General features: G+C 37.8%; 10 protein-coding genes and 1 long non-coding RNA gene across 19 annotated transcripts; 5 read left to right on the top strand and 6 right to left on the bottom strand.

The window, feature by feature from the left end:
• Positions 1-8,019: 8,019 nt before the first annotated feature.
• Positions 8,020-11,205, bottom strand: LOC137065208 (uncharacterized). The gene is made up of 4 exons (XR_010901601.1): positions 10,531-11,205; positions 9,904-9,996; positions 9,253-9,374; positions 8,020-8,543 (listed from the first exon to the last, which is right to left on the bottom strand). It is a non-coding gene; the product is annotated as an uncharacterized lncRNA (long non-coding RNA).
• A 5,421-nt stretch (positions 11,206-16,626) lies between these two features.
• Positions 16,627-62,961, top strand: LOC137065185 (transient receptor potential cation channel subfamily M member 1). Its single transcript, XM_067436771.1, has 28 exons — positions 16,627-16,669; positions 39,071-39,295; positions 46,645-46,721; positions 47,170-47,371; positions 47,809-48,022; positions 48,364-48,488; positions 48,632-48,803; positions 49,374-49,548; positions 49,980-50,103; positions 51,769-51,841; positions 51,930-52,030; positions 52,116-52,289; positions 52,930-53,064; positions 53,274-53,324; positions 53,421-53,561; positions 53,646-53,675; positions 53,769-54,061; positions 54,259-54,487; positions 56,384-56,497; positions 56,739-56,870; positions 57,602-57,730; positions 57,842-58,093; positions 58,179-58,353; positions 58,720-58,740; positions 58,894-59,038; positions 59,205-59,407; positions 59,525-59,657; positions 61,000-62,961. Exons 2-28 carry the CDS (start codon positions 39,218-39,220, stop codon positions 62,459-62,461), a joined length of 5,160 nt encoding a protein of 1,719 aa, XP_067292872.1. The 5' UTR covers positions 16,627-16,669; positions 39,071-39,217; the 3' UTR covers positions 62,462-62,961.
• A 92-nt stretch (positions 62,962-63,053) lies between these two features.
• LOC137064515 (ras-related protein Rab-8B-like) lies at positions 63,054-85,751 on the bottom strand. The gene is made up of 7 exons (XM_067435897.1): positions 85,538-85,751; positions 81,657-81,717; positions 79,808-79,868; positions 67,160-67,237; positions 66,806-66,895; positions 66,509-66,625; positions 63,054-64,981 (listed from the first exon to the last, which is right to left on the bottom strand). Exons 1-7 carry the CDS (start codon positions 85,659-85,661, stop codon positions 64,889-64,891), a joined length of 624 nt encoding a protein of 207 aa, XP_067291998.1. The 5' UTR covers positions 85,662-85,751; the 3' UTR covers positions 63,054-64,888.
• A 1,315-nt stretch (positions 85,752-87,066) lies between these two features.
• On the top strand, positions 87,067-88,984 carry rps27l (ribosomal protein S27 like). The gene is made up of 4 exons (XM_067436144.1): positions 87,067-87,226; positions 88,334-88,442; positions 88,532-88,642; positions 88,775-88,984. Exons 1-4 carry the CDS (start codon positions 87,221-87,223, stop codon positions 88,801-88,803), a joined length of 255 nt encoding a protein of 84 aa, XP_067292245.1. The 5' UTR covers positions 87,067-87,220; the 3' UTR covers positions 88,804-88,984.
• A 764-nt stretch (positions 88,985-89,748) lies between these two features.
• Positions 89,749-97,934, bottom strand: dnaja (DnaJ heat shock protein family (Hsp40) member A). The gene is made up of 8 exons (XM_067436007.1): positions 97,802-97,934; positions 97,354-97,511; positions 96,537-96,711; positions 96,287-96,391; positions 93,517-93,744; positions 93,185-93,415; positions 92,851-92,951; positions 89,749-90,426 (listed from the first exon to the last, which is right to left on the bottom strand). Exons 2-8 carry the CDS (start codon positions 97,483-97,485, stop codon positions 90,211-90,213), a joined length of 1,188 nt encoding a protein of 395 aa, XP_067292108.1. The 5' UTR covers positions 97,486-97,511; positions 97,802-97,934; the 3' UTR covers positions 89,749-90,210.
• A 4,339-nt stretch (positions 97,935-102,273) lies between these two features.
• acsbg1 (acyl-CoA synthetase bubblegum family member 1) lies at positions 102,274-113,652 on the top strand. 4 transcript variants are annotated; one of them, XM_067435854.1, is made up of 15 exons: positions 102,274-102,452; positions 104,480-104,584; positions 106,934-106,998; positions 107,132-107,403; positions 107,537-107,625; positions 108,851-108,971; positions 109,059-109,139; positions 109,229-109,378; positions 109,492-109,668; positions 110,077-110,255; positions 110,337-110,570; positions 110,665-110,882; positions 110,985-111,124; positions 111,207-111,453; positions 113,122-113,652. In XM_067435854.1, exons 2-15 carry the CDS (start codon positions 104,523-104,525, stop codon positions 113,196-113,198), a joined length of 2,112 nt encoding a protein of 703 aa, XP_067291955.1. In that variant the 5' UTR covers positions 102,274-102,452; positions 104,480-104,522; the 3' UTR covers positions 113,199-113,652. The 4 variants fall into 4 exon arrangements, with proteins under 4 accessions (XP_067291955.1, XP_067291956.1, XP_067291957.1 ...); XM_067435855.1 differs by having other exon boundaries at positions 104,484-104,584; XM_067435856.1 differs by lacking the exon at positions 104,480-104,584.
• Positions 113,653-113,806: 154 nt separating this feature from the next.
• On the bottom strand, positions 113,807-129,461 carry idh3a (isocitrate dehydrogenase (NAD(+)) 3 catalytic subunit alpha). Of its 2 annotated transcripts, XM_067435858.1 has the most exons (12): positions 129,349-129,423; positions 128,850-128,909; positions 125,878-125,940; positions 120,762-120,845; positions 120,068-120,182; positions 119,791-119,978; positions 117,503-117,636; positions 117,230-117,332; positions 114,653-114,717; positions 114,474-114,558; positions 114,235-114,387; positions 113,807-114,135 (listed from the first exon to the last, which is right to left on the bottom strand). In XM_067435858.1, exons 1-12 carry the CDS (start codon positions 129,373-129,375, stop codon positions 114,052-114,054), a joined length of 1,161 nt encoding a protein of 386 aa, XP_067291959.1. In that variant the 5' UTR covers positions 129,376-129,423; the 3' UTR covers positions 113,807-114,051. The 2 variants fall into 2 exon arrangements, with proteins under 2 accessions (XP_067291959.1, XP_067291960.1); XM_067435859.1 differs by lacking the exon at positions 128,850-128,909 and having other exon boundaries at positions 129,349-129,461.
• Positions 128,839-177,795, top strand: cib2 (calcium and integrin binding family member 2). Of its 3 annotated transcripts, XM_067435862.1 has the most exons (7): positions 130,459-130,479; positions 130,580-130,597; positions 148,935-148,969; positions 168,528-168,639; positions 172,504-172,651; positions 172,847-173,042; positions 176,940-177,795. In XM_067435862.1, the coding sequence occupies exons 4-7, from the start codon at positions 168,571-168,573 to the stop codon at positions 176,959-176,961; spliced, it is 435 nt and encodes a 144-aa protein (XP_067291963.1). In that variant the 5' UTR covers positions 130,459-130,479; positions 130,580-130,597; positions 148,935-148,969; positions 168,528-168,570; the 3' UTR covers positions 176,962-177,795. The 3 variants fall into 3 exon arrangements, with proteins under 3 accessions (XP_067291962.1, XP_067291963.1, XP_067291961.1); XM_067435861.1 differs by lacking the exons at positions 130,459-130,479; positions 130,580-130,597 and adding an exon at positions 128,839-128,917; XM_067435860.1 differs by lacking the exons at positions 130,459-130,479; positions 130,580-130,597 and adding an exon at positions 142,877-143,190.
• lrrc61 (leucine rich repeat containing 61) lies at positions 131,114-139,712 on the bottom strand. Of its 2 annotated transcripts, none has more exons than XM_067436879.1 (9): positions 139,506-139,712; positions 137,307-137,402; positions 137,060-137,206; positions 136,319-136,379; positions 136,147-136,232; positions 135,999-136,064; positions 135,804-135,872; positions 133,861-133,983; positions 131,114-133,745 (listed from the first exon to the last, which is right to left on the bottom strand). In XM_067436879.1, the coding sequence occupies exons 1-9, from the start codon at positions 139,531-139,533 to the stop codon at positions 133,639-133,641; spliced, it is 783 nt and encodes a 260-aa protein (XP_067292980.1). In that variant the 5' UTR covers positions 139,534-139,712; the 3' UTR covers positions 131,114-133,638. The 2 variants fall into 2 exon arrangements, with proteins under 2 accessions (XP_067292980.1, XP_067292979.1); XM_067436878.1 differs by having other exon boundaries at positions 133,861-133,986; positions 139,506-139,709.
• A 6,709-nt stretch (positions 177,796-184,504) lies between the features above and the next one.
• Positions 184,505-196,118, bottom strand: LOC137065005 (SH2 domain-containing protein 7-like). Of its 2 annotated transcripts, XM_067436576.1 has the most exons (8): positions 195,987-196,118; positions 194,689-194,828; positions 194,022-194,188; positions 192,623-192,712; positions 192,175-192,340; positions 190,214-190,372; positions 184,869-185,546; positions 184,505-184,710 (listed from the first exon to the last, which is right to left on the bottom strand). In XM_067436576.1, exons 1-8 carry the CDS (start codon positions 196,027-196,029, stop codon positions 184,666-184,668), a joined length of 1,488 nt encoding a protein of 495 aa, XP_067292677.1. In that variant the 5' UTR covers positions 196,030-196,118; the 3' UTR covers positions 184,505-184,665. The 2 variants fall into 2 exon arrangements, with proteins under 2 accessions (XP_067292677.1, XP_067292678.1); XM_067436577.1 differs by lacking the exons at positions 194,689-194,828; positions 195,987-196,118 and adding an exon at positions 194,268-194,363.
• Positions 196,119-203,340: 7,222 nt separating this feature from the next.
• Positions 203,341-229,884, top strand: tbc1d2b (TBC1 domain family, member 2B). Its single transcript, XM_067436970.1, has 13 exons — positions 203,341-203,737; positions 208,565-208,709; positions 213,644-213,809; positions 214,978-215,150; positions 215,244-215,470; positions 220,008-220,400; positions 220,858-220,968; positions 221,175-221,371; positions 223,370-223,864; positions 225,034-225,151; positions 225,623-225,808; positions 226,111-226,232; positions 227,951-229,884. Exons 1-13 carry the CDS (start codon positions 203,399-203,401, stop codon positions 228,144-228,146), a joined length of 2,868 nt encoding a protein of 955 aa, XP_067293071.1. The 5' UTR covers positions 203,341-203,398; the 3' UTR covers positions 228,147-229,884.
• Positions 229,885-231,913: the final 2,029 nt, after the last annotated feature.

Raw genomic sequence — 231,913 nt, forward strand, 5'->3', positions numbered from 1 at the left:
CAGATGTTAAAGGGATAGTTCACCTAAAAATAAATGGCTCGGATTCATGTGGTGATTCAAGTTAAGGATTTCATGCTTCTGAGAGACAAACACAAGTCCAAACTGCAGTGTATTCAATCAGTGTCCAGATCTTGGCTTTGGTCCAGCTGGATATTTAGGTTACACATGCCACCAAGGTATTTTTATACTCAGCAATAAAGCAGCAAATTGTCATTTAGAGTTAAAGGTAACAATTCTCACAGTTGTAATAATGTCAAATGCATATTTAAAATATATAGTCAGTGCCTTCTCGGAAAACAGACCAAAAACGTTGATGACTAATCCTGCGCCACATTTTTTTGTCCAATCAAATGCTCTCTAGAATGAGAAAGTCCCGCCCCTAAATGGCTAGCATGTAGAAAATTATCATTGAGGCTGTGTCCGAAATTGCATTCTCTCTATACTAGGTATTTATTTTGAACAAGTAATTACTTCTAGTATAGCACTAGTAGTTCTAGTATGAATGTAAACTGGATGTGCTGCATTCGGCATATTGTCATTATCATGTGACCTACCAGTGCCACTTGGGATAGTAAAGTGTTCATCGTATACACACTTCAGAATCTCACCGGAAATAGTAGGTTATCTTTTAACGTACTCTTTTAAGAATACTGTGAATTTCGGAAATACTTTTTTGTGACATGCTGTTCTTGGCCTATTATAGGGAAGTATGCGATAGGCAGATTGATATACTGTTGACTGTTTGATGGTCACGTTAGCTTCCTTAAAAGAAGTGTATGAAATATTGTGGCCAAAACTGGTACTGCAATCACTTTCAAATGACTGTAGAGCGGTGTATCCCCTCTCCCCCTCCCCCTGACTCGAGGTTGCTAGATAGGCTGCAGGATCCAGCAGGAACCTTTGTAGCATTTGTAGCGGAGCAGATCTGGCAACCCGGACGCCGAAACACTACTGACTTCATAATTGGTCGATAGGGGGAGGGCGGAGCTTCAGGCCAAAACACAACATGTCAACATCAATATCCGTTGAGGACTGCAACAACAACTTTTAAATGACAATATCCTGGCCCGGACTACTGTTGTCTTTGTATTTGAAATGAACATGATTTCTTAATGTCTAGTGACATATCAGGCCATTTTATGATTAATTGAAATTAATTTCTTACATAAAGTTCCTTTAAGGTCTTGATATACTCACGGTGAAATAGTGGTAAAACAAAATTAGAAATATGTGACTAGTGATATACTGTTAGCGGCGTTTAGATGAATATGTAAATATGTGCTGCATGCTTTCCGCTCAGTTACAAAATAATCGCATCTGTAACGCATCTGTATAGCAATAAAGCATCTGATCATAGCGATGTGGATATGTTTACATTCTAAAGTCACATCAGGTTTATTTTAGATTGTTTAAAATTAAGCAGCTTTAACGTATTAAACATGAAAAACAGTCTCAGTCTCATTTCATCAGAAGTTCATCATTTTCTACTATAAAGCATGCCACATATACGAACAACAAGTTCTCTGTTTAGGATCAGAATAAATTCAACCAAGCGCATTTGATGACGTGGATGATTACGTTACTGTTTATCATCTGTCCATCATCGTCTAAGGCCCGCCCTGACAATTTGATTGGTCCGAACAGTTTCTGTTTGGGCATAATTACTCCTCTATGGATCAAGGCCAGACCGAACTGCCCGAGCTCAAGTCTTGTGGGCATGGCTGAGTTCAGCTGGCATCCAGGCTAATGTCGCTCTCCAGTGAGTTCATGTGTTCACTCAAGGACATCTGACCTCCATATATTCAACAGGAGAAATTAACCTGAAAATATTTCAGCGTGAAAGGTGGAGCCTCCGCGCAAACCTACCTATTAAGTAATCGCTACTGACCAATGATTGTACAAAGATGTTTACCAGCCTTGAAAAACCTTTTTCGGAAAGTTTGAAACGGCTTGCCAAAGGGAACTTTCCGGAAAAAGTTTTTACTGCAGTGAAATACGCATAAACAACTTCTATCCACTCCTTCTATGCTGCGTTCCACTCCACTTTTAGACAAGGGCACTTTCCAGTTCAGCCCATTGCTTAAAGGGGTACTTCAGCGCTGGGAAGATGAATCTGTATTTAAACTGGGTCATCAATGCAGTAGAAATGTGAAATTATTTTTGAATTTGGTGTCTTCTAGACTGAGAAAAGACAGAAAATGTATTTTTGTCCCATGGGGATGAAAGACTACAATTCCCAGAATGCTTCGCTGCCCTGTGAGGCCATTCCCAACGCCAACAACTTCATTACTGTGACTGAGTTAGAGACACTACAATTAAAAACTGAACGGTTCTGTTCAATATAATGAGTGAGTCACCGCGCGAGTCTCACAGCACTGAGCACTAACTGCAGGAGTGATGAGAGCTGAGGTAATCGCGACTACATTCGCGGCATACATTCACAACGCGAGTTCAGTCTGGCACGTTTCAGTTCATGCCTTTGCAAGCTTAACTTTCATAGAAATGAATTTGAGAAGTTAAAAGACTTACATTGCTCACCATAGCTCCGTTTAAATGATCCTGTCTGCAAGCTGAGCTCTCCCTGCCAGCTGAGTGTAATCTCCCATCCCCCAATGCCGGATTCAAAACATGCGGAAATGGCTCCCTCTGCTGGCTGTAGTCTTTAGCCTCTGGGCAAACATTCCTCCTATGATGCAAAAATCGTCATTTTGCATCATAGGAGGAATTTTTCCAGAAATACAATGCATAAATCTCTCGTCTCAGGGAGATATGAGAGGGGAAAGCACAATAATTTGAATATTCTCCAGGGTTTCTACTGATACAAAGCCATATGCTAATCGCTGAAGTAACCCTTTAATCTTCCACCAGTAGTGGGCACTCAAGCAACATAAGCAATGATGCACATCCGAGTAAACGAGGCGGAGGGAAGTTAGTGAATGAATGGCATAATAAAAACAAAGGCCCTGTCCCAAATTTCTCACTTCTTGTGCACTTTCGGTCTTGTGGACTTACAATGGCCATTGCGTGCATGTGTCCGTTAAGTCTACAAGACCACAGGGTGTCCCATTCGTCATTTAAGCTTAAAGAAGGCTGCTCGTGAGCGCCCCCTTTGCGGCTGCTATGCGCCCTCGATGCACACTTCAGCTGAGCCCGCAAGTTTCCGAGCTACGCAGAGGACTTCTACACGGCAGTCAAAGCGCCATTACGTCAGGAAAGTGCGGACTCAGAGGAAGACCGTGGGGGTTTAGGGTGCCATTTGGGACAGGGTCAAACTGGAATGCAGCACTGGTTACACAGATCTTCTTCGCTTGTTTTTAGATTCGATGTGAACAGCGCCTCCTACCGTATAACAGTGAAAACACTGATTGCTGTCAATGTTGGGGAAACATTGTGTCAAAAATTATCGAATATATCATCAATGCAGGGGAAAGAGTTAATAGCTTTGAAAGTGTAAAACATTAGCTATTAAAAAAGTCATTAATATGGCCCCAACTTCCTGTTTCAACAGAAAATACTGGCATATTAACGAAATATGTAGTCAAGTGATTTCAATGCTAAAATGTTCAATAACCAGTGTAGTTATGTTAATCAGCAAACATCAGTGACAGGCTAAGCGAAGCGTAGATTGATTTTTTGTGGCGGATGCTTGCTGAGGCTAGCAGTAATCCACTCTGAAACAATGCTGTGGGGAAGACTTTGTCTTCTTCACACAATACAGCTGAAAAGAACACTTTTCTTTTTGGAGCAAACACACTTAAACTATATATGCTAGCTGGCAGTGAGGAGCAGCTCTATTTATGAGATATCAATCAGTGGGCTGGTTGGACATGTCTGATGGAGGAAGAGGAGGAAATCCTCATCCCTCTGTCTCTCTTGCCCTCTCTCCATTCAACCGCACAGTTTGAGCCCCAGGCTCTGGATTAGCATGCCTTGATGACGGCATGTGTAGAGGGCCTCTTGCCTACCCCTATTCAAACTCAGCAGTGATATGTAATCTACATGCACACTATATACACTATACGCTCATGTAACCTACATCGCACAATGCAACACAGTCTCACCCCTACTCGTCAAATGTTGCCGAACGGTCAAGGGACCCTGACGTCAGCTGTTGACGCACAGGGTACCCCTAAATCGCCATTTTTCGACGTACTGGGTAATCCACTGATTTCAATGAGAAACCTAGGACGTCATAAACAGACGTGTTGGGCATGTGAATGTTATCGTTATGATGGAATATATTGGGTTATAATTTTTACATTATGACATGTTGGAGTGTGATTCTCAATTTAATCAGCCAGCACAATTGTATTTACATTTATTTACGCTATGATACACGTTTGAAACAGCAGTCAAACCCCACCCCGCCCTAAACCTACCCATTTGCGTATTATATGATATAAAACACAGACTGTAACAGACAACAGGCAAACTTTATTGAAAAAGTCCAACTATTCCGAGGCCAAACGATTGAATTGTGTGAAGAAAAGACCCAAAAGCAATCACCGTCTCTATCCGCGCCGCGCGCCGCGCGCGCCCCGGCGTCACACTGAAGACGCCACAGGTAGACCCCTCGGCGTCACGCGATGGACGAACTGGGAACCCAATTGCTTTCAGTGGGAAACCTTTGGCGTCAACATTAGACGGCAATTCTATCGGTATGAAATCGCGCTGAAGAAGTCTCATTCAGAACACATCGCGATGTTTGGCATCAGATCACGTGTGCCACATGTTGGTGAGTAGTCATACATATTATGTCCTAATATTTGATATAAAGTATTTTCTGCTTGTCGTTATCGATCATGTTCAGTCACTGCATTGTATCTGTCATCATCTCCACTGAGGCTTTGCATTTCTTTGCTTTCTAAATAAACACACCTTGCTAATAGGGTGATTAAACACTGTCACGTGACGTGCTATAGACCTTTAAACATTTGTTAATATTTAATAATAATTACTAGTGTAGTTCCAACGTGGAATTTGTAGTAGAAGCACAATAAAAAAATAAAATAAAAAAAACACTTGCCATGCGTTTACCACAGTATTGGTAGTTTTAATGTGATATTTGTTGTAAATAAACAGTAACCACAACAATTACCATGCTTTAAATGCATTTTAATGTAAAAAACAAATATTGTTATTTAAATAGTATAGTATATCCAGAGCTGTATTTGTATATGAAGAGTTCAGATGCAAAAGCCTCAAAAAGCCACTTCGGTCACATGACATCAGATATTCAATTATTTTTTATTATTATTAACGTCCCGTTTGCATGTAAATAATTTATGTGATCACAAAATCAAGTGCGTTATCTACATTTTCAAACAAATTCATATGATATAGCTTGCTATTATATACTTTTAATAATGGGAATGCACACATATCTGTGAACTTATTACATAAATGTATTTAACATTTAATTATGCATCGTTTTTTACAGAAATAAATCCTACAGTTATGTATAAACTGACAACATCATCATCATGTCCTGTCCTGGGCACATTGGGCAACATGTGTCCTCCAACATATTCGATCTGTGGCCACGTTTTCACATCTTCTCATGGAACATTGAGCATTGAGCATTGAGGTCTTCGTGAAACATCTGTCTCATATCTTCCTTGGTTTTCCCTGTCTCGTGCGTCCTCCTGGTGGTGTCCACTTCATAAGTGTTTTTGGGTGTTGTTGTTTGGGCATGCATAGGACATGTCCAGTGAAGTGCACCCTTTGCTCTGTCACAGTGTCTCAAAGTCTTCACGTGGAGTCTGTGGAGTCTTATGATCTCTTTGATATATGCAGAACCAATATTCATAAACTGTTCTTGATGTCTGCCTATGCCTTTATCATCAGGAGTTTTAGTGAAGGACATATCTATTGCCATCCACTAGTTCTAGTCATGCATTGACTTCATGATGCTATAGTCCAATGTATATTTCTGCATTTGTTGTTTGTTTGAACAAATGAAGATAGTGAGAGTTAATACCTTTTGAAATCAATAATTATTCATTAAAACTTTTATTACAATGGTCACTAAAGTACATGTCCACCATAACTACCTCTATCATTATTTCACTACCTATCATTATATCACTACCTTGTTAATGTAACTGTAACATGAATGTACTTTATAGAAGTATTTTCTTACTGAAAATGGTTAACATTTACAATAATCATCAACTATTTTAATTGGCATTTAATTTAGTTACAATAAAAGTGAACAATAATCGCAAATATATAGTATTAAAGTTTAGAATGTAAAATGTTATTTTTTTGCATATATATATATATATATATATATATATATATATATATATATATATATATATATATATATATATATATATATATATATATATATATATATATATATATATATATATGGGCACTACATTTGTATTTAAACTGTTTGACATTAAATATTGGAATATGCTTACAAAATTGTGTGCATTCATTGTGCTTTTGTTATATTTGTTTTAATTCCAAGAGTTCAGATTGTAAAGGATGGCTTAAAGAAGTTTATGCTTGTAGACCATTGCATAGAAAAAGGATTCTCTTTCAAATATATTTATTATGCATCAGTTTAACCACACAAAGAAGACTTTCATTTTAAAATGTGAGTTTTATTATTTAATTAGAATAAATAAATATTTAGCCTATATTTAGAATAAATAATATTTAATATTTATTATAATAAATATAATATTTAGCCTAAATATTAATTCTTTAAGGAATCTACCCCTTCAGTTGAACCGGATGAGATGTGATATAATTTACCATAAATGGACAAGTAAGTGTGACGCCTGTGTTCAGCTGGGTTGTCATTGGCTGTGACTTTATCGCAGAACGCGCAGTGATTGGACTATCTGTTTTAACTCATATAAAACGGCGTTTCATGTTACAAAGTATGTTTTGGTGTTATTACGTCAGTAATACGTTAAGCTAACTATAAAGTGTCGCTATGTTCTGAGAAATGACTCCTTTACTGAGAACCCAACCCTAACCCTAAGCATTTCTGCACACTTCTATGAACTACAGCGCCATGTTTCCCATTGCATTGATACAATGACAGATATATGGGTAATGTAGTTTAAAAGGTTTCATAATGAAACAATAAATGTTAAGTAAATTACATATTTAATGGACAACTGGATATTAAAATATGTTCATTGTGTAAACCTATATGACATATATGAGGGCCAAGCTGAAATTGTATATTTTACTGTGAGCACTTTTAAAAAAACCTTTATGGCAGCTTTCCATATATGTCTGAAAACTGTGGCCAACATTATTTAGTAAACATTGCATATGCAGTTGTCCTGCCAATTTTCTCTGTGATACGCTAACCAGACTTTGAGTTAAATCCATTTGAAATATGCTTTTTTTTTTGCTCTTCAAGGGGCCACTACTGGGTCCCTGGAGGTGTAAGGGCAGTACAACATACACAGATCTATTCTCCTCATCACGTACAACAAACTTTGAGTCACATTTAAATATCAGAGTATTTTGTCTTTTCTATTCTAACGTCATGCTTGTGTATAGGTTTTGATATTGTAAGACGAAATGATGAAATACAGAAATATTTGAAAGAAATGTTGTAAAATAATAATTATTAAGTTTTATTTTCTTTTATGGATAAACACTAATAAATATAATGGATGAACCTGCAACAACTTGCCATTATCCACTTTCCAGAGTAAACAAAAACTATTTATATTATTTACACTTCATTATTACTATTAAATATAGGACCATGCACCATTAAGTAAAATAACAAGAGACATTGTCACAATTTCATCTACACCCTCTTCACGTACCTGGCATCGAAAATGTGCATGCTTTAATTTTTATTGCAGTAGTAGATGTACCAGAATGATCAACATCAGTTAAGCTTCAGATCATCTTCAGTTAAGCTTGAAGTGTTTGTAATCCTTCCCTTTATTTCACTGAAAACTGACATACTTGTCACAGCATGCAAGTATATACAACTTTTTGGAGCATTGTACCAAATATAATATAACCAGATAAAAAATGTTTACTTCTCAAGTAAAAATATTCTTGGTAATTAATTAGATAACCTAAATAAACTTGTTGAATGTGTATTTACTGTACCAAACACCATACACAATACTCACCATACTTTATCACTCAACACTTTATTGGAGGATACAGTATACAGTTGATAAAGTAGAATAAAGTCAAATTAGATTCAAGATAAATAAAAATGGGTTTTAAAAAACACATTAACATCATATTAATCCATTCACAGCTGCTGAAGCCACACAAATGAGTGCCACATAATCCCATCCAGTCAACTATGATACAGAAAACAGATTTGATATAGTGTTGGAAAATAATGATTCATTATTACAACTAGACTGGTTTCTGTCTCTTCCCTCTATCATGTTCCTGTTCTTCTTCTTCTAAACAGTTCGCCCACTTGTACCCTACAGTATAATCAATGTACAGATGATGTGATCACTGATGTTGTGTAGCCTTTTCTCAACCAGAGGAAGAAGTCGTATATTCCGGCGTTCTCCAGTCCTGGTCTAAAAGTAAAACAACAAACACAATTCATATTAAGTTTAATGTACAGTCAGGTTAACCTATGTTCTTCAGTAAACTCTCCACCTCAAAATGGGCAGAAATGCCAATTCCTGATTTAAATTTACAAAGCAGCAGTCAGTACATAAAATAATATACACATTGAAGCATTATGTATAATATTTCAGCCCATTATAATAGCCAAGTACTGAACAAAAACTAATTTACCCATATCAACAGCAACCTTTTAAACAGTAGATCTTTTAGAAAGAACTAACCAGATATTTCAAAGAACATTTACTATTTGATTCCTAATATGTCCCAACTCATTATCTTCTAAAGCTACCCAGAACCATCCATGGTCTACAAAACAATGGAGAAATACATGGAGTTTATAACAACTAAATGCTTTTTCCCACACTTGTCTGCTTTTATCTAAGACAAACAGACGGTGCAGTTTTTAAGAACTGAAGGCCAAAAGTGTAATAATAATTGTATCAAAAAGGGAAAACAAATATTTACCATTTTAAATAAATCCAAGATACAGAACCTCATTTGCTTATTTTAGGAGTTATTAAAATATTTAGACATGAATAATGGTACGTATTTTATCAGAGTAGAAAGAATGATCACTGTTGAAATGAATAGTCCTTTGAGAGATCAACATCAAATTTTGTACTACATATTACAGCATTGCTTCAATACAAGACATACCAATGGACTTGCGCACTTTTCTGTCTTCTTCGGGCACAAGATGTCCATCTTCCTTCCTCACCCTAAACAAAGGACTTATTTTCTTAGCTTGCTTCGATATAAGGTCTGGTCTTTCTTCTCTTCTGTAAAACAAGAAAGTATCATTTACTCGGTGCAAATACTATTGTTTTTAAAACATATAAATTAAGACAGTTAAAAGTATGTAATAGCAAGCTATATCATAAGAATTTGTTTGAAAATGTAGATAACTCACTTGATTTTGTGATCACATAAATTATTTACATGCAAACGGGACGTTATAAACAGTGCAAGTGATCTGATTAAGAAAAAATAATTGAATATCTGATGTGTCATGTGACCGAAGTGGCTTTTTGAGGCTTTTGCATCTGAACTCTTCATATACAAATACAGCTCTGGAAAAAAAATTAAGAGACCACTTAACATTTAGAAATCCATGTTAAGTGGTCTCTTCATTTTTTTCAGAGCTATATGTACGAGAATCATACGAATTTGACAACTTGTTAAATCTTGTGAATTATTAAGACTTTGGGAATATGTTCTTACTGATTGAGATATGGGATTTGTAAGAATAAGTAACAACAAATGCTAAATAAAATGTTTGATAAAGGGTTCAAACCAACACATACATACCATTACAAATATTTGCTGTTGCAGCTTTTGGTTTTCTCCGTTACTTCTCCACAAACAAGAATGGGTTGACTGAGTCCGAGAGGCCCTTTTGGTCTTTTCAGGTAAAAAAAAAAAAAAGAACGAGAGAAAAAAAGTCATAATATATAATATATAGCATTATAAAGTATACTATTTAAATAACAATATTTGGATTTTACATTAAAATGCATTTAAAGCATGGTAATTGTTGTGGCTACTGTTTATTTACAACAAATATCACATTAAAAATATCAATTGTTGTGGTTACTGTTTATTTACAACAAATATCACATTAAAACTACCAATACTGTGGTAAACGCATGACAAGTGTTTTTTTTTATTTAATTTTTTTATTGTGCTTCTACTACAAATGCCACGTTGGAACTACACTAGTAATTATTATTAAATATTAACAAATGTTTAAAGGTCTATAGCACGTCACGTGACAGTGTTTAATCACCCTATTAGCAAGGTGTGTTTATTTAGAAAGCAAAGAAATGCTTAGTGGTGATGATGACAGATACAATGCAGTGACTGAACATGATCGATAACGACAAGCAGAAAATACTTTATATCAAATATTAGGACATAATATGTATGACTACTCACCAACATGTGGCACACGTGATCTGATGCCAAACATCGCGATGTGTTCTGAATGAGACTTCTTCAGCGCGATTTCATACCGATAGAATTGCCGTCTAATGTTGACGCCAAAGGTTTCCCACTGAAAGCAATTGGGTTCCCAGTTCGTCCATCGCGTGACGCCGAGGGGTCTACCTGTGGCGTCTTCAGTGTGACGCCGGGGCGCGCGCGGCGCGCGGCGCGGATAGAGACGGTGATTGCTTTTGGGTCTTTTCTTCACACAATTCAATCGTTTGGCCTCGGAATAGTTGGACTTTTTCAATAAAGTTTGCCTGTTGTCTGTTACAGTCTGTGTTTTATATCATATAATACGCAAATGGGTAGGTTTAGGGCGGGGTGGGGTTTGACTGCTGTTTCAAACGTGTATCATAGCGTAAATAAATGTAAATACAATTGTGCTGGCTGATTAAATTGAGAATCACACTCCAACATGTCATAATGTAAAAATTATAACCCAATATATTCCATCATAACGATAACATTCACATGCCCAACACGTCTGTTTATGACGTCCTAGGTTTCTCATTGAAATCAGTGGATTACCCAGTACGTCGAAAAATGGCGATTTAGGGGTACCCTGTGCGTCAACAGCTGACGTCAGGGTCCCTTGACCGTTCGGCAACATTTGACGAGTAGGGGTGAGACTGTGTTGCACAATGGCATAGCCCTAGGTCACATGTATGTAATGTACTCAAGGTAGAACTTTGAACATTGTTTTTTCTGTTCTTTAGCAAAAAACCTTTGACTTTTTCAACAGTGACCACCCATTTTCAGCAGCCTTTGTTGACTTTACCCATTTTTTTTCTTTATAATGATTTCAAATCAAAGGTGCAAAGATACACAAAATGTATGTTATTATGAGGAAATAAACGGTTAATCCAATAAAGCATTGCAAATGCCTGGAATAAAAAATGATGGTATATAAATTGAGTTGATTGCCCTACAATATAAAACTACTTATATATTTGTAATTAACCCTTAAAGTCATATAAATAGAGGACATGCATACACAAACACATATAGGTAGATGATAGATACAAATATGTACATTAAGTACAGTAAGATGTCATTTTTAATACTACATTACAGTTTCTGTTATAACATCACCAACTCTGATTGTTAGCTGGGTCTTCAGAATTATGAATAATGTTGTTTTTGCACAGAATTTTGCTACTAACCATAATTTATTTATTTTTAAAAAAAGAAGAAAAGAAAATAAAAAATAAAAGAGGGCATTGACTCTTTTTAGCGGTGATTTCCCACTTTACCAAAGTGACACTGTGTGGTGTAAACTGGCATAAGTTGGCAGAAAATCTTATAAAAAGTTACCAAGTTCAAAGTTCAAGTAATTAGAACTTGCATGTTTTTATTTTGAGACACTTCTTTGCTCTTAACTCAAAATATTTGAGTAAGCCAATTCATTCATTTAGGCCTAACTTTATCAATCTTAACTTAAATCTTTTTAGTAGTCATAGCTTGACATTTTTAAGCACAATCGACTTAGATTATGAATGTTAGATTATGTTAAACTGACTTTAAAAAATGAGTTACATCTTGTATAACTTATAAAAAAAGTTTAACATTTCTTAACTTATTTTGATGAGTTAAAACAATGTAAAAACATTTGTCATAACTTATTGAACAAATCATTTTTTACAGTGTAGCTTTCACTAGCTAATTCAGTAAATGCTAATTTGCCGATTGGGAACGCAATGCTTTTGTAACATTAGCATTGCATAACAATAATTGAATAGAACATTTAACCCAGATATGAGACATAACATTATGACCACCTTCCTAATACTATTTTGGTGGTGGACAGGGGTATGGGAACCCTGACTGTTACTCACACTGAGATGCATGAGTATGTGTATTCTGACACCTTTTTATCAAAACCAGCATTAACTTTTTGAGCAATTTGAGAAATCTCAGTTAAATTTAAGTTTGTCTATACATTCAAAGAAACAAACTCATAAAATTGAATATAATGAAACTACTTAAAAACTTATAAAATTTAATTTGATTGAACTAAATCAAAGAAACAATTTAATAACATTTAAACAATGAAACAATACTTAAAAACTCATAAAAGTTCATTTGATTTAACTAATTGGTCAAATTTAAGTTGGCACTATTCAATCCAATTAATTATTGTTTGCTTTAGGGTTTACAGTGAAATCGCCAAAGGTTTATTTGTTATGGTTAAAATCTATTGAATAAGTGTTTTTTTTTTTTTTTTTTTTACTTCCGGTACCCCATTTGGGCACAATCCATAATAACGTTATAACATCCTTCCCAGCTCACTGTCATTCTGGATAAACTACAGAAATTGGCAGAACATCAATATTCCAACATCCACACCTCACAGCAGATGTCAATAGGGTGCACATATGAAGAGCCAAACAGGCCATGCCCTCTAGCAGCTAATAAGAGGACAGATTAACAAAGCTCTCGTTAAATGAGAACAAATCCTTCTGAAACACAAAGAGGTCACAGGCTGGATTTGAAATCAACTGCCAAGCTAAAACACCAAAATCATTGTTAAAACCATTAAATGGTATTTTGAACTCATACGATTTAGATCATGTATTATTGTCTTTATTTAACATTGTTTAAAAAACAAAACCAAGAAGTGGATTGTTCTTAATGATTTTTTTTTTTTCTCAAGGGATTTTCAGCTTGAAAGAAAAGTTCTCATGGCAGTCAAACCGACCACAATAAAAACAAGGCTAAACACAAAAATAAAATGACCACTGAATCTTTATGGAAACTTTAACTCCACAGGTCTGCATAGTAAACATCTATATTTTGAATTATATTATTTAAAGTCACTGCAGTGGGTGTGTATTTCTGCTTTCTAACTTATTGTTTGTCAGGAAATCTTACGAAACCAAAATGAGAATTGCATCTGGCAGTATATGAATGTCATTTTCCAGTGCCTTTAATTTTGTAGCTTGCTCTTTTGGTGCTTGACAATGACTCCAAAGGACTGTGTAGGTATCCATGTGAAATGTGGATGTAATTATAGCAAACATGAGATATATGACACATTTTTCCATTTTTCCATTGAAAAATGTGTCCAAGAACACATTTTTCAATAAACAAGCAGATCCAGTACATTGGCTTAAATTGCACTATTATTTAGCTGACCTCACCGTTGTTGAGTAATGCATGGATTTTATGGCATATTTTTATTGAGTGCAGGAGGTATAGGTATTATTGCATGTTCTCACATGCTGTGGTTGTAACGTAGTTGTTATTATGGCCTTGAATGGAATTCATTAGTCACATCTGACACATGCTCTTTGCATTCAAAATTGGACTTTGGAAACAAACAATCGAGCCCTATACACAAAACCAACACTACATCGAGTTGCACAACATCGTGAGGTAAAATCACAGGCAATATTGTGAGTTATCCTAAAAATAACTCTTGTAACCCTTTTTGGTTTGTTTATTTATTCATAAAATGTATGGCCTAAAGCTTTGGAATTTTGCCTAAAATATAGTGGCATTTAAAATTATAGTTCAAACTAAAATGGGTCAGAGACAATAAGACATGATGTAGTAGGAGTAACAAATGTCTTTGAAATGGATTACTGAAAAGAAAAAATATAGGGCGGGCCTATTGTTCAGTCCACTGCTTGTTGATTGGCTGGAGTCAGATGAGTCAAAAGAATGTAAGTCTTAGCCTCAGATGTAACGTTGGCTGAATGTCTAATGCATATGGCACACTTTTCTGGAAACACGTCTCAAAGACGTCTGATTGGTTGATTTCTACAGGATGTCAATGAGACGTGTGTGTTGCGTTACAGTCTGCCTGGAAACAAATGGCGCGATGCCAAAGCCCTTGGTGGAAGAAGAACGCCGTCATGTTTACAGCTGTGACAATGAACGCTTCCCAGGATTAAATAAACGCTGGATTTTCAAAAGTATGTGAAGTTTGCGCCGTGTTGCAGTAAACTTGTACAACACTCTTGAATTAGTAATTTATAGATGCACACCGGTCTGTTATGGCAGGGCCATCAACTTAAAATTTTCATACTCCTAAACATGAAGTGGAACAAAACAAGTATTTAGGCTGAACAGCAAGTTTGGCTACTGGTACAGCAGTAACCAACACGTACAAGTACACTATTGTAAACAATATAGTTTTTGTGCGCAAAAAACCTCCCGAAATAATGACTTATATAGTGATGGCCGATTTCAAAATACCCCTTCTTAAGCCACAGAGCTTTATGAATCAGTGTATCGATTCATGATTCGGATCACGTGTCAAACTGCCAGACTGCTGAAATCACGTGACTTTGGCGATCCGAACCGCTGATTCGAAACACTGACTCATAACGGTTCGAAGCTTACGAATCTGTGTTTTGAAATCGGCCATCACTATACAAGTCGGTATTTGTCGGTTTGTCGCTATACAAGTCGGATGTTTTTGTTGTGCACAAAAACTATTCTTGTCACTTCATAAAATTATAGTAGAACCACTGTAGTGAGATGGACTTTGTAACGACGTCTTTAGTGCCTTTAGAGAGGAAATTACATTTCAGCCAATGGAGGCCTTTAAGAGCCATCGGATTTCAACAAAAATATCTTCATTTGAGTTACGAAGATGAACAAAGGTATTGAAGGGTGTCGAACGACATGAGGGTAAGTAAATAATGACAGAATTTTCATTTTTGGCTGAACTAACCTAAATGAAGATTTAATGCGATTCAGTTACACAGCTGTTAAACTGTGAATTATATTGAATATATGAAGCGAAACAAACTTTTTACAGTATTTTCAAGAAATAGAAACCATGGAAACACCAAAGACGCTTTAATATATTATGCGTTTTAAGACAGGTGAGCAGCTTTTTGGATACATAAATCGACAGAAAACGAATTATTGTTGTATAGCTCAGTACAGTTAGTCTTATTGTTTAAATCTTGTTTTCTTGATTTATCGTGAGTACAATGTTTTACCATAACTAACATCAATCTATTTCAAATGTCTAGAAGCAGCCAAGCGAACGCACAGAATAACATTATTTATAACAAAACTCCAATGTATATAATACGATAAAACAGCGCTGCATTACCCCACATATGCATGTCGGGGAAAAAAGTAGAAGCGGTCGTCTGCGGCAAAATAAAAGCTCTGCGAAATCAAGGTGTCATCAAGCTACGCCTAGGTTTCGAATAAGCAACCTCTAGAGGCAACAAATTACATAGTGTAGTTTTAATTATCCACGAGAAAAATAACAAATTGTTCATCACTACTGCACTTAATCTTATCATGAAAAAAATGAAACAAAAAACTAACTCTTCCTCATCTTTTTTTTTTCTCTCTTCCCTCCCTATTCTAGTTTTTGCTACTCTGAGTAATATCCAAATCTTTGTATTTAGGGCACTTTTTGCGTTTCTTCGCCTCTTCATGACATAGCGCTTCTTGTATTCCTCAGTTGTAAGTTGCTTTGGATAAAAGCGTCTGCTAAATGCATAAATGTAAATGTACTGCAACAGTAGACCCCCATTACTACAGCAACTGCCCCACCCAGGCCTTGCACATGAAGCTCACACAAGTGGCGGGCCTGCCATAGTAAATGTTATAACTTATAGGCGAATTGGGATGCAGAAAATCACTAGTTTTATGAACTGACATACTTTAGAATGGAAAAAAGTCACATTAAGAACAAGAGGGAGAGTAAATGATTTTCATTTTGTGGGGAACTATCACTTTTCAGAAGCTTTTTAAAAAAGTATATCTACTATTAAAACAGATTTTTAATTGCACCATCCATGAATATTTAAGTTAAAAAAGTACCACAATGGTGTACAAGATTCTACCCCTCAGACAGAAAACAAAACCCTCCCCCGTTGAGTGCACATGGTTGTTTTGATCTGAGTGCAGCGAGTCAACGGGTTCAAAAGTGGGCGAGGCTCTGGGGCTGTGGCGTTCAACTCTCTTTCCCCAAGCCCAGTGTGTTCTCTTACACCATAAAACGAGTTATTCCTGCAAGAAAACGTAAATATCGCATTATTTCTTGCAGCCTTGCCAAAAGCTGCAGCGCTGCAGAAATATTGTTCACTGTTTGTCCTCAAGTGACCCGCTGCAAGTGAGTACATCCCGTTCCTGTGATATTAATAGCTCCCTTGCGTCACCAAATTGTGCTAGACTGCTCTGCTAGACACGCGATGATAGCCGAACGCGCAGCAACGCATTCACACTCCAAAAAAACATCGTTATAAAACATATCTATCGTGCATCATATGACTGTCTAGGTCGGATGTGGGAACGACTGCACAAATGTCTTATGTGAAGCATTGATTAAACCAGAGGGCTTAACAGGAAGTGGTTATCCTAATTTTCTCATTTCAAGAGTATTAGCCTACTTAACAGAAATCTCTCATGGTCACATGCGTGTGGGAATGACATATTAAACGAAAGTTGCTTAAACTCAAGGTAGTTTAGTCATTAAACCTGCTAGGCAGAAACCAGGTCAACTATCATTTCAGTCATAATAAGAATAGTTGAGGAAATCAGAATGACTGGAGGCTATAGTAAGCATATTTCTGTATCATTAATATCTTAATGTTGCACTGTTAGAACTGGCACAAAACTTATAGTGGTGTCATCTTATAACACACAGACTGAATACATGTCACAGTCAAAATGGATTTTATATAAATTTTGTTAGGTAATGTACTATCTAATGATGACTAGCCTACATTACAGTACTGTAAACAATTCGTGCACCCTAAAGGTGATTTGAACCTCCTGAATTGCTTCCTTTTATAGGGATTATATATGTGAGATATTTGTTATATATATATCGTTATTGGTTGATATTGGATGTTGAAATGTTCATGCTCATTTCATAAATATTAAGGTTACCTTTGCTGTCATCTAACTTAAAGGCAATCTTTATACACCAATCATATAGTAACACTGTTAAAGTCTGTTCAATATAATGAGTGAGTCGCCGCGCGAGTATCACAGCACTGAGCACTGACTGCAGGAGTGATGAGAGCTGAGGTAATCGCGACTACACTCGCGGCATACATTCACAACGCGTGTTCAGTCTGGCGCGTTTCAGTTCATGCCTTTACAAGCTTAACTTTCATAGAAATTAATTTGAGAAGTTAAAAGACTTACATTGCACACCATAGCTCCGTTTAAATGAGTGCCTGTAGCTTCCAGCTGAGTGTAATCTCCCATCCCACATGCGCGAGTTCAAAACATGCGGAAATAGCTCCCTCTGCTGGCTGTAGTCTTTAGCATTTGGGCAAACATTCCTCCTATGATGCAAAAATCGTCAATTTGCATCATAGGAGGAATTTTTCCAGAAATAAAATGCATAAATCTCTTGTCTCAGGGAGATATGAGGGGGGAAAGCACAATAATTTGAATATACTCCAGGGTTTCTACTGATACAAAGCCATATGCTAATCGCTGAAGTAACCCTTTAAATGTAGGCCTAATATTTATACTGTACATTATAATGTTGTGATGCATAAATTCACTTGTGGCATGTACAATTATTTTAGTTTACCATTTTAGCTTAAATGTATGTAGAAATATATATTGGCCAGAGTTTAAATATCAGTATAACAAACCAAATTTCTTTCCAAATTCACACAGGTACATTTTTCTTCATGTCTCTCTTCAGGTGAAAGCCACAGTTTAAATCCACACCTGATACTAGAAATCCCCATGTGATTTTGTAAGCCTATTTTATCATTGCTCTTGATCTTTATATACTGAAGCAGCCTGATTCACATCCCCACCTGTTGTTTTCAGGAAACTCTTTAACCATCATGCCACATGCAGTTTGCAGTTATGTAGTAACATGCCCTGCATTTGCAGCGATGCGTAGTGTCTATCTGGTTAGTGGTTACATTATTAGAGCAACCACTGATCATACATTAGCTTAATATAACAATGTTTTTAAAAGCATAGTAAAGCTGACGTGATCACCTTTCACCAGCTTCTGCTGGACTTTAACGGGTAGGTGCAGAGGGATCTTGGCCTGGCCCCAGAGAAAGGGGATAGCAGACAGAAAGGAGGAGGGAGAAAGAGACAGACAGAGGAGGGAGAAAGAGACAGACAGAGGAGGGAGGTGGATCTTTCAATTGCTGGGCTCAGTGTTGTAGTCTGTGGGGAGATGGGGGTGTTGATGCATAGAGACAAACCTGACCGAGCTCCCCTGTGTGAACTGCATGCAGACAAACCTATTCAGTCACAAACAACTCCTCTAGATATTTTTAATTTAACTTCAAAAGGAAGTTAGAAGAGTGAATACTCTGCGTCTGCAAGTGTGTGTTTGTTTGCCACTACTAGCATCTTCAAAGGCATTGCAAAATAAAGACTGTTTTCAAACTGCCAAAGTTTCCTGACTGCCATTGGGCGTCAAAAATAGCTGTGCCTCCAAACTCACACTATTGGTTGGTCAGCCTAGCCTAGAAATCTAGACGCACCCTAGCGGCAGCAAATCTAAACTGCCGCGAGTGTCATCTAGCAACTCTCAATACACTTCTGAGCAGTAAAAACCAAACTCGGGTCAGGCCAATCACATTGTGTATAGAGTCGGTGGGTGGGGCTTAACATAATGACGGCCGAGTTGCGCTTGCGTGCTTCTAGTAAACACAGAAACTGGCGAACGGCGGTCTTTCGAATCAGCTTTGACCACGACTCTGGAAGACTTGGAGTTAAGCTTTTCTCTGAGAAAAGATCAAAGAACGGCACTGAAGTCATTCTTAAGAAGGGAAGATGTGTTCAGAGTTTTGCCGACCGGATACGGCCGAAGTTTAATCTATCAACTAGCTCTGCTTCACCTTCATTGCTGTGGTTGGTTGTAGCGCAATCCAATTGCGTGCACGCCGTGCAGAGGGAGTTTGAAAGACAACCGTTTATCCCACCCCTCGGATTGACCCCCGGCCAATGGTGAGTTTCCAGACAAAACATTTTGATGTGGATCTGGCTTCTCAGGCTAATGTCAGCCTGGCCTGGCTGAACGTCACTCACTACCCTCCTCCTCATTATTTTTTTAAAATTAGAACATCAACATTCTTAGTATTCCTCAATCAATTAATTCTAGACAATATAACAAGTGCTAAAAGAATGCCTGTTTTCCCATAATCTTTTTGTAAAAAATTATATAGGGTCGCTAACGACCCAAGGTGTGTAACAGTGTAAGTATACTTTTTCTGCATGACAATAATTGAATATTTGATAAATTAATACGTTTAATTGACCTTTATTCCACAAGGTGGCAATGTCTGATTCACAGTGATGAACTAACTCACTTATAGTTACCGCAGTCAGAAAACAAAAGAATAGGTAGTATCATCAGCAAAACTTGAAATGGCTCAGTGATTTACTGCAGAGCAAGAAATGGACAATCAAATATTAGTGTCACTGTCACTTGATGGTGGATCCGGTGAAGAAGCTGTCAGCGATCAAAATATTGATTTTGAAAACGTTGAAAATGATAATTTTGAGTATGTTAGAAATGTTAGCAAAGTAGCCCAATGCTAAATGCAGTGGGAAATGAAGTCTGACGAGGACAGTGATGATGGTATAAAACATCTGCTCAAACTGAACCCTTTCAAGCTCCAAAAGGAAACAAAATCTGCTTTATTTTATCCTTCTGCAATTGCTACTCTAATATCAGAAGAGTTTAATATTATCGTGACAGGCGGAGATCCACCCATGTTAGATGTAGATCCGGGTCGGTACAGACCATAATATGTAATTGTGATTGGCGAAACATTTCAAATGCCAGTACATTTACATAGTTATCTTTATAAAAGGTCTTATTAGATTGCAATCTTTTTCAGGGGGTACATCAATAAAGTTGTCCTGTATCACTTTTATTTAGATTTATATATCATCACAAAACTTTTAATGTTACCGTTTTATCTTTTCGACTTTTAGAAGCTTAAGTGGAGGAGATCCTCCAGTTCATCACAACCCTACATCTACCTACATCCTATCTTGGTCCTTTTCTAGCAAACCAGCAATTACAAGACCCGTGCATAAGACCAACATCACTGGGCCTCGGTTCAGTCAGTTCAGTCAGAGCCTCACCCAGACAGCAGGCACCATGCAAATTACAGCACAACCCCAAACACACCCACTTACAATTACCAGTGAGACAGCAGCCCCTGCGGAAGGACACGTCCCTCTGAAGCAGACCCAGACAGATAGTAGAACAGGATTGACAACTCAATGATAAACCATTTTCAGTCATTAAAAAGCAGAGTCCCTGCCTATGGGCCTCACATTTTATTACCCAAGAGGGTGTTTTGTACTGCTATTAGATACTCGGGATCGTAGCTGAGCAATGTTTTGTCATATCAAAGGTTGAATGTGTTGGATAAAAAAGCAAACCATTGTAAGGTTTTAATGATGTTTGAAACTATTGATCACTGAAACGGCTGCTATCTCTTATAGATGTGCAGTGCTAGTTATGTCACTTGTTTTACTGCTTAGATTGCTTTTTGTTTTCCCATGGAAACTGAACACTTTCAGTTCCCGTCCTTACACATGAGTATTAGAAAATTGTGCTCCACAAGAAGTCTGTAGAAATTTGGACATTTTTTAGAAATTACAATGGTATTTAATGTTCAGAACTTGCAACGTGATGCTGGGAAGTTGCAGGTGGTTGCCAGGGTGTTGCTAAGGTGTTTCGTGTGACTGAATTATTATTATTATTTTTTTTCAGCATGTTGCTAGGGAGTTTCTGGTGTTATGTACTGGCCCTAGTTAAAAGAGCCCACTCAGAGATTCTAGACATGGCTCAGGTCTCTTCTTGAATGCAAGTCTATGGGATTTCTTTTTGTCATCTACATCTGAAAATCATTATTTTGATTGAAAGTAATATTATATATACATTATATAGGCTCCATATTGATTATCGGCATATCATATTATCGGCAAGAATAGATTTTTATTTATCTATTGGTATTGTTCAATACTACATAATTAATTTTGCATACTTATTTTAAACTAACTAACTTTCTCGTAATATAATGCTCAAGCTAAACCTTATCTTTAAAATCAATGTTACATCTAACATGTTATATTTAACTGCAAATCTCAAAATAAGATGAAAATAATTTTTTACTACACAATCTTGTGATGCTTAAATACAAAATTTAGACACAATTGTATAGAATATTAATATTGCCATAACATCAAAATATCTATCTGATTATGGGTACTGAGCAGGGTTATTATCATCATACTATTATCATCATTTTCATACTCAATTTTAATCAGAATATGAGTCTAATACTGCTCCATTAGGCTGTGATTATGGGTCGTGTTTCAACCGAACCAGTAAAGACCTCAATTGGATAGACCTACAACCAATTAGAGCAACAGAGCAATGCATAGTTGTCAACAGAACTCCACTGCTCGCACGACTGAGGAAGTAGAAGAAGAAGAGTATAAATGATTTTTGACTGGTGTTGTAAAATAATTTAAAGGGATAACTAAAACGAGTTGATACGTACCTCTCTCGTCTCAGTGCGTGCACTTAATCGCTCTGATGCGCGGTGACATTTTGACAGCATTTAGCTTAGCCCACTAAGCCCAGTTCATTCACTATGGTACCAAACAGAGATCAAGTTAAAAGCGACCAAACACCTCCACGTTTCCCCTATTTAAATACAGTTACATGAATAGTTGAACGATCAAGTATGGTGACATAAAATAAAACGTGGCACTTTTCTAAGCGGATTAAAAAGGAGAACTATAAAGTATTGCGGAATAGCACTTCTGAGAGTACTTCGACTCGGCTCAGTAAAAAGTCCCGGCGGAAATGTTTTTGTTTTTTTCCGCATACAGTCGAATCCTTAACACAAATCCACAAAAATGCTAAAACGCTGTATTAGCTGTATTAAAACGGCCAGTAGGTGGCGATGTCACTTTGTAAAGAAACTACACACCTGTAGACTGAACGCAATACACGTGCATGACAAATTCATGTTTTTATTGTTTACATGGAGCTAATAATGGTATTATTTTCAAAAACGTGCTTGGATTCTAAAATTGGCGCATCCCAGGTTCATTCAGATAACTAACCCCAAGTATTAATGCACAACATATATTAACTATATACAATTTAGAGTAAAAGATGAAGTTGCAGAGTAATGATGATATACAGAATGTTATTTGGAAATTCTTGTTCCTTTTTATGCTGCATAGAAACTAAACACTGCGTAAATACTGGGCAAATGTTGTCACTGGGAATTCCTCTTTCTAAAATATGCAGCTGCTTGTTCTCTACTAGTTTCTTCTGAAAAGCACAATGTTCAGGACATTGTAAAAGTGGGTCAAATATTTGTGAACAGGGAGAGCCTTTGGCCGTCCATATGGACACAACAAAATCCCAAGGTGTTATTTTGTGTGAATATATATTTTTTAGATAATGTGAATGAAAGCATTAGGGTTCATTTAAAGGCTAAAACATTCATCTATAGGGTCTCCTTTCTACAGATACCACATGGCACACACTAATCTCACTTAGCCTTTGCCCATAGTCAACTTGAGCAGGTATATTCTATCCACTCTGCTGAAGCATAGCCAATTACGACATTTTCTTCCCATTTGTTGTGACCCCCCCTCCCCACACACACCATCTGTGCTTCAGATAATACATCCACAGATAAGGTCCCATAAATACAAGGCAAGACAGCTATCATCAGCAAGATTAAACAGATGCTAATAGGCTGAATCCAATCCATGGCTTGGATGAAATAGTCTTGAACTCGTGTTTGTGCTGGCTGTTATTTTTGAAATGCAGAATCAAAGACTCAGCTTTAAAGATGGACATGTTTTATGAATGTCCCTAGTTGCTGCACAGTGTTTTTCACTGCACGGTTACATTCGCCTTTGATCCACCTCTGTATCGGATGAGTGTGTTTTATCTGACTGGATATCGATACACATTTCCTGTTTCGGTTAAATTCTGATTCACAAGCTCTCAATTTTAATATTTTGATTTGAATCCATTTCATTTGAGTATATTTCATTTGTAATGTCGAGTCACTTAAAAGAACTGATTAATAAGAGTCATTTGTTCATAAATTGGGGAGTCCACACCTCACGCTTTTGATTTTCTATAAAGAGGTGTCCTAGTCACACTGTATATTTATGATTCACCAAAGAGAAACTGTTCATATTCCTATGTAAGTCCTGTGAGTTGCAGGGTGGTGCCTCCATGGATTGGACTTGTTTGTTCAGCACATCCCACAGATGCTCGATTGGATTGAGATCTGGGGAATTCAGAGGCCAAGTCAACACCTCAAACTCATTTCTGTGCTCCTCGAACCATTCCTGAACCATTTTTTCTTTGTGGCAGGATGCATTATCCTGCTGAAAGAGGCAACAGCCACCAGGGAATACCATTTCCATGAAAGAGTGTACATGGTCTTGCCTTCTTCCCATAGTGTATCCTGGTGCCATGTGTTCCCCAGGTAAACCACGCTCGACCATCCACGTGCTGTAAAAGAAAACGTGATTCATCAGACCAGGCCACCTTCTTCCATTGCTCTGTAGTCCAGTTCTGATGCTCACGTGCCCACTGTTGGCACTTTCTGCGGTGGACAGGGGTCAGCAATCTGCGGCTATGCAGCTCCATACGCAACAAACTGTGATGCACTGTGTATTCTGACACCTTTCTATCAGAATTAACATTAAGGGAACACGCCAACTTTTTGGGACTTGAACTTATTCTCTGTATCCCCCAGAGTTAGATAAGGCTATACAAACCATTCTCATCTCTGTGTGTGCCATAACACCCACCGCTAGCCTAGCTTAGCACAAAGACTATCTAGCCTACTACTCAATAAGTGACAAAATAACGTCAACATTTTACTATTTACATGTTGTGATGTGTATAGTTACATTGTGTACTAAGACCGACGGAAAATGAAAAGTTGTGATTTTCTAGACTGATATTGCTACACTCTCTGAAATGTATGCAGCCCATGAGGATGACTGAATAGAACGTTTTTTTTTTGTTATTATTTTACTGTATATTTTTTGTTGTGTAACATTCAATTTGTGACAACATTCATGATTTTTTTTTTTTTTTACCTAGCCCTATCATCTTCAAATACTAATATGTAAAACCAAGAACAATATTGGCAACAATGAAATGTGATGAAGGTTCAGTCCTCATCAGACTAAAGATCTTTTCATTTTATTATTTTTTTTTTTTTTCATGTCCCTCGTTCCTTATCGTTCCATCTCAACTGTTGCTTGACGAGTCGGTGCTGGTGCTCCAACGATAAACAACAATTGTCTTGAGTGTCTTCTCCACCCAAAATGTTCTGTTGAGAACTAGATAATAACCCTCCTGCATCCATCATGACAGCAGGCATATTTGTTTTGCGTCTTTGGTTTTCCAGCGGACCCACAATTACGTGCGCTTTTATGCAGTCGCAATCTTTTCACATCAACCTTTAAAGTTCAGTTGCAGGGCACGTCTTTGTTGAAAATGGTGGGACATAACAAGCACCAAAATATAAAATGGGTGAGTAAACACGAGCATGTGGGTGAAATAAAGCACAAGACTGCATTTCAGATTTGTTCTGTTAACATGCAGTGTAATCTGCCAAGTGGCGCAGAGGCTCACCACAAATCATCCTGAATTCGAGCTGAGCTATGTGGTTTACATACTCAACACACTGACCCACATTCGTTTCCATTTAGCAAATAGGATCCTTGGCACAACTAGAAACATTCTAATTGATGATTTGCTTATGGCATATACAATGTTTCAAGGTATCGTACTTCAATTGGATTACAGTTCTGTAATATTTATGGGACTTTGATATGCTATGTTGACAATAATTAAGCTTCTGATATCCAACGACAAAGCCTAATTTGGTAAGTGCTGAGTAGCTGACAACATCTTTTGGCTTAGGCAAAACAAATATTGACCATCCATGCTTGTTATACACAATAATCCTAGTCTTCACTCTTAAACCATCACCCAAGAATGATTAGCCACTAGCTAAACAGGATTGAGCCTGGTCAGTACCTGGATGGGAGACCTCCTGGGAAAATTAGGTTGCTCTTGGATGAGGTGTTAGTGAGGCCAGCAGGGGGTGCTCACCCTGTGGTCTGTGTGGGTCCTAACACCCCAGTATAGTGACGGGGAGGAGCCCTGACCTAAACCAAGTCTCTGGTCATTACAAATCCCATGATTTCCTTCGAAAAAATTGTAGGGGTGCAACCCTGGCATCCTGGCTAAATTTGCCAATTGGCCTCTGTCCATCATTGTGGCGTCCTAATCATCCACATATGGATTGGCTTCATCACTCCATCTCCTCTCCACCTAAATGATGATGTGTTGTGGGTGTTCTGGTGGAATATAGCTGCTGCCGCATCATCCAAGTGGAGGCTGTACATTGGTGGTGGTTGAGGAGATTTCCCCTTCCATAACTAAAGCCCTTTGAGTGCAGAGAAAAGCACATTAATGTGCCATGAAACCCCCGTTTTAGCCTAGGCATTCACAACTGAATCTGGAAAAAAGGGCATGTAAAGTCCATGTTTAGAATGGGAATCCAAGTATTTATCAGTGTAAAAAACTCAGTATGCATAAAACGGCACCCCCCCCCCCCCACCCCCAAACTCATTGTGACTTTCCACGCAGAAACCGCTCTCATGCGCACTCCACATGTTGAGTTTTTTCTCCTCTGTAATACGATCTCATGCGCAATACAGTGAAGTGATTGGCTTAAAAGAGTTTATTCCTGTGAATAAATGCAGAAAACGGATGACTTAAGCCAAGCCAATCAACACTCCGGATTTTACTGGTATTTTACTGGTACGTCAGAATCCGTAATGTTGCTCCGACTTTGCTTTTCAAACCAAAAGACAGAAATAACTAATTTTCCATCTTACACCCCTAATGTCCATCAACACCCCTAATGCTTGCACAGTCCTGTAGCTTGTACTGGGTCTACATCTCATTCAGTAACATTAGGCCGTTTTGATTTATTTGCTGTTTAATGTTGATAATTGTTATTTTACAAATGCAAATTATTACATATGATATTTCTTGTTTTTGCCTCTTCTTTCCATGTGTTTTGATCAGGAGATTCAGAATTCTTTCAGAAGGTATATCATAATGTTCCATCAATGGTGGGGAAAGAGTTGGAAGTGATAGTCTGTCTTTGTCTTGTGAGTCCGTCAAGCATTACAGAGACTGATAAAGATATTTGGTAATTATATTCTCTTGTTGGTGTTCATTTACTTTATGGTTGTATAATGGAGAGTTTGTTACTGTAAAATGCATGTGTAATGGGCTGTGGTTTAAGATGAGGTTTGCCTCACAGTAATTTAGGTTAGTTATAGGACACTATATGCTAGTTGATGTAAACATGTGCAATGTAGACATGTGTAGTAATGCCATATGCCTGTCTCATGAGTAGCAGACAGCAGACATGTCTATTTTTGTCTCTAGTTGTCTTGGAAATTCTTGGGAATTACCCATATAGCAGATTTGTTGTTCCTTACAACATTTTGCAAAATAATATTATAAAGGTAATCAATTAGATCTTGTGTGCTTTATTCCAAGTTTTCTAAAGTGTGAGGAACAGACGGACATTTCATGAGCTCCATGAGAGAAGTAGCAATGTCTGACTCATAAACAAACTGTTCTTTTGAGTCATCATTTTTCAGTTAATACGTTAATTTATTTAACAAGCTGCCTGAATGATTCGGTCACAAAGTAGATTGACCTTGCTATTGAGTTTAACTCACTGACTCAATTTCTGCGGTCACCAGCTCACTGGAAAGGCAAGTTTATTAGTGAATAACTATGTAAATTTTGGTCTGTCCATCATGCAAATATAGCATATTTCTTCAAAAGACTGAATAGTGCAAGTTGTATAGACTACTTTTGCACCACTTTTCAGTTCTTGTTGAGTGTTAAAGCTCCAGTCCACATTCATTATAATTGCTGAAAAAGAGCAACCAGTCCAGTCTTCAAAATGCCTCCTTTCAGAACAAAGGAAGTTTACCAGAAGAAAGACGCATGCAGATTTGGAACAACATAAGGAAGAGTAAATGACACAAGAAACTTTTGCATAGTTTTTTGCATAAAATGTCCCTATAGCAGAATATTCGAGAGACAGTAGTTTTCTCCTCCCATTTTGAAAAGGCACATCAAACCCAACTGAACTTTGAGTTAGCATAAGAGACAACTGCTAAAAGACAAAAGAGGGACTTTAACATAAGTCTTCGCTTTGAGGAAAGAAGCCCCTCTTTTTTTCCACAAGACAAAGTTAAATCGGACACAGTGCTGACAGATGACAGGTCAAAGTGACTTAATAGCCAATGGCTCCTACCGCAAAAAGCTAATCTGGCAATAGTTTTGTTTACTTAAATAACTAACAGGGTCACACAAGTAACGAATTTAAGGGCACCCACAACTCACTGGCCATCAAGTCATCAATTCCAAGCTAGTGAGCAAGAGGAAGCCTCTTCAGAGGGATTTCCCCTCACTCACCCGAGTGTCCTGTTTGGGGGCATGACCTTTTGTCCAACTTTGTTCTCTGAGTAGAAAGGGATTGGAACATACAATTTCATGGCTCACTGTTCCCCATCACCCTTTCTAGTACTGGAAGAGGGAGATTCATGGAATGTGGTAACCCTCAGGGAGAGTTTCTAAGAAGTGTTTACCCTAAACGTGAGCCCTGTGTTGAAGTTAGAGAGAGAGAGAGAGAGAGAGAGAGAGAGAGAGAGAGAGAGAGAGAGAGAGAGAGAGAGAGAGAGAGAGAGAGAGAGAGAGAGAGAGAGAGAGAGAGAGAGAGAGAGATAGAGAGAGTGTAAAAGAAAGGGAGGTAGGTCGGTCCTGCAGATCAACTTTGAGGATGTTCCATCCATGAGGCCTCACGATTTCTGGGGCAAATTCTCTCTTTCCCAAGACCCAGAGACAGGCTGCTGGACTGATCCTCATCCACCAGCCCCCATCCAATCGGGTGGATGATGCGTAGAGGGCTATGCCTTAGAAGTATCACAGAATTGTCATTGTAGAACACCTGCTCGTACTGGATGGTTCAGCCCCCTTGGCAAGGGTTGGGAATAGACAGCTGTCATTAAAATACCTACATTACATCTAAAGAATATGACCTTTTCCCCTTCTTCTCATGACTCGAGTAAAACTAACTCATTAATGGGCATACATTAGGCCTGAGTTACTATTCCAATTGCTCATACTTAAGGTTTACGGATTTGAAGAAATTTGGCATGTAGCTTGTCCTGCTACAAATATGAGTTATACTTCAAATCATGTGACTTGTTGTGAAAAGACTTGTGTTTTTTACCAGGTAAACAATAAAAGGACTAAAAAATCAACAAGGTATAGTTCAACCATAAATGTACTTGCTTCCAAAACTATATGACTTTATTTCTTGCCCAGAACACAAGAAGTGGATTTTGGAAGAATATTGTTGGTTTTATATAATGGAAGTGAAAGAGGACTAGGGCTTTTAAGCACAGTGACAAAATATAATATTATAAAAGCAATTCATTTCTCTTTTGTGTTTTATTCCAGGTTTTCTAAGTCATACAATATTGTTTTGTGAGGAACAGATGGACATTTCATGAGCTCCATGAAAGATGTATAGCGATGCCTGATTTATAAACAAACTGTTCTTTTGAGTCATAATTTTTCAGTAAATCAGTTAATTTATTTAACAAGCCATCTGAATGATTCGGTCACAAATTGGACTGACCTGGTTCTCAAATTTAACTCACTGACTCAATTGCGGTGGTTACATGCAAATATGTCTTTAAAAGACTTAATATATTGCAGTTGTATAGACTACTTTTGCACCACTTTTCAGTTCTTGTTGAGTGTTAAAGCTCCAGTCCTCATTCATTATTATTGTTGGAAAAGAGCAACCAGTCCAGTCTTCAAAATGTCTCCTTTCAGAACAACAGAAGTTTAACAAAAGAAAGAAATGGAACAACATGAGGTAGAGTGAATCAGACTTGTTTTTTTACCTCGTAAACAATAAAATGGACAAAATAAAATCCCATAGACTTAAAAGGAAGGAGGGATCAGGCCATATCTGAGGATTAGAATATCATGGAGACTTGGGGTTGTTGTAGTCTTCAGAAAATGTATATATATGAATAATTTAAATAATAGTAATGTGGTGTCTTTTGTCATGAGTGTCTAAGCAATGGCGTCAACATAAATCATATTGGAAAATTTTGAATTTAATTGGAAGGGACATTGTGCTTGGAATATTCACTGACACAGAATGTATCAGAAGAAAGCCTATTAAAAGTCAGGAAAACATTAGAATTGGCATGGAAACTGCACCACTCGTATGTTTACCTAAAACATCCTGTGTAATTACAGTAGGTCTCTCATGAGAGTGATATGACACCTCTCCCTGTCTGTCTCTCGTGTTCGCTCCCTCCCACCCGCCCCAACCCCCACAATTCCACACAGGAAACAAGCTGTAAACCTCATTACTGTTGTTGTTTTTTACTGCTTTGTTAGGGCATGCTGAGAAGCAGTCAGTCAAGACAAACACTTTTTTGAACGTCTGACACTTAAAAATGGTCCTCACACTAATAGTACAGATGAGCACATTATGTGAACTTGTTTAATTTGGGTAAAATGGGTAATTAGGACTCCTGTCAATAACAAAGGTTGCATACTACAGAAAGAAAAGGTGTGAAACACTTTCTGCAAAGAAAATGGGTTGGTGGCTGTGGCCCACTTTCAAATCCCACAGCATTTAAAGCATTTTAGCATGTCATATAGGCCCATCACATTTGATCTAGGAGAAAGGCTTGATTTTACATCTGTGATTTACACACGGTTTTCATCACACCATCCTTAAATGAATGTTGTGTGCCCTGACAACATGAAAACTGTGGTAAATCCTGATTCTTTCCACATGCGTCTAAACCTTTAAAAACAGTACTGATGCACTGCGCTAATGTCTTATGCTTAATCTTTCCTGTTTCGTAACTAAATGGCTAAAGTATTTCTGAGAGTTATTACACAAGGGTACATTTCTGGCTAGTTAGCATGCAGTGCTAATCTGCTAGCAGATTAGCTTTAAACAGGCAATCTTCCTTACATTTATTTATTTTTCTAACAATATAGCAAGTATTTCACTATATTAGTAGATTGGTACCTATATTAGTACCCATTTCATGTTAAAGGTCTCTTAAAAGCTTAAAAAAGAACTTATATCTTTTTCCTCACAGCTGAGTGTCGCTAGTGAATGGTTGGGCTGTGAACCAGTCAAGCACCTTCCATTGAAATGCTAACAGGAAGCTCTCTCCAGGTTTTATTAACCTCCTTGACTTCACATGCTATGTTGGGCTTGTTTGTATTTTTTGTCTTCTTTTTATTCAGTTTGACAGCTGATACAACACTTGCTATGTGCTTTTGTTGTATGGGAAAGTGTAATATGAACATACTCCTTGTTCATCTTTTCTGCTCCACATGAATAAAAGAGTCTAGGTAGATATAGAGCCAACAGTGCCTCCTACTTTTTCAGCTGCATTAGTATTTTTCCCTCCATTCATTTCTCCCAGGGATAAAAAAAAAAAAAAAATTGTTAAAGTGTTATAAGCCCCAAAAAATGATTATGGATCGGACAAAAATACAAGACTGTAAACTTAACGGCTTTAGTGAGGGAAAAAAACTGCAATCCCATGAAGCATTGCTAACAGCAATTAACATTAAAAATGATGGAGAAATAAAACTACGCTTTTAAAAATGTTTATTATGTATATAAACATTTAATGTACTGCAATATATTTGTGTATAATATTACAATATTTTGAGATGTAGGGAAACCAACTCGATTACGTCATTCGCAGTGATTCATGGGAGTAGGCAGGGCTACAGAGATCATTTGGCGTGCTTTGCTTTAAGTTTTCTGTACAGCATCATGGGTAATGTATGTTTTCACCACAAATTATGTAAATACATAATTCAGGCATAAAACTCTAACCGATGCGCTGATTGGTTCGCCCAACACCATGGCATCAGCCTATCAGAAATACTTCCTAACTCGTGTAACCGTACATCCGGAACCCTAGCCTGTGATAGCTCTTTTTCGAGATTATGAAAACTTCTGTCCCTTCTCCTCCCCAGCACCACCTTTAGAGATCTGCTACGTGGGTTCTATCATTTTCTTACAGCAGCCTGTATTTTTATTTTGACTGAGCTCGGGCACATTTCCCCAAAGCATCGTTAGCCCACTTTGGTCACAAGTTCCTTCATTATCAGCATAGTTCAAAGAGTCTGTGTTCCTCAAAATGATAATTCCAACAAACATTCGCAAACAGCATCGCAAAGTTGTGTAACAACAGTTCTCGGCCTGTGCTTAGAAGCATAGTCTCTGGTTTGCATGACATCTGGATTTAATAAATGCAAATTTTGAGCAAAATTAGCAAGCTGACAGTACTATCTTTTATTGAGAATATATCCAAATTTAATTTACGCCTTTTAGTTTGTCAAGAGATTTAAAGCACCGCTTTTGAAGAGTGTGTACGTGCTCTAGGATGAACGAGCCTATGATTGAATCTGAAAGTAAAGCAAAATAACTAAGAAAAATGTCCTCAGATGCCATGCCATGTCAAAAATGTCATTAATTCTGTGTGACATCATTAACCAACGTGGATGAATGATAATTTTGCAACAAAATACAGTTTTGGGAAACGACAACCAATTACGTCGCTCTTGTATTTGTGCAAGAGTAGCAATGGAGTAGCGGATATTGTCCGCCAAAATCAAGCTTATGTATATTCCATGGCCTATGCCAATAAATGCTAGGCAAATAATCCACTACGGGAGTTGTCATGACTGAAATGCATTTAATAAATGTGAAATATGGCATAGAGTATATTTAATGTAATTACTTAAAGGGTTAGTTCACCCAAAAACTAAAATTGAGTCATTAATTACTTACCCTAATGTCGTTCGATACCCGTAAGTCCTCCGTTCATCTTCGGAACACAAATGAAGATATTTTTGTTGAAATCCGATGGCTCAGAAAGGCCTTCACACCAATGTAATTTCCTCTCTCAAGACCCATAAAGGCGCGTTACAAAGCCCATCTCACTTCAGTGGCTCAACAATAATTTTATGAAACGACGAGAACAGTTTTTGTGCGCCAAAAAACGAAATAACGACTTATATAGTGATGTCCGATTTCAAAACAAAGTTTCGAACGTTATGAATCAGCGTATCCATCCATGATTTGGACCGTGTGTCAAACGGCTGGAATCACGTGACATTGGCGGTCCGAATCATGAATCGATAAACTGATTCATAATGCTTGAAACTTTGTTTTCGACATGAGGCTGAGTAATTATTGATAGAATTTAAATTTTTGGGTGAACTAACCCTTTAAATAAAATCTTTTAATTCCAGGTCTCAAGAAAGCCAACTAGAGGCCACTGGCCTCGATTTTAACACATGTGAGTGACGTTTACCTGAAGGTGAGTGTGATTAGGAGAGGCACGTGCCTGCGATGGTCTCACACTCAAAGTATGCAGCGATGTAGTAATCAGCGGGTGCGTCCCTCACTACATGCGATACTGGGACTTGTTATGACTGCTTAAAGACCAATTGTGTACTTAAGTTCACACAAAGAGTATGTGTGACAGAAAAGAAATACAAACAAAGTGAAATGTAGAAGATGAGTGATTCTGAAGTTCATAACAGTATCTCCAGTGTCTGTTTTTACCATATCCAGTACGTTCTTCTGTACTTCATACAAGATTGACTAGTTGAACTAGAGCCACAGGTTCAAATCCTCCTGTCTATAGAAGCTCTGCTTGGAGAAACTGACATGCCTTGGCATGCCCTGATATCAGCTCTGTGTGAAGTTTTACTTTCTCTCCAGCCTGTGTTGCCTTTTTGCAGGATTACATGAATTTTGAAAAACCCGAACTTCCATCTCTTGTACCTACTCTGAGATTATTCCCTCAGAACATGAGAGTCTGTGGTGTACGTGATCCACCATTGGTGTCTATCAAATTACCACCTTCCCGCCCGTCGTCGAAACACGCGTGCAAGAGCGGAAACGTGCCCTTTTTGCCTGCTGGGGCTGTTGTCTGTGGTCATAGTAACCAGGTGGGGCTGTCAGCTTCCAGGTAGAACAGACACCTGCTGCATTATTCATCTCTGTAATGCGTAGCTGCATGTAAACTGACTACACAGGTGCAAATATCCCTTTACTCTGGTAATATATTGTCCGTAAAGATACTTTTACACATTTACTTTGAACCCACTTCTTTTATTCTGTGGCTTTGCTTTGTTTTTGACTTAAAGGAGGTTAAAATCTGGCCTCATAATACATTTCTAAGAAGTGTTTTCCATAGATTGCCACATATGGAACTAATTTGGTGGGCGTTTAACCTGCCGGCCAGCTGTTTACTTTTTCCTTCTTTTTGGAAACATGTCAGGGCAAAAACATTTGGAAATTAACAAGTAGAAAACAAAACAATTCATTCATGACAGCTGTTGACCATCTACAACACAACACAATGAACTTTGTGTCTGCACATGTTTGTTTAGTCGGCTTGATGGTTTCGGGTGCCTGGTCGGATTCAGATTTTCCATGCGAGATTTTGAGCGAATCTGACAGGTCCATATTCACACCTTGTATGTGACCCTCTGCAGTTTGTCATTGGAGGGGTTGTGTTGACTCGTGGACATGACCACCGGCAAGGTGCTAGAGATAACTGGTTCAGCAAAGATACCTGAAATAATTGCCTGAAAACATATGAGTCGTTTTCAAACTGTTGCTTAACATAGAGCATGTCTGTTGACAAGGGGTACGACAGGAGGAGATGTTTGAGCAGGAAGCAAATTAGTATTGTCAGTAGCACGGACTGTTGACCTAAAACTTGTCTCTTATGCAAATCAGCCAGACAAAGAGACCAGGAAGTGCACGTTCATGCCAGCACCTTCTAGTTAGAGAATAAGTGAGACATGAGAAACAGTGCTGTGTGAGCGCCATCTAGTGGTACGAAAAATGTTACAACCCCAACATAATGGATTCAGAGACTTCAGAGTTGGGTGTAACTAGTTACTAAGTAATTCACTCTAAAAAATGCTGGGTTAAAAACAACCCAAGTTGGGTTGAAAATGGACAAACCCAGAAATTGGTTTGTTTGAACCCAGTGAATGGACCATTCAAACAACCCAATTTCTGGGTTTGTCCATTTCCATCTTTGGTTGTTTTTAACCCAGCATTTTTTAGAGTGTGTAATTTTATTACTTTTCCCTTGACAAAGTAAAGTAAGGGATTACTCTTAGTTTTTGTGTAATGTAATTACAGTTACTTCACATGTCTTTGAACTAAATACGGTGTATAAACTGTGGAACAATTATACATAATACAATAGTGGAATATCAAAACTTTAAAATGCATGTTTTTATCTATCCTTTTCACCTGCAAAACTGGTCAGTTAATAAGAATAATTGATGTAGTTTTATATTTTGTATTTGAATGAATTAAAAGAGCCGTTTCATGTCTATCCTTGAATCGCTTTACTAGTCAATGTTCACTGTAAAAAAATATTGTTGGTTTTTGTTGGTTTAACTTAAAAAAGTAAGTAACCTGGTTGCCTTAAAATTTTGAGTTTATTGAAATTAAATATTTGAGTTGATACAATGAAGTACATTTGTTTTATAAATAGAAACTCAAAATATTATTGTATCTGAACCACATAAAAAATTTGATAAATCATGAAAATAGCACTATTTGGCATGCTTCACTGCGTCATCAGAAATAAAACACACAAAAATACCCAATATGCTTACAAAATCTTTTAATAATATTTTAATAAAGATTGTCGAATCGCAAAAAATGTTCATTGTATTAACTCAAAAATTTTATTTCAATGAACGCAAAATTTTAAGGCAACCAGGTAACTTTTTTTCTCAATATTTTTTTACAGTGTGGGATTAAGAAAGTAATTAGTAATAAGTAAGTAAATACTTTTTGGAGAGAGTAATTTGTACAGTAATCTAATTACACTATTGAAAATGTAATTAGTAACTAGTAATTCAATACTTTTTTTAGAGTAACTTACCCAACACAATGACCTAAATAATAAAAATCTATCCATCCATCATTACACTGTTACAGTCTCCATCCGTCTGTCTGTTTGGGATGGCTGTTTCTAAAATAAGGCAGCTTTATACATTCCCTTTATATAAAACAACTTGTCTTTCTGGTTGTGAAACTGGAATTGGACGTCACTTGATATGATCCCCACCAGCACAGCTGAAATAATGCTCATGTTTCTTAATCCTGCATTGTCAATTAAGGTCCGATAAGCTCTATGGTCGGTGTTAGTGTATATAAATCCAGATTAAGATGATGGATTCGGGTTCAGCACATTCCTGAGAGGGGAGATCATGTTATATATCTCCACATATTAAATCTAATAAATAAAAGCATTCTACTATTTATTTGTTCAGAACAGGTCAAAGGAAACTGACATTTTATAGTGACACAATGTGCAGGGTAAACTTGTGGCTTCAGGGGCCAATATGCTTTTTCTTTTATTACATTTGTTTATACTTGAATATAGTGATATAGTTTATAATAAAAGGCTATTTATTTTGGTTTTAGCTACTACATGCTGTACATGGGATGCTGCAGTGTTTTGTGGAAAGCTCCGGTGAACACAACAGGCTCATGAGTTGTAGGGAATTAGAATGTGAGCCTGAGCCATCTGCGTCCATAAAGCTCATTTGTGTCTGCTTACAAGGGGAAATTATGCATTATCTGTTCTTAAAGCAAAGGAAACACGTTGAGTATAGTTTCATGGAGGGAAGGCACTCTAATTTGAGGAGAACCTTCATTGTTAAGACAATATAATCTGCTGTGAAGTTCACAGAATTCAGCACAGGTAAGATCCCAGTGTGTATGTACGCTAGACTCTGTATGCTCTAGAACTTGCTGTGAGTTTATTGTAGGCCTGCATCAAAGATTCAATTTGCAGATGTACTCATCTGTGGCATTTAATCAAAAGTGTTGGAGGAATTATAGATATTTTAATTTTAGCCTGTAAACATATCAGTGTTTGTCCTGGCTTGTTTTAAATCCCCTTGTGCATGAAGCCATTTCTTGGATTGATTTTTATTAATTATGATATTGTCATTTTAGAAAGCACAAAGCCTCACAAATAATACAAAATCAAGCTATCAATAAATCGCTTGACTCTTATGTAACATTAGAAAGTTCATTTCTAACAAGCTGCGGCTCCAAATCTGACCGTTATACATGACATAAGTCTGTCTTTTTGTGCTTTGATAGAGACAGACAGACACACACATTAACGTTCACTTTAATCTATTCACATCAGCTGTGTTGTTCTTCTATATTTTACATGGATTTCTTTACTTTTCTACTGCGTGTCAGTTTGTTCACCTTATTTTATTGACATCTTCAGCCAATCATGAGCTTTTCAGTTAAAATATATCAAATAAAATATAAAATTAATGAATACACTCAGAAAGTTTAATGCAGTGTTGTCAAAAAATATTGTTTTTTTTGACACGGAAATATCCAAAACGCTTCCAATTCTCATTTTCTGCAGAATAGATACACAATACCAGCTGCTCTTTCTTGCTTTCTCATCTCTCCGACAGCGAGTCGACACACAAACCGCCTCCTCTCACTCACTTGTTTTATTTCCTCTGGATGAATATTGCTGACTGTACAGGGCTTGAATTTTACATGAAATACGTGTGGGTTTGCATGTATTTCACGTAATTTTTTACTTAAAATTTTGCTGCTAATTGCTCCTAAATAGTCTTGGCGAGTATTCACATAAACACAGTCAGTTATGTTTTTAAGTGAAAAAAAAATAAAAAATCAGAACAGCAAAACAAGAAAAAGCTAGCCTAGAAATCTAGACGCACCCTAGTGGCAGCATATCTAATCTGCCGCGAGTGTCGTCTAGCAACTCTCAATACACTTTACAGAGCTGTAAACGGCAAATTCTGGACGGGCCAATCACATCGTGTATAGGGTCGGTGGGCGGGGCTTAACATAATGAAGGCCGAGTTGCGCTTGTGTGCTACTAGTAAACACAGAATCTGGCGAACGGCGGTCTTTCGAATCAGCTTTGACCGCGACTCTGGAAGACTTGGAGTTAAGCTTTTCTCTGAGAAAAGAACAAAGAACGGCACTGGTCATTCTTAAGAAAGGAGGATGTGGGATATTGGAGTTTTGCTGACCGGATACAGCGAATGTTTAATCTATCAACGAGCTCTGCTTCACCTTCTTTGCTCTGTCTGGTTGTAGCGCTATCCAATGACGTGCACGCCTTGCAGAGGGAGTTTAAAAGACAACCGTTTATCCCGCCCCTCGGATTGAGCTGTCAATGGTGAGTTTCCAGACAAAACATCTTGATGTGGGTCTGGCTTATCAGGCTAAGAAAAAGCATGTGTAACAATATAAAGGATCCATGCGTCAGGTCTTAAAGTGACAGCAGTCTAATATACGTGCTGCCAAGTTATGACATAATATCTTTCAATAAAATATCTGTCAAGATTATAGCCATTGAAAATGCTGAGTGGCTAGTAACTTTGGAAAACTAGGCTGCCACAGTTGTTGGTGAGCAGACAAGTGTGTGTGTGTGTGCGTGTGTGTGCGTGTGTGTGTGTGTGTGTGTGTGTGTGTGTGTGTGTGTGTGTGTGTGTGTGTGTGTGTGTGTGTGTGTGTGTGTGTGTCTAACAATACAGGTTATTGTTTATTGTATATAAAGTATGTGTAGCCTGGACACTGATTAGGTTTTTTACCCATAATCCACATACAATTCCAACAATAAGCACAAGGGGGCAGTGGTCTATTTTACTTTTTCAAATGTTCGCACGGCACCAAAAGGTTCCTCTCAATGTAATTTATTTGAAAGGTTTTGAAGGTGCACATCTGTTTCAGGTTTCATTTGATTGACTCTTTTATTTCTGTGTGCATGCATTAAGAACCAATTCAATTAATATTTGTTTATTTGAAATAACCACTCGGTTGTAGAGTGCTCAACCCTGTGCATTTGACTATTATGATGGTTCGCTTAACTTTAACTAAAATAATAGCAGGACAGTTGTAATAAGATCATCATGATCTAAACAGGTAAATATTATTTTACGGTTTGCAAAACTGTCCATCCTCAAAGACTTTCTCTTCAAACTCTACCACAGTCATTCTGACACATCACCGGTCGTATACCTGTTTTCTTCTTGCAGTCCAGGAGACACATCCTCACAAAGTTTGCATGTCTTCAAAGCCTTTTTGGGCCACAGTGTCCCAAAGTAGATTTACCTTCAATAACAATTTATTAAATCTCTCCCCCATTAAAGTCGCAAGCTCCCAAGAGCTGGCTGCATTAATCCTGATTACAGGCTGTCAAGCGGAGGAAACGGGGTCTATGTGTCAAGCGTGTCATCGAGAGATGTTTTATCCTCATCTGCATCTTTCTGTCTTGTCAGTTAAGGGCGGGAGAACCCAAAGAGTGGACATCAGGAGATGAGCTTTTACGCTGCTAGTGCTGGGACCGCTTTAGAGACCGAGCAAAAGAGGATCTTAGGGGGTCTGACACGGTCATGAGTCTTTAAGGTGCATCGTGAACCGGACACATGGAGCGGGGCGGCAGGAGAGCCAGTGGCTCCATCACACGGGCCTCCATTAAACGCACACCATCAGGATCGCAGAAGGTAAGAGTGTCCACAACTCCACCACACTTTTTTCCATTTATGAGTGAATTCAGCAGCATGTGACATGACTGAACCAGGTATTCACAGCAGGGATACTACAATAACTAAAAACACTAAAACTTAACTATTTGGACACAATTACTAAAACTTGAAACAGAACATATAAAAATAAAATATAATCACTATAATAGTAACAATGATACTAAAACAACACAGGTTTATATCTCACTTGAAGGGTTTAGTCTTCATCCAATCAGCTTGTCAGAATTGGGCAGAGGGAAGACCAGTCCAGTCAGCTTGGGCTACATATTTTTGCAATTCTTTTCTTAATCTGTCATATTGCGCTCATATTTGACTTAGATGATGTATAGAATCATTCTGCTTGCTATTTTTTCTCAACATTTCTATTTCTTTCTAGTGAAGCTGGGTAAACTATTAGTTTGCTCAGTTTGTACAGCAGTGTAGATCAAAGCCTTCATACGTCAATAATGGTGTTCTGCAGGGCTCAGTCTTGGGTCCTCTTTTATTTTTTATCTTTTATTCTTTGGTAATATTTTTAGGAAATGTGGTAATCCATTCCACTGCTATGCCGATGACTCCAAACCTATCTACTTTTCCTTCATATATCCTCTCAAGTTGTTTAGCTGAGATTGATGAGTGAGTTACATTAAATCCTTTTAAACTTCCTTTTAAACTTAACAGCAGTATTTTTTCTTCTTGTTGTTTGTTCAAAAACTAATCTGGCCAATCTAAATGTTTCAGTAGTTTTTCAGTATGTGTTTGGGTGTGATCTTTGTAATTCGAAGCACATTAAAGACAAAGACAGTGTCATTCCCTCTGCATATTTCCACATACGTAATATAAATAAACTTCATCATTATGGCCCACTTCTAATATTGTTTACTGTAACACTCTTTTTTATGGTCTGTCTTCAAAGCTTCTCTACAAACTCTAGTTAGTACAGAATTCAGCTGCTCAAAAAAAATTTCAGAACTCCTCTACCCGGACCCATTACTCCCATATAACAATAATTGCATTGACTCCCGGTTAAATATAGTATTCATGTATAAACTTCTTTCCTTCTTACAAGGCACTCAACTTCTAGGCTCCCAAGCATTTAGACATGCAGCTCCTTATTTATAGAGCTTGCTGCCACAGGATGTCTGAAACAGTGAAAGTCCTCTTGTTTTTAAATCTTCCCTTGAGTCAGGCTTTTGTGTGATTGCTTTATGTTTGTATCCAGGCTGTAATAATGATTATTTGTTGCTTAATGTTTTATTGTGTTTGTAAGTTGTCCTTAAGTGTCATATAAGGCACCTATAAATAAAATGTACTATTATATTATATTATATTATATTATATTATATTATATTATATTATATTATATTATATTATATTTTATTATATTATATTGTACTATATTGATGTTGACTATATTGATTAATATAATATAAAATGTATTATTATTATTATTAAATAGAAGAAAATTATTTTTACTGTTATGTTGTGTTACATATTCTGCAAAATTGAAAGCCTCATGCGCTAACAAAAACAGTTAAAAAGTTTATATTTTTAATAACATAATATAATATGGGTATGAGTAACACTTTACAATAAGGTTTCATCTGTTAACATTTGTTAATGTATTAACTAACCATGAGAAATACATTTGTTACTGCTTTTGTTCATCTTTGTTAACGTTAGTTAATAGAAATACAGCTGTTCATAGTTTGTTCATGTTAGTTCACTGTGCATTAACTAATGTTAACAAATAAAACTTTTTATTTTCATAATGTATAAGTAAATGTTGAAATTAACATTATCAAAGATGAATAAATTATGTAGAAGTGCAGTTTATTATTAGTTCATGTTAACTAATGTAACTAACTTATCGTAAATTGTTAATATTATATAAATTAATATAATACTTTCAAATTAGTGTTTCTGATGTAAACTCATTTCTTATTATTGCATTATTATATTTATGTATTTATCCTCTTGTTCAGGACAATGGCCAACTACTGTTGTATTTATTGTGCTATATAAATAAAATTTTGATTGATTGATTTTTTTGAATACTTACATTTAATTTAAAATACTTTAAAAATGATTTCCCTCACTGATTATCTCTACCGTTACACCCCTAACCACAGCTGCTCCTATGAAGCTAAAAAGCAAATTTAACTTGTTGCAATGTTGCGAAACATGAAGTTAGAGATACATTATATAAAACAGATTTGCATTTTTTCAATCTCTTACTAATCCAAATCCTAATCTTAACGATCGCAAGAGAAACCAAAAGGGCACCCATAAGCCAGCACAAGCAACGCAACTTTCTCCAGCAGCACCAGAATGAGCGACACCTCTGTGGTTTGATGCTCCTCTTCTGCCTCTAATCCCCCATCATTCCCAGTATGAGCACCAAGATTAAGCACTTTAACTCCCTTCTTTTAAATGTCCAATTTCATGTGATTAAGACCGAAAATATATCCATCAGAAGGAACCGAATATATCTTTGCAACTTTGCATATATACTCTTGTGCCAATGCTGAGTGGCACATTTTGGACTCATACATTAAAGAGTTGCCAAAGTCAAATCTACTTTTTCAGTAGAGGGTAAAGAAGTCAGAATGTATAAATCAAATTTCTGTGAAAGTCTGCGAAGTTTACAAATGTGTGATTTTAATAAGTAAATGTAATACTTTGATTATTGTCTAGCAGTACAGTAAAAATATTTGTCACAAAGAAAGGTAGCTTTAAAATAATTGGCAAAATATTACAGCACATGCAAATAGACTCATGCAGACACAGTTTGTAGGGGTGTGTGTGCGGTCTAAGGATATGGTTGTTATTTAAACACTTCCTTTGACATTTGCATGCATCCTCCAAAATCACACAACCCTTTCTCTTTTCGGTCTCTGCCCCTTCCCCCTCTCAGAAAGACAGAGAAATCACTCTCACACAAACATAGTTGTCTAAAAAATGTGTCTCATGACTAAGAAATCTCAAGGCTAATCAGTGACATGTTGGTCTCATGTGATGATGGCTAACTGGATTTTCAAACCCACGGAGACAATGAGTCTTTTAAGAGGCAGAGTAAGAGGGGAAAAGTACTGTTTTATAAAGGTTAAGAATTTTAAACTTTTCTAGCAAACTTTTCTTTTCTAGCCCATAGACCTATTGTCCCCAAACCTAGTATAACCCCTATAATACTGTATTGGCCACTGCAAAAACAAAAAAAAAAAAAAAAAAAAACAATGCTTTTCTTACCTAGTATTTTTGTCTTGTTTCCAGTTCAAATATCTAAAAATTCTTACATTATTTACTAGACAAGCAAAAGTTATTGTCTGGTTTTGGGGGCAAATAACTCAAAATTGGTAGATTATTTTGCTTAATTGTCAGCAAAAACTCACTCAATTTGGAGTTATTTTCCCCCAAAACCAGACAATAACTTTTACTTGTCTAGTAAATGCTTCTTAATGTAAGAATGTTTAGATATTTAGACTGGAAACAAGACAAAAATACTAAGTAAGAAAAGCATTTTTTGCAGCGCAAGAGTTTACGGCCAGCAAAAAAGCAGATCTTTTCAGCTTAAGAACTTAACTTGACGTAAAAAGTTCTTTTAAAAGTAAAATCTCAATCTCAATTTATTTATAAAGCACAATAAAACAACAGTAGTTAACCAATGTGCTGAACAATAGCAATTAAAAAGTGCCAGTATGTACAACAGTATGAAGTAAAACACAACGTGAACACTTAGAAAAGCTTAGAGAAGTCTCATTTGACTAGTTTGTCTTACAGTCATTGAGATTTAAGACATTTAGGGACATCCAAGCTTTAATATCTGACCTCTGAATGGTTAAGCACCAAACCTTGATTGACATTTTGCGTAAAAGGCACATGGATTTTAGTGTTGTCAGCATAACAATGAAACGATACTGTTTATTAAAATCGAACACAGAGGGTGCATAAATGAAACAAAATGGGGCCATGGATAGATCTCTGGGGAACCCCACAGGTCAAGATTGATTTTAAGGATGAACACCCATCCACACAGACTGATAAAGTTCTGGTATTCAAAAAGGATTTGAACCAATTTAGGGGACAACCTTTAATACGCACACAGTGTTCAAATACATTTGTCTCTCTCTTGCTAGATGTTCGATGTTCACAAATATATAGTATAGAACGTGATCAGACAGACAGACAGACAGACAGACAGACAGACAGACAGACAGACAGACAGACAGACAGATAGATAGATAGATAGATAGATAGATAGATAGATAGATAGATAGATAGATAGATAGATAGATAGATAGATAGATAGATAGATAGATAGATAGATAGATAGATAGATAGATAGATAGATAGATAGATAGATAGATAGATAGATAGATAGATAGATTTTTTTACAAGGTTGTGAGTTGAACTGTGAGCACAAATCAAATCCCACACTGCTCATTAGTTCTAAGGAATGGGTCACCAGACTGTTGCCCTCTCATGTGATCCTCATTGTCTAGTTTTGAAGAAACTTCAATCCATGAAGTGTGTTAACAGGCTATGCGATATCAAATTTGAGAACGTATGTATTTATTTACCATGCCTTTTGCCTTTACAGTGTGAAAATGCAGACTTGTACACAAACTGTGGGAAAGCTTTGCATAAACTTTTAATCTGATTTCCCCTTTTCAGCTCTCACAAATCGTAGCTGCAATCCTATTTACAAATGCCTTTTTAGTTGAGCAACAATGTGCGAGATGTCTGACTATGTGGAAAGACTCAATAGTGTTGATTGTTGCCAGGTTTGCTATAGGCCTTGTTAATTTGAGCAAGAAAATCAGATTTTTCCTTCCAGAGAGCTTTTGTGCGTTTTCCGAGGAAAACCCAAACAAAGCTGATGAGCGCTCAGAAGATTTGAGTTTTAATTGCTGTGGATAATGAGTTTAAACAAGCCGAAATAAGTGCGTCACACTGGCTGAACTACTGCAGTGGCAAGAGGCCTTTGTCTTCAAGAGCTTTAATTACCAGCAGTCCACGTGCGTTTTGACGACAGTATCAAACAAAGAGTGGGATGGTTGAGGAAAGAACCCATTGAAAAGCACTTTAAACCAATGATCTCAGCACTTCTATTTGACCCATAAAGGGCTAAATGGACATCTTCATTTTGGGTGCAATATCCATTTTTGTAATGGTTGACAACCAGGCAACTCTGCGGAATAATATATTTTAAACCAGCCCAATGTTGTTGAGTAATCTCCCTGCATGGCCAAATTGGTTAGACTGGTCTGTTTAGAGGGCATTTTTCAAGCTGGGAGACCAAACAAAACCACCTTAGATTCATTTACTCATGTTCTTTTATCAACTAATGATAACTTCATAGTAGAGTTCCTCACTATGGATGATGGTTAATTAAAGATTTCTCCTTTTTTGTGTAAAATATTATTCCCTGAAAGATTAAAGACAGTAGAGAAGTACATCAATGCTTAGTCGTGATTGTTAGCCTGTCAGACCCCAACTCCCACCATCACCACCAACACACACACATGCACGCACACACACACACAATATGGTTGGTGAAAATAGAGATTAACAACAATTAGTGTTGGATGACCTTGCCCCCAACTGGAGTCCTGTCATGTCTTAACTAGGCCTCTTTTCAAAAGAATGCCTGCACCCAATTCTCTCAATTATGCAAATTGGGCTTGAAATCAAAGTGTTCGGAGGAGGGCGACGCTCTCAAATGAAAAGCTTTGGTGAGTTCCCATTCCTGTCCATTTCTAGACACAAACCGGACTCTCGTCAACTTGCGAAGACCGTTTGAGGTAGAAAAGCCGTCTCAAAAGGTTTTCTGAGCTTAAGGACTGTGTTTCACGCGGGTTGTGAATCTATCAAAGTAGATTTGTTGTGCTTTGCTCCAGCGAGGGATGAAAATACCCTGTGGGCAAGGAGAGAGGGGTCATGGGACTCCCAAAAGGATTACCTTGAACTGGAGTCATGGGACGTGCCCCGAACAAAGAGCCTGCTCACATGCTCATCATATGAACAGCCCCTCATAAAGTGATGAAGTTTCATGTCCTGTGGTATTCACTGGGCGCCAGCGCTCTGGGAGAGAGCACCTCTCGTCAGCAGAGCTCCAGGAGGGACATGGATGAAGAAAGTTTCACTTTGGCATCTTCTTAACATCGACTAGAGGCTCCACAGGTAGGACCCCTGCTAGCTAACGGTGGGTGACCAGAAGGAACCCATGGATCCATGGTCTACTGATGCTACTTTGAGGATGAGATAGGAATGATCAGGACTGGGGTTACGGGTTTCACTTTTTTTTAGTTTTTTTTATACATTCTATTGACTATAAGTAACATTGTACCTGCATGTCTACTAACTCTCATTAGAGTATTAGTAGATTGGTGGGTTTAGGGTTAGAATAAGTTGACGTATACTTGCAAAGTTCTCCCTGCAACAGCAATAAAAAGCAATTTCCAAAAAAAACGAAACAATGGGATTTATTGCTTTACAGTTTTAACTGGTGGGTTTCTAACATCTAACATTTCTAACAACGTACTGTCTTTCTTATCTTGGCAACTGTTTTGTCCCAGATTTTTTTGGAGATTTGCCTCAAAGGTTTTCGTCTTAATTAGGGCTGAACCAACAACAAAAGCCCAGACAGATATTGCTTTGAACCAAAGGTTATTTTCGTCCAGCGCCGGAGCACAATCACAAAGCTGGCACAGCAAAACCTGACATAGTCTTCAAGCTAAAAATGTTGGTGGGTTTCCATGGCACTTTTTCAGAACAGAAAAAAAAAGAGATGAATAACTCTGGTCTGGAACAGGGTTTGAACTCTAATTTGCTCTGCACTTATAATTGCAAGCAAAACAGGCCACGGCCTAGACTCTCTGGATGCTCTTTCATTCAACTAATATAAAGTATCTACAAAAAAATGCATTTCATAAGTGCCCATAGTTATTCATTTTATGCATTTGCCATGTACATATTTCCTCTTCTATGTTTTCTGTATATCTAGGGCTTCTATGTACTGTACCGCTCATACTTTAGTAAGGATTATCATTGCAAAGAGGATTTACTCTATTCACTTTAGACAAACTCAAGAGACTAAAAGCAGTTCTTGTTGTAATTGATGTTACATATATAAATGAATATGAGGGCACGTCTGATGGCAAAAACGGATGGTACATTGAATATATATGTTCATTATTTTCATAATAATGGGATTTGTGAAACTTTAAAATGTGTATACAACTTCACTTTTTACATTTTTTTTTTTACTATTTACTGCCTTTTCTGCTTCTGCTGGTCTGATGATCTTTTTTTCTTCTGTTTCTTAGGTCCAGAAAGCTTGGATTGAGAAAACCTTTCACAAAAGAGAATGCATCCATATATTTCCAGCCAAGGATCCAACCCGGTGAGCTTTTCTATTTAGAACAATTTCGACACGCAACTACATATAATGACACCATTGTGCGAGACAAATTACCTCGATGACTCATTCTGTTTTGAGGCTTTGTAGACTCTTATGTAATGAGGGGTGATGTGTGACATCATAAGCCCTTTTACAGATCACTGTGTGGGCACAGGGCTGGATATGAAGGGGCTGGCGTAGTCCAGTCCACCACACTTCCTGTAGATGGAGAGATGCCAGAATTTGCACTGATGCGTGACCCAATTGAATTGTAACCACTGTTTAGACATAGGTGATCTATATGCATAGAAAGAATAGACAGTACCCTCCAATTAAATGATTTCAATGATGAAATGTCAGCTAACTGGCTTACGTAAGCTATATCTTGTTGCATGCTATAAGACAAACCTAAAGCATTATTTTTGCTGTGATTTTTGTCTTTTTCTTTCAGGTGTGCCTGTGGTTATCTAGTGGCGCAGCACACTGCCACTGCAGTAGGTGCCGTCACCAACAAGCCATTAGAAGAAAACCATCTTGTGCAAGTGGAACCTCCTCAAGAAAAATGGTCGGTGGTCAGACATACCCACACCGCCCCTACTGACGCATATGGCACCATTGAATTTCAAGGAGGCGGATTTGTCAACAAAGCCATGGTAACTATTCTGAACATTATTGGGTGAATTCAATACATTTTGCACCTGGTTTTTCAGTGAGTCTTATTTACTCACTACCTGTATGCACATGGCAAATCAAAATTCCCACTTGAGAGTTGAATTTAACATCAGACAAAGTCTAAATAATCAACCAAAGCTCATTTGTGGTTACATAATTGCAGGAAAAGATTCATAAGCTATGTTTCCACCGAAATTACCCAGAACAATTTGTCCCTGGAACTTTTTCCCCCCAGATCTGTTGCTGTCTGCGTTTAAAATTAAGTTTACCTGGAACTTAATTTAGACCTGAGATTGAAACACACTGAGTACCACCCCAAAGTCCCTAGTGGGAAACATCCTGTGGTGGAAACACGGCTATAGTTCGGAAATAAACCGTTACATTTGCCTTTAATCTTACAATGCAATCTTTCCTACAGTATGTTCGGGTGTCGCATGATACTAAGCCGGACAGCTTGCTGCATCTCATGGTGAAGGAATGGCAGCTGGAGTTGCCTACGCTGCTTATATCAGTTCATGGTGGCCTCCAGAACTTTGACATGCAGCCCAAACTAAAGCAAGTCTTTGGGAAAGGCCTGATCAAGGCTGCTGTGACTACTGGGGCTTGGATCTTCACTGGTGGAGTCAGCACTGGTGGGTATTAAAGGTCTACAACACGGATGGACAACTCAAGTCCTGGAGGGCCACTGTCTTGCAGAGGTTAGCTCCATCCCCAGTCAAACATACCTGAAAAATCTAACCATAATTACTAGAAAATTACATATAGGTGTGTTTAATTAGGTATAGAGACAAACTCTGCAGTGGCCATCCAGGATCAGAGTTGCCCATACCTTCCAATCCACACAGTTGAAATCACTTGTATCCAATTTTCGAATCCTTCAGTCTGGGTTTCTTAGCGGTATGTGATTTGTTTTTGTATCAGATGTGCTTAAGAAAGATTCCTTAATCTGTTTTATATTACTCTCTCAATGTAGGGGTGATCCGGCATGTTGGAGATGCTTTGAAGGACCACTCTTCTAAATCCAGATGGAAGGTCTGCGCTATAGGCATCGCTCCATGGGGAATCCTGGAGAGCAAAGAGGATCTAATTGGAAAAGATGTAAGCATGATCTATCGGTACATAATACAAAGCAGGATGGTGCTCATAAACATATGAAAAAATGTGATTATGAGGCGTCGCACTGTGTCAGGTAGAGGCTTTACTTGTCTATTGACATCTGCAATGTTCCTCTTCCTCTTCAGGTAAACAAACCATATCAGGCCATCTCCAACCCTTTGAGCAAACTTGCCGTTCTCAACAATAGCCACTCGCACTTCATACTGTCCGATAATGGCACATGTGGGAAATACGGGGCGGAGGTCAAACTACGCAGGCAGTTGGAGAAACACATTTCACTCCAGAAGATTAACACGCGTAAGTGCAGTAGCATCAGCAAAATCTTATCTGCTTTAGGTCTAATGTACCTCTGATCTCCTAAGAGGGCACATTTGAAAGCTCACTAAGGGTTTGAACGACACAAGATCTATCCTGATTATCAGTAATGGGGGTGATGGGGTCAGGGACCAATGGAGATATGCTCAGCTCCATGCCATTACAGGTTTGATCAAGGCTTTGGCGTCTGTGACCTGTGGGTTTCCCTTTGTCATCCTATGCCTGGAGCTTGTGATAAGGCAGGGACAGCAAAGGGAGGCTCAGCTGTCACCACTCACATCGTCATCAGCTGATCTGGGATCAGACCCGGGAGCTGCAAATTAAAATGATTGTCCACTCCTTTTGTTAATCAAAAAATGGAATTTTGATTTTTAATGTGCATGCATTTGGAGTAATTGAAAATAAGATTTAAAAAAACTAAACACTCAAAAGGCTCAAACATTCAGGCTAATGTTTTGTAATAGTATTATATTGATATGTGCACAATCCCTGTAATAAGAAATTCAAAACATTTAGGTAAGTGAATTGCTTTTCTGTGTGTATGCGTGCTAGGATTGGGCCAGGGTGTACCGGTGGTGTGTCTGATTGTGGAGGGGGGTCCCAATGTCATTTCCATCGTCCTGGAAAGCCTGCGTGAGGAACCGCCTGTGCCTGTAGTGGTTTGTGATGGCAGTGGTCGAGCCTCTGATATCATTTCCTTCGCTCACAAATACTCAGAGATTGAAGGGTGAGTAATAACAATCATTATTACACAGATCTCTGGAATTATTGATTCTCACTGTAAACATGTTTTTTTAGTTGGTTTAACTTAAAAAAGTAAGTAAACCGGTTGCCTTAAAGTTTATTTTGAGTTTATTGAAATTACAATTTTGAGTTGATACAATGAAGGAAATTGGTTTAATAAATAGAAACTCAAAATATTATTGTATTTGAACCACATAAAAAATGTGATAAATCATGAAAATAGCACAATTTGTCATGTTTCACTGTCATCACAAATAAAACACACACAATTACGCAATATGCTTACAAAATCATATTTGAATAAAGGTTGTCAATTCTCAAAAATGTTCATTGTATTAACTAGTACAGACCCATCATTAATAGGAACACTAGGAATCAGCCCAATCTGTTCATTATCAAAATCTGTATTTTCAGACTGGTAAATGAGGACGTAAAAGAGCAACTGCTGGTCACCATCCAGAAAACCTTTAACTACAACAAAATGCAGTCAGGGCAGATTCTGCTCATGGTCATTGAATGCATGAAGAAGAGGGAGTTGGTAAGTATCTACAAGGACGTAAGATGTAACAAATGTAAACCAACATTCATTAAGACAAACCCATTTTCTTTCTTGATGAAAAACAAAAACAAAACACTAGTCTAAGATGCTTTTAGTTGCTCTCTCAGTCTGGTCAGGTTTTCTGGTTTGGCCAAGAGAGACCAGCTTAAGACAAATTTGACCAGGCTGGGAGACCAGCTAGATCAGATTAAATATTGACTGAATATTTTTTGGATTTTTTTGTGCAAACTATCATCAATAAACATTCTCATTCATTATTCATTTTGTCATGCATCTTTATTCATGTGTCTGTCTCATTACATCTGCTCCCTAGTAGTATTAATCAGGTACATAACATTATATCACATCACATCTTTACATTTACATTTAAAGCATTAAGCAGATGCTCTTATCATTGATTTTGCTGTACAAATGAGACTATGCGATTAAAAGAGGGCAAGCATGCCATTTACAACATTATCTGCTAGAAAATAAGTGCTTTGACTCCATTAGTTAGAATAGATTTCACAATCACCAGATATTTACCTATAGACTACATTCACCTACAGGGTGACCCAGTGCACTCTGGGAGCTCGGCTAATGGTAATATTTGTGCTGCTGCAGCTTTAACTAGGGCTAAGTGATGTGTTAAGTATTTAGTAATACTGCCCCAGAACAGGAGATAATCTGTAGCTCTATACATCTGGACTAGGATCAGTGTAGTGCCACCTGTTCTTGCCTACCAGCTACGCTCATTTACCCTGTTCCTGAATATGAGCGGAGGGAGGGAGGATATATTTATATAATCCACACTGTACATCTCCTCCGCTTATTAAAGTAATATCACATCACGTTGTCTGGCATTAGATAGGCTAATGGCCTTCTACAACAGTGTTTTACATAAAATGAGATGTCAATGTACATACATACATACATAAAACCTTTGGTTTATATGGAGGCTAATGTATGTTAAAAGCCGACATGTCCACATACATAAAACCTTTGGTTTATATGGATACTAGGCACATAAATGTACATTCAACTTTTAAGCGCACTATTATATAAGGTGACTATTAATGTGTAGCTTACTCGATGCTAGTATGAAAAGAAGCATGCTAATGTTTCCCTAAGGCATTTGTGTAAACATGGTTTGCTTAAACAAAGATATTTAACATGATATTTAACATCTTGCATTCATTTTCAAAATATTTAGTGTAAGTTAAGGTGTCACAAATCCCACCACCATTGTAGCCATGAGATACTAATCTAAATGTCCATACTCCACCATAAGTCTTTCATTAGCAATGCATGCTAACATTCAGGAATGTCTTGGGATAGGGCCACTCATCCATGCCAATGTGATTACATTTAACATTAGTGTGCATGTGACTGCAGCTCCGAGGTAATTGCATTTGATACCAGACGTCTAAAACAAGGAAAGCAGTATTACTTGATTTGGGAGGGGAATTAGCTATGTAGTTATGCAGTGTGAATAAGAGATGCATTTGCTAGTTTCCTGCTACTGCTGATCAAATTAAGCCAAACATTCATCCATGAAAACAGATTTTCCATTCATTTTCACTATAGTAAATTTGAATGAGCTCAAATCGTTGTTTCAATAAATGTCAACTGTCAGTTTTGCTGCTCCATTTAACTTTTGTGTAGATAACAGTCTTTCGAATGGGTGCTGAGGGACAAGATGACATTGAAATGGCAATCCTCACTGCATTACTGAAAGGTATTGTGAGTATGCAGACCTTCTAAAAGGTCACCACAAATTTGGTTCATGGTTAAAAATGAACTCAAATGTGTTCATTGTAATTCAGGAACAAACGCATCGGCTCCAGATCAGCTGAGCTTGGCTCTGGCTTGGAATAGAGTTGACATAGCACGCAATCAAATCTTTGTGTATGGACACAACCTACCAGTGAGTGAAATAAGTGCCATTTTAAAAACATACCCAAGCAATAAGACAATATTTATTTCTTAAGTTGTAAAATGTGTTTTCATAGCCTGCGAGTGCCCTTGCTAACATCTCCACCAGCGCAGCACCATCTCAAGAAAAGCAGAAAGGAGCAACTCAACGTAACAAAGGAAAGGCCAGAGGAAAAAAGGGCAAAGGAGGCAAAGCCAAACCAGAACCACCAGAGGAAACTGACCCCAGAAAGTTAGAACTACTTAACTGGGTAAAGACCGTGTGGTCCTTCTGCACTATAATTTCCCCTAAATAATTTATATTATATTATATTATATATACTTAGAGAAATAATGGCCAACACAAAACTTGGATTGAAGGATCTGTCAGACTGATTCAATCCGGAGTTCTTGAGTGTACGGCTATATCCCAAATCGCCCCCATACCCTTAAATACGGCATTATTTGAGGGGACAACCATTTGTAGTGATGTCTATAATCATAGTGGACGTTATCAAGTGCACTCATTCGATTTCACAATGCACCACAATAATAAGTGACAATTTGCCCAAAAGAACCAGATCATTTGAGTCATTTGCGAATAAGACTTCACTGTTTATGCTGAAGGTTTAAGATTCACTAACAAGAAGTGGCTCATAAGAGTCATTTGTTATAGAATCAAATTACAACATTCATGCAGCTAACAGAAAGACATGTTTTCTTGACATTATTTTGTCATAAACTGCCTGTATTAAACACTGGTCCGTGTTAAGTGAGACATTTGAAACAGGGTTAATAGTCATCCATTTCCAAAATTCACAACTGATCTCACATTTATGAAGTTTTGTGCATTAGTAGCCTATGCTTAGCTTTTCCTCACTGTAAATTCTGGCTCACTGTCGCCCTCTTCAGGTGAACTCCCTCGAGCAGGCCATGATGGATGCTTTGGTTCTGGACAGAGTGGATTTTGTGAAGCTCCTGATAGAAAACGGTGTAAACATTCACCATTTTCTAACCATCCCTCGATTAGAGGAGTTATACAACACTGTAAGCACCGTAACCATTATCATTTTGGAGCTTATCACAAAGGAGGCACAATAAAGGATGAGAGCAATTCATTAATCCACTGGGGAAAAAGTGCAGGCCCTGCTGTCATATTTTTTAATATTGCTCATAATATTATTACTCAATCATACACAATCTCTCGGCTTGTGTGTGTGAGTATTTTGTTTTGCTTTGTTGTTGTTTTTTATCAGAAACTTGGTCCTGCCAACACTCTTCATATTGTAGTAAGAGATGTTAAAAAGGTAAAGCTATCTGATATACTTTACTTTTGCAATCTGGTTAATTGAAGTATTTTGTACATCTCAGGAGAAATAATGCTTATTCTTTTGATTTCAAAGGGGAATCTCCCACCAGATTACCAAATCACATTGATTGACATTGGACTGGTGGTGGAGTACCTGATGGGTGGAGCCTATCGCTGTAACTACACAAGGAAAAACTTCAGAGCTCTTTACAACAATCTTTATGGACTGAAGAGGGTGAGACGTAGAGATGAATCGAATTTGTAAATGTTTTAATCATGTACAAATAGTCTAAATAATTCAATGCCCCTATATTTGTAGCCTAAAGCCTTGAAGCTGCTTGGAATGGAGGTACATGTCAAATATTTGACCTTCTTTTGATTATATTCTCTGACAGATCACACAATATCTTTATTAATATAAATACCCTGCTCACCTCATTAGGATGATGAGCCCAGGTCAAAGGGCAAGAAGAAGCAAAAGAAGAAGAAAGAAGAGGAAGAGGACATTGACGTGGATGACCCCGAGGTCTGTCGCTTCCATTACCCGTTTCACGAGCTGATGGTCTGGGCAGTGCTGATGAAACGGCAGAAGATGGCTCTGTTTCTGTGGCAGAGGGGTGAGGAGGCTATGGCTAAAGCTCTGGTGGCCTGTAAGCTCCTCAAAGGAATGGCTCACGAGTCTTCTCAGAGTGAGATGGTGGACGACATATCTCAAGACCTCGATAACAACTCCAAGTGAGTTAATGCAAAGTCCCTACTACGTAGACAGCATGCAAGTACAACTGTTAAATTCTATCCTAAGTTAAATACTAAGTGTCATTTTTCCTATATTGTTTTACAGTGTTACAGTAAATCAAAATAATTGTTTTTGTTACTTAAACACTGCAAAAATATATTTCTAGACTGTAAAATTACTATTCTGGTGGTTTTAGGGAGTTTGGAACCCTGGCCTATGAGTTGCTGGATCAGTCCTACAAACATGATGAACAGCTAGCCATGAAACTGTTGACTTACGAGTTAAAGAACTGGAGTAACTCCACCTGTCTGAAGCTGGCAGTGGCTGCCAAGCACAGAGACTTCATAGCCCACACCTGTTGCCAGATGCTCCTCACTGACATGTGGATGGGCAGCCTGAGGATGGGTAAAAACCCAGGACTGAAGGTGAGGCATTTATTTTGAGACATTGAAAGATAACGTGCAGACTTCTTAATTTGGAAATGTATACTATATTGCCAAAAAGTATTGGGACACCCCTCCAAATCATTGAATTCTGGTCTTCCAATCACTTCCATGGTTACAGGTGTGTAAAATCAAGCACCTATGCAGACTGCTTCAACAAACATTTGGGAAAGAAAAGGTCGCTCTCAGGAGCTCTGTGATTCAAGCGTGGTACCATAATTTTCTGTGAAGTCCATTCTGGAAATTTCCTCACTAATACATATTGCACGGTCAACTGTAATTGGTATAATAATAAAGTGGAAGCAATTGGGAACAACAATAACTCAACCAGGAAGGGGTAGGCCTGGTAAAACGCACTGCGCAGAACTTTCTGCAGTCAGTAGCAACAGACCTCCAAACTCCATGTGGCCTTCCCTTCAGATTATCTCAACAACAATGTGTAGAGAGCTTCATGGAATGGGTTTTCCATGCCGAGCAGCTGCATCCAAGCCTATCATCATCAAGTGCAATGTAAAATTTCAGATGCAGTGGTGTAAAGCACACCGGCACTGGACTCTAGAGCAGTGGAGACGTGTTCTCTGGAGTGACAAATCACGTTTCTCTGTCTGGCAATCTGATGGACAAATCTGGATTTGGCAGTTGCCAGGAGAACGGTACTTGTCTGACTGCATTGTGCCAAGTAAAGTGTAATGTGTAAAGGGGATTATAGTGTGGGGTTGCTTTTAAGGAGTTGGGCTCGGCCACTTAGTCCCAGTGAAAGGAACTCTTAATGCTTTAGCATACCCATACATTTTGGACAATTTCATGCTCCCAACTTTGTGTTAACAGTTTTGGGGATGGCCTGCAAGGTCCACAAAGACATGGATAAGTGAGTTTGGTGTCAAGGACTTGACTGGCCTGCACAGAGTCCTGACCTCAACCTGATAGATCACCTCTGGGATGAATTAGAGCGGAGACTGCGAGCCGGGTCTTCTCCTCCACCATCAGTGCCTGACCTCACAAATGCGCTTCTAGAAGAATGGTCAAAAATTCCTAAATCTGTGGAAAGCATTCCCAAAAGATTTGAAGTTGTTATAGCTGCAAAGGGTGGGCCAACTCCATATTAAACCCTACGGATTAAGAGTGGGATATCATTAATGTTCATGTGCATACAAAGGCAGACGTCCCAAAACTTTTGGCAATATAGTGTCCATATTAATAATAATTTATTTTACTTGTAAATAAAAAGTTCTGTCATGAAACTTAAATGGTGCAAGCTAATGGTCCTTAACTCAATCTGCTACAATCACATGATTCTTTACAGATCATAGCTGATTAGTTCCTGCTGTACCAGTAGCCAATGAACTCACTGCTCAACCTTTATATGTTCAACCTTGGTCAGCTGTAATAGTTGCAGCATTCTTTCAAAAACCTTCTATTTTCCCAAGCTCCACCTGTATAGATCTGCTACGGGTAATTCATGCATGCTGTATTGTACAGCTGCTTCATGTCAGCAGTGTGTCATGTATGTATTGGCAGTAGCAAGTCTCTGTACTTGCTCTGTAGCAGCCTAGCAGATCTATACCACCAAGACCAACCATGTCAACATTGTCATATCCATTACCAAGCCAAACACTCAAGAGTTATCATGACAGAATATAATTTTCTAATACATGTAAATATCTCATATTTCATGTTTTTCTAATACAGAGAAAATGTAACAAAAAGAGAATTCACATAAAAATATAAAAGTAAACTAAATGTAAAATAAACAAAGCACCAAATAGTTTTAATTTTGATAATAAATATAATATAATATATAAGTTTTTAACAGGTAGTATGTTAATTATTCCTTGATTGTAATGTGCCTTTTGCTTCTGTCTCTAAAAACTTTTCCAGGTGATACTCAACCTCGTTTTCCCACCTTTTATCCTGCTGTTGGATTTCCGTCTTGGTGATGATGTGTCTCATCAAGTCACTGCAGACAGTGAGGATCATGATAAGTCCGGACGGGTAAACTGCACCACTCCTTCTATTCAAACAAATTCCCTCCTCTATTAGATCAGTGTATTGTACATAACTTAAAGAACTGACCTGACCTGACATAATATGAGCTTAAACCAACAGTAAACACACAGGTATTGCATGACACATCAACACATGATTTCGATAGAAAGTTATGTATTAGTTATTTTAAGGAGGCTGCTGTTTCTATGAATTCTGTATGTTGTAAAAATACCTTGTGTACCTCTAGGATCCCAACGCAGATGCAGCCTCTAAGAAGGGAGACGAGGAGGAAGGAAATAAGAAAATGAGGCAGATTCCAATTGGGAGAAAAATCTTTGAATTCTACAATGCTCCTTTTACCAAATTTTGGTTCAACACTGTGAGTAGAATATTCCTTTATCTGCTTTCTAAATCACTTCTACTAAATAGGGTTTCAAGGATGCCTATCCCAGCATCTCGGGCTGTAAGCAGGGCAACAACCTGAGCGGATTGAGTAGTATATATTTTCTAGTATCATATTATTTTTTTAAATAATGTTTATATTTAAAGGGTTAGTTCACCCAAAAATGAAAATTCTGTCATTAATTACTCACCCTCATGTCGTTCCAAAACCATAAGACCTTCGTTCATCTTCGGAACACAGTTTAAGATATTTTTGATGAAATCTGAGAGCTTTCTGACCACCCATAGACAGCAATTGAATTACCACTTTCAAGGCCCAGAAAGGTATAAGACATCCTTAAAATAGTCCATGTGACTGTCCCAGGGGCGTGGGACTGGGGGGATAAAGGGTACTGAGTAACCAGGGCCCAAGGCAGGGAAGTCCGTTTTCTATACATACACATACATGGTACAGGGGCCCAGCAAGATGGTTTGTACCCAGGGCCCAAAATTTGGTGCTACGCCCCTGGACTGTCCATGCGAAGGTCTTACGGGTTTGGAACGATATGAGGGTGTGTAATTAATGGCAGAATTTTCATTTTTGGGTGAACTAACCTTTTAATGCAATACAATAGTATAAATTGTGTATATTGTTGTTATAACATTATTGAAATAATAAATTAAATATCTATACATTTCTGAAATGCTAAATTGGCTTGCATTGGGCAGATTTCCTACCTTGGCTATCTCATGCTGTACAATTACATAGTACTGGTGAAGATGGAGCGTTGGCCATGTTTACAAGAGTGGATTGTCATTTCATACATCATCACTTTGGGGCTAGAGAAAGTCAGACAGGTAAGATGTAAATACCTCTCCTTAAATCCAGCTCTAGAAATCGATGCAATCGAATCAAACCCAGTAGTAAAGAATCAGCTTGTAGCCTATTTCTGGTACTCTCTCTTCCAGATCTTGATGTCTGAACCAGGCAAGCTCAAGCAAAAGATAAACGTGTGGTTAGAGGAGTACTGGAACATCACAGATCTGGTGGCCATCTCCACTTTCTTGCTCGGGGTTCTACTTAGGCTGCAAAATGAACCCTACATGGGCTACGGTCGTGTGATCTACTGCGTGGACATTATCTTCTGGTATATCCGCGTGCTGGACATATTCGGGGTCAACAAGTACCTAGGACCCTATGTCATGATGATAGGGAAAATGGTAACACAATTCATTGCGCTAAAGTTATTATACTTTTAGACCTTGTACACTTGATTATAAACTATCTGTACTTTTTGACTTGCAGATGATTGACATGCTGTATTTTGTGGTGATCATGTTGGTGGTCTTGATGAGTTTTGGTGTGGCAAGGCAGGCCATCCTCCACCCAGATGAGGAGCCCACGTGGCGCTTGGCCCGCAACATCTTCTACATGCCTTATTGGATGATTTATGGAGAGGTGTTTGCAGATTCGATAGACCGTAAGACTAGAATTTATAGTAAGATTTTGTTTCCTGCCTCCAGGGTAGATAGATGGCCTTTAACAGTCTGATCCACCATTCTATCACAATATCTCCATTACCTCTGTGATTCCGTTATTTGTCGCAGTTTCCCCTATAACTTCATGCTTAGTGGCTTTTTTGTTGAGTTATGGCCGTTTAGAGTATTCAGTCTTGTCAAATTGTCGTTATACTGTCTGTACACATTGTAGCACTTTCTAGTTGATTATCCTGCCTGCCTTGATATTGGGTTTGATAAATTCTTGTTGCACACTTTGTTGTTTCTGGTTTCCAATTGCACTAACTGACTTGTTCTTCTCTATTTTGCCCTTCTGGAATGTGCTAAAGTTTACGCAATGGAAATAAATCGTAAGCACAACGATGAACATTTGACACAATGATGAACACTGTTTTCATGAAAAATAATATCTACTAATGGTATAATGGCATTGGAATTGTTGTAAATACAGAACAAATTCAATGCTGGTACTATAATGTAACAAGAAAGCTTTTTCCAAACAGCCCCCTGTGGAGACAATTTATATGATGAGGATGGGAAAAAGCTTCCACCCTGCATCCCTGGAGCGTGGCTGACTCCAGCCATCATGGCCTGTTATTTGTTAGTGGCCAACATCCTGCTTGTGAACTTGCTCATTGCTGTCTTCAAGTAAGAATGCTACCATTACAATGTTTCGATTACTTATTTGCATGTAAAAACAAACAGTGTAGGATTGGTTGCAACATAAAAAATAAATTGTGGTTATTGGTCTTATTGGTACCATTTGTGTATCTCTAGTAACAGTTAAATGCTGTTCACTTGCCTCCCAATAAAGCAACACGTTCTTTGAGGTTAAGTCCATCTCCAACCAGGTGTGGAAGTTTCAGAGATATCAGCTCATCATGACCTTCCATGACAGGCCTGTGCTACCTCCACCACTCATTATCTTTAGCCACCTCTACATCCTATTCCGCAAACTCTGCTGTCGCTGTACCAAGAAAAAGGAGGGAGAACTGGATGAGAAGGATAAAGGATTAAGTGAGTTTTGTAAAATAATTAGACCAAATGATGAAGTACCAAGATGCAGGTAGTCAAGCAAGTATTCAATTCAAACTGAATATGAGATAAATATTTGTTTGTATTTTCCTCATAAAGAGCTTATTCTTACCCCGGAGGAGCTGAAGATGCTGTATGAGTTTGAGGAGCAATGTGTGGAGGAATATTTCAGGGAGAGGGAAGACGAGCAACTCTCTTCAAATGATGAGCGCATCAGGGTTACAAATGAAAGGTAACTCTTAAATTCCAGTTTACAAACTTCTTAATTATGTTATTATCATATTAAAGGCACAATCAAATTAAAATATCCAAAAACCACAATAAAATTGTATATATTTTGTTGACTTGTACTTACATTATCCCAAATGTTTCCAAGAACATTTAAATTCAGAGAAATAAGCAATTTTAACCAGGATACGGACATCGCCTATCAATGACATCGTACCCGCATTACCTATGATTTCCGAGATCATTTCACGACAGATGTTTTAATACACTCACCTAAAGGATTATTAGGAACACCATACTAATACTGTGTTTGACCTCCTTTCGCCTTCAGAACTGCATTAATTCTACTTGGCATTGAGTGGTACCCGGCGGGGTCTTCAGCTGTTGTAGCCCATCTGCCTCACTGTTGTGTGTGTTGTGGTTTCACAAATGCTTTGCTGCATACCTCGGTTGTAACGAGTGGTTATTTCAGTCAAAGTTGCTCTTCTATCAGCTTGAATCAGTCCGCCCATTGTCCTCTGACCTCTAGCATTAACAAGGCATTGCCCACAGGACTGCCACATACTGGATATTTTTCCCTTTTCACACCATTCTTTGTTAACCCTAGAAATGGTTGTGCGTGAAAATCCCAGTAACTGAGCAGATTGTGAAATACACACAGAGGCCTTTCTGGCACCAGAAACCATGCCACGCTCAAAATTGCTTGAATCACCTTTCTTTCCCATTCTGACATTCAGGTTGGAGTTCAGGAGATTGTCTTGACCAGGACCACACCCCTAAATGCATTGAAGCAACTGCCATGTGATTGGTTGATTAGATAGTTGCATTAATGAGAAATGAATCAGGTGTTCCTAATAATCCTTTAGGTGAGTGTATAGTATGTGTTTTATTAGACAGGTGAGCAACTATTTGGATACATTCATTGATAGAACTAATGAGAGTTATATAGCTCAACACAGTTAGTCTTATTGTTTAAATCTCATTTTCTTGATTTACCGCAAGTAGAATGTTTTACCATGCCTAAAATCGATCTAGCTGACTGCAGTGTGTAACAAGTGTCTCATAGTAGTCGAAGAGCGAACGCACAGAGTAGCATAACACACTCAAATGTATCTTATAAAACAGTGCTCCAGTACATATGCATGACTGGAAGAAGTCAAAGAGGTCGTTTGCGGCATAATAAAAGCTCCACTGCTTTCGAGCCATGTGTCGCGCTTGTCTCTCATTAGCAATCGCTCCATGGCCTCGATCCATTCCAACGGCTCTCAGCCCCAACCTGCTTTATACTACAGTAATGTTAATAAATCTTTAATACATTAGCTCATACTCTTCGTGTTCCTGCTCAGGGTAGAGAACATGTCCATGCGCCTTGAGGAGGTGAATGAGAGGGAGAACACAATGAAGGCCTCCCTTCAGACAGTGGACCTTCGTTTGGCCCAGCTGGAAGACATTAATGGCCGAATGGTGAATGCCTTGGAAAGACTGGTGGGAATCGACCACTCTGAATTGACTCGGACACGCTCATCTGCCTCCTCTATTTGTGACCCCTCTTCTCTTCAACGTCACAGTAGTATCAACAGTGCTGATGGGTACAGCCTCTACCGCTATTACCTGGGTGTTGATGAACGTCCACCAGAGGAAAAAGAGGTAGATCTGAGTAAAACAATAAGCACTACAAACCTCAACACAAAGGAATATGGACAGAATCTAGAAGTAGATGTTCCAGGGGTAAAAAGACGCCTTGGCTCATGTGTGGATATCCGAATCTTCCCTTGTGAGAAGGGTGTTGAGGTTGATGGGACAAAGCCAGAATCACCAAAATCTTCAGTTCCTGACAACCAAACTTTGTTGGATAGTGCCGCACAGAAAGAAGCCTTGATGACTGAGAGAGTGAAACTTAAGGCGACTACCTCCTACCCTCTAGAAAAGGTGAAATCTTTCAGCTACTATCCCACAGAAACACAAAGCACGTCCCAGTCGACTGTACGGAGGTATAAGAGCACAACCTCATTTGATCAAGCAAGTGGAAGGGAAGCAAATAAAGATAGGGAAGGAAGGGATACGTCTCCAACTTCAAGACGTTGGAGTGCCGGCTATGAGTATAAGGTACAACCTAGTCACTTTGGTCAGATACCAAAGGTATCAATGGTAAGACCCTTGGTAGACCAGATTGACAAGTTTAGCAACAGTTTCAAGGTAGAGCAACATTCTGACCAACCTGAGCAACAGAGGCAACATGTTTCTTCTAGACACAGCAAAGAGGAGATGGGAATGCAAGATGAAGAAAAGACACTGGACAGTTCAGATGGACCAATGAATCACGAAACAGTTCACCTGATAATAGAAGATGAGATGGCAAAGGATGGAGAGATACCCTCATCAGGGGCAACTGGAGCATTGCTGGATGTAGAGCAGGTAAACCAGGAAGTAAGGAGTGCCGAAGTGGATGAAGATACTCAGCAGAAGATGGAAAAGGATCTAGAGGATCCTGAAGGAAGTCTGGGAAAGGAAAAAAGTTCAGAGAAGCAAGATGGAGAGCAAACAGATAAGATGACTACAAGTGCAGGTTCCTGTAAATCTGAAGTCCATGCTGATGGCAGCCAACTGCTTCTGCCAGAAGACACAATGTTCCTCCCTGGAAGATCCAAGAGCTGGTCCACAAAACCTAAGTCCTTAGAAAACAGTTTAAAAAGAGCCCATGGATCGAGTAGTGAAAGAGACATTGCTGGAGCCTATGGAGACTCTTCTGGTGATCCAGAGAAACCAGCACAAAAGGCAACAGAGGATGTACCTTCAAACGAGCCCTAGACATAGACAAATAGGACACTCTAGAAGAAGTGCAATAAGAAGATTCATTCCTCAGATAAGAACAATACATACTTTGAATTCTTTATATGCACCTGTAACACTAGATACTTACATTAGCTGTATGTACTCAGGTGTCATGATCAAGTTAAATGAGTAGCAAATCTCTGGTCATCAAATGTTCATTAATTGTGTGCTTCCACTAAAAGTTTTTTCCATCATTATATTTAACATTTTAAGGTACAAAATACATTATGTGACAGTATGTAGCGTTGCTCACTGCTCTGGTTTTCATCATGTCATTTATCTGTTAGGGTTTAGATGTTATTGGATTTGTAAACAGTATACAGTATTGGTAACAGTATTATACAGTGTAATGATAATTAGTATAATGCTATGCAAACCGAACTAGTCAAAAGACAAAATAAGTCTACCTCAATGTTTGAAGTTAGCAGGTTGTGTGAGAGGTGCATTCTGTTTTTCGTTGTGATAAGACTGTCTTATAGCACCACCTACTGTTCTGGATGATGAATTGCTGACAAAAAAATAAGCTGAAAAGTATGTTTATACAGTATTTACTTTGGTTATAAGTAGTATAAAATCTACAGTTAATAAAACCACACTTCAAATTCTTGTTCACATTTTCTTTGTTAAGGTTTTAACATGTTTAAATGAGCACATAAACTTTTCAGGCAACAGGTTGCTTTACATGTCTCTTTTAAACAAACATCAGTCATACAATCACAAATACCAAAGAAAATACATGCATAACAATGGTCCCATCTGAATATCAGTGGTCATGACATATGCTACATTTGTCAAAGTAAAATGATGATCATCAAAACATTCTTTCGAAACACTATGGCAGTATCTGTCCAATTCAGATTAATGGACACAGATCCACAGGCTTTAATTAAGGTCCCTAATATCAGCACAAGTAGTCGGAAGAGATAATTCCCAAATGGGGACATTTTATTGCTGTAATCTGTACTACTTCTGACACAGCCTTTAGTGCAGTTTCAATAGGAGACCAAAATGTCTCACATAATTGAAAAGAAAAGTGCTGATTTACTGAAAATTAGCTGGATTCACCCTGGATCCTTTGACTAAAACAACTTACATTGACAGTACAAGCATGAAAAGCACTTAATACCACTTTTTGGCAACTGTTTTTTTTTTTTTTTAAGAGCCTATGGTGAAAGAAAAAATGTAAACAGTAAATCAAAGTTGCTTTTACAATATTAATACTCTATATACCATTATGCACTGGACATTTTCAATCAAAAAAATGAAAAAAGCGCTAAAAATGTGAGAAATATCAAATTGAAATACAAAACAGCTCCGTTTCTGTTAATGAATTTACATAAACATGCATCAGTGACTTTCTTTTTTATCATTCATGTTACAAAACATTATACTGTAGCATTGACACAAGGATCATTCACATGGCAAAGGAGCCTGTCTTTATGAAATTACATCATTTAAATGCTAGTTTAACATCATTTAAATAGTTAATTATTATTTTCAACAAACAAACAAAGAAAGTCGACATTTTCACAAATTAGTGCTGGATTGAACTTGAATATAAACCCTATATTTATTATAACCCTAAAGCTACGGATCTACAACACAGGCACAGTTTCTCTTATTCCCTTAATACTGTTGGTTCACAGATTTGACTGGCTATGTCAGACACTCACTTCCTATGGGTGACTGATTTTGCCAAGACGTGTTCCCTCTTTGATACCTGACCTGAAGATGTTCCTTCACCCATCATGCTTTGCAGCCATCATGTTCTATCTTTGCAACCTTCCAGCAGGTGGATTGATATCCGTCTGTGCTATACATGGACATGTGCCTATGAGGAGAGCTCATTGAAAACACATGTAAAGTGCTTTTAACCCACTAGCGTTTCAAAAAATGTATGTTTATAGATAGTTTAAATTATTATTTTTTTGAACCAGTGAAAGAACACAGTGTATATGCTGTATAAAAGACACTCAGGAACATATTACAACAAAACAGACTCGCTGACTAACTCATAAATATTGTACGCAATACATCTAAGCCTTCAGCAGCAAATGTTTTAAGCCAGCCCGTGCTGTGTCCATATAGAATATTTTACAAAAACATATCAAAGCCAAACCATTCATATTTGATCCGTTATCTTTTGACTCATCACGATTATCACCACACAACAAAGGAAACGTTTCCTATTGTGACACTACCACAGAGTGAACCAAATAAATCTCTCAAAACATCATCGTTCCTCTGTTCCATCTTGATATTAAGGGCTTGGAAACACGAACCTTCTTGAGCCTGATGGTCCAGCTCTTGTTGCAGGGGCTCGTGTGATATGTTATACCAGCTGAGCATTTGTGGCTGCCGCAGAGACACAGCAAGTGAACGTATCCACACGCTGCAAATCACTTACAGCAGAGCACACTTAAAGATGCTGTGCTTTTTGGAGCGCTTCTCTGATATCTTCACCGGCCCCCCACCATCTGCTTGACCACCATCATTCTAGTCAATAGAAAGGCAGAAACATATTAATTTTGCTTTGTGAAACCTATAAAAAAGAAGTTAAGATAATAATGTTAGGGTTGTAAAAAGACTGCAATATAATTAAAACCAAGACAGCTGTGACTTTTTGTTAGCCTAGAAATCTAGACGCACCCTAGCGGCAGCAAATTTAATCTGCCCGCAAGTGTCGTCTAGGAACTCTCAATACCCTTCTGAGCTGCATTCCTCTCAATCTGGACGTGCCAATCACATCGTGTATAGAGTCGGCGGGCGGGGCCATAATGATGACGGCCGAGTTGCGTTTGCTTGCTTCTAGTAAACACAGAAACTGGCGAACGGCGGGCTTTGAGAAAAGAACACAGAATGGCACTGAAGTCATTCTTAAGAAGGGAAGATGTGTTCGTAGATTTGTCGACCGGATACGGTGAATGTTTAATCTATCAACAAGCTTTGTTTCACCTTCGTTGCTCTGGTTGTAGCGCTATCCTATCGCGTGCAGAGGGAGTTTGAAAGACAACCGTTTATCCCGCCCCTCGGATTAAGCCCTGTCAATGGTGAGTTTCCAGACCAAACATCTTGATGTAGTTCTGGCTTGTCAGGCTAACTTTTTGTAGTTAATTGCCGAATTGATGTCAAACTAGCAGCAATAAAATAACGGGCCTGTTTTTTACTTGATAAAGTAGTTTGATCATTCTAACAATTATAAATGTTTAAAGTCATCTGATTGGTGTAATTATTCAAGATGTCCGTGAGGCGAGTGTGTTGGGTTCTTTAATGGTCTAACAAAGCCCGGCTCCTGACGCCGAAACCCCTCACGGTTGAGACTCCGTCCAGTATATGCTAAAGCCCGCCCACACGTTGATGTGATTGGTTACAAGGTCGTTTGTGATGTCAGAAACACCATTGATGTCTTTAGATCTCTTGAGTTTGCACAAGGTTAAAAACAACACAGACTTTCATTACAAAACTTGATTTTTTGACAAAACTTTAAAATGAGATAAATGATACAGTATCTAGTAATCCCTGAACTGATATCAAACTAAATGCAACACTTTATAAAGGTAACACTTTACAATAAGTTTTCATTTGTAACATTATTTAACTACATTAGTTAACATGAATTAACAATGAGCAATACGTGATTTATAAATACTACAGCATTTATTAATCTTAGTTCATGTTAATTTCTACATTTAAAATCAAAAGGTATATTGTTAACATTTGTTAATGTTAACATTTGTTAATGTACTGTGAACTGTCATGAACAAACAACATGTTAGTACTAACATTATCAAAGATTAATACACCTTTTTTAAATATATTGTCAGTTCATGTTAGCTAATGCATTACCTAATGTTAACAAATGACTTTATTCTAAAGTCTTACCATTTTTTTGTTTGTTTATTTTTTTACCCACAGTAGTGATTGTTTTAAAACGTGATTCTTTGTAAGTGTTAGACAATTAATAATAAATGATATCCAATGTAATGCATTTTGATTGGTCTCAGATTTACAAAAAACACTCACCATTTTTCTGTTGAGTCGAGCCATAATGTCTCTGCCAAGGGTGAAAAAGGCCTCTTCGACATTTACACTGGTTTTTGCACTTGTTTCTAGAAATTTGACCCCATAATCAATTGCCAGCTGGAAAAATTATTAACAACAATTAACAAATGTAATAAAAAATGATATCCAGTACCGCACAAAATAATACAACTATCATAAATAGGTAGTATTAAAATTATTTAGTCTTAAATTATTTCTTTTATACATCTATTTGTGTGGAATACTGTAAAAGCCTTGTAGAAATGAGATATATCTCACTTTCTCTCCTCTCTCTTTGGACACTTGTCTCCTGTCGTTCATGTCACATTTGTTTCCGAGGATCATCTTCTCTACATCAGATGATGCATGCTGCAATGAGTGATTGAGAAGTTTAGCTCTTAAAGTTGCAGTCAAAAAATGTGTCAAATAAATAAAAATATATATTTGATATACATTTATGGCATATACAAGCCTAAAATACAACAGCCCTCAATAAATTGGACACCAATCAGAAACATGGACTGGATCTGTTTTATAATGTAAATCATAAAAATTTTATTAAATTAACATGTAACCGTCGACCGAGCACTGCACACAAAATCTATATGTGAACATATCTCGATTTTCAGTTACCTCCTCAATGTTGCGGATCCAGTTTTTAATGTTTTCAAATGACTTTTCGCTGGTGATGTCATATACCAACATAATGCCCTGAAAAAAAGCCAGCAGAAATATGAAACTTATTACAAAAAATTAAATAAAAATGTCCTACGTATTTTTGTCTTGTTTTCTAGTACAAATATCTAAACATTCTTAAACCAAGGTGCAAAATTACTTTAGTTCACCCAAAAATTTAAATAAGCCCATGATTTACTCAGCCTAGACATTCTTCTTTCAGACGAATAATATCCAAGTTATATTAAAAATGTCCTGGCTCCTCAAAGCTTTATAATGGCAGTGAATGGTTAGGTCGTTTTTGAAGTCCATAGAAGTGCATCTATCCATCATATAACTGCCATATAAATGTAATTCAATTAATCATAAAATTACCCTGATATGTCACTAGACATTAAGACATCACGTTAAAAGCAGTCCTCAATTGATGATGATGTTGACATGTTGTGTTTTGGCCAAGCGGCAACCTCCCGCGATCTCTCTTGAAGCCAATACGGAAGTAATGGAAACTGCAATTCCTCAACTGGCCACTAGGGACAGGCTCCAGTAGGGAGCAGAATCTCATTGAGCCCCATGTTAAAATTCTCAACTTTAAAGCAGAAAAAAACATGTTTACAGCCTGGTACAAATTGTGGTTTTGGCTTTTAAGGCTAATTTTGATCTTCATGACAACTGTAAGGGGGGTGAATTTTTTTATAACTCATTCGTTTATGTTATATAAAGCCTTAAAGTTCTGCATAATTAAGGGCGTGGTTACAGGTGGATAGCCATTTATCCGCCGTCTATAGTTATTGCATCGCCTCACCTCAGCTCCGCGCACATCCCGCCTTTTTGCCCATTTTCTGTTATCCGGGAGTGACACGCGATGACTCGCTCACAAGATGGCAACGCCCAGCTCGACTCTACTTTAAGCTTCAGAACGGCTTATCGGAATCCTATGGGTGACGTCACGGACACTACGTCCATATTTTTTTACAGTCTATGGTTTTGGCCTGAAGCTCCACCCTCCACCTATCAGCCAATCATGAAATCAGTAGTGTTTCAGCATCCGGGTTGCCAGCTCTGCTCTAGTTACCACAGCTGCAGCTACAAACGCTCCTGCTGGATCCTACAGCCTATCTGGCAACCTCGAGTCAGGGGGAGGGGGAGAGGGGATAGTGATTGCAGTACCAGTTTTGGCCACATTCTTACATACACTTCCTTTAAAACTTTATAGACTAAAAAAAAACAGCTTCCGACAGTAGGCGGTACGCGAGTCGCCTGTGCTAAAAGAGTAACCCTTGAACCCTTGACGCATGGGTATTGACAAACGCAGAAGCGCAAAGAATAGAGCAAAACAAAACGTAGCTTCGGGGTTTACACTTTTAGCGTAAGTTGACTTGCGTATCGCTGACCACCGGAGCTGAACCGTGTGGAGCATTTATATGATGGATAGATGCACCTTTCCTCCGAAAAACCATTCACTGCCATTATAAAGCTTTGAGGAGCCAGGACATTTTTAATATAACTCAGATTTTATTAGTATGAAAGAAGAATGCCATAAACATTTAGGATGACTTAAGGGTGAGTAAATCATGGGCTAATTGTAATTTTTACACCCTTTGAGGGTTTGTTCACACTTGGTAGATTTAGTTTGATTAAAACAAAATCTAAAATGATTGCTCTGTTAGTACAGTTTATCTGAATAAGTGTGAATGCTGCTCTCCGAACCCTGGTGTGCACCAAACAGGTGGACCAAGACCCACACCCACACTTCCAGACAAACTGCTATGGTTCAACTGAAATGTGAATGCACCACAGACCATAGATATATCTAAACAAACCGGAAACAGGAAATTACCTCACAAGATGTGACCCTTAAAAGGACAGAATGCTCAAGGATACCTGTTTTTTCTTGTCTTAGGAGCTACGTTGCCCATTACAATTCGAGACAGGCATCAGAACCGTATTTTCTTGCAAATCTTTTTTCGTTTGTGTGCAATAGAGGAATACCTAGTGCTGTTTTGACTCATTTACACATTTCATAAGCTCAGAGAACATTCACGAGTTCTCGGCTGGTAAAATGTAACATCATAAGTGCGCACATAGGACAAGCACACAAACAAGTTTCTATCTTTAGGTTTGTGTTAAAAATGACAGAGTGGATGTTAAGCGAACCAGGACTAGATGTATCATTCTCTTAGGCGGCTTTTAAACTGACTGGGCAGGTCTCATTACTAGCCTCGCAGCATTGGTCTGGTTTTACAGTCAACTTCTATCGAACCCTGGCGCATTTTCCTTCAAGTTTGATCAGGCTTGGAGCTAAACTCTGCAGGACACTGGCCCTCCAGGACTGGAATTGCCCACCCCTGCCCTACATGCATTTTGTTGTATAATTTTCAGCGTCTAAAACTCATGCGCAGGTTACTTTACTTCCCGAACAAGTGCACCCGAGTCCAAGTTGCTTTCACATTCATGCAAATCGCGTCGCAGCTCCAGTGCAACTAATTCTGGTTACATCCTTTAAGATAACGGGGCAATTTTGGACCGATTTCTCCCTTTCCGACAAGCCTAAGTTAAGTCCTGATTATCTTGATGGTCCTACAGATTATATCTTATCAGATGTTCCTGTGGTCTGAGGTGTGTTAAAACTGACCGAATCTGGAGCCGCCCCGATCGTGAATCGTAAATATCCAACGTTGTGTGGGAGGAACCTCGAGGACAAACACGCACACGCTCTGGAGATTATCACATGAAAAAGAGCCGAAGGAAGACTCGCCCCCAGCTCGAAGCTGTAACATGTAATTGAGTCTCCACGACTTCATCTAAACATTTGTCTTTACTCCCTACGAATTTTCTGTAAAAATAGTCCATACACTATAAGTGCCATTTCTTCTTGCCAGTTGTCCGCCATGTTTGTTTACTTTAAAGTCAATTTTGACGTGAGAGATTTTGCTAGATTTCCTGTGTTCACTGGAATGGAATCTGTTAGTGTGTGGTCTGTTTTCCTGGTCTTTTGCATTTTGAAAATCTTATAAAATTTTGAAAATCTTTTAGTGTGGCCCAAGCTTAACCTCAGACCACCTCCTACAGGTAGTCTTGGGTTCGAGAACATACCTTTAGCACGCTGGACTACCTGTTCGAGACATGGTTCGCAAACCATGCCCCGTTTTAAACTGTGAAAAAGTGTGAAAAGCACCCTCAGGCTACATTCACACTGTCAGTCCAAATCTGATTTGTTTTTGTTGTTGGAATCTGATCTAAAATGATTGACTGGCGCTCTTCCGTTTTCCAGAATATCTGTATGGTTTCTATAGCAATGACGTTGCGTTAGTAGGCTGGTTTGCGTGGTTTTTTTTCATTCTGTGCTCTCCACTGGTTTCAAAACATGTGTCTGATATATAACATTATTTCTGTACTAAATTCCTTATATGGGTAGCTTTTCTATGTGTATTACGTAGTTGTGCACGTACTGCGCGTTGACGGCAGTTCTGTCATCGCGTCTTTGTTTACTTTCAGTTTCGTTTTCTGCCGTCATCTTCGATGAGTGATAAATGTGCGTGCATGAATGTAAGTTCATCCATCTTTGTATTTATCTGTTATGTCGCGATATATTAACCCTTTCATGTCGTGATAGTATATCTGATCATTATGACTTTGATCATATCGTGATTTGATGTGTCTGAGGCGAGTGATGCACAGTGTAATGCATGTGTGTATGTTTAGCGCCATTTAACGTGCTGTAGACAATACTAACGTATATAGATTATGTTTACTGAGGTAAATGTTTATGTTAATGTATGCAGACCGAATTTGATATATATTCTATTTGTTTATTGCAGACTAAACCACACTTTATCACTTCTGTTTTCTAATGGCTGTATGTTCAACATGTGAATGGTCATACTGACGAGATATAAACCAGTCAAACGATCTTCTGTCTCCTGTCACACTTCTTGCCGGAGTTCCGTAGTGGACTAGCACTCCACCTAACTACAGAATATATTAGTCCTTTACATTTGGTCCTTCGAGCCGGATGCTATAGCCACTACGGTGACATGGAGCCCCAGACACCGCATTATTCACCAGATACCACGCATTCTGCTCAACTGCAAGCCAGAGCTCGTCAGATCCCTTCGTATTTGCAGGCTTATGAGGTAGCCTTGCCCAAATCCCTTCTGCCAGTTTCTGGGCCATACGATCCATATCAGCAGCCGAAGATGGACCATGCAGCGGCATCACTGACCCTCAGTGGGCAGGCCGAGCCAGTCTCGACTGGGGTACAGCCGACTAGGCATGAGTTATCATCTCTGCAGTATGGACCAGATCCGGCTATAGTCCGTAGGACCAGTATAGACGCTGGGCTTAGTGGGCTTGTGGAGCAGCTAGATGTTATGAGATATCCTTCCTCTTCCCATTACACATCTCCAGTACCACATCACAGATATAACAGCCAGACAGGGTGTGAGTCGTTAAGTAGTGGGACTGTTTCTCCCTTCGGTGAGCGAATGGAACAGGTTCAAGCTTACTCACCACCTGTTGTTAGACCAAAGGTTACTGCAGCCCAAGCCATCCAGTTACTGGATTCGCAGCCACTCACTTCATGCCTTCGGGTACCCAAGGACGTTTCCCAGCAGTCGGAATGGTGGCAGACATCTCCAACGACAGCTTGTATGGTGTACAGCACACCTACCTCTCGACCCTTTATTCAGCTGCCAGCAGCGACCTACGTAAGGCAGACACCAGTGACATGTAGTACAACGTCATCTTCTGCTTCCTTTAATGTCATAGCATCTTTGCCGCAAACCATCACGTCAGTGAAGATACCTATATCCACGACCGTACGCAATGCTCTGGTGCCACCAGTCTACCAATTACAAATACCAGCACATAGCCAGGTCCAGTACCAACCAACACCTGTGCCAGATCTGTATCAGCCTTCACCCATGGTTACGGGATATTATACACCTCACCCCCCCAGTCAGTCTTCAGCGCAGAACTGGTATCCTTCTCCGGCAGCACACACTGGGCTGTTTCCGCCATCACACGCACGTCCAGTATGCCAGCCAGCACCTGCAACACCTGTGCTTCAACCAGTCCCAGTCCCATCGCTGCCAAAACTTGTGAATGACAGTGAAAGAGAGTTCACTGATCTGAAGATAGCTCTCGATAATCTGTTGAACCCCCACACTGAGCTCACAGAACACTACAAATACCGTGTGCTGATGGAGCAGTTGGTCCTTGATGAAGCTAGACTGATAGCCCAAGCATGTCGTCACCACCCTGCACCTTACACAGCAGCTATGGCAGCTCTGCAACGCCAATATGGCCAACCACACCAGCTAGCACAAAGTGAGATTGCAGCTCTACTGAACTCACCAGATATCAAGGCTGGAGATTCGAAAGCATTCCAGAACTTTGCTCTTAATGTTGATCTTCTGGTGGGTATGCTTACATCTCTGGAGGGACCACATGGAAGAGAGCTTACCTGTACCGGTCATGTTGACAGGTTGCTTAGTAAACTCCCTAAACACTACAGGGATAGTTTCATAGAGCACCTCCAGTTAAGGGGAAGACTGACTACAGACAATCTTAATCCATATAATTTGTATGACCTTTCAGAGTGGTTGAAGGTCAAGGCCGAAGCCCAACGGCTTTCATCAAAGATGGCTCAACGCTATCACACTGAGAAGGCTCCAGCTCCAGCTTCACGTCCAGCTCCGCATCCATCTATTATTAAGCCACGCACCCGGGCCATCTCTGTTTATCATGGAAGTAATCAGCCCAAGGAGGTTAAAGATGAACCCCTGTCATTACTGAGGTTCCTCCACACCAGCAACCGCTCAAAAGAACCCAGCGCATGTGTTTATTCTGTCACAGTGAAGAGCATTACCTCTCTCAGTGCAGTGAGATTTCTGAATGCCCACCTGAGCGACTTATCAAGTGGATTCAGGAAGGTAAGAGATGCTGGAAATGCGGACGCACCAGCCACAACTTTAATGAGTGCACTTTGAAGAAACCATGTGGGGAATGTGGGGACATTCATCTCCGAGTTCTTCACCGCATAGCACGACAAGGCCCAAGCATCATGCTAGTTACAACACCAAGTGACCGCATTTACATAACACCAACTAGCCATACAGGACGTGTTTTCCTCAAGGTTACCCCTGTGCTGCTGTGGAAAGGCGGAAAGTCTATACGAACCTATGCGATCCTTGATGATGGTGCACAGCGCAGCATTCTTCTTCCCGCAGCAGTCCAGCAGCTAGGTCTACATGGTAAGAGGGAGGTTATGGCCCTTCGCACAATCCGGCATGATGTTACCCAGTTGGAGGGACATTCAGTCCACTTTCAGCTCTCACCCCAGTGCAGACCAAAAGAGAGGTACAACCTTGCTGGGGTATTTTCTGCACCTCTTCTGACCTTGACTGAACAAACATACCCTACCAAGAGGCTTCAGCAGAGCTACTGTCACCTAAAGGGCATTCCTCTTCCATCATTCAGTAAGATTCAGCCCCTTCTCTTAATTGGATCCGATTACCCAAGCCTCATTACGGCAAAGGAGCCCATCAGATTAGGCCCAGATGGAGGACCAGCAGCTGTTCATACGCAGCTCGGTTGGGTTCTGCAGGGACCGGACGGGCTTCTTCCGCACCAGGTACCACCTCAACAATGTTTGCTTACTTCCCTTTCATCAGTGCGAGATCCTATCTTCCAACAGGTTGAACAGCTGTGGCAGTTGGACGTCCTTCCTTACCGCAATGAGAAGCTGGTAGTGCGTTCACGACAGGACCAAATGGCCATGGAGCTACTGGAGAGCAGAACTCAGCGTGTGGAGGTGGATGGGATCTGGCGTTATGCTACCCCCCTCATACGTACGCCAAATGCACCACCATTGAAGGGTACTAGGGATTCAGTTTTACCCAATCTCAGAAGCACGGAGAAACGCTTGAGCAAAGATCCAGGGAAAGCTAAGGTTTATGAGGCTGAGATCCAGAAGCTCTTAGATGCCGGATATGTAGTCAAGGTCCCGCCCGATGTTCTACATGCTGATAAGGAAAAGTGGTTCATTCCACACCATCTTGTCCACCACAACGGTAAAGACAGATTAGTTTTCAACTGTTCCTTTGTGCATCAAGGTCTCTCTCTCAACCAGCAGCTCCTTCCTGGCCCTTGCCTTGGTGCTTCATTACTAGGAGTCCTGATTCGATTCCGACAGTATCCAGTCGCTATCAGCGGCGACATACGTGCAATGTTTCATCAAGTGAGACTCCTGCCAGAGGACAAACCTCTTCTGAGGTTCATTTGGCGAAATATGCGAAAGGAAGATCAGCCTGATGTCTATCAGTGGGAAGTCTTGCCTTTTGGGACAACCTGCAGCCCATGCTGTGCGACCTTTGCACTGCAGAAGCACGTCAGAGACCAGCAGGCCGGTGACGAAGGAGTGAGGTAGTCCATAGGAAAGAGTTTCTACGTGGACAACTGCCTACAGAGCCTCCCCACTGTGGAAAAAGCCAAGCAGTTAGTCAACAAGATGAGATCCTTTCTTGCCTCTGGGGGGTTTGAAATACGGCAGTGGGCCAGCAATGCCCCCTCAGTTGTTGAGCACTTACCTGCAAATGCTAAATCAGAGAGTATAGAACTATGGCTGCAGAAGAATCATTCCGACCCTCAGGAGCCAGCTTTGGGTCTGATGTGGCACTGCCTAGATGATAGCCTGGGTTATAGGCACCGCCCAACGTCAGAGTGTCTCCCTACAATGAGGCATATTTACAAAGTCCTGGCATCCCAATATGACCCTTTGGGGTTCGTCAGCCCCTTCACCACCAGGGCTAAAGTTCTAGTCCAGAAGCTCTGGGCTAAACCAAGAAGCTGGGACGATCCCAACCTTCCCACGGATCTTCTTGAGAGATGGGGGTCTTGGGAACATGAGTTACCTAACCTCACTAAGGTAGTGTTCCCTCGTTGTTACATCCCTTTACATTTCAAGGAGGAGACATCACGATTCAGCTTGCACATTTTCAGTGATGCGGCTGAGGTGGCGTATGGAGCTGTAGCGTACCTGCTTATTGAGCAACAGGGTGAAATCCACACCTCCTTCATGATGGCCAGGTCGAGAGTAGCTCCCAAGCGGCAATTGACGATGCCACGGTTGGAACTTTGTGCAGCACTAGCGGGTGCACAGCTCGCTAAGCTTCTACTGCAAGAGCTGACCGTACAGATTGAGATGACGACACTCTGGACCGACTCTACTACTGTCTTGACCTGGATACAGTCGGAGTCCTGCAGGTATAAAGTCTTCGTCGGCACCAGAGTGGCTGAGATCCAGGAGTTGACTGACCGGCATTCATGGCGATATGTGGATTCAGCAAATAACCCGGCAGATGACATCACCCGGGGGAAGACACTTATAGAGTTGGCAAGTCCCAGTCGGTGGAATCAGGGACCTCGTTTCCTCCGTGGACCACCAGATCAGTGGCCAGCTATACCTCCGAGGGAGAATCGAGATGATTCCTCAGAAACCAGGAAGACTGTATTCTGCGGTTTAACTGTTGATAGTCAGAATCCACATGGGCTTGACGCAGCTCAATTCACCTCCTGGAAAGCCCTGGTTAAAGCAACTTACCAGTCCCTTCATGGGGCGGCTACCCTTGATGCAGGAACACCAAGCCCTGATTTTCGAAGAACTGAAGCAGCTATCCTGAGTCAGTCTCAGGCTGAGTCCTTCCCTCTGGAGTTCAAAGCTTTGGAGGCAGGGAAACCAGTTCCCCTTTCTAGTCGTCTGAACACCCTAGCCCCGGAGTTTGATCAGGCATTACGTCTAATTCGAGTTGGGGGACGACTCCGAAGGTTGGAAGGCCTGAGTTTTTCTGAGACTCACCCGGTAGTCCTAGACCCTCATCACGCCATCACTAAGCTCCTCATTCAGGACTTTGATGAACGCTTGCTTCATCCTGGGCCAGACAGAGTTTTTGCTGAGCTCCGTCGTTACTACTGGGTCCTGAGAGGTAGGCAAGCGGTTAAGCAACACCAAAGGGGGTGCATGCAATGCCAGAGGTGGAGGGCTAAACCAACAGTACCCATTATGGCTGACTTACCCTTGGCTCGCCTACGGCTTCAGCAACCTGCATTCTTTTCGACAGGTGTTGACTGTTTCGGGCCCTTCACTGTCAAAATAGGCCGTCGTTCAGAAAAACGATGGGGTGTGATCTTTAAATGCCTGACTACTCGTTGCATACATCTCGATCTCCTCAACAGTCTGGATACCGATGCTTTCTTACTTGCCCTGAGACGTTTCATAGCCCGGCGGGGTACTCCTTCGGAAATTCTCTCTGATCAAGGGACCAATTTCAGAGGTGCCGAAACAGAGCTGAGAGAGGCCTTCAGACGGATGGAGCCTCAACTGCAGGAACGGCTGGCTGACCATCAGATTGCATTCAAGATGAATCCTCCTGCGGCACCGCATTTTGGCGGCGCCTGGGAGCGTGAGATCAAATCTGTGAAGTCAGCCCTACAGGTTGTTGTAGGAAGTCAAACCCTGTCTGAAGACGTCTTGCAAACTGTGTTAGTGGAGATAGAGGGTATCCTGAATAGCAAGCCACTGGGCTACGTTTCGTCTGATGTAGCCGATGTAGACCCAGTCACACCCAACTTTCTCCTTATGGGGCGGCGGGATGCTGCGTTACCCCAAGTGGTCTACACGCCAGAGCCCTTGTCCAAGCGTCGATGGCGTCATGCTCAGACTATAGCTGATCACTTCTGGGTGTACTATACCAAACATTACCTCCCTGACCTTCAACAACGTCTTAAATGGCAGCGTGAGACCCAGGATCTGACAGAAGGTACTGCGGTGATGGTGGTGGACTCACAACTGCCTCGTGCTCACTGGCCCATTGGTAGGATTGAGAGTCTGGTGCCCAGCGAGGATGGCCATATTAGGTCAGCAAAGGTCAGAATAAAGGATCGCCTGTATCTTCGACCTGTGGCTAAGCTAGTTCCACTCCCAGCACTCCCGGACGATGATGATACAAACGTTAAGAACTGAGAAATTTATATGTTTTGCATATTAGCTATGCTAATCTGGGGGCGGCTGTACTAAATTCCTTATATGGGTAGCTTTTCTATGTGTATTACGTAGTTGTGCACGTACTGCGCGTTGACGGCAGTTCTGTCATCGCGTCTTTGTTTACTTTCAGTTTCGTTTTCTGCCGTCATCTTCGATGAGTGATAAATGTGCGTGCATGAATGTAAGTTCATCCATCTTTGTATTTATCTGTTATGTCGCGATATATTAACCCTTTCATGTCGTGATAGTATATCTGATCATTATGACTTTGATCATATCGTGATTTGATGTGTCTGAGGCGAGTGATGCACAGTGTAATGCATGTGTGTATGTTTAGCGCCATTTAACGTGCTGTAGACAATACTAACGTATATAGATTATGTTTACTGAGGTAAATGTTTATGTTAATGTATGCAGACCGAATTTGATATATATTCTATTTGTTTATTGCAGACTAAACCACACTTTATCACTTCTGTTTTCTAATGGCTGTATGTTCAACATGTGAATGGTCATACTGACGAGATATAAACCAGTCAAACGATCTTCTGTCTCCTGTCACACTTCTTGCCGGAGTTCCGTAGTGGACTAGCACTCCACCTAACTACAGAATATATTAGTCCTTTACAATTTCTGTATGACTTTCAGCACGTTTCCTATAACAACATCTGACATGTTTACATTTTATATGTTGTGAGGAAGTCACTTAAACCATGCAATATCAGATCAAACTGCCAAACTGAAATGGATTTGCAGAAATGCGATTTGAATAGAATTTTCAAACCATATATGAATTTTTTAAAATTCCATGTGAATTTTTTTGCCGTCCACACTTGCTAAATGTGATCGGATTTCAAACGGATATGCACAAAAATTCTTACTGGGATTTGTACTGACAGTCTGAACAAGGCTTTAGTCCGGAGTCCGGACCAAAAGGTCCAAGAGAACTACAGGTGTGAACATACTTTTGTCTTGTATAATGAAAACTAGATCAAAATTAAGTGTTTATTTGTCTGACAACATTCTTGTGTTAAACATTAACTCACTTTTTTATCTTAAAGCTACATTGTGTGATATTTTCCCCCATTTAGCGGTAAAAAGGTATTTGACCATCCAGTGAATATTAGTTTCTGTTCCTCTCAATTCCAATTTCGTTTTAACTCCTACGGTGGCCGATTTAGCGCAAGATTAACATGGCAATCCCCCTCTTCTCATTCGACACGGTGCCATCGAGTGTTAAATGGTCATAAAACCCTAAACCAAATTTACTGCGATTTTAACGGAAGTATGTGTGTTGAACATCATGGAAGACAATGTTACCATCTGTTAGTTTTGAATGTGGGAGGCAACTAGTTAATTTGAAGCCTTTTTGCTCTATTTTCAACTTCCTGGTTTAAATTTATCTTAATGTCAATGTCATAGGTTGTGACGGTTTCTTGTACAATGGGACGGCGATGACTCATCACTGTCTTATAATTATTCACAAGACTGTGTCTTTATCCTATAAGAAGATGTGTTGCTTAATTCATGACAGCACGTGCTTAATTATTCATGACAGCACGCTTTTGACAGGAATTTTCCTCTGACAGACGCAGCGGCGCTGTGAGATTGCATACAGTAAGTGAGATGCATTAATGGATAAAAAACGAGTGGTTTTTTCCACTTTGTATGAGTGTCTGCGTTGCCTACCTTCTCTTCAATAGATCCTGAGTCTTCACGCAAACGCGATTCATCCGCACTGTGAGTGTAATTGCTCTTCACGACTATTTAACCGACCAAACGGCTTATAAAACTCCACAAAATAAGCCTCAAAAGTTATCAAAGTTATACAACAGCGTGTTCACATATATTTTCGAAGCAGAGAACAAATTGCGAATGGCTGTGCATTAAATTGTGCATTGAATTACTGTTGTCACAGGATATATGTATTTGTGTGGTGAGCTTACAAATCCATGTGTATATTGTGTTGCATGTAACGTAATGGTCATTTGCAGGGTGCATTTGTGGGAAGCTTTGCGGCTTTTAATGAGAGCAAAATAAAATGGTCTGAATCAGAAAAAGCCGTTGCTGTGCCGTCACCTGTCAGTCTCCCCCCCCCTCCCCCCCCTCCCCCCGTCGCTAAACCACGCCCACTTTGATAGCATTTTTTAAAACTGTGGTGAGAACTGACTGCTGCTGAAACAGGGGGTTTCATGACCCTTTAAAACGCAAAAGGCGTTGATTTTATGGGTATGTCCCTCTTTGGCTAATGTACTTTCAAGATGGAGGGGCAACATGGCAACCGTCATTCGAACCCCTCACCCGTATGTATTTTCAATGGCATATTATAAACTTACGAGAATACTTTATTACTTGAAAGAAGTAAATATACATTAATGAGCACATATATTTTTGAAAGAACTTTTAGCTAAGACTAAATTAAAAAGTTAAAAGTGTAGCTTTAAGAAAACAAGACTTTTCAAGTAAATGTATCTTGATTTAAAATTCTTAGATGTTTGTAATGGGAACAAGACAAAGACACTAAATAGGACATTTTTTTGCAGTGTAGTAACCAGTCTTACCATAGCGCCTCTGTAATAAGCCGTGGTGATCGTCCTAAATCTTTCCTGGCCTGCCGTGTCCCTGTAAAACAACCAGACAGTCACACGCAAATACGCATCCTTACTTCATTCTTTCCATCTTTTGTCACCTCGCTCAACCTCAACACTTTACATTGGTTTGCAGTGAATCCCATCCTGTTCTATCCCAAATGTTAATAGAAACATCCTGTAGAATGTGCAGATAGAGGGAGAGGCACGGATGTTCGTGACACTATTGTCTGCACGTCTCATCCTTCATTAATCTGCTGGTCAGAGTGTGTGAAAATTATAACAGGAAGAATAGCCACAGTGTGATGCCATTTCCTTCTTACTTATCAAGAATACTCAATGACCATTATAAATATTAGCACTTAAGGATCCCAAAAACCTTCTTATAGTGCCCAAATATTAACTAGCATTTTACTAGCTTGTGAACTGGTTTATTTAACCAGTTTTTTATTCTGTTTTGACATATTTCCAGTTAGAAAAAAAATATTTTGAAAGACTTATCTATTAGAGCAGAAAGAGGAATCTAATTAAGTGCAGAAACTTTAGACTGGGTAAACCCAGCCTGATCTGCCAGTGATTTGATTTCACCCTGCAGCTCAGTCTGGAAACCTGTACATTCATTTCTACTGCTTCTGTTACACTTTTGTGGGAACCAATCACAGAAAGGCTTATCCACCTGGCGCGCTATTGGCGGGTTTAACGGATAGAGAAGCAATGGATCGATGCCATTGATTACGCCTCTTGTGGTCTGATTGGTTGAAGAAGAACTATCCAATTAGTCATTTGAATAATGTTCGTTGATCACTTCTCTTGTGCAGGAGACTCCCCAGACCAATGTTTAATCTTAAATTGAGCTTGGTCTGGTGATAGCCAGACAACAGAAACTTAACTACATTTCCCATAACCCATTGCTTGGACTCATTATGGTCTGATTAATTCCACCTGTGTGTGATTAACCTAATTCGCTTACTATCTGTGTTGAATGTTGAAAAGAGTATTCCAAAGATAACCGGATGGTCTACTATTTACGGTTAGAATTTGAAGATTCCGGTGCAGATCCATGCATTCTGACAGATATTCCCCACAACTTTTGAGTTGGACGAGAGGATTCGATTAGAACTACAAACATGGCAAATGTGCGAGTCTGACAGTTAAACCGAGAGGTTTAGATAAAGGGGTTTGAGTGAATAATTATTAGTCTCTAAACTGACAAAATTATATTTTATCTATTTCATCTATTCTATTTCATCTTCCACAGGATTGAGAACTTTTGTAAGCACGTTTGGCCATTAACATTTGAACATAGTACCATATTCAAATTGCAAACACATGAGGGGAGTCACCAGATGAAAGACCCACGACTGGCAGATCAACGTGCTACTACAGTTCTCGCTGATATGGCAGGAAATTAAATTAAAATGAATGTGGAGGATTTTAACTGTGACAAGGCGATTGACAGGGCCGTTTAAACGGTCACAGGATGCACGTAACAAAGCGTCAGAGCTGTCCTTTAAAGATGATGAAGTAGTATGTCCTAAAGCTTGCCTATTCTGCTAAAAAAAATTATTGACAAATTTCGTATAAGTAGGCAAATTGGAACGCAGCATTTGTTTTCACACACACATTGCGAAATCTTGCAAGAGTCACACTGCCTTTCTGAGCACTCTCCCTCTTATTGCCTGTTTTATGGATTATGATTCTGGATTACCCAAAAAAAGCAGCATTCGGATCCTCAGCCGTGTCAGAGCAGTTTGTGACAGACATAACAGGATATATAAAACACAACTTAGCACTGCATATTAATGGCAAACAAACGGCTCACCATATCTGCAGCTTGATTTTCTTGCCGTTCAGCTCGATGGTTCTGATTTTGAAATCAATTCCTGGCAACAGAGAAAAAGAGAAACATGGTCAGATCTACAGTGACTGGCACCACATGGACTCAAAGGTACAATCAATGTTGCACTGCAATGAAGATATAATGAGCTATTTCCAGTTCCTGGGGATAAAATGCTCCTCTTGCCTTTTTTCCCCCTGCTGGTTAGTGGAAAATTACTTGTTGCTTGTATCAGACTGCCTTGCTCACATAAATGTACCACGTAACAAGGTTGTTCTCTGAATCTCTGTATATCTGACATATTAAACCTATTGATATTGTAACGCGATGGTTTCCATTCAAGAAATAAATCAAGATGGAGGATTTCTAAGCTCAATTATGACACAAATTCAGTAGAAATTCATCAGAATGTCTAACACTCAATATAACAAGTCAAACAAGTGGTTTTGTGGTGTGGTTTTCCTGTGGACAAACTGTCTAATGCTACAACATTATAGTAGTTCAAGATCTGAACTTGTAACTAAGAGGTTTATACTAAAAACGGTTCTTGTATTACGCATAAACCTCATTACAATTTTTTTTTAATTCTCTGAAAATAAGACCTTTTGCTTATGTCATTTTGGTATACAAATATATTTATCTTGTTTTGATGAATTTTAGATGTGTATACTGTAAAACAAGACAATAATACGGACTTAAGTCTCATTCACCTTAAAAACCTTCACTACAAAGTTAATTATAACAAAAAGTCCACGTCAACTCAAAATAATGTTCTGTTTATTATAAGCACACGCTGCAGTTGTCACCTGTCGCTTTAAATGCTCAAGCTCTTTAAAGCAAGATGGATTCTGATTGGCTGTCAATGTGTTTTATCGTTCATCAGCTGGGAAAATGATTGTGAAAGTGATTCCAACGATATTGTTCCTCAGTGACTTTATTGTTTTAGTTATGTTGTGTTAAGTTTACAACGATATGAAAAACTCTATCTGTATTGCTATCATTATCAATTATCACTGTTATCATCCTGGGTGTGAATGGTCCTTAACAATTTTTTGCAGAGTAGTGACAAGAATGTCATATTTGGTTGACTTGAGCAACTAGAAAATGGCCTCACACCCAGAACACCCATACACCACTCAAACATGTTGCACTTCATTGGCATTTCAATCAATGAAACATGTTTATTACATTTTAGGGCTGCCCCATAAGAGTCGACTAAACATTAGTCAACAACAAGAGGCTTAGTTGACCAAGATTTTATTAGTCAGTTAGTCGCAGAAAAAAAAAATCTCCACAGGAAGTGGTGAAGTCATGTCCGTGGATTTGGCCCTGTCCCAAATGGCACACTTCATGAACACTTTCGGTCTTGTGGACTTACAATGGCCGCTGCGTGCGCGTGTCCGTTAAGTCCGTGAGACAGCGGAGTGTCCCATTTGTCATTTAGGTCTCAGAAGGGATTATTATCAATATTATCCTGTTTGACACTGTGAAGCTGCTTTGACACAATCGTGATTGTAAAAGTGCTATATAAATAAAGTTGATTGATTGATTGAAGGGTGCTCACAGGCGCCCCCCTTTGAGGTCGACTTCTGCCGAGCCAGCACTGGTGCAGGTTACGCAGCGGAGTCAAAGGCAGTCTTCTTCCCGGCAGTCAAAGCGGCATTACGTTGTGAAAGTTAAGACTTTTTATCAGACCGTGAGGGTTTAGGGTGCCATTTGGGACAGGGCCTTTGTAGTATGTCTGGCAGGAAGTCCAAACGTCCGCCTTACATCCATCAACCTCAAATATGGCTTATATTTGAAACATGTCAGCAGCATTGTCAACTTCATCTTTGCAGTCGACGCTGACTCAGAATAGTTTATTAATAAACAATTAAAATGACTCCATGCTATTTTATTCTTAACAGTGCTTTGTGGCAAGCATATCCGCCCCCTAGTATTTAAGTACTTTAATTCATATAAACGTGTGATTAGTCGACTAAATTACTTAAATGAGCGACTACTAGTCAACTAGAAAATCTTTAGTCAGAGGCAACCCTATTACATTTACATTCACTAATTTATCAGATGCTTAGCTACAGCTAAAATGAGGAACATGACAAGCTATTTATCAATCAATCTAGTTAGGCAATATCACAACCCTCAGAGAAACACACACACACACACACAGGGTCACAGGAAGTGGAGGTGGGCCGCGCTCAGAGAAGTGTGGGGAAGTATGCAGAGTGGCCACAACTGGGGTCATGGACGTCCTGGCACAAGAAAGCAGATGCCAGTCAAATGCTCCACTGCATTGGCGGAGGAATGCTGAGATGGGCTGAGTGAATATCACGAGAGCATGATGGAGATTCAAACAGTACAGCCCTCTGTTCACGGTCAAGTCTACTATGACCCCACACAAAGGCACCATACTTTCCCCAGCACTCCGTCCTTACGTTGTCAACAAAATAGTGTTTATGACAGAGTGGTCTTAATCATTTCAAACTTCTAAAATCTCACAAAAGAAGCAACAAAAAAAATTCAGGTAAATTGCTGTTTTGTCTCAGAGAATGTGCTGGTTTTGCAGATAATTGGATGTAAATACAAATGAAGTCTGAAAGAAAGTCAAGGCTCAGAGACCCTATTGCAAGACAGCATCGCAAACAAAGGCAGAGGGGGCGGTGACGTTTTAATCAGATGGAAAAACTGACAAAGGAAATGACTAAACTCTCTGTGCAGGCAGACGAAAGGCAACTGTGCAGCTTTCACACACACAATGCCAAACAATTATTTCCTTACTAAGTATTTTGTATGAAAAAATCCTTAAAGCAAGATAAATGTTTGTGAGATGTTCAATAGTATAAGATATTGACACATCCTTTCATTCTTTGTATTACTTTTTCTTGTTATAATTATAAGTAACAATTTTATGAGGTTTATTTTATGGAGTATATTTGAGAAAAGCTGATACGTTTATTTAAGCCTTTGCCATGAAAATTTCACACTCATTTGTCCAGTATGCATATGAAAATTATGTTATAGCATCTTAAGTTTTCTGCATCATGAGGAAGCAGGTTCCTTTATTTCTCACTGTCAAAGAATAAGGACTGTCATCATATGGAAAGCAGCATATGGTCATGAGGTTTAAAATTGAACACTTCAACAAAACATCTAAAAGCAACTTACTGAGTGGCTTGAATCCATCAGGATTATTATATAACGCAATAATACAGTTCATGTTTCTCTTGTGTAGACTCCTGTATAAACTTGTGAGGCTATTAGTGAGCCGGGGTTGACAGGTTAAAAGTAGATACAGCTGTGGTCAGCAAAATATGACTCTCACACCTTCACCGACAGCATTGTTACTAGAGTATCTATATCTTTTTATATGTTTATGTATCTATATATGTTAGTTCATACTAGTTTTCAATATTAGTAGTGATTTGGATATACATTTATAACATTTACAAACAAATAAAAATAGATAATACATTTAAATTATATCAAATAAACTGAAACCATTTTATAAAGAAATGATATAAAGAAAAAATGATAAAGCATTTTATAAAGAAATATATAATGAACATATATATATATATATATATATATATATATATATATATATATATATATATATATATATATATATATTCGTCTACATAAGAAGCTAATCAAAGGCCTATGCATGTTTATATAAATCCAGATGGTTACAAAATAATCCCATTAACTAAAATAAATGAAAAAACACAGGAGCGTTTCCTACTTTATCATTGTAAATGAAACTAGAAAGTTAATTATTACAGTGTCACTGTATATGAACACACTATTGTCCTGCATATAACGGGACACCGTCCAATACCTTCTACCCAGATCACCGGTGAACTGACCGATTGTGGAGATGAAGGTGGTGTTAAAGGCGTCCTCGCTGAATCTGAACAGCAGACATGTCTTTCCCACTCCGCTGTCTCCAATTAGCAAGAGTTTGAAAAGATAATCGTAAGTCTTCGCCATTTACCAAGCCGGTATTTCCTTTATGAATGACAGTGCACAGTTTCCCTTGTTCATGGCATTGACACAAAAATCATAGGGTCTCGAGCGAGGGCGGAGCCTCGTTGTGTGACGTCAGCGCGACGGCAACTGCGCGATTGGTCAATGTAGTTTCTAGGAGGACACCATGCTCGTCTAGAAGCCCACAGATTACGGGTCGTTATCAAGCAATGCATATTATGCAACAAAAATAATGAATCTAGTGTAGCCTAACATTTTTAAAGATTTCATACAGGTATGGATAGCCTAACCTACTAAGTGTAAGAGGGATTTTTTTTTGTCTTTGGGAAACGAAAAAAAGAAAGAAGAAAGAAAGAGAAGAAAGAAAGAAAGAAAGAAAGAAAGAAAGAAAGAAAGAAAGAAAGAAAGAAAGAAAGAAAGAAAGAAAGAAAGAAAGAAAGAAAGAATAAAATTAATTTCGGATTTAACATCTGTCATTTGGGATTCAATAGACCTAAGGATGATATTTTTTTTATTTATTTTTTTTCTTCTCTCTCTTTCTCCTCTTCTGTAAGTGTATGTATATCATTGATCCCCTACCTTGTAAAAGTTATTATTTTGTAAATTTGCAATTTTGCTCAATTAAAAAAAAAAAGAAAAAAGAAAAAAAGAAAAAGATGATATCAGTTTTTTTCCACAAGAACAGTTTTAAAAGAATTCACATCTATCTTTGTGCTCGCTAGGGGCATTTGGGATGTCACACGACCAGATGAAATAGTAGATCACAGATAACGTTATGTAGAACACCGATATATAGTAGATGCACGTCTACTCAGAGTCCGTAAACGTTTCAATAAAATAAATAAAAAAAAGAACTTAAAGTAGGCGAAATCAAACAATGAAATGCGTTTCGTTGTGGAGAAGGTGCTGTGGACACTGGTAGGAAAGCTCTCTCGAGGAGCGCTGAGAAATGTCAGGGTTGCCAGTATGGGAAATTTTACACCATATCTGTTAACAATTTGTAATTATACAGCTTTATCATTTTAGATAGATAGACGGACGGACCTTTAATAGATAGATAGATAGATAGATAGATAGATAGATAGATAGATAGATAGATAGATAGATAGATAGATAGATAGATAGATAGATAGATAGATAGACAGACAGACAGACAGACAGACAGACAGACAGACAGACAGACAGACAGACAGACAGACAGACAGATAGACAGATAGATAGATAGATAGATAGATAGATAGATAGATAGATTAAGTATTTACTAACTGTTCTTGATATACGGGGGGGGGGGGGGGGGGCTGATATCATCATTTAGTCACCACGTCAGCCACTTACTGTTGTCAGCCTGATGTAATTTTCAGGAAATCCCTGTAATGTTGTCAGGTTTTATGGGGGATAATGTATAAAGGAGTGTTTTATTGTGGAGCATGCCTGGGCATGTCTGATCAGATTTGCTTTATGAAGCTGCGCGTGGCAACCCTGCAGTTACCCGAGCGAGCGATTCAGAGTCGAGGAAAGCAAAGCAGCCGTCACACGAATGCGAAAACCAGCAGCTCCCGACAATGCCTGTAAGTGGATTTTAACTAGACAACGATTCTTGCATGTGACAGTTGTTAATATGAATTCTATCGTCTGTCGTTTCAATATCATTCTGGATGTTGATCATTTTAACCGTGCGATAAACATGTGAAAGTTTTTGATTACACATGGCGGTTCAGAAGGCCTGTTTCACTTTACACGAGGAACATTTCAACTGCTATATTGCACCGAGCAAAACGAGAGATTGATTCAGATTAATGTTTTATTTTTGTTTTTACAAGTTAGCCATTATAGTTTTCAGACTGACAGTGGGGGAAGTGATCAATATGGCTGGTTAACAATGTTGTTTTTGTGTGCAGAAGAAGCATGAAAGCTGAAGCATGTTTACTAATGTTGCCTAGATAGTAACGTTAGATGGCTGTCTTATTGTTGAAGGAAATGTATATGAGGCGTGTGCTATATAGTACATTTATAAATGTATACTTTATAAATTGCTATTGTGTGTGTGTGTGTGTGTGTGTGAGAGAGAGAGAGAGAGAGAGAGAGAGAGAGAGAGAGAGAGAGAGAGAGAGAGAGAGAGAGAGAGAGAGAGAGAGAGAGAGAGAGAGAGATTAATATTAGTAGTAGTAGTATAGTGGCCAAAAGCGGTCCAGAGGGGATATTTGTTTTTGATAACCCTGCAAGTTCAAGTAAACCCTCAAAATACGAGGAAGATATTTTATATCCTTTTTTTAATTTGGAAAGAACAAAATAAACTTAAACATGGTATTTATCTGACCATTTTTTGTATATATATATATATAATTTGTTTTTGTTTGTTAGGTGGTTCTTAAATTTTTTTTTTTCCTTTTTATTTTTTTTGCACATGTTCATAATTTAATTGTATGACAGCCTGGCCAAAAATTATGTTAGCATAATTTGGCATGTTTCTTAGCATTATCACACAAAACAATTATGCAAACATAACCTTTAACACATTTTTAATAATGTTTAATTAAAGAATGAAGGTGTCAATTTACCTAGACAGCACTTTTAGCCTCTACTGTGTGTTTGTGTGTGGGTGTGTCTAGGCTTATATATACACATATAAAGGCCATTTTATCAGTATATTTATTGGTATATTCTTATTGTAACAGCTGGCTAAAGATCTACTCAACCCGTCCTTCGATTTTGAAAGAAGGCAGCATAAGAAGAAAAGGCTTGTGCAGAGTCCCAACTCATACTTCATGGATGTAAAATGTCCAGGTTTGAAATCTTTTGAAGAAACTTTGTTTGCCTTATGTGTAATATTTCATTTGAAGAAACTGTAATCTTTTCTGCTTATTTCCATGTAGGTTGTTATAAGATCACAACTGTGTTTAGCCATGCGCAGACGGTTGTGTTGTGTGTTGGGTGTTCGACAGTGCTTTGCCAGCCAACAGGAGGAAAAGCAAGGCTGACTGAGGGTGTGTATTTACTGTATGATTGGAATACATCCATGTTTACTTAAGTTGTACTTTTGCGTCATAGATAATGTTATCTGATACAGTGTCTAATATTGCGCTAATTAAAGCTACATATTTTCTTTTTCCAAATAGGTTGCTCTTTCAGAAGAAAGCAGCACTGAGAATAATGAAAAGGGATTGTTGCTTTGAATACAAAGAAATTGTGCAACTTCTTAATGCCTTACTTTTTCATTGATTACAATGAATGAACTTTAAATGTGATTATGAATGGTGCATGGCAGGTTCTTTCTACCATGTTATCGGTTCAGTGGTTCTGAATAAAGATTCTTCTGCATGATACAACTGCATCCTGCAATTTTAATGTGTGTTAATTTCTCATCTCATGCAATAATCATTATATTGACATGTAATTTTCACCAAAGCATTCAAGATTGAAAACTTTTGATTTGTACATTTGTAAATAAAACACCATTAACCAAATGTTTCACCTTAGATTTGATGGTATTTATCTTCATATATAACTTTTTGCTTAAAGTGATTGTTGATTATGATTTTACTATTTTAACATTAGTGTGTAATGTTGCTGTTTGAGCGTTAAAACATCTGCAAAGTTACGACGTTCGAAGCAAAGAGAGATGTTTTCTTTTAAAGAAATCACTTTTTAAGGACTATAACAAACAGCTGGTAGGGACAATACAAGCTTCCTCCTGGGTTAGTGACATCACCCTGAAAATAACCTAAACCCCACCCCCGGAAACAAACAACATGTTAATCAAGGACTTGAAGATAGTTTATGCCATTCAGGAACATCTTGTTGCATTCTACACGTCACTTCTGAAGTTTACATCATTATTTGCTCCATGAACAGCATCTCATTTGCATTTATAGGAACATGAAAACTGTATTTTTGATCCCTTCAAAAGTGACAATTTTAACACGCTGTTAAAAAAAATAAAATCTGTGGGCTATTTTGAGCTAAAACTTCACATTCTCACTCTAGGGACACCAGAGACCTATTTTATATCTTGTAAAGAGGTGCAATCAACCACCCATGTAAATGAATGTAAACAAAACATTTCGGAATCGCGTCCATTCATACTCAAGTAAACAGGAGGAAATGTTTTATTTGTGAAAAACAGAACATTCAAATGAAAAGAAAATCGACAAGTCAAATATACAGTCACATTCTTAGAAAATGTACAAATGCCAATTTTTAACTAGGAAAAAAGCGCAGCACCTACTTGACCAAAGCACATCTAGCAGATAAACATATAAAAGTGAACATACTCACACAGGATGAATAATTTACATGCAAAAGTTGGGTTACTATTAAATCCTACATGGATGACATTTTTATCCAAAATAATTCCTTTAAATGTCTGTTAATACTCATTTGCCGTAGATGTTGCAAACGTTCCTGGTTTCAGATGCTTAAGAATGAAGAATTCCAACAAAAAATGGTCCATTTTGTAAGGCTTTGGTAGGGTGAAATCCTTGCTTAATTTAACAGCTCTGATATTCAGTTATATTTATATTCAGTTTATATTCACGTTCCTGATCTATGACATTTATTGAGTCTGGCATTGGACGTTACCCTGCCTGGGGCCTTCATCTTCATTGTAGGCTTCACTGCTGTAGTTTCTGTTTTGTCTTTCATAATCTACTTCACAGAGGTCAACCTCTTCCATATCATCTGACACCATGATGTGATCTCTGTCCGGAAGCAACCTCTCCAGGTCCAGCAGCATGTGCTCAGGTAGCCAGTGCTTGTCTGGGAACTCAATCTGAGAGAACATAAATGTTTCTGTGAGATGTGACAGTTGCTGCACAAGATAAGGTTACCACTGTTTGCTTTATATTTAATAGCATTATTAGCTCTGCGAAAAACTACAAAAAAGGTGACATCATGCACACACATATTGCTTGCTCAATTCTTTTGACATCTCTCTGTACTCATACATAGTGTTTTTGTAATTTTTCTTAGATCCACGTAAAGGAGAAGCGCTTTGACAATGTTGTCTGTACGCAATCTTTTCACAAATGTAAAAACTTTAGTTTTTAGTACATAGTTGTCATGTAAATGTACCCTCAATAAATTCCAGACTAGGGAACAAATTAGTACAACATGGCCACAGTTTACTAAAACTATGAAACTTCAAGTGTTCAAAATTTAACCTAACAAGCCAGAATCACATCAAGATGTTTGGTCTGGGAAGTCACCATTGACAGGGCTCAATCCGAGGGGCGGGATAAATGGTTGTCTTTCAATTCCCTCTGCACGCAATAGGATAGCACTACGACCAACCAGAGCAACGAAGGTGAAGCAGAGCTAATTCACATATTAAACTTTAAATTTATCCGGTTGGCAAAACTCAGAACACATCTTCCCTTCTTAAAGGGTTAGTTCACCCAGAAATGACATTTATGTCATTAATGACTCAACCTAATGCCGTTCCACACCCTTAAGACCTCCGTTCATCTTCGGAACACAATTGAAGATATTTTATATTTCGTATAAAATAGCATATGCAAGAGAGCATATGCAAGTGTATGCACACTTTACTGTCCATGTCCAGAAAGGGAATAAAAACATCATCAAAGTGGGTCCATATGTGACATCAGTTAGTTAATTAGAATCTCTTGAAGCATCGAAAATGCATTTTGGTCCAAAAATAACAAATAAATAACTCTTCCTCGTTTGTTTTCAAACCTCAAATAAAGATTCAAACGGTTATGAATCAGTGAATTGTGTCATGTGATTTCAGCAGTTTGGCACACGATCCGAATCATGAATCAATCCGCTGATTCATGACCATTTGAATCTTTATTTGAGGTTTGAATACAATCCAGAAGAGAAGACAATGTTGAATAAAGACGTCGTTTTTGTTATTTTTGGACCAAAATGTATTTTCGATGCATTCACTTGCCTTTACAACTAACCCTTTAAGAATGATTAATGAACGTAAGAAAAGCTTAACTCCAAGTCTTCCAGAGTTGCGGCCAAAGCCGATTCAAAAGACTGCCGTTCACCAGCTTCTTTGTTTACAAGTAGCACATGGAACCATCACAACTCTGCCGTCATTATGTTAAGCCCCGTCCACCGACTCTATACACGATGTGATTGGCCTGACCAGAGTTTGGTTTTTCCAGCTTGTAGGTCTAACGAGAGTTGCTAGACTACACTTGAGGTAAATTCAATTTACTGAGGTAATTAAATCTACGCTATGGTGCGTCTAGATTTCTAGGCTAGTTGGAATTAATTATTAAAAATGAAGTGGTTCCAAACCTGTAAGACTTTCGTTCTGCTTCGGAACACAATTGAAGGTCTTGTTCATGAAATCTGAGTTTTACTCTTTATGATTTTTTACAATCATAAAGAGATTGTAAAACAAATCCATATGAATTGAGCGGGTTAGTCCACATTTTCTGAAGAGACTCGATCGCTTTATATGATGAACACATTGAATTTAGGCTTTAATTCACATAAACATTTATCAGCTCAAACATCACTTGTGGTAAACAGAAGCTCAAGCATGTTTGCTTGATGTACAAGAACCAATGAGGTTCATTCTCATGTTACGCAGCACGTTTGGGCTTCCGCAAGAAATAATGAGGTTCATTCTTGTGTGTTACGCAGCACGTTTGAGCTTCCACAAGAACCAGTGAGGTTTGTTTTTGTATGTCAAGCAAGTACAGTTGAGTTTGTTTGTTGATCAATGTGTATATAGGTCAATAAAAGCCTAAATTCAATCTGTTCATCATATAAAGCGATCAAGTTTTGGACTAAACCACTTTATTAATATGGATTAGTTTTACAATCTTTTTATGGATTTTTTGAAGCAACAATGGTAAATGCATAGCTGTCAATGGAGAGAGAATTTATTTTGTTTAAATCTTCATTTGTGTTTCAAAGATGAAAGCAAGTCTTGCATGTTTGGAACAACACGAGGTAGAGTAGTTAATAATAATAAAATTTAAACAAATTCAGTGAACTAACCCTTCAAATTGTAATTGCGATTTAATAAAATGAGAGAAATAAATTAGTGGGAACTAATTCTTAAATTGTGGCCATGTTATGTATATTTTTGTCCACATGTCATGTATAGGGCTCAGTACTTTTACACACTTTTTTTCTTGTTTGACCATTTTGACCCCCCAAAAAACACTTTTCTCTCAGTAAAAACTTATAACACAGGATACTGACTTACCTCAAACTTTATGATGAGAATACCTTTCTCAAAAGGTTCTCTGTACAGAGGCATGCCCTCATTATAAATACATTTTAGATCATTAGGTTTTATTACTTGACCTAAAACAAAAAAGAAAACAATTCAAACTGAATAAAATTCAAACTTTAATCAAATACCTTAATACTTAAGGTTTTTTATTAAAAACTGTATGTACTAAATGTTAATTGAAATATAGTCACACAAATGTATGGTATGTGGGGAAATATATTTAATTTTAATTAAAATGTTTTATTCACCAAATATTATTAGAAAAATCTAGTATTAAAATAAATAAATGGTATATAGTAAATACCTGGAGATGAACTGATGAGCAGCGATCTGTTATCTAATGTATGGATTGTTTTTTTAAACCCACAGAGTGCCTCCACCAGCTTGATCTTCATCTTCATGATGAGGTTGTCATCTTGCCTTTGGAAGACAGGGTGTTCTTTCAAATCCAGTACGATTATAACATCTCCAGGCTCCAGTCCAGGCTCTTGATCTCCTTCTCCATGGAATGTGATTTTCTGGCCATCCTTCATACCTGTGACAAGACCATTATTTGTATACTTCTGGGATGCTTGCTCCAAATAATTGAAACAGAAGGAAGGGTCTGGAGTTTCAAAAAAAAGTTTGTTCTTCTACCTTTGTCAATGTGGACTTCAAGAATCTTCTTCTTGCGCTCTACTTTGTGTCCATTGCAGTTTTTGCAGCAGTCCTTGGAGTTAAACTTCTCTCCTTGTCCTTGGCAATCTGAGCACATGCTCTGAATCTGCTGGATCATTCCGGGTCCAATCTGTTGTACCTGGACCTGAACCCCCCTTCCTTTGCAAGTTGAGCATTTTTCAATTGTGCCTTTTTTGCCTCCATAACCTGCAACCATTCACATCATAAATAATTTTTTTTTTAAAAATCAACAATGGGTCTTAAAAGGTTTAGTTCCCCCAAAAATGAAAATGACCCCATGATTTACTCACCCCCAAGCCATCCTAGGTATATATGACATTCTTCTTTCAGATGAATACAATCATTATCGCTCTTACAAGCTTTATAATGGGAGTGAAGGTCCATCCATTACAAAGGTCCACCCGACTCCTGGGGGACCAATAAAGCGATGGGTTTTTGTAAGAAAAATCCCCATATTTAAAACTTTATACTTATTAGGGATGTCAACGATTAATCGATGATCGATTAATTGTCGATAAGACATTTGATCGATAAGACTTATCAATCATCGATTAAGCAGGGTCATGCGCGTGAGTGCGGCTCAACCGCGAAATGGGAGGAAAAATGATGCGAGCATGCCCGAGTTCTATTTGGGACCATTTTACAGGAGTCACACCTTCATCATGACTGCAAGCTTGCATGTGCATTCGCAGCCTTTTGTTTTGTGCAAATGTAAGTTGTAATATTGTGTTTATTTTGTGCAGGCCTATCTATAGCTGATTTATCTCATAAGGATGCATTTGGTTAATAATTAACGTTAGAGGTGAGAGGTAGTAAAAGTGTGGCGTCGATCAGCTTCAGCGTGCAGCTCCAACAGCACTAATAATGACTATGATTGGGACTGTCATATTACACAACATTAATGAGAACACTATTGTAATAAAACATTGTGATTGTTAATTATTTGGGTTTATTTGCCGTGTGTTTCATTGCGTTGATCCAGGAAGAGCGCGTGCACAACATGAGTCATGCATTCTGACTCGCGCATGTAACTTAGTTCAAGTTCACTTGTGCATTCGCATCAGATTGTGCTGAAGTAATTTTTAATATTACATTTATTTTGTAACGTTATATATGTGATCAATCATATAGGATGCGTTTCTTTTAGCGAAATAAAACGCACTAACAAATGGCTTCAGTCAGTGATGGCTACCGGTTTTCATTTAGTGCTTCGGCTTTAGCGCATACAGAGCAATGCATATTAACGATGATTGGGACGGTCATATTATATAACAGAAATGAGAACACTATTTTAATAAATGGTTGTAAACTCATTGGTTTTAGGTGCCGTGTTCAGACCGTTGTTCCAGGAGAGCGCGTCTCCCATTCTGAATATGAATATCAGCAACTCAATTCAAGGTCACTTGTGCATTCGCATCATTTTGTGAAGATATATAATTTGTAATATTTTGTTAACTTTATATAAATCTGATTAATCTCATATAGGAAGCTTTTTGTTGAGTTAAATAACGTGCTAGCAAAGAGCAGTGTAACTTACCAGTGTTGATTCAGCGCATCCGCTTCAGCTCGCGCAGTTCAAACAGCAACGCGCGACTAATAATAACTATGATTGGGACTGTCACATTACATAACATTAATGAAAACAATATTTTAACAAATCGTTTTGAATTAATTGGGTTTAGGTGACGTTTCAGCACGTTGTTCTTGCAAGTGCGTCCAGAAATTCTGAATAACAGATCTGAGGCGGCTTTTGTGTTGTATTACATGTTATATTTGGTTATTAAATAAGTCATTTAATTAAATTATAAATAACATCGACTCATTTTACAGTCCCATAGCCCTTTGTTTAGATAAAAAAAATCCTTCTCATTCATTTGGTGAAGAACATGGTGTTTTGAGCAGCATTGCACATAGGCCTACTGTCATGCTGTCGGCTATAAGCCACTGCCGCATATTTCAGTATTATGGTTATCGATTAATCGATTAATTGATCGTTAATTTAAACGATGATCGATCATGGGAATTTGTGAAAATTGACATCCCTAATACTTATATATTCAGCTTCCGGCAGACTGTCTATGTAAGTTAACTTTCTCCAAAAGAGTATCTCTTGACGTAATGTAAAGTGTCGGATGTAGGAGTAGTGTAAGCTTTGACGCTTCTCATGGTTCAAACAAATAGGGCTGGGCAACAAACTCAGTCTCCTCTTTTCTTATATCTAAATCCTCTACTATTTCTCTTTAAAAATGTAAAGCTTTTTAAAATGTTCTCATTTTAGACTTCAAATTCATGACCGGCATTTTGTTTTGCTTTATCCTCTGCGCTTCAGTGTTCATCAATATGCCATTTGTCAGGTCAGAGGTTACTCTTTCGTTCGTAAGGCCATCTGTCTTAAGCTAGTTATTTTTGTTTATGAAGTTTTAAATGTGGATCTTTTTTTACACAAACCCAACGCTTTGCTTCAGAAAGCCTTTATTAACCCTCTGAAGCCATATGGATTACTTTTATGATGGATGGATTACATTTTTTTGGACTTCAAAATCAGGACAGCCATTCACTCCCATAACTCTTGGAAGACACAGGACATTTTTTATATTACTCTGTATTCGTCTGAAAGAAGAATCTCACATACATCTAGGATGGCTTGCGGGTGAGTAAATCATGGGCTAATTTTCATTTTTGAGGTTCCTAATAAAGATGGACAAAAGGAACTAGTAATAATTCTTACCTTCACATTTCTCACAGATCACATTCTTCTGAAGACCAAGTTTCCTTGTTGAGCCATTGTACAATTCTTCCAGTGTGACCCCAAGTTGGTGAACCACATTCTTACCTGAATAAGGAAAAATAATAGCATTTTATTTATGAATGGATATGATGTACTAAACGTAAACTAAAAGTAAGTGGATACAATCTATTTAAGACTCCAATAGTATAAATTTGCACGGGGGAGGGGGGGGGGTGTAAATATGTCTCACCTCTCCTTTCTCTCTGCATTCTGCCTCCACCACCAAAGAACATGTTGAAAATGTCCATGGGAGAATCTCCTCCTGCCATGCCTCCCTCCTTGATGGCTTGTTCACCACCTTGGTCATACAAATCCCGCTTTTTGGGATCTGACAGAACCTCATAGGCTTGTGAGATCAGCTTAAACTGGAAAATAGAAATGATCCTAATATTACTAATTTTAATAGTGCATACACAAACACGTCCCAGGAAAAACACCATCCTGGATCCGTTTCCATGCTGCAAATAACAGATCAAATGAGTTGCGGAAACCCTAAACGCCTTAGTGCCTTCTAGTCTTTTTTTTTTTTTTTTACTTTCTGTATTAAAATAAATTTGTTTTTATAACTTTTTTCTTTACCCCCATATAAATTTATATAAATACATTTAAATATGAATGTATTTATATTTATAAAAATACCTTCTTCTTTTTTTTTTTTGCAGTTGGTCGTTTCCCTTGAAAATACCACAACATAAATATATAAATAAAATAAAACAATAACATAAAATAAAATGAAAAAAAAAAAAAACGAGAATGTTTTTTCCACCTTACTGCTCAAAGGCTTCTGCACCAAAAACAAAATACAAAGCATTAAATGCATAACTCTTTGCATCCACATATGTGGACAGATTAAAGCAATGCTTAGAAATAATGCAATCGATACTTCGCCGGCTCTCATGAGTGTTCGGGACACTTCCAGAAAGTTCTTCTCGTTTCTGTCGCTGTCATTTACAAGGCAACCTGAAACACTATACTGTCTCTGCATGTGGCTCGGCACCTCCACTTACTTTCTCGCCTTCATTCGGGTTCTTATCCGGGTGATATTTCAACGCCAGTTTGCGATATGCCTTTTTGATCTCGTCCAGCGAGGCTTTGGGAGTCACGCCGAGCAGGTCGTAGTAACCGGTTTCTCGAACCATCTTTGACAGGAATCAACTACAGAATACTGGGAAATAACAACAGTCCTGCTCACTTCAAAAGTATACATAAGATATTAGCTTTAAATTATGTTTAATCATGTCACGAGACATGTTTAAGTAAATAAATAAAAAACAATAACGTTAACAATGGAGCATGTTTATAGAGTAAGACTACTACTGTTACTTCTTGAGAGAAAGCTAACGTGTCACAGCATTCCTCAAAACTGTCGATTCATTTCGTGAATAAGCCCAGAGAACACTTTAACTGAAGCTTCGCGTGTGTAGTTGTGAATGTTGTACGTTTTATTATACTCACATAAATAAAAGAAGAGGAAAAGCCGGTTCGCGGTGTCGACGGGTTCCTCTCTCTCCGTTAGTGACTGTTGTTCTGCTGGCTGAACGCCGCGCGCGCTGTCGCTCTTATATAAACGGTGGCGCTCCAGAACCTTCTCGAGCTCGAGCGCCGGAACTTTCGATGCGAAGAATTGATGGGATGGGATGGGATGGGATGGGATGGGATGGGATGAAAGCAGGGCATGAGATGAGACTATTAGTTATTAAATCTACCAAACGTCATGATTGCTATATTAATTGTATTTGAATATATGTTGTAGAGTAACATAGGAATATGTGAGGAATATGTGATAGGCAACCCAGTCTACATGTGGAAATATTGTCACTGAAGCAGCTCTGTCTGCTGGTAAGTTAGCCCTATAAAAACAGATATTAGAATACTGAGTGGGGCAAAGCAAATCGTTATAGGGGTGAGAGGTATTTAACGATCCATTTACACATTCTGCACTATGATTCTGCACGGTGGGGAAATGAGGTCTGTTCTGGCAAATGCCCAGCAGAGGACACTCTTTAACAAGCTAAAATGTTCCTACAGATGTTCCTAATGCCCTACAAGTTTTAGCAAACTCACTTGATACATGACCACAGTGTGTTGCTTTGTGTTCATGTAGCCTGTGTTTAATTTCAAACACCGTTGTAGATATTAAACACACTAGCGAGGTAGAATTAAACTGATTTGATCTCGTAGGCTATTGCATATTAATGATTCTTGAGACAAGGGAAAAAACATGACCCAAAAACCCTATTTATGTTAAAAAGTAAGGATATAAACACAATACAAATACATTAAAAGTTTCATATAAAGGATATATATATATATATATATATATATATATATATATATATATATATATATATATATATATATATATATATATATATATATATATATATATATATATATATATATATATATATATTGTATTATTTTAAAAAGAACGCTCTATACTTGGAAACACATGTAACCTGCACTCAGCATGAGGTTAAAATGTAAAACTGAAAAACAAAAACAAATACACAGTTGATCAGAGATTCTGAAGGCGGAGATCTTTAAGATATTAAACAATACAAAAAGTAAATCTTGAATCATAATTTCCATTAAAAATGGCTATAAAAGTTGTGTCCTTAAGGATGTTTTATAATTCTGAATAAATCAGGCAGTGTCATGGGCAGCTTTAACTTTGAGGAGCACATATTTCCTCCTCATTGTGGATCTTACAGTAGGACACATAGTCTTGGAAGTTATAGATTTTTTTATATTTTAATCAACAAACAATATTGAAGTCTCTGCAGTCACAGCTTTAACATGTCAGCTCCATCATTCTGGTGTAATGGTTTCAGTAGGCTAAATAGTTGTGGGATAAATCTTGCCATTTTGATATGTCTATTAAGGCAGCTACTACTGAGGAAAAATATGAAATTGCTCCACTTTACAACATCCCAGCTAACAATTTTAGGTTATAAAAACGTTTCCCTAACGTCATTAAGTTATAAAAATGTTTTCTGAATGTTCTAGGAACGTTGAAATGTCCAGTTTGTGGAACGTTGTATTAATGTTCTCATTAGGTTATAAGAACGTTAAATAACTTTCTCATAAGGGTGTGCAGGGGTGTGGAGTATGATCAAATAAAATATTCCTGTTTTCTCCTTAAAGTACTTGCTTTTGTTTATTGACATTTTATTCTTTCTTAAAAAAAGGTAAAACCACTTTTATAATTGACTTTTATATTTATATTACATTTATATTTAATACCTAATTAGTTTACTAGATTTTTCTTCGGATTGTAAAAAATATATATATTAACGAAAATAGCATTTAAGTGTCATTAAGTTGTCTCTGGATAAAATTATGTATTTGAAGTTTGAGAAAAAAGCTGTATGACTAATTTATAATGACTTATACTTTTTTAATGTAGTAAGGTTTTTAAAACGTTCCACGAACAATGTAAGAATAACGTTTTATAGCTAACGTTTTTAGAACTTTACTCAATAGCAAATAACGTTGGCACAAAGTTCTAATAAAGTTAATGCAAGAACGTTTTTTGATAACTTTGAAAAACCTTTCAGAGAACGTTCCCTGTTAGCTGGGATTAAGGGGGGGGGGGATAAATAATTGTAGTGTGATTTTATATATATATATATATAAAAAAATTTGTTTTATTTTTTTGCATATAAAGGAAATCTTCTAATGCTGTTTCATGACTCTATTTACATATTTGGCCTCAGCTCAACCTTTGTCAAACATGTCAGTGTCCATCAGGTGAAGGTTTTTGTTAATTTATAAAGAAATGTCTTATTCTTTTTTCAATTTATTGTGTAAAAATGTTAAAAGATCAATGGAACGTGATATAATGTCTTGACTAAGAATATTTGTGATATATGTTTAAAATTAAAGGAAATGTAGGAATTTATTCAATTTATTTATTTTATTTAATTTAAACTTATTCAATTAAATTAGCATGCCTTTTAGTGTGTCTGATGGAATTGACACGAATTGAGTGAATAATTTAATTTATTTATTTTTTTATTTAGAAAAAATAAGCCTGTTCCCATACAAGGTTAATTATCAGAGACCTTTGGCCGACTTGTGACTGATCAGAATTGACAAGTTCAACTCGGGAGAATGAACTCCAGACGATGGGAGGAATCGTCATCAATCTCAATTGTGAATCGTCATCAGTCGCTGATCAAGTACTGGTCGGTAGTAGCACATGCTACACCTTATTTACTTATTTAGTTACTTACTTATTAGTTCAGCTTGTTTCTATATTAGTAAAAGGGCTGATGAATTGAGTCAACTTTCCCTTGAGCTTTTGATATATAAAAGGTCATGGTAATATAAGAATAACCTCTAATTTTCAGAGCTGAAAACTTCTTTGTTAGTCAAAGAAAAGCTTTTATAGACACCAGGCTCAGCAAACGGTCCTGTGCTTCTACTGACGTCGGTGCGCGACGAAACACCGCCTATACAGAATCTACAGTGAGTTTAATCCAGGACCCTCGCCCACCGACTCATGGAGGGCTCTTGCTAGCTGGTCAACAACAATAAACATGCAGAGGAAGATTAAGATATTGTGCTATTCCTGGTTGTGGAATAACACAGTCGCTGCATAAGCTTCCTTCTGATCCTAATATTAGGAAAGTGTGGTTGAACTTAATTTTTAATGAAGTTCCAGCTTACGTGGTGGAGACATGTTCACTTCAGTTAACTGCGGAATCGTTTCTAAACAAATCTCCAGTTGATGCTGGATTTGGATCCGACAGGAATGGTGCAACACACTTATGTGAGTAAAACGTGTTTTTATATGTAATAGTACTGCATTGTTAGGCTATAGATCGATTTGCCTATGTGTACGTGTCTAACTGAGTATATCTTTAGCACGCTGGACTCAGACATATAGGCCAGGGCCCGGCAGGCCAATGAATCTCATTATATTCCGTTCTTGTTCTGCTATTCTCTCTCTCAAGTTGACATCTTGCAGGCTGTAATATAAAAGTAATAGTCCAATCAATCGCGGGTCGATGAGAAATAAAACATTGTGTTTGTTTGATAAAGAAGTTTACGAGCCCTGTGGTCAATCTCTCATCTCCGTCATGTGAACTGACAGGGGAGCTTAAGTTCATTAAATATGCAAATATTATCCTAGCCGTGGGCGTTTACTTCCAAGTCTCCAGTGACGTCCATCAAAACCCAGCGTTTTGGAGAGAGCCTCAAAACCAGTGTAGAAAATAGCCTATTCTTATTAGTTGTGATGTTTTGGAATGTAAAAACCACACAAACATCATTAGTTGACCTCAGACAACAGTATAAAAAAATAAAAAAGCCAGTTCATGCTTAATAGCTGAAGTGTTCATGTAGTGCTACTCATTAGGCCTACTTCCTGCATAGTTATCTATTAATAACGGACCATTATTCTAAAGTGTTACCTGTTTCATAAATCCTATATGCTTGTGAAATAACAGGGGCATGGTTAAAACACAGAACGTTCATAGATTCTATTTAGCTTTGAATTGTTTTCATTTGTTTTGTTTTCAAATTTGAAACCAACAACTCTTCGTCGTTTTGACCACCAGATGGCCACAATAAACCGTCTTGAAATGCTTCGATGTATGAGGCCACAAGCGAGAGGAAAGCCTCGGTGCTTCACAAGATAAGTAGGCTACCTTTAGACATAGCTAGGCCTATTAATGTTTGAAAGGAGGTATTTTCTCAGCAACAAAATGGCCCAATTATTTTGAGCCTAAAAATGTTCAATTAAATCATGATATGAAATAGATGAAATAAATGAATAAATAGATAAATAATCAGTAGTCGATGTATGAATGAATGAATCTGAGTGACCCCGGTTCGCGAATTAATCACTCTTTTGAGTCGGTTCTTTTACATGAATAGGTCAATGGGTTCGTGATTCAGTATGAATCACTGGATAGTTCACTCTCACCCTCTGAGTCTGAACCATTTGTAGCGGTTTCTCACTACTAAAGGATACCCCATAACGAGAAGTGGTGGATAATCTGTTAAAATCTCCAAAAAGCGTCCTGTCGGTTTCCAGGGGTGAAGAGGAGTAAAACACCTGCAAATAAGTGCAGCTCTTGTGAACCAAATATTACAGGTAGGCTAAATACTCTTTCTTTCCAAGAGAGAAAACAATGTTAGACTACTATTTAATTTGTATGCTTATGGTTACTAATATTAGCATGCATTTTTGCGTATCCCACCACGGTTAGGAAAAACATCGAATTTGTAAGCCTACATTACAAATACAATGAGGTCATTTGAATGAGCTGATGTGGACTTCAGGTGAAATGACACAATTACATTTTTTGGGGGATCTGGACTGTACTTCTTAGAATATATATGAACAGGCAAATAAACCGATATTTTTATACAATGATCCTGATATCACTGAAGTTTTTTATAGTAAAAAATGATTAAAAAGTAGTTTTGGCATAGGCCTACTCTTATTATTATTCTTCGGAATATAATATAATTTTTAGACTAATTGGGCCAATGTATTTTAATAATAATATTTTTAAAAAAACTGCTTCACTGCTTATTAATATATATATATATATATATTTTAAATACAACATGCACAAAACAAACACAAAAAAAATGAAAATTATATTATAGCAATGACTAATTTTTAACCTTTTTATGACAAGACAACATTAGATCAGGTTTAATGTCATGTGACTTACTTAAAATTCAATTACTTATATGGTATATTACTTGAAAATAATGATTGAGATATGTAAACTTACCTGTGTTAAAGGGGTACATCTTGATGGTAACACTTCATCATATTTCATAGACATTAAATGTTTTTTTGAAAATGGAAATTGTATAATTGTTTTTCTTGACATATTTTAAACTAGATTTTTGATGGACATTTGGAGCACAACAAATCCCAAAAAGTTACTTTCCAAAACAGATGCAGTATATGTTATACACATCAGGCATAACATTATGACAGGTGAAGTGAATAACACTATTATCTCTTCATCACGGCACCTGTTAATAGATGGGATATATTAGGCAGCAAGTGAACATTTTGTCCTCAAAGTTGATGTGTTAGAAGCAGGAAAAATGATTTTGAAAAGGGCCAAATTGTGATGGCTAGACGACTGAGTCAGAGCATCACCAAAACTGCAGCTCTTGTGGGGTGTTCCCAGGCTGCAGTGGTCAGTATCAAAAGTGGTGCAAGGAAGCAACAGTGGTGAACCGGTGACAGGGTCATGGGTGGCCAAGGCTCATTGATGCACGTGGGGAGCAAAGGCTGGCCTGTGTGGTCCGATCAAACAGACAAGCTACTGTAGCTCAAATTGCTCAAGAAGTTAATGCTGGTTCAGATAGAAAGGTGTCCGAATACACAGTGCATCACAGTTTGTTGCATATGGGGCTGTATAGCAAGACTAGTTAGGGTGCCCATGCTCAAGCATCAGAACTGGACCATGGAAAAAGGTGGCCTGGTCTGATGAATCACGTTTTCTTTTACATCACATGGATGGCCAAGTGAATCCAATCAAGCATCTGTGGGATGTGCTGAACAAAGTCCGATCCATGGAGGCCCCACCTCGCAACTTACAGGACTTAAAGGATCTGCTGGGGAGCACCACAATGTTAAAATTAAGAATACTAAAGTGGTCATAATGCTATGCCTCAGGTGTATATTGTAAGGCCAAAAAATAATAATAAAAATTATGTTAGTAAAAAAATTACAGAAGAGGAAAATATGAATCTTCCTCTCTTTTCACAAAGGTGATAAATCTAAAATAAAAATGGAAATACATTTTTTTTCAACATCACATTAGTAATAGTAAATTAATTTCCTTGAAGATATCTTAGAATAACTTAATATAAATTCAGTTCAGTGGGCTGTTTTATTTAAAATTCAATAGACTGTAACACATTTGAATATAAATGCCTCCAGACTCATTAATATGCACTATGTGTTTTAACCTAAAGACATTTCACACTGAACAGACTTTTGGCAACTTTCATTGGCTTAAAAAAAGAACTTCACTATGAGTATTTCCTAGAAACTCAACATAATCAGAGCATGAGCACAAAGTTTTTCGCTTGGAACATCATGACAGTGCCTCATGGAGCTATTCATTCTGTCCTCCTTATGCCAAGAAAGGAGCGTCTTTGAGTAGTTCATACCAGCCCTGTAGTCAGCATGAGCAACAGCACTCAAACACACCAGCAAACTGATCCTGCCAGTAACCAGCTTGGAAACAGGTATGTGAATGTTTGAAATAATATCTGTTGAATTACCTTGCACTGCTTTATTTTCACCATGTGGAATTTCCATTTTATGGACTGATATTTGATTAATTTTACGTGTCAAATATCGATGCATTTACTCGTTTAAAGGGTACATAACACACACAGTTTTCTGCCAAGCTCATGTTAATCTTGAGTACATATAGTACCTATAGAGTAGTATTGCACCCTTCCTATCTCCAAAGAGTCTTAAGTTGTTGTTGTTTTTTAAAATAAAAGACAGATATGCTGTACCGATTCTTTCCGAAAACAGCCAAAGTCTTGGAGGCGTGCAGTGGGCGGGCTAAAGCGTCATGAGCATACCCACACCTATGACACACACACACAATACATCATGGTATTATCCCTGGATAACTTTTAATTTAGTATGAATTAATTGTTTACATTATTGCCAACAAAACAGACATTTGATGCAGTTTCACTCACCACCTGCGGTTTCGACTCATGACCGGGAACAAACAAACACACTTGCAGAACTCCGTTGCTGCCCTGGAAAAACAAACTGCATCCACTGTTTCCTTAACACTGAACACTGAAGCTGAACTAGGTTATCTTTCCCTCACAAACAAAAACACCCTTCTGTTGATTTTGTGGTCTAAAAACTAAATTTACAGCACTTCCGATGGCTTCCGTAACCCGACTGAAGCTGATGGACGTGCTCTTGCTCTCGTTATCGCTCTTGTTGATGTATACATGTGCTAATTTGGGAGATGTGGCCGTATAATTAATTCCACTCACTCTTTATGATGCCATACAGAGCCATACTCTAAAAATTTTTTTACAGAACTTGTTCGAATCCTGAAAGAGTGCATTTGACACAGAAATAATCTGTCATACGTCCAACTTTAACAGTGTACTGTAAATAAGTCAGATTGCATGAAATAGCATTAGACCCCCCTTTAAAGTAGCACTAGGTAACTTTTCAACCTTCATAATATATTTTTTAAGACTCTTGTGATGATACATCGACTAACAATAGGTTGAATGACACGTCTGCCAAAGCTTGATGGGGTCTGTATCGTTTTTAATCGTACTTTTAAACTTCGGGTTTCGGGTAGTAACCCAAAAACAAAAAGAACTACAAAATTCGACTGCTTTACGGCATATACGTCACATCCACCAACACCCACACTTCCTTAAATTCGGACGTGCGAACCCAACTTTGTTCGTCGGATAATATAGTCAGGTCCGAAGCAGCACAGACAAATAAGAAAGAAAAGGTTTTGTTGGAGGAAAGCAATAAGAGGAAACGAAAAAGTGATGGGATTAAAGGCAGGACGAGGATCAACATTGGACCAGCGTTTGCTCGTCGGCGTGAGCTGAAGGAGGCGTGCCCGACCGATGCTGTCCTGCTTGTTATGGTGATTACCTACCACTCAAACATTGAATTATCATATAGATTCTGTAAAACGGTAACCAAAAGACTACTATAATGACGCTGGCTTGAAAACTTGAGCGTCGTGCATATTTGGCGTTTGAAAAAAATAAAAGCCATGAAATTATATTCATATGACATGCTGAAACATATGCCACTGACTGTAACTGGGATGAAGACAACCCGCCCCGCACCCGCGACCATTAAATAGACATACGGGGTCCGCGGGTTATGAGACGACCCGCGCATTACTAGTTCAGGGCTATCAGGGTTGTCATGTCAACAAATGCATGCGCGATGACATCCCCCGTTGTAGGATGACAGAGCTGAGGACATTATTTTTTCCCAACTGTAGGGGGACCCCGAGAGCAAAAGTTGCCAAGTGCTGCTTTAACAACAAATTTGTATGGTTATGTTTAGCTTTTCCATAGGTAAGAATAAGAAGTGAAATGCCTCGTTTGAAAAGAGTTTGGCAGAACACTACTTGGAAAAATCTCTTTTGGTGTTTGTGCTGTTCACCACTCTAAATCAAAATGAGCAGCGGAAATTAAATCAGCTCAGCTGCCAGTTCTACCACTCGTTTACAAAGAGCATCAAGCCGGTCATTTTGTAGGGATGCCAGTTTTAAAGCAACCTAATGTGCCCTTTGACTTGTTGGCCGTTACATCAAGAACTAAAGTGAAGAAGAAAACAGAAGTTTTTATGACTGATGGGAACTAGAGTTTCTCACACATTTTGTGAGCTCCCATCTGCCAACAAAGCTACTGGGGCTTTATTACTTAGTAACCAAAACCCATCATTGTGGGGGGCTTCCAATACTGTCGAGCAGTTGTGCCATGTGATTCGTGGGTACGACAGCAAGAGCCGAGTCTGTCCGCAGGGGACCCAGAGTCCACTGCTTTCTAACCAGCCAGCACTCTGTATTTCAGCTCGGACTCTTCACCTCTAGGGCCCATGACAGACCTTTTGGAGCAGGATGTTGAGGAAGGATTTTGTAAGTAGAGTAACTCTTCTTTAGTTTATATTCAGAGTTTGGATATCAGGATTATGTTCTGACCATCCAATCCTGTTGTTCACATCATCAGATTTTTATTCATTGAACTGTGATTATCTCCAATTCAATGCAGCAGAGAATAAGAGCGCTGAGGAGGTTCTGGCAGGTGCGGATCTGGCCCCATTCCAATCTCTATGGACTACAGAAGCCAGTGGATCAGTTCAGCTGAGAATGGATGAACTTTGCCCAGAACAGCCCATCACTGTGCATCAGATGTTTACCAACTCAGTTCAGAAGTATGGGAAGCTGACTGCTTTGGCAACCAAAAGAGGAAATGATTGGGAAAAAGTTACCTTTTCGGAATATTATCACCTCAGTCGAATGGCCGCCAAAAGCTTTCTAAAGGTGATCTTTAAACTCTAATTTAAACATAACATGCTCATGTTAAAAGGCTTATTTGCACAGTTCATTCTCACAAGTCATACACATGGAATTTACAGATTAGATATAATACAGGGATATTTAACAATTCTCCTAGCTTGGTCTGGAGCGGTTCCACAGTGTAGCCATCCTGGGATTCAACTCTGCAGAGTGGTTTATCGCTGCTGTTGGATCTGTCTTTGCAGGGTGAGAAATACTTGTAGGTTTTCCACATTATGCCTTAAATTTCATACTTGTTTGTTTTGGTGTTGCTAAACCCAAATTGTACTGCCAAATACTTACCAGCCTATGCTAAAAAATGACAACACTGTAGTCAAACTACACTGTTCATTTCTCTGTTCAAGTATACATGACACAATGCTTAATGTGCACCATAATGCTATTTTAAAGATTGTTCATTTTGTTATGAAAATCTCATACAACAGGTTTACATGCATCAAAGGTCAAAAACACTTTAATTTTCTAATAATATACATTGCAGATCACCACATTTTTTAATGATTCTCAAAAGACTTGTCAGATGATTCAGTCTCTCTAAATCCCTCCGTGAGCTACTCTGCTCTGATTGGCCAAATGTCCAGCCTGTTGTGATTGGTCTACCGCGTATATTAGTAATGTTTATCCACCATAAATCATGTGTAACGTTAGGCTGGTTTCACTCTGCACGCTTTAGCAGAGCATAATCAGTGCAAATTATATTTGCCGCCCATATTAACAGATTAGAACATTCAGAGTGCATGCAGAGGCAGCGTGGCAGCGTGGCGCAGGATACATTTCAGAAAAATCCATAGCGGCGTTTAACAAATCCATATGAATTGAGTGGTTTAGTCAACATTTTCTGAAGAGACACCATCACTTCCCTCAATGGAGGCAGAGAAATCTTTTAGATTTCATTCATCTTCATTTGTTTTCTAAAGATGAAGATAAAATATCCCTTTAGGCTAAAAAATAAACATGGAGTTTGAAAGTTGCAGTTGGTGGTTAGATGCATGCAATTCTAAGTTTGTTTTGTTTTGTTTTTACCAGTTTTTTAACACATTTGATGTCATTTCTAGAGAAATTGGTATTGTAGCATTCACATTAACTTAGCCTTTACCATAGCTCTTTCTATTTTGATGTAGACCATTAAAGCATTATGCTACCTCAGAAGTATGATATTGCAACGTGGCAACAAGTCAGCTGCCTAAACTTTCAGATGCAGCCTTAGTCTGACATAAATCTAAAAGTGCATGTAAATGTACTTCCTGTGAAACATGGAACAAGATAACCCAGGAGGATTATTAAAAAAGACCCTGGGTAAACAATATAAAGTGTGAAAAGGACATTCAAGCTCTTACAGGGGCATATAAACATCAAATGCAAACTGAAGCTAACTAAATTGCCCTCACATCTTTATTTGTGTTTGTGCTAGGGGTATAATGGCAGGGATCTATACCACAAACTCACCGGAGGCCTGCCTCTATGTTGCTAATGACTCAAGAGCAAATGTCATAGTTGTGGAAAATCAAAAGCAACTTGATAAGATTTTACAGGTAACATTTGATGTACTTTATTTTCTCAACCAGGACCTTCTCATAATCAGTGAACAACCTGATTAATCCTCCTGTTTTTCTTGTTAGGTAAGGGATAAGCTGCCACACTTAAAAGCCATAGTACAGTATTCTGGATCTTTGAAGGAGAAGATACCCAATCTCTATCCGGTAAGTGTTTGATAAAGAGGGATCTGTCTGAGTTTCCATTTAGGCCAAAGTTACCCAAAGACTTACTGTGGTTGCTTGTCTTTGCACAGTGGGAAGAGTTCATGGGACTTGGATTGGGAATCTCTGATCAAGAATTAGACAAAGTCATCAGTAGCCAGAAAGCCAATCAGTGCTGTGTACTTATTTACACCTCTGGAACTACCGGATCACCGAAAGGAGTGATGTTAAGTCATGACAATGTAAGTGACTATGAAAAAAATTACAATATAGTGGCAACCCAGACAGCAACATCCGCTGACTGGGAATGTTTTGTTGTAGATTATTGACGATTTTAAATTCTGGACTCTTATAGATCACATGGACAGCCCACCATGCAAGCAGGGCTGGAGATATGCAGCCAGCTGAAATCAGGCAAGAGTCTCTGGTCAGCTACCTTCCTCTCAGCCACATTGCTGCCCAGATCTACGATCTCTGGACAGGGATCCAGTGGGGGGAGCAAGTTTACTTTGCTCAGCCAGATGCTCTAAAGGTAAATGCTCAAGAACACGGACTCTTGTTTAACTTTAGATTGGGGTGTATATTCCTGCTCCTGGAGGGCCACCTTCCTGCAGAGTTTAGGTCCTGCACACCTTCCCTAAAGATTGTAATAATATTGCACACTCTACTGTAAAGTGGAACGTTTTCTTAAGATCCTGTAACTAGTGTTGTCATCAAATATCAGTTTTGTAATTGAGACCAGCTCATTCAAGTCCAGGCCAGGAAACTGAGTAGATTGGGTTCCAGGTCAAGGCAAAGACCTAGAGTCCAAGTGAAAAACAAGTCCATCATGAAAGTATGGTCTTGAACTTGAGACTGGACTACTGCCACACTGACAAGTATTGTAAAGTATTCAAGTCTACTCTACATTGCTCACTTGTAGTTTTATGTTCCCTTTTAGGGGAGTTTGGTAGACACCCTTCGAGAGGTAAACCCCACAGCCCACATGGGCGTTCCTCGTGTTTGGGAGAAGATTATGGAAAAGATCAAAGAAGGCATTTCACGGTGTGGATACATGAAAAGGAAACTGGTGACATGGGCCATGTCTGTTAGTCTGGAGGCTAATCAAAGGCTTATAAAGTAATATATCACTGTCTGTATGTTACATTCATATTTGTTTGGAATTTCCTTATGTTTTAATGGTCATCGTCTTCAAATCAGGGATGAAGAGAAGTCATTCCTCTTCACCCTTGCGGACAGCTTGGTCTTACAAAAGCTTCGTGCCGAGCTGGGCTTCTCCAGTTGTGTGAAGTTCTTCTCGGGAGCTGCGCCTATTGGAAGTGAAACCCTTCAGTTTTTCCTCAGCCTCAACATTCACCTGTATGAAGCCTATGGGATGAGTGAAAGCTCAGGACCCCACTTTATGTCTGGACCAAAAGTGTACCGCTTGTTAAGGCAAGCCCTCTTACCTCAATTTCCAGGTTGAATGCTTCCATCTTGAAGCTCACTAATCAAGTTGACCGTGTAACAATTCCTTGAACTCTTCTAGCTGTGGTAAGGTGGTTCCAGGCTGCAGATACAAACTAGCAAACATAGATGCTGACGGAATTGGAGAAGTATGTTTTTGGGGCCGGAATGTCTTCATGGGCTTCCTCAATCTGGAGGATAAAACAAAGCAAGCTTTGGATGAAGATGGATGGCTCCACTCTGGAGACCTGGGAAAGGTAGATGAAGATGGCTTTCTTTACATTACAGGAAGAATAAAAGGTAAATGATGCTATTTTTAATCCTACACATTTTGTCACCAGCTGCTTGTTTGGATTCAGGTTAGGTTTGATAGACGTTTCCTTTCAATCTCTTTCCTTTCAGAGCTCATTATCACTGCCGGAGGAGAGAACATTCCCCCGCTTCCCATAGAGGATGCTGTGAAACAAGAGTTGCCAATCATCAGCAACGCCATGCTAATTGGAGACAAAAGGAAATTTCTGTCCATGCTGCTAACGCTAAAGGTGAACTATGTTTTGAGAAAAGTTATGGCTTCAACAACTCTAAAACCATTTAGGTTACTCTGTTCTTCCTTTCCTTGGATAGTGCAAAATCAATCCTGAGACCACAGAGCCTACAGACATTCTTAGCTTGGAGGCTGTGGAATACTGTCAGCAACTTGGTAGCCAAGCGACGAGAGTGTCAGACATAATTGGAGGAAAAGACAAGATTGTGTACCAGTCCATTGAAGAGGGTATTGCACAGGTCAATTCAAAAGCAACCTCAAACGCCCAACGCATACAAAAATGGACCATTTTAGAGAAAGATTTCTCAGTTGTTGGAGGAGAACTAGGTGAGTGCTGATATACTTCCAATAGATGTCCACTGGGTGTACAGGTCCTTCTCAAAAAATTAGCATATGTGATTAAAGTTAATTATTTTCCATAATGTAATGATAAAAATTAAACTTATATATTTTAGATTCATTGCACACCAACTGAAATATTTCCGGTCTTTTATTGTTTTAATACTAATGATTTTGGCTTACAGCTCATGAAAACCCAAAATTCTCAAAAAAATGTGCATATCATGAAAAGGTTCTCTAAACGAGCTATTAACCTAATCATCTAAATCAACTTATTAACTCTAAACACCTGCAAAATATTCCTGAGGCTTTTAAAAACTCCCAGCCTGGTTCATTACTCAAAACCGCAATCATGGGTAAGACTGCCGACCCGACCCTGTCCAGAAGGCCATCATTGACACAGTGAGAGGGTAAGACACAGAAATAAATTTCTGAACGAATAGGCTGTTCCCAGTGTGCTATATCAAGGCACCTCAGTGGGAAGTCTGTGGGAAGGAAAAAGTGTGGCAAAAAATGCTGCAGAACGAGAAGAGGTGACCGGACCCTGAGGAAGATTGTGGAGAAGGACCGTTTCCAGACCTTGGGGGACCTGCGGAAGCAGTGGACTGAGTCTGGAGTAGAAACATCCAGAGCCACCGTGCACAGGCGTGTGTAGGAAATGGGCTACAGGTGCCACATTCCCCAAGTCAAGCCACTTTGGGCTACAGAGAAGCAGCACTGAACTGTTGCTCAGTGGTCCAAAGTACTTTTTTCAGATGAAAGCAAATTTTGCATGTCATTCAGAAATCAAGGTGCCAGAGTCTGGAGGAAGACTGGGGAGAAGGAAATGCCAAAATGCCTGAAGTCCAGTGTCAAGTACCCACAGTCAGTGATAGTCTGGGGTGTCATGTCAGCTGCTGGTGTTGGTCCACTGTGTTTTATCAAGGGCAGGGTCAATGTAGCTCGCTATCAGGAGATTTTGGAGCACTTCATGCTTCCATCTGCTGAAAAGCTTTATGGAGATGAAGATTTTGTTTTTCAGCACGACCTGACACCTGTTCACAGTGCAGAAACCACTGGTAAATGGTTTACTGACCATGGTATTACTGTGCTCAATTGGCCTGCCAACTCTCCTGACCTGAACCCCATAAAGAATCTGTGGGATATTGTGAAGAGAAAGTTAAGAGACGCAAGACCCAACACTCTGATGAGCTTAAGGCCGCTATCGAAGCATCCTGGGCCTCCATAACACCTCAGCAGTGCCACAGGCTGATCGCCTCCATGCCACGCCGCATTGAAGCAGTCATTTCTGCAAAAGGATTTCCGACCAAGTATTGAGTGCATAACTGTACATCATTTTTTGAAGGTTGACTTTTTTTGTATAAAAAACACTTTTCTTTTATTGGTCGGATGAAATATGCTAATTGTTTTAGATAGGAATTTTGGGTTTTCATGAGCTGTAAGCCAAACTCATCAGTATTAAAACAATAAAAGACCTGAAATATTTCAGTTGGTGTGCAATGAATCTAAAATATATTAAAGTTGAATTTTTATCATTACATAATGGAAAATAATGAACTTTTATCACAATATGCTAATGTTTTGAGAAAGACCTGTATTTAGAACATGCACCGACTGATCATTCCAAAATATAATAGAATATGCATTTCTTTTCAGGTCCTACAATGAAACTACGTCGCCCAGTGGTGTTGCAGAAGTATCACAGTGAAATAGAAGGTTTTTACAAAGACTAGAAGACCTCCAGGCTGGCTGTATTTCTATTAAAGATGCTGTTGCTTTTTGCCAAGACATATGGTAGAAATGTAGGGGTTATTTTTAATTAAACAACCTATTTTAATCCTATTTTTTAATTACTATATCTATACATAATGTTAATTGTCTTGTTAGTTGGATGTTATATGACATTTAATATTCCTGTTATATTTTGATCAGATCTTAAGAATTAAAAAATGTTTTGTTTGTGGATATACTATGGTAATGTTCTCATTTTTACAGTGTTAGAATGATCATATAAAAAGTGCCCTGTAAAAATAAAGACCCTTTTTTTTTTTAAAAAGACATGTATATATATTCCAACCAGTCATGTCTTGATGGTACAGTCATTTCACAATTCACACAGCAAAGGTCAACAGCTGTTTGAACTATATTAATTTTTAACCATAACGCAAAGTTCATAGCTGATGTAAAGTTCAAGCATAAAAATGTGAAACATCTATTCACATTTTTAATGGACTTAACACACTTTAAAGGAAAATATATATATTTCAGCCCCTAATACTCAGAGAAGATTATTCCTGACATGTGACAAAGGCAAATTGTCAATGTTAAATCAGAGAAAATGTCCAGTCAATAAATACAGTTTATCTTAGATTTTGTAGTTTCTTTTTGACAGATTAAAAACAGCTCACAAATACAGTCACCGTTGAAACAGAATTTAAGACAGTGCTTTGCGGATCAGGAGAAACAAAAATGCAGACACTTAGTAGAATTGTGCGTAGATATCAGAATGATACGAAGATTAATTTCATGTTTTTTGACTGTCCGTTCTCTAGGCATGTGATCCAAACATAGACATTTAGAAAATCCTCATTCCATGTCCCGCACTCTTCGGCAGATGTCATCGGTGAACTCGGAGCACTTAGAGTTTCCACCAAGGTCTTTGGTCAGAACCTGGAATATATAAAAACATAACAGATTTATCAAGATCTGTCTTGATGGTGGATGCCAAATTCATAATCAAGCCTCAAGATCACTAATAATTGATCCTACCTTTTTGTCCCGTATGGTGTCATAGCAGGCGGCCTGAATCTTTTTAGCGTGATCGTGCAGTCCCATGTGACGCAGCATCATGACGGCACTCAGCAGAAGGGCCGTAGGGTTTGCCAGATCTTTGCCTGCGATATCAGGGGCAGTTCCGTGTACCTAACACACACAAAAAAACAAGAATTATGATAAATAAAATGATACTAATAGATGATGATAAAGCTATTGCAGCATCCAACACATACTGATTCAAATATGGCAACACCATTGGCTCCGATGTTCCCGCTGGGAGTGACTCCAAGGCCTCCAATCAATCCAGCACACAGATCACTGAAAGACAAATCAAAGGCTGGTGAGAGTTGCACTAAAAAAATAATCATATCATATATATAATATTATTATATGATGCTTTATACAGACTCACCTCAAAATGTCGCCATATAGATTAGGCATTACCAGCACATCAAACTGAGAGGGATCTTGCACCATCTAGTGAATAATCACAATACAAAGACCATTATGATTTTTATGAAAATACAGTGACTTCTGGACAGTCTTGAATTGGCTGAAGTGCATTACCAAGTAAGTACTGTAATTAAGTGAGGGATTACTCTTATTTTTTTTCTAATTGATTTAGTTACTTATGTAAATTGCATCAACTCTTTTTTTCCCACCTGCATTTTTGATCATTTTCACAAAAATGTCAGGGCCCCCAGAATATTTTGTTGTATGAATACCTGAACATGCAATATATCAAAAGAAAGAATGGACCTGCTTAAAAAAAAAAAAAAAAACTATTCTAGCTTCATGCATTCTTAACCCTTTAAAGTTTCATTAAAAAAGTTGATTTATATGCAGTTTAATGTTGTTGATCGTGTCATTTTACATATGAATATGATTACATATGATATTGCTTTTTACATATGATTTCTGCATCTTCTTTATGTGTTTTGATCAGGAGATTCAGTACTCTTTCAGAAGATCTGTCATAGCGACCCCTAGTGTATAACAGTGAAAACATGGAAAGCCAGAACTTTCCATCACTGGTGGGGAAAAGGTCAAATACTTTATAAACTATAGAATAACTATATAAAACCATTTAACATCTAATGTTAAAATGTAAAATTCTCCCTTTAAATATTTTGGTCAAGTCAATAATTTAATATTTATTTTAAAGAATTATAAGAGCAAATTCCTGTCAATCCTTGTATTACTCAACTGGTTGAAAGTTGATATGGGATTTAGAAAGTAATAAGTAATGCAAAACTTTTTAGAGAGAGTAATTAGTACAGTAATCCAATTAAACTGTTGTAGATGTAATTAGTTCCTAGTAATTTTAGAGTTTTAGTAAGTTTTAGAGTAACTGACCCAACACTACTTCTGGGTCACTACACTTAAACTTGAAAAATGTAAGAGCTTAAATTTGAAAAGTGTTCTAATATAAATTTTAGATGAAAAACTTAAATTTGAAGAAATTAAACAATGAAATTAGAAATGTTTCTTTAGCAACTAACGACGGTATACGTTAAATGCAAAATATGTTTAAGTTAAAAGTGCTTAAACTGAAATTAAAGAAATATGTGGTAACACTTTAGTCTAGGGTTTAATTCTCAATATTAACTAGTTGCTTATGCATATTACTAAGCTATTGGCTGTTTATTAGTACATATAAAGCACATATTAATGTCTTATTCTGCATGACCATATTCAGCATCTCTTAATCCTCCTGTCTGTAAGGCTGGAAAAAGCTAGTAGATGCCGAAATGTCTAATCGCTCTGAGAAAACGGAGGAATTTAGGAAAAAAAAAAAGGAAAAATTAGCATCTGAACTTATTCATACAGTTAGAGTCTCTGTCCGAGACGACATCACACTGAGTGAACCATCTATGAATGACTCTAATTTACATGCCTTTCCTTTCACATGAAACTTCCCCCAAACTCCTGCTGCCCCTCATATTGAGATCACCTGAAATGCACCAGAAATCTCTTTGTTACAATGTCAATCCTCACGATACAGTATTATATGTGTTTGATATCATTTGAAATGTCTCAGTGCGACTGGTACAAATATCTCTACTCCACAGAAGTAAACTAGAACATCATAAATGTTTTAAGGGTTTAAAGATATCTTTCCTTGGTGTATGGTGGGTGTGGCTTTCAGCCATTTGGCCTCTCTTCTAATCAGGTCTATAGGACCTGATCAATGCAAATTCCTATTGTGAACTCGTGTTTCCATTTGAAAGAGTTTCAAATGGTTCTGGGTATTTAAGGAAATGTTGCAAAGAGCTCAGGGCTTGACACTTTAAACCGGTCAGCCCGTAATGTTGGATGTCTCAAGATAGCCAGCATTATGTAGTTTTCAGAAGTCAGGTATACATTTCATTCTTTACTTCAGACTATTTGATGTTATATATGGATTACCTTTGAATTGACTATGTAATTGGCTTTCTACATTTACCTGACTGTAAATAAATTGTTACACTTTGATTGATTCTGACTTGCTCTGGAATTATTCAGGTTGGGTATAATTTCAACAAAGGCTAAACGGAATAATTAAATGTGTACTTAAACTATTAAAAATGAATGACCAAATAACCAAATGGCATTCTAACCTAAATTCTAAATTATGATTAAATGGAGTCAGATAACGAGGGATTGGAATAAAATCCCCTTTTCCCCGCTGAAAAGACGAACGCGCAGCGACCTTCACCCGCCGATCGTTGGCCTCCATTGGGACGATTTGGGCGGCCTTACATGTCCAATACCTAAACTTAACAACAACTTTACTAACTATTTATAAGCAGTAATAAGGAGTTATTTGAGGCAAAAAAAATCATAGTTAATAGTGAGAATTGGACCCTAATCTAAAGTGTAAATATTCTAAAGTAGAATATAAGTCAAAACTTATATTAAAAAATAAATTTAAAATAAATGTAAAAAAAATCACAGATGCAGGCGGAGCAGAAAAAGCCGAATGAATGAAGTTGTCTTGTATACATACATTCAGACAGACTGTATCCAGATACATCTCTGTGAATTTCACATCCTTGAAATTCTCAGCAACCTCTCGGCACTTCCGCAGAAACAGACCGTCAGACATTCGCCTAAAAGACATCACTGAATTCTTCACTGAACAGCATCTTTATCATTTACAATTTTAGATCCAACAAGACATTTTCTACCAGTAAAAACTCCTCTTATATAGAAATAATTCTTCATGGCTACAAAGTTACCATGTGATTTGTGACAGTTTTCTTGTCAAGGAGAAACTCACATGATGTTGGCTTTGTGAACAGCCGTGACACTGGTTCTTTGGTTATTTCTGGCGTACTCAAATGCATACTCAGCAATGCGTCTGCTGGCATCCTCTGTGATCAGTTTAATACTCTGCACGACTCCATCCACAATCTGATTCAGAGTGAAAATAAAGCAAATTTAATATTGAGGTAACCACAGCCGTTTATCTCAACAAAACCAAGTTTAGGTTTCAAAAAACAGTCGGGTTAGTTCATACAAAGGAGCAAGATATGATGACTGCTATACAAACTCAGATTTAAGTTTTGCACAGCAAGCTTCATATGGTGGAGTTGATCTATAAGGTAACTCAAGGGTTTATGTACACTACCACATCATATACATTACCATTCAAAAGTTTGGGGGTTTTGAGCAAATTTGAGAAAAGTGAAGAGATTTTTAAATTTACACAACTGTTCAAATGTTTGGGGTTCGTACTTAGAAAAAATGTCTAATGCTCAACAAGGCTGCATTTATTTGAATTAAAATACTGTAACAAAATAAAAAAAGTTATAATGTGAAATTGTAATTTTAAAACTTTTCTATTTGAATATATTTTAAAATGTAATTTATTCTTGTGACGGCAAAGCTGATTTTTCAGCCTCATTACTCCAGTCTTCAGTGTCACATAATCCTTCAGAAATCATACTTGTTCGGTTCACTTGGTTCAGACCAAAAAACAACACTTAAAGGTGTCATGAACTGGCTTTTTTATTTTTTTATACTGTTGTCTGAGGTCAACTAATGATGTTCGTGTGGTTTTTACATTCAAAAACATCATAACTAATAGGCTATTTTCTACACTGGCTTGAGGCTCTCTCCAAAATGCTGGGTTTTGATGGGCGTGACGCAATGGAGACTTTGAAGTAAACGCCCACGGTCAGGATTGGATAAGATTTGCATATTTAATGAGCTTAAGCTCCACTGTCAGTTCACGAGGAGAGGAGAGATTGAGGGGGAAGCGGCAACCGGAATGATTCTCTCGATCACAGGGCTCGTAAACAAAAAAGTTTTCAGCTCTAAAACTTACAGGATATTCTTATATTACCATGACCTTTTATATATCAAAAGCTCAAGGGAAAGTTGACTCAATTCATCACCCATTTAAGAGGTCGGATTGACATTTTAGCACAGAACCTACAGATACTAAACCTAATGGCATAGGGATACATTCAAAATCGAATTGGTCGGCTTATGACACCTTGCCTATTTTGAAGGTGAACTATCCCTTTAATATTTTGGTGTAAACCACGATACTTAAAGGGGTACTTCAGCGCTGGGAAGATTAATCTGTATTTAAACTGGGTCATCAATGTAGTAGAAATGTGAAATTATTTTTGAATTTGGTGCCTTATAGACTGAGAAAAGACAGAAAATGTATTTTTGTCTCATGGGGATGAAAGACTACAATTCCCAGAAAGAACCCTTTAACAAAAAAATGATGAACCAAAGTTTATAAAGGTTGTAAAAGTATTTACAGTGACTTTTGATCAATTTAATGCATCCTTTCTTAACAAACATATTCATTTCATCCAAATTAAAAATTGTACTGACCCCAAACTCTTGAAAGGTAGTGTACATGTTCATACTTTGAATAATGTGAACAGACAAAGGGTAGATCGCATGTATGGAATGTGAGGACCTAAAGGTCATTTCACATAACGCTTTGACACACTATGGAGTGGGACCAGAGAAAACTGATTTATAGCAGCCATGTGGCACCTACCTAGAGAATAAACAGCCCTGAAATATGAGCTGTGCCCACTGAGTTCCCGCTAGCACTGCGTGAAAAACTGGTCAAGATAGCATTAGATGACAATAGTATGACCTTTGACATTTGTGAAGGGAGCCGCTAAGGACCCCAAAGGTCAAATGTCATCCTATTATTGTAAATCGGCCTAAAGAACTAAAGTATACAGTTTCAGGAAAAAGTACATGAACCTCATAACATGAACCATATGTCCGAATTTCATTCATACTATATAGAACATACTTTTTCAATAGTCGTGAAGCAAGTTTCAAGCCAAAAGTAGTACCTACTATACAATATGCAAATTCGGAAGCAGCTAATGTCTATTGGTGGGACTTATTTAAAAGGTCCGATCAAAATCTGACCAATTCATGCGGAAAATCCATGTAAAATGTAAAATGAAAAGGATACACATCAACTGCAGATCTCAACAGAAGAAATCAAAATAATTATAGCAGCTAGCTCTGGTTGAGTTACTGGTTAAATGGTTTGAAATTCAGATTGGCGCACACACATACCGTGTGTTCAATCCCACTGTACTCTCCTTCTGTGTTTTCTCTGATGGTGACCAGATCCACATCGGTGTAAGGAGTCTTATAGCCCTCGATGGACACACAAGGACGCACATTGGCATACAGGTCGAAGGTCTTCCTTAGCAGCAGGTTCATGGACGGGTGTCCGGCAGCAATTGGCGTTTTAAGAGGTCCTGAAATATAATCGGAATTGATTGCGTGAGTCATCGTAACCACTATAATGATTCAACTGATGTGTGTGTGTGAGAGAGAGAGGTGGCACCTTTTAAACCTATTTTGTTTTTGTCCATTGACTCTTTTGCCTCAGAAGGGATCATCCATTTGCCTCCGGGACCTTGGATGGCGGTTACATTTCTCTCTTCCCACTGAATAGGGGCCTGATTGAGAAAAAAAGGTGATAATGTAGATTTAAAGTTGACATGAAACTTAAGTTGCGCTAGTCTTTTTTGTCCTATTGTGACAAATGTGTGGCTTTTCGAAGAAGGGGGAAAAAAAGTAGGGCGGGATTTGATTTTGTCTATCGGCAATTGATGGTTGTGGTTTGCTATTGGTCGATCTCATGTAAGTGACAGGTTGTCCCGCCCTTGTGCCAAAAAACAGGTCATCAGAGAAGAGAAAGAGATTTTAATGGAGGGGAAAGTTATTTTGATTAAAGATTACATGGGCACATGAAAATAGATGCACGTAGAGAAATTGTTTAAAATAAATCCTGCAATATTCCATAAAAAAAAAAAGAAAAGAAGAAAAGGAATTTTCCATTTTGAATTCATGGTGACTTCAAATACAACTGCACCATGCAAGTCTTGGGCAAATATTTACTTAGGTGTGCTGAATTCTCTTCTAAGACTGCGTGCAGTGCACAAAGGGGGTTAAAAAATAATAATAGTTGCTCAATGCGCTTGTTGTAACTTGCAGCCTAAGATGAATTCCTGAAGAGTGAAACAACAGATCCGTACCTTTGCTGCTTCAAATATCTTCATTACTGCAGTGGAGATCTCAGGACCGATTCCATCTCCAGGAATTAACGTTACAGTTTGAATCTGTCAAAGCACAAAAAAGAAAAGAAAAAAGAAAAAGATTAAATCTGAAAATTAATCACCAGCGTCACAAACTGGCATCATTTTCCTGAGGCTTCTACATAAAAGTGAAATGAACTAAAAGTAAAGTGATTTTTTAATGAACACTATTCTTTAAATGTTTGGGATCAATGCGTTTTTCTTTTCTGCTCACCAAGGCTGCATTTATTTAATCAAAATTACGGGCATATTGTGAAATATTATAAAAATTTAAAATAATCATTTTCCAACATAACTATGAATATTTATTCTTGTGATAGTAGCATCATACTCCAGTCTTCAGTGTCATATGATCCTTCAGAAATCATTCTAATATGAGGATTTTGGTTCTTATTATCAATGTTGAACAGTTGTGATGCATAAAGGGTTACTTCAGTGATTAGCATATGGCTTTGTATCAGTAAAAATCCTGGAGTATATTCGAATGATTGTGCTCCCCCCCTCATATCCCCCTGAGACAAGAGATTTACGCATTTTATTTGTGGAAAAATTCCTCCAAACGCCATCGGAGGAATTGTTGGCCAGAGGCTAAAGACTACAGCCAGCAGAGGGAGCCATTTCCGCATGTTTTCAACTCGTGCGTGGGGTATGGGAGATCACACTCACATCACTCAGCTCGCAGCCTCAGGTATTGATGCAAACGGTGTGGTCAGCAGAGCAAAGTAAGTGTTTTAACTTCTCAAACTAATTCCTATGAAAGTTAAGCTTTCAAAGACATGAACTGAAAACGCGCCAGACTGCACAATCAATGTGAATCTATGCTGCGGACGTATTTAACTCAGCTCTCATCACGATCTCACCCATGACTGTCAATATATCTAATTCCTGCAGCATTTTAGGCTGTGACTCCCTCAGTGGATAATGACTGACTCCCTCAGTGGATAATCACATATTAAAGGTCCCGTTCTTTCCGATTCCATCTTTCAAACTTTAGTTAGTGTGTAATGTTGCTGTTAGAGCATAAATAATACCTGTAAAATTATAAAGCTCAAAGTTCAATGCCAAGCGAGATATTTTATTTAACAGAAGTTCCCTTTCAAAGCCTACAGCGAACGGCCGGTTTGGACTACAGCAGGAAGTGCAGGGATGTAATGACGTCACTAGAACCGTTTGTTGACTAACCCTCCGCCCACAAGAACACGCAAAATAGGGGCCGTGGTCTTGTTGCTCTCCCACGTGGAGAAGAGCGCGCATTTAGCGCTTGCATCTCCCCGTTATGGTAAGAGGCGGGACCTTTCCGGGCAAAGTGCGCTAAGCTGCTGTCCAATCACAACACGGGAAGCGCTGGCCCAATCAGAACTCGTTACGTGTTTCTGAAGGAGGGACTTCATAGAACAAGGAAATCATCAGGCCGTTTTTAGGACAGAGGAAACTGCGCTGTACAGATAAGTAAATTGTGTGAAAAATACTGTGTTTTTTTACACGCGAAACATGAACTCATGTTATATTGCACACTGTAAACATAATCAAAGCTTCGAAAACACGCGAAGAACGGGACCTTTAAACAGACACATTCGGTTTTTAATTGTAGTGTCTGTTCTCTAACTGAACTGAATTTATGAAAATGAACGCGGTCGCGGTGGGAAAGTGAAAGTGATTCAGTAATCTAGGAGTTTTTTTCTTTTTTCTTTTCTCAGTCTAGAAAGCACCAAATTCAAAAATAATTTCACATTTCTACTACATTGATGACCCAGTTTAAATACAGATTCATCTTCCCAGCGCTGAAGTACTCCTTTAATATTTTTTAGTGGGAGCCATGATATATTTTTTGGAAAAAAAGTTTTTAAAAAACTGCTTTTATTTGTAACAAATACTTTTACTGTCACAATTGATCAACTGAATGCATCCTTGTTACATAAAATATTAATTTATTTAAAAAAAATCAAATTTCATCTTCAATAATTAGCGTGACAGATCAAAATAAAAGCCACAAAAAAATGAAAAGATTAAATTGGAAAATTACTACACGTATCACAATCTGACATTCTTTTTCTGAGGTTTCTACATATGAGGATTTTAGTACAAAAGTTTAAACAGTTTGAATACTGCTGGCTCCTTTAACTAATGTCTCCAGAAAAACTACGGCCAGTTTTTTTTTGCAGTGTATGTTTTAAGTACGCTTGCTAGTGCCAAAAAGCCAACGCCTTCGTGTGAACAACCTTGACTGAAGTAAGTTGCACAACTACATATTTTCTGCAGGCTACAAAATTAATCTTTGAGATTTAAGATTCATGCATACTCCAAGTGCATTAAACTTTCCAAGTACTTGACTTTCAAACGTGTAAAATAGCCCATTTACCATCCTTAACCTGTTTTTTCCCCTCAATAATACTGCTTCAATCCATAAAACTTTATGACAAATGAGATTTGACAGTATAATGACTTCAGTGCCGTTCTTTGTTCTTTTCTCAGAGAAAAGCTCAACTCCTTCAGTCGCGGTCAAAGCCGATTCGAAAGACCGCTGTTCACCAGCTTCTGTTTACTAGAAGCACGCAAGCGCAACTCTGCCGTCATTATGTTAAGCCCCGCCCACCGACTCTATACACGATGGCCCTCATTTATCAAAAGTGCGTACACCAAATTTCCAGCGTACACCTTGCGTACACCCAAACCCACGGTGACTTTGAGATTTATCAATATGGACGTTGGCGTACGGCACGCTCAAATCCTCCGCCAGCTCAGGAGGTGGTGTACGCACGTTTGGAGTTAGTGGGAAAATACGTAGAAAAACAATTCCTAACACCACAAAACGCACTGACAAGATATGCTATATGACCCACTGTTAAAAACCACAACAACAACATTCAGTGTTTATTTTTGTGCAACATGAACGTCAATGTTTAATTTGTGTGACTTTACCAAAGCGTTTGATTTGTAGGCATATGTATTCCTCCAGTCGCGAGTCTGTGCGCTTTACCTGACGTTTCAGGCCCGGCTGGCCCGGCAACTGCACATGGACTGGGACTAAAATAATTCAGACTGACAAAATAATAAAAATGACCTTCTTCTTTTAAATAATAATAAAATCAATAAAAACGGCACTCTTCTTCTGAATAACAAGCGTCATTAAGAATAATAATCATAATAATAATAATAATAAGAATCTTACAAATTGTCATGTAATTATTAATGTGAATGAATGGTAGTACTCCACATTACATCATCATCACTATTGTACACCCCAATACATGTGCCGTGATACGAAATTAAATGCTAATTGTTTCAAAACGTGCTGTAAAATAATGCATTGTGATGGTAATTTATCATCCAAACAGCTTTAAACTGCTGGAGTGCGCTTCTCAACCTCCACATTATTAAGAGTACTCGTAATTTGGGTCCATATTTTGTTTTTGTAGGTGCCTTTAATCCCACTCTTTAAACTCCCAAATAAAACAATTTCGTTTTTTTTTTTTTTTTTTCACTTCCCTGGTGATGGACTCGATGGGCGCGTCTCAATCATCTCACTAGTTCAGTAGTCAGGGCACTGATCAGGGAGTCAGCCCATTGACTTATGTCCTAATCAGTGCCCTGACTAGTGGACTAGTGAGATGATTGAGCGCGCCCGATCTTCACGTCGGAGAAGTTTCGTTTCTTTGCCGTCTTCTGTTTGTCCATGACGTAAAATGAGGGCGTGGGAGAGGCGGAGACTTGAATATATAGGGGCGTGTTATTCTAATGACGATCGTTTTCAGCCGCCGCATTTATCAAGGGCAAGTATTGCGTACACCTGAATTGCAGAGGTGCGCACAGTTTCATAAATCAGGCGGTGAGAGGAGTGTAAGCATAATCTTACGCCAACATATACACCAGATTCTACGCAAGATTGATAAATGAGGGCCGATGTGATTGGCCTGACCAGAGTTTGGTTTGTACAGCTCAGAAGGGTATTGAGAGTTGCTAGATGACGCTCGTGGCAGATTAAATTTGATGCCGCTAGGGTGCGTCTAGATTTCTAGGTTACCAAACTGCTGAAATCATGTGACATTGGCAATCCGAATCATGAATCAATCCACTGATTCATAATCGTTTGAATACTTATTTGAGGATTGAATACCGGAAGAGAACACAATGCTGAATAAAGTCGTCGTTTTTGTGAATTTTGGACCAAAATGTATTATTGATGCTTCAAGAGTTTCTAATTAACTAACTAATGTCACATATGGACTACTTTGATTATGTTTTTATTACCTCTCTGGACATGGACAGTATAGTGTGCACACACTTAGATACGCTGTCGGACTAAATATAAAATATCTTAAACTGTGATCCAAAGATGAACGGAAGTCTTTCGGTGTGGAACGGCATTAGGGTGAGTCATTAATGACATCAATTTCATTTTTGGGTGAACATTTTTAAAGAACATTTGCTCATAATTCTGAAAGAACCTTGCCAGAACATTAAGTAAAGTCCTGAAAACGCTCCCTGCTAGCTGGGATGGTACTACATTCTTACCATATTTGTGTACCATGCTATTTACATCCAATGTACTTGGTTAAAGGGACAGTTCACCCAGAAATGAAAATTCGGTCATCACTTACCCTTCGCGTTGTTCCAAAACTGTATTAATTTCTTTGTTGTTGAACGAAAAAGAAGATATTTTGAAGAATATGGGTAACCAAACAGTTGATGGACCCCATTGACTTTCATAGCATTGTTTTTATTTTTCCATACTATGGAAGTCAATGGAGTCCATCAACTGTTTGGTTACCAACATTCTTTAAAATGTCTTCTTTGTGTTCATACAGGTTTGGAACAACTTGAGTAAATGATGACAGAATTTTACATTTTGGGCAAACTATACCTTTAATACCATGGAATTACAATGGTACGCGTGTTAAAAACAACAACAAAACATAGTACCATGTACAAAAATACTCTTAGCAATACCACTAGTACTTGATTTGTTAGTGTCATCCATAAAAGTTAGTTGAGTAAATGTTAACTATCCATGTCATTACAAATTATGGTACAGCAGCAAGTATTAAATTAAACTTACCCCTCGAGAGAAGGTTTTGGGCTGTGGGGTCTGAGTCTTTATAGCTCCAATTACACGGGACACCTGCAAAGGCGATTTCAAAGGTACAAACGGGTCAATGACACTGAGAGATAAATCAAGCTGATATTACCCAATACACAAAGCCCACACATTCAATTAAAAAGCAAGCAAACCACCCATGCGTTTGTAAAAGCGCTGCATTTAATGCGACTAATCTTCATTGAAGCACACAGGAGCTAAAGCAGCTAATAGACTAAGCCATACTTAAAAGAATAAGTCTGATCCCATTGACTCTGCATGCATGACTTTACGTGTTTTCTTAACACACAATGCAGCAAATTGAATTAAGGCAAAAAGCATGTAGAACGTAAATTACACCAGGGACCATCCTGAAGACAAAAGATTAAACAAAATGCAAACCTTTGTCAATTATTTGCATGATTGTAACCCTTAATCACGCAAATAATAGACAAAGGTTTGCATTTAGGTTAACTTATATTACTCATCCCTGGTGTAAAATGAGGGGTGTTGTTTCACAAATCTACATGACCAACATATTAAAATCAGCCTAAACCTTTAGTGCCTGGTGTAACAGATATGTCTTAGATTAAGCCAGGGTTTGTCCTTAGTTCAATTAGGACATTTAAGTAGTTTTTATAAACATTCCTTAGAAATATTACTGGTGTGCATATTGAGACAAAACAACGGTACTGACATATTTTAGGATATGCCAGTGCAGGCTACTTTCAGTTAAAACATTAAAGCAATAAATGCTCAATAAAACATTTTATTCTGGGACTAGCTTAAGCCTTGTCTGTGAAACCAGGGGTCACTGATGATCTAACACAAATGACAAGTTTTTTTGTGTTTTTTAAACAAACCCCTCAAAAAAAAGAAAAAACAGACAGCAGATCTGATGAGGACATTATTTCTTCTTTTTTTTTTTTTTTTTTTTTGAGAAAGCAATGTGTACTGTAAGAGTGGTGCAATAACCCTGTGAACCAATAAGAAAATGTGGACATTTCCTTCCAAAAAAATATCAAAAATTAGTTTTAATTGAGAATCGCCCATTAAAAAAGGAACGAACAGCATTTCATTTGGAGGGACTGAAATCTCTCAGATCTTATTAAAAATACCTTCAATTGTGTTTAGAAGATGAACGAAAGTCTTTCAGGTTTGGGCAGACATGACAGTGAGTAATTGAGGACAGAATTTTGAGTTTTGGTTGAACTAACACTTTAATTACAAAATGATATTGATACTGTTAAACATTGTTAAACAACAACAACAACAACAAAAATATTGCTCATAATCAAACAGCATACAAAGATTCAAAATTAAGATATAACAGTATGATTTTGCCACCTCGTGACTTCTTACTAAATCTCTGTGGTAAGGAAAATTAAGCTTTTGAGAAACGTTACTAGCTACTGGTATTGTGATTATTATTATTTTTATTTTAGATACTAGAAATGGTTTCATATTTTGTAATGACATTCATAAATTTTAATTGTGGCTTAAGTTTGAACACATTTGGAGCCATATGTGGAAATGTTAAATCATTATATGATGGTTTATAAATGTACTATCATATGCACAGCTATTTTATATTTATATATTTTATATTTACAATAATAGTAAAATTAAATCTAAACTACAATAACCTCCTAAGTCCCAAGAAAACAAAGTTTAGATCATAAAAATAAAATAAAAATATCCATATGTTATTCTATGGCCTTGTAAGTGGACACCGAGACTCAGTTGTTAAAAAATAAATAAATAAATACAATACATGATTTAAAAAAAATAATAATAATTTTTTAATCAATTTTCAGGTTTCAGGATTTGTTTTAAACAAACTTCATTTAAAGATGATGCTCAACAATGTTATGAAAGATATAACGGAATTAATTGATATACCATTTCACTTTATGCAATATGTGGGTAAAATGGCCATACATGCATTTTCCCACAATGCAATGTGAATCTAATTAGCATATTAATGTGTTCTTGGAGCAACATGCAATGAATAAAGAAGTGTAATAATGGAAGTAATAGTTGGCAACATTTTCATCATAATATCTAATATTTTATAGGAACATTGATATGTAATTTCTTTCCCTATTCACTTCTGTGTCTCCTAAAATGCCTGATAAACACACTTTAAGTCCCGGTGTCCTCTATTGAGCACATGCAAAGTACAAAACAATGTCATATTTTGTCATACTTTTGTAACAAAGTTACAATGTCAACAATGTCAGACTTTTGTAACAAAGCCATATTTTGATTAGAAACCCCATAACATTTTCGTGAGATGTTGATTTATAACAAACAATTCGAAAAATATAAGATTTAAGTGAATTACAAAATATGACCATATTTCCATAAGAGTGATACATTTGATCATTCAGACATTTATAATGACCAAAGAGAAGTTGTCCTGGTGAAACCTCAAAACAAATGGTATCTCTGAAAAGCCCTGAATATGCTCTTTACAGGACATCCAGACTAAAACTGTGACGTGTATGGTGTCAGTCACTTAAATATAATGTTATCGTAGGAGGACAGTGGCACCCAGGAGGTAAAACACCAGTCTGAAGGACACTAAACGGCTCTTCTGCATGTTCTCATGTCCTCACCATCACTTATCCATGATTGTATTTTCTAGAAGAACTATAACATTAAGTTAATAAGAGAAATCATAAATCCCTGGTCCAGTTTTGTCGTGACATCAGTCAGTTCTTGTTACTATGAAGCCAAAATGTCGAGGTGACCTTCATCCACTCGCTTGTTGGTTAGTAACTTTGGCCTTAGATCTTCTCGCTGATGTAAATCAACTAATTTTTAACCACGATCTCACCCGTACCGTTTTAATGTCCACGTCAGATTTGCCATCTTTAATGACTAAAACCCACTGCGAGCTAATAAGCTAACGTTAACGTTAACTGACTGAACTGAGATGCGCGTCTTACTTCCGGAGTCCCGCTCGCGTCACTTATCCGCACGCCGCATCTCTCGAGAAGTTTTATGAGCTGAAAAGGCAAGAATGTCGTTTTTAATTATAACAACCTGACCCTACTGTCCTGCTAGGTGAGTTTATTGACTCTTCTAGTTATTAAACACAATAATGTGTGGTTCGGGATGACTGCAGTGGTCTTGAACATCTGTGGCGTTTGACTCATCCACTGAGGTCAGAACGCGTCGTCTTATTCTCTTAACTTCACTTATATGTGTTTAAAGACTAGTGTATGAGTTGATTGAGAGCTGTTAAATGTGTTAATCATGTAAGTGCCGGTGTGAAGGGCATGCAGTACAGGGCCGCTGTGGCATCTCTAATGCAACGCAACGATTTTTTTTTCTCCTGCGCATGGAAAGTATAACGTTACTTGAATTCATTATACACATTCATATTAGGCATACGAGAACACGGACTGCTATAATCTGAGTTTTGTCATGTAATATAGTCCTTACCGTTGACCTCCACGCGTTTCCAGCCATCCTGAGCTAATCGTGATACTACTAACTCAACGCACTGCAGCAGCTATCCGGTGTCTCATCCTCTACTATGAGTATCTAGGGTTGCCAGATTTCACAAAAAAAAATATCTATGATTAACCTTGTCCTTGCGGCAGTAGTGTTCAATCTTTTAGATTCCACGAAACGCAAAACATCCTGGTGCGAGAGACAAATAAGTGACAAAATTAAATTAATATATTTTATTTTATATTAGTTTGTTACATTATTATGTATTCTACTCTACTCGCCATGTATTATTTTTAATCAATGTGTTCATTTTGTTATTTTATTAAATTTATTTACAATCCCCGAGTACTCTAACAACATCCTGAGAGTACTCTATCTATCTATCTATCTATCTATCTATCTATCTATCTATCTATCTATCTATCTATCTATCTATCTATCTATCTATCTATCTATCTATCTATCTATCTATCTATCTAATCTCCTGACTGTATTGACTTAAAAACTTTAAACTACTTTAAACTTTAAACTACTTCACACTGAAAACCTTTGCACTTTAAGCTTTTAAAACTTTTCAAACTTAAAGTTTGTCTCAACAAGAATCTTTTTTATCCGGTATTTATAAATACATACATACACACACACACACACACACACACACACACACACACACACACACACACATATATATATATATATATATATAAAAATGTAGAAATGAAATGTAGAAATTGAGAGTAAACTCCAGCAGCTTTAGAGTCTGAGCACAGTGAATATATATATATATATTGAATTTAATTTATAATCGGATACAAAATAGGAAGTATAAATGCATTTTGTTTTTCATTCAAACAGAAACGTTACAAAAGGTTACAAGTTTTTACAGATTAGAAGGTGTAAGCTATACTTTATGAATTAAAAAAATTCAAAATAATAGTTATAAAATCACATCTGAAATTAGCAATTTTCAAAATTGCAGACCGCAGAAATCGGGATTTACATAAACCTGGCAACCATGTGTCCAGACCCGCTGATCTGCATGCAGCTGTAAAGATGAGAGCTCTGACATTCTGAACGTACATGCTTTTTTGCACTCCCCCTACTGCACTGGATGTCACGGTACATTTTTCACGATTTTATTTTCTTTTCGCACCGTGACTTTTCTCCCTTTGTGATCAAAAGGTAATCTTTTGCCATTATTTTTTTTTTTTACTTTTAGGAAAACATAATTCGTGAGGTGGGTAGCTTTTACATTTAATACTTGTATTGACTAGACCGATGCATGTAGAGACCACAAGATGGAGATGTTTTCTTGAATGTGTTCAGAACGATATTTTATACCTTACTTGTGCAACGAAAAAGGTATAGTTCAATCAAAGACTGAAAATTCCTGCACCATTCAGGTCATTCTGCCTTTTGTAGGCCTACCCCATGGATGAAAGAAAGCCTTTACATGTGGGAGAGTAATGATGACAGACAGAATGTTTGTTTTTTAGTAAACCATCACTTAAACAATTTAAACACTCTGATGCCAGGTTCTAGACCTAGACTAAAATGAAAGCAACTTGCACTGCCATTTTTTTTTGTTTCAAGACGCACACCAGTAATGTTTTTTTTTTCTTTACATTTGTAAAAGGTATAATGTCCTAATTTAACTACTCCTTGCTTAATCAAAGACTATATAGCCTGAATCTTTTTAATAGTCAGCTTATTTACATGTAAGATGAATAAACACAGACACAGGATTTTTTTGCATGAATGTACTTTAATCTAACAAAATGTAAATACAAAGAGGTTAAGCTGCGCACAATTTGGATGTAATTTAAACAAAGATTTGCTTGAGCAAATAAAAAGGGAAAAAAAGTCATATGAAACAAGCAATTTACAAAAATTGTCCACATTAGGCATAGAATAAAAGGCAAAAAGCATTCTCTAAAAATTGTAAACAAGAAGAGCAACATGGGAACGCATCAGAAATGGTTAAACAATACAAGTGCTTCACCATTATGAAATATACAAATAGCAGCATTTAAAGCATGATTTAAAGCATAAAGTTAAATACAGCATTGTTTTAGGAGTGCAAAGAGGAATTGTCTTGATTCGGAACATCCTGAGACAGTGATCAAGTTGGATTAGGGGTAACTACAGTATTGGTCTCTCTAAACCAGTGGATCTCAACCTTTTGACTTCAAGTCCCCTATTGTCCACAACAATACTTGAAGCCCCCCCTCACTCACAAACACAAAATATAAAGCTTTAGCACTTAACAGAACTAGAAAGATGTACACTGATGAGTCAAAACATTATGACCAGTCACAGGTGAATTAAATATCCTTGATGATCTCTTAACAAGGCCACATGTTAAGTTCCGGGTAAATTAGATGGTAACAAGAAGTTTGTTCGATTTGAAGTGGTGCTGTGTCGATCGATCGGAGTATGACAACAAAGTACGACGAGCGGATTAGAGAGCAGACGGCTCTGTATGCTTCCGAATCACTCTCGTGGTACTTTGATGTCATATACTGATCGTCCTGCGTAGTGCCGCTTCAAGCCGAACACAGCTGATCAGTTCTCGTAATCAATGTGTTGGATGCAGGAGGAATGGGCTGGAATAAAGATCTGAGAGACTTTTTGAAAAGGCTTGTGGGTTGATCCCGGTCAGCAACGGTGAGAATTTATCAACAGTGATGTTGGTGCCTAAGCCTCAATAATGCACAAGGGAATTGAAGGCCATCTCGTTTGGTACAAGCCAAAAGAAGGTCTACTATGGCACAAGCCACATAAAATGGGAGAAATGGGTCACAACACAGTGCATCGCACTCTGCTGGGTATGGGGCTGCATAGTCGCAAACCAATCAGAGTGCCTGTGATGACTAGCCTGACAAGCCAGACCCACATCAAGATGTTTGGTCTGGAAACTCACCATAGACAGGGCTCAATCCGAGGGGCGGGATAAACGGTTGTCTTTCAAACTCCCTCTGCACACGATAGGATAGCGCTACACCAACCGGAGCAACGACGGTGAAGGGGAGCTCGCTGACTGATTAAACATTCGCTGTATCCGGTCGGCTAAACTCCGAACACATCTTCCCTTTTTAAGAATGACTTCAGTGCCGCTCTTTGTTCTTTTCTCAGAGGAAAGCTTAACTCCAAGTCTTCCGGAGGCGCGGGCAGAGCTGATTCGAAAGACCGCCGCCGTTCGCCAGTTTCTGTGTTGACTAGAAGACTGTGTTACTAGAAGCACGCAAACGCAACTCGGCCGTCGTCATTATGGCCCCGCCCGCCAACTCTATAGCCTATACGATGTGATTGGGCCGTCCAGATTCTGAGGAATACAGCTCAGATAGGAATTGAGAGTTGCTAGACCACACTTGCGGGCAAATTAAATTTGCTGCCGCTAGGGTACGTCTAGATTTCTAGGCTATGTGATGACCACTGTCCACAGTCGAAAGTTTCGACAACGGTTACGTAAGCGTTGGAAATGGACCTTGGAGCAGTGGAAGAAGGTTGCCTGATCCGTTGAGTCCTGTTTTCTTCACCTGGACAGCCATGTACATGTGTGCCGTTTACCTGGGAAGTTATTGCACCAGGATTAATTCACCAGGATACCTAAACATTGTTGCAGACCAGGTACACCCCTTCAAGACAATGGTTTTCCCTAATGGCAGTGACACACTAAACATTGTTAGGAATGGTTTAAGGAACATGTTGCCCTGGCCTCCAATTTCCCTAGATCTCAATCCAATCGGGCATCTGTGTCATGTGCTGAACCAACAAGTTTGATCCACAGTGGCTCCACCTCACAACCTACAGGAAGGATCTTGGTCCTGGTTTTTGTGCCAGAGACCACAGGACACCTTCTTGTAAAATCCATGCTTTGTGGGTCAGCGCTGTTTTGGCAGCATGTGGAGGACCAACAACATATTAGGCAGGTTTTCATGTTTTGGCTCATCTGTGTGCATTCATTATAAAAAATAACCAAGTACAAAGACATATCTTGACTTTAGTGTTGTTGTGTTTCTTATTTTCAAGTCATCTGAGGCCCCCTTGGAAGCTTCCTGGTTGAGAACCACTGCTTTAAGCAGCGGAAAATCAGAAAGAACTCAAGTGTAGTTACAAAAACTAAACCCTCACACTGCAGGCAACACGGAGCATTTAGGATTTCTGGCACCGGTGATGCATCAAGCTTATGGACATTTGAAAATAGAAACATAGAAAAAGCTGTGAAAAACAGATGCATTCTTATGGAAACATAATTCAATTGAGGGATTCCCAGATTCAAACGGCATACTGCTTTGGTTGGTTCTTGAGGCTGAAGGTCCGTTCGTTTTGTGAGATCACATGTGCTGCTCGACTGTTCAGCAGCCTGCATTCATGCAAAACATCTGTTGAGATAGTTACAGAAAGCACATTAAATCTATGGTTTGGAAGAGTGACTGCAGTTGTTTAAAGAATGTTTTAGAAATGGTTATGATTAATGTGGATGAGTTTATCTCATACCACTGAACTGTTTATAGGCTTCATCAACAATGGCATTGTTTGATCTCTTTATCTCCCAAAAACCATCATCCACCCAAGGTTTGGTCTCTGGCACCTCAGGCATTTGGCCATTTTTATACATGCCTGCTACAAATGAAAGAGAAAATAATAATTATAGAACATATAGATATATGGGCAGAGTCTCATAAACAGAGAAAAATGTTTATTAAAAAATCAAGTAATATATTATTGCTAAAAGTAATATATAAAGCAATTAAACAAAATACTTGGGGTCTTTAAGAACAGAAATAAACTAGGGATGGAGTGGTGTGATCACCACCTCTTGGTTCTCTGGGTTAGCCATCTCAGGGCTGCTTTGATAGACATATGGGGGTTTTAGCGGCGGTCTGAGAGACAGGCTACAGCGCCTTCCTGCTGGGGGCTCGATGTTGCGGCCGGGATGTTGTTTCTGCCTCCGCCGGAGCCCTTGGTGATGAGCAGACTAGGGACCAGTCCTCGGAGTCCTGGTGGTGATGGTATCATGCCATGGCAAGATGTGTCTGATGGTCTCCATCACCTTATGGACTGCCAAGAACTGCTGGACAAAGTTCTTGAAAGTGTGCGAAGGAAGGGGGCATAGAAAAAGCAAACTTTGTCAGCATCTTGCATCTCTGCAAGGTTCAGAGGTGACGTTTCTCAACCACCAAGTGGACATCGTCTGGCAGAGGGCTTGTGCCGTGACCTTGCTCACCCAGAGGGTGAAGCCGGTCATTAGGTGCAGTTCCTGCATCAACCCCGGCTCAGAAATAACCTAATGCAGATTTTTAAGTGCTTTGCCCTGATGAACTTGCAGGATGGCCATCACATGCAGGGCCGAGGTGGCCTGTCCAAAGGCACTGTAAACCTTTGCAGACAGAGCTGATTTCAGCTTACAGGCCTTGGACAGTAGCCGCAGACAGGTCCTCCAGGTTCCTGCACTTTGCAGGCACAAGTGTGCTGCATGCAACTGCACACTTCACCTGTGGAATCTCAACATACCCTCTTGCAGCTCCACCATTAAGGGTAGTGAGAGTGAAGGAGGCCGTGAAGGAGGCTTCGGAGAGTAAAAGGTGCCTTCCACGACTGGATCTCCTCATGCACCTCCGGAAGGAAAGGCAATTGGGCAGGACGCACCCAGGAAGCAATTGTCAAACCGCGAATGCTCAGGGCAAAGCAGAGCGCTCCACTCAAACCTCAGTAAAGCATGGCCATCAACTATGAATCTGACTTAGCTTGAGTGAGCACCCCAGGTGGGCATCTTTAAAAAAGCACCCGTACTTGCTCTTTTAGGGCCATCTGCTCTTTTATGTCAAAGCGCCCAGAGAGGAATCGCTGTACTTAACTGTGCACTCAGTAACTGTGAAACACCACTGAATGCGCCACAGACTCTTCCAGCAAGAGGGATCTCCTCTTTATAACGCTCATTTAGCTATGGTGATTGGAAGAGTAATGTAACCGAAGCTGAATACATGCCACCATCTTATATACCCATATGTATGGGGGAGTGCAAATGACACACCAATTTCATTGACCATTTTTCTAAAACTCAGAGGTGGGGCTCCCATGTGAGACCCCATATGTCAGTCGACATTACGTCAAACTTGACTGACAGAAAGGGAACAGGATTTATTTCAAGTAGAAATCTTTTGTAAAATGATCAGTGTCTTTACTGTCCCTTTTGATAAATTCAGTGTATCCTTGCTAAAAAGTTTTAATTTCTTTAAAAAGAAAAATTCTTAGTGACCGCAAACTTTTTTAGGGCTGTCATAGTTAACTTGCACTAATTAAATAAAATATATTTGACCCCAAAAATGTTTATATCGTGTCAGTTTTATTTTGTTTTCAGTGTTACAGTACCAAATGATACACAAGTGCATCACCTCATAAAATCTATTAAATAAAAATATTTTAATTCCAGTGAATACCTTTAATAGTATCATCAATGTCTTTGCATAGTTGATATAAGTCACTTCCACGTCCCACCACCCTTTCACCTTAAATAACACATTGAAAGAGAATGTGATAACTCGCTAGACTGCATACAACATTTTATGGAAAAAAATAACTTTTTAAATTTTAAATAACTTTTTTATAAAGTGTTTAGTAAAAAATTAACTCACCATCCAACACTTTCAAGTTTGGGAACATTTCAAGAATAAGAGTTCGGTATGTTGAATTCTTGCAGACTACAGCAAAATAAATAGGAATTTAGGAAAATGTTTTGAGAGCCAAAAAGATTTAATAAATGAAAGTCAGGAAACTGCTAACTTGGATTGGTGTAATTATAGGTGTTGTCCTTCAGTCTGATGCTCTCCAGCTTCCTTAAAGACTTGAGTGCATTAAGATTATCAACACTGTAGGTGCAAAGCAATATCTGTCATATAGAAAGGTGGATAGGAAGGCAGATAAATATAACGAGGAACTAAAAAAGGCAACTTACCTTGGTATCACATTACCAGCAACATTCAAACTCTGTAAACTTTCACAGCTGGAAAGGGGTTCTGAAAAGAGACATGATCAACACCAAAAGTTAGATATAATAGCACTGATTTTTATATAAAGTGTTATCAGATTAAAGTGGCTATATAAAATAATTTTCATGTATTAATATTTTTTATTTATTGGCAATGTGTGAACAGCTTGTAACAAAACTTAAAAAACGAGACCTTCCCAGACTTCCTAGGTTGTCTATGAAAGCCTGTAGACTGACTGTTGAATGTTCAAAACTCGGAAAATCAAAAGGATGTGCCGTTTATATGTGCTCTTTCATTCAATGAAATTAATGCTAACAAAGTTAAGGGTAATGCTGAAAGAGCTATTCTGTACTGTAATGTCAATGTGTAATGCAAAGCAAATGGATTAATTCAAACTAGTGTCTCACATAGTCAGATCTATAAAGTCTATAGTCTTAAATATACTATATAACTATCATAACCGTGTATTAAGTTACATCATCTATCTACATGATGGCAGTGAATTGCAGAGCTGGTGCAAACATATTCAAATCATGATCAGATGCTTTCTAATCTGCTGTTTTCACACCGCTGTTATTTTTGTAGTGTTTATTTTGTTATTGATTTAAATATGCATCTACACAAGTTGTTGGCTGCAGTTCACTTAACAGCCACCGATGTTACTAATAACAAGGTTTTCTGAATTCTACATATGAAATAACCATTACCTAAATTCGAGATTCTATTGGCTGACAAGTTAAGAACGAGAAGTCTCCGTAGAGGTGAAAGAGGCCCCAGATTTGTGATGTTATTTCCCGAGAGGTCCAGCCTCTCCAGGTTTACACATTCTCCTATACATCCAAGATCATAAATTCCTGCCAAAAAAACAAACAAAACAAAAACAGGTTGTGTAAGCAAGATTATGTTTATGTGCGACTGTGATAATGTATTCAGCAAAGACACTAGTAGTTTTACCTAAATTCCTCAGTTTAAGAAATAAGATGGACTCCAAATCAAACTCCCCAGTGCGGGATTTCAGAAGCACAGTGGTGATCTTTGCACATTCTGTTTCTGGAATATAAGGAGAAAATATGTGATTATACTTTATATAGCATTTTTTGATAGCCCAAACCGTATTAGGGCTCTTTCTAGTCTAAGTGTTTTCTGTGGGGAGATTATAAACGTGGATCTACATGATTCAAAAGATCCACAGTGATTACAGTTTTAATCTCCCTTTATGTGTTGCTTTTCTTTAACTCTTAAAGACTGGATTACAGCTGTAGCTCCCTCTGGGTTTAATGGAATGTCCTACAAATATTAATTTTTAACACTAACATTTGTTTTCTTACATTTAGTTTTTAATATGATCACATTATGAAATAAATGTCTTTCTCTAGTTTACGTTGGCCACAATTATTGGCAACCAATTATTGCAACGTCCTTTCCCGAAGATAACAAGCTCTGAGTATTCTTCTACAGGTGCTGGACATATAATAAGAATATCATCAAAAAGTTTATTTATTGCACTAATTCCATTTAAAAAGTGAAACTTGTATATTATATTCATTCATCGTTATACACAGACGGATATATTTAAAATGCTTAATTCTTTTAATTTTGATAATTATAACTGACTACTAAGGAAATTAATATTGTGAAAAGGTTCAATATTGAAGACACCTGGTGCCATAGTCTAATTAGCTAATTAAATCAAAACAGCTGCAACGGCCTTTAAATGTTCTCTCAGTCTAGTTCTGTAGGCTACACAATCATGGGGAAGACTGCTGACTTGACACTTGTCCAAAAGATGACCATTGACACCTTGCATATATGGAGGGCAAGACACAAAAGGTCACTGCAAAAGAGGCTGGCTGTTCAGAGATCACAGAGCTCTGTGTCCAAGCACATTAATAGAGAGGTGAAGGGAAGGAAAAGATTTGGTAGAAAAAAGTATACAAGCAATAGGGATAACCGCACCCTGGAGAGGATTGTGAAACAAAACCCATTCAAAAATGTGTGGGAGATTCACAAAGAGTGGACTGTAGTATCCCTGCTGTTAATTGGCCAGCAAACTTGCCTGACCATAACTTATTGTGAAGAGGAAGATGCGATATGCCAGACCCAACAATGCAGGAGAGCTGAAGGCCAATATCAGAGCAACCTGGGCTTTCATAACACCTGAGCAGTGCCAGACTGATCGACTCCATGCCACGCCGCATTGCTGCAGTAATTCAGGCAAAAGGAGCTACATCTAAGTATTGAGTGCTGTACATGCTCATTTCACCTCTTCATTTTCATACTTTTTTTAGTTGGCCAAGATTTCTAAAAATCCTTTCTTTGTATTGGTCTTAAGTAATATTCAAATTTTCTGAGATTCTCTATGGAGTTCAGGTCAGAGAACTGGGATGGTCATTGCAGAAGCTTAATTTTGTGCTCAGTGACAAATTTGTCTGTTGATTTTTATCTTTGTTTGGGATTGTCATCCTGATGGAAGATCCAACCACGGCTCAATATAAGATTTCTTGCAGAGGCCATCAGATTTCGATTTTTAAAAAATCTTTTTTGGGTATTTGCTGAAAACTGAATGCAATAGTATAGCCTATAAATAAAAGAGCACATGGGGTGGTTATGGGATTGGTTTACTGTAACCCGGTATTCTAAAAAGGTACAGAATCATGTAACTATAACAATAATCTTACTTAACCTAACTGAATAGATGAATAAATCAATACTAATCCACTTTAAATCGATCATGACAATACGCACAGCACCCACATGAAAGAGTTTTTTGCGAGCTAAAATATAATGGCAGAGATTATGTGGATACCAGTCTATAGTGGATACATTCAAAGTTGTTGCAAACCAACAGTTGGTTTAATCAACGGAGTCAAAGCATGTGTTTAATGAACCCAAACGTAGCGCACATGCGGAGCAACAAAAAAGAAATGCCCTAAAGGAGACGCCATGCTGTTTTACTAAAAATGATTATGCAATGCTGCGTTCATTATGCTGCCAAACAAAGGAAATGTACAACAAAATAGATTCAATAGCCTACCAATGCATGCTATTTTAGTCCCGGTAGTAGCTTTGTGAATCAGCACCAGTGTGTGGACAGCTACCGCTGCTAGCACGCGCTAACGTATTAAATACCGCTTTATCAAGTCACACACTCACCATTATCCCTTTCCCTCTTAGAGTCCATTGTCGCTGAGCTTTATGCAGTCATTCGCAGATTACAGCATGGGGTGGATGTTTTGGTTATAAATGCTGGTGAGCATTTACAGTATGCAGTGCGCACGGGCAGATCTGAGGTGTGACTGTTAGCACTGCGGTTAGCCTCACTGTAATGTCTGCCCTATATAGCGATGATTTAATGCAGGGATTGTTTGCCCACCTGCTCTTTTGCTGCTCCGACGCTTTTCTTCATTTCAAACGATCTCTTGGCTTTGTTAACGCTAGTGCAAATTATTTATTTAAAGTTCCGACCAGGCGGAAGTTGCCCTTTCAGCCTTTTTGTGTGCTTACAATCGTTACTAGGATATTGTCATGGAAACGGGGACTGGAATGTAGGACTTAGGATTTGTGTCATGGAAAATTTGTTTTATAAAAGAAATAAGTATAAAGAAATGTAAAAAAAAAAAAAAAAAAAAAAAAAAAAAATTCAAGAGAAAAACTTTAGAGAAGCATTGATATAGCATATATATATATATATATATATATATATATATATATATATATATATATATATATATATATATATATATATATATATATATATATATATATATATATATATATATATATATATAGTATATACAGTTTGGAAAACGCAAATAAAAAAAGAAAGTAGTGATTTCTAGATTTACTTTGACTTGTATTTCATTGCAGACAATATGAACACAAAATATTTCATGTTTTGTCAACTTCATGTCATTTGTAAATATGCATCCTTTCCTGTCATTCAGACCTGCAACACATTTCAAATATTGTTGGGACAGGAGCAATTTAGGGCTAGTAATGAGGTAAAAGGGTTAAATAATGATGTGATTTGAAACAGGTGATGTCAACAAGTGATTGAAATTATGATTTGGTACAAAAGCAGCATCCAAGAAAGATCTAATCCTTTAGGAGCAAAGATGGGCCGAGGATCGCCAGTTTGCCAACAAATACGTGAGAAAATTATTGAAATGTTTCAAAACAATGTTCCTCAAAGAAAGATAGGAAGAGATTTGGATATTTCACATTCAACAGTGCATAACATAATTACAAGATTCAAGGAATCTGGAGGAATTTCAGTGCGTAAAGGACAAGGCTGCAAGCCTAAGCTGAACAACCGTGATCTCCGATCCCTCAGGCGGCACTGCATCAAGAATCGTCATTCATCTATAAGCGATATCACCACATGGGCTCAGGACTACTTTGGCAAACCTTAGTCAAGTACCACAATACGTAGTTACATCCACAAATGCCAGTTAAAACTGTACTGTGCCAAAAGGAAGCCTTATGTTAACAGTGTCCAGAAGCGCCGTCGACTGGGATGGACCATCACACAGTGGAAATGTGTACTGTGGTCAGATGAATCAGTATTTTTTGGGAGGAATGGACGCCGTGTGCTCCGGAACAAAGAAGAAAAGGATCATCCAGACTGTTACCAGCAACAAGTCTAAAAGCCAGGGTCTGTCATGGTATGGGGTTGTGTCAGTGCCCTTGGCAAAGGTAACTTGCACTTCTGTGAAGGCACCATTAATGCTGAAAAGTACATAGAGATTTTGGAGCATAATATGCTGCCTTCAAGAAGATATCTTTTCCAGGGACGTCCATGCATATTTCAACAAGACAATGCAAAACCACATTCTGCACACATTACAAAGTCCTGGCTGCGGAGGAAGAGGGTACAGGTACTTGACTGGCCTGCCTGCAGTCCCGACCTGTCTCCAACAGAGAATGTGTGGCGCATTTTGAAGCGCAAAATGCGACAACGAAGACCCCGTACTGTTGCCCACCTTAAGACTTGTTTGCAGGAAGAATGGGACAAAATTACACCTGAAACACTTCATCACTTGGTGTCTTCAGTCCCTAAACGTCTTTTAAGTGTTGTGAAAAGGAATGGCAACATTACAAAGGGGTAAATGCTTTACTGTCCCAACTTTTTTTAAATGTGTTGCAGGTCTGAATGACAGGAAAGGATGCATATTTACAAATTACATGAAGTTCACCAGACAAAACATGAAATATTTTGTGTTCATATTGTCTGCAATGAAGTACAAGTCAAAGTAATTTTAGAAATCACTTCTTTTTTATTTTATTTGCACATTCCATACTGTCCCAACTTTTTCTGATTTGGGGTTGTATATATATATATATATATATATATATATGCTATATCAATGCTTCTCTAAAGTTTTTTTTTTACATTTCTTTATACTTAATACTTAATAATTGTTTTTGCAATGGACAGATTCCATGAATGTTAAGTTCTTCATGGAAGCATTTTCTAAGAATAATTTAAACAAATAATTGAGTAATTTATACGTATATATATATGAACTCAAGTAATAATTGAGTTCATATATATATATGAACTTTAACATTCATGGAATCTGTCCATTGCAAAAACAATTATTTAAAGTTGAAAAAAGGTTATATTAAAGTATAATTAAATTATAGTTTCCCGAAAAAGGAAAGTTGACGGGACGGCATCCATTGACTTCTATATAATAAATAGGCCTACTGAAAATGCCGTCAACTTACATTCTTCAGAATATCTTATTTTGTGTTCAACAGAAGAAAGAAACCCATGCAGGTTTGGAACAACTTGTGGGTGAGTAAATAAAATAAAAAAATTCTGAGAAAAGAAAAAAATAAGTTATTTTATATTTTATGATTTGTTCATTGAAAGGTTCTTTGGGGAACCAACGTGTGTGTGTGTGTGTGTGTGTGTGTGTGTGTGTGTGTGTGTGTGTGTGTGTGTGTGTGTGTGTGTGTTTGTTTATATTACAATGTGGGGAGGGACCAAATGTCCCCACAATGAAATATAAACCTGAGATCACCTATATTGTAGGGGCCAGCCAGCGGTCCCCACAATGTAAATGGATTCATAAACATAGGCTATTTTTTGTTTTTGTTTGTTTAATGTAAAAATGCAGAATGTTTCCTGTGATGGGTAGGGATAGGGGCAGGTAAGGGGTGTAGGGGGATAGAAAGTACAGTCTGTACTGTGTTAAATCCATTACACCTATGGAAAGTCCCCACAATTCACAAAAACACAACGTGCGTGCGTGCGTGCGTGTGTGTGTGTTAAGATTTGCTTTGTTTTTTAGTAATTAGCCTACTGTACAACTAGTGGTGAATTCAGGTTGATCAACCTGATTTTTGTTAATTAATATTACAGTAATTACTAGACTAAATAAAACGTAACATTTGCAGTTTAGGATTCATTTATTTTAGCCTTTAAAATAACATATACTCGGTGTTCCAGGCTGCCCCCTGGTGGTGTAAAGGTGTTAATTGGTTCAAGAATCATTTTCATTGAGAATTCCGTCATAGTGAGAGCGAACAGCGACAGTGCGAGTACATACTGCACGCGTCAGGAACGGTGCGCGTCAAACAAGTGTAACGTTTCTTGAGCTGTTTAAGTATTTATGGAGAGTGTCGCCTTTACCACCAACAGGCATAGGCTACTTCAAGAAGGACTGAAATTTCATGCTGGCTCCCAATTTTCTCGGCTGGCCAAACCGTGGACATAAATGCCTAGAACAGAGAAGACCAATGTGATGCATCTGCACGAGAGGAAAATCACTCGACTAAGATGGGTAATAAGCAAACGATATTTACTGATGAACAGCTAGACGCCTATCAGGTAAGAGACTAGGCTTTATCATTCTTTGATAGAGAGAACAGCAACACAATTAAGTTTTAGCTGAAAGAATGAACAGAATTGTGGTTTTGACATTCTTTCTTATCTCCAAATAAATAAAATAAAAATAAAAACAGGAAAGAAAACAGCTTATTTTGGAAACATGTACATCTATGCCTTTACAGTCCTGTTCTTTATATCAGTATGATAAAAAATGATTAACATCATATATATATATATATATATATGAAATATAAATAAATACAAATTAAGACAGTAAGGGGGAAAAAAACTATTTTTGATAAATAAAAGCTGGCATCAGTGTTTAATCCCAGAGATGGTCTGTGTGATTTTATATGGGGCTTCACCTTGTTCTTAGTTTATTTTATTGTCTGCGGCATACAAGTCAATTTATTGTCTTTCACAATGTGCAGATTGTATGATTTTGCAAGGAAATTCTGAGTTTGTCATATATAGCTGTTGCACATTTTTGAGCCTTTTAAACTCTAAACTAGTCAAAATGTCAGTATTTAGTTCTGTAAATCTTCATGATGTTTTTAAAACCATGCACCATATTGGTCAACACACAGAAGCAAGCCACTTATAATCATATAGCATGAATCATATATTATTACTTAACCTCTGAGCGTTGAGGCATATCTGAGGACATCTGATCATATTGTTCCATAGAGCTTCTCCTCCTCGTGCGTGAACATGTGAGAAGAGAAGATGCTTTTGTCTTCGGTAACCGTAGTCTGCCATGCTTTGGCGAAACATCATCTACTGCTTCGAGAAGGACTCAGATAGTCTTAAATATTAATACAAGTCTAAGAAACCTAATTCTGATTAGTAATATTAAGCTGTTGGACTTTCTGAAGTCCTGTTTTTTATTCTAGCAGCATGAAACATAATTACGACAAACAAATGCATATATATATATATATATATATATATATATATAGAGAGAGAGAGAGAGAGAGAGAGAGAGAGAGAGAGAGAGAGAGAGAGAGAGAGATGTAGTCTTGGAATAGATTTGTGAACTAACATTGGTTCACTGAGTCAGATATTAGGGACATTTGAAGTAAGCATCTGAGTTTCCCATCTGCCAATCATCAAAAGTCCATTAAGGAGATCAATGGCTGTTAGCAACAATGGCCGCCGCTCCTTGTGCTCTTTAATCACTGGGTTGGATGTACCTGGATCAGTGGAGCTTGGCCATTTGGCTGATAGACTCATTTCTCAGAGCAGCCAAGCCTTATTAAGTCATTCATTGTGCTGTAAAAGTGAATCAGGCATGTGGGAGAGAATATTGCAGCAAATTTGGTAGATAATCCTAAAACAATCATTTTTTTTAAGGCACATTTTGTTTGCAATGATAAACAAGTCCATGTCTTAAAGGAGACATCCAGAAATTAGGATTCTGTCATCATATCCTTGTTTTCAATTCTGCATGGATTTTTTTTCTTTCTTTCTAAAGTAGATGTTTCGTAAATGGTGATCAAATGGTGAACAGTCAACTCCATTCCAGTTTCACTTTGACTTGATTCAGATTCATTTTGGAATATTTCAGTTTTAATGTTATTTTAAATATGAACATACAGGACAAAATTATTCAAACTTTCTTATTCCTTTAAAGAACCATCAGAATAATTATTGATTTCAGAAATAGGCTACACTGGCCATGCTGTATAGTTTTCTTTTTCTTTTTATTAATAAGGAATAAGAACATTTCTTAATAAGGAAACTCTCACCCTATACATTTAAAGGGATAGTTCACTTTGAAATTAAATGTTGATATGTTTTAGCTTACCTCATGGGTATCCGAGATGTAGGAGTATTTGTTTCCCCAGTAGTTTTAATTTTGATCATTTTAGGTCAAACCGTTCTTGTCTGTACCTCACATAATGCAGGTCTATGGTCACCACCTCAAAGAGCATACACAGAGAAGTCCAAATTAAACAATCCCCGATCGTAAGTACTCACTGATGGCCTAAGACACGAAACGAGTGGTTTGTGTGAGAAAACGAACAGTATTTATATCGTTTTTACCTCTTGTACACCACTACGTCCGACTGATCCGAGGGCGCGCGTGCGTGTTTCCTGTGGTGTGCAAGAGGTAAAAACGATATAAATACTGTTTGTTTTCTCACACAAACCGCTCGTTTCGTGTCTTAGGCCATCAGTGTGTACTTACGATGGGGGATTGTTTAATTTGGACTTCTCTGTGTATGCTCTTTGAGGTGGTGACCATAGACCTGCATTATGTGAGGCACAGACAAGAACGGTCTGTTTCAGCTGGCTAAATAGCTTTGGTGGGTGCCACAACCTTACCGCTCACATAGGCTCCGATCACACTGAATGATTTACTTAAAAAATGGTTTATAGAGGGAAGCAGGTGTGACATCACTTTGTAGGCCAACCGGCAGTTAGCATCATACTGGTTCCCTCGATAAAAACACAATAGGATTTCCCCATAGACTTTTGGATTATTGCTAAAAACAAGCTCTGTGATCAACAAACGTTTTTGATACTTGCACGCTTTGTCCATCAAGATAATTATCACAGACGAACACAGTTTTTATGAATTTTAAAGTCTAAATGCAGTCGCCAGAAGTAAAAAGCTAAAGGTAGTCAATAAACGAACTACAACGTCACCATCACTACAATTCCGACAACTCTTTCAGTTTTATCTAAAAACATTTTTTACAGAAAGTTTGAGTTAGAATAGTTTACAAGAACACAACTATGAGCATAATGAGGCTGTAAAAGCCGACTGTGTTTACCTTTGTCGGTGTGAAGATGTTTAATCTCCCCAACAGCCTCTGTAGTCCTATTTAGCCACTTGTTAGCAACCGCCTTTTTCAAGACACATGAAGCTTCAAAAAATCATGAGTGGGGTAATACTTATGTATTGTATTTTATGCTGTAGAATAAAATGTGAAAGTGTATTGAGATTGTGTCAGCCATTTAACCAAACCTCGTTCAAAAAACCCAAAAACGAGGGAACCGGAAGTGCTAAAATGCTAACTCGCAGCATTATGCTAACTGAAGATTCATCAATGGTGACGTTTTCCAGCTCTACTAAAAATAGAAAAAACAGCCATAAAGAGTAGCATAACATTTTGCCAGACATCTCATAACGAGGTACATTTCGATGACCCCTGTTTATTTATAATAATATTTTTAGAGTGCAGGACTATTGCCTACTGTACAATTGGGATTTATAACAATGTAAGGAAGCAGAGAGAAGGATTTTAGAAAAATCCTGCTGCGCTTGTACCTGTATATTATGTCTCTATGACGTAATTATAAGAAGTTATAAAGAAGCCATTTCTTTGTAAGATATGTGAGCTATATCTATGGTAATAATTTAACATCGGGTCATCTATCCTCTCGGCTAATAACTCGCAGCTGTGGCCTTACCTCACATTTCACAGATTCAAGCCGCAATATTTCAAATTAACGAGCAATTAACAGTACTCAAAGGCTTATGCACATAAATCATGGAACGATCTTCCAGGCTGCTCCGTTGATTTGGAGGATGTTTTTTTTTTTTTTTTTTTTTTAGCATAGAGCTGGCTGGGTGTTCGGGTAAACATCATAAAGGAGAGCTTAATCATTAGCTAATAAATCTGTCGGCTCAGGTCAGCAAGGCTACAGTGAGTACAGTGGGATACACAGACCTGGGAACAGTCTCATAATGGGTTTTTAGGCGATTCGTGCTACAGTGGGCCGACAGCTGTCGCCATTCCCTGCGGTCATATTGCCAGGGCTCATTTCATGTGTGTGTTTTTTTGTGATGGGTAACACTTATCATACACAGTGAAACCTAAGAGGCTTTGTGTGGCAATACAAAAGGTGTTGAAAAGGCAGACAAGGAGCTCAGGCGTTGATCCACGTGCAGTCATGCAGTGTTAATGAAAAAACTGTTGCTTAACGTGTCAGATTCACAGTTCACATGATTTGGCTCATACAAGTTTCTGTACTCTAGTTTGAGGTACATTCAAAAGAAAGTAATACTTTTATTCAGGAAGGATGCATTAAATTAGTCAAACATGGCAGTATAGACATTTATGTTTCAAAAGATTTCAAATAAATGCTGCTATTTTTTAACTTTGTACACTGTAAAAATGTAGCCTGGATCTCAGCCGAACTTAGCCCCGCCCACAATTTTTTTAGGTCGGGCAGTTCGGTCTGGCCTCGCTCCATAGAGGAGTAATTATCTTCGAACAGAAACTGTTCGGACCAATGAAATCATCAGGGCGGGCTTTAGACGATGACGGACAGATGATCAACAGTAACGTAATCATCCACCTCATCAAAGGGGCGATTATATTTGTTCAAATCCTAAACGGAGAGCTTGTTTGTATATGCATTCACCTTCACAATTTCTCTCAGAAATGATGATCATGTTGGGTAAGTACTCTGTGTATCATAAAATTATTTTATTTTTTTACAACACTGGCAAAGATCGTTTATTCCAGCGCGTGTGCAGACAGGGTTGCCAAGTTTTTACAACAAAATCCGCCAACTACTATCCCTAAAAACAATAGCTTCTCGGGGGGTTCTCCGGAAAAAAATTGTATTTGGGGGGTAAAATGGGGGGGTATGGCAAGGTTGCCCGCTAAAATTCGCATTCATGGGTCTATATATCACATAATAGGACTTCGCTTCAACCCGCGGACATAGAAAACAACCTGAGGGAAAAAAACGCGGACTTGGCAACACAGTGCAGTTGAACTATGTTGACGTCGCTTCGTTGCTCTGATTGGTTGTAGGTCTATCCAATTGAGGTCTTTCCTGGTTCGGTTGAAACACGCCTCATAATCACTGCCCAATGGAGCAGTTTCAGACTCATATTCTGACTAGAAATGAGTATGACCACGTCAGGCTAGTAAACATGGTTATGATCCATAAGATATGACAACATATGCTTTAACATTACATTAAGCAATGTTCAACTTTAATGCTTCTACTCATTTTTCTTAAGTCAGTTAAATGTAATTTGTAATGTAAGTTGAGTTGAAATTACTTAAACAACCAAGTTGAGTGTACTTCAAAATTTAAGGCAGCAACTTTTTTTATAAAGTAAAATTATCACGGTTTCTACTAAATTATTAAGCAGCACAAATGTTTTCTGTATTTATAATAATATGAAATGTTTTGTGAAAAAAAAATCATCCTATTAGAATGATTTCTGAAGGATCATACCAGACAGTGAAGACTGGGGCTGAAAATACAGTTTTGATCACATGAATAAATTACATAAAATAGAAAACAAATAAATGAAGCCTTGGTGAGTGTAAAATACTTTCAAAAAATGTAAAAAAAATAATATTACTTTTCTCAATTTTTTACTTCTCTCACCTAATGTGATTTTTTATTTTGTGATTTTTTTATATTAAGCACAATATTGCAGTGCTACCCGTTGAGCTATCACTAAAATAGAAAAAAAAAAATGGGTTTCGGCCAATCAGAAATTCTCTCTGCATGGGATTCATTTTGTGTGCTTTTGTTTACTGGCTGATACTTTATGAGGGTGGGGTTTTGGTGAGAGAGTGTGGCCTAATTATGCAGTCTTGCAAAAGTTAGCAAAGCGGTAATAGGCTACTTACAAAAGCATGTAGAAATTATGCTTGGGTTTAAACCAGATGTTTTTACTATTAATTATTATATATTTTTTTGTATTATAAAATGCAGTTATCATGTGTGTTCAGAGAAGTGATTTTGGGTTTTTTTCATCTTAGGACTGCACCTTCTTCACCCGCAAGGAGATTCTTCGGTGAGTATAGACCTTTTTTTGTGGCATTTTCTGTGCTAATTTTGGGAAGGAATTCTGTGGAATCCAGCTAGAGTACAATATGAATCTGAACTTAACTACTTTCATAATCAATACAAGTAGAAATTTGTGTTAGAAGCTATTGTGTTTTGGTATTGTGTGTTCTTCCAGTTTGTTCAATTCCACTGCATTCCACTTGCTCTTACTAACCATGTCTAAGATCTATATATCACTCTCACTCCATTCATTCAACTGATATTTCCCCTGTCAGCAGTTCAGCTCCAGTGATATTCATCCATGCTCATTCATACAGACCAACCTGCATTTAACAGTCCGCTGGCTTCATTAGTATTCCATTCACAGGCTGTGCACCATTTGTTTGACTGAAATTCATACGGTTGCTCAGACGAGACCCGAGATCTAATAAAGAGATCCTGACCATTATAAAGGTTCTTTTTATGAGAATTGCCCTTAATGTGAGCGCCATTTATGCAAATTTGAGAGTCCTGAACTCTAATCTAAAACTCTGTTACAAATCTAGTGAGCTCACTTGCTTTCTGCTGTCTACATAAGCAGTTGCCTTTTAAGGAACCTCACAAGTGACTGATTTGGAACGCTCTACATCAGCAGCAACACAAATATTAGGTAAAACTTGGGTAGTTCTCGATTTCGTAATTTGGGACGCTCTACATAGGCAATTCTGCGCGTCATTCTACATAAATTAATGTAAGACACACAAGAGTTTTGAAATGTTAACTACGTGTTGCCAAGAAATATTGGGTAAAATAGTAAAATTTGAATCGGATAGTTAATTTTTTAATAAACTACCTATTTAAAAACAATTTTCAGTATAGCGCTAGTCAGATAAAGCGCACAAAATTCGATTCATGATATGTGATACTCAGACTTTTTTTTCGCTGTATTTTTTAGTATTGAATGAAATGTATTTTTTGCATCCCCACAATTCAATGAAGCACACAAGACATTCGACAAACTATTAATTTAAACGCATCTAAGCTAACAATGTGATACTCAAACTTTTCTGTCGCTGTATTTTTTAATTAAATGTATTTTGCGTGCCGCTACAATTCACATGAAGCAAATGAGATTTGGCCCACGATTGGTTTCATCTGTTCAACATTAGCATGTAGCTAAGCTAATACTCTAACAAGCGGTACTAAAATAATACATTTTTGGTTAATTAACCTTTTTTAATGCTACAGTATTGATTGAAATGTGTATATAGCCAAGTTTTGCTCAATTTAGGCATTTGGACAGTCAGCAATTCTAAGCTAACCTATACATTAAAATAGGAGATTGTACTTTTTAGTGCTGCTTTTCAGCACTGAATAAAATATATATCATGGATTGACCTTTTCATCACAGCTTTTCAGTACTTAAGTAAAATGTAAGTATATCTTTAGCCAACTGTTTTCTTGGAATGCTCTACAAAGGCATTCTTTGAATTAGAAGCCAATGTTCTAAAGCGAGAAACATTTGTCCTGGTAAATAGAGGGAGAGATTACATCCCATCCAATTCAGATTTATAGCCTCGCGCTGTCTGCAAGAATGTGATTTCTTTCTTGCTTTTTTTGTGGCTCTATCAGAATCTCTCTCTGACAGGCCATGCAGCAAGCAGCAAAGCGTGTAATTGTCTTCAGCCACTAACATGACATTGCCTTGTTCTAACCCGTTGGTATATACATATATAACGCTGTACTTTTGGACCAATGCAGCAGCGTTCAGTGTAGCTTTACTTATCGGCTTTCAATCAATCGGATATTAATCAGCATGAGCTCCATGACTCAATTTCTCTGCCAACCTAAATTAGACCATGTGGCTGCCCTCCAGAATGAGACTTTTCTCTTGTAAGTTATATAAGATTTATATATATATAAACAATGGTAACAGGATAACTGAGTGATTAAACAGTAGATTAAATGCTAAAAATGCTGCACAGCTGCAGTGAAGTTTTAATGTAGTAGATCAATCAAACAGGATGACATTTTTCAACTTTTAATTTTAAATAGTCTAATATTGCTGTTTATAAGGCAGGTTTTATGTCACAATGGCTGCTGGTTTTGCATCTAGTGAAATTATTGGTAATAAATTGAGGCAAACGTAGCTTGATCTGAATTACAATTAGGGGCTGTTCACATAGCCTGACAAGCCAGAGCCACATCAAGATGTTTGGTCTGGAAACTCACCATTGACAGGGCTCAATCCGAGGGGCGGGATAAACGGTTGTCTTTCAAACTCCCTCTGCACGCGATAGGATAGCGCTACAACCAACCAGAGGAACGAAGGTGAAACAGAGCTTGTTGATAGATTAAACATTCGCCGTATCCGGTCGGCAAAACTCTGAACACATCTTCCCTTCTTAAGAATGACTTCAGTGCCGTTCTTTGTTCTTTTCTCAGAGAAAAGCTTTACTCCAAGTCTTCCAGAGTCGTGGACAAAGCTGATTCGAAAGACCGCCGCCGTTCGCCAGTTTCTGTGTTTACTAGAAGCACGCAAACGCAACTCGGCCGTCGTCATTATGGCCCCCGCCCAACAACTCTATACACGATGTGATTGGCCCGGCAAGAGTTAGGGGAATACAGCTCAGAAGGGTATTGAGAGTTGCTAGACTACACTCGCAGGCAGATTAGATTTGCTGCCGCTAGGGTGCGTCTAGATTTCTAGGCTACTGTTCACACAGAACAGCCCCTAATTCACTGCGCTTCTTTCCCATTGTGTTTCAATTTAAACATGTAATAGACAGACATGTTTGACTGCTTGCACCTCGCATGATACAGCGTTCTTAAAGGGGTCATGAACTGTATTGTTTTATAATGTTTCCTGGGGTGCACTTATAATATTAGTATGATTTTTGCATAATTTATTTAATAATTTAGAAATAAAAGACATTTTCTGTACCCTGATTTTAGCCCTCTGTTTAAAAGGGCGTGTCTGCTGTGAGACTTAAAGCTACACTGTGTAACTTTTTTAGTTTATTCTTAGCTAAAATCACTTAGTTCTTTCAAAAATATATGTGCTCATTAATGTATATTTACTTCTTTCAAGTAATAATGCATTCTCGTAATTTTATAATATACCATTGAAAATACATACGGGTGAGGGGTTCGAATGCTGGTCGCCATGTTGCTCCTCCTTCTTGAAAGTACATTTGCCAAAGAGGGACATACCCGTAAATTCAAGCTTCGCTTTTCACGTTTTTACACTCGATGGCACTGTGTCGAATGTGAAGAGGAGGATTGCTTGAGGCTGCTATATGATGATGGAGGATCACTCTTAAGCCCCTTTCACACTGCACGTCGGACCCGCAATATTTCCGGAACATTGCCGGGTCGCCTTCTGTGTGAAAGCAACCACGTCCCGGAATTGATTACCGAATTCGACCCGGGTCGGGGACCTAGTAACATTGCGGGATATGTATCACAGTCGCCAAGGAAGCGGAAAATTATTAAGACGGCAACGCAACAGGCAAATCAACAAGACAAAAGTAAATATTGGAGTGGCCTTTCCAAGATGGAAAGAGCTCATGAGGAGCAACGATTTTAAAAAGAACGCCGACGTTGCCTGCTTTCTTCTTGACAGGTAATATTAATTCAGCCTATTTGTGTATATTGGAAGTTTTATTGTTGCTTGGCTAATTATATTATGGTGTGCTGTGCATAACACTAGAACGATGTCTAGGATAGTTTTCCTCGTGTCAATTATAATAATAATAATAATAATAATAATAGATTTTATTTATAATGCACTTTTCATTCCGAAGAATCTCAAAGTGCAACAAAGGGGGGAAAAAATAACAAAACAAAAAAGAATAACAAGTAAAAATATAGAATACTACAAACAATCAACCAACACAGAAAACAGAACAGAAACAGAGCTGATGGTGAACAGAAACAGAGCTGATGGTGAACAGAAAACAGAGCTGATGGTGAACAGGAACAGAGCTGATGGTGAACAGAAACAGAGCTGATGGTGAACAGAAACAGAGCTGATGGTGAACACAAACAGAGATGATGGTGAACAGAAACAGAGCTGATGGTGAACAGAAACAGAGCTGATGGTAAACAGAAACAGAGCTGATGGTGAACAGAAACAGAGCTGATGGTGAACAGAAACAGAGCTGATGGTGAACAGAAACAGAGCTGATGGTAAACAGAAACAGAGCTGATGGTGAACAGAAACAGAGCTGATGGTGAAAAGAAACAGAGCTGATGGTGAACAGAAACAGAGCTGATGGTAAACAGAAACAGAGCTGATGGTGAACAGAAACAGAGCTGATGGTGAAAAGAAACAGAGCTGATGGTGAACAGAAACATAGCTGATGGTAAACAGAAACAGAGCTGATGGTGAACAGAAACAGAGCTGATGGTGAACACAAACAGAGCTGATGGTGAACAGAAACAGAGCTGATGGTGAACAGAAACAGAGCTGATGGTGAACAGAAACAGAGCTGATGGTGAACAGAAACAGAGCTGATGGTGAACAGAAACAGAGCTGATGGTGAACAGAAACAGAGCTGATGGTAAACAGAAACAGAGCTGATGGTGAACAGAAACAGAGCTGATGGTGGAAGTCTCTGTTAGCTCCGCAACACACTGTGGTCCACTGCATGTTTTAAATTTCTCCCAGCGGCAGTGTCCTGATGACATCGTCGAGGCATGACAGCTGAAGACCAGATGATGGGTCTTCATGACGATTCAAACGATGGGGATCGCCGCAGCACCATGCAGGAGGCAGAACATTTTTCTGGGCACTTTTGTGGACACACCGGGGTCGGCGCAGAAGTCCAAGCCGCTCCACGGCTCCACGGCCGCAATGCAGGATGGAACAGCGGCGCAGCCGAGAAGCGGAACATCCCAATATCATGCCGGACGCCGATGACGCTGGCCCAGATGACGCTAGCCCGGTGCAAACTTCAGCCACCATGCAGCTTAAGCCCAAGGGAGACTACCAGTGAGCAGTCGCGGCGAGAAACATCAAATGTCCTCCAAACCAGAACCAACCGCAGCAATTCAAACATAAACATTAGAGAAGTGGTGGAAAACGGCGAAACGACGAACAACGTCCTCTCAGTGGCTGCCAGCAATCAGCAACAGTCCCAATTGTAGCTCTGACTGTTAGACTAGTCACAAACATAAGGAAATAAAATAAAATCTAAATCTAATAGTACATTAACATGATTTGTGGGTGGAGAAGCGGCGAACAGACAACGCCAGCGTCCTCTCCCCCACGTTGCCTCAATTATGAAAAAGTATTGTTTACCTTATAACATAAATCCGTGTTCTATGACGGTTCTATGACATGAGATTAATATTTTAATTGCATTATAATTTGTTTGCCTTACGCTAGTGATGTCGTACAATATACAGAATAACGATAGCACTGATAAAAGTTACTTTACTAAGATAAGCTTGCATTCGTCTGGGAACCTGATAGCTGATGTTAGCAATGAACTGGTTAAAAATAACGAAAACGTAAAACTATTATTCATTTTCCATAGATTAATTTGATCATAGATCATTTGGTAAATTAAATAACTGCAAATTATAATAGTTTTCAAAAGTTACCTCATCACTTGAAGCAACACTCACCGAAGAGGTCGAACTGGAAGCCATGACTAAATCGGCCACCGTAGGAGTTGAAACGAAATCGAAATTGAGAGGAACAGAAACTATAACTGGATGGTCATATACCTTTTCACCGCTAGATGGGGGAAAATATCACACAGTGTAGCTTTAAGTTTAAACTCCCCACTGCTGTGATTGGCTGACATCTTTGCTTATGAAATAGCTATGTATTACATGTGGAACTCTCGAAAACGTTTAGCACGTTCTTACTATTACTGCTCTAAACGTTTACTATTTGTGACAAGTGTTGATTATGGCATTTAAATTCAGAACATGGCATGAAAGTTTGAGCATTGTAGCCGATTTTGAGCTCATGAATGCAGTTTCTGCACACTAACAAATGTTTTCATCATAACTTAACAGTGCAAACACAATGTAATTAAGACATTTGTTGCTTACGGGAGTTCGCGCAAGTCCAGAACTCAGTCACTGATAAACTCACTGTTTTATTGACAGCTCCAGCGATTTTAAAGGGAGAGTACTTTGATCGCTTTCTATATATAATTTAATCACAGTTTAAATAACAGATTATTTTCATCCTACTAAGAGTTGACCGTTTAGTCTCTGGTTTGATTTAGAGACACAGACAAAGAACGTCTGACTCTACATGAATCATTACATATCAGAAATCACTGGTCACAGATCAGGCAATAGAATTTACACAGTTATCACAGTTACTTACATGTTGGGGTATTACTGTCGAGTCCATATAATAAAATTATGTTTGGAAAGCCTACGAAATTGCGACTGAGTCCACAGTGAAATGTACTGAATACAAATAAATAATGCTCAACTGAGACTTTCACATTGTTAAAAATAAATAACAAAATTCCTAAAATTTTTAGTCCATCTTTTATCGTTCTTCTCTCCTCATCATCTCACTAACACACCAGTGGGCGGGGCGTTAATTTTCTTCTTCAGAAACAGTCTTTCCTAGCCTGGTCTTATCAGACTCTCATACATTTCATTTGTACATAGAGTCTGGCCACTCTCCATTTACAAGGGTTTATTTCCGCGAAGGCGGGAACTCTGTTGAGGTTTAAAACTATTGGATGTGCCCTGAGCCACTCTGGATCTGCCATAACCAATCGCTAACATTTGGTCGTGACGTATGTCATGCGCCCTTCACCCGTTTCACACAAATCCGTCAAAATAAATGTGCAGGCCACCTCAGTGATAAAACCATAGGATTAAACCTAAAACTCGTGCATTCGGATTGTGATTTATTCACGCCACGGTGGAGGGGAGAGTTTTGTGATCGGGAACGCGCCGCTCAGGTGGCCCATTACCTGCTGTAAATAAAATGTCATATGCTTGGTATGATAATAAATGCTGCCGTAAATAACGGCCCAATTCAAATGTTTACGTGCTTTTATTTTAATTTGTTTGAGCGGTGATAAAATATATTGCTCTTGTAAATACTTGCCAGCATTTTAAATGAATACAAATCTAGAAATGCATCCAAATAACAGCAAAGCAACCGTATGGTGTTCTGCAGTGGTCAAAAATGATTATAAACAGTGAATTTTGAAGTGATATATTCTTGAAAACTCAGAAATGTGGATTCGGACAGCTATTACATCCCGACATGAACTTGGTGTTTGTCGAAAGCAGTAGGTAACACTGCCGGGGATTTTTACGTGGGCGGTGGGAGACAGACGGCAATCCAATAACTGACTAGCCCCTGTAACTGAAATGATGACAATACCTTCCGACCCCACGAGAAACAGTAACCATCAGAATACAGCAACTCCTTCATCACAAACGGAGCGAGCTGGAAAATCTAACTTTTCCTGAATTCCCCCTGTTGGAGGGCCACAACATCATGGCCACCAACAAACCCCAGCAAAGATTGTTCCGGCTTTAACTGCTGGATATTCGGCAGCGGTGCCACAACGGAATGAATGGTTTTGCTCGCATCTTTCTCCGCCGCCATTACTGAACTACAACTCGAACTAGCGCACGACATCAACGTCATCGTTCTCAGCCACTCCCTCTGTTCGCTGACTGGACCGGTAAAAATTGGTTAGAAGAAAACCTAAGAATACACCGTAGTCCCAGACATAGCACTGAAGGAAAATGAAAATTGAGGGGAAGAACTTAGGAGGGCAGAGCCAGGCTAAGTCTTTCCCCTATCTATAGGCACATTCTCTGGGCTTGGTTACAAGCTGTTTTTATGTTCTGAAACTTACAGGATATTCTTAAAGTATGATGACCTCATATGTCAGAAGCTCAAGGAAAATTTGATTTAAAATGTAGTTAAAAGAAATTGAAATCTTGTGTCATTCAGTTAAACCTGTTCTGTGTAAATGGCCTCTGCTTAGGAGGTAGAAATAATTTTTAGCGTAGAAAACTGGCTACTGTCGGGACTTTATCTTTCTTTGTGATTTTATATTTCAGAATTTCACAAAATAATTTTAAGCCCCAAAAATGGGATTTTCTAAAGCAATCTCTCACTTTTTTTGGCACACCACAGTGATTTCTTTTTGCTGTAGTCTAGTAGCATTGTAAACACAAATAGGCTCAGTCACAGTTATTGACTCAGCCGTATTTTACAGCTCAGCTTAAGCGGGCGAACCATTAGTTACAGCTACCAAGAAACATTTTACAATGTTGTTTTTATCTTGCATCCCAGGGCTGCTTTGGTGCATTATATACCCATAACCAGTGCGATCTCATTCATTTTTATAGCTATATTAATGTAAAGTTTACACATACATTACATGTGCAGTTTTGTATAGACAAGAATACGTACAATACAGCCTATTTACGGGGTCTACAATGTAAGAGACTCATTTATGAGTTAATGATGGAGAAACGTTTCAGATTTAATCCTTACAATGTGAAATTAGGTAATTGCGTAAAGAGGTTAAATACATATAATAAGTTATTCGGCAAAGTTTATTTAATATAGGCTATCTAATACGTAAAATCATACAATAATGTACCGCTTGGATTTGTACAAAAACATCCAACTTTTATGTTTTTTTATTATTTTAAGTTTAGGTTTGGGTCATACATATTTCATATCATACAACTAAATGATATGAATTAATACAATTTTGCAACTAGTACTCAAACCATGTTGAAAGGTTATATATGAAAGGGTTTGTGTATGCTGCAATGTCTATCCAATTGTAGGAAAAGCTACTAGAACGTGTGAATGCCCAACCCGATCACATGAGAAAATGGAATTATTTTGTGAACTGCTGACTTATATAAAAATGAAGCATGAAACTCCACCCTAACACAACCCCTAAACCTAACCCATGTGAGCAGATTGCACAAAAACAAATAAACGAGAGCCAAAATCACCAGTAAAATGGATATGAATTGTCATGAGAGGGTTTGAATACTTGTCATAATTCTTACTGTTTTGAGAAAGATAAACATTTGTAAATAAAATTGTAACAAACTCTGTGTTCCGAAGATGCTTTTATGATGGTTGTTCACTGAGACTTTACGGGTAAACGCAGTTGTTCCTCTCACAGCGTAGGATCGCTTTTCAACCCTCACGAAAGACCTGGAACCCAATCTCTTGAGTAGGCACAGACCTGCAAAGTGTCACATCAGGTTTGGTTCATTCCTTTGTAGAGTCCCATTCACGATAACATAAAGAAATAAAGCCTTGTGTTGTGTTATTGGACCTGGCTGTTGTCCATTCCCTGTGCATTAGGTATAAATAAAACAGATTGCCGGCTTTCTGTTCTAATAGGATTGACATATTGCTCTCGGGTTTCAGGATATGCTGTTAATCGCTGTCGTTTGAAGATCAAGTGTCTACTTTAAGAAATTAAAAGCAGATACTGGAGAAAGAGGTACAGTGTCAGGTTACAGTCAAACGACCCAATTACGGTAATACAGAAGCCCAACAACAGGCTCTGATTGGCTGAGCTTTAGCTAGTGTACTTCCCCAAGTCTGACTCATGGCCAGGCCATTTCCAATGCTATACATGCCACTTATATTTTCTGTTAAGTTGGTTTCTGTGTGGGCAATTCAGTAGGCATCTGCCTCCTTTACTTTGCTGTGACTCAGCTTTTAGATTTTATGGAGCTTGTAAGAAAGAATCAGAGTTTTGACGTTAGTGACTTGCCATGACATTGATTATGGGAAATATGATTGATCTTTAATCAACAGCAACTCATGCCACTTTTCCCAACCACAATGCTCTAGTTTCTCTTGATGTTCAAAGCTTTCATTATCCAATGCATTCAACCCTCTATTGCAATATCATCTCCATCTTTTACCAAAACAATCTATGCATCAAGGCTATGCAAAATACACCACTCTCTCTTCAACTGAAAGTGTATTATGTTCAGTCCAATGTTCTTTTCTAGGCATTATGTGTCATTTGAGATTGAACGGTTTGTGTGATGTTTGTCCTGGTGTGCAAGGGATAATATGACATGATTCAGGATGCTGCGCTGCATCGTGTGCAGATGATTTACTGCTGTTTTCTAGGCCATGTCTGTCCGAGTCCCTGGTTGTGGACGTAGAAAACGTTAAATAAAATTTTATTATGATTCTGATAGACGTTTATGTGGATGCTCTTCTATAATGCAGTCTTTAAAATTGTGCGCATTGCAGGCGTTAAATAAACCCACAGAAAAAGATGTGTTTAAGATGGAGATTTTAGGATCTGTTTTATGCTATTTTGAGGGCTCCTGCAATTGGTTTACATGCATCCATGGTACAAAAACCATTTTCTCATAATATACATTACCTCTATTCTCACAGGGTCTGAAACGGTTTAGAGTCCCTCTAAAACCCCTCGATTCTGAGAGCATACTCTGCTCTGATTGGTCAGTTGGCCCAGTCTGCTGTGATTGGTCTACTCTGCTCTGATTGGTAAGATGGCCCAGTCTGTTGTGATTGGTCTACTCTGCTCTGATTGGCCAAATGGCTCAGTCGGTTTTATTGGTCTACTGTGATTGGTTGACCCCTTACACTGCGTGTCAGAAACGTAATTACTTAATAACTTATTACGTTCTGAGTTTCAGCTCCAGATTGGCTATTTCTTTTGGGAGACAATAACTTTTACTGTGCACCATTTAAACTTTGCAGACCTTTTACATTAACAAACAAAAAAGCATAATAAGTAACAAGATTAATGCCTCAGATGTCTTAATCTCTCAACTGTCTTCAAACATTTAAAATCACACAATGCTCTTATAATCTTGAGAGTCTGTTTTTATGTATTGTTTGAATGAATGTCTAATTTTTTTTTACCCATAATTATTTTTCCAAAAAAGTTAACTGTACTGAGTAAAATCTTAATTTTAAGTAAATCTGCATTTTAAATAAATAAAAAAATAATTGTATTAATATGTGTTTAATATATATTGTTTATATAATGCTTACTGCTAAAAAATAAAAATCATGTTTTAAAATGTATTTAGACAAAACTAATAAAATAAATCCAAAATTAAACTGCTCATATTTAATTTGAACTCTTTAGATTAATGATCATCATTTTAAGCCCATCATTTGTCTGATCATTAGCTGAAAAAAAATGTAAATAAATAAAGACTACATATAAAAGTTACAGACAAGAATGTTTTTTTGTACCCTATTAATTAAAAATTCTTTATATTATATTACCCTGAATTCCTCCAAAGGCATTTTGCTGAGCTCACATGAGCAGCTGGTGGTCTTCACGTTGATCAGTACTGGTTGGGATTAATTGTGTTTGTGTGGCTGTGATACTCATCTAATAAGAGAGTCAGTAATGAAAGGCCTCGGTTATCATAATGAAACCCATCCAACAGTCCCCTTGTGACTCACGAGGGCTCATGGACTTTCCTGTGGTGTGTAGGTTCCCTTTGCAAAAACATCTTCCTGTCATATCAACAAATCAGGTGACCTTATCACTATCACACGTTGTTGGGTTGTTGCCCTTCTAAACTGCAATCAGAGAAACCGCAATGAATTTTCTCTATAAAAGATGCACCAGACTTCTCATGTAGGCTATGTGTTTCATGTGGTGGGTTAAAAAAAAATCCATGCGTTTATTAACTGGGATAAAGTGTAACATGGAGGCTGCGTCCATGAAAGGGGTTAATGAGATGTTTAATGCATTACTCTCTAATGGCCATTATAGGCTCCGCTTATTCTTCAGCAATGAACCATTACTGGCTTTTATCTCATGTCCCCAGAGTGCTTTGTAATCCTCTGCTTCTATTACCCATTCGCTGGGTGCTGTAACGCACCAGGATGCTTTGAATAAACTGCAACATATTCCACATAAAAATTAGCTTGATGTTAAATGCCTGGAGCTCTGGATAATAATACCATGCTAGAGCTACTGCTGCTAACGTCAAATCAAATATTGTCTGATGTTTGTCTCTCTAACAAAGTATACTTTACCTGAACTTGAATTTTTGGTTCTAATTTGTGTAGTACTTGCTTGTGCAACAGCTAGGGTGTTGTGAATGGTTGCTAGCTAGGGCATTGCCATGTGGTTGCTAAGGTGTTCTGTGTAATTTAGCAGAGCTGCCAACTCTCACGCATTGGCCGTGAGACACACGCATTTGATTGGTTTCACACGCTCACACGCCACACCCCTTATTTCTCACGCTGAAGTGTCAACCCTGTCGGTCAAATGCCTGAAAGATAAGTTTATCTATAGATCTACCTGATGAGCAACTCTTAATCAGAGCCGGTCGCCTAGGGCCCCGCCTTATCTTGGGAGGCCCCGTCGAGAGCGCATTATTGCAGCGCGAAAGTACATTAATGTAGTGCGCGAGCGCGAATCTCTCTGCTCGCGCGCGGAATATAATGCGCGAGCGCAAATTTCTCTCTTCACGCGCGCGGAATGTAATGTGCCGAGAGCGAATCTCCCTGCTCGTACGCGAGAACTCTGCGTGCGCTCTCAGATACGCTGCACTTGGAAGATTTTTCTCTGGGCTCACTCAGAGAATATGCCTGCACTTAAAACGTGTCCAGTGCAATCGCGAATCTCTGTGTGTGTTGGAGAGAGATGCACGCAAAAAGAACTATACCAAACTAAGCTACTGATTTTAGTTGGTCTGAATCATGGGCGGCCAACTAAAATGGTCTAAATCAATTCCATTTGTTGCCTTCAGTAAATTAAATAGCTCAGTTTTTTTTTCTGCCTGTATTGGGCATAAGATTAGTAGCCTAATGAATGTGTGCATATTGTGAATTAATTTAATAAACGTAGTCACCTTTCCCAGTAGCCTTCAATAAATTAACGTGTCTGCAAAAATGATTCATAAAACATAAATATCAGTTAACCAGATTTACTTTCTTCACTGACGAAAATTGTCCTTGACATGGTTTTTAAGCTATTGTTATCAAATTTTTTTGGTCTTCAGAACATATTAAAATGCACATATGTAGATCATAGAAATCAAAATTTTCTCGGGGGTGCATGCCCCCGAACCCCCCTAACTACCTCACATTTGGAATCTCAGTGATTATAAAACCGTGCCTTTATTATGATTAAGGGATGTAGGTCCTATACAGAATAAGGCCTTAATATTTGATTTATAAGTAGCAATAAACAGCCAATATCCTAATATAGAATTGGACCCTAAACTAAAGTTTTACCATTTTTGTCATACCCTCACTGGATCCGTCATTACTAAGTTACGCCACTGTCTCTATAGTGCTTTAAAATTGTGTGTGTCTATAGGATGTATACAAACCGCCATATAGATGCAAAAAACAAACGAACAATAGTACCCCATTTAAATGCAGATGCATATATAGAGAGAGCTATTATTATTATTTATTTGTTTATTTATTTTTTGCAATTTTTGCTTTGTACGGCAACATTTTGGTTGGCACCACCAAATCTCACTCTAAGTTTTTTTGAAAAGTTGGCAGCTCTGAATTTAGAGTGTTGCTATGTGGTTGCTTAGGTGTTCTGTGTATTTTAGAGTGTTGCTATGCAGTTACCAATGAGTTCTGGGTGATTTAGAGTGTTGCTATATAGTTGGCAAGGTGTTTTGAGAGGATGGGGTTAGGTTCTAAATGGTTTTATTTGCTGCTATATGGTTGCCAGAGTGTTTTGAGTGTGTTAGTGTTGCTATGCCAATGTGTTCTGGGTGTGTTAGAGGGCGTTGCCATCCAGTTGGCAAGGTGTTCTGAGTGTGTTAGATTGTTACTATGTGGTTGCCAAGGTGTTCTGAGTGTGTTAGAGTGTTACTATGTGGTTGCCAAGGTCTTATGAGTGTGTTAAAGTGATGCTATGTGGTTACTAACATGTTCTGAGTGTGTTAGGGTGCTTCTATGTGGTTGCCAATGTGTTCTGAGTGTGTTAGAGTGTTACTATGTGGTTTCCAAGGTCTTATGAGTGTGTTAGAGTGTTGCTATGTGGTTGCCAGGGTCTTATGAGTGTGTTAAAGTGTTGCTATGTGGTTGCCAGGGTCTTATGAGTGTGTTAAAGTGTTGCTATGTGGTAACTAACATGCTCTGAGTGTGTTAGAGTGTTGCTATGTGGTAGCCAATGTGTTCTGAGTGTGTTAGAGTGTTACTATGTGGTAGCCAAGGTGTTCTGAGTGTGTTAGAGTGTTACTATGTGGTTGCCAAGGTCTTATGAGTGTGTTAAAGTGTTGCTATGTGGTTACTAACATGTTCTGAGTGTGTTAGAGTGTTGCTATGTGGTAGCCAAGGTGTTCTGAGTGTGTTAGAGTGTTGCCATGTGGTAGCCAAGGTGTTCTGAGTGTGTTAGAGTGTTACTATGTGGTAGCCAAGGTGTTCTGAGTGTGTTAGAGTGTTACTATGTGGTTGCCAAGGTCTTATGAGTGTGTTAAAGTGTTGCTATGTGGTTACTAACATGTTCTGAGTGTGTTAGAGTGTTGCTATGTGGTAGCCAAGGTGTTCTGAGTGTGTTAGAGTGTTGCTATGTGGTAGCCAAGGTGTTCTGAGTGTGTTAGAGTGTTACTATGTGGTTGCCAAGGTCTTATGAGTGTGTTAAAGTGTTGCTATGTGGTTACTAACATGTTCTGAGTGTGTTAGGGTGTTTCTATGTGGTTGCCAAGGTGTTCTGAGTGTGTTAGTGTTACTATGTGGTTGCCAAGGTCTTATGAGTGTGTTAAAGTGTTGCTATGTGGTTGCTAACATGTTATGAGTGTGTTTGAGTGTTGCTATGTGATTGCTAACGTGTTAAGAGTGTGTTAGAGTGTTGCTATGTGATTGCTAACGTGTTATGAGTGTGTTAGAGTGTTGCTATGTGATTGCTAACGTGTTATGAGTGTGTTAGAGTGTTGTTATGTGGTTACCAAGGTGTTTTGAGTGTGTTAGAGTGTTGCTATGTGGTTGCCAATGTGTTTTGAGTGTTTTAGTGTTGCCATGTGGTTGCTAAGGTGTTGTGGATGGTTATAGGTTCACAAATTGTTGTCTTTCTGTCATTGGATCAGCTCTATTAGCTGTGTATTTTGTGATGATGAGCGATCATAGGAATAACTTATCTGAATTACATCTACCACTTTTACTTTTGTGGTTTCAAAACGTCTTGCAAACCTCACCTAATCTGCATATGAACTCTTACTTACTTGCAGCTCTTTCAGGGATGTTATTTTGCTGTCATCCTGTGTTTCATATAAGTAGTTCCAGTTCTTGCATAAGATGTGTCAGTCCATCTTGATTCATGTGGATGGATTGTGCCTCTGCAATGGCACTGAGATTGGTTTTGATAACAGGGCCAGCGGAGCACGAGAAACAAAATGGACAATCACTGGCAAACCTAATAGAGTCTTGTACTTTATCACCTTCATAAAACACTCAGTTTCTCCTGTTCTCCGCACAGTCCGCCACACTGTTATGCAAGGTTAGCGTAGGGTTATCGGCAATCGTTATGAATTAGCTTGTATTTCCTTGCATCCTGATTGGATGCCTGTGGTGGAGCATGAGATTGTAACTACGGGAGGGACAAGATACAGTATGTAGTGCACAATCATCAATACTACAACTATCTCCACAGCCTCTGCTAACAGCAAAGCTTTTTGTCTGAAACATATTATCATATGTCATAATATAAATATAACGACCCGCAGTTATTGTAATGTACGTGTTCATTATTGACTTCTATGAGCTGGAGCAATTACTGATCACAAGCCTACTACAAAGTAGTGTTTCATATGAAGTATAATATTCGTATTGGTGTTGGGAAAACATCATTTAAAGTGTCAAATTGGTGCGTCACAGTATATTTTTTACATTTATGAATAAAAATTGTTAACCCATAAGAAATTCTTCTTTCTTTCAATATTTTTTTTTAGCAGTGCCTTTATCTCTTTAAAGGGATAGTTCACCCAAACATTTTAATTACCCAATGATTTACGCAACCTCAAGCCATCCAAGTGTATGTGACATTCTTCTTTTAGACAAATACAATCTGAGTTATATATATATATATATATATATATATATATATATATATATATATATATATATATATATATATATATATATATATATATATATATATATATATATATATATATATATATATATATATATATATATATATAAAATCCTGGCTAATCAAAGCTTTTGACAGTGAATGCCAGCCCAAAATTTGAAGACCAAAAAAGTGCATCTACCCATTTTGAAGGTAATCCACATGTCTGACCTCCGGGGTTTGCCCTTCTGAAGCGAATCGATGGGTTTGTGTAAGAAAAATATCCACATTTAACATGTTATAAAGTAAAATATCTAGCCTCCAGTGGACCGCCTTCCGTATTCAACTGTTACAAGAAAGTGTAACACCTTTCGTAGTTCAAAATGCTTACATTACGTCCAACGTCATTATCGCGCCAGTTACGCTTTTGAATACTTAAGGCAAGTTGAATACTTAAGGCAAGGCGGTCTGCTGGAAGCTAGATATTTTACTTCATGAAGTTTTAAATATGGATAATTTTCTTACACAAACCCATCGATTCGCTTCTGAAGGCCTTTATTAACCCCCTGGAGCTGTGTGGATTACTTTTATGATGGATAGATGCACTTTTTTGGGCTTAGGGATGCCATTTACTGTCATTGTAATGCTTGGATTAGCCAGGATATATTTTAATATAACTCTAATTGTATTCGTCTGACAGAAGAAAGTCATATACTCCTAGGATGGCTTGAGGGTGAGTAAATCATGGGGTAATTTTCATTTTTGGGTGAACTATCCCTTTAAGGCCACCTTTATAAACTGCCTCCGAAACTTTTGTCTGTCATAAAAAATTTCGTATCGGGTTTGATTGCATTTCACGCATCTGTAGCAAGCATTTTGATAGGTGTTTTGACAAATTAGAGCCATCACACAAGTGGAGGATTACGAATATGAAAAAACACAACTGAAAATTTCAGACTCTGCAAAGACCTTTAAAGTCTAGAGACCTATGTTGCTTGTCGCTGTATACTATGTGCGATCAGCTTCCTTTTATCCTTTTTTGTTTGTTTAACATTCAATGTTTATTTTGTTTGTTAAAATCATGCTTGCTTTGATTTTTTTTGTTTATCTGTTTTTTGTTGTTATTTTTTCTACTTTGTTTTTAGAGCCTAGAGGATTGTGATGCTTGGTGATGTGTACTATGTGAGATCAGCTTCTTTTATCCTTTTTTGTTTGTTTATTTTTCAATGTTTATTTTGTTTGTGTGTTTTATTCATGCTTGCTTTTATTTTTTGTTGTTGTTTATCTGTTTATTTTAGATTGTTTTTAGAGCCTAGAGGAATGTTGCTGTATACTTTGTGATATCAGCTTCCTTTGATCCTTTTTAGTTTGTTTGTTTATTATCGTTCTTTATTTTGTTTTGTTTAATTCAAGCTTGCTTTAATTTAGATTTTTTTTAATCGGTTTATTTTAGTTATATTATTCTACTTAGTTTTTTGTTTTCTTTTGTTTCTGCTTTCTTTTGGTTTGGTTTTGCTTAGTAATCAACAAGCATAAAAGATGATAAATATGTTTTGTGATTTGGTGCATTGGTGTTAGTTGTTTATTTAATCGTTGCTTACACAAAGCTACATCAGATTTCTCCATCATCCTGTGTCCCTGCTGTACTATCATCTATGTGCAAGTTTTTTATTATCATTACTGCTGCACAGGCCTATTACAGTGTCCACTTTCCTCGGTCTTGTTGCCTTGCTCAGAATGAGTCATCAGTTCACTGTTTTCTGGCAAGTCTCCAGATCTCTGATCTCTGTGAGGAACAAACAGACAAAACGGCCTTAGTCAAGAGCATTGCTAATTCCTCTTACAATGAGTGCATAATTATGATGGGCTAGTGTGAAATAGTTTCACAGTATTTGTAAAATGCATTTAGTTTTATATCCATTGTAGTAATTTCTGATTTTTTTTTTGTTGTTGTTTGTTTATTTCCTTTTTCATTTGTATTATTTTATTTTATTAGCTGTCATTAAGTCAACAAAGAAACAAAACAATAAATGAGATGCTGTCTTGTTCGTTTTTTGTTTTGTTTTGTTCTGTCATTGCATTGCCAAGCAAAACAATATAAAATATTTGTTTTCCTTTTGTGTTTTCCTTTTTTGTTTGTTTTGCTTTTTTGTTTTATTAAAGGATTATCCTTCAATATATTTATTCTTTATTATTATTTATTCTTTAGGATTATTAGGAACACCATACTAATACTGTGTTTGACCCCTTTTGCCTTCAGAACTGCCTTAATTCTACATGGCATTGATTCAACAAGGTGCTGAAAGCATTCTTTAGAAATGTTGGCCCATATTGATAGGATAGCATCTTGCAGTTGATGGAGATTTGTGGGATGCACATCCAGGGCATGAAGCTCCTGTTCCACCACATCCCAAAGATGCTCTATTGGGTTGAGATCTGGTGACTGTGGGGGCCATTTTAGCACAGTGAACTCATTGTCATGTTCAAGAAACCAATTTGAAATGATTCGAGCTTTGTGAAATGGTGCATTATCCTGCTGGAAGTAGCCATCAGAGGATGGGTACATGTTGGTCAAAAAGGGATGGGCATGGTCAGAAAGAATGCTCAGGTAGGCCGTGGCATTTAAAAGATGCCCAAATGGCATTAAGGGGCCTAGAGTGTGCCAAGAAAACATCCCCACACCATTACACCACCACCACCAGCCTGCACAGTGGTAACAAGGCATGATGGATCCATGTTCTCATTCTGTTTATGCCAAATTCTGACTACCATCTGAATGATTCAACAGAAATCGAGACTCATCAGACCAGGCAACATTTTTCCAGTCTTCAACTGTCCAATTTTGTTGAGCTTGTGCAAACTGTAGCCTCTTTTTCCTATTTGTAGAGGAGATGAGTGGTACCCGGTGGGGTCTTCTGCTGTTGTAGCGCATCTGCCTCAAGGTTGTGCGTGTTGTGGCTTCACAAATGCTTTGCTGCATACCTCGGTTGTAACGAGTGGTTATTTCATTCAAAGTTGCTCTTCTATCAGCTTGAATCAGTCGGCTCATTCTCCTCTGACCTCTAGCATCAACAAGGCATTTTCGCCCACAGGACTGCCGCATACTGGATGTTTTTCCCTTTCCACACCATTCACAGATTGTCTTGACCAAGACCACACCCCTAAATGCATTGAAATAACTGCCATGTGATTGGTTGATTAGATAATTGCATTAATGAGAAACTGAACAAGAGTTCCTAATAATCCTTTAGGTGAGTGTATATTCGTCAGTAAAAATGAAACTGTTTGAAAAGCAGATTCATTCAGATAAATGTCAAAATAGGGCAGAAAATACTATCTTGACTTCCATTTCAGGCAAACTTTAATTTGAAATTTGACACTTACATATTGTACATCATTGTACTTTTTTATAGGGCCAGTTTGTTCATTCTCATTTTGCAGTAGTGAATAAAACTAATGAGGTCTGATTCAAAGGATGAACTAAAAGTAAGTCAGAGAAACAGTAATAAACTCCAGTAACCAGTTTTCACTTTTTCTGCATTGCAGCTTGCATGGAAGATACCACGAGCTGGCTCCACATTTGGTTCCAATGGACTACACCAATGACCCAGATGTTAAAATCCCTTTAGCTCTCATTGTCAACATGCCGGAACTGAAGGTAATTCTAACAGTTCACCACTTTGCCATTTACTGCTTTTGTGATGCAGCAAAGTTCTAATTGGTCCAGCTGCGTTCAGAGATTTCATCTCGTATTACTGCACTGGAATGGTTTACTGTTTGTATCAGTTGTCTGTGTTAACTACATGGAAATAAACTTGCAGTTCGGATACAACAGCATAAGGGGTGCAGAAATATGCCCGGACACTTGTTTTGGCAACAGAATACTTGTGCAATGACCTTCTCTGCACTTTTAGTTTATATCAAATAGACACTTGTTTTTATAGGGCAAAATTGGTTTTTAATGACCATGCTGGCTGGGCTGTTTATATGACAGCACAAGCGGTGAGAGCGAGGGATATTACACCACTTGTGAAAGTTAACGCACCATGAGACGGTGCCGTTTCAGCAAATTATGTTAGCGCTTTAGATTTTCCATGGTTGTAAAGACGCATACGTTTAATCAGACTAAAGTTTCAAGGGATCGTTTATGGTATTAACCAAAAAGAACATTAGCTTTATGCTAGCATGCAAGTCATAATAATGTTACATTATAGAGGAAGTGCATTATTAGCACCATTCCTATGCTGGTTATGGTCAAAGTGCTGATGGATTTCCTTTTTTTTTTAAACCAAAGCCAACTGTATTATATTTGATACTCAAATTTCTAAGGCCTCTTATTATCAACATGATCAAAACTTGGCTGAAAACCCTGTTGTGCTCAATCTTCTACATGCATTCTGTCGTCTCATTGAGAATGTAAAGACATCCCCCTTCAAGTCATGGTACGTGTGACTTTTTGCTGCGAAATCTTTACTGATTATTAACATTATGAAGCTTTTGAGGAACGTTAATCTCCGTTGAATTGTAATGAATAGGTTTTCCCTCCACAAATACAACAACAGAGATTTGATCATAAATCTAAGCATTGACAACTGATATGATATGCATTTTACATACAGTACAGTAGTCTGCTATACTGTTATAAATATTTGCATATGATTTGTATTAAAAGCTATCAGAATTTAATTTGACTGTTTGGCCATATACATATCAGCAACTGTACCAAATTGCTCTGTTTAAGACTCTGAATTAGATTAGATATGTATTCAATGTTTTTAATATTTGTCTAAAGGTTGAATGAAATGTTTGATTTAAAAATAATTCAGACTATTATTCAGTCAGTCTTACAGGGTAAAAAAATAGAAATCGAAGTCTAGAAATTAATTATTATTATTGGTCGTATCGCTGATCTGATCTCACCTTTCCTTTTTCTGACCCAGCCCTCGGTCAGTCAAAATTTGTCAGATGTTACAGCTCCAGAATGAGCCCCATTATGTGCCCCGTGTTGGAACATAATTTTACTGCCCTTTAAAGCTGTCAGATGGAAGAAGGAGCTATAAACCCAACCCTGGGAGGTGGATGATACTGATGGAGACCACTCAAGCTGGGATTGATGGGACTACGACAGCTTCCAGTTTCAAAAGATCCTTTAAGCCTTTCGAAACATAAATCCCAATCCCATTCAGAGTGTTTTGACATTATACAAGGACGGATGTTCTCTATGCTGTTGTTCATGATGCAGCCTAACCTAATTTTCTTCGATTCAAACGAATGAATCCAGTCTGATTTCAGAATCTGAAAGTTCTGTTTATATGAACTCTAAACCTTGCAAACTGATTCCATATTCATTTACATGTGCATTACATGTATTTTAAACAAAACATCATGTTCAAGAAGCCACTGCGATAATGTCACTGAAGTTGCCATGAGCATAACATATAAAAAAGAAAGAATGTGTCAGAAGTAAAATATTCATTAAATATTTAATGTTAATTATTATTTAAATATTCATTAAAGTTAAATATTCATTAAATATTTAATGAATATTCAGTCTCCTGCACTGACCAGTTCGTAATATCTAAGACCAATATTGGGGAGAGTTTCTTTTAAAAGTAATGCATTACAATATTGCATTACTCCCTAAAATAGTAACTTTGTTACTTTTTTTAGAAGGTAATGTTGCATTACTTTTGGGTTACTTTTTCTCACCTGGGCTAGGCTTGCTTGTTTGTTTTTTAATAATAACAAAAAAAAAGGTTTTGGCAAATGTAAAGGCCCTTTTACGCCTCAGACTGAAGGAAATTCAAATTCACGCCTGTTTAGTAGAGGGCACTTACAAGGTAACAAGGGCATTAAAGACTGCATTTGCTAGCGTGCCTCTTGAGGCTAACATGCACAGCTCTTACTAGCCTACATCTTTACACTCACCCACACTAAACTTCACTCCCATCTGGGTCAACAGCAACAAATGTAACCAGTCCTACTTGACCCACTCTGAGCAGGATTCAAAGCGGGGTCTCCGGCATAGGAGGCTAACAATGACGCTAACGGACGCAGTCGCTAGTGTGTCTCTTGACATCAGGGGAGTGAGGTTTACATGCACTGCTCTTACTGCTCTACGCCCATTACACTCACCCCCTGAACCTCACTCTAATCAGGGTCACGGCACCAAATGTAACAATTCCTACTCTACCCGCTCCGAGCAGGATTCAAACCTGGGTCTCCGGCTAAGGAGCCAGGTATGCTAACAAGGACGCTAAAGGCTGCTAATGTGCCTTTTGAGGCAATGAGAGAGAGGTTTACACGGACAACTCTTACTGCCTTACGTTACTCTTGCTATGGCTCATACTAAGGGTTAAGTACTTGAAAAAAGTGTAACTTGAGTTATTAAACTTTGGGAAGTAGCAATTATACAGAAGTTTGAGCTAACAAATTTTTTTTTTTACCTCAAATCCTATGTGTAACCTTGCTATTTTCTGGATAGTCTCTTTTGACTTGGACCAGAAAGTAACCACCTTAGCAACCACCTTGTAATGCCCTAACAACCATAAAGAACATCATGACAGCTATTTAAATGCAAAGCGCCACTCACATTCCAAAAATGTAAAAGTAGTTATAACCATGCACAGGATGTTGAGTGGTGAAATGTTAGAGTTGATCCTGCTCTGCTGTGTTCATGCTACTGTTCCCAGAGGTGTTGAGTCAGCTAGTCGCATAGGGCATAAAAATTCCTTTAGGCCAATAGCCAGTAAGAAATATATGGGCACCAGTTTGGGGAGTCAGCCATTCTACATTTTATACATGACTCACTCAGCAAAACTCCCTCTGCTGCACACATGCTTATGTACAGCTAGGGCCAAATGCAATCTATAGACGTTTTTACACATTTCCCTACTAATTTTAAGGGAAAGATTTTGTAAAATATTTCAAAGAATGATATGGTTTTATAGGTTTTCCGTATTTTTATTTATTTTTTTAATAGTGATACCATGATCCTTTTTTGTAAATGTTTACATAAAAATCCTAGTTCTATTCAATTAAAAATTACAGGTTTCCATAAGAACATCAAGATATATATGTAGAGAGAGTTGTTATTGTTAACTTAATCTAATATACTATTAAATATGATTTTCGGTAACTCAAATAAAGCTGAAATTTAATTAAATATTAATATTAGATGATTAGACATTTCAACTGACATACGTTTAAATTGATATACTAAAATGACTAAAACTGGAGTAAAAATGAACGGATGTTGAATAGAAATAGTTATTGTTCTATTTAATTTCCATTTATTTTTACTTCAGTTTTAGAAAATAAAATGTAACAAAAATGTAAATAAAAATTTGCTAAAACTTAAACTAAAAAAGCCTATTTATAATATTTATAAATACTTACAAGGGTAACTATGGAGACAAAGGCAAACAGGAACTAAACACAGGCACAGCAGGACAAAATAAATGTCCAAGAACACAAAACACGGAATTGTGACAGAAGAAATCTCTCAATTTCTGTTTTCTAGGAGAATCCATTCAGGAATCGGATTGTGGAATCGTTCTCCGAAGATGGCCAGGGGAACCTCAGCTTCAACGACTTTGTGGACATGTTTTCGGTTCTCAGCGAAATGGCTCCTAGAGAACTGAAAGCCATTTATGCTTTTAAAATATATGGTAAAAGTAATTTTTCATTACCTCATGTACAATACGCTAGGACAAAAATATAAAATAATTTACAATGTGATTGTAACAATGCACAGTTTTGGAGGTTGCAGTAAAAATGTATATTGCAATATTCATAAACAGTGCAGCAAATTTACAACATGAACTTATCTGTAGTTAACTCTTATCATCATGTTTTGTTCCTAGACTTCAATGTGGATAATTACATCTGCAAGGAGGACTTGGAAAAGACTCTAAACAGGTTAACAAAGGAGGAGTTAACACCGGAGGAGGTTAACCTGGTGTGTGAGAAGGCCATTGAGGAGGCCGACCTGGATGGAGACAGCAAGCTCTCCTTTGCTGACTTTGAGAACATGATCTCCAGGGCTCCTGACTTTTTAAGGTACGAATATTGGTAAAGGGGCTTGTTTCTTCAAATGTATGCTAACAGAGTTTGATTTTGCTGCTGTAGTTCTATAAATTGTAATTGAAAGTTAGGCTTTTGGCAGTCCAATCTATGCAAGATGGTGGAGAATGCGGGCAGTATTCTTATTATAAATATTTTATTCACCACTGACATACTGTATATTGATTAAAATAGTTCAAAAATTACCCTTTAATGCTCATTTGAGTAGTGTTAGCTTAGCAACATGCTAAAATTAAACGTAATTAAAATGTTTAAATGTATAGAGTTGCTTCGGTTAACATCCTGCTTTAAGGCTGATTTCTACTTCTGCGTTGGACCTACGCCATATCCTATACACCTTAAGTTATGCGTTGGTTTTCATTTATACGTTTGCGTTGCTGTCCGCGTCAATATGCAATTACACATGCAGACTGCTAGGCATGTTGATGGTAACCCCCAGTCTCAAGGCAAAAGAAGTGACTTGTTTACAGTACACTGTAATTGCATTCGTTTGAGACGAGCCCCAAGTATCAGCAGTGATGGTGGCAGATAGCGGCTTTTCTTGCGCCTTGAGTTGTTGTATGTAATACAAATTAAGCATCTCTAGTTGATTAGTAGAGTTTCATAAGAGGCGATCTGGCACTGGAATGTGTTTGTGAAATCATGCAGAGTGCTCGTGGCTGTTTTCAATATCGGTGACTGGTGCACTGACTAGCGCTTCAATCGATCGCTGTTGCGGAAACTATTCATTCGGTTGAAATCACAAAACAAAATGCACCCATTGGTATGTGTCCCTGTTCTTGATATACAATCACGGATTAACATCTTTGGTTTTAATGAGAAAATAAATATATACACAGCAGATATTTATTCACTAAAATAAAGAATCTCTGCACTACAAAATATTGTGTTATATAGCAGATATATACTGTAGGATGAAACTATCATTTCTGGACACACACACTCCTATAGCAGATTTATTTATTATAGACCTGTGGGAGGGGTTCTGGCAGACCAATCACGGCGCTTGCGGTCCACATAGAATTGACGCGTTGTTACATTTTTGGAGAGGTGCACGTCCGAGGACGTCGTAGGGTACACGCGCCACACAGCCTACGGCATACACTCGACGCAGAAGTATAAATTGGGCTTTAGAAGCCACTGCTTATGTAAACTTGAGATAGCAAGGCAGCTCACTATGTACTTACTAGTTTTGCAAATTAATAATGCAAAATTTTATTGGAAGTTAATGTACTGACATCAGAAATACTAAGTCCTTGAGTGTAAGGCCAGTTATGCTAGTTGCTAACGTCATTATTAGCACTCTGCTCTGGAGGCACACTGCTATAATTTGGCTACAGTGTGCTCAAATATGCTTTATGGGGCAAGAGTTCCTCTGCTTGGCTTTTACAGGCCTTTTTGGACTGCCCAGCTGTATCTCACCAACCACATGATTGAGAGGGGCAGGAAGGTTTTGTACTAGCATTTGGGGACCTGGAGGCCAAAAAAATCTAGAATTGCTTTCACCAGCTGTCAGTCTAAGAGGGAATTACTTTCTTAAAACACTCATAGAAAGTTAATGCTTTTAGCATTCTTCTGACTGTACTTTTTGGTTAAGTTTTGTTTATTCATTTATAAAAGCACATTTAAAAACAACAGAAGTGAAAACCAAAGCCCGACTACAACACCAAATACAAAAACTAAATGGACACATTAAAATTGAACAATCTCAAAAAGATTAAAACAAATAAGAATAACAATGTGTCATTAAAGATAATTTAAACAGAAATAAACAGGGAAGATCTAATATGGTAGAAAATATCTTTCCAGAGTCTGGGTGCACCCACTGAAAAATCCCAGTCACCTTTAGCTTTAAAATGTGGATGAGGGACTAAGGCACACGCGTTTAGCTGTATACGTATACATTTTGTACTGTATCAGTGTTTCATCCACATGGATCTGACGTTTTGGTAGCATAGAATCCAATATTTTCTGAAACCGGGTCCCAAAATGGATAAATCTGAAAACGACAATCTTCCGTTTTCATGTGTACAGCGAATCCGTATATTTTCTGAAACGGTGATGTCATCACACTACGTCCAGCACGGTGAAAGAGTTAAAGGGTTACTTCAGCGATTAACATATGGCTTTGTATCAGTAGAAACCCTGGAGTATATTTAAATGTTCGTGCTTCTCCCTTTTATATCCCCCTGAGACGAGAGATTTATGCATTTTATTTCTGGAAAAATTCCTCTCGTGACGCAAATTGACGATATTTGCGTCACGAGAGGAATGTTTGCCCAGAGGCTAAAGACTACAGCCAGCAGAGGCATGGGGAATGGAGATCACACTTACAGCACAGCTCAGCTACAGGCATTAATTTAAACAGATGCTAAGCAATGTAAGTGTTTTAACTTCTCAAATTAATTTCTATGAAAGTTAAGCTTCCAAAGGCATGAACTGAAAACTAGTTGTGAATGTATGCCGCGAATGTGGTCGCGATTACCTCAGCTCTCATCACGAGAGCTCATCAACTCAATGTAATCTGACTCCTAATCTGAGTCTGCTGTGAAACTCACGCGGCAACTCGATCGTTATATTGAACACATGTTCAGTATTTAATTGTAGGAACTCAGTCTCTGTAATCCAGTAGTGGTGGCTTTGGGAATGGCCTCACAGGGCAGCGAAGCATTCTGGGAATTGTAGTCTTTCATCCCCATGAGACAAAAATACATTTTCTGTCTTTTCTCAGTCTAGAAAGCACCAAATTAAAAAATAATTTCACATTTCTACTACATTAATGACCCAGTTTAAATACAGATTCATCTTCCCAGCGCTGAAGTACCCCTTTAAGGGATACAACTACAGGCACTGGGGATGCGCACATCAATATCGCGTCATTTAAGTACTGTATCTGCATTATTGTAGGGGTTGGGGTAGGTGTAGACGTTAATAAAACACACCTGTTAAGTAGCAAATGTATTTATTGTTCTTTTATCGTGAGATTTTGCCTCACCTCCTACCATTGCTGTACCCCGTCTAGCCACAACTCTTCTTCTCCGTTTTTAGTGTATTTCTGTAGCAGAATTACAGCGCCACACACTGGCCTGGCATGTATACTACATCGTTTTTAGTCGGTTTCAGTTATCTCGTGTGGACGCAGATATTTCTTGAAACAAGGGGAAAAAAAGATTGGATTGGGAAAGCTCTGGCTTCGTGTGGACGGGGCCTAAGAAGAGTAATCGAAGAGATCACAACCCTGTATGTTCTATATACACTACAATTCAAAAGTTTGGAGTGATTAAGTTTCTTTTTTTAAATAAATTAATATTTTTTTCATTAAATTCAAGTTTCTTTAGTGAATCAGGGGCAAAAACAATGAAGGCAGCATGTACAAACCAACAGGCACAATTCAAACTTTGTGAATTCCTCCTTTGCTGTTTTAAACATTCATTCAAGTGACAGTAAAGGTTGACAATTGTCCGTTTAAGAGAATGACACCGTACTTCCCCCAAGTGACGTATGCACAGGTGGTTAATGTCTATTGTTTGAAGATCTATGACAAAGGTTTGGAACTCAATTATTTTTGCTTTTCGATCTGGTGGAATTCCAAATTCAACATCAATTTTGTTATCAAAAGCCATCTGCTCCCCATATCGGTTCTTCTTGAATACTTTTTAAGTTACCAATGAGACCGCAAAATTGCCTTGAATGGTTAAGGCTGTGAAACACGAATCCTAAAATATACACCCAGGCTTTGTCACTTTTTTTGGTCAGATAAATGATACTTTAGGGGCATGAAAGGGCATAACTCCATTTTGACTGCATAGTCCATATGCTTTTACCTCTATTCTAAAATGCCATTTCTCTCTTTGTCATCTTTCTGTACTGCAGCACCTTCCATATACGAATCTAAAACGGCTTCAAGGGAAGATACCAACGCTGACGTTCCATGATCAGACTAATCCACATTGGAGGATAAATGTCTGTTCCTTTCGTTTTTGCACCGGAAGCACACTAGACAGGATTACTGACAAATGCATGGCTGTTTTTTCATGAACAGAACTTTGGATCAGAAATTCCTTGTGTTTTCAGAGAGACGAAATGGAAAGGTGAGGTCTTTTGTGGGCTTGACCCACACACCTGCTCCTGGAGTAAAACTAATGCGGGAGTAAATCACTTCAATGGGCTTCAACCAATGTCCGTGGCACATTGGACAACATTTTGACTCACTCTCCCATTTCTAAAGACTCTAACTTGGGATCAAATAAATCATGGGACAGTTTTCAGGAAGGAACGAACAAACTCGACAAGAGAGTGAGAGAGAGGGCTAAAAGCACATTACTGGCGTCAGCACCACTGAGACAGTGTTTTCTACAGCTATGCAATCTTTCTCCATAAAATGCATGAATTAGATTACGTTCCCCACCTTTTCCCGTTCCCTAATGTTTCTACAGCTTCGCCATTTCACAATCTAACTGCTTATAGTACTGGAGCATGACGACAATCATATCTAAATGTTCTCCAGTTGAACTAAGGGCTCTGTCATCATATATTCTCCTATTGTCTTCTTCTCTGCCATTTGCTCTTCATGTATTTGTTCCGCCTGCAAATCCCTCTATCCCTTCTGTCCTAACTTGAGGTGTTAGCGTCAAACTGTTTCTTTTCTTTGAGGTTTTTTTTTCAGTATTTGATGTGATAGAGGGCATTTAACTTAAATTTTAATAAAGGTTTTCTGTCAATTGTTTAATGGGTGCATTTGTTTAAAATGTTTTCGGGTTAATGCCTAATTTTGGTGACTTTAAATGTGTATTATTTAACCCTTAAATGCATGAATGTTTCTCCAATTATTATTATTACATAATTCGGGTCTTTAGAAATCAAAATCGCCGGTAGATCAGGCTGGGTTTACCCAATCTAATGTACAACAAAACTAAGGTACAAATAGTATCTGCCTCTATTCATAAGTGTAAATATCTTCTAACTATGTACATTATGTAGCATATTTAAAGCTAATTTTAAGCAGCCGCACTTTTGTAACCCCTGTCCAGGTTGTCCTCCTTTCGTTCTAGTTCAAACGCCATGCAACTGCAAACCAACCAGCCTTAACAATAAAGATGGGCCAACAATGATTCTCCAGCCAATCTGTCGTATTCCACTTTAATGACTTTTAAAGCTGAATGAGATCGTTAGGCGCAGCGCTGCATCAGCACCCGTATGATTATACACATCGCACGTTGAGCTCGGTAAATCTCCACCCAGAGATGCACAGAGCTGTCATTGGCCATATTAGTTCAGCTGACGATTTACTGGGTCAGCTGCTTCCTGTCCTCTTAACAGCGTCCAATATTGATTCAAACGCATTTTACTGTTTTTGCAAGGAGATTGTTTAAGATGTAAATGTATATGTTGTGCTTTCGTTTTTAGGGATGGGTATTTTTTTTAACTTAAAAAGTGTGTTCATGCTGCCAATTTTAGTCAACTTGAAATGTGAAGTTGTACTAAGTGACAACTATATTTTATTGTTATGGGTGTAAAGTACAATAAACCAATCAGAGTCTCATCACCTATTCCCTTTAAAAGCCAGTTGAGCTTGCACCATGGCGGATTCGCTATTAACATGGCTGCATTTGCGAATGGAAAGACCGAACTCTTCCCCAGAGAGGAATCCTTTTATTTGTAATATTTAAAAATGTTTGTGTGTGAAACAAGAAGTGTGTACGTGTGATGTGCACCCGCCTATAGGTGCATATTACTAATACACAAAAACACAAAAAATACTGCGCTATTGACTTTAGACCGGTTTTTTGTTGGTCAGTAGCGCAGTCGTTTTCAGTTGCCTCAAAGCAAAGCATCAACAACGCACCTGAACACGCCGCATTTTCAGACCATCACGCCTGTGGGCGAACAGATGGACGCAAGTGCATTTGCTATTTAAACAACGTGGGCGCAGGATGTGAAAATGAGAACTGCGTCGGGCTGAAACGATCAAAAAACACGCCTGCCGTCGCATTGCGTCGGGTGTATTACGGGCCTCTTGTGTTTCCAAACCTGTATGACGTTCTGTCTTTGTGGAACACAAAAAAGGTGATCTGAAAAACGTCTAGTAGTTGTTGTCCATACAATGAAAGTTAGTGGGGTCCAATGTTTTAAAAAAAAATTGAAAGGATTTTGGGGTGAACTATCCCTTTAAAGTCTAATAAAGCACCTGTTATCTACAATGGTTATAATTTCTCGCATTGTTTTTATTGTTAGACATTCTGTGAGGTACACGTATCCTGAAACAACTAAAACGGACTTTAAAATAAATAAAAATGCACTTGGGCCTTTGTTAATTGCCAAAAAGATCCCATTTGCAGGGCTTATGTAACCACGAAAATGGTTCTCAGACATAAAACAAGGCATGCCTGGGTGGATTGGTGAGGAACCGTTTTAGCGATATCACGGCGGTGTGCGGTCATTAGGGATAAGGCCGTCTGCGCTAATATGCAGTTAATTCCTCATCCCGTTACCTTCAACTCCCTTTATGAGGACTGTATTAAAAACTCCAGTGGGATGTAAGTGCTGATGATGCGCCTTCGTTAATTACGCCTCTCACCCTGAGCATCTGCTGATTTAGATGTGCTTCTGTTCCAGTCTGATACAGCCACTCAGGCTGCTGACAGTAATGTAGGCATTAGAGCATTGATTCTTCTGGATGTAGAGCATAAAATAGGACGCCAGCGCGACTCACACATGCGCGGTGGTTTGTGCACACACTCGGTGTGCTGACCTTGGCTGCCCTCTAATCTTATTAGCTCAGAGATGTCTGCCAATATGGCATCCCAGGAGTTTCTAAACAATCCATTTTTGTGTTTTTTAAAGCCAGTTCGATAAAAGGGCAAGATATAGCAGTATTACTGGATGTGTTTAAGTAATGGCTTTTTTTTCGGGAATGCTAATCTCCTGATCAATAACTGTAAACAAGGAAACGCAATACATTTGTTTGATTCCGCAAACACAACATCCTAGGTGTTACACAATGCCTTTACATCCCATTTTTTCACTTTTCACTTAGCCATTAGCCTTCCGAAAGTCCTTTTGCCACTGTAGCCATATGTTAGCGTGATTTAGCATAGCATGTGTTTCTGGATCCTTGGTTGCAGGTTATTTGCTACTGTCTAGAATGGATACACAAACATGGACACACCGGAAGCAAGGTAAAATTTCCCGATAAAATAACAATGAATACATCAGACAATTATCCGATTGTGTTTTAATGCAAATACAGTCGTTTAATGACACAATGTTGATGTGCGCATGCTCAGTGCCCTTTGCTGTATCCCTTTTCTTTGAATGAAAACAAATGCTTACTACTGTCTGAGTAGTAACTACATTTTATGAGGAATGAAAAAAGTATGTTCTATATGGTGAATGCATGTAAGATTAATGCAGTTCAGACGCACTGTATCTCTCTTGTTGTAATTGTCATGTGACCTTCGCTTCACCGCCATTCTCCTCCTCTCTCATGGCTTCATGGGATGGTAAATTGTCTATCGGCAGAATTAGCTCTTTGATGTAATTTTTGGGGAACTGTTTTATAAATACTGTGACATACTATTCATTTTACATACTGTTTTTGCCTCCTAGTAGGGAAGTATGCATACGAATGTAGGGACGGTTTAACTGGTTAGCTTAGCTATACCCTGCGGGTATATGCCATTTTTAATATACACACATTTTGTTGACCGTCTTCTTTCTTTCTTAAATCTGCCTGAAGTTACACTGTCTGTGCAATGACTCACTTATTTACGATTCCTGCTCCCCACAAAAAGCAGATCAGTCACTGCTGGCAGCTTTATTGTCCCCTTTTACATGAAGATCTTGTCCGACACCATTTGGTCCCTTGAGTTTCTGCGTAAGTGTGCAAATCAGTCTTGCTTCTCCAGGGAGTCAGAAAGGCCAGTATAAATTTCTTCCAGACATTAATCACATGTGAGTATATCACCTCTACTTGGATCTACACCTCTATATGGATTGAGGAAGTTTCTTTGTGATGTGCTTAAGTTTCTAGGAAACTATATTAATGCTGTGTCGTTGGGCAGTATTGTGTGGTTATGCATGATTACTATGATCAATAGTCCTATATTTTAAATCCATATAGTTAAGTCCACAGTTTAGCTTTTATAATAAACTCTATGAGCCAATTGAAGCAGAACATTAATGCTCTTTGGTTGTTCTTAGACCAGTCACGGTTGTTTTATGTTGCCCAAGTTTATTCTTCTACAGGACGTAGAACAGTGTTGTCGAGACTGTTCATTTGAGTCTAAAAAACACAGTTTAAAGGGTTAGTTCACCCAAAAATGAAATTTATATCATTAATGACTCTAATGTTGTTCCACACCCGTAAGACCTCCGTTCATCTTTGGAACACAGTTTAAGATATTTTAGATTTAGTCCGAGAGCATAGGTACGCTATGCTGTCCATGTCTAGAAAAGGAATTAAAAACATCATCAAAGTAGTCCATATGTGACATCAGTTAGTTAATTAGAATCTCTTGAAGCATCGAAAATACATTTTGGTCTAAAAATAACAAAAACTACGACTTTATTCACCATTGTCTTCTCTTCCGCGTTTGTTTTCAAACCTCAAATAAAGATTCAAACGATCATCAATCAGCGGACTGATTCATGATTCGGATCCCCAATGTCACGTGATTTCAGCAGTTTGGCAGTTTGACATGCATTCCGAATCATGAATCAATCCGCTGATTCATTACCATTTGAATCTTTATTTGAGGATTGAAAACAATCCAGAAGAGAAGACAATGCTTTCGTAGTCAGAGTCGTAGTTTTTGTTATTTTTGGACCAACATGTATTTTCCATGCTTCAAGAGATTTTAATTAACCAACTGATGTCCCATATGCACTGTAAAATTTTGTTTTGGGTTTTTGTTGGTTTAACTTAAAAAGGTAAGCAACCTGGTTGCCTTCAAATTTTGAGTTTATTGAAATTAAAAATTTGAGTTGATACAATGAAGGAAATTTGTTTAATAAATAGAAACTCAAAATATTATTGAATCTGAACCACATAAAAAACTAGATAAATCATGAAAATAGCGCTATTTGGCATGTTTCACTGCGTCATCAGAAATGCTTTAATGCTTCAATATTTTAATAATATTTTGATAAAGGTTGTCGAATCTCACACAAAAAAAAAATAATTGTATTAACTCAAAATTTAAATTTCAATGAACTCAAAATTTTAAGGCAACCAGGTAACTTTTTTTCTAAATAATTTTTTACAGTGTGGACTACTTTGATGATGTTTTTATTCCCTTTCTGGACATGGACAGTATAGTGTGCATACACTTGCATACGTTCTCGGACTAAATATAAAATATAAAAGATATACATTTCATTTTTGAATTTTTGTCATATTATATTTGTAACTATCTATTATTAAATCTGTTCTAACTACTCAGACATGTTTTAGTTGCTATAAATGTCAGTCATAAATTGAATAAAAACATACAAAGGAATAGGCCTACACCTGATTTAATCATGATCTTGTAAGCAGATTTTTTTGTTGTTGTAGAAAATAACGACTTTCCATCCCTTAAATATGAACTTTCCAGGAGGACTTGAATGCATTATAAGTCTAATTCATGATATCTAGTGCCCGAAATAATTGTGTGAGATATGTTCAGACAGGCATAGATGTATTTAGCCTCAGTAACTTGATTTAAACTACTGCATGTGTGAAGTGTTTCTATTGGAAATCTGTCATTCGACACTATTAATCCTCAGTGAAAGTCCATTAAAGAGAACACAATGGCATCATGGTTCCAGCAGTTGCACCAAGTCTCGTAAAGGCAGATGTGCACCTTCACAGATGGTCTCTGTTATTGGCAAGTAATGTAATTTGGAAGACTGTAAACTTTAACAGCTTCCAATTCCCACACTGTGTATTAATAACTGTATTCATGGTCAATAAAGTTGGAATGAGACAAGAAATGTTGTGCAGGCCTACTAGTGGTAGCACAAAAAAAACAAAAACAAAAACAACTAAACCTCAAAGTAAGGCCTCAAATCTTGACCTTTCAAAATATTGACATTTTATACATGCATTAAGTGTTTATCTACTTTTCAAAAGAGACATGCTTTCACATCCCTAACTGAATTGCGATAATATCAAATATGATTCAACATTAAAAAGAATTAGGGCAGCCAGCTATTATTTCGGGTGAGACATGTAGGTGTAGTGACATTTGTCTAGTCTACCCCATCCACACAGCTCATGTCTGATTATATTTCTTCCAATGGTTAATACTCAGATGTTATCTGATCCTGATCTCCACCCCCATTGTGAAAAAGTTGAACTACTTTTAATATACTTAAAGGAACACTCCACCGTTTTTAGAAATAGGGCTTATTCAACTTCTTTCCTATATTTAGATATGTGGGCAAATGCATTTTTGTCTCAGTGCATGCATTGTTTTAGTTTAACAGGGTTGCCACTAGCTTAGCTTAGCATAATAAATGGAATCCTATGTTGCCAGCTAGCATGCCCAGAGTAAAAGTGATCAAAAATAGCAATGCAGATTAAGACTAGGCGATTTCCTAGGCAGATATTGACTTAAGACTATATTATGGGGAAGCACAGGCGAAGCACTGCTACTTGGGCGCAGGGATATCACGGCTCGCATCCTCACGTCCTCCGGCTGTTGAGCGATTGCAATGTGTTGCGTAATATCACTGCGCCCAGTGCTTCCCCATAAATTAGTCACCTAGTCTGAATCAGAAATCTAGAAATCGCCTAGTCTTAATCTGCATCTCTATTTGTACTCAATGTGAATGCGCAGGCCACAAGAAGTATTTTTTTTTTTTTTGGATCACTTTTACTCGAGTCGGGACATGCTAGCTGGCTACATAGGATTTAATTCATTATGCTAAGCTAAACTAAGCTAGCAGCGACCCTGCCTAACTAAAAACAATGCATGCACTGAGACAAAAATGCATTTGTCCACATATCTAAATGTAGGAAAGAAGTTGAAAAAGCCCTATTTTTAAAACGGTGGAGTGTTACTTTAAGACCGAACTGAATGTCTTACATTTAGGGCCTAGTATACACCCGATGCAATGCGACGCCAGGTGCGATGCAAGTGTTTTGATGCCACCTGCGCCATGTGCTCTGATCATTAAAAAAGGGCCTTTAATTCCGTGTTATTTACAGTTGAATGAAAGTGTATTATAATTTAAGCTTATATATTAAGTACTGCCCATTCAATACAATTAAACACACTTCTTTTTCACAAGGGCCGTCATGTGATACACCAGTCGCATGACTAACAAAAATGAAACTAGGTAGGCAGTGAACCACTGAGGGAGATTTTAGCTTGTTGTCAAAGAGAAAGAGACACTCAGATATGTATATGTTTATTAATTAATTTAATAAATATTCTTTTAATGTGGAAAAATTTAAATATTTCACAGATACACATACAAAAATACCACATATATGGTGGAAAAATAAAGCTGTACTATTCTAGTATTCAATCATCAGAAATAGCTTGAAGTAGTTTTTGCTGACAGTTCTCTATTAGTGTAATTTTATGATGTTTGTCTGTGGATGAAGAAGTTATTTTTTCCAGAATTCTGGGGACAGCCATTTCCATTTATCCGTCTACAAGAAACAAAAGGTATGTTATTATAATAAAAAAAGATTAATATAAGTTAATCTTCAATAACTATATCTTAATATTGCATTCCACTAAGAATCCTTATTAAAAGTTTAAAACTTTATGCTTAGTAATTTTATACCACTATCCCACCGACACTCACCTTATTGGCCCGGGCAGGCATAATCTGCTTCGGTTTTAAGTCTGTTAGAGTCTCGTAGGTATTAGTGTGTGAATTCTCCTCTGCTCTCGCTGTAGGTTGTGAGTCGGGAATCTGCTCGTACGTGTCGTCAACCAGGAAGCGATTCGGAACGGGTTCAAGAGGTACCTCGGCATACGTAGCATCGCTTTCCTGCGGGCTGACCTTCGATATTCTCTTCCCCGCCATGTTTTGGTTGCCAGGTGTTCCGGCTAATTCATACAGTGATGAGCTACATAGTATATCAAGGCTGTTGCTAAGTCCTGGCAACATTTGTGTGGTGGGATTATTGAGCTGTTCCCTCTGTCCGTGGGAAGAGAGTTGCAGTTGGCTTCTTTTATTAAAGTGTCCTTCTTCTTCGCAGTCGTCATCCAAGACCGGCAGGGATTGACTTCTGCAGTTCGGCACTATGAGCTCAGAGTAAATGGTTCCTTGGTTTGCGGCAGGGCTTTTCAGTTGTCTCTGGGCTCTGAGTTCCCTTCTAGCGGTAAGTGAAATGTCTTTGCCCTCTGTTGGCGTTCTGATTCTTTCTTTGGGCTTCTGCAGGTCTACTGTTGTATACAGCACGCTTTCTCTGCCGGACCCTACATCCAATGAGACGACTTTCAGAGGAAGGCCTTTCCTTGGCATTGGATGTACTGCCTGTGGAAAGCAATTATAATTATCCAGATGTGAACCCACAGCCAGATGTTTGAACACTTTAATTTACAGTCACTCTTTATATTAGGTGTCTTTAACTCTTTCCCCACTAGCATTTTTTTAAACTCGGCAGTCACCACCAGCATAGTTTTCACAAAATATTTAATTCAGTACCATTAAGCAGTTTTGATGTATATGCTGTATTAAACAGCACATTTAAGTATATCCATGTGTAAAAAACATTAAGTTGGTGATCGCATTATTTTACATATGCATATGATTACATATGACATTGCTTGTTTCTTCATCTTCTTTGCATGTGTTTTGATCAAGAGGCGATTCCTACCCTTTCAGCAGATCTGTCATAGCACCCCCTATCGTGTAACGGTGAAAACATGGAGACGGAAAACGATGTCAGTGGCGGGAAAAGAGTTAACACTACTTATTGTATTTTTGTTTTCCATGTTGTATAGCAAAACATGGTTAGGGCTGGTTCACACAGAACTCGTTTTTGCTTAAAAAAAAATGCGAGACGCGGGCATTGGAATGGGGCAAAATCAAAAGGTCTTGAAAGGTATTTTAAAGGTTGAACTTATTTTAACTTGAGCGCCGTTTAATGTGCGAGATGCTGTTAAAGACACAAGATGCGAAAGCAATGGTAAAACTCGTCTGTCTAGCGCATGTATGCATAGGAAAATAGTGTAAGAAAATGATTTTGACACCTTATTTTAAGGTATTATTGTTACGGTGTAATTAGACATTTAATAAGTGCTGAGTAACAATAATTAACCACATGTACTTAACATAGGAATAGGATTTGGTTTAGGGTTAGTTGCGTGTAAATTGTGTGGTATAACTATAGTAATTACATGTAACGTGTAACAAGCACACTGTAAAATAAGAAACCCACTTTATATTAGGTGGCCTTAACTACTATGTACGAACATTTTCATTAATCATTTGATACAATGCACTCATTGTGTACATACATGTTTTTAGATTGAACTTACAGTTAAAAAAATACCTGCATGTAATTACGTCTGTAATTAATTTCTGTAGTTACATTTGTAATTACACAGTAGGCACTTCCCTTACACCTAACCCTACACTTAAACTCACCCACACCACCACACCTGTCCCTAACTCTACCCGTATCCACCTCAATATCAGCAAAGGTGTTTTGCAATACAATTTGAACACAGTAAGTACACTGTACTTATTTTTTGATGTTAGTACATAGTACTTAAGGCCACCTAATATAAAGTGGGGCCAAAATGAGCATTTTACGCTTTTGAGGTGTTATAGGGGTAGAGGCAGGTTTGGTGGTAATGGGTGGTTTTAAAGGAGTAGTTCACTTTAAAATGATTATTACCTCATGATTTACTCACCCTCAAGCCATCCTAGGTGTATATGACTTTCAGAATACGAAGGCGGAAGCTAGATATGTTTATTATGGATGGATGCAATTTTTTGAACTTCAAACTCACTGGACCCCATCAATGCCATTATAAAGTTTGGAAGCGTCAGCATATTTACTAATATACGGTTACTCCAATTGTGTTCATCAGAAAGAAGAAAGTCATATACACCTAGGATGGCTTGAGGGTGAGTAAATTATAATTTTCATTGTAAAGTGAACTACTCCTTTAAAGGGGTACTTCAGCACTGGGAAGATGAATCTGTATTTAAACTGGGTCATTAATGTAGTAGAAATGTGAAATTATTTTTTAATTTGGTGCTTTCTAGACTGAGAAAAGACAGAAAATGTATTTTTGTCTCATGGGGATGAAAGACTACAATTCCCAGAATGCTTCGCTGCCCTGTGAGGCCATTCACAAAGCCACCACTACTGGATTACAGAGACTGAGTTCCTACAATTAAATACTGAACGTGTGTGTTCAATATAACGATCGAGTTGCCGCGTGAGTTTCACAGCAGACTCAGATTACATTTAACGTCATAAATGAGCTGATGAGCTCTCGTGATGAGCAAGGTTATTATAGTTTTGCTTTTTGAAATTAGTTTTTATTTTAGTATCGTTTTCAATTTTGCTACAAATTTCAGTTTAGTTTTAGTTAGTTTTACAAATGGTTTTGCTAGTTTTAGTTTAGTTTTTATTTTGCAAATACATTTCTATTTAGTTTTTATTTATTTAGTTTCAGTTTTAGTTTTAGTAATTATAGTTTAGCAGAGTTACCATAATGAAGTGTAGAGACCAAATCAAGGTTTTTAATTTCAGCAAAGTTTAATGTTTGCACAGACTAGAGTTTAATCCTACTAAACATCCTTAAGTGAAATAACTTGATAAACAAGCATTATTGTTTATACCCAGGGAGGTCTTACAAAACATGCATAAAGTTGGGTCTTCACCTTTGAGCAAAAAAGCTTGAGTCAAACTATGACCTATACAAACAACGATCTGGAGATTAAAAATGAAATAAATTATATTTTGATATTAAAAAATTATATTTGATATTTTTGACATAGGCTAATATTCAGAGGATCTATCTTAAAGAATAAAATAATGCAACGTAAAAAATATAAAAGTAAAAATTATAAATTCCAGACAAACTCATTCATAACAAAGATGAAATATTGTTAAACAATTAAAAGCTTATTTTCATTTCTTCAGTAGTACAATGTAGACTAGCAGTGTAAGACCACAGCTATAGTCATCTGAATACAGCCAACACACACTGTTGTGCTCTGTGTGTGTTTATTGTGCTATAATTGTAAAGGGGACCAATGTCCTCACTTAACTAGTAAAATATTATGATAACTGACTAGTGAGGACATTTGACTGGTCCTCACTAGTTAAAAAGGCTTATAAATCGGCGAAAACATGTTTTTATTTAAATCTATTGTTTTGCACGTTCTTGTGATGGGTAGGCTTAGGGATAGGGATTGGGTTAGGGGATATAAAATATCATTAACCTGATATAAAATCAATGGAAGTCCATGCAATGTCTTCACTTATATAGTGAAACAAACACGGGTGTGTGTGTGTGTGTGTGTGTGTGTGTCCTGGTATTCCCTACTTTGTGGGGAAATGTCTCCACACAGATAATAATATTAGTAGTAGTAAATGATTATGAAAACACCTTTGAGCCTGTCAATATTATGCAAACATGAAATCTCAAACGCACAGTAGGCTAGTACTTGCTATTAGTTGCTGACTTTTGTGCCTGCGTCTCTCGTCGCGTAAGAAACGGCATTCTAAAACAGTGAGCTTAAGTTAAAAGAAGTTCAACGTGCATCTCATTACCTTGTGTTATTTCCCATTTCACTGCCACGGACGCGTTGATTCTTTGTGAACTGCCGTTTAGCGATGTGTTGCCTCTCTGCACGTGTCCGTCACTCAGATCACTTCACGCGCCGTAGCGCATATATACAGACACTCCCTCAACCGCCACTGTCAGATTCTCCACCACATTAAAGAGAGCTTATTAATAACGAAAACGAATATTTATTTTTGCTAATTATTATTTTATTTCAGTTAGTTTTTTAGTAAGAGTAGTTAGTTTCGTTTAGTTTTAGTTTTTTATTTATTCAGATTTTTTAATTTTATTTCAGTTTACGAAAATGTTTTTTGACCAATAGTTTTAGTCTTAGTTTCAGTTTTCGTTTACGAAAATAACCTTGGTGATGAGAGCTGAGGTAATCGCGACCACATTCGCGGCATACATTCACAACTAGTTTTCAGTTCATGCCTTTGGAAGCTTAACTTTCATAGAAATTAATTTGAGATGTTAAAACGCTTACATTGCTTAGCATCTGTTTAAATTAATGCCTGTAGCTGAGCTGTGCTGTAAGTGTGATCTCAATTCCCCATGCACGAGTTGAAAACATGCGGAAATGGCTCCCTCTGCTGGCTGTAGTCTTTAGCCTCTGGGAAATCATTCCTCTCGTGACGCAAATTCCTCTCGTGACGTCAATTTGCGTCACGAGAGGAATTTTTCCAGAAATAAAATGCATAAATCTCTCGTCTCAGGGGGATATAAGAGGGGGGAGCACGATCATTTGAATATACTCCAGGGTTTCTACTGATACAAAGCCATTTGTTAATCGCTGAAGTAACCCTTTAAGGCTTGGTTAGGATGTCAAGGAAGAGTCAACAGAGTAAATATAACTGTGTAAGTAAGTACAATGTAAAAAAGTGTTTCTGTATTAAATTATTAATTCATACATAGTTGTTAAAGACACTTGATATAAAGTGGGGCCACATTTTCGCACAATTATAATCATGAATCAATACACTGATTCATTAAATTCCAAGAAGCTTTAAGAAGCAGTGTTAAATTGGCCATAATTGGCCGTAAAATTATACGGTTGACTGATTAAAAAAATAAATAAAAAAATAAATTATATATATATATATATATATATATATATATATATATATTAAAAATATATGGTCGACTGATACAAAAACTATTCTAGTCGCTTCATAAAATTATTGTAGAGCCACTGTAGTGAGATGGACTTTGTAACGACGTTTTTAGAGCCTTTTATGGGTCTTTAGAGAGGAAATCGACATTGCGGCCAAAGGAGGCCTTCGGAACCGTCATAGGTCTTATGGCGGGTATCGAGCGACATGAGGGTGAGTAATTAATGACATCATTTTCAATTTTAGGTGAACTAATAACCCTTTAAATAGCAATGTGACATACCGCTGTGTTTCTGTTGCCCTTGGGTGGCAAGGCGGGAGGTTGCATTGTGTCATGTTTTAAACGCTGATCATCCCAAATATCCTTCATGGCTCTAACGCTCACTCCTGGCTTTTCCTTCGTGTCAAAGTGAATTACATCATACAGTTCACTTTTGGAAGACTGCAACACAAAATTAAAAAAAAATTAAAAGTTTAGAAAAGCAATGGCACATGGTAATATGCTTTCCTTATGCATACCGTATATATCATTTAATTAATTAATTAAGATCATTTTAAAAGAAGTATCTCACCAAGGCTGCATTTATCTGATTGAAAATACAGTAAAAACATAAATACTGTGAAATATTATTACAATTTGAAATATCTGTTTTCTATTTGAATATATTTTATTGCATGTAATTTATTCCTGTGATGGTAAAGCTGATTTTTCAGCATCATTACTCCAGTCTTCAGTGTCACATAATTCTTCAGAAATCATTCTAATATGGTGATTTAACTTTTTATTATTATTATTATCAATGTTGAAAACAGCTGTGCTGCTTATATATTTTTTTGAGAATGTGATAATTTTTATCAGGATTTTTTAAAATGGAAATCATTTGTGACATTGTAGACGTGTTTACTGAGACTTTTTTTTTTATCAATTGAATGCATCCTTTCTGAATCATTTCTTTAAACATGATTTTACTGACCCCAAAACCTTTTAATGCTGAAGTTTAGATAAAAAAGTAAAAAAGTTTTTTTAATTAAAATATATATTAGTGCTGTCAAACTAATTTTTCTTTAATATATACATGCATGTGTATGTATTTATACATAATAATTATACACATTAAACATACATGTATTATGTAAACAAACTTTGATTTTGGTTGCGATTAATCGTGATTAGGGGTGTCCCCGACTAAGGATTTACACATTCGAGTCAGAATTGCCGAATCTTTTTATGGTCGACTGATAGTCGAATCATCTATGTGTGTGTGAATGGGTTGGGAGGGGCACGACACTCAGGAGTCAGCAGGAGGGTAAAACTTTTTTTTTTTTTTTGCACACTGCACACAGCAACAACTTTTAATAAAGTGACCCAAACTGCCTGCCAACTGACAGACGAACTGACAATAGCTTTCTTATTTAGGTGCAAATAAAAGGTGAAGTGGTGAATAAACATTCGTAAAACGTTTTCTCATAACATTTTAAAGGCTTGATCGTAATACAGAAAATCATACAAATATATAAAAGAACATTTTGATAAATAAACCTAAAAAGAATAACTGCCTAGAGAGGAAAAGAACACTTTGAGTGCATTTGCATGCATGTCTTAAGCTGATTGTGCCTAAAGGGGGTCGCACACTGGACGCCAAGCTAAACGCCGCGTCTCCGGTATCTCACACTGGACGCCAAGCTAAACGCCGCGTCTCCGGTATCTCACACTGGACGCCAAGCTAAACGCCGCGTCTCCGGTATCTCACACTGGACGCCAAGCTAAACGCCGCGTCTCCGGTATCTCACACTGGACGCGCACATTATTTACGCGCAAGCTCAGTTTTGAATCGACTTCTGACAGAAGAGCTGCACGATGGGTGTATCTTGTGATGGGTGATATCAGTATGTACATTAACGTTTTGAGGGAAATATAATATAAATTGAATATAAAACCTTGAAATGGCGCTCTGTGGCGCGGCAGTATTTTAAACAACTTCCTGAGTCGCCGCGGACAGGCACCGAATCCCGCCGCCGGTGTGTGTACACTAATAAAAAATGTGTTCGAATTTTAAAGGTGCGGCACCCTTAAAGGCCCAATCATAACACCAGCGGAGAATCGACGGTGAGATTGTTGGTCGAATCTGGCTCCGCATATTAATGCATCAAATCTTCGACTATTCGTAGTCACCCCTAATCACGATTAATCAAGCTGCCAGCACTATTCTAAATTTGTAGGCTATATGCACAGTACAAACTCACCTCAAAACATGAGAGTGTCAGATATTCTCCAAATGGTTCAATGGGGCGGGTCTTGTAATATTCAATGAGGCTAGTGAGGCTGTTGTGCATCTCTGTGTCGCCCGTCACAATAAAGCGTCCATCTTTATTCTGATTTATGACAAAGTGCCGACATCTATCACGACCTCTGAAAAACAATTATTTGCAATTCTGTAAAAATTCAGTGGGAAAAAAAAGTATTCAAAACATTCTGCTATCATTTTAAGAATGTCTGACATCAAAAGCTAAAGATTAACACCAGAAAATGGTGGAACGCAACCAAAAGTTTGCATTTGAAAAGTTAAGGAAATACAAACATGTGGTTATTAGCTTTTTGGGAGGAAAAGAACAATGCTAAATGGTACGCCAGAAAATCACTAATGACAGACGACTGAGTCCAGCCCTTATTTGTGTTTTCAAGTACACTTACTTATATGAAAGAATGTATCCAGCGGCTTTATCGCTGAGCCGAATGAGGAAACAGCCAAGTTCCTTGTCTTTCAGATGCTCTTCTGCATCCCTGTGAAACATGACACCATGAGAAATTATGAAAGCTCCAACTTTGAATACTGCTTGCATAACATAAGTTTACAAACATTTGAAATGTAATAGTTTCATAACTGTGGTACACTCTTAAAAATTAAGGTTCCAAAAGAGTTTTTCGCTGAAACCATTTTTGGTTCCAAAGGACCTTTAAAGGAACAGTTCTTAAAGGGATCAGTTCACCTAAAAATGAAAATTCTGAGCTGTTGGTAACCAGATGGTTGACAGTAGCCTTTGACCTCCATAAAAATACAATAGAAGTCAATAGGGCCCATCGACTGTCTGGTTCCCAACATTCTTCAAAATATCTTCTTTCATGTTCAACAGAAAAAAAGAAACTCACACAGGTTTGGAACAACATAACGGTGAGTGAGTGATGACAGAATTTTAATTTTTGGGTGAACTATCCCTTTAAAAATTTTTTTTTTTTTTTGGTGTGAAGAACATTTTAAAAACTTTGAATGTTAAAAGTTCGTCATGTACCATCAATGCCAATATTTACAATAAAGTTGTATTTGTCACATTAGTTAAATACATTAGATAACATGAACAAGCAAAGAAAAACACTTCTATGGCATTTATAAAGTTAATATCAACATTTACTATTACATTTTTAAGCTCAAATGTTAACATTAGCTAATGAACTAACATATAGATTAACATTTTGGTGAGTTTATTTTAAGGTGATGTCGTTACACATGTTACATGTACTAACTTAGTAGTAATAACAGCAAATTATGGACTATTAGTAACAAGCCCTAACCCTAAATTTAACACTATAGTAAATACATCCTAATATTACTCTGTACTTGTTTTTGTAATTACACTGTAACAATGTCAACTAAAAATAAAGGGTTACACTTTATTGTAAGGTGTCCGTGTTGAGTAATAATAACTGACTAGGTGTAGCACTAGGGTTGGGGTGTGGTTTAGGTTAGTTGCATGTAATTAAGCACAATTTATATTACTATAGTACCTACCTACATGTAACAAGTAACAAAGATAATATAAAATAAAGTGTTCCCAAATAAAGTGTAAAATAAATAAATGCTGTAAAGCATATAGCCGTATAGTTGTTAGTTAATGCATTAAGCCAATGATACCTTACTGTAAAGTTTAACCAATCACCCCATATTTTTAACTAAAAGACACTTTCTGAAATGAACAAGGTTTTTCTTGGAAGAATTGGTGCTTTATGGTATAATAAAGCTGTCGTAACATCACTTAACAGATTTAAAACAGCTGCTGCCTGTTCTCAACGCTTGTTTCTCAGAAACATTTCTTACTTTCTGCTGATAAATCCCTGGAACCATTCCGGGAAGTTGCCGTTGTGGAGAATTAAAGGCGCCTGGGTCTCTGTAAACCACTTCAGGGCCAGTTCCCTCAGTCTGCTCTCCGTGTTTTCCTGGACCTCTCCTTCAGGCTGGCTGATGTGGTCCATCCTCACACGGTCCTGTGTCAATATAGAAAGGCAGATGAGTCGACGCACACGACGTCCACTGCCACCAGCTCTAAACGCTGCAGGTCCTTACCGACAGTCTCATTTGCCTATTTTCCCAGCCACGTCATAAAACACCTGTGGCAGTTTCAACAGAGCCATTGTTCTTGTTTATCATGCCAGAGCCGAGTGGATTCGGCGTGGTTATATTTTACCGCGCACGGCCCCTTTCGCTGGGAAAGCAAAACGGCCGAAGGCCATGTAAATTTCCCGTGAATTTTGTGTATCGCTATATCTCCGTTCGCCAGCCCACATATTGTAATTTTTTATGATCTCGAAAGGCCCCATTAGAAAGATCACATTACAAGTGATAGCTAGGCCTATCTGTGTAAAAGAGATGACCTGTGTGAACTGGAGAGGAAATGACTTCATCATGCATCCACTAAAAATCACCTAGACTGATTCGCGATGGCGTTCTGGTGTGAAGTGTTCAGGTGTCCCATGTTATAGGCTACCTTTAAGCAAAACACCAGGCAGGAGTGGAGCCTGAGCGGTTTGGGCCTCCTCTGGTCCATCGGATGTGTTCTTGTGAGGTAGTTAAGCTGCGTTTTAGAGCTGTACTGTCTTTTGCAGTGTCCGCTGGTCCATAGAGATCCTATGAATATATAATTGTAAAACCATCAGTTCACTTCACCATGCTTTTGTCTTTCATAGAAAATCAATTATTAGGTTCCTTTTTTTCTTCTTCTGTTTTTTTAGTCATTTGGTTCAATTTGATAATGTTCGTGTTAAAAACCTCCATAAATACTGAATTTTAATAAAAATTCATATATGAATAATAATAATAATTTAAAGGGATAGTTCACCCAAAAATGAAAATTCTCTCACCCTCATGTTGTTCCAAACCTGTATGAGTTTCTTTCTTCTGCTGAACTCAAAAACATTTTTGGAAGAATGTTTGTAGAAAAGCAGAGAGAACAACCATTGACCACCATAGTATTTTTTTCCCTACTATGGTAGTCCTCTATGCTTGGTCACAAATATTCTTCCAAATATCTTTTTTGTGTTCAGCAGAAGAAAGAAACTCATACAGGTTTGGAACAACATGAGGGTGAGTAAAAGATGACAGCATTTTCATTTTTGGGTGAACTATCCCTTTAAATAATTAAAAATATGTATGTTTTAAATTTATATATAATTAATCACATCAAAAATAAAAGTTTGTTTACATAAAATATATGTGTGTACTGTGTTTAATTATTATGTATATACAAATACACACACATGCATGTATGCATTTAAGAAACATTATTATATTTTATATTTATAAATAAGATTAATTATATAGGCCTACAGAACATACATGCAAATATTTCTTAAATATACATGCATGTGTGTATTTACATAATAATACATTATATATAATTCTGTAGTATCTTTAACCAAAAATTTTAAACCATTTTTAATGTAGGCCTAATTCAAGTTAAGTGGAACATTTATTCCACACAGTTTGTTTTATTCATAAAACTATTTATTTCCATATTCACAAGCAAAATCTGAACAAAATTACATTTATACCATACTTAACTTACTTAAGTAGCCTAACTTTTTACAGTGTCCATGTTACAGTTACTTTAGTAGGCATAATTGCTTGTAACTATGAACAAACCTTAATTCTAAATTTATAATTACATGTATATAATTATTATTACTGAGTAATTCAATGTATAATTAGTTAGGCTGTGCCACAGACACACTAAAATAAAATGTAACCAAAATAATGATTGTAGATTCAGAATCCACAGAGACGTACCTGTTGGTGCGCGTAGATGCGTGCAGTGAGATTTGAGTGTCATGTTGATCAAGATTAAAACTGTCTTAAGACACGCATGCCTGTTACACTTCTGAAGAACATTATGAAGGTGTGTCGACTGTTATACCTAGCTGACATTCACCTCACACATTGTTCCACACTGGGTTTGGAAAAAGAGTGTTATACAGAGGGTAAGACGCTCAGCTCGCGTATGAATGACAGCGAGGGAGGGAAGGAAAAAACTCAAACATTCGTCTACAGATCACAGCTTACAGTTTCCTGAAGAGAAATGGAACGCACAGAGGAAAGAAATGTGGTCTCACTGCACACACACACACACACACACACACACACACACACTTTCTGTTTGTATCGGTGGGTTATGTACTTGCAGGAAGTTGTGTAAATTTCAAGAAATGCATTGCCCAAACTTAATTTTGATACTTTTATACAATGTCCATAAATCATATTTGGGTACTTAATGTCTTAACGTCATTACATTAGATACAAAATATTAAGCCAAGTGGCATTTAAAAAAACAAATAATTTTTCTCAAACAAATCACTTCACAGAAAGAAATTTAAATAAATAAATGTTTGGACGCTAAGTACAATTTAGTATTAATATAACACATTTTTATTTTTTATAACTTTAATTTATAATATAATGAATTCTATTAAAGTAAAATATAATTTATTAACTTATTTATCTATATTTTTATTTAAACAATTTGCATACTTCTTAATATTTATATATGAATAATAATAAATTAAATAAATATAAAAAATAAAACTAAATGTAATGTATTTACTTATTTATCTATGATGTTTTTAAGTCATGTTATATATATATATATATATATATATATATATATATATATATATATATATATATATATATATATATATATATATATATGTATATATATATATATATGTATATATATATATATATATATATATATATATATATATATATATATATATACATTTGGATACTTATGATACTTATATTAACTAATATAATATAATACTACATTAAATCTTGAAATCAGTTTTGTGTTTTGTGTAAATCAGTGTCCCCACACACATTATGTTGGTAAAGAGGTCATCAGTGTGGCAACATTACACAGAATCAATAACTGACTCATCAGGGTTAAAGTGTGTGTACTGTATGTTTGTGGTATTTGCCCAAAGGCTGGTTTGATCTGTTCTCCCCACCCCTCACACGTGGGACAGCAGCCTCCTCAGAAACTGTGTATCAATGCTGGTGGACAGGGTTTTCCTGAGACCTTCCACCAGTGTCTCTGCGCAGTGGCTTCACGTACTCTATATCAGCTGTTTGATCTTTGACTGGAGGGATAGTTTAGGGACTGTTCTTGTGTTCCTTATTTGGTGTTGGTGAATCACTTGCATGTTAATGTATTCAACCATATTAAGAGGTAGTTCACCAAAAAATTTAAATACTGTCGTGTAGGCCTACTCACTGTTCTGTCGTTTCAACCCCAGTTTTATTTCTTCCATGAGGCACAAATAGAGAAGGCCTTTTATTTTCAGCTTTAAGACGGTAGACACCTACATTCTTCCTAACTTCCTGTAATGCGAAAACGTGGAATTGTTCTTGTTTCAACAAGTGTTAATCAGTTTGCAAATATTTTCTGTTGACTGCGTCAAATGCATTTCTACATCAAATTTCACTTTAAATGACTCATTTAAAGCTACACTGTGTAAAGTTACACTGTGTAACTCATTTAAAGCTACACTGTTTTTAGTTTATTCTTAGCTAAAAACACTTAGTTCTTTCAAAAATATATGTGCTCATTAATGTATATTTACTTCTTTCAAGTAATAAAGTATTCTGATAAGTTTATAATATGCCATTGAAAATACATACGGGTGAGGGGTTTCGAATGCCGGTCGCCATGTTGCCCGTCCATCTTGAGTACATTAGCCAAAGAGGGACATACCCGTAAATGCAAGCTTCCCCTCTTGCATTTTAACACTCGATGGCACTGTGCCGAATGTGAAGAGGGGGATTGCCGTGTTAATCTTGGACTAGGCCACAGGAGTTCAAACGAAATCAGAATTGAGAGGAACAGAAACTATTATTCACTGGATGGTCATATACCTTTTCACCGCTAGATGGGGGAAAATATCACACAGTGTAGCTTTAAGTGAATCATCACTTCAGCTAAATAACAGTTTTTAAAGCTGCACTACGTAATTTTTCCGGAGTCTGCAGCTACAGTCCCGCACACAGTCACGCATTCTCAGTCCCCTCGTTTTTACGAAACAGCGCCCCCTGCTGTTGTAAAGATCGTATAAACACCCTTATCGAAATGCCATTTAAAACAATAAGATGCCCTATTATGGTGTCGTTTCATTTTAAGGTCCCATGGCATGAAATTTTAATTTTATAAGGTTTTTGAACATTAATATGAGTTCCCCTAGTCTGAATATTGTCCCAGAGTGGCTAGAAATTTTGATCGGTGTAAATCGAGTTCTGGCTGTCTTTCTCTGCCTTTGAGAAACTGAGAGCCCAGGCGAGCTGATCTTGAATTCTCCTGTTCTTACATCACACCAGGAAAGGTTTCCTCCCCTTCCTCTGCTTTGCCCGCCCAGAGAATTAGTAGCAAATGGATTTAGTTTATCAGGCTCGAAAAATCTATGCCATGGGACCTTTAAAGTTTTCCAAATAAAATTACACAAAATAATTATTTTGCAAACATATTTGTGTTCCCTGCTACCTGCTTTATACTGTTGGGATTTAAGTTTGGCGGTTTGACACGCGAATCGAATCATGAATCAATATGCTGATTCATAAAGCTCCGAAGCTTAAGGAAGCAGTGTTTTGAAAATGGCCTATCACTACACTGTAAAAAATATTGTTGGTTTAACTTAAAAAAGTAAGTAACCTGGTTGCCTTAAAATTGTGAGTTTATTGAAATTAAAAATTTGAGTTGATACAATGAAGCAAATTGGTTTAATAAATAGAAACTCAAAATATTATTGTATCTGAACCACATAAATAATTTGATTAATCATTAAAATAGCTCAATTTGGCATGTTTCACCGCGTCATCACAAATAGAACACACAATTACCCAATATGCTTCTTTTTTTTAAAATAAAATCTTTTAATAATATTTGAATAAAGGTTGTCGATTCTCAAAATGTTTATTGTATTAACTAAAATTTTTAATTTCAATGAACTCAAAATTTATTTAAGGCAACCAGGTAACTTTTGTTTTAAATAATTTTTTTACAGTGTATATAAGTCGTTATTTAGTTGTTGTTTTTGTTTGAGCTCAAAAACTATTCTTGTCCCATCATAAAATTATTGTAGAACCTTACACCTTACTGTAGCGAGATGGGCTTTGTAACGATGTCTTTGTAACTTTTATGGGTCTTGAGAGAGGAAATGTCCTTGTTGAATAAAAGTAGCCTAATCTTTATAACATTAGCCTACAAGAATTAGGCCTACATTACAACAAAGGTTTTTTTTTTGTTGTTGTTGTCGTTTTATGGAAGTTTGTTGTATTAAATGGGGACACATAATAGGGTTGATACATTATGTCAAATAAAATGAATCAATATAACAAATTACGAAAAAAAGAAAGAAAGAAAGAAAGAAAGAAAGAAAGAAAGAAAGAAAGAAAGAAAGAAAGAAAGAAAGAAAGAAAGAAAGAAAGAAAGAAAGAAAGAAAGAAAGAAAGAGTAAAGCTCTTAAAACTTATTATTTTCATTTTTTGTGTAATTTGCTAATATAATAAGAAACTGTAAACAAACAAAAGAGAACAGGCTAAAATATGGCATCCTCATGATGACTAAAAAAGCATGAAATAATATAAAATTAGTTGGTTTTATTGATGTGATTTCCTATATTAACCTGTTGGCATCGGGTTTTCATTGTTAAAGTCAGAGGGACTCAAAAAGTTAGAGGCACTCAAAAGACACACGTTTTGTTGAATGACACACTTGGACCTGAGATATTTAAGGCCAGACGTTTAAACTGAAGGTAAAAGGAAAAATAGACACTTATCAGAGAGATGCTGAAGGAATATTGTGACATTTCAGAAAGGTCAGACGTCTGTTCACAGCGGAGAATGTCAGAGTGACGGTTACGTCTGTTCGAATTTTTAAGATAACCGCCAAAAGAATAAAAGAATAACAAAACAAACTGAAAGATCGTTGGTGTTAGACACAGTATAAATTATGGATTTCAACAAGAAGAAAAGAAATACAAAAGGCATTTGCAGTAGGCTAAGGTATCATTTGTTAACATATAGGCCTATTAGTTAACATGAAAACAAACAATGAAACAATGAAAACAAAGATGAATAAATACTGTAATAAATAGGCTATATTGCTCGTTGTTAGTTAATGTGTGTAACTAGACCTTTTGAGTTTTGCCGTAATTGCTTATGCGAGATAAACAATGTTTACATTTTTTGCTCTTTTTCTATTACCGTTTTCCCAAATGCCGCACACAGCTTGTAATGTGAGTTGTGTCGTATGGTTTCAACAGATGTCACCTTCAGGAAAGCTCACACAGCGGCTTGTGGTGCAGGAAACCTAAGTGTTTCCCTCTCACTTTTCATCTCAAACTAACTGACAGAGTGGCAGCCATGGCAACCACAGATATTTTGGGGCATGGAAACAGTTTAACAAACGAAAGTTAATGTTTCATTCATTCTAACAAGCAGAACGTCACATTCGAAACAATGGAGGTCGAGATAGTCAGACTTTTTGCCGAAGGTCAAAAGCTGGGTTTGTGTCACATGAGATGAGAGCAGAATCATAGGCTGCTATATCCTCTCGTCTCGTTGGTATGACTCTTCCTGAACCGGGGATCACTTTCATTCCCTGGGTAGGATCAGTCTCTTCTAATGTAATTCATCTGTATTATTCATGTTTCCAGTAATCCCAGGAGAGGGATGATGCAGGAAAGTCAGCTTTTACTGGAATTTGAGATTATGATGTTAGAAAAACATCACAATTATATTTTATCAGAAGTATAGTGAAACTTCTGAAAACATCCACGCTAAGTGCTGTTGTATATTTGGTTATTGTTAAATTATTAGTCTATAGGCTATTTTTTTTAGTATACAAAGGTAGCCTAATATATGTATGTTACATATAGACAGAGTCTGGACTTGACAAACTAACATTTAACTCAAACTAAATTAAACAGATATTGTCATTTTCCTTTTGTAAATCTTTATATGTTATCCATGTTTTATGTCTTAATGACATGCAAACAACCAAATAAATGAAGGTGTGGAAAAAGGTATTAACTTCCTTCCAGTCACATGAAGCTGCCAACACTGTAAAAAAATTTTGTATGACAAATTCAGCTTTTAAAGTTTATTCAACTATTTAACAGGGGGAAAAAAGTTAAGATAACTTAAACAAAGTTTGTACAACTATTGACCCTAAGTTGAGAAAACTCAAAAATGTTTCTGCAGCTGATTGCCTTAAACTTTTAAGTTTTCCGAACTTTTTTTTATACTAGGAAGCATGCAAAGGCAAATCCTAAGGAAGGTCATTTTCATGTTACTAATACATATTTTTTGTCACACACACACACACACACACACACACACACACACACACACACACACACACACACACACACACACACACACACACACACACACACACACACACACACACACACACACACACACACACACACACAAGGTCTCTAGAATCATCCAACAAAATCTTACAAAAGATATAGTTTTTTGTATACTTAGTCAAAAGTCCAAGCTGTTGGGGCGGTTTAATGGCGATATAAGTGTTCCTCCACTTTAAGACAAAAGCATTTGTTGTTTGTTGTGATTTTATATTCAAAATATTATAAGATAGATGCAGCTTTTTTGAGTTTGCATTGAATGTTCTTCGAATTTTATACATTATACATTTGTTTATGAATAAAAATTGATCTTTTGAAAGTAGTGTTTTAAGTTAGATGCCAAATGTTCTCCTCCTATTCAAATTTGACTTTGAAGGGGTGCTATGCATACAACATATCTGCCCACCGGCAACAGTTGCCACACATTCAAATAGCCTGTTTTTCAAGAAGAAGAAAAAGAAGAAAAGCCTGGGGAAAATAAATGCAGAACATGTTTACATTGGACACTATTAACACGACAATATGCATGAAACCATTCCGAATTATTTATTTTTTTAAGCACAAATGGGTTTATATAATCAGCATTCGTAAAACAAGCATATCAGGTAAAACAGCTGACACTGCAGCACTAGTTCAATTAAGACTATATGATGAAATATTACTCTTTTGCGCCACCTAACAGTCACCCTGAGAGACAATGGCAAAAAAATAAAAAAAAATAAAAAATAATAATAATAATAATAATAAAAATAATAATAATTAATAATAATAAATAATATAATAATAATAATAATAATAATAATAAAACAAATCAAAAAAGTAAAATAAAATACATTTTAAAATAAAATAAAAACGTTTCTGCAGGTAAAAGGGTTTAATAATTCCCAGATTTATTAAACCAATAGTATTAATTTATAGTATTAATATATACAGTATGTGTATATATGGCTATATGTAGGCCTATGCCATATATAAATATGCAGGCCTATTTTAGGATAATAATATATTTTAGGGTCATTTAAAAAATGCATACTATGTCCTGATGTATATTTAGATGGCATCCCAGGCTTTATTAAAATATTATTAATTTGATTTATTATTATTATTATTATTATTATATTTTTGTATAATTTTAAAATTGTTTTGTTAAACAATGTCCAAATATGTTAAATAAATGTAGATGATAATGTAAATGATATTAGTAATAATAAATAAAATAAGTGTTTTTTATCCAGTAATTTAACTCTCATAAAGTTAAAGCTTGGGCTGACAGAAAACTATTATATTATATTATATTATATTATATTATATTATATTATATTATATTATATTATATTATATTATATTAATTATATTATATTATATTATAATATATTATATTATTTTATATTATATTATATTATATATTATTATATATTATTATATAATATATTATTTTATATTATATTAGTTATATTATTACAGTTTTTACATTATTTTTGTATTATTATTATTATTATTATTATTATTATTATGCTATATTAATTGTGTATTGTATTTTAAGATATCATTTTATTCAGTTTTTTACGCTTATGAACCAACAACCAAAATTATTATTATTATTACTCACATTAGCGTTTACACAATATTTCCCAATAGTGAAGCAAAAGCTTGTGCAGCAAAACTACCCGTCCCATCATCCTCTGCGACAGCAGCACGAGAATGGAAGTCATGTGACGTCATGCGGATGGAAACTTGTATCTGCTGGTGCTGATAGAGACGAAAGCCCGGAGAAAGATGCATGAAGAGGATGACAGCGCTACCAGTCCCAGCAGGAATTCGCGGATCCTGGCGACCAAGTCTTTAGATGTGGCCGACTGCGATGGCGCGAAGGAGCAGAACCCCAAATTATGCGGCTACCTGAATAAACTGACAGGGAAAGGGCCCCTGAGAGGCTTCAAAACTCGCTGGTTTGTGTACGACCCCAGGAAATGTTATTTGTATTACTTTAAGACTCCTCAAGACGCCCTTCCACTGGGACACATTGAGATCGCAGATGCTTGTTTCAGCTATGATATGGAGGTGGAAGAGGGGCTTTTTGAGATCCACACCGAGGGGAAGGAGTTCCTATTAAAGGTAGGCTATTTACTTCTTATCTGGCTATGCTAATAAGAAACAACAGTTATCCATATTAAGATTAATAGCACTGAATTTATTGGCTTCATTATGAAAGACAATTTTTCTTAATGCACTTTTACTGTGTAAAGTGATTGAGAAAGTTCTTATTGCAACAACAAGTGGTTACTACATCCTTATTTTGCTCTTAAAAGTTACCGACAGTAAACCAAAAGTGTGCAAAGTTTTATATTTTCCCTTTTATAACATATTAAATGGAAAAGATTGCATATCACACATGATTTTGGTGCGTCATGCATGCATAATTTTACCTATATATATATATATATATATATATATATATATATATATATATATATATATATATATATATATATATATATATATATAGTGTAGCCTATATATCCTATGCATTCATATTTAAGGATACATGTGCAGATGGGAATATTTCTTTGCACAAAGCACACAGTCATTCAGCTGTTGTCAGGATACAATATAACATGCTGGACTCATCAGTGTTCTTTCCTCATGACTGGAGAATGTAGGACTATAACACAAGATTGTTGTTGTAATTGTGCTGTCTTTGCAAGCTCTGCAACAGTTCGGTCTTCTCGCTGGACATGGAGCGCAGTTTTTCAGATCTGAATCTGTTCAGTAATGCAACAGGATTCTGCTTTCTCAACTTCAAGCTCTAAAAATTGAATTGGACATAACACTTTGGGGCCCTCATGACGCTGCGGTGTAGCTTTTTGTTATCAGGATCTAGGTTGAAGGAAATGTCTTCAAACAGATCTAAGCTGGCACGGGTCCCAGCATGCCTATATTGACTGAAGGATTATTTGACTAAATACATTATGGGTTTCCACAAGCAAAACTTTGTAAAATGTAAGGGTTGCACTGATAGTGTATTGAAAGTCGATAACCGATTTATTGGCCGAAAAATCTAAATATCATTTTTGAGAGTCGGAATACAAAAACAAAAGTCTTACCATTCAAATCAATGACATTATGCTAATATTTTTGTTCTGTTGATTAATTTATTCAGAACTATATTAAAAATGTACACTGAAAAAAATATATTTTTGCTGCAACACAATTGCTATACATTTTGTTCTAACTTAATTTGATTGTGTTCAAACTATTTAAATATATGTAAAATGTAAGTTTACTTAAAGGGTTAGTTCACCCAAAAATTAAATTTATGTCATAAATGACTCACTCTAATGTTGTTCCACACCCGTAAGACCTCTGTTCATCTTCAGAACACAGTTTAAGATATTTTATATTTTAGTCCCAGAGCATATGCAGTCTATACACACTTTACTGTCCATGTTCAGAAAGGGAATAAAAACATCACCAAAGTAGTCCATATGGGACATATGTTAGTTAATTAGAATCTCTTGAAGCATCGAAAATACATTTTGGTCCAAAAATAACAAAAACTACGACTTTATTCAGCATTGTCTTCTCTTCCGTGTTCCTCAAAAAAAGATTCAAACGGCCATGGATCAATGAATCGATCAATGATTCACATGATTTCAGCAGTTTTGACTCTTTCTGGACATGGACAGTAAAGTATGCATAGACTGCATATGCTCTGGGACTAAAATATAAAATATCTTAAACTGTGCTCCGAAGATGAACGGAGGTCTTACGGGTGAGGATCGACATATGGGTGAGTCATGACTCATTAATGACATAAATTAAATTTTTGGGTGAACTAACCCTTTAATCACTTTGTGTTGGGATTACATGAATGATTTGTGTTGCATTATCTGAAACTGGGTGGTACTTGTTAGTTACCAGCGTGCTTTACTTATGGCTGAATCGAAAGAGATTAAATGTTGAAATTAAAGGGGGGGTGAAATGCTGTTTCATGCATACTGATCTTTTTACACTGTTAAAGACTTGGAATCCCATACTAAACATAGACAAAGTTTCAAAAGTTAAGGTGGACGTTTGATGGGAGTATTTCTTTGTCAAAAATACTACTTCCGGTTAGTCATAAGTTTCGGCAAGTTTTTTGAGATCATGCGTCCCCATTGACGCTAATGGGGGCGGAATTTCCTTGTATGGGCCTTACGGACAATTCTACTGGAAGCGCGTGAGAGAGAGAGAGAGAGAGAGAGCGAAAGCAACAGCCTACGCCCATCAAAGCGCTGGTTTGTAGGATGCTGGACAGGTGACAATTACACATAGCACATAATGTCACCAAAAAAGTGTGTTTTTGGTTGCCAGACCAAGACAGTCCTGCACAGATTCTCCAAAACCCCGCGTTAAGGCAACAGTGGATGTAATTTGCTTTTCCGGATCAGCAACTGAGTTGCGCGAATGTTTATATCTGTTCGCTGCATTTCGGTGCCGACTGTTTCATAAACAAGGCCCAGCTCGACGCCGGATTTTCCCAATCGCCTAATGCTGAATGATGGAGCAGTCCCAACGTTAGAAGGGTGAGTGAGACTGCTTCAAATGTCTGTGTTTTTTTTAGTCCGCTTAAGTTACTGTCTACACAAACCACGCGTAAACACACAAACACACGTGCACAACTGCACTTCCCACATGTACACCTTCAAAGACAAAAATACGACGATATAATTCAAGTATAAATATGTAAATAACACAAGCCGCTAAGCATATTATATAGTTAGTGTATAACTTGTAACTTACCACATACAGACGTCCTGCTCTAGTCGTTTTTGCTGCTGCTCCTGTTCAACTGCAGCCTCTGGGTCTGATTCCGGATCATAGATGTATGGCTGTATCTGATTAAAAGCCATATTTTTATTTTGAATAAAGTTTTTTTCCCGCTGTTAGGGATGACGGACTCGACTCAACACACAGCGCGCTGCTGCACACGTCATTATTTAGCTCCGCTCACACGACACGCCCCCACCCGCTCGGCTTTTTTCGGAAAGACTCGGAACAGCGCATCTTTCTTATATAATTATTAAAAAAATAAAGACTTTTCGGAGATATGCAGGATGCAATGCTACTCTATAGGTACTCAAGATTGACATGACACTGACTGAAACTGAGTGTTTCACCCCCCCTTTAAGTGTTTTTTTTTTAGCAAGATTGTGTTATAATGTTCAATTATGTGGGAATTATTAGTAAAAAATTTAATTGAGTTACAATTGTGGAGAAGTGAGCATTTGCTTAGGCGGTGGTCTGATGCAGCTAATTTTATTACAGCTTTGCTGAAGGAGCTTTTAATGCTTAGCATTTAAAGGAAGTGTATGTAAGATTGTGGCCAAAACTGGTACTGCAATCACTATCAAATGACTGTAGAGTGGTGTATCCCCTCTCCCCCTCCCCCTGACTCGAGGTTGCCAGATAGGCTGTAGGATCCAGCAGGAGCGTTTGTAGCTGCAGCTGTAGTAACTAGAACAGATCTGGCAACCCGGATGCCGAAACACTACTGACTTCATGATTGGTCGATAGGTGGAGGGCGGAGCTTCAGGCCAAAACACAACATGTCAACATCAACATCAGTTGAGGGCTGCAACAACAACTTCTAAATGACAATATCCTGGCCGGACTACTGTCGTCAGTGATATAAGTATTTGAAATTAACATGATTTCTTAATGTCTAGTTAATCAGGGCCTTATTATGATTCATTGAAATACATTTCTTACATACAGTTCCTTTAAGAAATGTGTCCTATTGCTAGCTAAAAGTTTAACTAGTAGTACAGTCTTATAATTCAGTTGTTTGACAATAAAATGTATGTAAATTAATCGGATAAATGAACATATGAAACTGAATGTGTGAATCATGTCAGGGAGCCATGTAAAATTCACTTTTAGACTACTTATTTGGGTCACTTAAAATAACTTCATTCCATGATGTTGAAATTACATGAGCAAATCATGTTTGCTTAACTTAACTAATTAATGTGGGATCGATTAATAGGCTTGTAGGCCTAATAATGTAGGCCTACAAGACTATGAGTATGTTTTAGTCTCTTATTCAAATGTATTTTATTATGTAAATAAATACAGTATGTGGTAATACAACTATCCTGATATTATAATAATATGATAATAATTATGATATTATCATTTCTTTTTGGGAATTCCTGCTTTTAATGAGACTATTATTTATGCCATATGAGTTATGCCTGAGTTCTATTATTTTAGAACGAAACTGCTTATGTCATGTGGTGCAACCAACATGCAAAAAATAAATAACTAAAAGATGCAATTCTATACTAGAAACTCTTCTGCAGACCCTCACGGTCACAGTTTATTAAAATTTCAGATGATTTTGAAAAGGCGAGCTTAATCAAGAAAAGTCATGTGGTACTACTCTCCGAAAACGTAATAGTATTTATGAATAAATATTTCTTTTAATTTTCATGCTGAAAAAATACATTAAAAAACATTTTTGGAAATATTAAGATGTGTACACTCGCATGTATTCAAGATTTAAGGAAAATGTTACACCTTATGACATTTTTAAAGGAATTAAATCAACTTTTTTTTGAAAATAGTATTAAAGATGTTCAAAACCAGATGAAACCAACTGATTTCTAAGAACTTGTTTTTTTTAAAAATGATTTTCTTTATTGTGGACACTCGTTTGTCGTTGAACATTTATTAGTGTTTTTTTTCTGTTTTTAAATGTAATCTATTCTCACAGTTAAAGAGCAACTTCACCGAACTGTAAACTGGAACTGAGAATGAAACAAGCATGATTATTCTCAAAGGGGACAGTCACATTCACACCTGACCCTGTTCCTCCCAGTGTCTACTGTTATACCACAAAACAACAAGCAAAAATAGAGCCTTGGTTTCACACTGCTTTATTTCTCTTTCTATGTGCAGGCTCCCAACAGGCAGGTGATGCATTACTGGCTGCAGCAGTTACAGCAGAAACGATGGGAGTTCTGCAACATGTCTGGCCACAGAGACAGCTGGTGCTCCCCCACCCCCTTTCATCCACATACGGGCCTGGTGGCCAAAGATGCAGGTGAGATATATGGAGAAGTGAGCAGGCCGTGACGAATACACAATGAAAGAAAGATACAAATCAGTTTTGATCGTTATCTATTCATAGAATTTTTCATGTCAACCTGTAGCTTGTTTGCTACTAATCATGTGAGGTCATAAAGGCACATGATTCCTCAGTCTGTGACACGGTTTTACAGATATTCCATAAAGCATGCATGCAAATACACAAGTAGAAAGTTATTGTGAGTACATACATGGGATGGTTAAGTGAAGTGAAGGCCAAATATAATATCCCAAAACCGAAAATTGTCCTCTGCATTTAACCCATCCAAGTTAGTGCTCACACATTAGGAGCAGTGAACACACACACATTTCAGGATTCAATGCAATTTCAAATGCACATGTCCATTTTTCTCATCTTTCTCAAGTAATACTATGAACTATAACTCTGTCCGTTGTAGGGCTGTGTGATATTGAAGAAAAGTGTGATATGCAATATATTGTTAAATAATGCGATATGCGATACGATATTGCAATTAGTGTGAAAAATCTTTTTAAATTATATTAATTCAAAAACTGAGAATGAAACCATTTGTGTTTCACCTTTTTTCTGGGAAAAGAATTGCTACAACTTCTGAAAATGACCAGCAGTATTTTAGTTCACTTTTATGTCACAAATTGTTCACGTTTCGGTGTGTGTGTGTGTGTGTGTGTGTGTGTCAGACAGCGCGAGACTGTTATTGTTTCTTGCAAATTATTGTGTTTAATAACTCTTTTTAACATCAAGCAAGTCACATACGTAACAGTCGTGTGCCCTGTCGAATCTCTGCTATATGCGTCGACCTAAAACGTACACTTTTTACAATGTTGGAGTAGCCTATTAAAATCATTCAGATATTGCATGTCGTTGCGGTATGCATAATGCGATATGTACATTTGGGATATTTCGATAATTTCGATATATTGCACAGCCCTAGTCTGTTGGTACATTACTAATATTAAAGTTAAAGTGTTAGTTCACCCAAAAATGAAAATGATTTCATTAATTACTCACCCTCATGTCGTTGGACAGCCGTAAGACCTTTGTTCATCTTCCGAACACAAATTAAGATATTTTTGTTGAAAGCTGATGGCTGAAAAAGGCTTCAGAAAGGCCTCCATTGGCATTCAGTACATTCCCACTCACAAGACCCAAAAAGGCACTGAACACATCGATACAAAGTCCATCTCACTACAGTGGCTGTACAATAATGATACAATGTGACGTGAACTCGACGCATGCCCGAGAATATGACGCAGATCCACCGTTTGCCACTTTGACATGTACCACACTGCTTAAGCTACCACCTACCTTGTTACAGACCATGTACACCCTTTCATGGAAATGATATTCTCTGGTGGCTGTGGCAAAAATGGTTCAGGAATAGTTTGAGGAGCACAACAAAGAGTTTGAGGTGTTGACTTGGCCTCCAAATTCCCCAGATCTCAATCCAATCGAGCATCTGTAGGGTGTGCTGAACAAACAAGTCCAATCCATGGAGGAAACACCTCGCAACTTACAGGACTTAAAAGAGCTGCTGCTAACATCTTGGTGCCAGATACCACAGCACACCTTCAGGGGTCAAGTGTAGCCCATGTCACATTTTTATGTTAGATGCGATTAATCGCAACACATTTTTTTAATCTAAAGTCTTATGCTGAGATGTTTTGTGTACACAAATTAAATATATACATAGAAATTAATTTTCATCAAAATTAAAATAAATAAATGAATAAAGCAGACAGAATAAAGGCAACCAACAAAGAGCTCTTAGTAAAGAAATAAGTGGTTGATGTTTTTTTTATTTTTCCTTTAAATACGGGACTATAAATGGTTCTTAACACCCCCAGGCAGTTTTGTGGTTTTTGCTCTGAGACTAGCTGTAGTATTTAACATTATTTTTGAAGTCGAAAAGGCAGAACTGAAACAAATAGCGAATGTACTTCCTCCTTATTACTGTCAGTTTGGAAATGATTAGCAATTCATATTTATTGAACAGAAAAAAATACACCTGTGAATTTCTCTCTGCATTAGGTTATTTAAATAGTCATTTCATTCAATTGATCAGCATAGTTAATACTGACCTTTGAAATGTCATTTGTTTGCATATGCAGCATGATTTCACATGCAAACAACATTTAGGAATGTTTCAGTGAAATGATGGTGAAGTATAGTCCCTGACAAAAGTCTTGTCGCTTGTGTACAAATTGACCTAAAGTGCCGCAGAAATATATTTCTAATCAAGATTTTTTTTTACAAGAAATGGCTCATTTTAATCCCACCAGCTTTTGTGATAATGTTTCAGTGAAAAACTAAACTTTCAAAAAATATTCTAATATTCACAGCTTGGTAAAGCCCATTGAGTCAATTTTTGCAAAGACATAAGTGTTGTGGCCTTGTCATATGAGCTTCACCTTTGACTAATAATGGATCAATTAGGTCTCAAGTGTGTATAAAAAGAACCCCAGTACGCTAGACCTTCACATCTACTGCAACTAGACCTCTGCAAACATGCCTAAGATTCACCCAGAGACTAAAGTTTTGATTATCAAGAGGCTGAAGACCAGATCCACTGCTGATGTGGCAGACACCTTCAATGTGTCTCAGCGTCAAGTACAGAGGATAAAAAAAAGATTTGAAGAGACTGGAGACGTTTTTGACAAGCCCAGGTCAGGAAGACCCCGCAAGACAACTGCTCGAGAGGACCGTTTGTTGGCTCGAAAATCCAAGGCCAGCCCATTTTCCACTGCAGCAGAGCTCCACGAGACCTGGTCACCTGAAGTCCCTGTGTCAACCAGAACAGTTTGTCGGATTCTGTCTTGAAATGGCCTCCATGGTCGAATCAGTGCCCAGAAGCCAGCACTAAACAAAAGACAATTGAAAAACCGTGTGGCATTTGCCAAGGCCCACAGCCTGCTAAAAGGATGGACACAGGAAAAGTGGCAGAAGGTGGATTTTTCAGATGAATCTTCTGTTGAATTACACCACAGTCGCCGCAAATATTGCAGGAGACCTACTGGTTCCCGAATGGATCAGAGATTCACCCAGAAAACAGTGAAGTTTGGTGGCGGAAAAATCATGGTCTGGGGTTACATCTAGTATGGGGGTGTGCGAGATCTGCAGGGTGGAAGGCAACATCAATAGTCTAAAATACCAAGAAATCTTAGCTACCTCTTATATTTCCAACCATAAAAGAGGCCAAATTCTGCAGCAGGACGGTGCTCCATCGCATACTTCCATCTCCACATCGAAGTTCCTCAAGGCGAAGAAGATCAAGATGCTCCAGGATTGGCCAGCCCAGTCACCAGACATGAACATCATTGAGCATATGTGGGGTAGGATGAAAGAGGACGCATGGAAGACGAAACCAAAGAATATTGATGAACTCTGGGAGGCATGCAAGACTGCTTTCTTAGCTATTCCTGATGACTTCATCAATACATTGTATGAATCCTTGCCAAACCGCATGGATGCAGTCCTTCAAGCTCATGGAAGTCATACAATATATTAAATTTGGATCTCACAGCACCACAACTTAATTTGCTGACATATTTTTGTATTTGCAGTAAATTTGTTCAATTTCTGTATAGGCGACAAAACTTTTGTCTTGCCAAAATTGGACCTTTCCGTCTTGATTAAATGATAAATATTTTTTCTGTGAACATTATTTATTTCAGTGCATTAAACATCATTTGGGAGGGTTTTAGCTTTTCATATGAGCTATTTCTAACACCAATTAATTAATTAAAAGTCAGGTTAATATCAGGTATTTCTAGAAAATAGATAAGCGACAAGACTTTTGTCAGGGTCTGTAGAGCTCATTATAATTTTGGTATCACAGTAACTTAAACAGTTAATGGGAGTAAAGCTATATTTAGACCTGTAAATGTGCTTTAAAATGTATATATTAGTTAGATACAACATTAATATTGCACCAGAGTCAAAGACTATATTATGTAGTGGTTTTTAATACTTCATGACTTTATTTTCATTATATGAAAATATTTAGTGTTACGGTTTTCACAAAGTACCAATTTTACAAAAGTTCTGTCATTTATTATGTAGTATTTATTTACATTTCACAAATATTTTCTTAAATGCATATTTTGGCAATACATTACTATATGCATAAATACATGTTGGAATATAACTAACAAAAACAATTTTAGAGTTTATTTAGATATTACTAACCTTGGGACTACAATATGCTTATTAAAAAGATAATTATTTTTTGATATTTCTGTAAACATCTCCTGTACAATAATAAATTATTTACTGTATAAACTCACGGCAACAGGGTTGATAATTTAGGATTGTGGACAAAAGTGCGAAAAATATATTACTTTTTTTTTTAAATATATAGCTGTTAAACATTGTTTTGTATTTTTGTCCACAAACCCAAATTATTATTAAAAGACAGTTTTGCAGTTTTTTTTCCTAAAAATGTGATGTAAGTTTGACAAATTTATGCAACTGTAGATTAACCGGAGAGAAGGGACATTTAATGGTTGCATAACTCTTAATTTTTTTAAAGTGCATTATGTAAATCCAATAAAGTACTGAAATTTTTTAAGATTTATTGTATTTTATTGATCAAAATCTGCATATTTGTGCAATGTGCATACAACAAATGATTAGATTTTATTTAAAAAAATGAGAAATGATACATTCTGATGATGTGACTTGAAAAATGAATATGAGTATGATTAAAATAATTAAGTTAATATGGGACACTAAAGTAATTTTGTAGAATGACGCACTACGCATTTCTCTGTTATGCACATTGTCTAATGTGTGGTAACAAGGACACATCTTGGATTGATGAATGACACTAAGAAAAGCGCCAGACTGTGACGTTTGTTATACCCAAATTAACATTGATGACTCAAATCGGGACTGTGTTATTTTTTTAGAAGCAATGCTCAACGAGAAGCCCAACGAGAGCATGGAAAGCGTTCGGAGTGACTTTGCTTTGGAGATGGACAATGATGGGCTGGTCGGGCTCCAGTCGGCACGTAGCCCTGTGGCACAACCTACCGCAGCTCTCAACTCCCTCCGACACTGGGGATCTGGGCTCAGGTAGGAGTCTGGAAGACTCGCTCTAGCATTGGATGTCAAATTAAGGTTCAAAATGAAGCGTATTTATTTGAAGTCCTACATGTAGAGCAAGTATTTTTTTAAATGAGAAAAACAACTTTATTATGTGGATAATATAAAAATAAATGTTCACATTTTTCTATATCATAGTTTAGTAATTTTGTGATAAAAACTGTCCCATTCCTGTAGTCCCATTATGTGAAAATCTATATGCAATTTGAATCAAAACAACATTTAATATCTTTTTTGCACTCAGTATATAGCATTCAGCCATTCCTTTTTTTTAATAGCCCTCAATTTGCATATCATTTGCAGGAGGACATAAGGATAGATGTTAAAAATGCATATGATTAATCAAATAATCAACATACTGACTATCATAATCATTTGCTAGTTGCAGCCGAAGTACTTTTTAATAAGAAAAGAGAATGCTGCTTTATATTTTCATATTATTAATATATATAATTCATAGAATTATCTGATATCAGCCTAATCATCATGAATCTGATAAATAATATATAATTATAATATTGGCAGATGCCACTGTAGTCTGATAACTAACATACTGTACTGCTTGGTCAGTATGGTTCATTTATTTTCCACTTTTAATAGTCTTCATTTATTAATTTTATAATTATCAACTGGCGAGTTACATGTAAATATGTGTATTGGTTTGAAATGGTTCATATTTAACTACTTTGCCGACTGTTGCCATGTGTGAACTCTTCCTCAAACTTTCCAGAAGACTTTGGATTCATCTGTTTGAATGACGTAATACTGAAGCCAGCCAAAGGAATGGATCTGTATTTCAGCACAGATAAACAAACTAAACTAGCTGGAAATGCTTCACTAGCTCTGTGTTGGATTTTAAGAGGCTGGGAATAGAATACTTTGACCCCTTATGCAAATAAAAGAAGACCATGTGAGGTTAGCTTTAAAAACCATGATCTCAGAACATGTTGACAGCAAGACAAATGTAGCACGTATTTCTTTATCTAAAGTTTTGGAATTAACCTTTGCTATGTAACTCAAGTGAACGTTTGAAAGCAGCACTAGCATTATGATATACTGTGGTTGAAGTATTACTTTTGCAGATGACATGAATTTTATCTTACTTGCAATGTGTTTCATTCCTTGTACCGTCTATCAGAAATAGCATGTCTCACCTGCGGCCCGGCCGAGGAGGAGAGAACAGACGCAGTGTGTTTTACACAGCCAACAGTGAGGACTGGGAGATGGTGGATCCTCCAACCAAGGACACACCGGATCACAAACACCCATCAGACAGCCAGCGCAGGGAGAGCCCATCTCACTTTCACCGATGTAAGATCATAATTCAGAGATTTAACTTAATGAAACACAAACTATTCAACTGAATGCTCAACGCCTTGTCTTTTCACTCACAACTGTCCACAGACTCCATTGGCTCAGCGTTCACGTTTGATTTCCGTAACCCCTCGAGAATTAAACGGCCCTTTCACATGGGCTCTGGCAAAGCCAACCGCAGCGCAGAGAGCTCGCCGGTTGAGTGTAATGGGACCAAGACCTCCGAACTGCAGCTCCACATTCAGAGCCAGCAGGAAGAGATCAACCGGTTGCAGGAGCAAGAGAACAACCTCAGAGAGGAACTCGCCAGTCAGAAGGTACGATATCAATAAACCTAGTAGTCATAGTGTTTTTTTTTTTTTACAGGCGATCAGAACACTCTTAACCTTTATCCTTAAAAATCATAAACCATATTTTCTTATTGTATGTCTTTGGCGGGAAGCGTTAGAATGACATGCTAGTTTGCAATCCCATTCTAAATCTCAATTTTTCCAAAGTGTGATAACATAGTATTAACTTTTAGAATGGCAACCTGTAAAAATGTGTATCTACAATTATTTATTATTATTTATTTCTGGCTAATTTTTTTCCCAAGTTGTAGTTCCTCATACGTGGGAATTTCCCTTGTGCAAGTCAATGTTGACACAGTATCTGATGATGATTCTACATATTCTTGACTATTTGTAATTCAAAGCATTTTCTAATATCCACCAGAAAGCTTTGGTGCAGTAAATGCTTGCTATTCTGTGTGCTTTTCTATAAAGGTGTTAGCGGATCTAAAACAAGGCCCTTGAGAACCACAAAATGGGTACTGTTGGTATTTTTTTTCCCTTCAGAGTTCCCCTTCGGCCTATAGATGTGCTTTTAACACATTAACAACTCTCAATTTTGATTCTGTTTAACATATTTATTCAACAATATGTGGTTATTCATTATGACAACATTATTGACAACATTATATTAAAATGGTGGAAAAAAAAAGTGAAACTAGCAAATGTACCTGTATTTCAATTCAATTTCATATCTAAGGTTGTATCATTTCACCATGTGCAGACTCTTGAAACTATTTAAAGGGATAGTTTAAAAACTATTAAAAATGAAAATTGTCATAATTTACTTACCCTCCATATTGTTCCAAACCTGTAAGACCTTTGTTCATGTTCGAAACACAAATGAGGAAATCTGAGAGATTTTTTAACTACCACTTTCATGCTTCATGTTAAAAAAGAGATTGTAAAATTAATCCATATAAATTGCAGTTTTGTAAAAAAAATTGAAGAGATGAACCTCATTGGTTCTTGCGGACGCTCAAACATGCTGCATAACACTAGAATGAACCTCATTGGTTCTTGCGGACGCTCAAACGTGCTGCTTAACACGAGAATGAACCTCATTGGTTCTTGTGGAAGCTCAAATGTGCTGCGTAACACGAGAATGAACCTCATTGGTTCTTGCGGACGCTCAAATGTGCTGCTTAACACGAGAATGAACCTCATTGGTTCTTGCGGACGCTCAAACGTGCTGCGTAACACGAGAATGAACCTCATTGGTTCTTGCGGAAGCTCAAATGTGCTGCGTAACACAAGAATGAACCTCATTGGTTCTTGTGGAAGCTCAAACGTGCTGCGTAACACGAGAATGAACCTCATTGGTTCTTGTGGAAGCTCAAATGTGCTGCTTAACACGAGAATGAACCTCATTGGTTCTTGCGGAAGCTCAAATGTGCAGCGTAACACGAGAATGAACCTCATTGGTTCTTGTGGAAGCTCAAATGTGCTGCGTAACACGAGAATGAACCTCATTGGGTCTTGCGGACGCTCAAATGTGCTGCGTAACACAAGAATGAACCTCATTGGTTCTTGTGGAAGCTCAAATGTGCTGCGTAACACGAGAATGAACCTCATTGGTTCTTGCGGAAGCTCAAATGTGCTGCTTAACACGAGAATGAACCTCATTGGTTCTTGTGGAAGCTCAAATGTGCTGCGTAACACGAGAATGAACCTCATTGGTTCTTGCGGACGCTCAAATGTGCTGCGTAACACGAGAATGAACCTCATTGGTTCTTGCGGACGCTCAAATGTGCTGCTTAACACGAGAATGAACCTCATTGGTTCTTGTGGAAGCTCAAATGTGCTGCGTAACACAAGAATGAACCTCATTGGTTCTTGTGGAAGCTCAAACGTGCTGCGTAACACGAGAATGAACCTCATTGGTTCTTGTGGAAGCTCAAATGTGCTGCGTAACACGAGAATGAACCCCATTGGTTCTTGCGGACGCTCAAACGTTCTGCTTAACACAAGAATGAACCTCATTGGTTCTTGTGGAAGCTCAAATGTGCTGCGTAACACAAGAATGAACCTCATTGGTTCTTGCGGACGCTCAAACGTGCTGCTTAACACGAGAATGAACCTCATTGGTTCTTGTGGAAGCTCAAATGTGCTGCGTAACACAAGAATGAACCTCATTGGTTCTTGCGGACGCTCAAACGTGCTGCTTAACACGAGAATGAACCTCATTGGTTCTTGTGGAAGCTCAAATGTGCTGCGTAACACGAGAATGAACCTCATTGGTTCTTGTGGACACTCAAACGTGCTGCTTAACACAAGAATGAACCTCATTGGTTCTTGCGGAAGCTCAAATGTGCTGCGTAACACGAGAATGAACCTCATTGGTTCTTGCGGAAGCTCAAATGTGCTGCGTAACACGAGAATGAACCTCATTGGTTCTTGTGGATGCTCAAACGTGCTGCTTAACACAAGAATGAACCTCATTGGTTCTTGCGGACGCTCAAATGTGCTGCGTAACGCTAGAATGAACCTCATTGGTTCTTGCGGAAGCTCAAATGTGCTGCGTAACACAAGAATGAACCTCATTGGTTCTTGCGGAAGCTCAAATGTGCTGCGTAACACTAGAATGAACCTCATTGGTTCTTGTGGAAGCTCAAATGTGCAGCGTAACACGAGAATGAACCTCATTGGTTCTTGTGGAAGCTCAAATGTGCTGCGTAACACGAGAATGAACCTCATTGGTTCTTGTGGATGCTCAAACGTGCTGCTTAACACAAGAATGAACCTCATTGGTTCTTGCGGACGCTCAAATGTGCTGCGTAACACGAGAATGAACCTCATTGGTTCTTGTGGATGCTCAAACGTGCTGCGTAACACAAGAACGAACCTCATTGGTTCTTGCGGAAGCTCAAATGTGCTGCGTAACACGAGAACGAACCTCATTGGTTCTTGCGGGAAGCTCAAATGTGCTGCGTAACACAAGAACGAACCTCATTGGTTCTTGCGGAAGCTCAAATGTGCTGCGTAACACAAGAACGAACCTCATTGGTTCTTGCGGAAGCTCAAATGTGCTGCGTAACACGAGAATGAACCTCATTGGTTCTTGCGGACGCTCAAACATGCTGCGTAACAGAAGAATGAACCTCATTGGTTCTTGCGGAAGCTCAAATGTGCTGCGTAACACAAGAATGAACCTCATTGGTTCTTGTGGAAGCTCAAATGTGCTGCGTAACACTAGAATGAACCTCATTGGTTCTTGTGGAAGCTCAAATGTGCTGCGTAACACAAGAATGAACCTCATTGGTTCTTGTGGAAGCTCAAATGTGCTGCGTAACACAAGAATGAACCTCATTGGTTCTTGTGGAAGCTCAAATGTGCTGCGTAACACAAGAATGAACCTCATTGGTTCTTGTGGAAGCTCAAATGTGCTGCGTAACACACAAATTGAACTTGTTGGTTTTTGCTGAAGCTCAAACATGCTACTGGTTCTTGCATGTCAACCAAACATGCTTGAGCCTCTGTTTACCACAACTGCTGTGTGTTGATGAATTTTTAAATGTGAAAAAAGCTTTAATTCAACTTATAAAATAATCAAGTCTCTTCCGAAAATTTTGACTAAACCGCTCAATTCATGTGGATTGTTTTACGATATCTTCATGAGCTTTTTGATGCTTCAATATTGTTGTATAGCTGTCAATGGAGGGACAGAAAGCTCTCAGATTTCATTAAACCGTTCTTCATTTGTGTTCCGAAGATGAATGGGTTTGGAATGACATGAGGGTGAGTAATAATGCCAGAATTAAAATTTTTGGTTGAACTTTTTCAGGGCAAATCGAATATTTGTAGTGAACTGTTTTGGTGGTAATTCACCTGTCCATGAAGATAAATGACCACCTTACAGAATTTAATCAACCTGAAGCAGAACATAACAGGCAGGTGTGTTGAAGCAGAATTTTTCATTGCCTTTCTCCAAAATGTTGATCTAATTAGTAATACCTAATACAATACCAGACCGTTCTAGGGTCAGGATGTAACATATACAACTTTTGACTTACAACGGACAAGCCCCTATCTTGTTTTGACCCAAGTTAAGAGTCCTAGTAAAGCAAGTGTTCTTAATTGCCTTGATATTTTTTGTCCCAGACAAAGTAAGAAACCATGAATGAATAATTTAGTCAATCTAAAGACAAAAGCCCAATGACTCATTTGGAGGTCTGCATTTTTGTAACTGGCTCAAATGCAGGGGTAGCCAACCCTGCTCTCAAAGGGCTACCTTCCTGCAGACTTGAGATAAAAATTTGCTTCAACACACCTGTCTGTTATTTTCTGCTTCAGGTTGATTAAATTCTGTAAGGTGGTTGCCTTCCAGCAGCAGGTTAGGCTCTCCCTGTTCTAATGGATTACAGTAAACTTTGACCTCAGGACTTAAAAGACTGATCATTGACTACATTTAGCTTGATTAGATCAGTTGGTGTGTGTTTGAGTAGTTTATTCAAGTAATTGATGGGTCACCCTGCTCTGTTGAACGATATCAGTGGCTTATTCACACAGTATTTCCTTCTACCAGGAGTTGGTTCGTCTTCTCCAACAAACACTACGTAGCTCCCAATGTGATTGGCGTTCCACAATGCCACCAGGGAACATGGGGTCACACAATCTGAACCAAGATGAGACCGAGGTGAACAAAGCCCTGACAGAGCGGGACACCCAGATCAAGGATCTCTGTGGTCATATGGAGAGGCTAGCCTTGGAGAAGGATAGTCTTCAACAGGAGTTGAAAAGTTTGAAGATCAAAATCGGGGAGATTAATGAACAACTGGGCATGCTCATGGAGACCATTCAGGCCAAGGACGAAGTCATCATGAAACTTTCCCAGCAGAGTGACGAAGGAGGAACCCAGTCAGCTGAATGCAACTCACCTAGTGCAACTAGGGAACAACAAGAGTTAGACACCCTGAAGGTAGTACAAGAACACTGTTATTTGTACTTCCCAGTCTGTAGATCTGAATAAATGTATGAATGTGTTTGTGAGGTTATTAAAAGCTTGAGGGGAAATATCTGACAATGGCAAAAGTTACATGCAAGATTTAGGCATGTTCAGAAGTCCTTAATGTAGAGTTCAAGTCAAGTCTTGTATGTTTTAAGTCCCAGACCTTTTTGGTATTAGTTGTCTGTATAGTGCAGGATAGTTTCATGAAAGTTACGTGTTTAATGACATGGTTAACTAATTGTATATTAACATGGTAGGTGTTGGAATTGTTGGGTGTTGGGTAACAACTGTTAGGTGTTTTCTCCATTTTGAATCTACTATATAAATGTTAAATAATGTTCAAATTCAGTCCTTCAATACTTTTAGTTGCTTATTCAGCACATTAACAGTACATACTTGTAAAAGTGTAATTCGATCTCTTTTCCAGGACAGTCTTCAGGGCTACAAATCCCAAAATAACTTCTTGAACAAAGAAATTCTTGAGTTGACCGTCTTACGAAGAAATGCTGAATCCAGAGAGAAAGCGCTAGAGACAAAGGTCTGTGACTTCATCTACTCAATGCACACAAACCATCCTGGATGTTTTGTTTGCAGATTCTTTCTTATGTGCAATGTTAGCATTTCCCTTTCCTTTCCCCTAGCATTCCATTATCCTTTGCCAGGTTGTCTGTGCATGATTTAGTTTGCTGAGGAATCATTTATGTTATCTGCGCTTTCTTTCTTCCTTTGTTGTGTGTTCTACAGTGCACCAGTTTGGAGGCCAAGCTGTGTCAGGTGGAGAGTAAGTACTTGGTTCTACTACAGGAAGTGAAGAATCCTGTGTGTTCCTCCTCTGAGCAGACCCACAGTGGAGAGTTCATCTCCCGCTTACTAGAAGATGCACTTCAGGTGGAGAGCGCAGACCAGCAGGAGCACCCTATCCTCAAACCCAACGCTGTCAGGTACCCCCCCCCCCCCCCCCCAAAAAAAACAAACAAAAAACAAACCTGTCAGTAAAAGAAAACATGCTTATAATTAAAAAAGTCATGTCTAAAAAAATAACGTTTTCCTTTATACGTTATACTCTTACCAAAAGGATTATTAGGAACACCATACTAATTCTGTGTTTGACACCCTTTCGCCTTCAGAACTGTCTTAATTTTCAGCACGAAAAGGTGCTGAAAGCATTCTTTAGAAATGTTGGCCCATATTGATAGGATAGCATCTTGCAGTTGATGGAGATTTGTGGGATGCATATCCAGGGCATGAAGCTCCCGTTCCACCACATCCCAAAGATGGTCTATTGGGTTGAGATCTGGTGACTGTGGGGGCCATTTTAGTTCAGTGAACTCATTGTCATGTTTAAGAAACCAATTTGAAATGATTCGAGCTTTGTGAAATGGTGCATTATCCTGCTGGAAGTAGCCATCAGAGGATGGGTACATGGTGGTCATAAAGGGATGGACATGGTCAGAAACAATGCTCAGGTAGGCCGTGGCATTTAAACGATGCCCAATTAGCACTAAGGGGCCTAAAGTGTGTCAAGAAAAAATCCCCCACACCATTACACTACCACCACCAGCAGCCTGCGCAGTGGTAACAAGGCGTGATGGATCCATGTTCTCTTTCTGTTTACACCAAATTCTGACTCTACCATCTGAATGACTCATCAGAATTCGAGACTCATCAGACCAGGCAACAGTTTTCCAGTCTTCAACTGTACAATTTTGGTGTGCAATTTGTAGCCTCTTTTTCCTATTTGTAGTGGAGATGAGTGGTACCCAGTGGGGTCTTCTGCTGTTGTAGCGCATCTGCCTCAAGGTTGCGTGTTTTGTGGCTTCACAAATGCTTTGCTGCTTTCCTCGGTTGTAACGAGTGGTTATTTCAGTCAAATTTGCTCTTCTATCAGCTTGAATCAGTCGGACCATTCTCCTCTGACCTCTAGCATCAACTAGCATCTCTTTTCACACCATTCTTTGTAAACCCTAGAAATGGTTGTGCGTGAAAATCCCAGTAACTGAGCATATTGTGAAATACTTAGACCGGCCCTTCTTGCACCAACAACCATGCCACACTCAAAATTCAGTTTGGAGTTCAGAAGATTGTCTTGACCAGGACCACACCCCTAAATGCATTGAAGCAACTGCCATGTGATTGGTTGATTAGATAATTGCATTAATGAGAAATTGAACAGGTGGTCCTAATAATCCTTTAGGTGAGTGTATACTGTATATACACATAAACAATGTTAACAATGCAAACCTAGTGCATCTAATTTATGCAAATTCATCTGCAAAAAGTTTTTTTTGCTGAATTTGCCATGACATCACAGCTATTAAAAAGTTGACCGTCCTTATTTATGTCAACATATAAATTATTATTCAGTAACTTGGCAAGGAATTGAAACATTTTATATGCAAGGAGTCCAGTCATAGCAGAGGTAATTTACATATTGCAGTCTTAAAGGTAAGGTACAAAAAATGTAACAAAACAAAACAAAAAAACATTTCTTGGTACAAGAAACCTTGACTAACATTACAAGAGGAGTTATGGGGAACAAAATGTATAGAATATGGCCTCTTTAAACTTTCAGGTAGTAAAACAAACTGTCACCATGAGATTTGAATATTCTTTTGTTTACTTTCATATTTGTGTTGCCACACTAAAGATAAAGATCTAAAGATCCCATTTTCAAACATGTTTGGTCATGTTAGTGTTTTTCCAGTGCTACTTGTCTACAGGAACAGGATGTATTCTTGCGTCCTCAAAACATTTCATGCTCTTCTTGAATGGATCCATCCTTATACAAATGCTTGATTTCAACTAGTTGCTTGTTTGAACTATTTGTTTTGACTGATCACCTGCTTACTTTTGAATTTGTCCTTAGTTTCTTTAAATATTTTTGCCTCTTGTTACAAATTTTACATTTAACCAGTGATTATCTTACCTTTCTTATATAGTGAGTATGACATTTTTGGCTTCAAAACTGTCCCGGAGGAAGAGGATGAGGAGGAAAAACTTGAAGCAAAAAAGAGAGCGCTGGACCTGAAGTCTCTCTCCCTGACAGACCAGGAGACGTCAGTCAGAGTGAAGTGGGACAACTATCTGGCCACCATCATGAACAGAGAGATGGTTCGATCTCCAGAGCTTAAGGCGCTGATGCGAAGCGGGGTGCCCCATATCCACCGTTCCAAGGTGTGGGTCTGGTGCGTAAGCTTCCATGTGAAGAAGATTCGTGACTGCCAGCCGAAAGACTATTACCAAAACCTTCTGTGCATGGCGAACGATCGACCCAACCCAGCCTGCAAGCAGATAGAGCTCGATCTTCTGCGGACTCTCCCTAACAACAAGCACTATGCCTCTCCTGACTCAGATGGCATCCAGAAACTCAGGAACGTGCTACTGGCTTTCTCTTGGAGGAATCCAGATATCGGCTACTGCCAAGGCCTCAACAGGTAGCAGATCTAAACGATTCCATCAGCTCTTAACTTCATTGCTGGGGTGTTTGTGTTTCTTTATGTCTAAGGCCCAATCCCAATTCTATTTCATACCCCTTCGCCTACCCCTTCCCCTTACCCCATGAAACAAAGTGGCAAGGCGTAAGGGTAAAAATATTCCCCTAAGATATGGGACACCACTACTACACCATCATACCCCATTTCTTTTATTAGTGTCCTGTAACATTTAACCAGTATGAACAGCAGTGAAGTGCATGAGCTATATCTTACAGAAATCATGCGCGAGAACATAGAACAAATTACTCACTCCCAACTTTGTTTTGCAGTGTATTTGGACCCCAAATACACCTAAGTTTCCTAAGACGATACAGTTTCCAAAGTTTCCTAAGACGATACAGAATTATACAGAACATACAAGACTGGTGAAGCCGCTTTTCCATCGGGCCAAACTGTTCTCCTTGTTTGTTAACTGTTCCGTTCCGTGCCGGTCTGAGACGGCCGGTACAGATATGGTTTTGTTTTCTACTGTGGTGCAGCCAGTTAGTTGTTGCCTTGGAGACACAAGAGTTTACAGCCGATACATATTATAAAAATCGACTGCGTTATTAAGGATTGCCAGATATATATCGTTTAAATGTATTATTAATTTATTAATTATTAGTTCACATCACTCAAATTGTTGTCTATGGAGAAACTGGCATCCAGACAACACATTAGTGATCAATCTCCAATGGGGACATCTCTATATGCATTCTAGAAGCACGGTATTTGGTGTATGCAGGGAAATTCATCATACCCCTTTGCTCGTAGTGTGATCCCGAAAAATCTTCGTTTGAAGGGCTATGTGGCCCTTCCCCTTACTCCCACCACTTCAGCCAAAAGAGGATCGAGATATGTGCCATATGCATCAGATGTTCAGCCAACGAACTGTCCGTGGGCGTGACGTCTGAGACTGAGACTATGCCAAGTCCAACAGCTCTGGCCGAGCTGTGATATAAACAAAAGGCTATTGGCTATTTTAAAAAAAGGGGTGGAGCTGCTCGATATGTCCCACCTGTCTTGCTGTTTCAGTGGAAATTACATCAACACATTGAATAATAATGCTGCACGTTTCGAGGCATTTTAAATGTCTGTATCTGATAGAGATTTCTGATTATTTTTTTCAGGCTGGCAGCTATTGCTCTTCTGTATTTGGACCAAGAAGATGCTTTCTGGTGTCTCGTGGCCATTGTGGAGGTTTTCATGCCACGTGACTATTACACTAAAACACTGCTTGGCTCACAGGTACCTTTTCAAGATTGCTCACTTACTCAGAGGCGAGAAAAATCCCCACAAAACTCTTGGCAAGGTTGTAAAACTAGAGCATGTCTCTTTAAGCATGTCTTGGTTTGCTGGATATGACTCATAAACAGCAGGCTAACAGCATATCTCTTATATATTCTGTCATCTGTCACTGACTTTTTAGTGAGTTTTTAGGTTCCTTTCCATCGTCAATACATTAACATGCTTGCTGAACAAACTTTACCACATTTTGACCACATGCAACATGAATACTGTCATGTTTTACAGAAGTTTTCGTTTACTAACCACATGATCATATATGGAGAGGCTTTAGTTAAACCATATTATTGGCGCGCTTCTGTTATGGCTTGCCATTGCAGGCATGTGACTGCAGCAGGGTCCAAAATATAATATTTTAAATGATTTAAATATATATTGTGTTCTTTTTATTAAAAATCTATATTTTGATTGTAGGTAGATCAGCGTGTGTTTAAGGACCTCATGTGCGAGAAGTTACCTAGGCTCCATGCTCATTTTGAGCATTATAAGGTAGACTTCTCTCTCATCACCTTCAACTGGTTCCTGGTTGTGTTTGTGGACAGTGTGGTCAGTGACATCCTCTTCAAGATCTGGGATGCTTTTCTCTATGAGGGACCCAAGGTATGGTGGATTAATGCCACATGTTATATGTTTTGCTATATATTAGAGATACCTACTTTTTCCCTTTGAAGCCTGGTAATAATTACTCAGTTTATATATAACCACAAAAGCAGATGACATGAAACATTTATAACAAACCAAAAATTACCATTGTAAATCATTATGTATGATACTTAATAATACAGATAATAATACTAATACTCTCCTTCTTATTAATTTCCATAATCAGTCTGATTGTTTCAGGGTGATAGTAGCTACCAATGATTGATGACACATTTAGATTTTTCTTTTTACCTTGGCAGATAATATTCCGATTTGCTCTTGCGCTCTTTAAGTGCAAAGAAGAGGAATTTCTAAAGCTTGAGGATCCCATGACCATTTTCAAGTACCTTCGGTACTTCACACGTACCATCTTGGATGCAAGGTGCGTAAGATTATGAAAATAATTGCCTAACTTTGTTTTTATTATTTTGAGTATTTGTAAAAATAGTGACTTAATTTTTTGTTTTACTTTAAACTGACAAAGTATATTGACTGTTTATACATTTATTAATAGTTTTAATAATAATTTAATTTGTGTTCATATTATTAATATTATATATATATACACTGATTAGGCATAACATTAGTTGAAGTGAATAACACTGATTATCTCTTCATCACGGCACCTGTTAGTGGGTGGGATATATTAGGCAGCAAGTGAACATTTTGTCTTCAAAGTTGATGTGTTAGAAGCAGGAAAAATGGGCAATCGTAAGGAATGGAGCGAGTTTAACAAGGGCCAAATTGTGATGGCTAGACGACTAGTTCAGAGCATCTCCAAAACTGCAGCTCTTGTGGGGTGTTCCCAGTCTGCAGTGCTCAATATCTATCAAAAGTGGTCCAAGGAAGGAACAGTGGTGAACCGGCGACAGGGTCAAGGGCGGCCAAGGCTCATTGATGCACGTGTAGAGCGAAAGCTGGCCTGTGTGGTCCGATCAAACAGACGAGCTAGTTTCAGTAGTGGGTCTAGTGGAGTCCATGCCTCAAAGGGTCAGGGCTGTTTTGGCAGAAATAGGGAAACCAACACAATTTTAGGAATCTGTGATCATATATATATACAATAGGTAAAAAAAAAAAAAAAAAGATTGTGTAGAAATGCTTTGGATACATTACAGTTGTATTTTTGTGTTTATGGTGACATCTTGTGGTTTGATTAGTTTTTTGCAGGAACGTAATTTATTTTTAACTTAGTGTTATTTTTATTTGTAAGTTGTTTATTACTAATATATGTATCATTAACAAGGTGCTGAAAACCTTCCTCAGAGGTTTTGGTCCATATTGACATGATAGCATCACGCAGTTGCTGCAGATTTGTCGGCTGCACATTCCACCACATCCCAAAAGTGCTTTATTGGAGATCTGGTGAATGAGGAATCAGTTTCATGTTATTCTGCACTGCAGAAATTGAGATTCATCAGACCAGGCACGTTTTTTTTCCCAGTCTTCTGTTGTCCATTTTTGTTAAGGCTGTGTGACTTGTAGCATCAGTTTCCTGGTGAAGCTCATCTGCTTCAAGGTTGAACGTGTTGTGCGTTCAGAGATGCTCTTCTGCAGACATCGGGTGTAACAAGTGGTTATTTGAGTTACTGTTGCCTTTCTATCAGCTTGAACCAGTCTGGCTGTTCTACTCTGACCTCTGGGATCAAGGCATTTTCGCCCACAGCACTGCCACAGAAACGTTCTCTTTTTCAGACCTCTTTTTCTCTGTAAACCCTTGAGATGATTGTTTGTGAAAATCTCAGTAGATCAGCATTTTCTGAAATGCTCAGACCAGCCTATCTGGCACCAACAACCATGCCACATTTAAAGTCACTTTAGCCTTTCTTCACTATTCTGATGCTCAGTTTGATTTTCAGCAGGTCGTCTTGACCAGGTCTAAATGCCCAAATGTATTGAGTTGCTGCCATGTGATTTGGTGCATTAGATACCTGCATTAACAAGCAGTTGAATAGGTGTACCCTAATAATGTGGCTGTATACACACACACACACACACACACACACACACACACACACACACACACACACACACACACACACACACACACACACACACACACACACACTTGTTCAGTAACATGATTAATTGTGTTTCTCACAGGAAGTTGATGAGCATGGCCTTTGTGGACATGAACCCATTCCCACTGCGGCAGATCCAGAACCGCCGCACATTCCACCTGGAGAAGGTCCGTCTGGAGCTCACTGAGCTGGAAGCCATCCGCCAGACCTTCCTGCGGGAAAGAGACACCACCCTGGATGGCCGCACACTCATCAGTGACGACGAGGAGGACAACTGAACCACAGCCAATAAGGGAACAGACCTGAAAAGCATTAGCCAATCACAACGTGTCTTATAACTTTCAATGTATTTCATTCAAAAAACTGTGGCTTCGAGAGACCAAAGAACAGTATTCCTTTTGATTAATCAAAAACGAATGCATTTTTTAATTGTCTTTTAAATTGCTTGACCGATATTTCATCCTTTTGTACATATGGACCAAAATCAGTATTAAAGTAATTTTACATTTAGTAAAGTTAAAGTACTTTGCAATAAGGTAGTAATGATTGTGTGCTGGTGCGGGTCTGACAAAATTCTGATACACTTGCGTTATGCTGGACATATTACCAGACACCAACACTTTTTTTTCCTGTTGCACTTATTAAACTGTATCATTTGTATACATACTATTGGTAATCATATCAACACGTATTATATTACAACACGTATCGTATGATAATTTTATATGAATCAAATTCGGGCTTACAAGGCTTGCCCTTTTTTCTAAACATTCGGTACTGTTCATTCACATTCTGAGTCGTTTTAAGCACATCCAATTAAATCAATGTCTAATCAAGGCATGGAAATATGCACATATGTGGAAAACACAATAATGAACATTTCACAAGATAGATCTTCCTGCATGCTCATGACATGATTGCCAAACCCTGCCATGACATTTAATGTTTGTTTTTCTTCGTTAGGGGTGTCCGGGGGTATGTTCCTCCCGGGAATTTGTTACTGGTATCAGCTATTGTGAATTTAGGTTCTAGAAGCACAATGCACATTTGCTGCTGCCTCATTGGTACCTTTATTGTTTAGATGCATTTTGTTACACGTATGTTTCCTTTGTTTCTATGCTCTTCTCTTCCATTTTAAATATTCTAACAATATTTTTGTTGTTATACTTCTAATTTTAGTCTAAAATCCACAACAATGCTGCTTAAAAGGAATTTAAAAATATGGAAAATGTGAACAATTTTTTTTTTTGGGGGGGGGGGGGGGGGGTTCCAGGCATGCATTCATTTTGCATGTTGCTTAAATTCAATTAAAATCAAAAATGGAATAAGAATCCACCAGGGCCTGTATAATGAGGGAATGTATATCTACATTTATAGCACTTTTCCTAACTTTAAATGTACAATTTGGCTTTGAAGTCATTTGTTACATGTATGCTTGAAAAAGCCATACTCCCTTTTAAATGTCAGTGCATGTACATCTACTTCATATTCAGTGCAGTTAATTAATCTCTTTTCTATGCCGCTGCATTAAGATAATACGCATATTATACATTTTAACACCTGCTGGTTTGACTGCAAATGTCATGGCGAACAAAGGTAGTCTTTGGTTTTATTTTGAGAGCTGGTCTCTCAAGATGTCGGGCGTAGGCCTACATTTCGTCATCCACACCATGCCCTTAGAAAAAGAATTCTTCTACTTTGTGAGATGTATTATTTTAAGATTAAGTCTAATCCCTCATTTACATGTTTTTCGGCGTTCGACTTCAAAAATCTTTCATATTGTCCATGTTATTTAGCCATTAAGTATGTCACGTGAGCGATGTCTTCAGTGAGTAAGCTATGGTTTCAAACCGTCTTTGTTTGCTTTGGCGCAATACAATGCACAGTATGAGTAGCCTATACAAAATATTGAATTTGAAATGTTGCTGAAACTTCATTATAATCCTCCAATTCTGATGTTTGTATTTTTATTTTTTACTTATGCATGATTATCCAATAAATTTCTATTGCATAAAATTGTTTTTGTGTCGTTTTATATACAAATGTAGCTATAGCCAGTCTCAGTAGCTGTGCTCTCCATAAACAATACCAATTAGCCTAAAATGTCTTCCTTCATGAAAACAAATTGTTTCACCAGTAGCACTTTACAATAAGGTTGTAGCCTAATAATTAACACGGACTATCTGTTTAGTATGAGTCAATCTTTGTTGACCTTAGTTAATAAAAATACAGCTGTTCGTGGTTTGTTCATGTTAGTTTACAGTGCATTAACTAATGACAGGATTATAATAATGCATTAGTAAATGTTGAAATTAACATTAACAAAAGATAAATAGGCCTACATGCTTTACAAGTGCAGTTCATTATTAGTTCATGATAATTAATGTAGTTTACTAATGAAGCTTAATGTAAAGTGTTACTGTTTCACCAAATGTTTCACAAGAAATACCGCATACGCATAACAATAGATTTCCTGGTTTTGTGACCGTAATATAGGCTATTCAATTATTAAACATTGCTGCATCTAAAATCTGGGCTAAAATATACGCTTCATTATTAACCAGGAAAAGCCTTTTGAATTTAGTATTTTCCATGTCTTTCTTTACATTGTAGAGCATAAGAAACAAATGTATTTATTTATTTATTTTTTATGAAAAATTACATTTAAAAAATGTATCTGTCTATAAATGTAAAAATTATTTCAGGTTTCCGGATTTTTTTTTTTTTTTACCAAGCTTAAAAAGGGTTCTCAACTATGTTATGATATATAATAAATTGGTATACCATTTTACATTATGCAGTACGCTATATGGGTAAAATTGCCATTAATGGGTTTTCCCATTCAATGCAATGCTATACACTGAATCTAATTAGCTTATTAATGTGTTCTTGGAGCAACATGTAATGAATAAACAAATAGGTGTAATAATAGTTGGCAACATTTTCATCATAATATCTAATATTTTATAGGAACATTGGTGTTATGTAATTTCTTTAATTCCCCTTTCACTTGTTATGTCTCCTAAAATGCCTGATAAACACACAATTTAAGTCCCGGTGTCCTCTATTGAGCACAATGAATGCCCTGTGCAATGAATGCCCTTGTAACAGAAAGTCATATTTTGATTAGAAACTCCATAACAATTTTCCTGAGATGTTGATTTATAACAACCAATTTGAAAATTATGCAGATGTAAATGAAAATTAGCTACACAAAATATTATCATATTTCAATAAGCGAATATTTCCACTATTATTTCCATTAAATATTTCCATATTTCCACTTTGATCATTCAGTCATTAAAGACCAAGGAGAAGTTGTTGTCCTGGTGAAACCTATAGCAACAAAAGCTATAGCTCTGAAAATCCACGAATGAGCTCTTTACAGGACATTTAGACTAAATTTAAAACTGTGACGTGTATCCTTACAAAAGGAAAACATATTTACCAATATATTACTTGAGATATATTATAATAATTGTAAATACATGGAATAATATATTGATGGTATTATACAATATATTATATAGTCATGTAATATAGGCTATTGCAAAATATACAAATGATTGCCGCTTTCAATTGCAATATATTGGAAAATATAAATAGGCCTATTAAATCCCATAGGCCTATATATTGCCTAATGTAGGCCTACATGATATTTTCCAAGGTAGGCTACTGTAATATATTTTTTGTTTCGTAAGGGTATTGTCATATTACTTTATGTCTTCACTGAAATAGAATGCTCTCGTACAAGGAGTGGCATCCAGGAGGTTCATTAAAAAATATGGCCTATTTGTCGACTATATATAGTAGTCTGTTTTTGCTTATTATATCCAGCAGATGGCGATAATAGTGCAAACATAGTGAAGCAAAAACGAGCAATAAAGACAGTGTGCTAAATCATTTATTTAGTAGACTATCCCAGACTCCATTCATGAATATTTGATATTGAAATGATTGGCGAACCGGGTTTGACTGAATCAATAATGAATCACGCCTGAATCAGTAGGCTGTATTATTTGTAACGCTTCCAATGTATATTCTT

This window comes from Pseudorasbora parva, chromosome 25 (assembly GCF_024679245.1).
Source record: "Pseudorasbora parva isolate DD20220531a chromosome 25, ASM2467924v1, whole genome shotgun sequence".
Taxonomy (NCBI): domain Eukaryota; kingdom Metazoa; phylum Chordata; class Actinopteri; order Cypriniformes; family Gobionidae; genus Pseudorasbora; species Pseudorasbora parva.

Excerpts from the sequence above, each read along its gene's own strand:
- LOC137065185 (XM_067436771.1), top strand. The coding sequence starts at position 39,218 with ATGGAGCGGGGCGGCAGGAGAGCCAGTGGCTCCATCACACGGGCCTCC. Across the intron at positions 48,489-48,631 it reads AGGATCTAATTGGAAAAGAT|GTAAACAAACCATATCAGGC; the intron begins GTAAGCATGATC and ends CTTCCTCTTCAG. Across the intron at positions 59,658-60,999 it reads ATCAGGGTTACAAATGAAAG|GGTAGAGAACATGTCCATGC; the intron begins GTAACTCTTAAA and ends GTTCCTGCTCAG.
- LOC137064515 (XM_067435897.1), bottom strand. The coding sequence starts at position 85,661 with ATGGCGAAGACTTACGATTATCTTTTCAAACTCTTGCTAATTGGAGAC. Across the intron at positions 81,718-85,537 it reads CACCTTCATCTCCACAATCG|GAATTGATTTCAAAATCAGA; the intron begins GTCAGTTCACCG and ends CTCTGTTGCCAG. Across the intron at positions 66,896-67,159 it reads GGATCCGCAACATTGAGGAG|CATGCATCATCTGATGTAGA; the intron begins GTAACTGAAAAT and ends CACTCATTGCAG.
- rps27l (XM_067436144.1), top strand. Across the intron at positions 88,443-88,531 it reads CATGGATGTAAAATGTCCAG|GTTGTTATAAGATCACAACT; the intron begins GTTTGAAATCTT and ends ATTTCCATGTAG. Across the intron at positions 88,643-88,774 it reads AAAAGCAAGGCTGACTGAGG|GTTGCTCTTTCAGAAGAAAG; the intron begins GTGTGTATTTAC and ends TTTTCCAAATAG.
- dnaja (XM_067436007.1), bottom strand. The coding sequence starts at position 97,485 with ATGGTTCGAGAAACCGGTTACTACGACCTGCTCGGCGTGACTCCCAAA. Across the intron at positions 96,392-96,536 it reads AATGCAGAGAGAAAGGAGAG|GTAAGAATGTGGTTCACCAA; the intron begins GTGAGACATATT and ends TTCCTTATTCAG. Across the intron at positions 93,416-93,516 it reads TGAAGTCCACATTGACAAAG|GTATGAAGGATGGCCAGAAA; the intron begins GTAGAAGAACAA and ends GTCTTGTCACAG.
- acsbg1 (XM_067435854.1), top strand. The coding sequence starts at position 104,523 with ATGAGCAACAGCACTCAAACACACCAGCAAACTGATCCTGCCAGTAAC. Across the intron at positions 107,626-108,850 it reads GTTGGATCTGTCTTTGCAGG|GGGTATAATGGCAGGGATCT; the intron begins GTGAGAAATACT and ends TGTTTGTGCTAG. Across the intron at positions 109,379-109,491 it reads TGATGTTAAGTCATGACAAT|ATCACATGGACAGCCCACCA; the intron begins GTAAGTGACTAT and ends GGACTCTTATAG.
- idh3a (XM_067435858.1), bottom strand. The coding sequence starts at position 129,375 with ATGGCTGGAAACGCGTGGAGGTCAACG. Across the intron at positions 128,910-129,348 it reads GAAACGCGTGGAGGTCAACG|CTCATAAAACTTCTCGAGAG; the intron begins GTAAGGACTATA and ends TTGCCTTTTCAG. Across the intron at positions 120,183-120,761 it reads AGATATTTGAAGCAGCAAAG|GCCCCTATTCAGTGGGAAGA; the intron begins GTACGGATCTGT and ends TTTCTCAATCAG.
- lrrc61 (XM_067436878.1), bottom strand. The coding sequence starts at position 139,533 with ATGGACTCTAAGAGGGAAAGGGATAATG. Across the intron at positions 135,873-135,998 it reads AAACTTGAAAGTGTTGGATG|GTGAAAGGGTGGTGGGACGT; the intron begins GTGAGTTAATTT and ends GTGTTATTTAAG. Across the intron at positions 133,987-135,803 it reads CATTGATGATACTATTAAAG|CAGGCATGTATAAAAATGGC; the intron begins GTATTCACTGGA and ends TTTCATTTGTAG.
- cib2 (XM_067435860.1), top strand. The coding sequence starts at position 143,140 with ATGGGTAATAAGCAAACGATATTTACTGATGAACAGCTAGACGCCTAT. Across the intron at positions 143,191-148,934 it reads AACAGCTAGACGCCTATCAG|GACTGCACCTTCTTCACCCG; the intron begins GTAAGAGACTAG and ends TTTTCATCTTAG. Across the intron at positions 168,640-172,503 it reads TCAACATGCCGGAACTGAAG|GAGAATCCATTCAGGAATCG; the intron begins GTAATTCTAACA and ends TCTGTTTTCTAG.
- LOC137065005 (XM_067436576.1), bottom strand. The coding sequence starts at position 196,029 with ATGACACTCAAATCTCACTGCACGCATCTACGCGCACCAACAG. Across the intron at positions 194,189-194,688 it reads GCCTGGTGTTTTGCTTAAAG|GACCGTGTGAGGATGGACCA; the intron begins GTAGCCTATAAC and ends ATATTGACACAG. Across the intron at positions 185,547-190,213 it reads AGGGCAACAGAAACACAGCG|GCAGTACATCCAATGCCAAG; the intron begins GTATGTCACATT and ends TGCTTTCCACAG.
- tbc1d2b (XM_067436970.1), top strand. The coding sequence starts at position 203,399 with ATGCATGAAGAGGATGACAGCGCTACCAGTCCCAGCAGGAATTCGCGG. Across the intron at positions 208,710-213,643 it reads CCTGGTGGCCAAAGATGCAG|AAGCAATGCTCAACGAGAAG; the intron begins GTGAGATATATG and ends TTATTTTTTTAG. Across the intron at positions 220,401-220,857 it reads AAGAGTTAGACACCCTGAAG|GACAGTCTTCAGGGCTACAA; the intron begins GTAGTACAAGAA and ends TCTCTTTTCCAG.